Genomic DNA, 252,811 nt, shown 5'->3' on the forward strand with positions numbered 1-252,811 from the left:
AGCCTCATCTGTTGGCAAGTAGTTCTGCCCCTGAGGCCCCGGAGACTCTTGGATCGGGTGGCGGTGGGCTTTGTCTCTGGACAGTGCCACCGCAAGGCGCTTAGGAATGGAAGGCTACGGAATGCCCTCCTGCCCACGCAATGGGAGGGCACGGCCCCCGCTCTCACCTGCTCCAGCTAGGTGCCCACCGTGGCCGGCAGAGGGCAGCAGCGCCCTGCCCTGCACCATCAGGCAACCGGGCGGGCGGGGAGGGGCTGGGCGGCCCGGCCGCCCCGCCAGGATAAGTCGGGTTGGGCACTGTGGCGAGGGAGGCCGGGGCTCGGCTGGGACGCGCTTCTGGCACAGCCAGCTGCTCTTCAACCCCAGGTAGGCGGGAGCTGGGGCTGGCGAGGGTGCGGGGTGCCAGGGCCGCTGGGTCGTGGGCACCGCCTTGGGGCGCGCTGGCACCTGGGAGAAGCCAAGGGTCTGCAGAGCCCACTCGCCTGATAGGGCAAAGGCCCTCAGGCACCAGTCCGAGCCCTGAGACAGCAGCTCCTCAGGCCTTAGGGACGCACTACCCCCTGAGGCTGTGGCCCCGGAGCTGGAAGGGAGGACCCCAGGCTTCTAACCCCAAATGGGAAAGCTGGCCGGCCGGGGCTGGGCGCCGGGGGCAGGGCACAGGGTAGGGCGGAGGCCCGCCTGGCTCCCCACCCCCCACAGCCACCCAACCGGCCCAGCCAGGTGGCAGTGAGCCCCACAGGCTGCCACCTCGCCCTGGAGCCCGGAGCCTGCCGCTGGAGCCTGCTGCCGCCGTGCACCACGGAGAAAGTGCGGACCCCAGCCCGAGTGCACCTGCCCCTGCAGCCCTAGGTCAGGGCCCCAGCTCTGTGAGCTTCGTGCGCAGATGGTGCCCTGTGGGGTTGGCAGGAGAGCCAGCTGCCACGCCGTTCTCCACCCTGTTCGGCACCCCAGGCACGGAGGGGAGCCCTAGGCCCATCCTGGGATGGTGTTTCCCTGGGGGAGGGGGAAAGGAACAGCCGGCAACCCGTTGCCATGCCGGAAGCCAAGTGCTGGGTTCCTGGGGGCCATGCCCCCCACCCCGTCCTGTGCACCCCCAGCAGTGTCCTCCACCGGCACCGCCCCCAACCATCAGGCTGTACCTGGCACGACTTTACGAGTCCCCTGAGGCGGGGCTAGATGGAGACAGGTCGCCTGCTCTCTGGCCAGTCTTATTCCGGGCCAAGGGGGTTGGGGGGGTTGGGGAGGAAGGTCTCCTGGACGGGCTGCCTTTGTCAGCACCTCCCTGCCCCCAGCCCGGACAAAGGCAGCCATTGAGGGCCAGGCCTGGCACTTGGACCAGGCACCAAGGCTACCAAGGCTGAGGCTGGCATTGCAGGGGCTCAGCACCCTGACCTTCCCGTGGGGGCTCAGTGGCCTACCCTGTGCCCTTCCCAGGGACCCGGCGGGAGGGGGGGGGTTTGGGGCGGGGACAGAGAGGAGCCGGCTGGCTGGCACGGGGTGGCAGTGGGGTGGGGCTGGCTGTGTGGGTCTCATTTTTCTGGCTGAAAGAAACTGTGTCCTTTGTCCCCAGGTCCCAGGGGGTGTCTCTCTGGGGGTGGGGGGTGGCAGGGAGCCCCCTGGCCAGAAGAGCCCCGGTGGGGGTAAGAGCACCAGATAGTGAGTCCCTGGCCCGGGCCTGCGGACAGAGAGGACATTGTTGGGGTGGAGGCAGGGCTGCCTCGGCCCCGCCACTGTTGACAAAGCTGCCAGCTGTGGTGGAGCCCAGCCGCCAGGCCCTTGGCCCCCTGTCCCCCGCCCCCGGCCTCCCTCCTCCCCGGGCCGCCAAGCCTCAATGGTGTCCCTCCCACTCAGGACAATGCCCCCCACAGCCGTCTTGTGCCCGTCACCACTGCCCTGGGCTAGCTGAACGGAGGAGCCGTGCGTCCCCGGGGACTGCACAGGAGACCCCTCCGTTGCTCCCCTCCGAAACGGTAAGTGCCCGGGGCCCCTGTCCACAAAGATGTCCCCGGGAGGGCAAGGCAAGGCAGGCCAAGCAGTCCAGGGGAGCCTGGGCCTCGAGGCCCCAGATGCTGTCCCTCTACGCCCTCAGCCACACGCCCCAGACACTGCCAGCGATATTCCAGGTCTAGAGGAAATGCCCCTGTCCCCAGGCCAGGCCTGACCTTCCTGTCTGTGTTCCTGAGATAAGGGGCTTGGGGGCCATCCTCGGGGCTCAGCCTCCAGCTGGCACGCCCACCAGGGCCCGGCCTTGCGTCTCTGCTGCCAAGCTGCAGGGCACTGGGTGACAGCAGGCCTGCTCCTGGCTGGCATGTGCCCACGTGCCCAGCTGTGCAGGACCCTAGCTCAACTGAGGGCCTGGCTTCTGTCCCCTTCTCTGTGGTTCCTGTGCCCAGGGGCTCTGCCCGGCATGGGGTCTCTTTCTGTGCCTCTCTCGCCTGATCACCTCAGCAGCCAGCTGGGAGGTGGGGTGGGGGGCATGGAGCAGGGGCCCCGCTCAAGCCTTCTCTGGAGGCTTGGGGTCCCCACCTGGCCCATGGCAGATACCTTTAGTCTGAGCTCTGAATGGCTGCACGTGGGTAGGTGGGGGAGCCCATGCCTTGCTCCCTCCCCCTGACCGCCCTCTCCTCAGTCAGGCTCCCCCCTCTCTTTTCTCCCATGCCTCCCCGTTAACACCCCCAGGGGCTGGGGCCCACAGGCCAGGGAACAGGCCTCCCCCTCCCCCCACGCCTCGTGTTGTCTCTTGGTGCCCCCCCCCCACCGTCTCCCCCAGCCCCCACGCTGTCTGGCCCTGGGGTCTCCCCCAGCCCCTGCTCTGACCATCTCCCAGCCCTCTGCTGCCGGCCCTGTATTCCTGTGCCCTGCAGTTCTCTGGCTGCCTCAGTTTCTCCCTGGCTCTCTCTCCCTCCCTGGCACTCCTTCTCCCCTCTGGCAGGGGTCCCTCTTTACAGCTGGCCCTAAACCTGCCCTCGATGTCCCTTGTGCTATGGGTGTCCCCCACTCTTGCATGGTGGCCTTGCACCTCTTCATCATTGTCCTCGTCCTTGTCCTTGCCCCCCTTCCCCCTTGCCTGGGTGCTGCCCACCCCTCTGCCTCCCCCATCTCCCCCCATCAGCACCTCCTGCTTCTCCCCTGCGCTGCCCTCCTCTCCTGCCCTTTCCTGTCTCTGTCACGGCCCTTCTGTCATTCACTCAGAGTCCTTCTGTTCGCATTCCCCTGGCTCTTCAGGATCTGCCCCCTCCTTCAACAATCTAGATGCATAAAAAGTAGGAGATGAAAGCAATTCTTTCCTTGGGCACCCATGTGTGCCCCCCGCCCCACCTTCTCCCCGTGCCTTGGATACTCTCTCTCTCTCTCTCTGCTTCTCTCCGTCTCCCTCTGTCTCTTTCTCTGTCCTCTCCCTCCCTTTCTTACCTGTCACTCTTCTAGGTTCTTCCCTCCCTCCCTCCCTCCCTCCCTCCTCCCGTGCCTCCGGCGCTCTCTCTCCACGCCCTCTTCCCTGGGGCCTTCCTCCGCCCTGACGCGTGCGGGCCTCACTTGGCTCTGCCCCCCGCCCCCCGCAGGCGCCCGTGATGGCTGCCCGGCGCCCCTTCGGCCCCCGCCTCCTGCCCGTGCTCCTGCTGTACCTGCCGCTGCCCCTGCCTCGGGCCCGTCACTTCGCCGCCCCCAACACCACCTTCAACCACTTGGCTCTGGCGCCGGGCCGCGGCACGCTCTACGTCGGGGCGGTGAACCGCCTCTTCCAGCTCAGCCCCGAGCTGCGGCTCGAGGCGGTGGCCGTCACCGGCCCGGTCGTGGACAGTCCCGACTGCGTGCCCTTCCGCGACCCGGCCGATTGCCCGCAGGCCCGGCTCACCGACAACACCAACCAGCTGCTGCTGGTGAGCAGCCGGGCCCAGGAGCTCGTGGCCTGCGGGCAGGCGCGCCAGGGCGTGTGCGAGAAGCGCGGCCTCGAGGACGTGGCGCGCGTGCTGTACCAGGCCGAGGACCCCGGGGACGGGCAGTTTGTGGCCGCCAACGCCCCAGGGGTTGCCACGGTGGGCCTGGTGGTGCAGGCGCCGGGCCGGGACCTCCTGCTGGTGGCCAGAGGCCTGGCGGGCAAGCTGTCGGGCGGGGTGCCGCCCCTGACCGTGCGCCAGCTGGCCGGGCCGCAGCCCTTCTCCAGCGAGGGCCTGGGCCGCCTCGTGGTGGGCGACTTGTCCGACTACAACAACAGCTACGTGGGGGCCTTCGCCAACGCCCGCGCGGCCTACTTCGCCTTCCGCCGCCGCGGGGCCCGGGCGCAGGCCGAGTACCGCTCGTACGTGGCCCGCGTCTGTCTGGGGGACGCCAACCTCTACTCCTACGTGGAGGTGCCGCTCACCTGCCGGGGCCAGGGCCTCATCCAGGCTGCCTTCCTCACGCCAAGTACGCTGCTGGCGGCGTTCGCCGCAGGCCCCGGCGGGGCGCGGGCGGCGCTGTGTGCCTTTCCCCTGGCCGAGCTGGACGGGAGCATGGAGCACGCCCGGCGCTTGTGCTACACGGCCGGCGGCCGGGGCCCCAGCGGCCTGGAGGAAGCCACCGTGGAGTACGGAGTCACGTCCCGCTGCGTCGCCCTGCCCGCCGTGAGTGGCCCCGTCACCCTGGGCTTGGCTCCTGCCGGCTCGCGCTCGCGCGCTCGCTCTCGCGCTCTCTCTTTCTCTCTCTCGCTCTCTCTTTCTCTCGCTCTCTCTCTTTCTCTCTCTCTCTCTTTCTCTCTCTCTCTCTCTCTTTCTCTCTCTCTCTCTTTCTCTCTCTCTTTCTCTCTCTCTCTTTCTTTCTCTCTCTCTCTTTCTCTCTCTCTCTCTCTTTTCTCTCTCTTTCTCTCTCTCTCTTTTTCTCTCTCTCGGCCTCCGCCGGCCTGGCCTGCCTCTCCGGCCCCGGCCCTCCACACTGTCTCTCAGGCCGAGGCAGGGACTGCCACATGTTAGTCCCGGGCTGTGGGCGGCTGGGCGCTGTCGCGTGGCAGTCGCCCATGCCCTCCTGCCTAGGGGATGTCAAGGAGGGGCCCAGCTCCTCGTGGCTCTCGGCCCGCTTCTTTTGGTCTTTCTTCCTCTGAAGTGTCAGCTTGTCCCGCCATGGGGCTGGGGAGGCCCCCGACCACTCTGCCCTGGGGCCCCCCAGGGCTCCCCGGCCCTGCCCTGCAGCCTTGACTCCCTCGGGGCCCCGGGAAGGCACCTCCCGCCTCTTGCCGGGATTGATTCTCCCCTCCCGGGCCGCGCAGGACTCCCCGGAGTCGTACCCCTGCGGCGATGAGCACACCCCCAGCCCCATTGCCGGCCGCCGGCCCCTGGAGGCCAAGCCTGTGCTGCAGCTCGGGCAGCCCATCAGCGCCGTGGCAGGCCTCCAGGCAGACGGGCACACGATCGCCTTCCTGGGGGACACCCAGGGTCAGCTGCATAAGGTGAGCCGAGGGGGCTGCCCTGGTCCCGGGCCCCTGACACCAAGGCCTCTACCCTGCTGGGCTGAGGCCCTGCCCTGCCGCGGCTCAGGGACACCCCAGGTACCTTCCGTGTCTCGCTGGCAGGTTGCAAGGCCGTGCTGCACACGGGAGGCTGGCCGGGTGCCACCTCCTGGGGGCTCCTAGTTGCATGAGTTAGGATGACTGCCCAGGAGGCTCCTGGGCAGCCCCAGTTTCTCCAGCCGATGGCGGAAGCCGACGGTCAAGGTGGACAGGGAGGGATGCCATGGGGTGGGGGTGGGCAGTGCCTGGTCCCCAGAGCCAGCCCGGCCCCAGGAGTCTCTCTGAGGCAAAGTCTGGCCTCCTCCTGACCTCTTTACCTCCCTGCAGCTGCCCTCCTGCCCCTGGCACCAAGGCCCTTACCCAGAGTGGCTGGGTGATGGCGAATGGGGGAGGTGAGGTGAGCAGAGCAGGAGGCCCAGGGGCCTGCCCCACCCTCCGTGGCACGGCCTGGCCTCCCTGGTCCAGCAGGAAGGAGAGCTGGCTCTGTGGGGACAGGATGCTCCCTGGTAGCCCCAACCAAGAGGAGGGCACATGCCCTGAACGGTCGGCCTGTGGCCATCTTGAGAGCAGGCCTTGTCGTCCCTCCAGGTCTTTCTCAATGGCTCCCGAGGCCAGGTGTACCACTCCCAGCAAGTGGGGCCTCTGGGCTCAGCCATCAGCCCAGACCTGCTGGTGGACAGCAGCGGCAGCCACCTCTATGTCCTGACTGCCCAGCAGGTGAGGCTTGTCCCCGGGGGTGGGGGGCACACAGGACCCGAGTCCCTGCACCCACTACCTCTGTCCCTTGCTGCCCATCCAGGTGGACCGGGTACCCGTGGCAGCCTGCCCCCAGTTCCCTGACTGTACCAGCTGCCTTCAGGCCCGGGACCCACTGTGTGGCTGGTGCGTCCTCCAGGGCAGGTGAGCACAGGGCCTGTGCCCAGACTTGGGCCAACAGGTGGTGTGTGCAGGGAGGGCGCCCCTGGAAGCAGCCCTAGGCCTGCCAGGAGGCCAGCTCGGCTTCCTGAGGTGGAGGTGCGGGGCCACCGTGGAGGCCCTCCATCCTGCCCCTCGCGGCCCAAGCCGCTCTCTTCTCATTTCCCAGCCCCACCCCCAGGCAGGCCTCTGTCGCCTCTCCCAGGTGTTCCCTGGCCCACTTCAGCTCCAGGAACCCCTTATGGCAACCCTCCCCTCTGCAGCACGGTCAAGACCAAAGCCCGCACATCGGCCGCGAAGCCCTATCTGCTTGGCCCCTTCCGCTTGAGCACGGTCCCTTCCGTTCCCCCCTCCGCTCACGCGCTCCGGCTGGGCCATCCTCCCAGCCCTCTTGCCACCCATCACCTGGGGAGCCCGGGACCTACGTGGTGACCCAGTGGGCCCCTGCCCCACAGGTGCACCCGCAAGGGCCAATGTGGGCGGGCCGCCCAGGCCAACCAGTGGCTGTGGAGCTATGAGGACAGCCACTGCCCGCACGTGCAGAGCTTGCTGCCGGCCCAGCGCCCCCGCCAGGAGCAGGGCCAGGTAAGCCGCCTGCCCTTGCCTGCCTGTGGGGGCCGCCCATCGGCGGCCCCCCGTCCTCTGCTCCCACCATGCTTGGCCCGAGCTCCATCTCCTTCGGTGAGAGGCACCGCTCCCCCCCTACCGAGAAGCCCCTGCCTGCTCTGTTTTCCTTGCATGTGTCCCAGGTCACCTTGTCTGTCCCCCGGCTGCCCACCCTGGCCGTGGATGAATACTTCCATTGTGCCTTTGGGGACTATGACAGCTTGGCTCACGTGGAAGGTCCCCACATAGCCTGTGTCACCCCTCCCCAAGACCAGCTGCCACTTAACCCTCCAGGCACAGGTGAGGGGCCCCTGGGGCAGGGGGCTGGGGGCCGGGGCAGGAGCCGGAGGGGCAGGAGGCCCGTGACCCACCCTGCCACCACCACCCCCTCCCAGACCACATCACCTTGCCCCTGGCTCTGATGTTTGAGGACGTGGCTGTAGCTGCCACCAACTTCTCCTTCTATGACTGCAGTGCTGTCCAGGCCTTGGAGGTGGCTGCCCCGTGAGTGCTGGGCCTGGCTGCTGGGTAGGGGTGGCCACCCCCGATGGTGCCCAGCCTGAGCAGCCCCCTGCCCCTCCAGGTGCCGCGCTTGTGTGGGCAGCCTCTGGCCATGCCACTGGTGCCCCCAGAGCAGCCGCTGTGTGTCCGGGGAGCACTGCCCAGAGGGCGAGGGTACCGTCTACAGCGCCCAGGAGGTGGGTGGGCCCCGCCCCCACGCCCCCTGCCGCCGCACACCCACCCCACGCTGGGCCCTGCCCAGGCCCCTCAACTTCTGAAGGGCTAAAGGGGCTCCTTTCCGCAGGTGGATGTCCAGGTGCGTGGCCCAGGGGCTTGTCCCCGGGTGGAGGGCCTGGCAGGTCCCCTCCTGGTGCCGGTCGGTTGGGAGAGCAGTCTGGCCCTGCGTGTGCGGAACCTTCAGCATTTCGGAGTGAGCAGGGGACGGGGATGGGGGGGGGGGGCGCTGACTGCGTCCGGGGTCCTGACACTGTCCACTCCCAGAGCCTGCCCGCCTCCTACCACTGCTGGCTGGAGCTGCCCGGAGAACTTCGAAGGCTGCCGGCCTCTCTGGAAGAGATGGCCGGGGACGTGGGCCTCATCTACTGCCAAGCCCAGCAGGTGTGCGGCCGTCCCTCAGCCTCACCTGCCACCAGATGCTTCCCGCAGCCCTCAGACGCCCCCCACACCCCTTGGCTCCCAGACTGTTCTAAGCCATCAGTGTCCTGTCGTCAGTCACGAGGCAGGCAGGCCCCAGGCATGCAGCGGGAACATGGCACCCCCAGCCTGTGCCCTAGGCTTGCAGTCTGGTGGGAGACGTGGGCACTGAACAAAGGCACCCATTCTGGGAGGAGTGTCTTGGAGGAGACAGGGATCAGGGTTGTCCAGAGTTGGGCCCGGCCTGACCCCACCCTCCGCCTACAGTTCCGCCCCTCCACGGCCCAGCCAGAGCTCCCGGTGCCCATCTACGTCACCCGGGGCAAGAGTCAGCGGCTGGACAACGCCCATACTCTCCATGGTGAGCTTGCGGGCGGTAGGGCAGGTAGGACAGGGCATGTGGCAGAGGGGAGGTGCCTCAACGCCCTGCCTGACCTTCCCTAGTGACCCTGTACGACTGCGCCGTGGGCCGCCCCGACTGCAGCCGCTGCCAGGCAGCTAATGGGAGCCTGGGCTGCGTGTGGTGCAGCCACGGCCAGCCTACCTGTCGCTACGGTCCTCTGTGCCCCCCCGGGGCCGTGGAGCTGCTGTGTCCCACTCCCAGCATTGACACAGTGAGCCCCCAGCCCTCCCACCTCCTCCCCACCTGCCCTACCTGCCCCCCCGCTCGCCCCCACTGTCCTAACCTCACCTGGGTCAGACCAGCCCTGCTCAGGCCCCCAAGCCCTAGCAGCTCTGTCCCGCCTCAGGCCGGTCAGCTGGTTGGGTACCTCCATTGCCGAGTGGATGTGGGTTTGGGAGACTCCATCACCATCCTTCCCTGCTGCAGATCGAGCCCCTGACTGGGCCCCCCGAGGGCGGCTTGGCCCTCACCATCTGGGGCTCCAACCTGGGCCGGGACCTTGCCGAGGTACAAGATGCCGTGAAGGTGGCCGGCCGCCCCTGCAGCCCTGAGCCCTCTCTCTACCGCACCTCTGCCCGGTGAGGCATCCGAGCTGCCGGGGGGGGCTGAGGGATGCCCTCCCGGGGAAGCCCTCGGAGAGCGGCTACCCAGAGAGAAGGGGGGCTTGCAGCCAAGAAATGCGGGCCCAGGTCAGAAGCGCCAAAGGAAGACGAGCCAGGGGAGGGAGAGAGAGGGGAGCAGGCAGTAAGAGGGGTGGCAGCAGGGGGGGGGGCGGGGGAGGAGGTTCTGGGCAGTGGCTGGCGGGTGGCCCACGGCTCCCGCTAAAGATGCATCTGGTCCATGGGAGCCCTGAGCAGCTCCTGGGCCTCCATTCCCCAGGATTGTGTGTGTGACATCCCCCGCTCCTAACGGCACCACAGGGCCAATCCAAGTGGCCATTAAGAATCGGCCACCGGGCATCTCAACCCAGCATTTCACCTACCAGGTCAGCGCCCACCCCAGGGTGGTCCCCATGCAGGGGATGGTAGGAGGGAGGGGCAGGAGGGAAACCTAGGTGAGGATTTCGAAGCTGGCCTCGGGCTACCTGCCACATGTCCAGGAGGAAAACCATGGGATCAGAGTGATCATCCCGGCCACCAAGTGGAGGACCGGCAGCCAGAGCAGCAGGCGGGGCGGTGGGGGGGCCTGAGGGAGAGCAGGGACGCCTCCAGGCGCTAGCTGAAGCCAGGAAGCCCCAGGTTGGCGATTGGATCTCCTGACGTAGGGCTTGGGGGAGCTGGGAGGTGTAAGCCATGGTGGAGGAGGAGGCCGTCCCGAGGGGCAGAGGCGCGGTGAGGAAAGAAGAGCCCCCTCGGGGGGCCGAGGGCAGCTGGGAGGCTTCCGGGAGGAGGGTGCGGTCAGCTGTGGCCTGCGGGATAAAGCCGCGGCGCCTGGGGACTGGGGCCTACGTGAGCAAGTGTCAGGCCAGGCCGCCGTGGCTGCCCCAGCCTGCTCTGTCCCTCAGGACCCCATCCTGCTGAGCCTGAGTCCCCGGTGGGGCCCCCAAGCAGGGGGTACCCGGCTCACTATCCACGGGCAGCACCTCCAGACAGGAGGCAGCATCAGGGCCTTCGTGGGTGGACAGCCCTGTCCTATGTGAGTACCTCTCCTCCCGGGCCCAAGCTGCTGGCCGTCCGCTGGGGCTATCCCCTGGGGGCCTCGCCACCTCCTTGTGTACGTGGGGGCCGTGGACTCAGGGCTCCCTAAGGCCCCCATCAAAGTCCAAGAGCAATGGTCACTGTGCCCACCCCTAATGGTCTCTGCCCTCATTGAGGGAGGCAACGTGGGTCTCTGGTGAGGTAGCCAGGCCCAGGCTCGAGCCCAAGATGCCAGCCCCCTCCCCACCCCGCAGCCGGGAGCCGGTGTGTCCTGAGGCCATTGTGTGCCACACCATGTCCCAGGCCAGCCCAGGAGAAGCTGTGGTTCGAGTGGTCTTCGGCCACGCCCAGCGCACGCTGCTCACCAGCCCCTTCCAGTACACTGCCAACCCGCAGCTCGCGGCGGCGGAGCCCAGCGTCAGCTTCCGGGGGTGAGGACCTAGTCCGCGGCACGCAGCCTCGGCTCCGGCCGGGGACGTGGGGCTGGCCCAGGGCCGCCCGCCACCCCCCCACCCGCCGCGTCTAACTACTGTCCTGACACAGGGGCGGGCGGCTGATCCGCGTCAGGGGCACGGGCCTGGACGTGGCGGAACGGCCCCTGCTATCTGTGTGGCTGGAGGCCACGGCAGACGTGCAGGCGGCAGGGGCCCAGCCCCAGGACCCAACCCCGAGGAGGAGCTGTGGGGCCCCTGCCGCGGCCCCCCAGGCTTGTATCCAGCTCGAGGGGGGCTTGCTGCAGGTGAGCACCCCGCCGGCAGGTGGCAGGGCTGCTCTTGCCCAGTGGGCCGGGGAGGGGGGGCGGTGGGGGGAGCCACTTTGCCCCCTGGGAGCGAGCCAGGAAGCCCCAGCTCACCCCTCCTTGTCCCTCGCAGTGCTCCACCGTCTGTTCTGTCAACTCGTCCAGCCTCCTCCTGTGTCAGAGCCCCGCTGTGCCAGATGGGGCGCACCCCCGGCGGGTCTTCTTCAGCCTGGACGGTGTGCACGTAGACTTTGCCAGCGCCAGTGGGGGCCAGGACTTCCTGTACCAGCCCAACCCCCGTCTGGCCCCCCTCAGCCGCGAGGAGCCCACCCGCCCCTACCGCCTCAAGCCTGGCAACGTCCTGGACGTGGAGGTGAGGGTGTCCCGCGGGCCGGCTCTGTGCAGGGACCGCGGGCACGGGCCGGGCGCCCCGGCTCAGGCCCCTGGTCTCTCTCCCAGGGCCAGGGCCTCAACCTGGGCATCAGCAAGGAGGAGGTGCGCGTGCACATCGGCGATGGCGAGTGCCTGGTGAAGACGCTCACGCTCACCCACCTGTACTGCGAGCCGCCCTCCCGGGCCCCGCAGCCCGCGAATGGTTCCGGTACCCTGCCACAGTTTGTGGTGAGGCGGGGCTCCGGGCGCAGAGGGGGCTGGGCGGCCAGGGCCCTGAAGGCCCGCACTCAGGAACCCTGGCCGCCCCCCGCATCAGGTTCAGATGGGCAACGTGCGCCTGGCCCTGGGCCCCGTCCAGTATGAGACTGAGCCCGCTCTGTCTGCCTTCCCCGTGGAGGCCCAGGTGGGCCTGGGCCTGGGCGCTGCCGTGCTGATCGCCTCCGTGCTCCTCCTCACCCTCATGTACAGGTGAGAGGCTCCTCCCCGTCATGCACACGCCTGCGCAAACTTCCCACTGCGCTTTCGGAAAAGCTTGGTGGCCCCGGGGCCCTGGCAGGCGCGGGCCTGTGGCTCACACCTGGTCCCCCGGGGCTGCAGGCACAAGAGCAAGCAGGCCCTGCGGGACTATCAGAAGGTTCTGGTGCAGCTGGAGAACCTGGAGATTGGCGTGGGCGACCAGTGCCGCAAGGAGTTCACAGGTGGGGAGAGGGCAGTGGGGAGGGGCACAGAGGGCCCACCTGGGCCTGAGCCCACACGTCAGTGGCTCCTGGCCTGCAGACCTGATGACCGAGATGACCGACCTCAGCAGCGACCTGGAGGCCAGTGGGATCCCCTTCCTGGACTACCACACCTACGCCGAGCGAGTCTTCTTCCCAGGCCATGGTGGCTGCCCGCGGCAGCCAGTACTCGAAGGGCCTGGGGAGGAGGGCCGCCGTGGCCCCGTGCGCCAGGGCCTCACGCAGCTCTCCAACCTGCTCAACAGCAAGCTCTTCCTCCTCACGGTGAGGGCTGTGCGGGTGGGCGGGCCTCGAGGGGCATGGAGGTGGGGCTGGTACGGGCACAAAGGTGGGACGATGCGTGGGACGCCCCTGAGTGCTAGCGCCCCTGCCCCCAGCTCATCCACACCCTGGAGGAGCAGCCCGGCTTCTCCCAGCGGGACCGCTGCCACGTGGCTTCTCTGCTGTCCCTGGCACTGCACGGCAAGCTCGAGTACCTGACTGACATCATGAGGACGCTGCTGAGTGACCTGGCCGCCCATTACGTGCACAAGAACCCCAAGCTCATGCTGCGCAGGTCGGCTGGGGCTGGACCATGGGCCCGGAAGCAGGGGTGGTGGCTCCCCGCTGAGCCGCACCCCACCCTCCCCCACCCCTGCCCGGTCCTGGGCTGGGCAGGGCCAGGAACGCCCAGGCGGTGGGCTAGGACAGAAGCCACTGGGAGGGAAGCGGACGGGCCTCCTTCCCAGGGACGTGGGCACGAAGGGCTGACAGGTGGAAAGGCTCTGCCTTCCCTTGTTTGCCCAGCTCAGCCCAGTGCCAGGGGGGCGGGGGCCCTGCAGCACCACCTCTCTGACCTGGGGCCTGCTCCCTGCAGGACAGAGACCATGGTGGAGAAGCTGCTGACCAACTGGCTGTCCATCTGTCTCTATGCCTTTCTGAAGGTGAGGGGCACCCTGGCTGACGCCTTCTCCCCTTGCCTCATTTCAAGGCTGCTGCCTGGGGCCTCACCGACCCGGGCCCACATTCCCCCCGGGGCATGAGGCGTGGGATCGGGCAGGGCTGGGGGTGAGGCCGAGGCCGGCTGTTCTCGTCCTCCCTCCGCGCGCAGCTGACCGCCCCTCCCTGTCCCCTCGCGCCCGCGGCGCGGACGCCGCAGGAGGTGGCTGGTGAGCCGCTGTACGTGCTCCTCCGGGCCATTCAGTACCAGGTGGACAAGGGCCCCGTGGACGCCGTGACCGGCAAGGCAAAACGGACCCTGAACGACAGCCGCCTGCTTCGGGAGGACGTGGAGTTCCGGCCCCTGACGCTGATGGTGCTGGTGGGCCCCAGGGCCGGCGGGGCGGCGGGGAGCAGCGCTGCGCAGCGCGTGCCCGCGCGGGTGCTCGACACAGACACTATCACCCAGGTCAAAGAGAAGGTGTTGGACCAAGTCTACAAGGGCACCCCCTTCTCCCAGAGGCCCTCGGTGCACGCCCTAGATCTCGGTGAGAGAACCAACCACCCGTCCCTGCACGGGGCTGTCCCCACCCGGAGATGCTCAGCCCTGCGCTGCTCCACATGGTTGGGGGTGGGGGGGCTCCGACCTTGTCACCTTGAATGCACAGCCGGTGCAGACTCAGGGAACAGGCTGCAGGCTAATGGGCTTCACTGGGTGCCCCCAGAGTGGCGCTCGGGCCTTGCTGGCCACCTAACCCTGTCAGATGAGGACCTGACCTCGGTGACCCAGAACCACTGGAAACGACTCAACACCCTACAGCACTACAAGGTGCCAGGCGGACAGGGGCTGGGGGGCGGGCCCCCACCTCTGAGTCAGCCAGGGAAGGAGCCCAGCCTCCACTCACCTTCCCGCCAGGTCCCGGATGGAGCCACCGTGGGGCTCATCCCCCAGCTGCACAACGGAGGTGCCGTCTCCCAGAGCCTGACCCAGAACTGCCCCTTGGGGGAGAGTGAGTCCTCTGGCCCCAGAGCTGGAAGTGGGCAGGCAGGAGTCCCGGGCACGCTGTCTGCCTCACCTGGGTGTCCCCCACACCTTGCCAGGGGGCGAGCCCAACCTCTAGGCGGGACCAAGGACCTGGGGCGGACGAGGCCAGCAGCTCGTCCTGGTTGGGGAGCTCTGGGACCATGGGGGGTTGGGCTGAGCTCTTTGCCCCTGCCTTCCTCGGCGCCCGCCACCCTGCCCCGCGGCCAGGTGTCCCCAGCCAGCGGTGTGGGATAGGGGACCGGGGCGGAGGACTGAGGCCAGACTTCTGGGCCCTCAGACATTCCCATGCTGGAGGATGCCGAGGAGGGTGGGGTCCGCCTCTGGCACCTGGTGAAAGCCTCCGACGAGCCGGAGGGAGCGAAGGCGCGTCGCAGCAGCCTGAGGGAGCGGGAGCGGGAGCGGGCGCGGGCCAAGGCGATTCCGGAGATCTACCTCACCCGCCTGCTCTCCATGAAGGTCGGTGTGGCTGGGGGGCTGGGCCCCTGACTGAGCCGTGGGGGAGGGCGTGGTCCTGAGAGCTAGAGAGGTGGCCTGACCCCCGGCCAGAGCACGGCCCTGGCCCATACCTGCCTCCCACACAGACCCCCACCCCACCCCACCCCCGCCTTCCAGGGCACGCTGCAGAAGTTCGTGGATGACACCTTCCAGGCCATTCTCAGCGTGAACAGGCCCGTGCCCATTGCCGTCAAGTACCTGTTTGACTTCCTGGACGAGCTGGCCGAGAAGCATGGCATCGAGGACCCGGAGACCTTGCACATCTGGAAGACGAACAGGTACGTCGCCTGCTAGCCCCCAGCCCATGCAGGGCACGGCCCACGAATCCAAGCTTGGTGGCATCCACCCTGCATTTCTGACACGGACCCGCAAGACAGCTCCCTATGGAACTCAGGCCTGGGGCCCGGGCCGACGGTGCCCACGGCTGGTCTGTGTCCCCAGCCTGCTGTTGCGGTTCTGGGTGAACGCCCTGAAGAACCCACGGCTCATCTTTGACGTGCGGGTGTCGGACAACGTGGACGCCATCCTCGCCGTCATTGCCCAAACCTTCATCGACTCCTGCACTGTCTCCGAGCATAAAGTGGGCAGGGTAAGGGGTGAGGACGAAGGGCTCCCGGGGGAAGCCATGGAGGCTCAGCAAGGAGCCCTGAGTGGGGCTGGGAGGGGTGGCGCATAGTGGGGGCCAGGAGGCTGGGGTGAGGGGGCACTGGGGGTGCATTCAGGGTGACAGGGCCGGAGCTCCCCCCTGCCGCACCCCCCCGCCTCCCCGCTCAGGCCCACTCCTACCCGGAGCAGGATTCCCCAGTGAACAAACTGCTCTATGCCCGGGAGATCCCTCGCTACAAGCAGATGGTGGAGAGGTAGGTGTTGGGGCATCAGGGCTGGGGGGTGGCGGCCGCCCGGCCCTAACTGTGTCTCCTCTGCCAGATACTACTCCGACATCCGCCAGAGCTCTCCCGCCAGCTATCAGGAGATGAACTCAGCTCTGGCCGAGCTCTCCGGGGTGAGGCATGGTGCAGGGGGCACACCCCTCCACCTTTGGGTGGGTGCAGGGGAGAGGGGGGAGGGTTGGGGTTTAAGGTCCAGGCTGGAGCCTCACCCCTCCATGTGTGGTCCCCAGAACTACACCTCTGCTCCCCACTGCCTGGAAGCTCTGCAAGAACTCTACAACCACATCCACAGGTATTATGACCAGGTGAGGCCCAGGGTTCTCCAGGGGGGAGGGGTACGCCCCCAGAGCCCAGAGGGAGGCCCCAGGAATCTCCTTGGGGATGGAAGGAGGTGTCTAGGCCAATCTGGGCAGAGGGGAGGAAGGGCCCAGGTTGGGGAAGAGGCGTGACTTCTGTGCAGATGCCTCAGGGAGGCCTGGGGTGGCCCCTGCCGGATCCCCAAGCCACTGCTGAGATGGACTCAGGGCTGGGGGGCCCTGGGCTAATGGGCAGAAGGCAGAGGCCTCAAGCGAGGCGCCCTCCTCTGCTCTGGCAGATCATCAGCGCCCTGGAGGAGGACCCTGTGGGTCAGAAGATGCAGCTGGCCTGCCGTCTGCAGCAGGTAGCAGCCCTGGTGGAGAACAAGGTGACTGACCTGTGAGCTTGGGCCCCCGCGGATACCCAAGGCCCGCCAGCCTGGAGAGGAGCAAGCAGGCCCTCCCACCGCAGTGCCTTAGGACCCCTGGATGGAGCCAGCAACAGGAGGGGCCGGTGGAAAGTGGAAGGGGGTTGTGCCCACCAGGGGGCTCCCCACCGCCTCCCACCCACCGGCCCTTCGCCCTGCTGTTCCCCTACCTGGGCTTCCTTCTAATTTATAGTAGTCCTCACCTCTTCTCCTCACCTCCCCCACTGTATTTATTTGCTTGCTGGAGAATCACATCTGGAAATAAAATAGAAAAACATCTTTTTAGAAAAAGTCCAATCCCAGCCCCTGCCTTTCCCTGCGGGTCTACTCAGTGCTCCCTTGCTTGGCCCTCCCCTTGGCCCCATGGCTGTGACCTCGGCCTGAGGAAGAGGGATCATCAGGCACCCACAGGCCATGCTCTCTCCCCTCTCCCCTCACCTCCCCTGGCCCACCCGCCCCCATCTATGCCCACCCTTCCCTACCAATTCTTTCCTGGCCCAGGGACAACAGGACCAAGTGTCTCCCATCTTGGGCTAACCACAGTCACTGCCGAGCCCCCTCTGCTTCTTTCGGACTCCCCGATAGTCCCCAGCTGGACTCCCAGCTCCACACATGTCCCCCTCCATTCCCTCCTGGTCGCAGCCAGAGTGATCTTTCTAAAGAGCAAAAGTGCCCCTCAGCCTCCATGGGAATCTCACACTAGTGCCCACGGGCTCCGGGTAGGACCCTTAGCTGCCCAAGGCCTTCCCGCCTCCCTCCCACACCCAGCCACTCTGTGGCCAAAGAGGTCTCCCGTCCATCCAGCTGTAGGCCTCACCCCAGCCAGGCTCTGCACCATCCTGGAAGCTTACCCACCCACCCCTTTCTGGGGGAGTTGACTCTTTCTGGTCCCTTGGATGCGGCCCCAAAGTCCCAGGCCCCAGAGGGCTCTGCCCGACCCGGAAGTCCCTCTGTCACCAACCAGCCTGCCTGTTAGAGCTAGAGGAGGACCCCTGAGGACAGGGCCAGGGTGGATGGTTCCCTGTGCTTCCCACAAGGAGCTGGGAGGGAGGCCACACAGTGTCAGCACTAGAGTCCTGAGCAGGCAGGTTCCCAGGATTCGACACTGTCCGGGCCCCTCCGGGGGGAGGACCCAGTTGCCTTCAGCTCATGCCCCTGACTCATTCAGCCAGAATCCCCAGCGACAGACACCATGTTCAGAGAGAGGAGAGCTCCAGCCTAAGGGGTCAATGAGCCTCAAGAGAAGTGGGAACCCGGCTGAGAGGGGGCGGGGAATGGGGTACCCATGGGAATGGGAAGTGTCACCTTTGGAAAGGCTACCACAAGGGCCAAGCAGGAAGCCAGGGAATGTTCCAAGAGTGTCCCTGGTACAGTAGGGCATGTGCGGTGGGGGGCGGGGAGGGGCTCAACATGAAGCCCAGGCTGTCCACTGCCCCCCTCAGCTGGCTCCAGCTCTGGAGTGTGGGGACTCAGCCCGGGAAGCAGGTCGCTGACACGTCCCCACTCAGTGGGCCCCCTCTGCTACCCCTGGGGCATGGGGGTTGAGCCGAGGGACTGGGTTGCTGCATCTTCTCGTGGGTGTCCCCCTTGGTCCTAGGGCCCCCCTTGGGACCGTGCGGGGGTCCCCCTTGGTGCAGGGACTTAGGGTGGAGGCTGGGTCGCGCCACGTCCCCACCGTGGCCCCCTATGCCAGCCGTGGGGCGGGGGCGGGGGGGCGGCTGGTCCTGGGGGCCAGGCTCTCCTGGGCCACGGTGGCCGCACCGCCTCCTCCCCGCCGCATACCTTGCCCACAGCCGAGCAGCTGGGAGGCTATTTATAAAGGCGGGTGAGATCAGCGGCCGAGGCTATAAATGCGCGGGCCGCAGCCGGGCCCCACAGGAGCAGCCGCCTGGGGCGCGGGAGCTGCGGGCCGCGCGGCCGGGATGAGCGCCAGCGCGGGTGGCGGCGGCGGCGGGGACAGCGGCAGCAGCAGCAGGTAGGGCTCGGCCTGGGCGCCCGCGTGGGGGGGGGGTGCCCGGCGCCGCGGCCGCTCACTGCCCGCTCACCCCACCCGCAGCTCGCAGGCCTCCTGCGGGCCCGAGTCCTCGGGCTCCGAACTCGCCCCCGCCGCGCCGGCGCCGCGGATGCTGCAGGGGCTGCTGGGCTCCGATGACGAGGAGCAGGAGGACCCCAAGGACTACTGCAAGGGTGAGGCCTGGCCTCGGGCGTGGGCGGCCAGGTGGCGGCCGAGGGACACAGGGGCGGCAGGGGAGGAGGAGGGTGCTGAGGCCGGCCCACGTGGGCCCTGGGGCCGGCGGGGCTGGGCTCTGCGGGGGGGGGGGGGGGGGGGGACACCCAGGCAGGCAACACCACCCACCGCGCCGCTCACCGTGCCGTCTGGGCTCCCTTCGCCAGGCGGCTACTACCCCGTGAAGATCGGCGACCTGTTCAATGGGCGGTACCACGTGGTGCGCAAGCTGGGCTGGGGCCACTTCTCCACCGTCTGGCTCTGCTGGGACATCCAGTAAGCGCCCCCTCCAGCCCCCCACCCAGGGCCCAGGGTCGGCTAGGAGCCTACCCCTGGGCTTGGGTGGGGCCACCGCGATGCCCCCATGAGTCGGGCCAGGCGGCAGCCGATGCAGGCCTTGGTGTTGCAGGCGCAAGCGCTTCGTGGCCCTGAAAGTGGTGAAGAGCGCGGGGCATTACACGGAGACCGCCGTGGATGAGATCAAGCTCCTGAAATGTGTGAGGCGCCTCCCTCCCGGCTCCCGGCTCCCGGGCAGGGCGGGGTTCCCGCAGGGGCGGGCTCCAGCTGGCTGAGCCCCGGAGGACCTGCAGGAGCAGGCCAGGGAGGGGGAGAGGAGGGCCAGAGGTGCCTGGGGGGTGCCGAAGGGAGCAGCTGGTGCGGGGCAGGTTGGAGCCATTCGTGGCCCCTTTGCTCCAGGTCCGAGACAGTGACCCCAGTGACCCCAAGAGAGAGACCATTGTCCAGCTCATCGACGACTTCAGGATCTCAGGGGTGAATGGAGTCCGTATCCTTCCCACGATGAGCCGAGCCATGTGGCAACAGCTGCCGTCCCAGCTGCTAGGGCCTCAGTCTCCTGATCTGCACGACGGGGGCTTACCCTCCCAGGGACACTAGTCTACACACTAGCCCACCGCTTTGGGGGTTTGTGTCTATGTGGCAGGGGGAGGGGGGTGGATGACCAGGCGGACACTGGTTACCCACGGGCATTGCTGACTTACCCCCCACACGGCAGGGGCCGCCTCTGTGGCGGTGCCCTGTCTCAGGGATAAGCACAGAAGGTCACCATCCCAACTGGCACATGGGAGAGGGACAGGGACAGGGACACTGTAGTGACACCGGAGCCTCGGGTGGGTGGCGCCTGCGCCCCAGCTGTGTGTCTGCTGGCCGCCCTTCACTCCGAGCCCCAGATGTGTGCATGGTGCTGGAGGTCCTGGGCCACCAGCTCCTCAAGTGGATCATCAAGTCCAACTACCAGGGCCTGCCCGTGCCCTGCGTGAAGAGCATCGTGAGGCAGGTGAGCATCCCGTGCTCTGCGTGAGCAGGGTGGGAGGCAGCCTGCACAGGGCCGCTCAAGTGCAGGGGTGGCTCTCCCCAGGTGCTGGACGGCCTGGACTACCTCCACACCAAGTGCAAGATCATCCACACAGACATCAAGCCCGAGAACATCCTGCTGTGTGTGGGTGACGCCTACATCAGGCGCCTGGCCACCGAGGCCACAGAGTGGCAGCAGTCAGGGGCACCACCCCCATCCCGCTCCACAGGTAGCAAGAGCCTGTGTGGGTCCAGGGTGGGGCCTGTGGGCCTCAGCCCCTGCCTGAGTCTCTGCTCCTTTCTCTCCCCCCAATGCCCCACCTGCCCCCCCAGTCAGCACTGCCCCCCAGGAGGTCTTGGTAAGTTGGGGTGCCCCTCTTTTCCTGGGCCTCATCTCCCCATCTCCTCAGAGCTCCCTCCTCGGCCTCTCTGGTCCCGCCCCCTCCCCACCTCCCTGCCCTCCTGCCCCCCCCCGGGGTGAAGGTGATACACAGGGTGGGTCACATGCCCTAAAATGCCCTTGGTGGCTGCCTCAGTGGAAGGACACTGCATCTAGGGCCAGGAGGGGAGGCCAGCGCCCAGCCAGAGGCAGGCCCATCAGCTCCTCCCCAAACTCGAGCTTTGGGGAGCGTAGTGGGGGAGGGAGGCAGGAGGCAGGTGAAGGGCTAGTGCCAAGGGGGGGGCTGGAGCGGGGTGGCACCACATTTACTCATCCAAAGTAGCCCGGGGTGGGGGGGCAGTGCCTGGGTGGCTCCGTAGGTGGAGCATCTGCTTTTGGCTCGGGGCTCTGGTCATGGTCCCAGGGTCCTGGGATCGAGGCCCGCATGGGGCTCCCTGCTCAGCGGGAAGCCTGCTTCTCCCTCTCCCGCTCCGCCTGCTTGTGCTCCCTCTCTCGCTGTGTCTCTCTCTGTCAAATAAATAAAATCTTTAAAATCAAAAAAACAAAGTAGCCCTGGGGCCCGTTGGCCTTGGCCCCCGTGAGGCGAGCAGGCCACAGGTAGAGGCTTGGGCTGGTCAGGGGGTGGGAGACGTGAACCCGGGGCTGACCCTGGCTCTGATGGCAGACCGGTAAGCTGTCGAAAAACAAGAGGAAGAAGATGCGGCGCAAACGGAAGCAACAGAAGCGGCTGCTGGAGGAGCGGCTGCGGGACCTGCAGAGGCTGGAGGCCATGGAGGCGGCGGCCCAGGCTGAGGGTGAGGGGCCGGAGCGCGCGCCCGGCAAGCGCAGGCCACCGGGGCTGACTGCTCACACACCCCCTCTGCCCATCTCCCCAGACGCTGGCTCGAGGCTAGAGGGGGGCAGCGGCTCCACCTCCTCTTCCGGCTGCCACCCCGGGGGGGCCAGGGCCGGCCCCTCCCCCGCCTCCTCCTCCCCGGCGGCCGCGGGCGAGCGCAGCCTCAGCCCAGGCTCCCAGACCTCAGGCTTCTCGGGCTCCCTCTTCTCTCCGGCCTCATGCTCCATCCTCTCAGGCTCCTCCAACCAGCGGGAGACCGGGGGCCTCCTATCCCCCAGCAGTAAGTTGGGCAGCGCCTGCGGGAGGGCTTGGTGGGAGGGTGGCAGGGAGTTGGCAGATGGGGGTGGGGCCCGGCCAGCTCAGTCTCTCCCCAACCTCTTCCTTCTCCAGCACCGTTTGGTGCCTCGAACCTCCTGGTGAACCCCCTGGAGCCCCAAAATGCAGACAAGATCAAGATCAAGATCGCAGACCTGGGCAACGCCTGCTGGGTGGTATGAGCTGGCCTGGAGAGCAGAGCTGGGCACCCTGCTGTGAGGGCAGGGCCGCAGGGCCGCAGGCCCGCTCCGGAGGAGCCCGATGGGGCCTGCAGTGCCACTCGACCAGACCCCAGGGTCTGCCTCATGACGCAGACCCAGGACTGAGCCCAGACCAGCATCGGTCCCATCCAGTCAGCGGAACTGGACCCCATTGCAAGGGGCGGGGACCACTGGGAAGAGGCCGGTCCCTCTCGGGACCTCTGGGGACCCTGAGGCTCAGAGCGAACCCCACTGAGCTCCTTGGGTACATGGCCCAGAGGAGGTGGGAGATGGTGGGGGCCGGTGGGGGCGGGCCAGCTGGGGCCCCAGCTCCTCCCCAGGGCTCCCCTTGCCTCCAGCACAAGCACTTCACCGAGGACATCCAGACTCGCCAGTACCGGGCCGTGGAAGTGCTGATTGGAGCGGAGTACGGGCCCCCGGCCGACATCTGGAGCACAGCGTGCATGGTATGCCCCAGCTGCTCCAGCCTCGGGCCGGCCCGCTGGCTGGCAGCCTCACCCTCTCCCCCCTTCCAGGCCTTCGAGCTGGCCACCGGCGACTACCTATTCGAGCCTCACTCTGGAGAAGACTACAGTCGCGATGAGGGTAGGGGAAGGCCGGCCCTGGGCTCAGCCTCGGGGCCTCCCGGATGCCCAGCCGCCTCCCAGCCTCCTCTCTGTCCACAGACCACATCGCCCACATTGTGGAGCTTCTGGGAGACATCCCCCCAGCCTTCGCCCTCTCAGGCCGCTATTCCCGAGAGTTCTTCAACCGGAGAGGTAGGGCCGAACAGGCTCAGTTCACCTGGATGTAGACGGTAGGGCAGGGACCACAGGTTCCAAAGCAGGGGGAGCACTGCCTCCCAGAGCCAGAGGCCTTCCTGGCAGGGCCTAACACACGGCCCGTGACCCGCCCCCAGGAGAGCTGCGGCACATCCACAACCTCAAGCACTGGGGCCTGTACGAGGTGCTCATGGAGAAGTACGAGTGGCCCCTGGAGCAGGCCACGCAGTTCAGCGCCTTCCTGCTGCCCATGATGGAATACATCCCGGAAAAGCGGGCCAGCGCGGCCGACTGCCTCCAGCACCCTTGGCTCAACCCCTAGGCCCCACGGGCACTTTGTGCAGCTTGAGGCCAGCCTGGCTCACCCTCAAGCCCCTCCCAGTGCCTTCAGGGAAAGCGGGACGCCTCCTGCCACCCGGCACGAGCTGCCCTCCTCCCCCCTACTGGGTGCCAGCTTCCTCACAGCCCGTGGCAGGGCAGAGAGATGCTGGAGCCAGGCCCACCGTTTAGAATTCGTTCTGCCCCCAACCCTCACAACATGCCCTGAGTGGGAAGTGTGCGTATTTCTTTTCTTAATAAAGTGTGAACTGAAACGTTGGCATCCTGGAGTGACAGAAGCGCACCGGCCGAGGCCGAGAGCCGGGACAGAAGCTGATTTATTCTGGGGCTGCCCACCCAAACTGGCCGGCGTGCGGGGAGCGGGCAGGGGGAGTGCACTGAGGCGCTCCCAGGGACGGCCTAGGCCTCCACGGCGCGGCCGTTGATGATGCGGATGTGGCGGATGATGTCCTGGATGGCTTCCGATGTAGTGCCTTGGCCCCCGATGTCTGGGGTGTGCATCTGCGGGACACGCGCCAGCTTGAGCACACGCCAGGGGCCCGCCCGTGGTCTCCCATGGCTCGCAGGGGCCGCAACTGCCGGCAGGAGGGCAGTGGCACCAGCTAAGGCCCAGAAAGCCCTACCCGCCCTGGTCCCACCTTCCCCTTGGGGGCAGCAGGAAGCACCAGGTCACCACCTCCAGCCCCTCAGGTGACACACCAGCTCAAGTCCCAATCGAGGAGGGAGTTGGGCGGAAGGCAGGGGAGGGGAGAAGAGGAGCCTCACATTTTCGTTGTCCATGGACGCCAACACGGCCTTCCGGATGGACGTGGCATAGGAATGGAGCCTAAGGAGGGAGAGCAGCTTTCAAGCCCTTGGGGCCTGGGGGCTGGCCGGGGGCTGACAGCTGGGCATCAAGAAGTGGCTTACTTGAGGTGGTCGAGCATCATGCAACTTGCCAGCAGCGTGGCTGTGGGGTTGGCAATGTTCTTATTGGCGATACTCTTGCCCGTGTTCCTTGTAGCCTAGAAGGGACCAGACAAAGGTGGTGGTGAAGGTAAGAACGTAGGGTATGTGATTCCACTGGTGTGAAGCACCCAGAACAGGCAAATCCACAGAGACAGAAAGCAGATCAGTGGGTGCCAGGGGCGGGGGCCGGGATTGGGAGTGCTTGCTAATGTGGCCGGAGTCCCCTTTCAGGGTGCCAGAAATGCTCTGGAATTAGACAGAAGTGATGGTTACACGATACTGTGCGTGCTGTTAATACCCCTAAATTGCTCACTTTAAGTGGTCTCACCCCGTTACATAAATTTTGCGTCCCTTTAAAAAAAAAAAAAAAAAAAAAGACTTAAAAATAGAAACTAACCAATAGATCAACAAAATGTGGTCTCTCCATATGATGAAATATTATTCAGCCATCAAAAGGAACGAAGCTCTGAGCCGTGCTACAGTGTGGATAAGCCTTAAAAATACTATGCTGGGGTTAAAAAACAAACAAAACTGTGCCAAGGGAAAGAAGCTAATCATAAAAGCCCATGTGGTGTAAGACTCCATTTGTAGGGACGCCTGGGTGGCTCAATCCGTTAAGCGTCTGACTCTTGATTTTGGTTCGGGTCATGATCTCAGGATCCTGAGATGGAGCCCCCCGTTGTGCTCTATGCTCAGCGTGGAGTCTCCCTTTCCCTCTGTTCCCCCCGCAAGCGTGCGCTCACACTCTCTCTCTAAAATAAATAAATAAGGGGCGCCTGGGTGGCTCAGTTGGTTAAGCGTCTGCCTTGGGCTCAGGTCATGATCCCAGGATCCTGGGATCAAGCCCCACATCGGGGTCCCTGCTCAGCAGGAAGCCTGCTTCTCCCTCTCCCACTGCAGCGCCCCCTGCTTGTGTTCCCTCTCTCGCTGTCTCTCTGTCAAATAAGTAAATAAAATCTTTAAAAATAAATAAAATAAAATAAATAAATAAATTCTAAAAAAAAAAAAAAAAAACACCTCCGTTTACAGAAAATAGAAGAGGCCAATCCACAGGGACAGAAAGCAGATGAGTGGTGGTCAGGGGCTGGGAGGAGGGGCACGGGAGTGACAACTAACAAGTACAGGGTTTTCTTTTGGGGGGGATGATAACATTCTGGAATGAGATAGTGGTGATGGTTGCACAACTCTGAATAACCTAAAAGCACTGAATCCTTACACTTTCAGTGAACTGGATGATACGCGAGCAATATGGCACAAAGGGTCCAGGAGCCCTGGCGCCACTCACCGTCTCGAACACAGCGTACACGTGGCCATAGTTGGCCCCAGCGACGAGGCCAGGGCCCCCGACCAGTCCCGCGCAGACATTGTTGACAATGTTACCATAGAGATTGGGCATCACCATGACATCGAACTGCTGGGGCCGGGACACCAGCTGCAGGACAAGGAGACAGACAGGAGCTTGAGCACGGGCAGCCCACGGTGACCGAGGCAGGCGGCCGGGGAGCCCAGCAGACTAACTACCTGCATGGTGGTGTTGTCCACGATCATATTCTCGAAGGTGATCTGGGGGTAGCGGGCCGCAACTTCCTTGCAGCACTGGAGGAACAGCCCGTCGCCCAGTTTCCTAGGAGGGGGCATAAGACACCAGCTTGGCCACTGTTAGTAGTCCCCTGGAGGGACGGGGCATGCAGATGGCCACAGAAGCGGGGCTGTAACCTCTAACCAGTCCCCCGTCTGTAAGACAGGCATAACCCCACTCTCCCTCCCCGAAGTGTGCACTGTGGTAAACCCGCATCTAGGGAATAGGCGAGGGCAGAGCCCTGAGCACGGCCCCTTAGTGGGCGGCCGGTGTTCTGGGCCCCAAGTCCCTGAGAGCAGGCCCAAGGAGCGTGTGCAATTCAGCGGTTTCACAACTGCTTGCAGAACGGGCAGGAGCACAGCAGGGGTGGGGCATACATGATGTTGGCCTTGTGTACAGCTGTCACTTTCTTGCGCCCACTCTCCTGGGCCAGTTTGAAGGCATATTCAGCAATGCGCAGGGACTTGGCCTTGGTGATGATCTTCAGGCTCTCCACCACTCCAGCCACACTCTGGGACAGGGACAGAGAGGAGAGACCCTCTGGCACAGGTTTCTCTTTGGGTCTGGCCTTCCTTACTGCAGACCCTCGCCAGGCTCATCCCCAGCCCCCACGACCCAAGGGGATAAGGGGACAGCCCAGGCCTCACCCACCTCATGTTCTAGGCTGCTGTATTCGCCCTCTGTGTTTTCCCGGACAATGAGGATATCTATGTCCCTGTGCCGGGTCACCACTCCTGGCAGGCTCTTACAGTGGATGACATTGGCATAGAGGTCCAGGCTGGTGCTGGGGACCCAGAGAGAAGAAAAGCTGGCCAATGCCACAACTATCTGCTGGCACGCTCCACCCGCACTGAGCCCCGACCCCGCGCACCGGGTTCTCACCGAAGGATGTTGTTTCGGGATTTGTGGGATGGTGGCAGGTTATGGTTTGTTTCGATGTTGCCTGCCAAGACAGAAAGAAGACAGGCTGGAGAGGGGGCCCCCAGGCTCAGCCACGCCACCATACTCCCCTTCCTGAGCAAGGGAACGCGTGCCAAAGGCAGCTCCAACCCAGGCAGAAGATGGCTTTCACCAGCAGGAAGACTTCACAGAACGCCCGAGTGTAACATCCACCGTAAGCCCTGTGAGGACGGAGGGCGGGGCACTTGACAAATACTGACGGACTGAATGAATGAACAAATGAATGGACAAGGGTTGGCAGCTAGCCAAGAGATCTTGCCAGACCCTGGGCAGGAAATGGCAAGATCAGGGTCTGGCTGGATAGAAAGTGACCACTCCTGCTTACTAACAGGCTGGCTAGCCAGGCTGGCGCCAGCAATGTGACCTTGGCCAGCGTCACTGTTAGGCCCCACGTCGAGGTGCCACCTGAGCCCCAGCTCAGGGGCAGGTGGGGGCCATCTGGGAAACACTAGAGCTTGGCCTGGGCTGCACCCAGGGCAAAAAGAAGAGGAGCAGCAGGGGGCCAGCAGTCGCCGGGAAAAGGCAGTCCGTCAGAGAGTGCCAAGTAGAGCAGGCTTTTCTCAGGGCCCCCTGGGGCCATCACCCCCTCCGAGTCACACCCTGCCTACACTGCCTTTGCCCAGTGTCTTAGGCACCTTGCAGTTGCCACGTCAGCCCCTCCTCCGGACTGCCGGGGCCTGGGGCTCAAGCTGGATTCAGCTTTGCTCACACAGAGCAGGTGATGGGCTCTAGTTTACAAAATGAGTAATACAAAGAGTTTAAGAACGCGTACCAAACCACGGCAAACTCAGGAAGGGCTAAAATTCCTGTCTGCGACACCCACAGTTGTGCTGGCTGGAGCCAAGGCAGCGGGTGAAGGGCAAAAACTGCATCTCTGTGACATCTGGTTTATGGAAAAGGTTCTGAGGGTCAAAGCTGACCCCAGCAGAGGGGCTGCCCCAGGAGAGAAGGGAGTGGGAGGAAGCCCTTTACTGAACAGGCTCCCACAGAGTCTATCACAGAATCGCAGCGCGGACAGGACCCCAGAAGCTTCTATTCACTCTCCAAGCACAAGGGTCCTCCCTAGCCAGAAAAGCCCTGAAGTCACAGTTGGACGGCCCCAGGGACAAGCATCAGCTTGGAAGTGAGAGGAATCGTGCATGGTGTCCCATCCTGGCCCCCCGAACTCACCCTTCAGGGCCACACGGTTCCGACGGATGGCCATGATGGCGTTGCGGATGTCCTCTTCATCAGCATTGGAGCTCACGTGTACCTCTTCAAAGTCCACCGGCACACATGCGTGCCTGGGGCAGAACTGGGTCAAGGTGGCTGGCCCCAGGCGCCCCCCATGCGTCCTCTAGGAAGCCTGCCTGGACCACTGGGTGCAGAGGCCTCTCCACTGCCGCCCACCCTGACCTGGCTCTGGCTGAGAGGAGACTGGGCCCACCTGCGCCAACTAATGGAGAGACGCCTGAACTCTACAACCGTTAGCAGGACTGGTGGCACCTTCCCCATGCCCAGGCCAGCCTGACAGGATCATAGGCACAGGGACGAAAAGCCTGGGCGTACAGCTCTCCTGCCACTGGCTCACTGGGTGCTCAGGCGAAGCCCCAGCCAGTGGGCTTCTGGGCTCACTGCCCCTCTCGGCACAGTTCTCAAGCCATCCCCCCCCAGGTGGGCCTGGGGTACAACCTCCCCTAGGGGTACAGGAGGTGGGCCCAGGGGCTGTGTACCTGAACACAGACTTGACATGCAACATGAGCTCTGGCCCGATGCCATCCCCCGGGATCATGGTCACTGTGTGCCGCCCACCATACTTAGCCGACGGAGGCTGGAAGGAGGGGAGGGTGAAAGTGGGCCCAATGGGCCAGCCAATCATGAGGTGCCAGCTCGGGGTATCTTACCCCACCTGCCCCACCCCACCCCAGACAGGGCTGCTCATGGGGGCTCCTTGTTCAGAAGGGCAGCAGCAGAAGCAGTCCCCACCCCCGCCTGGACTTGGGTCAATCCCAAAGCAGCTAAAAGCCCCAAAACTTAACAGGCAGATGAGAAAAATACTTACAATTGTTTGTTGCTAGAGAGGGAACAGGAAGGAAGAAGACACCAATCAGCCAAGGTTGGAGGAACAAGGCTGTGCCCAGGGAACGGGGCCGTTTCCCTGGGGATACTGTGTAGTACAGTTCGGGTAAGGAGGAGGGGTGGGCTACCTCTGGAGACCATGCCTCAGAGGGAAGGACATGGAGGGCCAGGGAACAAAGGCACAGCACACACATACACGCCTCTACGCACACACCTGCTCACACATACACGTGCACAGACGGGGCATACATGCGTAAACATGTGTATACACACGTGCGAGCACACACAGACACATGCACGCAACACTCCGGCAGGAACTTACTGAGACGCTCCTCCGGGGGGCCTCATGGGCACTGAGAACCTGGCAAAGAGAACCCAGATGCCAGCAGTTGTTGTCCAGCCCGGAAAGCCAATTTGGCAAAGGCCAGCTGAAGTCTTGGCAGGGGAGAGGGACCATCCCCTGACCATACCCAGACAGGTGCCACGTGTCATCCCCTCACCTCCACCATCTGGGGACTAGCACAGAGTACGCGCCCACACAAATGGCTCCAGAGCCTCCGTTCCCCGAGGAGCAGCCGGTCAAAGCACCACGGAGGGGCGCCGCAACCCTTTATGGGGCCTTCAGCCCCACAGTCAGTGGTTGAAGAAATGTTTGTCTCCCTCCCCCTCCTTTGCTGTTTGATTCTTTTTCAGCCAATTATTCCTGCTCAGTGATGTTTGTGGTCTATAACACGGAGAAGTTGGCACAGTAAACGCGGCACAATTGGGAAATCATTATAACCAACCACAGGGCCATCAAGACAATCATTTTACCATTTTTAATATCTTCTCTTCCTTATTGCAAAAGCAGCATACCGTCCTGACACAGAGATCAGGAGAAAAAGAGAGCACCCAGCCCCTGTCCACCCAGAGACAATCATTGTTGGCACTGCAGGGAACAGCCCTCCAGAATCACAAGTCCAGAGCAAACCCACGGAAAACCCAACCATTTTTTACAAGAATAACAGACTCCTGGGGCGCCTGGGTGGCTCAGTTGGTTAAGCAACTGCCTTCGGCTCAGGTCATGATCCCAGGCTCCTGGGATAGGGCCCCACATCGAGCTCCCTGCTCAGTGGGGAGTCTGCTTCTCGCTCTCCCACTCCCCCTGCTTGCGCATGCGCGCGCTCTGTCAAACAAATAAATAAAGTCTTAAAAAAAAAAAAAAAGAATAAGAGACTCCAATCTCTTAGAAGGCTTTCATAAAGGATTGCAAAACTGCTTCGTGGCCTACATGGGAGATGAGTGTCCCCAACCCCCTAACTCAGAAACAGCCACGTTTGGCCACACCAAAGCCATGTCTGACAGCTTCGGAGTAAAAGCCATCTGAGCCAAAGGGGACAGGTGTTGAGAAGTGATCCATCTAGAGTCCCCACATTATCCTGGAGGTAGAAGCTTGTATCCCAGGCCCTACTGCAGTGGGGCTACGGGTCCTTACACTTTCCTCCCTGCTATGCCCCACCTGGGAACACATCCAGGTGTCCCTCAATCCAAATAGGAAGGGACAGAACCAAGGGCCTTTTCGTCACTTGGAGGTGCCCTGCCACTTGCCTACTGGGACAGCAGCAGAGTGTTCCAGGCAATAGCATAGTCACTGTGGCCATTCTGCAAAGAGCCATGCCTTCCTGCGAGAAATCTAGAAAGCTCAGGCAGAGACTGACTACCTCCTGGCGTCTCCCTGGCTGGTATTCATGAGGCACCCACCTGCACGAGCTCTGGCAGCACTGGTGTGCTGGTCACCCGCCCCGCCCAAGCCAGGGGCCAGAAAGGGAGTGACTACTAGGACAAAAGGCTCCAGGTATCAGCTCATCCGATGTGGTCCCTGGATCTGCAGCAACAGGCACACTTGACAGCTTTCCTATTTTTCTTTCCAGCACTTGTCAGTATCTGAATTCATTTTATTTGTAGGCTCTTGATACGACTTGTGGAAGGAGGCTTCTTCCAGGAAGCCTTCCCTGATGCCTAAAGGCTGTGGAACTGTAGGTCCCCCTGGGTTCCCAAAGCCCTACCTGCTCCCTCCCCCACCAACCACAATCTCCCTAGGCTGTCCCTAGCAACTGCCTTGCTCCCTCCCCAACTCCTAAACTCCTAAGAGTGGAAGCCATGTCTGACCAGCTCCTTACTGTCATCCCAAGACCTAGCAGAATGCCTGGTCCAGAGCTTGGACATAAGAAACACTTCCCAAATTAATGAGCACATCAGAAAATGGAAGAAGGGATGGTGGGTTTGGGGGCCAAGGAGGCCTCGGTCCAAATCCACCATCCACTATTTTAGATAACAAACAGCTTAACCTTGCTGAGCTTCCTGTCCTCACCTGAAACCCATGGAATAGAGATGCCCACTTTTTGTGGCTGCTGGGAGGATGCAGCAAGCCATTTGGTTCCCAACAGGGCACACCCACCTCTTCACCCCACCAGCTCCTTAGGCCGGTGTTCGGCACTGGGTAGACCCCTATGGCTCCCAGCAGTAATTCCTCCTGGGAGTCCACTGGCATTAGGCAAGTAACTCAGCCATGGTGGTGAGCCACCACCTGCACCTAGCTCTCTATCTGGGCAACCACCCCCGCCCCCCCTCCCTTGGATCACATCACCACCTGAGCTGAACCTTTCCTTCGCCTGGTCCCCATACTAGAGTTTCTTCAGGCTTTAGCCAAAGACCCAGAGAGCTCTCAAGACAGACTTACTTCCCTACCTTGCTCTGGACAGATACAGGCACGTTCTTCCTTCAGGGGGCTACACGGGTTCTGCCTCACACCCACGCTGCCCTGTGAAGCCACCCATCAAAGAAGCCCAGTTTAAGGCAGGATGGGATACATGCACAGGCCTACTGCTCATTCATTAAGCAGGAGGATGGACTGTCAGTCATCCTTTGATAGTGCCACAGAAAGAGAGGAGTCCAGGGTGGTATGTGTTCCTGCCAAAGGATTCCCACACTCCAAATCTTAGTGAGACTTCTTTCTTTAGCATGTTCTGTTAGATCAAGTACCAATGGTGGCTGCATATTTTCCCACAAGACCCCAAATGGTGGGACCAAAGACCTGGGGTTCATCTCTAAAGCTTCCCATACCCAGGACAACCAGTCTCAGGGCAAGGCACTGCCCAGCTACCAAGTGTCCCCTGCCCCCACCCCCACCCCCAACATGGACACAAGCACACACAGGAGAGGTCAGGGAGGAGACAAATGTCTTCACCAAGACCCCATGGGAGCCTAGCTGCCAGAACCGCCAGGCCTCTGGAAAGCCCCTCATCAGCAAGTTTGGAGAAATCAGAATTTCATAAAGTATAAGCTGCCACAGGGTTGCTTTCCTGAGGGGTCAGAGGGCAGAAGCATATCAGATGCATCCACAAGGAGTGTCAGCAAACTCACAGGATTCTGGAAGGTCAGGGTTGGCTAGATCCTTTGAGACAGAGGGGAAACTGGAGCCCAGAGACAGGAGGGTGGCCATACTGTGGATCAGTAGGGGCAGCTAGGCCTGGAGGTCATACCTCTTGACCCTAGAGCCAGTCCCGGCTCTCTGATGCTTCGGAAGGCTTCCGATCCACCCAGGGACTAAATTATCCTTGCCTAAGTGTGTAAAGAAAGAGGAATGAGACCTGAATAAACAAGATCCTAAACGGAGAACTGAGGAAGCAAAGCCCCCACGGCCTCCCACCTCATCAGTCTCAGAAAATCTAGCTCTCTCCCATTCCAGAAGGCTGCGGGGAAAAGACATCTGGGGCTATAAAAATGTCCGGGGGTGGGGTGTGGTATCGGGGGTGCTGGCAAAATCTGGTTCTCCAACTCCACTGGGACAAGTGACAAGGCGGTCCGCAACAAAAAAAACCCGAGGACGAACTGGGGCTGGGGACCGGATTCCTAAGGCGGCAAGAACAAGGGGGGCCGGGACACGTGACCGCCTCAGGAGGGCTCCCACCATGACACTAGGGAGGTGACACTCGGCCCGCTGCTGCCCACTCTCCCCGCTTGTCCGGAGCTCCCCCCGCCCACCCAAGATGCAGACCCTTGGGGAAGCCGGACAAGGGCCAACTTCACCCAAGCCCCTCACTGACAGCGGAGAAAACAGCCAATCAACTCCGGCGCGTAGCCCTCTCCCCGCCCCTCGCGCGGCCCACAGCCAATCGGGCTCCAAAACAAGCTGCAAGCCAGCGGTCTCCGGACCCGCCGAGCAAGCGCTGCGGCTGTCCCCGCGGACCGCTGCCCCTTCTCACCTCCCAAGGGCGGCAAAGGAGGGCCGGTCTGAGCACCGCCTTCGCAGCGCCGCCGACGACCGCTGCCACCTTCAGCGCCATGACGGAAAGTGAGAGCAGCCGCTCGTTCAGACACGCAGACACCTCTCTCGCGAGAGTTAGGATGGGCGCGAAGTGCCGGAAGTGGGCACGGACCCAGCAGTGCGCACGCGCACGGCCGCGCCGGTTCCCACGCCCCTTTCCGCCGCCGCCGCCGCCGCCGCCATCTTGATGGGGCGGCCACCTGGGCCTCTGGCCTGGGGAGGGGACACGTCAGTGCCGCCAGCAACGTCACAGGCCCGCCCGGCCCGCCGGTGCCTGATTGGCTGCCACTGCTGCTTACGCGACGCGCTTCCTCGTCTGCCCCTCGTGCTCAGGGGAGTCGCTCTCTTTTTCCCTCGGTAGAGAAGAGGCGATGGCGGCGCTGGCATCTCTCGGCGCCCTGGCGCTACTCCTGCTGTCCAGCCTCTCCTGCTGCTCAGGTAGCGGCCTGGCCGGAGCTCCTTTCTGGCGAGCCTCTCTCCCACGACTGGTGGTGCGTGGGGGGAGGAGGGGTGCGGGCGAAGCAGGGTTCTGGGCCTTCTTCCTCCGAGAGGCAGGTGGCCTCGGGGCGCTGCGACCGAGGCCACCACGCGCTCTTGCACCACACACGTTTACCCAGCAGCCAGGCTTCTGGAAGAAACAGCCAAAGCTTCCCCCCCGTCTGCTCCCGCGAGGAAGAGTCCCAGAGCCTGCCCCGTGCGCCCGCTTCCCAGCTCCAGCAGGGAAAGTGACACACGGCCCTGCTCCCCTCCCGGAGCTCCCAGTCTCGGAGCGGGGGTCGGACAAGAGCAAAACTCTGCAGCGCAGGGCGACCGGAGTGAGAAAGTAGACTGGTGGGAGAGGAGCCACCCGACCCGGTGAGGTGGGACCAGGCCTCCCCAGGCAGGGAGCTGTAAGTGAAGAGAGGAAGCAGAGATGTGCCAGGCAGAGGGACCATGAGCGTGGGCAAGTTAGATAGGAGCAGCAGAAGAGGGGAAAAAAGGTAAAAGGGGTTGGGAGGGGCGGAGGGCTTGGGTGCCAGGCCGGACTGTTGACTTTTTACCTAAGGCCCTGGTGTATTCTTAAGGGACTTTTCAGCAGAGCCGAGCCACAGTCAGATCAGTGAACATTCTTGAGAGATTCTTAACACCTGGTGGCAGGGTTGAGCTCAAACTGGAGTCCAGAAGTGTGTTTAGGTGAAGCTCCTTGCCAGAACCAGCGCTACGCTTGGGGAGCCTAGACTGGGTCCGGGATGCCTTCTACACGTTCACTTTACCTGCCCTGCTCAGGTCAGAGCCTCTGGTGCCTGGAGTGTTTCATCAGCCTAACTGCCTTTCCTGCCTGCACCCTCCTCACCTACTCCCTGGGAATTACCCATGGTGTAGCCAGTGATGTCTGGAAAGGACAAACCTGGCTGTAAAACCCTTTGGTGCTCCACAGGGTCCGTAGGAAAACGGCCAAGCTTAGTGGGACACAGACGTGGCTCCTGAGAACCACCCCCCACTGATGTTCCTAGGCATCTTCCTCCTGCTGCTCAGACCCAAAGCTTCTCTGTCTCAGTCTAATGCATGGCTGTGCCAGCTCACATCCGGAGAGCAGCTTCCCACTGGTAGCATCTGCTTGGCACCCTGTGATTTAGGCAGTGCCTTCCGTAGAACCTGTAGGAGTTAGGCCTCTAGCAGCATGGAGGTGGCAGAGGCACGGCGTCCTTCCTCTCCAGGCAGCCCTGTTAAAGGGGACAAGCTGTGCCCATTTCCTTCCCTTGGGCAGTGCTGGGTCCAGTCTTGGCCTTCTGTCAACTGTGGCTGGAGGCAGAGACCCCTTCATCTCCAGTCCACATGCAGCAAACTGTCCAGGGCCATGCATGTTTCTGAATTGAAGTCCATCTGCCCCCTGGACTTGCGGGGTGCTCCAAGGCAGGCTGGAGCCCCAAATCATTGCAGGGCTTCCCTGTCCGCAGGTGCAGGCACAGGCACCAGTTGTGCAGTGAATCCATCTAGCTGCTGCCCTTTCCCCCAATAAACACACTTTTTGTATCTCTCTCCCTCCCTCCCTCTCTCTCCCCTGCTCTTTTGCCCTCACGTTTAGGTTCCACCTATACAAAGCCTTTCTATCCATCCCACATCCCCAGCCTGCCTTCAGGGCCATCCCACCCTATCCGCCCCCCTTACTGCTGCATTTCCAACTAAGCATTTTTATCTGTCTCCCACAGCCCACCAGACAGGTTGCAAAGGGCTCTGTGTGTCAGCTGACAAGGTCTGGGAAGTGGGTCTGGGTGGTCCCTTCTGCCCCCTAGCCCAGCACATACAAGTTGGGCTCAACGTAGACATGTCTACCTCCTCCCCACAGCAGAAGCCTGCGTGGAGCCCCAGATCACCCCTTCCTACTACACCACCTCGGATGCCGTCATTTCCACTGAGACTGTTTTCATCGTGGAGATCTCCCTGACGTGCAAGAACAGGGTCCAGGTGAGGCAGTGGGGGTTTCAGCCAGCAGGTGCTGGGGCAAGAGGCAGGCAGTGAGCCTGGGACCTGGGGCATCAGTTCCTCACTGGCAGTTGATGGGGTCAGACCCATGTACCCATGCAGACAGAGAGAATGAGGATTTTGACTTACAGGTATAGGAGAGAGAGGTCAGGGTACAGCCAGGCCAGACTGTTTAAAGCAGGTGTTAAAAGAACATTTTCCTAATCTGCTCTGCCTAGGTGCAAAAACGTAGGTAGACGTCTTGCTGTGCCTGATGAGAGCATACGCTGAAGTGAGAAACCGCAGGAGTTTAGCCCCCAGGCTCCTGTACCCCTTTTCTGGTTGCTGCCTGCCAAGGCGTGGCCCTTCTGGTCCGGGTACAACATTCCTTGGGTGGCTCACTGGGCAGCCCCTGACCCCAACACCCGCTTCCAGACTCAGAGGCATTACGAGTACACTTTAGTCATCCTGCCTCTGTTCACAGTTAACAGGCTTGCTGTGGGTTAGGGAGGCTAGGCCACGGGGGGTGTGTGCCCCCCCCAGGGGAGACATGCAGAGAAGCAGTAACGGCATCGGTGGGTGTTGGCTTCGTGGCACGGCCCTGGGTTGTGGCAGGCTACCTCCGTGGTGCTCCCTGCCCATAGGCCATGGGGGCTGCTGTGGGCAGCACAGCGGGGCTTCTGCTGAGCGCCGGAGAGGGGAGAAGGTGACTCTCTTTATTCCCTCTCCCAGAACATGGCTCTTTATGCTGATGTCAGTGGAAAACAATTTCCCGTCACCCGGGGCCAGGATGTGGGGCGTTATCAGGTAAGGGATGCTATACTTGTCATTTTGAGGGGAGGCCACCTGCTCCCTGGCATGACTTTGAAGCCCTAGGGGCGGCCCAGTGGAGGAGGATTGAGGTTCTGTGACGCGGGCGGCTGGTGGCGGTACTGTCCACTGCACCCACCCCTGCCAAACATCCCCAACCCAGGTATCCTGGAGCCTAGACCACAAGAGCGCCCACGCAGGTACCTACGAGGTCAGATTCTTCGATGAGGAGTCCTACAGCCTCCTGAGGAAGGTGAGGGTCCGTCACCTGGAGCCCCTCCCAGGCCTCCAGGAGGGAGAGCACCCCCCACTTCCACAGCCGTCTCCACCCTGCAGCCCCTTCTCACCGAAGCGCCAGGCCAGTAGGGGCCTCGCTTTCGCAGAGCAGAACGGCCGGGTGGGCACCTTCCTGACCACTCGCCCCACCTGTCACTACACCTCCCATGCTCCTCTCTTGCCCGGTTCTCCTCTCTTCCATGACTCGGGCCAACGTTACTGCCTGTCCAACCTCTCCCCACCCCACCTGGCAGCACCCCTGACCCCAGCATCTCCCTTGCAGGCTCAGAGAAATAACGAGGACATTTCCGTCATCCCGCCCCTATTCACAGTCAGTGTGGACCATCGGGTGAGTGGGCTGAAGAGGCTGCCTGGTGTCTGGGAGAGCAGGGAGCACACAGCAAGCCTCGCCCTTTTTGAGCGTGCCCTCGTGCCCTAGGGGGAGAGTGACTGGGGCTGGCTGGCTCCCCGCCCAGCTCTCCCCTGAGCTGGCTTTGGTCTCCTTTCTTGCAGGGCACCTGGAATGGGCCCTGGGTCTCTACCGAGGTGTTGGCTGCAGCCATCGGCCTAGTGATCTACTACCTGGCCTTCAGCGCCAAGAGTCACATCCAGGCCTGAAGGTGGCACCCCTGGGCTATTGCTACTTTCAATAAACGGTTGCTGGCTCTAACCAGTATTCAGGACAGGGGGTCCTAACTCACGTTGTCGTGCCTTCTACACATGGGCAGAGCCGGGCAGCGGGCGCCCGTATTCACCTGGACAGCGCAGGCACTGAGTGCGGACGGGGCTGGAGCTCCTGAGCCTCGCGTGTTCGCTCCACACTCTGCCATCGTGGGCTCTCCTTCCTTGGCCCCCAGTTCAGCCTTCCCTGCCCGCCGCCCCCTGTGTCTGCCTCCTGTCTCTTGCGGCTGCCTGCGCAGGTTTGGGCAGGGCGTGGGCTTGCGCTTCCGCCCCGCACGTGCGGTCTTCGGGCAGAGAGGACTGCCCCGTCCTGTCCTGCCCTCACCCAGCCGCTGGCCGGGCAACTGCCCAGAGAAGGCCGGGCCGCTCCCAACTCCCCTGAAGTCCAGCAATCACGGCTCGGGTAGATGCAGGCCCAGCTGCCTTCAGAATGCCTCCAGGGTGGAGTCCTGGGTGGGAGCGAGTACTTCCCTTGCTGTTGCCAGGCAACACCGTGGGCGGGGAGGGGCCTAGCTCGTGGCGGAGCTGAAGCCGCTAGCCAGGCAGCTGAGCAGTGCTCGATCCATGCCCTACACCCCGCCGCCTCTGTGGCCTCCCAGCGTGTCCTCACTTCAGAGGCCCTGGGGGAGAGCTGGCTCCTCACTCCCAAGGGCAGGGCTACAGCAGACTTGGGGCTGAGTCCCCTGCTGATGGGACCAGGCTAGGAGTACTGGTGGGTGGGCTTTCTGGAGTTCAAGGGATGCCTGCTGCCCCCTCCTTCACTGCCAGGGAGTAAAGGGTCCCCACGTTCTGCCAACAGCCTGTGCGGGGCAGACAGGGTGGACGATGGCAGCTGTTGGCCGCTCAGTGGCTCTGGATTCTGCTCAATGGCAGTAGGACCCAAATGTGAAGTCACTGTTCCAGGGCATCAGTAGCTAAGGGTTGCTAGCCCTCCCGGTACCACCTTTCCCAGAGTCCCAGTGTTGGCTTCTACATGGCAAGGGACTCCAGTTTATGGGCTTGTCTTGGCCCACATCCCAAGAACACTGGGTCTCCAGCGCTCCCCTCTCCCCCAAGGCGAGAATGGAGTGCTTCTAGTGCCCATAGGGTGAGCCCCCCCCAGCCACTGGAGAGGGACGCCAGGGCAACAGTTGGCCTCCATCTCCAGCTGACCTCCAGCCAGTATCCTGCAGCAGGGACTGGGCCCTTGGAGTCCCATCCTTCTCCACAAGGCCTGCTTGGGGCCCACGTATCCCCTCCAGAGGAAGAGATGTGCCCAGTGCTGGACTCCAGAGGCCTCAGAGGGCAGAGGAAGCCGACAGCTCCAGAACCAGGCCCCACGCCTTGGGCTCCCATGTGCTCCTCACTGACAAGCACTTTCCTCCCTTCCTGCTTGCTGATGTTCCAGGCCTGCCTTGTGATGTGCTGGGCCTTCCCTCCCAGCTGCTCAGGCAGCAGCTCACAGATGCGGCCAGCCCTCAGGGCCCAGCCTTCCCCGCAGAGCAGTTGGCTTCTGGGAACACTTGCTTGGATTTCTAGCTCATGCCCATCTCAGCAAATTAGGGAAGTTAACGAGAGGCCTATGCTGATGTTTCAACAGAATCTTAATGCATCCTTGCTCGCTTCAGCTGCTGGCAGCGTCGTGTGTGTGTCAGGAGACTGAGCTCCTTCACTGCTGTACTTCCCAGCCCAGGGGGTGAGACACACACACCAAGCTGGAGTCCCAGGACCCCACCGAACACTTAGCGTGGTTCCTGGCACTTAGCAGAAGCCCCGTGGTTTGCTGCACTGAATGGAATCTCGAGCATGTGGCTGCCCCTCTGGGAGTTCCCAACACGGAAGGGTCCTCTGTGGCCACCCGGATGTTCATCCATCTGGCCAAAAGACATTTACTCGGCAGTCTCCGTGCTGGGCACTGTGGGAGCCCCCAAACAAAGAGGGTAGTTTGCCTTTCATAAGTTCCCAACTCCGTGCCCCTTCTAGGGCTCTTCCTGAGCTGGAGGGTAGAGGAGGGTAGAACCCGCTTCTCAAGGGTTCCGCTGGACCAGTCAGTGTTGGCCTCATCCACATGGCAGAGGCCTGGCTTAGCACTGGTGGCAGGGCCTGCCTCTGGGCATCACCCCTGTGACCTCACACTTCTGAAACAATTCCAGTGACTGTCACGCCTCCTCTCAGAGTAGAAGAGGGACTTCAGAAGACCTGGCAGTTCCTCAGTGACAGAAAGCAGAGGCACAGCTTTCAATTGGCCCATGCCTTGCCCATCCCCGCCCTGCCACCCCCACCAAAACCCACATCTCTTCCCCTAGCCCGATGAAAATGAACACAGAGAGGCCAAGAGTCACCTCAAAAAGGCAGCTTGCTTTATTCTCTCAATGCTGATGGGGGGCAGGGGTGGGCAGCCTGTCTGCCTCCAGTCTCAGGCTCTCTGAGCTAGAGGGGCCCGGGGGTCTGGGCCTGGTCCACATTTGCAGAGTGGGGTGCAGAGCATCTTCTCCCATGTCAGCCCAGCTGGCCGGGCCCGGCTCTCTCGGGTCCAGGCCTCTCCCTCAGCTCGGCGTGGGTCTTGTCACCAAGGTCTTCCCCTGCTACTTATGTCTTGGCTCTCCCTCGGTCATCAGGGAAGGAAGTGGCCCCCAGGGTGGGCCTCACAAGCCACATCAGAGGCTCCCCGTCCCCATACCTCAGAGTGGAGACCAACAAGAAAGCTGCTTCCCATTCTCCCGTTCTTCCCCAACCCTTCCCCTCCCCCTGCCCCAGCCCTCCCCTCTCTTCCTTCCCCCCACCCACCTCCTTCCCAGCCATCACTGGGGGTTCCACTTTTGTCAGGCTGCCTGAAGGAGCTGCCAGCCCCCGGAGCAGGTCCACAGAACAGAAAAACAACAACTGGCAAGCACAGAAAGGGAAAAAAACCACAAAACTCAGGGTTGCCTTTGTCTACAAATAGCCAAGGCTCCCGGCAGGGGGCGAGTCTGCTTCAAAGCCAGGCGTTCTCTTGTGCTTAGGACAGTCCTCTTCGCCTCTGCTTTCCAGTTCGCCTTTCCTGTCCCCAAGTACCCACGCAGAGAGCTCTGGAGGGGTGTGCGTGTGTGTGCACGTCCATGTGCCTGGGCCTGTGATGCGCACACGCGGCCCGCACGAAGCTGAAGGGGCGCCTGCTACAGGTCCGCCCCCCCATGCCAGCTGTCGCCGTGGTCGCTGTACTTGGAGAGCAGGAAGTAGCCGACGGAGAGAAGCGTCCCTTCTCCTGGGGGCTTCTCTCTGGTCACAGAATCCTGTGCACACACACACACACAGACACGCACTAGATTCTAAGGGAGAGTAGGGGACAGGGTCTTGGGAGGCCCACTGGACCTGGGCTGGGGCCGAGGGCCCGCCCCGGAGCACAGCGGGGCTCAGACAGTGGTGACGGAGAGCAGAGGGTTGTAGACCCGCTTGCCGTCGGCAGAGCGAGTGCCGTGGGCCAGCATCTCCTGGATGGTGATCCAGTTGTCCAGGATCTTCTTGTTCCGCTTCTTCATGGTCTTGCGGTGGCTCAAGGCAATGATGTTGAGCTCAGCCTTGCTGTCGCCGTTCTGCTGCTCCCTCAGGCACTCCAGCCGGCTCTGCATCATGAACTCGCGCCGCTTCCGCTGCTCCCGGGCCCGGATCAGGTGCTGCTTCCGCTCCTCCTTGCTCCAGTAGCGGCCCATCTTCATCTCGCTCACCGCGTCATCATCCGTGGTCATGCCGCTGCGTTCCTCGCGGATCTTCAGGGCCCGGGCTTTGAGGAGGCGGTCACGCACAGGCCGCTTGGCCACATAGCGGGTCCCATCGCTGCGCACCTTGACCTTCCACTCCATGCGGGGTGCTTCGGGGGCCACCGCTGCCCCGCCCACCCGAGGGCCAGCAGCCAAACTCAGGGGGCCACGGCCCAGCTCTTCCAGGCCGCGCGGCGGGGCCAGCTGCACGCAGCTGTGGTAGTGCTCGCTCTCCTGGCCCTGGCCGCGGTGGCGCCGGGAGAGGTAAGGGCTGCCCTCGGGGCCCACGCGCTCCAGGGTCACGCCCGTCTTGGGGCTTCGGCGGACGCGCTCCTCGGAGTGCTGTCTCCTGCCCGCCTCGGGATCCCGGGAGAGAGATCGGAACTTAGCGGGGCTCCCCTGCGGGGCAGCTGCCTTGGGGTGCGCGGTGACCGTGGAGCCGGAGGGGGTCCGGTTCAAGTTGGAGTTGCCGGCGGCAGCCCGCCTCAGGGGGCTCTCCGGCAAGGGCTCGGCGAGCAGCGGGGTGCTGCGGCAGCTCTCCCCCGTGTTGTAGGCGCTGGTGCTGTCCTTGTCCGACTTCTCGGGCAGCTCGGAGATGTCAGACAGCTCGTGCTTCTTGGGCTCACTGGCCCCCAGGTCATAGAGACTCTCCTCCTCCAGCAGCCAGGCCTTCATGCAGCGCTCCCGCAGCTGCTGCATCTTCTGCGCCCGCAGGATGTTGCGGCACTTGAACTCCAGGTGCCGCAGCTCCTCCTCCAGCATGGCCATCTCGTGGCCCAGGCTCTCGTTGCGGTTCACATCCAGGGCGCTGTTGCCGCCCGAGGCTCGGGGGAAGGGCAGGCCCGGCTGGTTGCCATTCTCCAGATGGCCCTTGATCTCCAGCAGCTCCCGGTAGCGCTCGTACTCCTCGTCGGTGAGGCCCGGGATGTCGCCAGCCCCCAGCCCTGCCCCCTCTGCCAGCAGCGAGTCCATGCTGAAGTGGAGGTCCCGGCTCTTGCGCAGGGCGCCGGGTGTGTTGGCGGCACTGGCGGGCTCATCCCCCAGCAGGTCATGCTCGGAGCTCTCCTCGGTGCGGGTGCTCTCATCAGTGCGGCCCACCCCACTGTCCAGCTCCTGGCTATTGCTCAGGCCCGTGCCCGCATCGGGGACCCCTTTCTCCTCTTCGTTGCCAAGCTGGGGCAGAAAGATGAGCCCCACTCAGTAGGAGTCCCGCAGGCCGGGCTCGGAATCAGAAGGGCCTTTGGGTCCAGCCCATCTCCCGCATGCCCCAGCCCCCTGGCCTCCCGCCGGCGCTCCCCACTGCCCGCCCTGCCTCCTTCCTCACCTGCTGGGCAGGGGGGGATTTCAGCTTCCGTGCACGCAGCTCCCCCTCATGCTCAGAGCCAAAGTCATCCAGAAAGTCATCCCGGTCACTGTCCTTCCACCGCTTTGCCAGCTGCAGAGACAGAACTGTGCTGTCCCCACTGCTTTAAGGACTGCCCCAGACATCACCCCACCGATGACCTTTAGGTCCCATACCCGGTCTCCTGGTCTCAATGAAGTTGAATAACCCAAGGGAGAGGGGGGCCCCGGCACACTCGGCCATCAGAGGCCCAAGGGGAAATGGGCCCCAAAGACACCACCCGCCCTCCGTCAGTGCCAGGCTGCTGGCATGCCTGTGCCCTTGTCCCAGACCAGCAGCTCCCACAGAAAGCCCGATGTCAGGGGTCCCAGAATATCCTGCCTGGCGCACACACACCTGGCTCTCAGGTCGGGCCACCAGCAGGGAGATGTTGGTGTTCTCCTCCTGGCTCAGAATGGCCACTGCCTCCTCCCGGTTCTGGACGTCCACACCATTTATCTGCGACAAGCCAAGGGACCATCACAAAGAATGCCAGGGCTGGCTCTGGGGTGGGCCCTGCCCTGGTGGAGCTGCAGGGACCCCCTCGTAGGGAGCTCCAAGCAGAGCACCCTGGCCTAGGAAAGGCTCTTGAGCTCTGACAGGATGGAAACCAAGTGAGCATGTGGCCTCTTCCTGGGAGCCCCCCGGGGCAGTTGTGCAGGAGAGGAGACCCAGCCCCGGGTTCAGGCACAGCAGGAGAGAGGTCACTGAGCAGCCAGTAGAGTGTGGGGCCTCCGTCAGGCCTCCCCGCACCCCCCCCCCCGCCCACTCACCTGGATGATCCGGTCCCCCTCGCGGATCCGGCCATCTTTGGCTGCAATGCTATTGGGGTTCACCTGTAAGGCAGACGCGTCATGGGGACCTTTCAGTAGAAAGGACCTCCCCCCTCACCTTGGGGAGGTCCCAAAGCAAACTAAAGTCTCCTTGCTTGCTCCCTCTTCAGCTCAGACTGGAAGCTTCTGAGCTCCAGGAGGCAGGGACAAAACAAGTGGGTCTCGGGCTAGTCACCTCTCCCCAGCACGAGCCAGCCAAAAGCTCCCCGGCCCCTGCCACCACCCCCAGGCCCAGGCCCACCCCCAGCTGGCACTCGTACGCTCCTGTGCACGGAAGCCTGTTCTTTTCCACGTCAGAGGCTGGGTGAATGCAGGAAGCCGAACACTTACCCCCCCCACACACACACAGACACACACACACCCCAGCCCTGGGGCTCGATGGGCAGTAAGATATTCGTACAAAGGTTGACTTGATCAGAATGTGGGGGCAGCTGGCGAGCCATCCGCCCTCCTGTGGACACACATGTGTCCGCCACGGACAGGTGGGGAAGCACAGCCCTGTGAGTACCAGGAGGGGCTTAGCATCACAGGGCCCAGACCTCAGCCTTGCTCACCGGCCCAGCCTGCGCACAAGTCTCCTGGGGAGGACGGCCTGGCCGAACACACACCAAAGCCGCTAGCTGCCCCGTGTGATGCTAAGTAGGCTCTGCCCCTGGCAGCCGGGGCTTTCTGGGCAGCCTCAGAGCCCCGGGCGGCACGGAGAGGCCACAGGGATCGGACGGTGTGCGGACTCTCCGTGGGTCAGACCCCGCCTCCGCACCTGCCACCACCATGCCCTCCCCTCCCCGCTGCCGGTGCCGTACAGATGGACGCCGTCCACGTCCAGCCCGGATGTCCTAGCACACAAAGAGGAGGCGTGGAGCCCCACTGCCTCCTAGAAGAGCCACTCCCGCACCCTGCCTTCATACCTCTCCAACATAGATGCCCAGGTCCTCCTCATCATCCGTGCGGTAGCAAACCATCAGGCCGAGCTTGTCCCGGTGGTTGGTCTTATACAGCTCGACCTCCTGCCACAGGGGCCGTGGGGGAAGCAAAGGAAGAAAGCCCCCAAAACGTGTGAGTGAGGAGGCATGCTACAGGGGCGGCAGCCACGGCCCAGCCCCAACCCCAGCAGCACGACCCCCGGAGCCAAGTTTCCAGCCTCCAGCTTGGAGGGTCTCTCTCACCACCCCGAGTGGTGCACGTGTGCCGTGGTCTCCCCTGCCAGGAAATGCCCGAGACACACACGAGACACACGGGACACACAGGACACAGACATGCGTGGGACACAGACTCGCTTACGCAGACTGACTAAGGGACCTCACCCATGCCCTCCCCAACTCAACCCGTGAGCCTGAGTAAGCAGCCGCGCTTCGGCAAGGGCCACGAGGCTCGGCTGCCTGGGGACAAGAGGAGCCAGGCCTGAGCTGGGCTGCAGACAGCCATCCCTGCCCTGGCCTGGCCACCTGGCTCACCTCATACTCCAGCTCGTCCATACGGTCTGCCTCCTGCGGGCCGCCCTCCATGAACTCCGCCGGGTCATAATACTCATGGCTGATGGGGGGGCTGCCCAGGAGAAGGGGGGTCAGGCCAGCCATCTGCTCCTCTAGTGCCCTCGCCCCAGCTCCCGGGCTGGCCGGTCCCAGTGAGCTCGGCATGGAGCCCCTCCTTCTGAGCTACATGCATCCATGCAAAGACCAGGAATGCTTCTTGAACGGGAGTGACCAGGGGTCTGCACTGAGGACACAGGCATGCCTAGCTCTCCCTACCCCATCCCACCCTGTCGCCCAGCCCAGCCCAGCCGGCAGGGTACCAACTTCTCCAAACTGCAGGTGCCCCTCCCACCCGGCACTGCCCCCCCCCCCCGCTCATGCAACGCCCCCAGGAGTTATCCAGGCCCCAGAGGACTGCTGGGGAGTAGAGGAGGACCCACTCTACCTCCAGGGGCAGCCCTCCTTGCCCCAAGGCTAAGCGTGGCTGCTGGCGGCCAGGGGCCTCACTCTCTGTGGAGGAGGGGATCCCGGGACCACCGCTCTGCATCATGGGTTTAGAATAGCAGAATGAGCCACCAGGCCTGGATGAGAGGCCCTTCTTCTGACTGGGCCAGAAAGAAGCCGAAGAGATGGAGGAAGTTCAGAGCAGGGGGAGGATGGGACAGACAAGGATGTGAGAAGATTCAAGGAGGGATGCTTGAGAGGCAGAAGACGATGGACAGCAGAGGAGAAGAGAGGATGGAGGAGGAGGAGGAGCTGAGGCCCTCAACCTTCCAGGAGCAAGCTCCCAGGATGCTCCTCCCTTGGCCCTGGGGGGTAGATACCAAAGGGAGCCTGTGCGTGAAGCCTCCCCTGGTCCCTTCACTGGCTGATGTCCAGCCTGAGGCTGTAGAGGCCTAGAGACTGCTGAGCCCTTGGATGCCACAGTCAGCTCTGGAGGCCAAGGAGCCTGCTTCCTGCCTGAGAGGGCAGGCCAGTCGGGGTCTCCCTGCCACACCCAGAGCTGCAGCAACATAGCCTCTGGGTGGCGTGCCCTCTCCGGAGGCAGGGCCCGGGGCCCTCCTGAGGGCGACTCACAGCTCAGACAGGACGTACGGCTCCAGGATGACCATGGGCGGGGTGGGCGGGCGCAGCTTGCCCAGCGCCATGATATGCTCAAAGGTGATGTCGGTCTGAGTGCCACTGTCCACCAGCTGCAGGTCATGGCATGAGCTGTCCCCCCGGAGGCGGGGGCTGCGTCTCAGCACCTGGATCACTAGAGGCTCCTTGGAGGAGCGCAGGGCCTCCAGGGTTTGCTCCTGAGACAGCTTGGAGAGCTCCTTCCCGTTCACCTGCGGCAGAGACACGCCCCCGTGAGAACCCGCCGACCCACCCCCCAGTCTCCTCAACCAACGAGTGTGCTCTCTACCCTCATTCCCGGCTGAGCCCCACTTCTCAGCCCTACCCCTACACAGTGCTGTCTGGGGATGAGGGAGCCCCCGTGACTAGGCACTGGGTCTGGGGGCTCGGCCCCCACCCTAGAACATCCTCCAGCAGGAGCCACCCACACTTCCATCCTCCTCGCTCCAGGACCTGCTTCTCGTTCAGGCAGCACTGAAGCCAGAGCACTAGGAGGTCCGCGGAGAGGTCCCCTTGGCAATGACTGCGCATCTGACATCAGGGCTGGAGGAAGACTTTGACCCCTCTCTCCCAACGGGAGTCAGTCCATAAATGGGTTCAGGCAGGAGGATTGAAAAGAGTACGCAGACACGAAGGACAGGATCTCTGTCCTCAAGGCAATGACAGAGTCGCTGAAGAGAAAAGGTGACACACACAGAGCCTCCTGACATGGCAAGACAACCTAAGGGAGGTACCAAGGAAGTGACCCTTCTAAGACCACCGCCATTTCTTGGGCACTGATATGCATCTCCCCCGAATCCTGACCTCAACAACCCATTGTGCAGATGAGAAAACCGAAGTTCAGCAAAATGAAGGGAGTGAGTCAAGGTCACGAGCCTGACTGGGCTGCATAGTGGTCAGAGCCAGGGAGAAGGCTGGCCTGGTGAAGCCTCACGGGAAGATCAGGACCACAACGTGCGGAGGGTGGAGGGTGGAGGGTGGAGGGTGGAGGGTGGAGGGCTTTCTGGGGCCAGCTGGGTGGAGCAAGGTGTACCCTCAAGGGACTTGGGGGGCCCAAGGCTGGCCCCAGCCCAGCCACGGATTTCGGCAGCAGCCTGTATGCATTGGGCCCTGGGATGGTCACTTTGGGGCGAGTGAACCAGGTACCACAAGCTGTGACCTCAAGGTGCTCCTTGGTGTGGAGGCAAGTAGACTAAGGACCAAACAGACACAGCCAGCATTCAGGGAAGGCGCCATGAGAGCAGTGAGGGGTGGGAGATAGGGATCAGGAAGCAGCTCCTGGAGGAGGGGGATGGCAGGGTCTCCTAATCCACTCAGCAGCTCATGGAAGGGCTGTTCTGGGCCCAGGGAGGACACGCACCAGCGGGGATACTCCAAATGGCTACACCCCGTGGGTAACCACGGAACCAGACCTTTGAGAGGCTGCTAAGGAAGCAGAGGGCCGGCCACACCCCATCTAGGAAGGGGGTAGGGAAGGCTCCCTGAGCAGGGGGCACCTGGCCCGCATCAGAGGAAGGGAGAGAGGGAGGCTCGTGAGTCCCTGCCAGTCAGCACGGAGAGTGAAGGGCCCGCAGACCCAGCACCTGCCCACCGACAGAGGGGAGAAGGGCCGCACTTGGGCACAGTGGCCGGGTTGTCCCGGTCTCCGAATTCCCACAGTGCCATCTCTGCCCCTGGGTGTCTCAGGGGGTTGGGAGTTCTGCAGAGATGCCCAATCCAACTGCAAAATCTTGTCTCCAGGCTGCCACCTAATAGACTAACCCCTGGATGTCATCCCAGGGAGAGGTCTGTCTTAGGAAAGCAAATAATTACCTATCTGCTACTTCATTGTGTCCTTGTAGATAATCTCGGTACTGAGGTCTCCCCTCTCCACAAACTTTCCTTGGTCAGAAAAAATTTTTTAACCAGTCTGGTCTAATTATAAAAGAAACACAGGTTCATTGTAGAACATTTGAAAAATAGAGAAAACCATAAGGAAGAACACAAGCATCTGCCAAGAAGGTATTAGTTGCCAACTAAGGGTAAGTGTGAGAATGTGGTCGATACCGCCCGAGAGGAGGAAGTATAAAGGCGGGGGGTGGGGGGGGTGAAGGCTGAATGCACGGGAGAAATTCAGGAAGCTGCAGGCCGGGCAGTGTGGGAAAGGCTGTAGACAGAGGGAATGTGAGGAATGGCCTGGAAGACCCTAGAAGAGCCGGTTGTGAAGCTGTCAGGAATTCTGTGAGCCAGCCGTTATCAACACTTTGATGGACTAATCTTACAATGGAATGCATTATATTCAAAACAAAGGCAGTAAGTACTCCAAGCTCATGACTTTCTAATTCTTTTACTACACTCTCGTGTTTGTGCCTAGCGTGTCTGGGGATAGGAGAGGCTATTTAACGGCGTGTGCCTGTGCGTCTCTTCCCGTGCTGAGTGACATCTTGCCGCTGGCCACGGTGGGGGTATTTACACCACGGAAATCCGCAACTGCTCCAAACCAGGGCTTTTTGTCTCGGACATTGACCAGCTCCCCACTGCCCTTACGTCCAGGGTTTCCCTAAAATGCAGAAGGGCTGGGCTGTCCTCAAGATCTCCAAGGGCTACGTGTCACCCTGAAACTCCCGCAGCAGGGCCACAAGCGTGCAATAGGAGGGGCTCAGGTGACATTGAGAAATGCAGGAATGTCTTTCTCCCTGGAATCTGTTGGTTAGCCTGCGGCCATGTTGCTATGGAAACTGGGCCCAGATAGTGGGGAGGGGAATGCAGGGTGGGCTGGGACATCAAGAAGAGGATGGGCACCTGCAGAGACGGGTCATCACAGGGAGGCCTGGGATGCCCAGCAGCCTTCCCCTTGACCCACGTGCTCTTTCAGCTTCCTCTCTCCTCTTCCTCAGTCAGTGGGTGCTCCCAAGCTCATGAAGATAAGTGGGGCAGAGACAGGCCGTGACAAGTTAGAAATGAGCCCCTCCCAGAGCAGGTGAGGGCTACAGGCAAGGTGGGGAAGTGTGGGGTGATGAGCAAAGTAGCCTGGGGCCAGGCACACAGTACCGACCCTCAGATTCCCCACCTTGAGTCACATGCAAATGTCTCCACAGGCCCAGAGGCTCTCCCCACCAAGACACCCAAGACCCACTCCCGCTCACCACCTCCCTCCCCTGCTGCCACCACTCCAAGCCCCTGACAAACAATCCAAACTGGAATCAAAATCCTAAATGGACAAAGCAAAACTGCCTACCGTGGAGGTGAGAGAACAATGTCCATGATGTTGGAATAGAGAATTCTTAAGATGAACAATGGGAAAGCAAGAATGGAAAAGACACAAATTTGACTATGTTAAAAGTAAAACTTCTGAACAAGGGACAGAAACACAGTAAAAAGATAAGACAGGCTAAGAGAGGATGCTTACAATGCATAGAACTGATAAAGGATTATCCAGAATATTCTGTAAAGAATTCCAACAAAACACTAAGAAAATACAAACACAGTAGGAAAACCAGTGCAAACAGAAGAGGGAGCCTAAACCAAGCCACGGGCTGTGAGCAGCATCGTCTTAATAGCCAACGCTGGAAGCAGCCCAAGGACCCACCATGGGCAGAACGCATCAAAAGCTCATGCTCTGTTCCTACGTGTGGTATATGGAAGCATTCCTGCTCATTAATGGCATAAATAGGAGAAAACGTGCATCAGAATGACAAACCCAAATCCCTCCAGCAAGGGAAGGAAAAAATGCTGAGACCAACGGGCCAAAATCGAGGTGGGAGACGGAGAAGCAGGGAACCCGATGCGGGGTGGGTGTGGGGATCAGGGAGTGGGTGGTTTGTGTGGGTGGGCGGTAGGGCTTGGTGGTAACAGGAGCAGGTCTAGGACCCTGTGTTGAACCCCCTTCTTCTAGAGGGTCTTCTCTTCCCCTCCCGCCCCCTGCCACCTCCCCACTTAAGCTCTAAACGTCAGCCTATATCATTCCCTCTCCTTCATGTATCCTTCTTTCCTCCCTCAATAGCTACTCATCACTTCCTGCCCCCCTCCTGTCACCTACACCCACTCAAGGACAGGTGCCCAGGTGTATCCATCCCCAGCCAGAGTCACACTCGCTGGGAAGCAGACACATGCTGAGGGAGCCATGAAAGGCCCAGCGGACACCCAGGGAGAAAGCGGAGCATGCTAAGCATGTAGCACAGAGGGGACCCTGGTAGGCCCAGCATGTGGGCATGGCTTGACGGCCCTGAGACTTGACTCCCCTCAGGCTGCCAAGCAGGCTGGCTGCAAAACTCATTCACTTACCCGCCTGAGAAGGCAAGAGGGGGCCCGGCGGAGGTCAAAGGCTCAGCATGGGCCAGAGGACAGACAGCAAGCACATCCTCATCCTCAGCTTGGAGGGGAAGCCAGGCCCTGAGGGGCCCCACCCAAGCTTCCAAGGTGGCCCTCAGCTCTGCTTCTGTGTCTGTCTCTCCCACCAGGCCAGGGCGCCTTTTTTTTTTTTTTTAATTTTTTTAATTAAAAAAATTTTTAAGATGTATCTATTTATGAGAGAGACAGACACAGAGAGTGAGCATGCACACTCGGGTGGGGGGGAGGGGCAGAGGGAGAGACTGTCCAAGCCGACTCCCCACTGAGAGCACAGCCAACAAGAGGACGAGAGAGGGGGGCTCCATCCCAAGACCTGAGATCATGAGATCGTCCCAATACCCCCATGATCATGAGATCATGACCCAGGGTGCCTTCTTATATCCAGAAGGAATCCAGAATTAGGATCACGTTGGGAACATCATTTCCAGTTCAGGGAGAGCAATACCTGCTGGCTATGCCCATTGTCAGAACCTCTCATTATTAGAAGATGTTGCCTTCATCAAGTACAAACCTTCCTCCTTTGGAACAATCCAGAAGAAATCCACTTTGTTTTCTAATACTCCACGTATGCCTGAAGCCCACTTGAATGTCCCACATCCTCCCTCACCCCAGTTCCTGATGACTCTCATCTCTACCACTGCGGGGCAGGCTGGGCTGGCCTTGCCATGTGCCGGGCATCATTCTTTGCCTTAGCTGGAACCATCTTTTGGCAGCCAATCCTATTGGTTTCATAGCGTGCTTGCAGAGCAAGCAAACCCTCAAGCACTGCCTCGCCCGAGATAGACTTTGTACTCGCTACTCAGGAACCCTCCAAGCACGCATCCATTTCCTGCTGCCCACATGAGCCCAAGTGGGCTGACCTGAGACCCACAGCTCTAATGCAATCCCAGGTGAGCTGGAAGTCACTTCATTTCCACTGTGGGGAGAGGGGACCCAAGCTTTAGAGGCACCCCTCTGCTCAAATGTGGCCCAGGTGGCCTGGTTCCCGTCTACACACCAGGGGATCACTCACTGCCCTAGGTCCCCAGGCACTGAAGCACCTTGTCAGCCCAGCCTCCACAGGCCCCAAGGGCAGTGGCCACCTCCAGACTCCAGGGTGCTCAGCAGCCCTTATCCTGGCTGACCCTGTCACCCAGTCACGCACTCTTGGTCTGAACCTTACACACTGTAAAATGGTAAACTTTCTGCAAGAATTTGTCAATAACTATGAAGAATCTTGAAAATATTCATCATACCCTTTGATCCAATAAATTTGCTCTAAGTAATAGATTTTAAATAATAATAATAATAGATACCATGTGAATTACAGGGATGGCCAGAGTAGTTTTGTTGTGGTAAAATACACCTAACATAAAATTTGCCGTTTGGCCATCTGAAAGTGCACACTTCAGTGGCATTTAGCTCCTTCACACTGTTCTTCAGCCATCACCTCCATCTCGTTCTGGGACATTTTCGTCCCTGCAAAAGGTGACCCTACCCATTCTCTCCACATTACCCTAAGCCCCAGCCCCCACCACTCTCTCTTCTGTCCAGATATCAATGGAATCATACAATACGTGCTCTGATGTGTTTGGCGTCGTTCCTTAACACATTTTCTAGGTTCATCGATAGTGCAGTAAGCGTTAGTATTTCATTAGTACTTTATGGCCGAATAATAATCCATTGTATCCCATAATATTCCTTTATATGAATGGACCACATTTTGTTTACCCAATCATCTGTCAATAGACATTGGGTTGTTTCCACTTTTTGGCCACCTGTGAATAATGCTGCTATGAATATTTGTGTGCAAGTTTTTGAGACCCCGTTTTCAAATCTCTGGGCTAGGAGCGGAAGTGCCAGGCCCTATGCTCCATCTATGTTTAACTCAGTGAGGTACCAGCATTATTTTTAATGCCAACAACTTCACAACAATCTTAAGCATTAAGTGTCTTCTTCATTAAAGCATACAGCTGCCCTCCCAAAGTCTTCCAGTAAAATGCCTTTTTCTCAAAAAAGATATAATGGGGCGCCTGGGTGGCTCAGTGGGTGAAGCGTCGGATTTCTAGTCTCGGCTCAGGGTCAGGAGATCCAGCATGGCGTTGGGCTCCGCGCTCAGCCTGCGTGAGACTCTCCCTCTGCCCCTCCCGCCCCTCATATAAATAAATAAATCTTAAAAAAAGATTTTTGAGAGAGAGAAAGAGAAAGAGCAGGAGCAGGAGGGGCAGACGGAGAGGGAAAGAGAAACTCAAGCAGACTTCACTGAGTGGAGAGCCTGACGTGGGGCTCAATCTCACGACCCTGAGATCATGACCTGAGCCGAAACCGAGTCCGATGCTTCACTGACTGCGCCACCCGGGCACCCCAATAAATAAATCTTTTTTAAAAAGATATAAAATGACATGTGAACTAGGATGATTACCATATAAAATGTTTATGGAAAAAGGCTGGAAAAGAATATATAAAAACATTGTGTGAGGGAAATCTGAGATTTTTCCCCTTTTTTTCCAAACTTTATATAACATGGCTATACTTTTTTTTTTTTTTAAGATTTTATATATTTATTTGACAGAGAGAGACACAGCGAGAGAGGGAACACAAGCAGGGGGAGTGGGAGAGGGAGAAGCAGGCTCCCAGCCGAGCAGGGAGCCCGACGCAGGACTCGATCCCAGGACCCTGGGATCATGACCTGAGCCGAAGGCAGATGCTTAACGACTGAGCCACCCAGGCGCCCTGGCTATACTTTTTGAAAAAAAAATAAATGTTTATGAACTGCAAAATAAAAAACACCATTGCTGGAAAATTCTCATGATAAAATATTAAGCAAAAAGACCTGTTTAGACCAGTGCGACCTCAATTCTGGGAGCATGGATCTGGGTGTATGTTACATATATTCATTCACTGGTATATGCATATGTGTTCAACACAATACTTTCTTTAAAGACTGGGAGAAAATTCATGGGAGATAGTATTTACAGGTGACTTTTCTCTTGTTCTTTCTAGTATTTTCTCCAATGAACATCGCTTTTATAACCACAGAGAAAATATACAAAAGCAATCTAGCCCATGATATATTCTGACCTGTTCTCAGTTTCCCCAAGGCTCCAGACTCTGTGGCAGGTGACTGGTTTGTTCTCCTGGCTCCAGGGCAGCCCGGGATGGGACGGCAGCCTCCGGGCCCAGGCCCCTTGGGTACCCATTAAAGGAGAGCAGCGGTAATGAAGTCACATCAGACTCCATATCCACACCCGATCTGAGGAGGCTCAGGAGAGGCACTGCTTTCTCCCTCTACTGCCTTCCATTTCCGGCCCAGGTGTCCCAAAAAAGGGGCCTGGAGTCCCAGAGGGAGTGAAGGAGGCCCTGGGGGGACGCTCGGGCTGTGGGCTCCAGGTGAGGGGGGGAATGAATCACAGCCACCCACCCCCTAGAGGAGGTGGCCACGAGGGCCCCGCCCCATGCCCACCCCAGGGGCCACTGGGAGGCTGGCCTGACCACGGGGCCGGCCAGTTGGGCTTAATGGGCCTCAGGCCAGGGAGCAAGACTGAGCAGACACCTTCCCCGTTCCCCCAGCGCAGCCCCCCTCTGCCAGCCCCCTACTGGCTCCCTCGAAGGTGGGTGATCAAGGTGTGGGCCCCAGTGTCTGAGCAGAAGAGAACAGGAGGCCCCTGGGGTCGGGGGAGCCCTGACCCCATAAGCACCAGCCAACGAGGCAGGGAGGCACAGCAGACAGGCCCCCAGGTCTGCCTTCACAAGGAGCCTGCGGCCACCCCACACACAATGGCCACCCCAGCCCCTCAATGCAAGCCAGGTCACAAGGGTGGGACCCTTCCCCACCAGGGGGTGGACAGGCACAGAGTAGCCAATCAGGTAGTGGGGTGAGGAGACAAGACACAAGCTAGGGCAGGGACCTACCTCAACCCAGGCTCTAAAGGGGGGTGAGGTGGGGGGGGGAGTTGTAACGGGGGAAGAACTTTCTAACAATCAGGGGCGTTGGGAGTGAGCAAGGAAGGTGAGTGGGGATGTCAGAGGCTGTAGTGGGGACGGATCTGGGCGACTGGGCCACTGCCCACTGGTCTCTCTCATTCCAGGGGGCTCAAGACAAGGGACTCTTGGGACAGACCTGTGTGGTCTTGCATGCGGCTTCTCCAGGGAGCAGGGAGACAGTAGAGAATGAGCCCCGGAAGCAGGGCGGGCTCCCCTCTGCCCCAGGGCATCCTTTGGAAGCTGAGAGGCAGAATGCTTCAAGCCTGGTTGGAAGGTGGGAGGGGGAGGGGGCAAAGCTGTGTTTCAGAAGGTCGGCGGCAAGGGAGCCCAGGAGAGGAGGTCAGCACAGGGGTTATGGGTGCACAAGTGACCCTCTGTGTCCCCAGGCAGCTGGGAACCACTGGAAGGAAGACGTGTTCCGTCTCCCGCCGAGCACTGGGAGAACGGGAAGAACAGCCATGAATAAGACAGACGTGATCTCTGTGCTCAGGGAGGCTAGTGCCAGGGGTGGAACCCAGGCAAGAAACAGCAAGTAAGGCCGTTTTGGACTGCATTCAGAGCACTGAGTTATGTGGCCGAAAATGCTAAAGCGGGGACTGCTTTCGATCGAGTGTGCAGGGACAGCCTCCCCGGGGATACTTGACCTAAGACCTAAATGATGACAAGGAGCCCCCCACGGTAGGGACTTTGAAGAACATTCCAGCCAGTGCTAAGCCCTTGGTGCTCTCCAGAGAATAATGTGCACACATCGCCCCGGCCTCTATTGAGGAGCGTGCAGGAGGGGACCAAGTGCAGGCAGGGGAAAGAGCAGCAGGGAACCACAGTGGCCCAGACCAGAGATCACGGTGCCTTGGCCTGGGATGGAGGTGGCAGTGGTTGCCAGGGCCCGGGGAAGGGAGAATGGGGAGTGCCTGCTTAATGGGCATGAAGTTCCCTTTTGGGGTGATGAACATGTTCTGGAAATAAATAGTGGTGATGCGAATGTACATGTCACTAATGGTAAATCTGATGTCATAGAGTTTCCCACAATAAAAGTAAGACTGCCATCCAGATCCACAGAGACAACAAAGGTGAGGATCACTGTGGACGATGCAGGGGTTGGGGTAAACACGGGAAATGGGCATGTTTTATAAATGGAAATTTTTTCTCAGATTTAAAGTTCCTGAGACATGCAAACATCCTCGATGCCCCACTCCACCTACATATGTCCCGAACCATGAGATGGCGGGGAGGATGCCTGGGTGGTGCAGCCAGTTGAGAGACCACTCTTGGTTTCGGGTCAGGTCTGATCTCAGGGTCGTGAGATCGAGCCCCCTGGCGGGCTCTGCTCTCAGCAGGGAATCTGCTTGGGTTTCTCTCTCCCTCTTCCTCTGCCCCCATCTTTCTCTCGAAGATAAATAAATAAATCTTAAAGAAAAAAAAAAGCAGGGTGCCTGGATGGCTCAGTCAGCTAAGCATCTGCCTTCGGCTCGGGTCATGATCCCACGGTCGCACGGTCGCACACCGTGGCACATCGCACTGGCTGCTCAGCAGGGAGCCTGCTTCTCCCTCTGCCCCGCCCACCCCTCCCACACTTGTGTTCCCTCTCTGGGCTCCCAGCTCAGCAGGGAACCTGCTTCTCCCTCTCCACTCCCCCTGCTTGTGTGCTCTCTCTGTGTCTCGCTGTCAAATAAATACAGAAAATCTTTAAAAAAAAAAAAAAAAAAAGCCTGAGATGGGGCACCTGGCCGACTCAGACGGTAGAGCATGCGACCCTTGATGTCAGGGTTGTGGGTTGGAGCCCGATGTTGGGCTAGAGATTACTTTAACATAAAAATAAATTACAAATAAAAATCATGAGATGGAGGAGCTAACGGGGGATTGAATATAGACAGAAGAGGCCCACAAAGGACCACGAGGCACGCTTACATTAAGCAGTTGGAGAGAGAGACCCAGAGTTTACAGTCAGCCAGAGAGAAGCTAAGGAGGAAAGCTGAACAAGACAGTGCATCGAGGGGCATCTGTTAAGAGGTGGGCCACCGCAGAGAGGGACACTCAGCAGGCTGGGCTGGGCGGGGTGTGAAGCTCGGGAACTTTTGCAGAGAATGGGGTTGGAGTGGCTGGGGGCTGCGGGAGAGCGCTGCCTTTGGGTTTTACCAGGAGAGACACCTGAGCGTTCTGAATGCTGATGGGAGGTTTACAAGAGGGAAAGTTCGGGCCAAAGAGCGCGGGGGGCGGGGGGGGGTAGTGCAGGCACCAAGACCTTGGGGGACATTGGGAGTAGGCGCGGGGAACACGGGGGAAGAGAAGAAACACCAGCGGCAGGTGAAGGAGACACAGGGGCAACGAGGGGGCGCGGGGGCCAGCGACAGCTCCGGGGGAATCCCAGCGGCCAGCCGCGATCCCGCAGGGGCCCACCGGCCGCGGGGAAAGCGCCGGGCCCGCTCCGCCCCGCCTGCGAAGCGGCGGCGCCCCGGGCGGCGGAGGGCGGGGCCCCGGCGCGCTCGCCCCGCCCCCCGGGCCCCGAGCAGCAGACAAAGAGGGCGGCGGCGGCGCGAGCAGGGCTGGCCGTCGTCTCCCGCACGGGCGGTGGGCGCGAGTCCTCGCCCACCCTCGGCTGCAGCGAGTCTCCGGGCCCCGACCTGGGGAGGCTGGCGCAGCTGCGCGGGGGCTCCCCGGGAGGCCCGGGCCGTACTTCCCAGCGGCTGTGATGCGGGCCGTCTGGGCGGGCGGGGAGGAGGGAGGGAGGGGCCGAGAAAAGAGCCCTGACTGGGTGCCGGGCGGGGCCCGCGGCCCCAGGGAGGCCTGCGAAAGGCCCCTTGCACTCGTGGTAAGGCGGGGAGTAGGGGCTTACCTACGTAAATGTCTAGTGGGGACCAAGGCTGCTACATTAGGACTCTCCTAACCCCACTCTGGGGATGGAGAAACAGACAAGGAGACAACAGACACCGGAAGTTGCCCTCTGCCCTGGAGCCCTGAGTCTTGACTGATGGCTCTCAGCTCTGCTGACAGGAGTGTCCAAGGGACACTTTGGATGTACCTGTGTCGCTGGCTTCCCAGGCTCAGACGAGTGTTACGGGGACCCCCAAACCGACAGAGCAGCCTCTGTCTTTTCAATGGCCCAGCACAAGTCCTCACTCCTCTTTTCCCAACTCTGGATTTTGAAAATGGTCAACCCACAGGGACGTTGCAACATCTGACAGTGGATACCTGCATTCCCTTCAGGCAGATCTCCCCCAGAGTGCACACTCCCACACCTGCTCTCCCCTTTCTACACACACATTTTGCAAGCAAGATGCCAACACCAATGCTCCCATTCCAGGAGTAACCACACCACCCTTAATGTGCTCATGGATTTAGCACTGATGTAATCATCAGCCACCCCCACATCTCTACAAATGTACCACTAATACCCTTACAGCTTGTTTGTTTTTGTTTCTGGACCCCAGGATCCAGTCAAGGACCACACACATTACATTTGGTTGTTAGGTTCTTTTTTCTTTAACTTTCATGGCATTGACCTCTTGGAAGAGTCCAGGGCAGCTGCTTTGCACAATGCCCGAGTCTGGATCTGCCCTCATTAGATTCAGCTTAAGTGCTTTGACAAATCGCTGGGTAGTACCCCCTCCCCACCATCAGGTCGTCCCACTGCTGGGGAATGCTAGATTTGGTTTAGTCACATGGTCAAAATCATGGCTGCCAGGTCTCTCTTTTTCCCTTCCTAATTTACAAGTCACCTGGGGTAATACCTTGAGACCCTGTGACCATCTTGTTCCGGACAACCTTTATGTAATGGTTTTACCATCCGAGGATGATCCTTGCCTAAATGAATTGCATCAGTGGCTACGAAATGCCTTAATTTGTTTTTTGTTTTGTTTTCAAAATTTTATTTATTTATTTGACAGAGAGAGACACAGCGAGAGAGGGAACACAAGCAGGGGGAGTGGGAGAGGGAGAAGCAGGCTTCCCACAGAGCGGGGAGCCCGATGCGGGGCTCGATCCCAGGACCCTGGGACCATGACCTGAGCCGAAGGCAGACGCTTAATGACTGAGCCACCCAGGCGCCCCGAAATGCCTTAATTTGTAAGAATTCTAGCAGGGCACAGCAGTACATTCCACCATCACGTGACTGGTCCAGCGAACAGCATGGCCCCAGTCGTGGCTACCTGGACAAACCACACCATCCAAGCCCCTAACTGTGCCCACCCCTTCTTGCCCAGGGGCAGGAGAAAGAAAAGGAAGCATGGGAGGGCTTCCTCTCAAAAGCCTTTTTAGGGGCGCCTGGGTGGCTCAGTCGTTAAGGGTCTGCCTTCGGCTCAGATCATGATCCCAGAGTCGTGGGATCGAGCCCCGCATCAGGCTCCCTGCTCAGTGGGAAGCCTGCTTCTCCCTCTCCCACTCCCCCTGCTTGTGTTCCTATTCTGGCTGGCTGTCTCTCTGTCAAATAAATAAATAAAAAATCTTTAAAAAAAAAAAAAAAAGCCTTTTTAGTAGTTTGGGAGTGGTGTGTATGTCTGGGCGCCCAGGTGAGCTGACTGTGTGTTGGTGAGGGTGTGGGCGATGGGAAAGGAGGCTAGCTTAGCTAGCACACAGTATGTCCCTTGGGAACCTCAGGGGGGCAAAGACCCCTGGAAATTGATTTGGTAGGTCTCAGGTGATGCCTTGCCTCTTGTAGCAAACTCACTTCCTAGGTCATGTTGATGTGATTCAGGGCTTCACTGATTTATCCTGAGTTCCTTCCTGAGGTCCTTGCTCTTGCTGTGGTTGGTGCAAGGCCCAGCAGCATGGACGTGGCCTGGGAGCTTGTGAGAAATGCAGACTCTCAGGCCCTGGACCTGCTCCGGTTCTGCATTTTAACAAGGGCCTTAGGTTTGAGTTGTGCTGGCCCAGAGCACCCCCTCAAGGAACCAGGAAGGATGCACACATACCTGAATGAGGTTCGGACACCAGACAAGTGACTCAAAGGGTCTCTCCTTCCCTCTTACCCCTTCCCTCCCCAAAGCTGTTGAGTGGATGGTGGTGCTACCCAGGGTCTGCTGAAATCTGATCCATCAGCCCTGGCCCCCCTGCCTTTCTAGGTGAGAGCAGGTCTCTCAGGGCACCTCTGAAGTCTGCCTGGAAAGAGTGGCTAGGAAGGAAGGATACCCCAGATGGCCTGTGTGAAAAAGCAAAGCAATTCTTGAGGTCATCATCAAGATAAACTGTGCAGGGGGCGGGGGGTGCGCCTGGGTGGCTCAGCCGATTGGGAGTCTGCCTTTGGCTCAAGTCATGATCCCAGGGTCCTGGGATGGAGCCACGCGACGCATTGAGCCCCACAACACATCAGGCTCCCAGCTTAGCCGGGAGCCTGCTTCTCCCTTTCCTTCTGCCGCTCCCCCTACTTGCTCTCTGTCAAATAAATAAAATCTTAAAAAAGAAAAAAAGATCAACCTTCGGGTGTAAGCTCACAACTAAAAAACATCCACCCGCCCACCTCTGGGCTAACCTGACTGGCCCAAGAGCATGATCCAAGTCTAGCAGTAATCAGAATGATATTCTTTATGAGATGCTCTTCATGTCCGCTGCTCAAAGCAAGCATGAGCAAGAGGCAGGCTGCACTACAAAGAAGCCCCTGAGCCCCAACTTCTCAGTCTTTCCTCCTCTGGCTCCTCACTAATCTTAGACATTACTCTTCACAACTAGAGGCTCCTCTTCCTGTGTAAAGTTTTCTCTCCTTTCTTTCACATACAGAAATCCTCAGAATAATACTGAACATTCTTCTGTCACTGGATATTAACTGTGTCATGTCCATGAGTAAGGCTGTCTCCACCCAACTGCCACGCCTTAACCACTGACCAAATGGCCTGATGGCAACAACTCCACCCCCTAGCCAAATGAGATCCCAGGGGACCCAGTGCCAGATGAGCAAAGGTTGCTGATTTCCCCATGGCAATGACCCTGGGAGGCAGGCACTCTTTATTCCCACATGGTACTGTCTTCCCTTTGGGGACCCAGAAACAGAAGGAGGGAAAGACCCACCCAACCCCACTAGAGCCCCACGCTGGGCTAAGTACTCTCATGTGTTTTTCCTTTGGTATGTGTGTGTTACGTGTATTTCTTGTTTTTAAAGCTTTACTGAGGTATAATTGCCATATAATCAAATGCACATATTTAGAGCATAACACTTTAAAGTTTTGTAAATATACACCTGTGAAACCATCATCACAATCAAGATAGTGACCATTTGGGCGCCTGGGTGGCTCAGCTGGTTAAGCGACTGCCTTCGGCTCAGGTCATGATCCTGGAGTCCCTGGATCGAGTCCCGCATCGGGCTCCCTGCTCGGCAGGGAGTCTGCTTCTCCCTCTGACCCTCCTCCCTCTCATGCTCTCTGTCTCTCATTCTCTCTGTCTCAAATAAATAAATAAAATCTTTAAAAAAAAAAAAAAAAAGATAGTGACCATTTCCTCAAGTATCCTCATGCCCCTTTGTCATCCCTCCCTTCCGCCCATCCGTGCAAATGTTGATCTGCCTTCCAGTCACTGTAGATTAGTTTGCATTTTCTAGAATTTTCTACCCCGATGGCTCAGGCAGTCCTTGGAACTGAGGTAAGGGAGGAAGGGCACTTTAAAATATTGAGACAATGGAAAAACATGGTGATCCTGTGTAGATGATGGCTACTGGAATTCAGTGCCCCACTCAAGCACTCCAATTACTTCCAGAGGGCCTACCTACTTCAGGACAGGCAGGGCACTCAGCAGCAAGGCACAATGACAGAACCAAATCCTGCTGGGGCACCTTGGGTGGCTCAGTCATTAAGCGTCTGCCTTCGGCTCAGGTCATGATCCCAGGGTCCTGGGATCGAGCCCCGCATCGGGCTCCCTGCTCGGCAGGAGGCCTGCTTCTCCCTCCCCACTGCCCCTGCTTGTGTTCCCTCTCTCGCTGTGTCTCTGTCAAATAAATAAATAAAATCTTAAAAAAAAAAAAAAGAACCAAATCCTGCTCACAGGAAGCCCCCACGCAAGGGGCAAGGAGCATGTCAGGGTGAGGGGAGCCGCCACGGAGGATGAAGATGGAGAGAGGGGACAGCTGTGGGCCCTTCTCTCCCCAACTGTTGCCTCTTTGTTCCCCTCCAGTCTCTCCCATTACAAAAAGGCCCGGGGGGGGGGGGGGGGTCTGTAATCCTCAGCACAAGGAAGGATGGCTGGCACAGCGGGGTGGGGGCGGGGGCTACGCCAGCAGGAGCCTGAGGAAAAAAGACCTGGGAGGGGGGGCGTCACGAGGAGACCTGGAGGGCTGTCCTTTGACCTCTCTGGATGTGGACAGAGGGGAGCCGGATGGTGGTCCTGAGTCACTCGAGGCTGAAAGAAGGGAGAAGAGCAGAGGTCTGGCCAAGCCCTGTAGGGAATGGGTGCAGTAGGCCAGGGGCCAGTCTCCTTTGTCACATAGGTCTCCTGTGCACCAGGCCGGCCAGCAAGCATTTGATGGTGTCAGAGAGGGGGCACCAAGATCTAGAAGACTGGGGTGGCAGGGGAAAGACAAAGAGGCAGAGAGAAGCCCAACAGAGTGGGGTGTGATTAGATCCATGACAAAGGGGTCAAGGTGCCCCAGGGCAGGACAGCGCCCCCAGCCTGCAAGGGCACCAGGAAGGGCTCTCAGCAGGCATCGTGGGCCTTGGCGCTGACTCCGCTTCCTGCCCACCTTTCACCCTCTGGCACCTGGTTGCTGCCTCTTCCTAACTCAACGTGCAAGACCGCCCATCCCCAAGATCCTTCTACCTTTTCTGAGCTTGTCGAGCTGGTTGGTGTGTGGCACCCCGCCCCCACCCCAGCGCCCGCCCGGTTCAATACTGATGGGACTCAATACTGATGGGACGGAAGTGGGGCTGGGGCTCTGCGGGGCTGCACTTAGCTCGCGGTGCTGGGCCACGTCAGTAGCATAAGGGGCCCAAGCCACGGAGCGTCCCAATAGCCACCCAGAAAACATTTGACAACGTCAAACAACACTTCATCATAAAAACACCCAAACTACGAATAGAAGGGAACTTCCTTGACTTGACAAAGAGCATCTATGAGAAACCTACAGCTAACTTCTAACTCACTGGTGAAAGACTGGAAGCTTCCCCTCTTAGATCAGGAGCAAGGCCAAGATGTCTGCTCTCACTTCTTTCCAACACGGTACTGGAGATTCTAGCCCGAGTAAATAGGCAAGAACAAGAAATAAAAGGTATCCAGAATGGAATGGCAGACGTAAAAGTATCTCTATTTGCTCATGACATAATCCCACATATAGAAGATCCTCAAGAATCCACTAAGAAACAATGAGAGCTAATAAATGAGTTGAGTAAGGTTGCAGCATTCAGGGTCAATATATAAAAATCAACTGCATTTCTACACAGTGGCAATGAGAAAGACGAAAAAGAAGTTAAGAAAACAATTCCCAGGACGTCTGGGTGGCTCAGCTGGTTAAGCATCTGACTCTTGTTTTCGGCTCATGCCATGATCCCGGAATCCTGGGATCGAACCCAAGCATTAGGCTCCCTGCTCAGCGGGGAGCCTGCCTCTCCCCCTCCCTCTGCTGCTCCCCCCGCCCCGCTTGTGCTCTATCAAATAAATAAATAAAATCTAATAAAATTTTAAAGATTTTATTTATTTATTTGACAGAGAGAGATAGCAAGGGCGGGAACACAAGCAGGGGGAGTGGGAGAGGGAGAAAGCAGGCTTCCCACCGAGCAAGGAGCTGGACCCAGGGCTCGATCCCAGGACCCCGGGATCACGACCCAAGCCAAAGGCAGACGCTTAACCGACTGAGCCACCCAGGCGCCCCCCAAAAAAATCTTTAAAAAAATAACGGGCACCTGGGTGGCTCAGTTGGTTAAAATGTTGGACTCTTGGTTTCGGCTCAGGTCATGATCTCAGGGTCATGAGACTGAGCCCTGCATCAGGCTCCTTGCCTAGCACAGAGTCTGCTTAAGATTCTTTCTCCCTCTCCCTCTGTCCCTCCCCCTGCTCGTGCGCGCTATCTCTCTCCCTCAAATAAATAAATAAATATTTTAAAAATTAAAGAAAATAAAATTTACTTACAAAGCTATAGTAAAAGCAGAGTGGTACTGGCATAAAGACAGACATTTCTCCAGAAAAGACATACTAATGGACAATGTATGAAGAGATACTCAACATCACTCAGGAACTGCGAATCAAAAACATGCATTGGGGGCATGTGGAGAAAGTGGAACCCTCTTACATTCCTGGTAGGAATGTAAAGTGGCTCAGCCCCTGTGGAAAAGAGTTAGGCAGCAGCTCAAAAAATGAAACAGAATTACCATATAATCCAGCAATTCCATTGCAGGGTATAGACCCAAAGAAATTAAATTATTTTTAATTTAACTATTAAATTAAAAGGGACTGAGGGTGCCTGGCTGGCTCAGTCCACAGAGCATGTGACTCTTGATCTCAGGGCTGTGGATTTGAGCGCCACGTTGGGTGTAGAGATGACTTAAAAATAAAATCTTTAGGGGCGCCTGGGGGGCTCAGTTGGTTGGGCGTCTGCCTTCGGCTCGGGTCATGATCCCAGGGTCCTGCGATTGAGCCCCATGTCGGGCTTCCTGCTCGGCCGGGAGCCTGCTTCTCCCTCTCCCGCTCCCCCTGCTCGCGTTCCCTCTCTAGCTGTCTCGCTCTCTCTGTCAAATAAATAAATAAAATCTTCTAAAAATAAAATAAAATAAAATCTTTAAAAAATAAAAATAAAAAAATTAAATAAAATCTCTTTAAAAATAAAATAAAAGCAGGGACTCAAACAGATATTTATATACCCATGTTCACAACCACATTATTCACAATAGTCAAAAGGTGGAAGCAACCCCAGTGTTCATCAATGGGTAAATGGATAAATACTATGTGGTATAGCCACACAATGGGATATTATTCAGCAATAAAAAGAAATTTAGGGGGTGCCTGGCTGGCTCAGTCAATAGAGCGTGCAACTCTTGATCTCAGGTCATGGGTTTGAGCCCCACATTGGATGGGTAGAGAGTACTTTAAAAAAAAAATTTTTTTTTAAGAAAACATGATAAATGAAAGAAGCCGCACATAAAAAAAACCATGTATTGTATGGTTCCTATGGTCATTAAGTTGAAATGTCTGGAACAGGCAAATCCATACAGAGATTAGTGGTTGCCAGGGGCTAGGAGGTGTTGGGGGAAATGGGTACATGACTGCTAAAGACGGGGTTTCTTTTTGGAGTGATGACAATGTTCTGGAATGAGACCGTGGTGATGGTTGCACAACTCCCTGAATATATGACAAACCACCGATTGCACACTTTATCAGGGTATGCTCAATAAAGCTGTAGTTTGTTTTGTGCCATCAGGAGAAAAGGGCCTGGAACTCAAGGATAGGACAGACACTTGGGAGTTCTTAACCTGGGGGTTGGAGAATGCAAGGCACAAGGAAGTCCCCTGGCAAGTGGTGTAGGTGTGCATGTGCATTTCTCTGGGCTGCACCGTGCCCCACCCGGGTCCCTTACTCTCATGAGGTGCAGAGGCCACAGGCAGGTACAGACTGGACTGAGAGAAGCACCATTTAGGCTAGGGGAGTACCAGTGTTTAGGGGAGTACGGGAGCCAGGCAACGGGTCTGACTGGTCTTTTGGGACAAAAGCTTCTTTCTGCTCTGAGAAGAGGACCGGACTGGGCCAGGAAATGCTCACCCCGCTGTGCCTGGGACTCCAGCCCCCAGAAACGGGGTCATCTGGGACCACTTATGGTTTTCCCTGCTTTCCAGCTCCTTTTTATTCAATCTTCTTTTGTCTCCCCTTAATTTTATTTTATTTACTTATTTATTTTGGGGGGGTGCAGAGGAAGAGAGAGAATCTTAAGCAGGCTCCACACCCAGCACACAAGCCCCATGCTGGGGCTCGATCTCACCACCCTGAGATCAGGACCTGAGCCAGAATGGAGTCAGTGGCTTAAGGGACTGAGCCACCCAGGAGCCCCTCCCCTTCATTTTAAAGGGTCATTCCTCTTTTAAAAGCGCACCCAGGCTCTGATTCTGCCCAAACTTCGGCAGGAGCTTTAAAAGGGAGCGGTGTCCCCAGAGAAGGCAGCTGGCATGCGGGCCCCTCCTCCTGGGGACCTATCTCCCCAGGGCTTGGGGCTCTCTCTCAAGGAAAGCCTGGCTCTGAACTTTCCTGCCCAGGTTCATCTCAAGCCCTCTTCCACCATGGAGCCTCCCTGAAGGCAGTCCCAGCCCCAACTGTGGCAACCTCCCCTCACTCACTGCCAGGGGGAGCCAGAAGGGTCACCTCAGTGTCGCCCCTCGACCCGGCTCATTTCAAGCCTGTAGGCAGCGCAGGTCGCCCTCCGCTTTCCACACACCCCCATGAGGTCGGCCTTAAATGAAATACTACCTCAATCCCTCTGTGAGGAAGTCAAGAGCCAAGAGCTTTGGAATCGCTTGACATTTGGTGGAATAATTCCAAGAAAGGAAGGCGTGAGGGTGGGATCCCACGGCGTCACCAACCAACCAGTGCAGCGCGGCCTTCCGCCTGCAGCCCCGGTGCCCACCACTGGGATTCCAAGGGACTGCCTTTCGGTCCCAGCGCGAGTTATTACCGAGCCCGATTCCACGAGCGGGCAATGACAATGGCCAGGCAAGGTTTCCAGACAGCGGGAACAAGACGAGCGGCACAGCCCGGGGGCGGACGGCGAGAATGGAAGAAAGGCGAGGGGCAGCGAGCGGGAAAAGCGCAGGGCCGCGCGCGCCCCGGCAGACGGAGCCTCAGAGAGGAGCTGAGTGGCGCGGCCAGGGCAGAGCAAGATTCCCCGTCGTGCCCCCTCCCGCTCACAGTGGCCAGAACCAGGCTCACAGCACCAAAGCTGGGCTCCCGCGGCCTCCCCAACCCCCCCGAGACGCTGATTCCTCCCCCCACCCCACCCCCACACACCGCGCCCCCGCGGGTGCTTACAGGAGTTCCCCCTATTCTTCTAAGGAGACCCCACTGCCCCCAGCCAACACTGCACGGACCAGCGCCTGCTCCCCAGTCCTGACCCATAAACCCGGAGTTGAAGTGCATACCTGTCTGCGCCGGGTCTGCCCCTGGGTCCCGACTCCCTCCGACCTTGAACTCCCTCCCCTTAGCCCCGGGGGCGTCTCAGGCCACACCATGCGGGACATTTCCCTAGACACACCTCTCTGAGCGCACACAGAAAGTAGACACACGCGGGGCACGAGGAGCCTCCGCGCACACACAGACGGGGCACAAGCACGCACTCACGAAGTCACGCCACGCACAAGCAAGGAAGCCCGGCTCCGGGCCACCGGGCTGGGCTTGGGTTCCGAGCGCGCGGCCGGGCGTATCCCCGCCTGCCCCGCCGAACACCGCCCGGTCCACGCCCCCCGCGGCTCTGGACCCGAGGCCCCGCAGGGCAGGGAGCGAGCCGGGCACCGCTGCTTGCAGACAGCCCTCCCCTCGCTGAGCCCGCGGTACCCCAGCCTGGGAGCCCACCATTTGGGCAGGGCCGGAGCGGGGAGTGGGTGCCGGGATAAGCACCCCAGCCCCAGACCGCCCGCGCGCTCCTGCGCCCCTGGCCCTCCGGGCCCTGGATTTGGCCGCCCCCAGCGCCGCGGGTGCCCAACTCCCTCCCCCGCCCTGGGTCCAGCGGGGCGAGCGTGTGCAGGGAACGGAGCCCGTTGCTATGCAACCTCCATCCCGCGCGGGCGCCGGCAACACCGCGCCTCCGGGCTCCCGGGCCCGGGGTGCAAGCGCGCCGGACCGGGCCGAGCCCAACTTCCGGACCCAGGCCGATCTGGACCCAGGGTTCACGTGCCCATCTACTCCGGGCGCCCAAGGGACGCGCCCTACACCCCATCCCCACGCAGCTCCCCCCATCTGTGACTGGTTCCCACGGAGCGCCAACACCCAGCAGCCCCAGAAATTGAGGGCAGGAATGGCTCCCTACCTCTTCCTCTTCGAGCCCTTCGGCCCTCCCAGGTTCGCGACCAGCTTCTTCCCCAGGTGGCGCCCACGCCCCCCGCCCCAGCGGCCCCTACCTGAAGCATCACTTTGTACTGCTCCTCCGGTTTCTGAACCACACACATATTACATCCCATGGTGCTGGCCAGCGAGGGGAGGAGGGCGGGAACGGGAAAACGCCTTTCACTGGCCGGAGTGCGGGACCTCGGGTCCCGGGCCGGGGCCGGGGGCCATACCCTAGTGCAGGGGGCGGGCCGCTTGGCGGGGGAGGGGAGGACGCCCCCGAGGGAGGGGCAGCTCCACGCCCCTCGGGTTAACTCCGCTGGCTGAGGCCAGGCGCGGGCATGCTCCCTCGCACCCGGCCAGGAAAAAAAGGGCAGCGGGGGATGGGCGGGCGCGCCGGGCGTTGCTGGGCGACGGCCCCCCAGGAGGCGCGGGGGCGCGCCGGGCCGCCGGGGGCCGTCAGGGGCCGTGGGCCGCGCGCCTCCCCGCCCGCGGGGCCCGCCGCTGCCGCTGCCGCTGCCGCTGCCGCTGCCGCCTCCGGCTCCCACCCATGGCCACCGGCCCCGGGAGCCCGGCCCTCGCGCTCGGCGCCGCGGCCCGGCCCGCCGACTGGGGGGCGGCGGCGCGGCGGCGGCCCCCGCCCGCGGCCAGGCCCGCGCCCACGCTCCCGCCTCGCCCGGCCGCGCTCCCGGCGCTCCCGGCGCCCGCCCTCTGGCCCGCAGTCGGCCCCGCAGTCTCCGGCGCCCGCCCGGGCCGACGAGCACGCGCGCGCGCCCGCGGCGGCGGCGGCGGCGGGGGTGGGGGGGAGGGGCGCGGGGACGGGGCGCACGCGCGCGGGGGAGGGGAGCTGGGCGGGGTGGAAGCGCGAGCGGCGGGGGCCGCGGGAGCCGGCGCGCCAAGCCGGGGGCGGGGCCTTGGCTGGGGTGGTAGGGGTGGTCCTGGCTCCCCGCTCCCGCAGGCGTCGGGTCTCCCGGCCCTCGGCTCTGGACGCGCGGCCGACGCGGCGCGGGCCCAGGAGACAGGGGTCCTGTTTGGGAAAGCGCCCCCCGGGATCGCCCAGAGAGCTCGGGGCCTCGGGAGCGGGGCGCAATCTCAGCCCAGTTCCCGGGGCCTCCACGCTGCAGTCCGAATACCTCTACCCCTTCCTCCGACTTCCCTTTAATGACCGCTTCTCTCCCTCAGCTCAGCCGTTCCCTCGCTGTCGTTTAAATGGACACCTTTGTTAAAATAAGATAAAAAGAATGGGGAAACGAGAGGTGGTGGAGAGCCCGCCACATGGCTTGGGATGCCCTGGGACCCTAGCGCGCGCACAGAGCTGGCCCACCTGAGTCCCCTGCCTACCTGTGTCTCAGCCCCAGCCCACGGCTTTGACGTTCCCTCCATCTCTTCCTCTTCTCTCCCACAGCCTGCCCTCTCTTCTTGGACAAGCCTGGGGAGAGAAGGCCTTTGCCTGGAAAGCAGCATCGGGGTGGCTTCCCATGGGGTGCCCAGGAGAGTTGCTGAGCCCAAGCCCCCTGGCTGCAGAAGATCGCTTGATTAAATTGCCGCACGCTTCATTTCCAGGCTTTGGCAAGTGACAGAATCATTAACCACACAGAGCTGTTGAATTCCACGGCGGCGGTTGGGGAAGGCCCCTCCAAAGCCCTTCTTCCTCCCTGACTCCTGGGTTAGAAGCTAGGAATCCGGAATGGTGGGCCCGCTCCGAGTCTGGAGAAGAGATAGGAGTGTCTGGAAAAGCAGACCTTGAGACAGTGGTCTCGGGATGAAAGCCAGTACAAGGGTACATTCTCAAGTTGGTGGGCACTCAGAGCTGCTGGGACTTGACCTTGCTAGGAGGTGGACAGAGTGCATCTCAGAATTGTCTGCCCCAAACCCAAAGAGGGTACTGCCATACCATGAAGGACCACAGAGCTGGTGGCTTAAAACAACAGAAATGTGGTTTTTACAGTTCTGGAGGTTCCACGTCCAAAATCAAGGTGTTGGTAGGGCCATGCTCCCTCCGAAGGCTCTGGGGGAGGATCCTTCTTTGCCTCTTCCTAGCTTCTTGGTGGCTCCCAGCAATCTTTGCTGTTCTTTGGCTTGTAGCTGCATCACTCCAGTTTTTGCATCTGTGGCCTTCTAACCCTTGGGTCTCCTCTGTGTCTCCAACTTTCCCTTTTCTTATAAGGACACTGGTCATTGGATTTAGGGCTCACCCTACTCCAGCATGACCTCCTCTTAACTTGGTTGCATCTACAAGGACTCTAATTCCAAATAAGATCACATTCACAGATACGAGGGATTGGGACTTGAACTTTTTGGAGGACATAATTCTACCTACCCCACATAGCGAAGTCCAGATTCAAGGACCGCATAGACTGCTTCTTGATGGGAGGAGTGACAAAGTCACATTGCATAGGAATGTAAATGTCTGCGAATACACGAATGGGAAGACTTTGTGGCCATTTTACCATTGACCATACCTCCATCACCCATTCTAGATTTCCCCCATCCCTGGAAAGCATCACTGCCGGTCTAGGTTTTTTTCCTGGAGGGCTCAACCGGATCTTCATCCTACATAGGTCTGAACCTTTCATTGGTTTCCTCCTTGTCAGGCCATAGTTGTGCAATTGTCTATTTACGAAACACAGAGACACTCTATTGAATGTTCTCAGTTGCAGGCATTCTTCTTGTTCTCCTTAGAGAGCAGCAATGCTACCTCCTAATGGACACAGGATCAATTGCCCCACCAATATGACAATCTTTTCGTGGCTGGATGGTCCATGGGCATGAGGAGCCTACGTTGACCAGATGGTAACTTTTGTTTCAAGTTCAACAGAACACTTACCATGACCCCTGACAGAAGCAGTGCCCCTATCCCAGGAACCAGGACCTCTAGCCCAGGAAGGCCTAAGGTTTCAGAAATAGGAAACACCAATTCCTCAACTGGGTCACTGGAAATGATGGGGAGAGCAGCCAATCCTACTCCCACTTCTTGGTTCATAGCACCATGTATTGACTATTAATTCACTACATTTGTCACATTATGGAGTAACATCCCCCAACACCACAGGGTGCTTTCCCGAGGCAGAATCTTTGCTGAGCCTTCAATAGGCTCTGGGTGCTTCTGAGTGATGCAGTGTAGGGCAGGGCCAGTGGCTCCCATGCACGTGTGCTTACTGTCACACCCCCTTTCTGGGAAAAAGAGTCCCTTGCTCCGAAGTATTGTGTGGCATACCATGTCAATAGATCAAGTGTTGTGTAAGCCCTCAGATGGACTGCCAGCAGAGATGCTGTGCATAGGGAAGGCAAATCCAAATCCGAAGTGTGACTAATTACTGCCCCCTCCAGCATAGGAGGAATCCTGATGTAACCTTCCTGCTACCAAATGGCTGGCTGGTCCTTTTGAGAAATGGCATCATACCAAGAGATCACCATTGATCTCTGCTGCCGGTGGGTTGGGCATTCAGTAGTGGCAGTATCAAGATCATCCTTGGTGAGAGAAAACCCTTCCTTTTCAACCTGTGCAGAACCTCCAGCCCTTGCACCAAGACCACTGCCTTCATGGATCCATCGCACCATGGAGAGAAGCTGGCTGACCTCCACCACAAGGTTTCCTCTATTTGCCTGGTGGTTGAGTTTGAGTTCCCATTCTGCTGGGGGCCATTGGCAGAGACACAGGAATCCACGTACCCTTCTTATGCACTCCCCTAGGTACATTAGATATCACCACACACCTCTCCTCCAAACCTTCTGGTCTCTGATTGTAACATTGTGATTTATAATGAAAAAAATATATATTTGGTCTTTGTCCTTGTTTTTGGCCCAGAGCTCCTAAAACGCTTGGAATTTCCTGTGAGGAGAGCAATAAAGGTGTCTTTTGTTATGTGAATGAGGTGACTTTGGGACCACACAAAGGATGGGGGCTGGTTGCCAGGAGAACCAACTGAATAATTAGAGGGTTGGAACTTTCAGTCCTCCTTCCCTGACCTCCACAGAGGGAAGAGGGGCTGGAGGTTGAATCAATGGCCAATGGCCAGTGATCTGATCAATCATGTCTTTGTAGGGGCACCTGGGTGACTCAGTCAGTTAAGCATCTGCCTTCGGCTCAGCTCATGATTCCAGGGTCCTGGGATCAAGCCCCGGGGCAGGCTCCCTGCTCAGTGGGAAGTTTGCTTCTCCCTCTGCCCCTCTCTCTCAAATAAATAAATAAAATCTTTTAAAAACAATTATGTCTTTGTAACGAAGCCTCCTTTAAAACCCAAAAGGAACAGTGTTTGCAGACCTGCGTTGGAGGTACGGGAGAGTGGCATGCCTGGAAAGAACATGGAAGATCTGTGCCTTTTCCCCATACCTTGTCAATCAGGCTGTTCCTGAGTTATAATAAACTGGTGATCTAGTAAGCATCCTGTGAGCTGCTCCAGCAAATTAATCCAACCCGCAGAGGGGGTCTTGGGACCTCTGATTTATAGCCAGTCCGTAGGAAGTACAAGTAACAACCTGGATTTGACGGGTGCCTCGGTGGCTCAGTCGGTTGAGCATCTGCCTTTGGCTCAGATCATGGCCTCAGGGTCCTGGGATCCAGTCCTGCATCGTCCTCCATGGTCGGGCTTCCTGCTCAGCAGGGAGCCTGCTTCTCCTTCTCCTTCTGCCTCTCCCCTGCTTGTGTGCTTTCTCTCTGTGTCAAATAAGTATAAAATCTAAAAAAAAACCCAAAAAACCTAGATTTGAGACTGGTGTCTGAAGTGGGGTGAGGTCTTAAAAGAGTGAATGCTCAACTAGTGGGATCTGATGCTGTCTCCAGGTAGATATAGTCAGAATTAAGCTAAATTATAGGACACCACATGGTGGATAAGAATTGCTTGCTGCTCTGGAAAAACTCCCACCACACATTGGAATTGGGTACAGAATGTTTTTTACTGACCTTCCAGTTTTATTCCTCCTAGGTCCCTGACCAATCTTCCAAGTCATTTTTCATGGACATCTTTATTTCAGGCCATTTCTCTCTCTCTACCAAGTAGAAAACCAAGTGTACTGCTCACTGGGAGGATTTCTCCTCATCACTGTCCCTAGGGCCACCCTGAATGGGACTGTAGCTAGGCAGCAGTCTGTTTTTACTAGTACCGACATGATAAGATGACCCTCCAATAAACCAGGTCTAAATGTTTCCCTGTCATCAGTCAGTCGTCCTGACTCCCGCCCCCACCACTCATGAGTGCATAGGTGTGAACTAACTGAGGGGGGAGGACCAGTGTGATGGAGGCAGAAGACCTGGGGTCTGGACTACAGGACCACGTACCTGACTTGAGCCTCTGATTCCAGTTGGGCCTGGTCCTGAAGGTGCCATCTTCACCATCTTGCTTCTGTGCCTGCCTGGCCACATGACTTGGTGAGTCTGCCAATACTTAGCTCACGATGGGCAGCTCCAGTCACATAGGTACTAGAGGTCCCATGGTCGGCGTCTAAGTCTGTACCAAAGCCCAGTAGCATGACAGAAGCTGCCTTTTGAATAGTAAGTAGCTCTGCCACTGAAGACAGGCCCTTGCTCCAGACCTTTATGGGTCTGTGCTTGGATCCTTCTATTGAGGCTTCCCACAGACTCTTCACAGCATCATTATCTACCATGGACAGATCCTCTCGAGGCTTTAGGTTGGCTGTGTCTTAACGGCCGAGCAGCTTGCACTGCAGACCAGACCTTCTGCAGGATCCTTTCTTGCTCTGGGCCACACTCCAAACATGTCACACCTGTGCATCCCAAGACCTGTTTGATCAAACATTCAACCATTTCAGTGATCTGCTCAGCATCGTGCCAAATACACCCCTCTTCTTGCCTGAGTTAATGTCAGTTTCTTTTTGCAATCAGAAAATCCTAAAAAAAAATTGGCAAACCATAAGAGACTCTCAACTATAGGAAACAAACGAGGGTTGCTGGACGGGAGATGGGTGAAGAGAAGGGGTAACTGGGTGATGGACATTAAGAGGGACACTTGATCTAATGAACACTGGGTGTTATATATAACTGATGAATCAGTAAATTCTATTCCCAAAATTAATAATACACTATATGTTAACTAAATTGAATTTAAATAAAAAATTTTTTTAAAAGTCAAAAAAAGGAGAAAATCCTAAAAAAAAAGAAAAAGAAAAAGGGCGCCTCAGTGGCTCAGTAGGTTAAGCGACTGCCTTCAGCTCAGGTCATGATCCTGGAGTCCCGGGATCGAGTCCGGCATTGGGCTCCCTGCTCAGCGGGGAGTCTGCTTCTCCCTCTGACCCTCCCCCCCTCATGCTCTCTCACCCTCATTCTCTCTCTCAAATAAATAAATAAAATCTTTGAGAAGAAAGAAAGAAAGAAAGAAAAGAAAAGAAAGAAAGAGAAAAAGAAAATCCTAACAGCCTTTTTCCTCTTTGCATCCAAGAGCAAAATGGGTCACCAGCAACTCTACTGAAGCCATCTGAGGAAATTTGGCCAGGGTCTTGCCACGTCTGCTCAACCCAGCACGATCTGATCTGGAAATACAGCCTCAATGTGTGCAGTCAATATTTCCATCAGTACACAAAGGATATAGGCTTCATTAAATTGGATTAAGTGAATTTCCTTGAATGGGTCATCCAAGAGACCTACCTTAACTGCAGATATCCAAGATATGTACCTTAATGCTAACTCTTTATACATAAAATAAAAACACTTCAATTTAAAAAAAAAGAAGAAGAAAATCCTAACAAATACAAAGCCTTCCCAGAGTGTGAGAGAGGAAGAGATCAAGAGACAGTCAATTGATCCAGGGGTAGCTATTTGAACTGAGCGCAGCAATGAGGAAGAGACTGGGGGGGACACCCCAGCATAGCAGGACGGCTGTCTCTACCATGACTGCCATGGCAATTGTAGCATTCTTTAGCCTGAAGACAAATGCCAAGGTGAGCCTTACCTGGGTTCTTTTTTTTTTTTAAAGATTTTATTTATTTATTTGAGAGAGAGAGAGAGAACACGCACAAGAAGGGGGGGAGCAGCAGGCAGAGGGAGAAGCAGGCTCCCCAAGGAGCAGGGAACCTGACGCAGGGCTCAATCCCAGGACCCCAGGATCATGACTTGAGCCGAAGGCAGATGCTTAACCAACTGAGCCACCCAGTTGCCCCCTTACCTGGGTTCTTATCCGGACTGGTTCTCTCATGACTCTGTACTGCTTTCCCTCCATGCCCTAAAGCTTGGATCTCCTGAGGACACTGTATCACCCTATAGAAGGGTTCCACTTCAACCCACCCTTGATTGCACAAAGAGGTCAGGAGCTTACTTTTATTTTTCCACTAGATGTGGTTCCTGGTCCCCATCCTAGCCTTGCCAGATGCCCATCTGGGGAGCCCTATTTCCCAGTAGTCGCTCATGACATTGCCCACTGGCTTCCTGGAAGGGAACTCTCGGGGAAGCTGAGGCCAAACCCTGGCCCAGAAACTCTGTCCAGCTTCTCTTCAAGTGTTGAGGTTGCTCTCTCCAAAGGCAGCAGAAACTTTGTATCCAAAGAAGTCATCGCCAAACCCAAGGTCATCTAGGTTTTCCCCTAGGTTATCATCTTCTGAAATTTTATAGTTTGGCATTCTATGTTTCAGTCTATGATCTATTTTGAGTCAATTTTTGTGAAGTGTGTGAGGTCCATGTCTGGATTCATTTGTTTGCATGTGGATGTCCAAGGTATTCCACACCGTTTGTTGAACAAATTATCCTTTCTCCACTGAATTGACTTTGCTCCTTTGTCAAAGATTAGTTGACAGCATTTGTAAAGGACCATTCCTGCTATTTCATTTGGCAAAACTGGAAACCCTGCTGATGGCATGGAGGAAGCAAATGGGGGGCCCAGGAGGCTTCTCATGTTCTGTATGAGAACATATCTTGGCTCTTGGGAACATGGGTATTTCCTTTTCTAGTTTTTTTTTTTTTTAATACAGATGCGCAGATTCAGTTTACTCACTATCCATAAAATTTGTCCACTCAAGGCCCACTTACATTTTGTTTATTTTTAAAATAAGCTGATTAACACCCATGAAACTACTGCCTGACCCCGGCATGGAACCACTACCAGTAACTTACATACACCATCATGACCCCGCAGTGGCCAATAGCCTGCATTAAGATTTATCATTCTCTTGCTTTTTAAAATTGCAATAGAGGGGCGCCTGGATGGCTCAGTCGTTAAGCGTCTGCCTTCGGCTCAGGTCCTGATCCCAGGGTCCTGGGATCGAGCCCCGCATCAGGCTCCCTGCTCAGCGGGAAGCCTGCTTCTCCCTCTCCCACTCCCCCTGCTTGTGTTCCCTCTCTCGCTGTGTCTCTCTCCGTCAAATGACTAAATAAAATCTTTAAAAATAAATAAATAAATAAATAATAAATAAAATTGCAATAGAATATGTATAAGACAAAATCTGCCATTTTCACCATTTTAAAGTACAGTTCAGATGCATTAAGTACATTCCTAATGCTCCACTCTCACCGCTATTTCCAAAACCTTTTCATCATCCCTTAAGTCCGTTTCCATTAAGTACTGGCTCCCCGTTCCCCTCCTCCAGCCCTGGTAACCTTTACCTACTTTCTGTCTGTGTGAATTTGCCCATTCTGGATGTTTCATTTAGGTGGAATTATGTAATATTTGTCATTTTATACCTGATTTCTCTCAATAATGTTTGCAACATGTTGTAGCATGGATCAGAACTACATATATATTTTTTTAATTTTTTTAAATTTTATTTATTAATTTGTCAGAGAGAGAGAGAAGGAGAGCACAAGCAGGGGAAGTGGCAGGCAGAGGGAGAAGCAAACTCCCCTCGGAGCAGGGAGGCCGATGCGGGGATTGATCCCAGGACCCCAGGATCATGACCTGAGCCAAAGGCAGATGCTCAACCCACTGAGCCACCCAGATGCCCCTGTATTTTTTAATTTTTATTAATTTTAATTTTTTTACATATCTTTTTTTTTAAGTTCCCTCCAATTAAATATATATATATATTCCCTCCCATTTCTGTGAATCTGTGACCCTCAGGATAGGGAGTCCACTCTGCTGGGGAAGGAAGTGGACAACTTTCACTTCTCTGCTGTGGGAGGTCTCCAGGCTGCTCTCCCAGGTAAGTAAGAATGACTGTTCCTCAAGAAGCAAATGTCCCATCAATCACTTTAACCTGAAAGATTCAATCTCCATAGAGACTGCCAAAAAGTGACAATGCCAACTATATTTCAAGTCGTCATGGAGGGAAAATTAGCAATAATCGTGCCCCAGATAAACCTCATTGAACTTCATATCCTTTTAAGGCCACATCGTATTTCAACGTATGATGGACCTCATTTGTTTCTCCATTTATCTGTCAATGGGCATTTGAGTGGCTTCCCTTTGTTTATATATTTTTAAAAGATTTTTTTAAAGATTTTATTTATTTATTTGACAGAAAGAGAGAGACAGCGAGAGAGGGAACACAAGCAGGGGGAGTGGGAGAGGGAGAAGCAGGCTTCCCGCCCAGCAGGGAGCCTGATGCGGGGCTCGATCCCAGGACTCTGGGATCATGACCTGAGCCTAAGGCAGTCGCTTAACCAACTGAGCTACCCAGGCGCCCCTAAAAGATTTTTTTTTAAAGATTTTTTATTTATTTATTTGAGAGAGAGAGAAAGAGAGAGAGCACATGAGAGGGGTTAGGGTCAGAGGGAGAAGCAGACTCCCCGCCGAGCAGGGAGCCCGATGCGGGGCTCGATCCCAGGACTCCAGGATCACGACCTGAGCCGAAGGCAGTCACTTAACCAACTGAGCCACCCAGGCACCCAATAAAAATCTTTTAAAAAAATCTTTTAGGGGCGGGCGCCTGGGTGGCTCAGTTGGTTAAGTGACTGCCTTCGGCTCAGGTCGTGATCCTGGAGTCCTGGGATCGAGCCCCGCATCGGGCTCCCTGCTCGGCGGGGAGTCTGCTTCTCCCTCTCCCACTCCCCCCCCCTCTTGTGCTCTCACTCTCTCTCTCAAATAAATAAATAAAATCTTTAAAAAAAATAAATATAAAAAGATTTTTATTTATTTGACACAGAGAGCACGCACGAGCTGGGGGGAGCGGCAGAGGGAGAAGGAGAAGCAGACTCTCTGATGCGGGGCTCAATCCCAGGACCCTGGGACCATGACCTGAGCTGAAGGCAGACGCTTAACTGACTGAGCCACCCAGGCGCCCCTAAAATATTTTTGGGTATAGTTGACACACAATGTTACATTAGATTCAGGTGTACAATTAAGTCTGTGTTATGCTGTGCTCACAAGTGTAGCTACCTTCTGTCATCATACAATGCTATTACAATACCATTGACTATCTACCCTATGCTGCGCCTTTCATTCCTGTGGCCTTTTATTTTATTTTATTTTATTTTATTTTTGAGAGAAAGAGAGTGTGCAGGGGAGGGGCAGAGGGAGAAGGAGAAAGAGAATCTCAAGCAGTCTGCCCGCTGAGTGCGGAGCCCAACACGGGGCTTGATCTCATGACCCTGAGATCATGACCTGAGCTGAAATCTAGACTTGGATGCTTATGCAACTGAGCCACTCAGGTGCCTCTCCTGTGACCTTATTTATTTCATAACTGGAAGCCTGTATCTCCTACTCCTTTTCACCCATTTTGCCCATCCTTTATTTTTATCTTTTTTAAAGATTTTATTTATTTATTAAAGAGAGAGAGAGCGCAGGAGCAAAGAGAGCAGGAGAAGCAGGCTGCCCCTCTTTTATTTTATTTTTTATAGGATTTTTATTTATGAGGGGCACCTGGGTGGCTCAGTCGTTAAGCATCTGCCTTCGGCTCAGGTCATGATCCCAGGGTCCTGGGATCGAGCCCCACATCGGGCTCCCTGCTCCGCGGGAAGCCTGCTTCTCCCTCTCCCACCCACCCCTTTGTGTTCCCTCTCTTGCTGTGTCTCTCCCTGTCAAATAAATAAAGAAAAAAGAAAAAAGAAAAAAAAAGATTTTTATTTATGAGAGAGAAAGAAAGAGAGAGCACGAGCAGTGGGGAGAGGCAGAGGGAGAAGGAGAAGCAGACTCCCCGCTGATCTGGAAGCCCAATGCAGGACTTGATCCCAGCACCCTGGGATCATGATCTGAGCTGGAGGCAGACACTTAACCGACTGAGCCACCCAGGCCTCCCATGTAAAGAAATTTTTATTTTATTTTTTATTTTTTTTAAAGATTTTATTTATTCATTAGAGAGAGAGAGAGAGAGCACACAAGCAGGGGGAGAGGCAGAGGGAGAGGGAGAAGCAGACTCTCTGCTGAGCAGAGAGCCCGATGTGGGGCTTGATCCCAGAACCTGGAGATCATGACCTGAGCCTAAGGCAGACACTTAACTGACAGAGCCACCCAGGCGCCCCTAAAGAAATTTTTAAATCGTAGTGACACACAATGTTATATTACTTTCAGGTATACAACATGGCTATTTGACAATTCTATACATTATGGTATGCCCACTAAGTGTAGTTCCCATCTACGTTATTACAATATTATTGACTGTATTCCCTATGTTGTACTTTTCATCCCTGTGACTTATTTATTTTATGACTGGAAGTTTGTACCTCTTGATCCCCTTCACCTATTTTGCCCATCACCCCACCTCTTCCCCTCTGACAACCACCAGTTTGTTCTTTGTATTTATGATTCTGTTTCTGTTTGTGTCTTTTGTTTTTTAGATTCCACGCATAAGTGAAACTATATGGCATTTATCTTTCTCTGCTTTGTTTTCTTCAATAAAGCTTTATCATATATTTCTTTCTTTAGAGAGAGAGAGTGAGTGAGTGAGCTGGGGGTGGGGAACAGGGAGAGGGAGATGGACAGAGAATCTCCAGCAGACTCCCTGCTGAGTGCGACTCGATCTCATGACCCTGAGATCATGACCTGAGCTGAAACCGAGTCAGGTGCTTCACAGGCTGAGTCCCCCAGGAACCCCTACATCACCTTATTTTTGAACTTTATACAAAAAGAATCCTGTCTGTGGACTTCTGGGACTTACTTTTTCTCCTCAACATTATATAATTAAGATTTTTGTTTCTGTGCACATCTCGTAGTGCAACATATGGATGTTTTTCTCCCATATATGCCCAGGAGAGGAAAATCTGCATGTGTTCAATTTCATAGGTGGGGCCTAATTGTTTCCCAAAGTGGCCTTACCAATTTGTACTCCTAGCGAGATACAAAAGAGCTTTGGAATCTATGTCTTCTTCAACTTTTGCTATTTTCAGACTGTTTCTGCCAGGTCGGTGGGTAGAAATGGTCTCTCACTACAGTCTTGCATTTCCCTGATTACTAGTCAGGTGGATCTTTTCTTCAGTGGTTTCTTGGCCATATGCGTTTTCTGTTCTGTGTTATACCTGGCTTTATCTTCTGCCAGTTTTTGTATTCTTTACCTTCTGTTTATTGATTTGTAGGAGTTGTTTACATATTCTGAATACTAACCCCTTGCCAATTACATGTATTGCCATTTTCTCTCAATCTGTGGCTTGCCTTTTCACTTTCTTTAAGAAAATCTTTTTTTTGATCAGTGGAAGTTCCCAAATCCAATATAGTTAAATCGACCAATATCTTTTTCAGGGGATTACTACTTTTTATGTCTGGTTTCAGAGATCTTCCTTACCCCAAGGGCAGAAAGATACTCACCTACATTCGCTTATACGAATTTTATAATTTTTTGATAAGTCACGTTATTTCCTGGGCAAGCATCTGTTCATTCATCTTCTTCAGGGGTGTATTACCTAGTCTTTTTTTAAACTTTATGTATTTTTTTAAAAGATTTTATTTATTTATTTGACAGAGAGAGAGAGATAGCGAGAGCAGGAACATAAGCAGGGGGAGAGGGAGAGGGAGAAGCAGGCTTTCTGCCAAGCAGGGAGCCCGATGTGGGGCTCAATGCAGGGCTGGATCCTAGGACCCTGGGATCATGACCTGAGCTGAAGGCAGACGCTTAAAGACGGAGCCATCCAGGCGCCTCTAAAGTTTATGTATTTTTAAGTAATCTCTACACCCAACGTAGGGCTTGAACCCACAAGCCCAAGATCAAGACTAGCATGCTCTTTCTACTGAGCCAGCCAGGTGCCCCATGTATTACCTCCTCTTGACTTTTCCTCTCCCATAAAACCAACAATAAACATAATACCTAAACCTACTTGAGAGAGTACAGAACAGGGGCGCCTGGGTGGCTCAGTTGGTTGAGGGTCTGAGTCTTGATTTCGGCTCAGGTCATGATCTCAGGATCTTGGGATAGAACCCTGAGTTGGGCTCTGCATTCCCCATGGAGTCGGATTGAGGATTCTCTCTCTCTCCCTCTTCCTCTGCCCCATTCCCCAAATAAAAATAAATAAATTTTTAAAAAGGGAGAGTACAGAAGAAAACCTGTGGACAACTCTCACTTTTGAATACAAGTGCAAACATTCTAAAGTAAAGATAAGCAAGACTCCAACGATACAGCAAAAGAATTAGATATGATGTATGACCAAGTAGGGCCTAGTCCATAAATACAAGGCTAGTTCAACATCAGGAAATTCTTTCATAGAAGTTATTACACAGGAAATCAGAGGAAACTGCTTCATCACATCAGTAGGTGCTGATAAGGATTTGATAAAACTCAACATTCACTCTGTTAAAACTGAGTACAAATGTATGAATATGGGGGTGAGAGACAGTGCTTTGACCCTTCTGGAGACCTTCCAAAACTAGTGAGGTGCATGGAAACCCTCTACCAACTCCATTTTCAGCAAAATAGCCCCACGCAAAGTGTAAGGGCCTCCCAAAGCAGTTAGAATTTAAATGGAAGCCACACGGGATGGGTATGCAGAATAAAGAGTGGGCCTGCCTCATGATAGCATATCCCAGATGAGACCAGTGCACTTTGTCTAAGTACAGGGTTTACTGAGAAGTGGGAAACCTATATCCCCTGCATACAGCAAGAACTAGCACTTCGGGAACATCAGGAGGACATAGAGCAGAAGCCACTTAGGGGATACATGCAGTTAAAAGGCAAAGAACATAGCAAAGAAGGGGAGCCTGGGTGGCTCTGTCGGCGAAGCATCTGACTCTTGATTTTGGCTCAGGTCATGATCTCACCATCATGAGATCAAGCCCTGAGTCAGGTTCCATGTGGGGCGTGGAACTTTTTTGGATTCTCTCTCTCCCTCTGCCCCCCGCCTAAAAAAAAAAAGACCATAGCAAAGCCGCCAAGGGGCAACACGTCTCAGAAAACACCTGAAACAAAGTACACTTCAATCTTGACTCCTGCCTGAGACTATGCACAAAATCAATCCCAATTGTATTGAAAATATAAAAATAAAAGACAAAACAACAAAGCTTGTAGAAGACAAGGAGAGAACATCTTCACCAAATTGGCCTAGGGTTGGCAGAGCTCAAAAAATGCTAACTTACTGGGGCGCCTGGGTGGCTCAGTCGTTGAGCATCTGCCTTCGGCTCAGGTCATGATCCCAGGGTCCTGGGATCGAGCCCCGCATCGGGCTCCCTGCTCAGGCGGAGGCCTGCTTCTCCCTCTCCCACTCCCCCTGCTTGTGTTCCCTCTCTCACCGTGTCTCTCTCTGTCAAATAAATAAATAAAATCTTAAAAAAAAAAAAAAAACTTAAAAAAAAAAAAGAAAAGAAAATGCTAACTTATCAACATTTTCCCTATGGTTAGTGCTTTCTGTGTATTAAATCTTTCCCAACCCCAAGATCATGAAGATGTTCTCTCCTTGTCTTCTACAAGCTTTGTTGTTTTGTCTTTTATTTTTATATTTTCAATACAATTGGAATTGATTTTGTGCATAGCGTCAGGCAGTAGTCAAGATTTTTTTTCTAAGAAAGAAAGGAAAGGAGAGAAAAAGACTTTTCCAGGCTGAAGAGGCTCAGGAGGGCTGTATAGATTCTTGTCAGCAGGCCCAAGGTGGTTGTTTTGATTGTTGTTTTAACAATGCCAGGAAGCCAACCAAAGTACTCCCTTTCTTTAAAAGGACATTGCAATGAGATGCAAGTCCCTTTGGGGACCTGGGGGCATTTGCGTATACAGATGGGTCTTGGGTACTTTTAAATTTGAAGGGAAGCCCTTGGAAATTCTTAGGGTCAGATCACAATTGCCTCCAGGAGTAAATGCAAACTAGGAGTTCCTGGGGAGGGGATATTGTCCATTCTCTCCCTCCACTCCTCTAAACGCTAAAGTTCATTGAAATGCAAGTCCCTTTGAGGGCAGAGGCATTTGCTTATCCATACCAGGTCTGGGCTACTTTTTAAATTGTAAGGGGGCCACTGGAAATTCTCAGCGCCAGATCACAGTTGCTTCCTGAAACACAGGCATCCTGTGAGTTCCTGTGGAGTGGATATTGTGAATCGATCACACTGACAATTCTCAGATGGGCCCATCCTCTCCTTTCTGCCTCGGGTCCCACCATCTCCGCACCGACTGTGGCCTCCGAACAGCTTTCTGAATTTAGTTTCCACCCCACTCACCCGTCTTTCCTGAGGCTCCCTGAGAGACCCTTTGCAAATGCAGCTGTGTCCTTCGGAAGGGGTGGTGCCCGCAACTGGGGTGTGTGTCCGGGATTCTCTTCTACTCTCTGGGTCTCGAGCTGGGTCTAAGAATGAAACTGACATAAGACAGATGAACAGGAGAAAAGCACAGATTTTGTTGAATTTCTGCAGGTACACAGGGAAGCATGAAGACCTGAGAAAGTGAGTGACCAGAGCGGGCAGCTTTTCTACCTTTTATACAAAGAAACAATCTGGAAACTTGACAAGACGGGGTAAAGGTGAGTTTAACAAGGTTTGTTTGTACAGATTTCTGGGCCCCTAATTCCCCACATACTTTTGATATTAACACTCATTTTTTTTTTTTTTAAGATTTTACTTATTTGTCAGAGAGAGCGTGCAAGCAGGGGGAGCAGCAGGCAGAGGGAGAAACAGGCTCCCCACCGAGCAAGGAGCCCGATGCAGACTTGATCCCAGGACTCCAGGATCATGACCTGAGCCGAAGGCAGACGCTTAAGCGACTCAGCCACTCAGGCATCCGCCAACACTCATTTTTAAAATAAATTCATTTTACTCTTAGCCAGCTTGATCACACATTAAAATATCCTTTCAAAGATTCCGTTCCACATTCTGATTTTACACTACTTTCTTTTTTTTTTTTTTTACAGTCTCAAGATCAAGAGTCACATGCTCTACCACCTGAACTAGTTGGGCATCCCTGCTTTTCTTCTTTAAACAATCAACCTCACTTTAAGACAAAATTACTTTCTTTTCCCTCAATAAAAAAATGCATCTCCATTCCTCATACCTTCTCTTACCAAAAACAAATCTTTCCCTCCTGGCATTCAAAGCTGTTTCCCTTATTAGTCCTTTTTTTTTTTTTTTAAAGATTTTATTTATTTATTTGACAGAAAGAAAGCAGAAGCAGGGGGTGGGGCAGGCAAAGGGAAAAGCAGACTCCCTGCTGCGCAAGGAGCCCGAGGCGGGACTCGATCCCAGGATCCCAGGAGCCCGAGGTGGAACTCGATCTCAGGATCCCGGGATCATGACCTGAGCCAAAGGCAGACACTTAACTGACTGAGCCACCAAGGCGCCCCTCTCTTATTACTTCTACTAGCATTAATTACATATATTTCTTAGAATTCTTAACCCTTAGAAACCTTAATTTCTAGTGAAAACTAGGAAGTATTGTGAAATATACGAGGATTCTTTTGATTTGCAAATTTGAGTACATTTTATAATTTCTAGAAGCATATATATATATATATATATATATTAAAGATTTTATTTATTTATTTGCCAGAGAGAGAGGGAGAGTACAAGCAGGGGGAGTGGCAGGCAGAGGGAGAAGCAGGCTCCTGGCTAAGCAAGGAACCCGATGTGGGACTCGATCCCAGGATCCTGAGATCATGACCTGAGCCAAAGGCAGATGCTTAACCATCTGCGCCACCCAGGTGCCCCAAGAAGCATATATTTTTTAAGGTTTATTTACTTATTTGAGAGAGAGAGAGAGCACAAGTGGCGGGGAGGGGCAGAGGGAAATGGAGAGAATCTCAAGCAGACTCTTTGTTTAGCATGGGGCCTGACATGGGGCTCAAATCTCACAACCCTGAGATCGTGACCTGAGCTGAAATCAAGAGTCAGATGCTTAGGGGTGTCTGGGTGGCTCAGTCGGTTAAGTGCCAGCTCTTGGTTTCGGCTTTGGTTGTGGTTTCGGGATCCTGGGATCAGCCCTACATAGGCTCTGCACTCAGCGGGGAGTCGGCTTGAGGATTCTTTCTCTCTCTCTCTGCCTTTGTCCTTCCCCTCCCCACTCGAGTGCGCGCTCTCTCTCTAAAAAAGATAAATAAATCTTTAAAAAAGAAAAGAGTTGGGGGGGCGCCTGGGTCAGTTTAGTGTCTGCCTTTGACCCAGGTCATGATCCCGGAGTCCTAGGATCGAGTCCCACATCCGGCTCCCTGCTCAGCCAGGAGCCTGCTTCTCCCTCTCTCTCTGCTTCTCCCCACACCACTCATGCTCTCCTCCTCTCATAAACAAATAAAATCTTTATTAAAAAAAAAAAAAGAGTCACTTAACCAACTGAGCCACCCAGGGTCCCCGAAACAGATGCTTTTTTGAATAGCTATGAATTAAAGAGCAGTCGATGTACTAGCACATCCAAATCTTGTTTAGTTTCTCTGTTATAAAAAGCCAAGAGTAGATAAATTGCCTTGAGGAAGAGCTCCAGCAGGTCTGACCACCCAGACCAGGTTGAGCTCAACCTTGACTCACACCTGTGCAGACTATGGCGTGACCCATGGAATGACCAATAACCACCTTTACCTCATTAATAATACTAAAATCTCCGCCCAAGGAGGAGCACAAGCCTCTTTTATATGACATACAATGTATGTATAGGCATGTTTCCTTAAGGCCCACGAGAAGCTTTATTTTAGAGGGAAGGGGGGGGCAGAGGGCGAGGGAGAGAGAGAATCTCAAGCAAGCTCCACGCCCAGTGCAGAGCCCCACACCAGGCTGGATCTCACAACGCTGAGATCGTGAACTGAGCCCAAATCAAGAGCCAGACACAACCAACGGAAGCTTCCAAGCGCCCCACAAGCAGCCTTTCTGCCTGCCTCTGCATAGGATGGCCAGGCTTCCCTATCTAAACATGCATCCTACCCCTAAACAAAAGGAACCTATTCCCCTTGATCAAAAAGTCATGGCTTTGGAAGTTATTCTCCGAGCTCTCCTTATTTCCTGCCAATAAAGTTTACTTTGTGCGACAACCCCACCTGGTATACCTGTGACTCCCCAAGGAGTGAACTCAACAGTGGTTTGGTTACATAAAGAGATACTTGTTTTAAAAAGAAAATGCCTCGGGGCGCCTGGGTGGCTCGGTCAGTTGGGCGGCTGCCTTTGGTTCAGGTCATGATCCCAGGGTCCTGGGATCGAGTCCCGCATCGGGCTCCCTGCTCTGCGGGGAGCCTGCTTCTCCCTCTCCCTCTGCCTGCTTCTCTGCCTACTTGTGTTCTCTCTCTATCTCTGTCAAATAAATAAATAAAATCTTTAAAAAGAAAAAAAAAGAAAATGCCTCTTCATTGCCAGAGTTTTGTCATCCTTGTAACATGGCAGTGGTCTCCTGGATCAGAAATTATGATGGCCAGGGGCGCCTGGGTGGCTCAGTCGGTGAAGCGTCCGACTCTTGAATTCAGCTCACGTCATGGTCTCAGGGTTGTGAGATCGAGCCTCACGTTGGGCTCCGAGCTGGACATGGGGCCTGCTTGAGATTCTCTCTCTGTCTCCCTCTTAAAAAAAAAAAAAATTAAAATAATTAAATAAATAAATAAACAAATAAATAAAACTTCTAAACTTGCCAGAACTACTGCACTTCCCTGGCCTCAGGTATTGCTTTTAGGGTTGCTGACTGTTTGCAAACTGAGGTGTATTCACATACAACTTTCTGCTGATCCCTTGTTGTCTCATGCTGGTGTGCCCGGCTACTGGCCATCTCTAATGTCTTATGCTCAAGCCTATCATCGACGGGTTACAGAAGCCTTCCCAGGCCCCAATGCAAAGGATCCCGCCAGTTCACAGTATGGTGACTGGGTGTTTCAGAAATGTCACCAAAGGAAGACAGCACCCCCCCGCCCCCGGAAAAAAGGGAAGACAGCCTTCCAGCCCACTTGAAAGGGACCTTGCCAAGTGCAAAACTAGAAAAGTATCAAAGCCGTGGGTGCACATCTCAGCTAAAGAAAGCTCTACCTGGCACGTGTTCCTCTGTGGTTAAAAGGAAGAATCAAATGCAAAGGAAGAGAAGTAGCTGACAGGGGGGTAGCCTGTTTCTATCCAATGTGACAGAACAAGACTTCATACTTTAAACATGAAACCCTTTCGGGGGCGCCTGGGTGGCTCAGTCGTTAAGCGTCTGCCTTCAGCTCAGGTCCTGGGATCGAGCCCCGCATCGGGCTCCCTGCTCGGCGGGAAGCCTGCTTCTCCCTCTCCCACTCCCCCTGCTTGTGTTCCCTCTCTCGCTGTGTCTCTCTCTCAAATAAATAAATAAAATCTTTTTTAATAATAATAAAATAAATAAATAAATACCAATTTTGAGAGACAAAAATCCTCAACAAACCACAGATGAAATAAATGAGGGACCCACTATGTTCTGAGTATGTTGCTGCAGCTTCGCTCAGCTCACCTTTACATAAAGATTTTGTGTATGACTGTCAGTAACCCCTCTTAATGGGTCTCTGAATGCTTTTAGTTCTTCCAGAGTTATAGGGGGTGGTTGCTAATTGGCTTCCCCTGGTCACTGTACCTCTTGATATGGTGCCCGGATGCCAACATGCTTGCTCCATCAAATGAGCAAGATCTTCTGGTTGCAAAATTCCATGTGTGGGGTTGTAAATTTAAAACACTGTCAGGTGTTTCTGCAAACTTCTGGGCACAGGGAAAAGAGGGCTTTATTTTTTTTCACCTGTTTCTTTTTTCTTTTTTCTTTTTTTTTTTTTTGAGAGAGAGAGAGAGATATAGGGGAGAGGCAGAGAGAAAGGGAGAGAGAGAATCTTAAGCAGGCTTCACGTGCAGCATGGATCCCAATGCAGGGCTCAATCTCACAACCCTGAGATCATGATCTGAGCTGAAAACAAGAGTCAGATGCTTAACCGACTGAACCCCCCAGGCGCCCCTAGAAAAAGGCTTTAAATGGGTAACATCAGATGACAAAAAAAGGCAAGTGAATGACCTCAGAGTCCCAAGTAGCTTCTCAATGGCATCAGCTTTCTGGCCATCCAAATTTGAAAGGCTGGTTATCCTTGAATTGAGGCAAGAAAAAGGGAGGATTATATGGCATTTTGCTTTCCTTTCCAGTATTGACACCCATCAGCTTAACACCTTATTAATAACGGAAAGACAACAGGAAAATCTCCAAACACTTAGAAACAATCCATGGGTCGAAGAAGAAATGTCAAAGGAAATTTTTAAAAATACACTGAGCTGAATGAAAATGAAAATATAGCATAGCAAGATGTGTGGGAGACAGCTAAAACAGTGCTGAGAGGGAAATTTATACACTACATTCATACATTAGTAAAAAGGATAAGTCTCAAATCAATAAACTGAGCTCCCACCTCAAGGAACTAGAAAAAAAAGAGAGGGGCGCCTGGATGGCTCAGTCGGTTAAGCGTCTGCCTTCAGCTCAGGTCTTGATCCCAGAGTCCTGGGATCGAGCCCCACATGGGGCTTCCTGCTCACTGGGGAGCCTGCTTCTCCCCCTCCCTCTGCTGTTCCCCCTGCCTGTGCTCTCCTACTCTCTCCGTCAAATAAATAAATTAATTAAATCTTTTTTAAAAATAAAAAAATAATTAAAAAAAAGAAAATGGGCAAAACAGATGAAAAGACATTTCATCCAAGAAGATATACGTGGCACATGAAAAGATGTTCAACATCATTACCCACTAGGGAAATGCAAACTACAACCATAATGAGGCATCAGAATGGCTAAAATAAAAAATAGTGATAACACCAAATGTTGGTGAGGATGCAGAGAACTGGATCACTCTTACATTGCTGGTGGGAATATAAAATGGAGCTGCCACTCTGAAAAGCAGTTTGACAGTTTCTTTTTTAAAAAAATATTTTATTTATTTATTTATTTATTTATTTTTAAATTTTTTTTTTAAGATTTTATTTATTTATTTGAGAGAGAGAATGAGAGACAGAGAGCATGAGAGGGGGGAGGGTCAGAGGGAGAAGCAGACTCCCTGCTGAGCAGGGAGCCCGATGCGGGACTCGATCCCGGGACTCCAGGATCATGACCTGAGCCGAAGGCAGTTGCTTAACCAACTGAGCCACCCAGGCGCCCCTAAAATATTTTATTTATTAATTTGACAGAGAGAGACACAGTGAGAGAGGGAACACAAGCAGGGGGAGTGGGAGAGGGAGAAGCAGGCTTCCCGCCAAGCAGGGAGCCCGATGCGGGGCTCGATCCCAGGGCCCTGGGATCATGACCTGAGCCGAAGGCAGACGCTTAACGACTAAGCCACCTAGGCGCCCTGAGTTTGACGGTTTCTTATAAAACCATGCATCTATCACATGACCCAGCAATTGTAATCTGGGACATTTACCCTAGAGAAATGAAGAGTTATGTTCACACAAAAATCTGTACAGGAATGTTTATAACAGTTTTACTCATAATAGCCCAAAACTGCAAACAACTCAGATGTCCTTCAGTGGGTGAATAGTTAAACAAACGATGGTCCATCCACACCATGGAATACTCTTTTTTTTTTTTTTTTGCATTTTTATTTTACCATGGAATACTCTTCAGCAATAAAAAAGAAGGAACTACTCATGCACTCAATAATCAGGATAAGGCTCCAGAGAATTGTGCCAAGTGAAAAAAGCCATTTTCAAGAAATTATACATTATATGGTCTCTGAGATCCCATTTCTACAACATTATTGAAATGACAAAATTATAGAAATGGAGAACAGATCATGGTTACCAGGTAATAAGGAAGGGCTGGGGGCTGAGGAAAGTGGGTGTGACTATAAAAGGGCAATAGAAATAAGCCTGGTGGTGAGGGAAATATATCTTGGCTGGATCAATGTCAGTATCTGGGTGTAATATCATACTCTGGTTTTGTAAGATGTCACCACTGAGGAACTAGGTAAAGGAGACAGGAGATCTCTTGGTATTGCTTCTTAGTACGACATATGAATCTGCAATTATCTCACACTAAAAAAGTTCAATTGAAAAAGTGAACAAAAGGGGCGCCTGGCTCGCTCAGTCAGAAGAGCATGCAACTCTTGATCTCGGGGTTATAGGTTTGAACCCTACACTGGGTGTAGAGATTACTTAAAAATAAACAAATAAAACCTTTAAAGAAATTTTAAAAATTAAAAAATAATAAAAAATGAACAAAAGATTTAAATAGACATCTCACTAAAGAAAATATAGGAATGCAAAATAAGCACATGAAAAAATGTTCATCTTGGGGCGCCTGGGTGGCTCAGTCATTGGACATCTGCCTTTGGCTCGGGTCGTGACCCCAGAGTCCTGGGATCGAGCCCCACGTCGGGCTCCCTGCTCAGCAGGAAGACCTCTTCTCCCTCTCCCACCCCCCCGCTTGTGTTCCCTCTCTCACTGTATCTTTCTCTGTCAAATAAATAAATAAATAAAATCTTTAAAAAAAAAGAAAAAATGTTCATCTTATTTATCTTTAGGGAAACAATTTAAAACCACAGTGAGATGTCACTTCACACCCACTGGAATATGGCCAAAATAAAGGCCAACAACCCCCTTGTTTGCCTGTTGATTCACAGGCATGAGGAGTCCAACGTGGCCAGGTGGCAGTCTTCACTTTCAGTTCAATGGAATCAGTAGTGTGCTTCCTGTTGGAAAGAAGACTTTCCTCCCTCTGGAACGAAGGCCTCTAGGACAGCAGAGCATAAGGTCACAGGAGCAAGAAGCACAAATGTTGCTGGTGGGTCACTAGGGGTCATAGGGAATCGGTGCCATTTCCACCCCTTGATTCCTGAACCCATGAATCCCGGCTATGGGAGAAAGAGCACCATTTACTGGATGTTGATTCAGAGCATATACAGCTTTCTGGAGAACCTTGCTCCAGCCCTGCAAGGTATCGCCACCTAGCCAGCACTGTAACTGAGTCTTCAGAACTCATTCCACACCATTCCATGGTTCTATCAAGGCAGCTTCTTCAGGATGGTGGGGAACAAACATGGCGAGACCAGTGAATTCTATGAGCGTGGGCCCACTGACACACTTCTTTTGCTGTGAAGTGAGTTCCTTGATCAGAAGCAATGCTGTGTGGAACACCATGAGGGTGGATAAGGCACTCTGTAAGTCCACAGATGGTGGTTTGGAAGGAAGCATTGTGTGCAGGGAAGGCAAACCCATATCCTGAGTAAGTGTGTATCCCAGTAAGGACAAAACACTGCCCCTTCCATGATGGAATGAATACCATATATACTAGTATTTTAAGTTTTAAAATTTGGGATATTATCTTGCTTCTTGCTTGTTATATTATTGAATTTAGGTCAGATTGATGAGGATTTACTTGCAAAGGATAATATATATCTCAACTGTTTTAATGTTTTATTTTTTTCAAGATTTTTATTTATTTGAGAGAGAGAGCATGAACAGGAAGAGGGGCAGAGGGAGAAGCAGACCCCCCTACTGAGCAGGGAGCCTGAGGTGGGGCTCGATCCCAGGACTCTGGGATCATGACCTGAGCCGAAGGCAGATGCTTAACCGACTGAGCCACCCAGGCGCCCCTTATGTTTTATTTTTTAAAATGTCATGGTTTAAGAGACACTGAACTCTAGGAAACAAACTGGGGGTTGCTGGAGGGGAGGTGGGTGGGGGAATGGGGTAACTGGGTGATGGGCATTGAGGGCACTTGATGGAATGAGCACTGGGTGTTATATGCAACTGATGAATCACTAAATTCTACCTCTGAAACTTATAAAAAAACGAAAACAAAACAAAACAAAATGTCATGGTAGAGGAACAATGATACATTGTCAGGAATGGAAAAGGAGTTTTTATTTTATTTATTTATTTACTTATTTTTAAAGATTTTATTTATTTGACAGAGAGAGAGACAGCGAGAGCAGGAACACAAGCAGGGGGAGTGGGAGAGGAGAAGCATTTTACTTCCCGCTGAGCAGCGAAGACTATTTGTTTAATTAGAGAAATAGATTTCAGATTTTATACACTTTAAGGTTTACAGTTGACAAAGTGTGTTAAGACACACCTTATAACTTGGTCCTGCTGTACATACCTAACATACACTTTGTTCCACATGTGATTCACCACCAATTTGGACAACATCACAACTGACCTATATCCTATTCCACAAGGCAAGGCCATTGATTATACTATTTAGATGTCTCAGCATTGTTCAATCGCTGTTAATGTTTCAAAAGCTTAGGACTTTTCTCTGGTGAAGTTCTACTAATAAGGAATCCACTTAGGTTTTTTCTTCCTAAAAATGTCTATTTCACTTCCTCCTCAAAGTTTATTTTATTTTTTTAAAGATTTATTTATTTATTTGAGGGGGGAGGGGCAGAGGGAGAGACTTTTTAGGCAGACTCCCCACTGAGCACAGAGCCCAACTCCGGGCTCTATTTCACGACCCATGAGATCATGACCTGAGCTGAAACCAAGAGTAGGATGCTCAACCGACTGAGCCACCCAGGCGCCCTTCAAAGTTTATCAGTTAGCTTTGCTACAGAGTGAACCACCCCCAAACTGTAATTTATTCACTCACAATTATGTGTGTCAGCAATTTAGGCCAGGCTCAGCTGTGTGGTTCTTCTTTTGGTCTCTCCTAGGCTCACTCATGTCAGTTGACAGGCTGGTTGGAGTGATGCGGTGACTGGGGCTTGTGTCTCCAGTGGACAAGCCCAGGTATATTCACATGGTAGCGCTCATAGTTAGTATTCCAGAGAGCAGCAAGGGAGAAAGTCCTAATGTACAAACACTTTTTAAGCTTCACACTTGTTAATGTCCCATTGACCAAAGCAAATCACATGGCCAAGGCCATATTCGACCTTGCAGAAATGGACTCCATCTCTTGAAGCGGGGCTCTGCGAAGTCATGTTGCAAAAGGATGTGAATATAGGATAGGAAGATTTTATGGCCATTTTTATGATCTATTATAGATATTTACATTGGATATAAAATTCTACACTGGTAGTTATCTTTGCCAGCAAATCAAATATACCATTACATTGCTTTCTGGTTTCTGTAGTTTGTACTGAGAAGTTGGCTGGCTGTCAGTCTAATTGCATAACTGTAAAAGTAATCTATCTCCGGGTCACCTGAGTGGCTCAGATGGTTAAGTGTCTGCCTTCAGCCCAGGTCACAATCCCAGCGTCCTGGGATTGAGCCCCACATCGGGCTCCCTGCTTGGCGGGAAGCCTGCTTCTCCCTCTCCCTCTAACGTTCCCCCTGCTTGTGCTCTCTCACTCTGTCAAATAAACAAAATCTTTAAAAAAAAAAAAAAGTAATCTATCTCCCCCACCCCTCCTGTTGCTATGAATATTTTCTCTTTGACTTTGCTTTTCCTAAACTTTACTCTGATGTACCTGGGTGTGGTTTTCTTTTGTTTTATCTTGCTTTGGGTTCCTATGACTTCTAGAAACTGTGAGTGGATGTCTGTCATCAATTTTGGAAAATGTTATTTATGCCCTGTTTTTTTCTCTCCTTTCATTTTAGCACTCCAATTAAACACACATTAGACTTTCTTTCTGTATGCCCTATGTCTCTTACCTCCTTTTACCTTGTCTTTTACTATCCTTTTACCTCTCCAGGCTTTTTTCTGGCTATTTTATTCTGGCCTAACTTCTAGTTCACTGATTTTCTCTTCAGCCCCTGTTTAACCCACCCATTGAATTCTTTTTTTTTTTTTTAAAGATTTATTTATTTATTTGAGAGAGCGAGAATGAGAGAGAGAGAGAGAGAGTACCAACTGAGCCACCCAGGCGCCCCAACCCACCCATTGAATTCTTAATTTTGGTTGTTGTACTCTACATTTCTAGAATTTTTATTTTATTCTTTTTTGTAGTTTCAAATTGTCTGCTGATTTCTCAATTTTGTCTATTTCCTTAAATGTATTAAATATGATTATTTTATTTTATTAAGATTTTATTTATTTATTTGACAGAGAGAGAGAGATAGTGAGAGCAGGGACACAAGCAAGGGGGGTGGGAGGGAGAAGCAGGCCTCCCGCTGAGCAGGGAGCCCGATGCAGGGCCCGATCCCAGGACCCTGGGATCAGGACCTGAGCCGAAGGCAGACGCTTAATGACTGAGGCACCCAGGAGCCCCAAATATGATTATTTTAAAGTCTGCATTTGATAATTCCATTACTGGAGTCCATGTAGCTCTGTTACTGTGGTTTTGTTTGTTTTTCCGTTTGTTTTAATGCACTCTACACCCATTGTGGGGCTTGAACTCACAACCCCAAGATCAAGAGTTGCATGCTCTACTGATGAGCCAGCCAGGTGCCCCTCTGTTACTGTATTCTGCTGCTTTTTGTAACTTTATTTTTATTATATTTTCTTCCCTCCCTATAGCCTGGTTGTTTTTAAGTGGGTGTAGGACATTATATATGGAAAACTGCATAAATAAATTGAGGCCAAGGATGATGCTATCTTCCTCCAGAAAAGATTTATATTTGCTTCTGGCAGGCAGCTAGGACAATAGAAATCTTGGATTTCTTTAATCCAGTTTCCAGGTATTAAAATGGCTCAGATCTTGACCACAGTCCCTTAAGGGATAGGGCTACAGTCCTTTTATTTTTATTTTTTAAAATTAATTTATTTTTAAATTAACGTATAATATATTATTTGTTTCAGAGGTAAGGCTACAGTCCCTTTAGAGGGCTATTCTATTTATACTTTGTGTTTACTCCTAGACCTTTGGGTTTTCAACCCAAAGCCTGAGATGTCACCTTTTTGGTGGACCCTGAACTCCAAGTCTTAATCCCTTGGCACATAAGTCTGTCAACAGCAGTGCTCAGCTTCTCGTACTCTCAGCTGCCTCTTCTGGAATCAGCGACTGAGCTCACCTTTCTCTGTTTCCCCTTTCTCCCATATCTTGGCCCCATAATGCTTCACTGACTATTATCACTTGGATATTTTCTTTTTTTAAAAGAAAGATTTTATTTATTTATTTGAGAGAGCAAGAGAGTGAGAGAGAGAGCACAAGCAGGGTGAAGGACAGAGGGAGAAGCAAGCTTCCTGCAGGGAGCCTGATGCAGGACTAGAACCCATGACCCTGAGATCATGACCTGAGCTGAAAGCAGACGCTTCATCAACCGAGCCACCCAGGGCCCCTTCTTTTTGTTTTTTAAGTAATCTCTACATCTAATGTGGGGCTCGAACTCACAACCCCAAGATCAAGAGTCACATGCTCTACCAACTGAGTCAGTCAGGTACTCCTATCACTTGGATATTTTCTTTTTTTTTTTTTAAGATTTTATTTATTTATTTGACAGAGAGAGACACAGTGAGAGAGGGAACACAAGCAGGGGGAGTGGGAGAGGGAGAAGCAGGCTTCCCGCCGAGCAGGGAGCCCGATGCGGGGCTCAATCCCAGGACCCTGGGATCAGGACCTGAGCCGAAGGCAGAGGCTTAACGACTGAGCTACCCAGGCACCACTTGGATATTTTCAAGCAATTTTTTTTTATATTTTGTTGAGCTTGTTTGGTCGTTCTCAGTGAGAACTATAATTCAAATTACTTACTCTGTCCTTACTGGCCACAGAAGCTATTCAGCACCATGCTCTTAGGCTTTCTTTATATTGCTGGATCTACATATAATCTTGCTTACAAATACTGCTCAGTGCTCCCTAATGTCCTATTTGCTTCCTCAGTGATGGATGGCCAGATTGCTTGCACTTCCCAGTCACCGCAAATAAAGCTGCAATGAGCTTTCTTACACACGCCACCTTACACCTTGTGTAAGAATTACTTTGTGATATATACCTAAAAGCAGAATTACTGGATGTATGGGCTAGGTATATGCTTAACTAAATACTCATATGTTGTTCTCCAGAGTGGCCGTGCCTGTCTATTCCCAGCAGCAGTATATCCCTACATCTCTGCCAGCATTTGGTATTACATGTGTTTCTAGGTGTGCATGTGTATTTGCCAACTAATGAGTATAAAGTGGTATCTTGTTGTTGTTCTAATTTGCATTTCTGTGATAATCAATGGGTTTGAGCATCTTTTTTTTTTTTTTTGATCATCTTCTTTATATGCCTCTTAGCATGTTGGGTTTTTCTTCTGTAAACCCCTTATTCCTATGCTTTGCCCATTTTTCTTATTTTTATTATTTTTTCTAGCTTTATTGAGATATAATTGGCATATAACCATTAAAGTACACTGTAAGGGGTGCCTGGGTGGCTCAGTCAGTTAAGCGTCTGCCTTCAGCTCAGGTCATGGTCCCAGGGTCCTGGGATCAAGCCCCACATCAGGCTCCCTGCTCGGCGGGAAGCCTGCTTCTCCCTCTCCCACTCCCCCTGCTTGTGTTCCCTCTCTCGCTGTGTCTCTCTCTGTCAAATAAATAGATAAATAGATAAATAATCTTTTTAAAAAATTAAAGTACACCGTAAGTCAGTATCCAGTCAGAAAAACAAAAGCTACACAAAGTATTTCAATGGAGTGGACTGAATATAGAGGATTGATTATCCAAGCAGCAGCAGACTGGCTACCGGAGGACCTGAGCGCAGAGGCAATAACTGGGAGAAGGAAAGGAAGGTGCTGCGTTATGAACCTTGAAGTTCAGAGGAGGAGGAGGGGTTCTGCAGAGAGAATGCGTGCTGCCTTAGGGGAAGGGTGCGTGGTTAGGGAATTGAACCCCTGAGGAGTGGTGACCCATGCCTAGTTCTGAGAATGCTGAAATTAGCTGGAAATCAACTGATGCTCCCAGGCTGAGGACCAAGCCTGGGTGACAGCAATAGGAACAGGAAGCAAACAGGAAGGAGCAAGATCCTTGTCCCCTCTCTCCAGTCTTCCTCTAGTGTCCCTGCTGGTGGAAACTAACAGAGAGCCAGACGAGGAGGAAGAAATGTGGTTGCAGAATCCTAGTGCGAGCATCACAAAGTCCAATGTGTTGTATTTACCACCACCACCACCCCCGCCCCCTTTGATGGCTTCTCGTCATCAGTACAAACCCTTCTACATGTATTTGACCTTCTATCAACAATGGTGCCAACTTTTTGTTTCTGCCTGACAAAATGCCAGCATTATTGACAAAAAATATGCTCACGCCCTCTCCCCAAGGTGGAGAGACACAAAGTCCCAACAGCCTTTGTAATCATCCCCAAATCACAGCCACAGTATTGATGATGTTAATTTCTCCTCTAAGTCATAGTCCCACTTGAATATTCTGTGACCCAGAGACTAAATTGTAAAATTACTCATCAAAACAATTGCTGGGGCGCCTGGGTGGCTCAGTTGGTTAAGCGACTGCCTTCGGCTCAGGTCATGATCCTGGAGTCCCAGGATTGAGTCCCGCATCGGGCTCCCTGCTCGGCAGGGAGTCTGCTTCTCCCTCTGACCCTCCTCCCTCTCATGCTCTCTGTCTCTCATTCTCTCTGTCTCAAATAAATAAATAAAATCTTTAAAAAAAATTTTTTAAAAAACCCAAGCAATTGCTATATAAAGTACTAAAGGGAAAGGAGAGGAAGCAGAAAATAAATTATAATATAATATAATAAAGGGAGAAATTGTACACAGCGTAATACTCATTTCTATCAATGGTCAGTCCGAAATTGATTTTCATAACTTCCTTCTTCTGCACTTTGGCTGGTTGGGGTTCAATACGTTGGGGAGTGTCTCAAACTTTTATTCCTGGAGAGTCTGAACACCTTTCAGAGTGATGTCTGCCCCAGGGATTGGCTGCTCGCCAAATGGTGCCACTTTATGGGGCAGTGTGAGTCCCTGCTGTTAGTAGATTAGGTCCTCGGCAGCAGTGAGGCCCAGGTTGGCCTTGGCACGGGAGAGTCTGTATTGTTGAAGTCATATACATAAGCATCCCTGGCACCATGGCCACTTTGTTCATGGGCCCATTGAGAAAATACTGGGGTGGCTGGGAAATTGGTGGCTGGCATTCACAAAGCATGTCATTTTATCCATCTGGGCATTGAGAGTCTCCTCTACCCCTTCTGAGAGGTCCATCCACATTCCTCTTCCCCAAACCTCTGTCACCAAACTTCCAACCCTATTCTTTTGCCAAGTCATGACCTTTCAGCCAAATCATCAGCAGTTTCCTACGTATTGATGTAGATCCGTACTTCTAGCCTTCTCTCAGGCTGTCAGAATGAGCAACCAACTACATCAAGTTAGATAGCTACTGAGTGGGGCACCTGGCTGGCCCAGTTGGTAGAGCATGTAACTCTTGGTCTCAGGATTGTGAGTTCAAGCCCCATGTTGGGCATGGAACCCACTTCTATTTTTATTTTTTTTAAAGATTTTATTTATTTTGTTTGACAGAGAGAGAGACACAGCGAGAGCAGGAACACAAGCAGGGGGAGTGGGAGAGGGAGAAGCAGGCTTCCCGCCGAGCAAGGAGCCCCATGCAGGGCTCGATCCTAGGATCCCGGGATCATGACCTGAGCCCAAGGCAGACTATTAACTGACCGAGCCACCCAGGTGTCCCCTGAAAATACATTTTCCTAAAGAAGACATACAGGTGGCCAACAGACACATGAAAAGATGCTCAACATCATTCATCATCAGACAAATGTAAATCAAAATCACCATGAGATATCACTTCACACATGGTAGAATAGGTATCATCAGGCTGGCTCAGTCAGAAGAGCATGTGACTCTTGATCTCAGGGTTTTGATTTCCAGTGCCACGTTGGGTGTAGAGATTATTGAAAAAAATAAACTTTAAAAAAGAGAATAAAGGGGTACCTGGGTGGCTCAGTCAGTTAAGCATCCAACTTTAGCTCAGGTGATGATCTCAGGGTCCTGGGATCGAACCCCACGTCCATGTCAGGCTCCCTGCTCAGCAGGGAGTCTCACTCTCCCTCTGCCCCTCCCCCTTGCTCATGCTCTCTCTCTCTCTATCCTCTCTCTCCCTCTAATAAATAAATAAAATCTTTAAAAAAGATGGTATGGAGTAAACTATCTGATCTTCTATTTCACCCATCCCCGCATTCCCCTCCACTCTGGTAACCATCACTTTGTCCTCTATAGTTAAGAGTCTGTTTCTTGGTTTGTCTCTCTCTCTTTCTTTTCCTTTGCTCATTTGTTTTGTTTCTTAGATTCCACATATGAGTGAAATCATATGGTATTTGTCTTTCTCTGACTTATTTCACTTAGCATAATACTCTCTAGCTCCATCCATGTCATTGCAAATAGCAAGATTTCATTCTTTTTTATGGCTGAATAATATTCTATTGTGTATATATACCACATCTTCTTTATGCATTTATCCCTTGATGGACACTGGGTTGCTTCTATAATTTGGCTATTGTAAATACTACTACTGTAAACATAGGGGTGCATGTATCCTTTTGAATTAGTGTTTTTGTATTTTGGGGGTAAATATCCAGTGGTGCAATTACTGGACCATAGGGTAGATTGATTGATTTATTTATTTATTTATTTATAAATTTTTTTAAAATTTTATCTATTTATTTGACAGAGAGAGAGACACTGCGTTAGAGGGAACACAAGCAAGGGGAGTGAGAGAGGGAGAAGCAGGCTTCCCGCCGAGCAGGGAGCCCGATGTGGGGCTCGATCCCAGGACCCTGGGATCATGACCTGAGCCGAAGGCAGACTATTAACCACTGAGCCACCCAGGTGCCCCAGTAGTTTTATTTTTAATGTTTTGAGGAAACTTCATACTGTTTTCCACAGTGGCTGCACCAGTTTGCTTTCCCACCAACAGTGCAAGAGGGTTCCTTTTTCTCCACTTCCTCGCCAACACTTGTTGTTTCTTATGTTTTTGATTTTAGCCATATGTGTGAAGTGATACCTCATTGTAGTTTTGATTTGCATCTCCCTGATGATGAGTGAAGTTGAGCATCTTTTCATGTGTCTATTGGCCATCTGGATGTCTTCTTTGGAGAAATGTCTGTTCATGTCTTCTGTCCATTTTTTAATTGGATTATTTATGTTTTGGGTGTTGAGTTTTTTAAGTTCTATATATATTTTGGATACCAATCCTTTATTAGATATGTCATTTGCAAATATCTTCTCCCGTCCAGTAGGTTGTCTTTTAGTTTTGTTGGTTGTTTCCTTCACTGTGCAGAAGCTTTTAATTTTGATGTAGTCCCTATAATTTTGCTTTTATTTCCCTTGCCTCAGGAGACATCTAGAAAAATGTTGCTATGGCTGATGTTAGAGAAATAACTGCCTGTGCTCTCTTCTAGGACTTTTATGGTTTCAGGTTTCACATTTAGGTCTTTAATCCATTTTAAGTTTTTTTTTTTTATGGTGTAAGAAAGTTGTCTAATTTCATTCTTTTGCATGTAGCTGATCAGTTTTTCCAACACCATTTGTTGAAGAGACTGCCTTTTTTCCATTGGACATTCTTTCTTGATTTGTCGAAGATTAGTTGACCATAGAGTTGAGGATCCATTTCTGGGTTCTCTATTCTGTTCTATTGATCTATGTGTCTGTTTTTGTGTCAGTACCATACTCTTTTGATTACTACAGCTTTGTGATATAACTTGTGATATCTCCAGCTTTGCTTTTCTTTTTCAAAATTACTTTGGCTATTCAGGGTCTTTTGTGGTCCCATATCTTAGGATCATTTGTTCTAGTTCTGTGAAAAATTCTATTGGTATTTTGATAGGGATTGCATTAAATGTGTAGATTGCTTTGGGTAATATAGACATTGTAACAATATTTGTTCTTCCAATCCATGAGCATGGAATGTCTATTTCTTTGTGTCATCTTCAATTTTTTTTTAAATTTTTTTTAAAGATTTTATTTATTTATTTGAGAGAGAGAATGAGATAGAGAGAGAGCATGAGAGGGGGGAGGGTCAGAAGGAGAAGCAGACTCCCTGCTGAGCAGGGAGCCTGATGCGGGACTCGATCCCGGGACTCCAGGATCATGACCTGAGCCGAAGGCAGTCGCTCAACCGACTGAGCCACCCAGGCGCCCTGTCATCTTCAATTTCATCAATGTTTTATAGTTTTCAGGGCACAGGTCTTTCACCTCTATGGTTAAGTTTATTCCTAGGTATCTTATTATTTGGGGTGCAATTGTAAATGGGATTGTTTTCTTAATTTCTCTTTCTGCTGTTTCATAATTGGTGTATAGATATACAACAGATTTCTGCATGTTAATTTTGTATCCTGGGACTTTACTGAATTCCTTTATCAGTTCTAGTAGTTTGTCAGTGGAATCTTTTGGGTTTTCTGTACGTAGTATCATGCCATCTGCAAATAGTGAACGTTTTCCTTCTTCCTTACCAGTTAGGATGCCTTTTATTTCTTTTTCTTGTCTGATTGCTGTGGCTCGGACTTCCAGTACTATGTTGAATAACAGTGGTGAGATTGAATAACAGTGGTGAGAGTGGACATCCTTGTCTTGTTCCTGACCTTCAGGGGAAAGCTCTCAGGTTTCCCCATTGAGGATGATATTTGCTGTGGGTTTTTCATAGATGACCTTTATTATGTTGAGGTATGTGCCCTCTAAACCTACTTTGTTGAGGTTTTTTTTTTTTTTTTATCATGAATGGATGTTGTACTTTGTCAAATGCTTTTTTTGCAACTCTTGAAATGACCATATAGTTTTTATCCTTCATTATTATTATTATTTTTAAAGATTTTATTTATTTATTTGACAGAGAGAGACACAGCGAGAGAGAGAGAACACAAGCAGGGGAAGTGGGAGAGGGAGAGGCAGACTTCCCCGCCAAGCGGGGATCCCAATGAAGGGCTCCATCCCAGGACCCCGGGGTCACAACCTGAGCCGAAGGCAGACGCTTAACGACTGAGCCACTCAGGTGCCCCTATCCTTTCTCTTATTAATGTGATGTATCATGCTGATTGATTTGTGAATATTGAACCACACTTGTATCCCTGGAATAAATTCCACTTGATTGTGATGAATAATCTTTTTAATGTATTGTTGGGTTTGGTTTGCCAGTATTTTGTTGAGTATTTTTACATCTATGATAATTGGAGATATTGGTCTGTAGTTCTCTTTTTTGTGGTGTGTTTATGTGGTTTTGGTGATACTGGCCTCATAGATGAATTTGGAAGTTTTCCTTCTTCTGTTTTTTGCAAGAGTTTGAGAAGAATAGGTACTAACTCTTCTTTACTTTTTTTTAAAGATTTTATTTATTTATTTGTCAGAGAGGGAACACAAGCAGGGGGAGTGGGAGAGGGAGAAGCAGGCTCCCCGCTGAGCAAGGAGCCCGATGCGGGACTCAATCCCAGGACCCTGGAATCATGACCTGAGCCGAAGGCAGACCCTTAACCGACTGAGCCACCTGGGTGTCCCACTAACTCTTCTTTAAATGTTTGGTAGAATTTTCTTGTGAAGCCATTTGTCTGATCCTGAACTTTTGTTTGTTGGGATTTGTTTGTTTGTTTGTTTTATTACTGATTCAGTCTCCTTGCTGGTAACTGGTCTGTTCAAATTTTTTATTGTTCTGACATCTTGATATCACTGAATTTAGGTCAGGATTGAGTTCAAGTTTAAGTCAACCAACCAAGTAAGCTGTTAGAGTCCCTTGCAGCTGCATGGGCTAACATTAAATACAGAATCTCTGGTAAACACACCCAGCTCAATAAATTGTGTCTAACTCAGTGTTATATTCGATCTTCCTTGGTGTAACATCTCTAGAATTCATTCCCACACATATTCTCCCAGCTTTCTAACAGTACTTACTAACAAAAATCTTGCTATTCTTTTGGTGTATAAGCTATTTCCTCTTGGGTCTTAGTGTGTGCCTGTTCCCCTGGAGCTTGCTGAGAGTAGACCCTAACTATGGGTTTAACGGCAACAGGGGATGGTTGTGGTGGGTCTTGAGGAGAATGGGTACCCCCTTGCAAGGCACCAGAGAACTTTCATGAAAGCCCTGAACATTCTCTTACTTTTCAAAGGGCATCTGGCTAGCTCAGTCGGTAGAGCAAGCAACTCTTTTTTTTTTTTAAGATTTTATTTATTTATTTGAGAGAGAGAATGAGAGAGAGCATGAGAGGGGGGAGGGTCAGAGGGAGAAGCAGACCCCCTGCTGAGCAGGGAGCCCAATGCGGGACTCGATCCCGGGACTCCAGGATCATGACCTGAGCTGAAGGCAGTCGCTTAACCAACTGAGCCACCCAGGCGCCAGCAAGCAACTCTTGATATCTGGGTTGTAAGTTCGAGCCCCACGTTGGGTGTAGAGATTACTTAAAAATAAAATCTTTAGAGGTGTCTGGGTGGCTCAGTCCGTTAAGCGTCTGCCTTCAGCTCGGGTCATGATCCCAGGGTCCTGGGATCAAGCCCAGCATCGGGCTCCCTTCTCCCCCCGTCCCTCTGTTGCTCCCCCTGCTTTTGCTCTCCTCCTGTCTGTCTTCTGAAAAGTAAGATTTTACTTATTAATTTGACATAGAGAGACACAGTGAGAGAGGGAACACAAACAGGGGGAGTGGGAGAGGGAGAAGCAGGCTTCCTGCGGAGCAGGGAGCCCGATGCGGGGCTCGATCCCAGGACCCTGGGACCATGACCTGAGCCGGAGGCAGACGCTTAATGACTGAGCCACCCAGGCGCCCCTTAAAAAATCTTTAAAAAACAATTAAGATAAATAAAAAAATTCTCTTCCTTTTTGTAGCCATAGGGCTGCTAGTGCTGGGGATCAAGCACAAAGTTTCATTGTGCGGGTTCAGTTGGATTCCCAGCCTCTCCATGCTTCTCATGTGGAAGGCAGAACACCTCAAACTCGGTGGTGCTTTCAAGCCTGGAGATGCAAACAAACCAATCCATAGGGCCCCTCTTTTGGGATAGGATTCCTGACACCACTCCTGTTACCGGTTTCTCCATCAGTCTGGATCTTACGAGGAAGCCAAAACAATGACAGGTCCTTCCCTAGTGCCTGGGGGAGGGAGCACAACTCTGCCGAGACCTTGATCCTGGACTTCTGGCTTCTAGAACTAGGAGACGCTACCTTTCTGTTGTTTAAGCCCCTGGTTTGTGGTCCTTTGTTACAGCAGCCCCTGCAGACTCATGGAAAAATGGGTAGGGGCTGCAATTCCTCAAACTGAGCAACTTAGAGACAGGGGCAGGGCCTAGCTAGTGCTGGGGCTCCTAAGGTCAGAAGAGGGCCCTGGGGGGCTGGGACTCAGACCTCTGAGGACGAGCGGCATTCCTTGCCTGGTGATGGCGTCTCAGAGGTGGGACGCACCAAAGCTGTTTTTGTAAGTGTTGGGAAATTTGAACATTTGGTTCAGCTGGTGCCATGGGACTAAACTGCTTGCTGCTGGCATGGAGAAGACTGCCAGAGGGACACACGGAAGGGGCACGTCCCTTCCTCCTCCCCCAGCCTTGCAGCCCCCCTCTAACAGCCTCTGGCAGCAGAGCCTAAGATGCAGCCAGGCAGCCAAGCATGTGGTTTGCACAGTCCCTATTCTGGCATCACAAAGCGGGTGACAGCAAAGTAGGTTGACCTCTGAGGAGGGACTGCGTGTACCCACTTTATCCATAATAGGCGGACCGGACACCGCCCAAATGTCTACCAACAAGAAAATGGATACGTATGGGGCGCCTGGGTGGCTCAGTTGGTTAGGCGACTGCCTTTGGCTCAGGTTGTGATCCTGGAGTCCCAGGATCGAGTCCCGCATCGGGCTCCCTGCTCGGCAGGGAGTCTGCTTCTCCCTCTGACCTTCCCCCCTCTCGTGCTCTTTCTCTATCTCATTCTCTCTCAAATAAATAAATAAAATCTTTAAAAAAAAAAAAAAGAAAATGGCTACGTAAATTGTGGTGTATCCATACAATGGATGCTGCTCCGCGATGAAGAGGAGGGAACTGACACCGAGAGCCACGCGGATGATGTCACCGGAGAGGTGCTCTCTGGAGCAGCTTCTCAGCCGAGTGGAGGCACGAAGGGGCTTTTTCACAGCGATGCAAATGTTCTACAGCTTGATCTGAGTGGCGGGTTTGTGGGTAAAAAATGCAGGTGTGCACTTTATTTCATGCATGCTGAGTCTCAGTGAGGACATTTTTAGGGGATTTCAGGGCAGCAAAATAATTCTGTATGATACTGTAAAGGTGAATCAATGTCATTATACGTTTGTCCAAATCCATAGAACACACAACACGGAGAGTGAACCCTAGTGTAAGGTGTGGAGTCCGGTTAATAACAGGTTGTTATTGGTTCGTCGGTGCTCACAGGTGGCCCACACCAATGCGAGATGTTAATAGGAGTGAAAACTGAGGTTGGGGAGTGACGGACTTTATGTAGGAACTCCACTCTCTGTTCAATTTTTCGGTAAACCTAAATTTGCTTCATAGTTTTTTTTTTAATGTTTTAAGTAGGCTCCACACACAATGTGGGGCTTGAACTCACGACCCGAAGATCAAGAGTCACACCCTCTACCGACTGAGCCAGCCAGGCGCCCCCTTAAACCTGCCTTAAAAACCAAAGTCTGGGGCACCTGGGTGACTCGTCGGTTAAGGGTCCAACTCTTGATCTCAGCTCAGGTCTCGATCTCAGGGTTGTGAGTTAAAGCCTCGAGTTGGGCTCCCTGCCGGGCATGGAGCCTATTTAAACAACAAGAACAACATCTAGGAAGGCAGCCCAGGGCTGACGCCGCTGATGCCCCAGGACCCCGAGCTCCTTTGGTGTTGCTGCTCAGCCATCCCCAATAATCAGCGTCCGTTCAGTGGTCTAGGATGGCTCCTCCCAGGCCACCCGGCATTTGTGTTCCAGGGAGGAAAGAACGGCTCAGCCTGGAGGTTACGCATCCACTCACATTCCACTGGCCCCACCTAGGTGCAAAAGAGGTCGGGAAATGGACCTTCAGCTGAGCAAAATCCTATTGTTATGTCAAAATAAGCGCAGATCCTGGGCTGAGAAGCAGACGCTGACCGCTACAGCTGGAGATTAAGCAGGGATGATGAGCGGAGACAAGTCTTGAGGGGATTTGCTGTCAACCGGAGCACAGAAACGGGACAAGTGCCAGAGGGGCGGGTGTTCTTAGTGATGTAAGCTGTGATAGCAAGTTTGCCCACAGGACTGATCAACAGTGACAGGAAAATTAGAGACGCAGAGAAGAGAGCAATCCCTGAGCGGGTCACGGAGTGGGAGCCATTCCCTGGGCAGAGGGGCTGTCCTCAAGGGCCTGTGGCTCAGCCACGGGGGCCGGGAGGGCAAAGGTTCAGGTCCAGGGCTGGGGGACCGATCTGGCAGTGGGAAGGTGGGAACTTGGGGAAAGAAATTCTCTTCTGATGCTTTTTGTGCTCAGTTACAGACGAAACACAGGCTACAACTGAGCTGTGGGGAAGGCACGGGACCTCACCTTGGAGAGCCAGGGCTCGGACGGACTCAGAAATCCCCAAGGCCGGCTGGTCAGCCCTGGGGGTCCTCTTAAGGTGGTCACTCCTTTAAAGTGTGTTTTAGTGGTTGAGAGGGTGGCCACCCCAGGGCAGCAGGCAGCCAGGCAGGTGCTCCCAGGTCAGTTATGTCCTATTACACAGGGAAGAGGGGCTCCCGCACCTGCCCCTCTGGTGGGAGCACACAGGTGTCTCGGAGGCCAGCAAGGCCCACGGGAGTGGAGGGCAAGGCTCTGGCACCTTCCAGTGTGGGACGTGGCCAGGGGAAGTCGTGCTCGGTCAAATGACGACAGTTCCTCTTCATTCGCAGGTTTTTATTTGCCTGTCATAATTCTGATCTTTATGTACATATATATATATTTCTTTTGTTTTTTGTAAAGGGCTCATCAACAGACCAAGCAAAGGCATACAGGGAGACCTTGGCTGCCAGGCAGGAGCACAGCAGAGCTGGGAGAACCAATCTTTCCTTTTTCCTTTTTTCTTTGTGTGTGTGTCTGTTTTTATTTTTCCTAGGGTGGGATCATCAAAGCTAATTGCTATAAAACCTAGAAACCACCTAGAGACTCAGACATCTGCCTACACACTAGTGGCATATGGGGAAAGGCAAGCGCACAAACTTTCAAAGTCACGGTGTATTTACATTCCCAAGGTTGAGGGGCAGGGGAGGCTGAGGAGGGGCACTACTCGGACCGGGCAGGGTGGCTAGAGGGCCCTGGGCTGCAAGCGGTGGCAGGGGCAGCGGGGAAGTGTGCCCGCCCCACACCCTGGCAGTGACCGCGGCCACCTGGATGTTGTCTGGTGGGCAGCGAAGGCAGCGTGTGTACAGAGCTCCTGGAAGCCGGCCGCGGGGTGGGGCGCGCAGCGGGCGGCAGGTGCCCACGAGTGTGATAGTGGCAGGTGGGCACTCTTGCCCACCCCCCATCCTGCTTGGAGCAGGTGGTGGGGACGCCGAGTTCTGTCCCCAGTCCCAGCCCGGCTGTCCGAAGAGCGGCCACCCCTACTTCCTCTCTGCCCAAGCACGGCCCAAAGGCTGACGAGGCAGCATCTGAAGGCTCCTGATGTGCGGGGGATTGGCCCCCGAGCTGGAACAGAGCAGTGCGTGCCCAAGAAGGGGTGCAGCTGGGTTTTGGCAAACAAGTGGGGACCGGGTAGTCAGAAGGGGATTAGCAGTGAGTTCCTCTCCTCTGCCCCCAACTTCAAGCCTCCCACAGGCCCAGGGCCAGAGGCTGGGGCCGAGGCCTGGTAGGGGGTGGACGGAGCCTCGGTCCCAAGGGCAGCACAGGTGCTGGGCATGGGGGTCTCGGCCTCTGACTCCCCTGTGGCCCGGCCCTGGACTTGGCCCTGCCTGGCCTTGCCTGGCTGGAACGCGCTACTCTAGGGCCCCGGCAGGGTTGATGGGGGAGGCGGCCCCTGAGCTGTCATTGCCTCCTGCCGCCTCCTTCTCCTTCTTGCCGCTGTACTGGCCAATGAAGGAGCCGTCCTCATTGAACTGGACGTCCACGCTGCCCCCATAGTCAGCCAGGCTGTCGTCGCTGCCCAGGGGCTTGATGTCTCCGTTGAGGGAAGGCTGGCTACTGCCAAAGGCCTTCTCCTCATTGTCACTGTAGGGGCAGAGGGCAGGAGGGAGTGGGAGGCTGCCCGGCGGAGCCCAGCGGGAGCAGGTGGGTGCTAGCCTGAGGGAGGACGCCTGGCGGGAGGGCGGGGCCCAGGTTCCACCTGCCTCGCATCTGCTCTGAACGCACCGGGGAAGAAGTTCTCATCCTTGACGCGTGCCCGGGACGGCGGGTGGTGCGCACACCGCCAGCGGGGCAAGGCTTGGGCATGCCCAGGATCCCGGGGGACCGTGAGGAAGGAAGTGGGCGCTCAGCCTGTAGGTGAGCCAGGCATGGGGGTGGGGGTGGGGAGCTGGGAAGGTGACAGGTAAGCCCAGAAACTGGGTGTCAGTGTGGGGACCAGTTGGGGTACGTTGGCTTCTCCCTGAAACAGGGGTCTGCCGGGCCAGAAGGCTGGGGGAGTGCAGAGCCCTGGCAAGCGGGGGCCGATGGCACTCCCAGGCACACTGTCCGCAGGAGGGCCCCTGCCATCAGGCTCTGACAGTATCTTCCCACCACCCCCATCTTACCTCTCCAGGGACCTGACATCACCCAGCAGCACAGAGAAGAGAGAGAGACAGGGTCAGATATGAAAGCGAGGGTGGTGCTGGGCGGCCGGCCGACACCTGCTCTTACCCCTGGCTCACCTGTACTCGCCGAAGGTCTCGTCCTTCATCGGCCGGGCCTCGGAGTCCACCTGGGTGTCCTCCTTATCCTTCACTGGAGACACAGAGAAGGCCCGGCTTTCTCTCCCACCCCTGCCTGACTCTGGACGCTGGGTCCCATCCCCAGGTTGGAGACACGGGTGAGGCTTCCCCTCTGTGCTCTCTCGACAGCACTCAGAAGCCAAGAAGCCTTCGAGGTATACCACTCACCCCGCGTGGGCCTGAGGGCCATTTGCTGCTGGTCTGCACAGAAGCTCCCTGTGGGCCCCCTGCCTGCCCCCACACGCCCATGCCATCCTGCCAGAGGCTCGGGGACCGAGGATGACTTGTAGAAGCTCTACCACCCTCGCCTGAGCCCCAGGCCAGGGGTTACCTGAGTATTTGCCGCCTTTGCTGCGCTTGATAAAGCAGAGGATGAGCAAGATGAGGAGCAAGAGAATGATGGCGCTGATGAAGCCGATGAACCAGCCCTCAGTGGCAAAGCCCGCGGGAGGGAGCCTCACACGGCCTGTGGGGAGGTCAGGAAGACTCTGAGCCTGGGCCCCAGCGAGACACCTACTCCCAGCCCTCTGCCCCTGGGGACAGACACCACAGGGGCTGGGGGTGGGGGTGGTGATGACCTGGGACTGAAGCATACTTGAAACTGACACTTGGCGGGGGAACCCTCTGGGGGGCAGGGGGTGGGGAGGAGGAGGACCTCCTGCAAAGATGACTGCCCCGGAAACAGTTAAAACAGAAAGATACTGAAAGGGGCCATTTCAGGGGCCTGAGCTTCTCCATCACGGGCCAAGCAGCACTCAGATTCCAGGAGGAGGACACTGGAGCCATGACATGGGGCCTGGAGCTGGGACAGACGGAAGCCTCACCCGTGCCATTGGTCTTCACGGCCATCTTAAGGAGCACCCTCTCCTTGAGCAGGTGGATCTCATAGTCGGTGTCAGGCTGCAGGTCCCACTGCGTGTAGGAGCTCTGGTTGTAGCTGACATACTGCGGTGGCAGATGAGGGCTCATCCTCTCATCTGCAGGGGCGAGGGCGGCAGGGGTCAGCGGGAGTGCCATGCAGCGGCCCGGTCCCATGCCACCGCCCTGGGGGGGGCCCTTTTGTGCTCACCCCCCAGGGCTTTGAACCAGATCTGGAACCCAAAGTTGCACTGGCCCTCCTTGGGGACCCAGGAGACCACGCTGTAATTCTCGCCGGCCATGGCCGAGATGTTGCCGAACTCCGGGGTCCCTGGGGAGCAAGAGGAGGTTGTGGGTCCTCGAGGCAGCCCAAGGCTGGCCCTCGTGGGCCTGGCTCTCTGCCGGGGCCTCCTCAGCCCCTCCAGCTCACCGGATAAGGCCATGGTGCCTCCCTCCCGCACAATGGCTTCTCCGGGGCCCTCCTTCGTGGTGGCCTGCAGCTGGAAGCGGTACCGCAGATGAGGGCTGAGGTTGGTCAGGTTGTGTGTCCGCAGCTCAGGGTCCGGAAGGTCAAAGGACAGCTGCTCTTTGTCCCCGTCATCCACTGCGAGGAGACGCAGGGAGTTGGCTGTGGCTTTGGGCTCTGCCTCCACCCCCCCCCCAGCTCCCCTCTACTCGTCGGCCCAGCCGGGCTGGGACGCGGGGCGCACGACACACGCACGAGGCTGGTAGGAGAGCACGTAGCCAGTGAGCACGCCGTTGTGGCTGAGCGGGGGCTGCCAGTGCAACAGCAGGCTGGTGTCCGACTGGCACTCCAGGTGCAACGCCTCCGGGTGGCCGGGCACTGTGGGGCACAGAGAGAGCGGCAGGTCCCGGGCCGGGCCTGCCCGGGCGGGAGCAGGGCGGCGGGGGCGCGGTGGTACAAGGCTCACCTCCCTCCGGGGTCCTGAACGTCATCTCGCTGGCGGGCCCCAGTCCTCGGCCGTTAAAGGCCTGCACCTCCAGATGATAGGAGCTGTAGGGCCGCAGGCCTCCCAGGATGGCACTGGTGGTGTTGGCGGGCACCACCACGTGGCCTTTGTGGACATGCCTTTTGCTGTGCTTCCTCTGACTGCCCTCCCACCAGTATGTCACCTGCAGGGGGCGGGGGCAGGAGACCCGACTGCCCTCAGTGGGGACCCTTTCCTCCCACCCCAGGGACTCCCATGCCTTGAACCCTTCCTTACATTGTATCCTCGGAGGTGGCCCTTGACCTGGGCTGGGTCCACAGGCCTCCACCTGACCAGCACAGCACTCGAGTTAAGGATCTTGATGCCTTCCAACTCAGGGCTTGCCTGGGGGTCTGGAAACAGCCAGTGGCATGGATGAGGGCCTGTGGCGCCCGGAGGCCAGGCCAGAACCCACCCGCAGAAAGAAGATGGATTTGAATGCTCTATGGGGGGCAGGCAGTTTGATGAACAAGGCGTGTGCATTGTGTCAGGGTCTCTCCTTGCACACCGTTTATTATTTGCAAGGGACAAAGGATCTGGACCAGGTGATCAAAATTAATATCTGGGGGCGCCTGGGTGGCTCAGTCGGTTGAGCGACTGCCTTTGGCTCAGGTCATGATCCCGGGGTCCTGGGATGGAGCCCCGCATCGGGCTCCCTGCTCCGCGGGAAGCCTGCTTCTCCCTCTCCCACTCCCCCTGCTTGTGTTCCCTCTCTCGCTGTGTCTCTCTCTGTCAAATAAATAAATAAAATCTTAAAAAAAAAATTAATATCTGGTAATGTTCCAGATGCAAGGAAAGGAAAGGCGCAGGACAACTAGACTTCATGGGGGATCCTGGACTGGATCCTGGACTGGTGGAAAAGACTGATAGAATTGGAATATCAGCTGCCAACTAGAAAAATATAGTGTATCAATGATAAACTTCTGTACTTTCATGAGGGCACTTTGGTTATGGAAGAAAATGTCCTTACTCCTAGGAAATGTTCTACTGATAGCCCCAGCATGGAGGGAAGGGTGGGGGCCTCGCAGGGGCATGCGGACTCCACCCCCCTGTGGGCGGGGCCAGCCGGATACTCACAGTCTTCCCCCGAGTAGCCAATGGTAATCTGGGGTTCAGGGCCCTTGCCCTGGCTGTTGACGGCCTGGACTTTGATCTCGTAAGGCACAAAGGTGGAGGTGTTGGACACAACCAGGAAGGGGTCGCTCACGATCTGTTCCTGCCAGGCACCCCGCGTCCCCTGAGGGCGCCACTGGACACGGTACTGAACCTGGGGGGCATTCCAGTCCATCCACCTAAGGGGCTAGAGGGGGGTGAGCAGAAGAGGAGCTGGTCGGCCAAGAGCACCCCCCTCCTTTGACCCACTCCCGAGCCCAGCCTCATGTCCTATCATCCTCTGGTCCTTCGCACAGCCAGGGGGAGCAGCCAACACCTGGATCCTGGCCTGATGTCCTGGGGCATGCTCAGCCCGGGGCCCCTCACCTTCCAAGTGATGACCATGTTGCTGGTCTCGTTCCCTTCCCCCTTCACATCCACAGGGTTCTTCTCTGGGGCTGGAAAGTAATGTTAACACATCAAAGCTGTGGGCTCCTGCCGAGGCTGTGAAGATCAAGGCCCAAGGAAGGAAGGGCCCTTTTTGGCCCTGGAGGCCAGGAGCCAGCAGCTCTGAGGGAACCCTGCCTCCCAACTCCCACTGGAAACCTAGAAGCAGAGGGGCTCGGGCAGGTCACTCTTCCCCTTGACGCCAGGTGGCTCACCTGCCTCAGGTGTGACCACAGTCTCGGAGGCCGGGCTGGGCTCTCCAGGGCCGTACTTGTTGATGGCAGTAACTCTAAAGGTGTAGTGCACATAGGGTGACAGCTTGAGGGTGGTGGAGGTCTGGTTCCCGGGCACCTTGCCCAGACTATACCATTCCTGAGGCGCCATCTCCTTGTCCTCAAATTCGATGTCATACTCTGCCAAGAGGTGAACGGGCAATTGGGCGTGTGGTATATGGGGGAGGGGTAAATGGGGGGTACAAGTCCGGCTCTCCCTGAGGGGGAGAGGCAGTGCCCAAGGCAACAGGCAACTTCAGAGTCCCATGAGGAACTATGAGCCCCAAACACAGGTGCAAGCCCCAGGGAGGGGGGCAGCCATGGAGCCACAGTCCCGGGAGGAGGGAAGGCTACCAGGGGTAGCAGGAGGGAGGTGGGGAGGCACCGCGCTCGGGCCTCTTACTCTCGATGGGGGCGTTATGGTCCTCAGCGGGTCTCCAAGACAGGCGCACATGGCTCTGCTTCAGCAGGTGACGATCAGACAGCTCCAGCTGAGGCACCGGCCCCGGGCTCCCTGAGGGTCACGGAGGGTGGATTCGCACTCCCCAGCTCGGGAGAGCCCTGCAGTGTGACTGCGGGCTTCTGTGCACCCCTCCCCGCCTCGAGGCCATGAGCCCAGTACCATCCCAGGACTCACCCACCACCAGGAGCTCTGCCCTGCTCTCCACCATGTCCAGCTCGGTGCCAGCCATGCAGCTGTAGTTGCCCTGGTCACTGTAGTCCAGACCGTGGATGACCAGGCGCCCGTCCTCTATGAAGTACCTGGCGGGGGGCGGGGCGGGGCAAGCTTGTGCTTTTGTTCCGCTCCCCTCCCTCCCTTTCTTCCAGAACCTCCCTGCTGAAAGCCGGAGTGCTCCCCCACGGATGAGGCCAGGAGGTCTGGACATCCTCCTTTCCCCAGTCTGCCCCCTTCCACCAGGCCCAGGTTGGGGCTGGGCCCGCACTTGTCACTGTCTCCGAACTCCTGGAGGTTTCGACCCTCCCCTCGCCAGGTGATGCTATGCTGCAAGGACGGGTCAAAGGAGGCCTGGCACGTGAAAGTCACTTTTGAGCCTTTCTTCTCGATTGCACTCTGCGGCCCCTGTGTGATCCGAGTGGCATCTGAGGACCATGAAGGAAAGGGAGGGTCACTCCGGTGTCCTCCAGAGACCGCAACCCTCCCTCCTGGAGGTGTTGCTGATCACATCAGTGAAGTTGGGGGGGGCTATCACCTGACCTTTGACTTGCAAGTTAGCCACAATGGTCACGTTGTTCTGGTCATTGGCAGCCTGGCAGAAGTAGTGGCCAGTGTCATTGGCCTGGAGGTCCCGGATGCCCAGGGTCCCATTGGTGTAGGGGAAGAAGCGCTCATCCTGCAGCACGGTCTTCCCTTCCTTGTCTAGCCTAGAGTGAGCAGGGCAGGCCCGGCTCAGACCCCACCGGGCGCCCCGCCCTCCCCGGCGCCCTGGCCCAGAAGATGGCTTAGAGGTGCCCTCTTTGGGGAGGGGTCACTCACCACTGGACGCTGGGCACGGGGGCTCCGAAGGCCTTGCACAGAAGGTAGGCAGTGCTGCCCTCGACCGCCATGTAGGTCTCGTTGTCTGAAGTCAGGATCTTGGCCGGAAGCTCTGGGGGAGAAGTAGGTACAGAGGACAGGGCGGGGCTCAGGGCAGGGCGAGGGTCCAGGAGCCGTCAGGGCAGGTGCGGGGCTCAGCAGGACAGCCTCTCCCAGGAGGGCTCGGGGGCATTCTCAGGTCCCCAAAAGCCCTGCCCATCTTGCTTCCCTGCACCCAGGCTGAGCCTCCGCCTTCCAATGTGCCTCAGGTATCCCTCCCATCCCAAGCACCCAAGTTTGACCAATCACTTGAGGCTCCACTGACGGCCCACCTCTTCCTGAAAGCCCTCCTGGCCCGTCCCTGTCTTCCCCGAGGCTCCGGGAGAGGAGCCACCAGGCTGGCCTCAGGCACATCCTGGCCAGGGTGAAGCTCCGCTCAGTGACACATGGTGGGCCAGAGCACTCTCTGAAACCCCTCTGTCACCTGTAAATGGTGGCAAGCCCCCGCCCTTCCTCCACATCACCCCCCCCCACCCTCACCGCACGCTGTTGATGAAGGTGGGTGAGAGATGGGGTGAAGGACCCCGGGGAGGAGAGAGGCAGCCATGGTAGGCGAAGCAGCTGTTGGCTGAGTCAGTCCGGGGGCCTCGCCTGGTGGGTTTCGGGGACAGACAGATGGGTTACTCACGAACGACATAGATGTAGGCATTGGCCAGCAGGAGCCCATGGCGGTTGCGGGCCTCACACTGCGTCACCATCGTGTCGCTGGGCTGCACGTTGCTCAGGATCAGGGCCCCACGCTGGATCCGGTACTTCTGGTCCGTGGCCAGTTCTGCATGAGCAGCAGGTGGGCCCCGGGCGGTGGGGGGGTGCCCAGGGCAGAGCAGTGAGGCACGCTGAGGCCCCACTCACCCTGCCCTCCCTCCCCAGGGCTCCCCCATGCTCCCTGTCCCCGCCTGAGGCCCCACTCACCGTCCACAGGAATGCCGTTGATTCTCCAGGTGACCTCTGGTTGGGGCCTCCCCTGCACTTGGCAGTCCAGGCGGGCAGTCTCCCCTGGCCCATACAAATGGCTCTGGGGCTTGTGTAGCCAGTAGGGGGCCGCTGCGAGGGGGAGGAGAGCGCCCTGAGCCCAGGGCCGGCGCCAGCCCCACAGCCCGCCCCCTGCCACCACCACGCATTGCAGACTGCGGTCCCCGGAGGTGATTCCTGGGAGCCCAGGCCGCCCACTGGAGGCGTCCTACCCTCCACAGTGACGTAGTAGGTGTGCCGGTCGCTGCCCAGTGCGTTCTCGGCCAGGCAGCGGTACTCGCCGTCGTCCTCCTCCACCACGTCCAGCAGCTGCAGGGTCTTGTTGTGGTTCTGGTAGGTGACTCGGTCAGCTGGCATGGGCCCACTTGGGCGCAGCCACTTGATGGTGGGTGTGGGGCTGCCGGGGGGAGGAGGGGAGAGCACAGGGGAGAGAGCACAAGGCTGCTCAGCACGGTCCCACGACAGAGGCCCCACTGATCTGCCCACTGTCACCCAGGGCACCCAGACTCACAAGCCCTCAGCGATGCACTCCAGGACCAATGGCTGCCCCTGCAAGGCTACCAGATGGCTGCTGGAGTTGCTGGGGAAGAGCAGGCGGGGCTTCCTGTCAATCATGCTGTTGGCTGTGAGGAGAAAGGAAGTGGGTGGCATGGCCCGCTCCTCGCTCCACCCACGAAGTTACCAGGGAAGGGGTCTGGGCCGGGTGGAAGTGGGGGCCAAGCTGTGCCTGGGGAAGACTGAAGTCATCCGATCTCTGGGATGGGCCCTGCCTGAGGGTGAGGGGGTAGGGCCGGTATCCGGGTCTTTGGGACTCACTGGCCTTGACCCGGAGGTCAATGGGCTCCTTTTGGATGATGGTCCGCGTGCCAGGGAAGTGGGCGTGGCAGATGTAGTCGGAGTGGTTGTCCGAGGTGAGGACGTTGGCAAAGTAGAGATTGCCGTTCTGGCCCATTGTCACCCGCTCATCCTGCTTGATGTGCAAGATCTCTGCGGGGGTGGGTGGGGAGCACGGAGGCAAAGGTCAGGCCCCCATCCGAGAAGATGTACCCAGTGCCACCTTCTGCCCAGTCAGCAGCCCCCCCCCCCCCCCCCCGCGGGCACCCACTGCTATTCATCCAGTAGATCCGGAGTGGCTCAGCACTGGGCGGGGGGTGGCAAGGCAGGACCACTGACTCCCCTTCCTCTGCCTCTACAGGTCTCACTGTCTCTTTCGGCCACTTGGGGGCACCTAGAAGGGACAGAGAAGCTGGCTCTAGGGGTCCCAACTCTCCGGGGAATGGAGGAGGGACAGCCAAGGGCATGGGAGGGCCAGGTGGAGAGGGAGTTGATGTTATCAGGAGGCAGGGACTCCGGGGCCTTTCTGGGCTCAAGGCTGAGGAGAGACTGGGCAGGAGACCCGATGGCTGTGAAGGGTTAACCTGGGCAGGGGTGGCGGGGGAGGCTGTGGTGTAGGGATGGGGGAGGGGAGCTATGGAAGGATGTGGGAGTCACAGACCCTTCCATCATCCTGACACAGAAACCATGGCAACAGTTCCCAAGGTAACCAGAGGGGTGGAGAGGAGAGAGGAGCATGCTCCGGAGGCAGAAAGCTCAGGGAGGATGGGATGCAGAAGGAAAACCCCAGGGAGAGGACAGCACAGATAAAGACAGAGCTGGAAAGTGGCGGCGTCGAGGAGGGAGATGGAGGGCCAGGGGGGAGGTGGACACGGATGCAGCAGGGAGGAGGGAAAGCGGAGGAAAGAGGCCACGGAGTGATCGGGGAGGTGGCATGAGATGCCCCGAGAGCCATGGAGAACAAGATGGGACTGCAGAGATGCAGAGGAGAAGAGGGGACAGAAGGCCAAGCCCAGGCAGTGATTCAAACAGAGACAGAGCAGACCAGAGGGAGGAACAGGGCAGCTCAACAAGCCTGAGCCCGCGTGTAGGAGCCATGCGGCGGGCCCCGGAGGACAAGACGAGACAAAGCCCAGGGGAAGAAGCAAGGGAAGGGGAGTCAGGGGTGACCAGAAAGCGGAGAAAGAGACAAAGCACGGAAGGAGGAAGGTGGCTGCGGCTGGCAGGGCCCCCAGTCTCTTCCACACACTAAGCCGCCAGCTGGGGTTGCACGGCTCCCAGACCGGACTCCCACACCAGCTCCCTGAGACCTGTTCGGGGACCCTCTCATGTGCCCCAGGCCCTCCCAGGCCCCTGCGGCGCCTCGCACCCTCAGCCATGAGCTGGATCTCATGGGACATGGCCGTGCCCAGCTTATTGCTGGCAAAGCAGCGGTAGGTGCCCTGGAACCTCTGGGCAAAGTTGCTGTTGTTGCCCGTGATGGTGAAGGAGCCCGAATGCGGTGCCTGGTGCACGGTCACACCCAGTTCCTCCTTGGGTTTGAAGTGGATGCCATCCCGAGTCCAGCGGAACCTGTGGGCAGAAAAGGGCTCAGAGGCCTGAGGCCCTGGAACCCAGGACAGGGGCTGGAACAGGCCAGAGGCCAGGCTGTGAGCAGCCAGGGGCACCGGGGATGGACTGGGCAGGGAAAGGACCAAGGGTGATGAGAGAGATCTGGGGCATCTGGGCACAGAAGTTGGGTGGCCCTGGGAGGCACAAAGACTAGAAGCTGAGCTCAGCAGCCAGCAAGAGGGCTTAGAAGGTGAAGGTCACTCACTGCACTTCAGGTTTGCCACTGGCCTCACACTTGAGGCTGATGTCATCTGTGGGGAAGACGACCAGGCGCCGTGGAGACTGTTCCGTGATGACAGGTGGTTCCATCACTGGGGACAGGATAGACAGAGACGTGGTAAGGATGGTGTCTGGCTGGCTTTCGGAGCCTCCACCCCTGTTCCATTGTGAAGGAAGCAGGGTTTGAAACCCTTAGAGCCCCAAGGCTACGGGGGTGGGGGGAAGGAAGAAGGAGCTAGAGAGCCATAGGCTTGTGGGTCATGAAAAGAGGGAGAGAAGGGAACACGGTACAAAGGTAGAAAGAGAGAACAGAGAGAACAGCAACAAAAAGTACAAAGACAGACATCTAAGAGAGAGATGAAGCCAGAGACAGTAACCAGGAAGTCCCGGGGAGAGAGGGGAGCAGAGAGGACAGAGCAACGGCAAGAAGCAGGAGAGTGAGCGAGGAAACACAGGCCAGGGCAGAGACGAGGGCAGAGACGGAACAAAGACGGCCCACAGGTGAAAGAGCCAGAGAAGCGGGCAGCACACATAGGGCACCGGGCTCCTGAGTAGGTGGAGCATATGCTGGAGGGGGACTTGCAGGCACCCCTCTTTCCCTCTCTCCCTGGCCTTCTGGGAAACACCCTCTCCCAACTTACCACGGTATCCTTCATCTAAGAAATCCAGGCAGCAAGGGAGAGAGCGGAGAGAAATGCTGACACTAAGCCCCAGCAGGGAGCCCAATGGCAGGGGCAGAATAAGCCCCAGCAGACCCCCTGGGGAAGGGGAGAGAGGGAACCGGGCCACGGGTGGTGTGACACGGGGGTTACATGACAGGCTGGAGTTGTGGCAGGTCAAGACCCAGAGGACAGGACAGTGCCCCGATCACTGGTCTCAGGAGTGGGGTCATGCCCACAGGGGGCCAGGCTGTGGGGCTCTCGGCAGACAGGGAGAAAGGGAGAAATCTGTGCCTTTTACAAGGAGTGCCCCTTGGACAGACCCTTGCAACCCCCCACCCCCCGCAGGGTCTGCATAACTGACCCGCGTTCCACCCAGGGTGCTTCCGAAGGTGGGGAGGCAGTCAGCTCAGCATCCAGGGCACCCTCCCCTGCTCCAGCCCACTTCCCTCCTAATCCAATTAGCACAGCTCAGTGTTTTCAATTACCCAGGCCCAGCCTTCGGAGCCCAGCCGCCCCTCCCCCCGTGAAACCCTCCCAAAGGCCTGGCTGCATCCGAGTTTCCATCGCCTGCAGGGCTAACGCCAACCCTCTCTTTCTCCCCTTCCTTCCTCCCCGCCTGCCACCAAGTTCCCTGGGGCGGAGGCCAGAGCTACTGCCTCCCCGCGCAGGACTCAGCCCGGCACTGGCCTGGGTGGCTGTGAGGCGGGGAGAGGAGGCAGGGAGGCAGGACAGGGAGGGCAGTAGTGCGCTCTGAAAGCTTTGTCTCTGCAGAAGACCTCCGTTAAGGGCCCCCAAGAGAGAGGATGAGGCTTCCTGGGGACACTGCAGAGGGAGCCCTGAGCTGGGGAGGGGCCAGTGCAGGCAGTCCAAGAGCAAGAGACGGTGATTGGGATGGGGAACAGGATGGGGAAGATCGACTGGGTGGAGGAAGCGGGAATAGAGACAAAGGGGCCTGGAGCGGCAGGGAGGGAGACGGTTCTAGCTGGAGGATACGTTCCAACGGGGAAGCACCAGGCCACCCAGCATATTGTATTGGGGTCAATAACAAGTGCTGGCCGGTGCCCAGGGCAGCCCACTTCTCTCTCCTCACTCCTCCCTTTCTCCCTGCCCCGTCCACACACACACGGACACACCCGGCCAGATGGCCCAGCCAGTGTGGTAGCAGGGCAGGCCAGGCTGGTGCCCAGGGTAAGGCCTGAAAAGCAACCAAGAGGAGACGGAGGGGAAGGAGGACAAGTACGTGTATGTCAGTGTGCAAAAGTGTGAATCCAGGCAGACATGTGAATGCTCCTGGGTGAACTGCCTGAAACATGTTTGCCCGGCAATGTGTTTGTATATGGGTGTGTCTTGCCAGAGAACATCTGAAGGCTATGGGTGTGCGTGCTTGCGTTCGGTATTGTACACCTGCCTCCATCTGTGTGGATGACTGCTCCTTTGTGTCTAAACCCCTTGCTTGTGTGTGGTGTGTGTGTGTGTGCGCGTGCGCCTCTTACGTGTCCTTTTGGGGTCTCTGCCCCTTCTGTATATCTGGGCCTGATTGGATACAGGTGGCTTGTCTCTGTCTACCCAAGTGTGCATCTATGTGCATCTGTAACCGGGGTCTGTGCAGGTGTGACTGCATGGGCCTCCATGTGCATATCTAAGGGGTCATCCCCACCCTTTGTCCTGTCGGTCCCTCTCCACCTTCTCCAGACCCTCAGCTGCCTTCCCCCAATGCCAGGTACCTTCCAAGCGCACCTCCCTCCACCCCTGTCCCATTCCTGGCATAGACAGTCTTCCCCACTGCCAGCCCCCAGCTCATCTTTCAGTGACACTGGCCTCCTCCAGGTCCAGGCTCAGAGACAAAGGTGGCAAGGTGAAAGGAGAAAGGATTGGAACTACCAAAGAAGGAGCAGGCTCAAGATAAACATCATCATGGTAACACACACCCCACACGCAAATGGGTACTCACATGTGGCCCCAACTCACATGCATACACGACCCACTATACTCAAATGCTAACAGTCAAATACCTGCAGACCTTCCAAACCTGACCAATAAGTAACAGTTATAGTGACTCACAAACTTACACATATAGGAAATCAAAATCACACTCAAGAATATCCACACTTTGTCAATCACAACCACATACTTCCATACACACAAAATATACAGTCTGTGCAACTCACAAGCATGTGCAAATTCTCCTGTTTTGTCACAAACCTCCAGCCATACTCCCCAGCACCCACACACCTACCCATGACCCTCCACAAACGAAAGGTTCCAGCAGTCCCACCCCTCAGCCCCACGCAATCATAAGGATCCAGAAAGCTGCTGGGCTTTTGTAAGGTGTCTTGTCCTGTCTCACTTCACAGACAGGGCTACCAAAAGCCCGAGATGGAATTACTCGTCAGAAGGAAGGCAAAACTTGAATCCAGTGCACAAGCTAGCCCATAACTGGGGCCGGTCCACTTCTCCGGCCCGCCACAATCCTGGCGGCGGGGGCGGTGTGCGGGCCAAGGGAGAGCGCACAGAGAGGGGCCCGGCCAGAGCCAAGCCCGCTGTCCGTGGTCCTGAAACCGCCCGCCCCGCCCGCGCCTGTTCCCTATCCATGGTGCTGACACACCCCGCGTCTTCCACCCCGTCCTCTCCAGAGGTCCTGGGTACCTCCCGCCCACTCTGTGCCCAGGAAAGTAGGAGTGAGGGTCCAGAGCCGGCAGAAGGTGAGGAGGCAGAAGATAAAGAGGAGCCCAGCGCGGCGGCGAGGGGAGGCGTCAAGGCTCCCTCCAGCTACTCACATTCGTCGGGGATCTGGATGAGCAGGCAGGGGCTGCACAGAAGGAGAGGCCACAAGTACCGCAGCGACACGGCCATCTTCCCGGCGGCGCCGGCAGCTCGGCACGGCACAGCCGGCCGAGCTCGGCTCAGGCTCCGGCCGGAGGGAAGGGGGCTGGTGGGCGGCTTGGGGCGGGAGCCGGGGGTGGGGGCACTGGGAGAGGGAAGGAGGGAAAGGAAAGGTGGGGGAGGAGAGAGGAGAGAACGGACGACTTTAGTGACTAACATCTGGGCGAGCCAGGGCTCCTGGCCCCGCCCCCCGCCCCGCCCCCCGCTGGCCGGCTCCCCCCTCCCTCCCTCCCCCGCACCTTAGAGGGAGAAACCTAGAAGAGTCTTAGCACCGGCTAGGCCTCCAGGTTGCCTTTCATTCCCTTTCTCCTCTGTCTGTGCCTTCTGCACCAGCTGCTTCTCAAGCATCAACTTGTTGCCCCAATCAGCTCCCCTGGGCATGCCACAGGCCACTCTGTGCATGAGTGTGGATGTGGATGGGCACGTAGCCAAATATGCACATTAGTATTTATGTGGCTGTGTATGTGCATGCAGGAACACATTTGTATATGTCTTCTCTGGGAGAGGAGTGCACTCACGAGTGGGTATGTGTCTGGGAGAATCAATGCATGGGTCTAGATAGCTGTGTGTGCACACAGGAGAAGGTGTGTCTTCTCGTGTGTATCCGTGGGGGATCAATCCTCACATCTGCTATCTCTGTGTGTGCACAGAAGCAGGGGCACGCATGTATGTAGAAAGAGAACTCTTGTCAGTCTCACTGTTGTGGGTTTCAGAGCCAACTAATCTCTGGGTGCTGTTCAGGTCTAAAAAGCTGGTGGGGGGCAGTGGGATCTTGGGAAGTGGGGACAGGGAAGGGAAGAAAGGGGCCCAGGAAGGTGGCATTTCATAGAACAGTTTGAGGAAATGGAAGAAGGGCGAAGGAAGCTTAACCTCAAGAAGTGGCAGGAGAAAAGGAAGTAGGAAAGCACCTCTCCTCTGTCCCTCAGGCCCCTTGCGGGGGGGTGGGGGGCAATAGAAGTCACTGTGGCCTCTCCCCTTCCAGATGCTTCAAGCCAGGGTCAGGGCAGGGATCAGCGGGAGCTCTGGGACAGTCACCTCTCAAATGTCTGGCAGGCCCAGGTCTTTTTCTGAGTCTTCCAGGCTCAATTGCTAGATGTGTCCACCCAAGCCCAAGTGAGAGCAGCCATACCCATGTTCCACTTGCATGCAAGAAGCCCTGAAGACTGGAGGCAAGGGGAGACTCCAAGCAAGGGGAGTTTCTCTGCCAATGACAAAAGAGGAAACACTCCCAAGAAGACAGCTGACTTTGACTCCAAACAGGAATGGGTGTGAGAAAGAGGCAACTGGAGAAAGTGCAGGAGGGGTAAAAATAGGTTGCTGGTTGACAGAGAGCCTGAGGCTGGAGCTGGGGTCTGGATGCCCTCCCCAAGACCATACTGGACATCTTCATTGTGCCCAGCCAACACTTCAACGAAGGGGGACCAAGCTTCATCCAGAACGCTGAAGGGGTGGGTAGGGAGGCCTAGGATGCCATGCTAAGGCATCTAGACTCTGTCAGGAAGCAACCAGGAACCATAAATTGGTTTTGGGTAAGGTGACCCGAGAAGAGTGGTGAATGCAACAGACTGCCTGGGGACTAGGTAGGGCAAATGGATGGTGGTGAAGAGCAGTCAGCTTGGAGGTCTCAGACTCCCACATCCAGAGCTGGACGGGGGAGGTGGAGAAGCACCAGGATAGGTCAACATGGATGGGCTGAAGGTCAAGAGAATGACCTGGAGGGCTGAAAGTGGTGAACACATGGCCAATTCCCAACTTGTAAGAACTAAGCTGGGGCCCAGAGGGGAAGAGCAACAGCTCTGCCCCCACCTTCCCTCACCAAGCCAGTACAAGCAGGGTGGCCCCCAGGCATGCTTGGCTTCCACTTCAAGGCCTGTAGGAAACAGTAGGAGACTCAGATCAGAGGGCAGGCGATCAAACAACAACCTTGGGAGCTCTGAACACTCTAGACTTCAGAGGGGGAGGGGAGAGAAACCAGTGAGGGCGAGCTCAAAGAAGGGCCTTCCTGCATGGAGGAGGCCTGAGTGCTCCCTTTGCTGGAATGATGATCACTGTCATGGCAGCTCCTCTTTGTCCTCAAAATCTAGGCTCCCAGAATGGGGCTCAGCACATATACCCTGGGTGTATATGCAGGGTCAGTACAATACTTCCAAGTCCCTGGTCCCCATTCTCTGCCCCATCCCAATGCCCCACCGTCTCCTGGTATTTGCCACCCAGCCTGCCACTTTCCCGGGCACTCAGACAGGCAGGAGCCAGAAGGTTGAGGCCCCCTGACAGCTGGGAGGGGGCTCTGCCTCCTCCACTCCCACTGCTGCTGGGTCTCTGATCTCTCCTCATTCCTCAGGCAATTACGGAGCAAGCAGCTCAGGTTGTCAGCTCAGCAGGGCCCCCCCAACCCCCATCAGCACCTCCAGGGGCAGGGAGGCAAAGAGTGTTCCACAAGCTGGTGTACAGATGGAGCCAAGGCCATGTCTGCGAGGGGTGGGGATGGGCTGGGGAAGACTGAAGGGTGACAGACAGGGTGAGAAAGAGGCAGGAGGGAGCAGGAGAGGCTGAGAAATGGGGCTGGGGGAGGGAGGACAGGGAATGGGAGACAAAGGATGCTGGGCCACCACTACAGTAACCAAGAGAGAAATCCAGCAACAGAGACTGGCACTGGGGAAAGGGAGGGAGAAAAGGAGTACAAGGAGTGAGAGATGGCTGCAGAAAGCCCTGATGGGAAATGGTCCAAAGAGCAAGAAGAGTGAGTGGCGTGTGTGTGCACATGGGCACAGGCCTAGTTGTGCCTTCTTGGGCATCCCTGTCCCTTGGGGGGGGTGCCAGCCAAGGGACTAGGAAGGAGGGAGATGGGCCTGAGGAGGGGGGCTTCCTGGGCTTGGAGGTCAGGCTAGACTGATAGGCAGGGCAGAGAGACAAACGGCTGAGAAGCTGTTGAGCCAGGACCACAGAGACAAAGCCCACGATAACAGACCAAGCAGCAGGTCCCGCAGGTCCCCGGCCACTTGTGGCAATGGGGCTAGGAGACAGTTGTAAGACATGATGAATGAGCCACTGCTGGCTGGCCCTCCCAGAGGAGGTGGGGACCCCCACAGCCGGGAGGGAGAAGTACTCAGAGGATCCCAGTGGAGTCCTTCCAAGATTTCTGCTAGTGCAGAGTGAGCGGCCGCCTGGCTAGGGGAAGGTGCCCACACAGGCACAAGCACACCAGTGGGTGTCCGTGTGCACGCCTGCACTTTGCACAACAAAGGCAGGCTGCTCCTGAGTGGGTCCAGCTGGGAACCCATCCCCCACCCCACCCCCCCCCCCGCCACTGCACAGACAGGAAGAAAGGGTGTGGCAGGCATGGAGGTAGACTGGTCCACTGGAGCCTGCAGAGAGGCTCAGGACTCCAGAGGGGCTCCGCCCTTTGCCGCACCCTAGCTAGATTGTGCCCCTTAGTCCCTGGGTCCCCTGGGGAGTCCTCTCCTCTGGCCTCCTGTCCTCTGACTGAGGAGAGGAGGACTTGGAAGGTCATGGAACGAGGTTGAGACCTGGGGTCGCTGCTTTCCTCCCTGAACACACACACACACACACACACACACACACATCATGAACCTTCAAGGGTGCCCAGCGTGAATTCCCAGGTCCTGTGTAGAGTCCTCTCTGCCCCTCCCATCTGATAAAAATGCACTTGCTCAAGGGACAAGTAGCGAGAGGGCCCTCCAGCTCAAGGTCTGTTGAGAATGGCAGTGTCCCAGGGCCTCACAGGCCCGAGCAGGGGCAGGGCTGGGGGATCAGCGCCCCAGGTGTGTGAGATGGTCCGAGTGTGGGTGCTGGGCCCGCGTACTCATAGACCTGGGGAATGGCTACGTGCGGGCACCCATGCCTGGGCTGTCTCCCCAGCAGGGCTTGTGGGGCTCTTTGAGCCCGTCAGCGTGTACAGGAGGCCGTGGGTGTCACCTGCACCCCACGCACTGTGTTCCTTTAAGGCTCCTCCTCACCCTCCCCGCCCAGGCTGTGGCTGGCGGGTTTCCATGGAGATGGAGCCCAACTCCCTCCACTGGCAGCCGGGAGGAAAGCCTGCCGCAGCCTAATGGGTTATTTAGATAATACATAAAGGAGGCTGCTGGGTGGGAGCCCCACAGGTACCTGGGGGCCTGAAAGCCTTAAAGGATTGCCACCTTGTCCTCTGTGGTCCCCCCCACCTCGCCCCTCCCTAAGGCGCTCCCCAGAGTGAGCCCTCAGCCCCCTCAAGGCTGCAGTCTCCAAGGCAACAGCTCACCTGTAATGGACCATTCTCCTTAAAGGATGAGGAAAGGGTGGGACAGAGGTTAACCCTTCGTGGGAGAGCAGGGAGGAGAGACAGTCTCCACTGGGGAGCGGAGGGGAAGAGCTCACCATCTGCGGCCAGGACAGTTTTTCTCCACCCCCTCACGTGTGTGTCTCAGCCAGGTGCCCCATTTTATTAAATAAATTCATGGATACCACTTACCACACGCCAGGGACTCTTCTAAGCACTTTTACTTACGTCACTCAATTAATCCTTAAAATCCCCCCGGGGAAGGAGGTGCTATCATGATCCCAATTTTACAGATGAGGAAACCGAGGCTCAGAGAGCCAGAGCAGTATCCAAGGTCACAGAGCCAGCATGGACGGACACTCACTGGGGGGTGAGCTTCTAGATAGGGCGGAGGTTCCCAAAGCCACCAAACACTACGGCGGGGGGCGGGGGGGGGGGAGTCAGCTCACCTCTCAGGCACCCGGCATCCCAACATGTGTACCTGCTTGCTTTCCCAGGGGGCCAGGGCCCTGGACAAGGATGGCCTCCAAGCCGTCCTGCCCCCTAGGGAAGGGCTTATTTGCTAGGCAGATGGCAGGCAAATGTGGGGGGCAGGGAGGGAAATCTTGGGAGCAGGCCACGTGGAAGTAGGATGTGACCCATATCACTCCTCAGCACACAGCAGAAACCATCCCATCCCTAGGCCTTGGGCTTTACATGATGCCCCATCCAAGGACACCATCCAAGAGAAGGCAAATTCCTTTCCCTATTAGGCTTGGGGACAGCCGTGCAGAAGGGGAAACTGAGGCCCAGCCTCCCAGACCCCTAGAATGCCAGTGCTGTAGCCAAGTTTCCCATGCACAGTTGGGGAAACTGATGCCCACGGCCTAAAAGCTGCCCCTCTTTACCCCCTCTAAGCCCTCCCTTCAGCTCTGGAAAGTGGGCTAAGAAAAGACCAGAATACACTCCCATACACACACCTAAGAAACGAAGCTGGCACTAGAAGGGGCTTTGGGGGCCAGGCTAGAGAGCACAATGTACATCGCATTGCTGTGGGCTGGCAGAGCCTGCCTCTAGAACCCGAGGGATGAGCCGGCAGGCAGTGCAGGGAAGGTGCCAGGCAAAGAGGAGAGGCAAGAAGCCCCAGCTGTCTGCTCAGATCTGCCAGTCCTGGGACACCTGGCCCACGGAACGGGTGGGGGACGGGCAGGAGGTGCCTAAAAATGGCTCAGAGACTGCCAGGCCCCTCCAGCCCCCTCAGGGCTCCCCACTCCCAAAGGGCTAAAGAGCAGCGGGGGCACAGGAAGCCTGGGGTGGACAATGGAGTCTCTGTTGTCCCCAGGGCCTCAGCATTCCTAAGGCATGAACGCAGGAGGCCAGGGGAGGGGTCAGAGGGCACCCCCCCACACACAACGGGAAGCCCCATATCATGCGGGTCATGCTGCCACCGCCATCAGCCCCGCCCCTTCCCGGCATCTGAGGGGACCCATTCGGGCACAGAGGGATCTGTGTGCCCACGCTCTCTCACGAACAGACAGACGCACACATGCAACCAGATATAGGATCCCCACACATGCAAAGAGGAATCCTGGAAGCTGCACACACACCCATGTCCAACACCGCCCCCAGGCAAATGTCCAGCCTGGCTGCCCTCTCCGAATGCTCTAGACCGGAGAGCTGAGGGAGGGGCTCCTGGAGACTCGTCTCCTGCCTTCAAGCTCCTCAATCAGCCTGACATCACGATGGACAGGCTCAGAAGGCCCCCTTGGCTGAACGCACAAAGCCCAGGACTCTGTCACCTCCTGCCCCACCCAATCCAAGGCTGACAAAGCCATCCCTGATGGGTTTAGGGCCAGAGGCTGGCACGAGCAGGACAGTGGCTGGATGCTCCCCCTGCGGCTTCATGACCTAAGGAGAACACGGAGGGCCCAGGCAAGCTCCTGAGGCCCTGGGTGGGGGGCACTGGACAAAGAAAAGCTTCCCAAAAGGCCAGCAGTCCAGACCCTTCCCCTGCAGAGGGACCCTGGCCCCCTCTCTGACCATTGCCTTTTGGAGGCCACAAAGATCCTGTTGATATCTAGGGAGAACGCAGACCGGCCTTTCTAACGGCCTGTCCCCCAGTCCTCTGGCTGGTGGCCAGCAGACGCCTCCTGTCCACCGTCCAGGTCAGATGAGGCCCCTCCAGGCAGTCTGGGCCCAACCCCAAGGCGTGGAGCCCACTGGAAGAGTGCTGGGGCAGCAGAGCAGTCACCCCGGGGCTGAGGCTCCGAGCTGGAGCCAAGCTCAGGGCAATTGGGAATGGGGCAGGGGAGGAGCGGGGACAGTAGACAAAAGGGGAAGCAAAGAGACTAAGCCCAGGGCACCAAGGGGGAAGGGTGGGGCAGGCAGAGGCAGGGGAAGGGAGGAGGGAAGCAGTGCACTCCCCACAGCAAAACTCAGCTGAGTGGGGAGGAGAAAGGCGATGCCTTTGAGAGGGGGGGCATGGAGAGCTGGGCGGCTGGCAAGGAGAGAGCGGGGGGGGGGGGGGCAGGGGAAGCAGAAGAAGGGAGGTGGTCAGGATGGGCCAGGTCAGAGCAAGCAGGAGGGTGAAAGACTGGAGGGCAGGACCTGCTGAGGGCCCATCCCAGCGGGGCCCCACCCAGGGACCCAAACACAGCCGTCCAGATCGATCTTGTTCGAGGAGCAGGCAGGGCCCAAACAGCGCCTGCTTGGGACCCTAAAGGGAAGGATCAGACCCCCTGCATCCCCCATTGTCTGAATCACAGGCTGGGGCGGGGCCCCTTGGGACTGCACTCTGCGTGTTATCTCCCCACCTCACACCTGCAGAGGGGAGCCTCTTGGTCAACCTCTGCACAGGACCTCCATCTCTACTCCATTCTCCCCTAGGGCATGCCCTCCCCAAGCCCAGGACAACCCTAGAAACCCACCCCCTTCACCCCGGAACTGTTCGATCTTTTGCCCAAGAAGGGGGTCCTGGAAAAGCTCCCACCACCTTTGCCCTGGCTCTCCTGGGGGCTGGCCTGGCACTGCGGGTCATGACTGGCAGGGCCTGGCCGGGCTGCTCTGCAAGGCCACGCAGCCCCCACTGCCCGCAGGGGGGCCCTGAGACGTTCTTTCCGGCTGCAGCCATTTAGAGCGGCACCAGAGACCGTCTCGAGAGGGACCCTGGAGATGAACGAGTCTGTGCCCTCATGTGCTAGCCAAGAGGGCTGAGACTCAAAGCAGGGAAGGGACTGGGGGGCCCAAGTCACTGGGCTGGGAGATGGCAGGTATGGCACGTGGGGCCACCTCCTCCATCTTCCCCAGCCAGTTTGCCCAAGTGCGTGCCATGGAAGACACCCGCCCCGGCAGCCGGAAGAGGCTAATGGAACAGCCGCTGGAGTAGACCTCAGACGAGGCCCTTCATCATTCCTTGCTTCCCTTTTCCCTTCAGAGAGTCACAAAGGAAAAAAGAAAACCAATTCATCCCTTGGAGGACAAAGGCGGTGTCGGTCAGGTTTGTTACTGGCTTTTCCATTGGTAGCACGGAGCCTGGCCCAGGTGGGCACTTGGCAGTGAGCAGCTGCCCAGCAAATGACTGCCCACACCATGGGCCGCCGGGCTCCGGGGCAGGGAGGAGCTCATCCCTGTGCAGAAAGGGGCCCCTGCCGCCTCGGGGCGCTGTGCACCCACTCGGTGCTCTGCAGGGGGGCTGAGGGCTGGGCACTGGGGGAGGAGCCTCTGGGGAGCGGGTGGTAGCAAACCAGGGAGACTGAGGCTGAGGTGTGCTGAGCGGTGATCGGATCACTGGCAACCCTTAATTTCTTTTGTTCTTTTCTGGGTATTTCAAGGGTACCGCGATGAAGCTGCATTACCTCTAGGATCGCATACGCGCGGACACAAATAAGGACGAAGGGAAAGAGAGAGACCAGAATGCAGACTAGGAGCCACAGGACATTCCCGGTCTCAGCCCTGACACCAACTTGCCTTGTGGCCACAGATGGCCAAGAGCCCCTGAAGGCTGGGGAGCCCGTGGGTGCACGTGTGGGTGCTGCCTGGGTGCGAGAAGCTGGGCCAGACGGAGTCCCACCACCTGTGGCAAGGAGCTGGTCAGGAGTAAGAGGCCCCAGACAGGAGCCTGCCCCAGCCCCCCCAACAAGGGACAAGAAAGATGAGGCTCGGCAGCAGTTCATGGGAAGAAAGGCTGACTGGCTTATTCACTGTCAGGGCCACGTGAGTCAGCAGAGATGACACTGGGCTGCCCAGAAGCCCCTACCCTTTGGGTGGAGTTAACTGGAAGCAGGGCACCTCCTTGGGGGGGGGGGTCAGGCCTCCAACTCCTTGGGGCTGGCAGATGGCCCCGGGGCTTGCCTCCCTAAGGCAGGCAGTGATGAGCGGGGCTCCCGATCCCTGTAGGGGGCACCGGGTTGTATTAGGTGCTCCTTTGCAGCCCCTGCCAACCAAGAGATCCCAAAAGTCTGCCCTAGGGAGGGGGAAAGAGGAATTGCAGGCCCCTCCCTTAGCTGAACAGAGACAGAGACCGGCAACGGGCAAAAGACGTGAGGTGGGTAGTGACAGCGCCCTGAGCATCTCGCTTTCCAGAATCCCTGGCCCTGAGCCACTGAGACCCTCCCTCCCTCACCTCTACCCGACAGACCCACACTCTACACCCCTGTGCACTACCGCACATCGGTAGGCGCCCAGGCTGACCTCCCACAGTGCACCCTTTCTTGGCCACGACAGCCTGCAGAACCTGAGGCTCCAGACACACCCTGCGCCTCCGCAGGAGGAGACCCCCGTCCTGGTGCAGGCTTGCAGGGGAGCCCCGGGAAGTCCAGGCTGGGGTTTGGAAAGAAGAGGGAGGAGAACAAAGCCCCCCTTCGCCCCCCCCCCAACGCGGCCTTGGGGCGGAGGGCCAGGCAGCGCCCAGCCCTGTCCCCACCCCTCCCCCCATGGCAGGGGCAGCCTAGGCCAAGCCCTACAACGCAGGCGGCGGGATTTTCAGCCAAAGGGAGCCCTCGGCTGGGGCAGAGGGGCAGCCACGCCCAGGGCCACACCCCAAGGCGGCCGATGGGGGGGTCACTCGGCCCCCCATCGCGCTCCCTTTCTCACACACGCGCACACGCGTAGGGATGTGCCAGCTTCAGCCCCCACCTGCCCGCACAGGCCCTGCCTGACTCCCGGCGTAGTGTCCCTCTCCCGATCGGCATTTTGGGCGTCGCCCAGGTACCCCTCACCTGTCGGGCTCCGGCCCCCGGTCTCCTTCCCCCCGCCCGGCTCCTGTCCGTGGGGCCCGGAGCCCGGTGCCTGGCCTGCGTGGGGCTCCAGCGAGGCCCCCCCCGCAACTGCGGGCAGGGCTGTGCGGCGCTCCTGGCTCTCGTCCCCCCGACCCCGGGCAGGGCTGAGCCGGGGGCCGGGGCGTCGCAGCCGCAGCCGGGGCGCGAGGGCAGGCCCGCCCGGCTTACCTGAGCTGCGGCTGCCGCTCGGGCTGCCCGCCCAAGCCTCCGCGCACGCCGGCCTCGGACCCGCTGCCCGAGCGCGTCTGCGATGCCGATGCTGCGGAGGCAGCGGCGGGGCGGGGCGGGGCGGGCGTGCGCGCAGGGGAGGGGGAGGGGGAGGGGAGCGCAGGGGAGGCGGGGGAGGAGGGAGTGAGATCACCTCCCCCGCCGGCCGCCCCGCCCCGCCGCGCCCTCGCCCCCCTTCGCCGCGGACCCCGGCTGCTGAGTCCGGCTGCGGGAGCCCCGCGCCGGCCGGGAGTCGCCTGTGGCCCCCTGCGGAGCTCAGTGCGACCCCCGCCGCCAGATCTCGCCGGACCTGCGCCGGCAGCCCCGAAGTCCCTGGCCTCTGAGCGCCCCCGCACCGCGGCACCCCCGCCGCAGTGTCGGTTCAGGGTGCAGGAATGGCGGGGCTAGGGTGCCCCCGGGGCGCGGGGCTGGGCGGTGGAGGGAGGAGTCGGGTGGGGAAACAGCCAGGGCGACCAGGGCGCTGGCGAGCGAAGGGCACCCACACGCAACGCCGTCCCGGCCGCGCCCTGGTCGTGGGGGTGTTTGGACGCTCCCCCACCCAGGGACAAGACTCCCAAGTCCCCGGGGTCTCCCCCGAATCCCTCCCATCCTAGGCATCGGGTCCGGTAGGGCGCGGGCCTCGACTTCAGCCCACCAAAGACGCTCCAGGGATGCGGGCGGCCCAGAGCCCAGGGCCGAGGCGGTCACGGAGAGGGAGCCCCTAGCTGCCGCTCTCAATTCCTAGATCTTCCTCCAACTCCCTGCCAGCTTTCTCAGGCCAGCGTTTTATTTCTTTGTCGTGAGGACTGGCCCCATCTCGACCTTTCCCAGAGGCCCCACTCTCTCCGGCAGTCTAGCACTGGAAGCCTGGGAGGGAGCTCCTCCCCAGCGCCCCCCCAGGCCCCGGCCGTGACCTCCGGTGGGAGGCGGAGGGCGCAGCAATTCCGGAGTGAGCCGAGCTGGCCGCAGGGCAAGGAAGGCCTAGGGCCCAGATGGCAGATTGCAGCCCTGGTGGCCATGGTATTTTTATGAGCATGCCTGTTGCCCAATGAAGCATTCCGGGGCCTTCGACTCAGCCTCTCGAGACCCTCCAAGCCATGCAGGAGGCCCACGTGGGAGGGGCCCGGGCATCCTACCTGGAGTTCCCACCCCACTGACCGAAGTGCCGGCCTCCAGTTGCCCTGCAAGGCAAGGCTCGGAGTCCTGCCCTCAGTGAGGGTCTGGATGCGATGTTTCTAGGGGTCTTTAGAAGGAGACTCGCTGAGGAGGATAGGCTCCTGAGTGAAGGTGGAGGGCTGGAGAAGAGGAAGAGCCAAGGGAGCTCCACCCTGCCCCCCAGGGTTGCCAGTGCGGACCCCCCCCCCCCCCCCCGCCCCCGTTTGGTTCTAGCTGACCCAGAGTAGGCCCAGAGCTCGGAATGGAGGGCGGTCCTGGGCGCCCAAGAAGGGGGGTTTCCAGGGGGCCCTGGGCTGCTATCTGCTTCCTGCCTGCTCCCTCTCCAGCCACCTCTGCCTCCCCACTCACCCCGATAAAGTTCCCAGCCTCTTCCTCCAGCCCCAACTCCACAGATCCTTTACTCCTTTCGGGAATATAGGGTTTGATGCTGATCACTGTGATGGCAATAACAGGAGTGAAGAGGACAGAGCCCAGTCAGTATGCTGCCCCTGAGTGCATAGTGATGGGTTCAGCCTCCTTGATTACACTAAGATTCATTCCTGTTATGACGCTAAATCACGTTTATTGAGCCCTCCCATGGGCCTGCCATTGTTCTGGAGCGCGGTTCATGTATAAGCACATTTACTGAGCACAGCAATCCAGGGAGGTCAATCATTATTAGCCCGTATTACAGGTGAGGAGACTAAAGTCCCAAGAGCTCAAGGAATGTGCCCAGGGAGCATAACTAGAAAGGGTCTCTTTTTCTTTGCTAGATCACTGCATCCACACATGACCCTATGATGAAGGTTCTGTTATCCTCACTCTCCAGTGAGGAGCATGAGGTCCAGGGAGGCCGTCCTGCAGCCAGGAGGGGCCGTGCTGGGCACCCCACATGCAGCTGCTCACCTACTCCTCAGCCCATCACTATGAAATGGGCACCATTGTTGCCTCCATTTCACAGACGAGGAAACTGAGGTTCAGGCAGGTCAAGTGACTTACCCAAGGTCAAATGGCAGAGCTGGGATTTGCACTGGCTTCTATTTGACTAAAAAGCCCATTCTCCCACTTCGGTGTGCCAAGGTGGAGGGGCCAACGTCAGGAAGAGCAGGAATAAGAGAGGACAGACCAGAGCTCCTCACAGCCATCTTGGGTTCAGAAAACTGGCCCTGGACAGCCACCCAGAGTCTGGCCGGACCCCCCACCCCCACCCCCACACAGGACAAAGGCCATGTGATGAGGGAATGGGGTCACTGAAGGCGGTGGAACCAGCCGGTTAACAGGGTGGACTGATGAGTCTGACATAGTTTTCTCTTTCAGGTTTTCTATGTCTTCCTGTCTCAGGTGTATCTCTTAAAACAGCACAGAGCTGGGTTTTGGTTTGGTTTCATCCAGCCTAACAATCCTTGCCTTTTTTCAAATCAGCTTTATTGAAGTATAATTTACATACAGTTAAATTTGCCCTTTTGAGGTGTACAGCTCAATGATTTTTTTTTTTAAGATTTTATTTATTTATTTGAGACAGAGAGAATGAGAGAGAGAGAGAGAGCACATGAGAGGGGGGAGGATCAGAGGGAGAAGCAGGCTCCCCGCTGAGCAGGGAGCCCGATGCGGGACTCGATCCAGGGACTCCAGGATCATGACCTGAGCCGAAGGCAGTCGCTTAACCAATTGAGCCACCCAGGCGCCCAGCTCAATGATTTTTGATAAATGTCTTGTAACCATCACGAAAAGCAAGATATAGAACATTTCCATCACCTCCCCCAATTCCCTCATACCCTTTTGAAGTCAAGCACTCCCTCAAGCCCTGGTCCCTGGCCCCTACTGGTCTGCAGTCTTTGCTAGGATTTACTACAAACAGAATGGGGCAGTGTATAGTCTTTCGTCCGGCTTCTGTTGCTCAGGATAGCTTTTGAGATTCATCCATATTGCTGTGCATGTCCGAAGTTCGTTCCTTTTTATTTCGAGTAGAACGCCAGTGTTTGCTGAGATCCCGGTTTGTTTAGCCACACACCCGTTGGGGCCTTTCCAGCTTTGGGCCATGATGAATAGAGTGCTCTAAGCATTAACATACAGGTTTTGTGTCAGCGTGTTCTCATTTCTGTACCGACCAAGGAGTGAGATTGCTGGGTTATAGGGTGCCTTTTTCTACCGTTGTTTTTTACCTGTAGGGTTGAGTTGATTATGTTGGTGGTGTTTGCTACGTGTTTGGATTTGTTCTTGCCGGCTTATTAAGTGCTTTCTATCTGCCTTGCTTTCCAGATTTCTCTTTCTCCGCCCCCACCTCCTATCAGCAAAAGTTCAGGGCAGGTCGCAGAAAGGGATTTTGTAAGCATAAGAAAGGGAGTCACAAACACAGCCCCTGGAGGGGCCCTGAAGGCTGTGTTCTGGGCAGGGTCTGCAGCTCAAAACCAGTTCCCCTAAGGAGCTGCTGCCTTTGCCACCATCAGCAAGGGGGGGGGGGGGGAATAGGCGGCCACTAGGGCAAATGTTGGGTTCAAGAAGATAACCCTCAGCCCTGAGTCAGGGATCTGCCAGCTAGGACTAGGAAATCACTGCTGCCAAGTGGAATGCTGATGCCGAAGCCCCATGCTTCCTCGGCCTTGATGCCGAGCAGAAGAACAGCTCTGCGTAACAGAAGGTGCTCTCCTCTTCCTTCAGCCTTCCAAATTTCAGGTGAGTGCACCTAACTGCCAAAATCCAACTTGCCTCCCAGAGCCTGGCTGGCCATGCGCAGTCTGGGAAATGCCACACTTGGGCAGGAAGTTCAAAGGCACATTAAAAGGAGGTCCCAGGGACGCCTGGGTGCCTCAGTGGGTTGAGCGTCTGCCTTGGGCTCAGGTCATGATCCCGGGGTCCTGGGATCAAGTTCCGCATCGGGCTCCTTGCTCAGTGGGGAGCCTGCTTCTCCCTTTCTCTCTGCCTGCCCCTTCCCCCTGCTTGTGCTCGCTGTCTGACAAATGGATAAATAAAATCTTAAGAAAAAAAGGGAGGTCCCAACCATTCCCTCTGCTCTTGGTCATCATTTAGATAGATTGAATTTGTGTTCTTGTTTCATTTTCCTTTCTGTTTAGAAGCGCTGTATGAATTTTTTTTTTAAAGATTTTATTTATCTATTTGACAGAGAGAGACACAGCGAGAGCAGGAACACAAGTGGGGGGAGTGGGAGAGGGAGAAGCAGACTCCCCACTGAGCAGGGAGCCCGATGCGGGGCTTGAGCCCAGGACCCTGGGACCATGACCTGAGCCGAAGGCAGACGCCCAACGACTAAGCCACCCAGGCGCCCCTAGAAGCGCTGTATGAATTTTTTTAGTAGTTACTCTAGCTATTTTAATGTGCATTCTTTTTTTTTTTTTAAAGATTTGTATTTATTTATTTGACAGAGAGAGACACAGCGAGAGAGGGAACACAAGCAGGGGGAGTGGGAGAGGGAGAAGGAGGCTCCCCGCCGAGCAGGGAGCCCGATGCGGGGCTCCATCCCAGGACCCTGGGACCATGACCTGAGCCGAAGGCAGACGCTTAATGACTGAGCCACCCAGGCGCCCCTAATGTGCATTTTTAATAAAGCCTAAAGTTAATCAATATCTCTGCTCTGGTGGTTTTAACCTATGGCCACAAATTCTTTGATGTTCCTTGCTTCCAGAGGTGGTGCCTCCTTTCCTCCTCTTGAGTGTGGGCTGGACTTGATGACTCATTTCTTTTTTTTTTTTTAAGATTTATTTATTTATTTGAGAGAGAGAGTGGGGGGGAAGGGGCAGAGGGAGAGAGAAGATCTCAAGCAGACTACCCGCTGAGCGCAGAGCCCTATGCAGGGCTCCATCTCCTGACCCTGAGATCTTGACCTGAGCTGAAATCAAGAATCGGATACTTGACCGACTGCGCCCCTCAGGCGCCCCTTGAGGACTCATTTCTAATGAATAGAAAGAAACAAAAGTGGTGGAGGGGAACTTTGGGGAGTCATGAAAGGCCCTGCTGCTTCCTCCTTGTGCTCTTTCCTGGATTGCTCTGTCTGGCTCAGTCAGGCTCTTGCACTGAGGGGCTGCTGGGCATCCGGGCCTGGCAGATTGGGCACTGCAGTCTGTTCTCGCTGAGCCGAGCCATCACTGGGGGTGCCCTGGGTCTTAGCCTCGGCAGGTGGTCTGGGGGCTGTGGGCGGGCCAGCTTGTACACTTAGGACTCTCGCTGTTGGTGACCTCTGAACTCTCCTCATCCTCCGGCAGAGCCCCCCCCCCCCCAGCCTGAGCCCTCACCATGCCCACTCATCTACTGCAACGTGCAGCGCTGCGTACGCGCCCCCCGCAGGTGGAAGGTGGCGTCTCATGGGGACCAGCTTCGGCACTCAGGAAGCTGATGTTTCCTGCCCCCCACTCCCGCCCCCCAATAAGCAGTCCCCTACTTCACATCTTCAGAAAAACACAATAAAGAGAGTAACATTGGGGGCGCCTGGGTGGCTCAGTTGGTTAAGCGACTGCCTTCGGCTCAGGTCATGATCCTGGAGTCCCTGGATCGAGTCCCGCATCGGGCTCCCTGCTCGGCGGGGAGTCTGCTTCTCCCTCTGACCCTCCTCCCTCTCATGCTCTCTGTCTCTCATTCTCTCTGTCTCAAATAAATAAATAAAATCTTTGGAAAAAAAAAAAGAGAGTAACATTGGGATTCTCCACTAAAACGGCTCAGGTACATCACCCTACAATGAAGGCCACCGCTTCCAACACACATTCTTAAATATGAGACGACAAGCGAGGATCACTAGACATCCGAGAAAGCCTTTAGCGTGAAAGCATAAAAGACGGAGATCAAAATGAAGAAGATAACAATTTGCGGGAAACAGGACCATGAGGGAAGTATTTTCTTAAAATTCTTTAAGGAGTTTTCTGAAAAACTCCTTCATTTCCTCAGGGAGATAATAGAGTGTGACTATTCATGAAAGAAGAACAGGGTGCTCTAAAAAGGAAGATTCAAAGAATAAACAAGAACTTTCTGTGGTAGGATAAGTTTGAAAGTCAGTAAGATGGATCTTTTGCTGCCGCCTAGGATACAGAAAGTTGCAAGACAACATCACGTCCCTTCCTAGCTATTAGAAGGAGGACAACCTACAAAAGCACAGATTTTTTTTTTCTTTTGAGCCTGTCAGGGAGCTGAAGTTGTCACAAAAAGGGGGCCAAAATCTAAAACTGCAGGCCCTTCCTAGGAAAAAGACCTTGGCTCTTCCATCCTTGGCGGCGGCAGCAACAACAAGAGGAGGCTGCCATGGACTCGTGTAAGAAAACAGGAACTAGGGGCGCCTGGGTGGCTCAGTCGGTTAAGCGACTGCCTTCGGCTCAGGTCGTGATCCTGGAGTCCCGGGATCGAGTCCCGCATCGGGCTCCCTGCTCGGCAGGGAGTCTGCTTCTCCCTCGGACCCTCCCCCCTCTCATGTGCTCTCTCTCCCATTCTCTCTGTCTCAAATAAATAAATAAAATCTTAAAAAAAAAAAAGAAAACAGGAACTATTAACACATTTTTAAAGGTCACAGATGGGATGGCATGACATTTTGAATCCCTAGGGGCCTCAGACACAAAGAGTTTGCATTCACCCACCAACTCTTCTCCATGGACTTCACCAAGAAAGTTTGGAGGCAGTGTAGGTGGGATGAGGGATTGATGTGCTAGGGGTGCTGAAGTCTGAATGCAGGACAGGAGAACCGAGAGAAACCCCACTCCAGACCTTCCAGTGGCAGTTGGTGGCGGGGGAAGGGCAGAAGAGCTGAGAGAAATACTGGCTCTGCTGAAGTCTTAAGGCAGGGTAGGAGGACTGACAGAAACCTTCCAGGCTCCCTGAGTCCTACACTGAGGACCTGAAAGACATGCTCCTGAGGCACATTTTCATGGATCCACTAAAGTCTAAGGGTGAGGTAGAACTGAAAAAAATCCCCAGACACAATAGATCACAAGTCCACAACTTTTTAAAAAGATTGATTCATTTAATTTAGAGAGAGAGAAAGCACATGGTGGGGGAGGAGCAGAGGGAGAGGGAGAGAGAAACTTAAGCAGACTGCACTGAGCAGGGAGCCCGACGCGAGGCTGGATCTCATGATCCTGAGATCATGATCAGAGCCGAAACGAAGAATCAGACACTTAACCGACCGTTAAGAACCACCCAGGCACCCCAAGTCCACAATGCTTTAAAAGAAGAATTTGGGAAGGGCTCAAATGGGCCTTCCAGCCGGAGGGTCTTTCAACTGGTTGCTGTCAAACAGAAGCTGAAGCTGGAACCGTGTGGAGCTGGAGCAACTTAGAGCTGCCTGGGCATCTCTCTCTCTTCGTGTCTCAGAGCCCTTCCATGTGGTCTCTCCATGAGGGCTAGCTTGGGCTTCTTCATAGCGTGGCAGCCTCGGGGAAGTTGGACTGGTTAGGTGGTGGCTAGAGGCTGGAAGGTACCCTGCTAACAAAGCAGAAGCTGCGTTGCATTTTCTGACCTAGCCTCCGAAATCAAGCAACATCACTCATACCCTAATATGTTGATTACAAAGAAGTCACAAGCCTGCCAATTATAGGAGAGAGGGTTAACTTCTACCTGGGTTGTTGTTGTTGTTGTTTTAAGATTTTAAGTAATCCCTACACCCAATGTGGGGCTCGAACCCACAACCCCGAGATCAAGAGTCACATGTTCCACTGACTGAGCCAGCCAGGTGCCCCAAGTTCCACCTTTTGATGGCAAAATGGCAAGGTTCCAGAACAGCAGAATGGGAGATGCTGTTGGGGCTACCTTTGAAAAACACAGTCTGCCCACACACCAGTTAAAAGGCAGAGACTGTCAGGCTAGATAAAATAGCTATATGTTATTTACAAGAAGCATACTTTTAGCATAAAGACACAAGTTGAAAGTAAAAGGATGGAAAAAGATATATCACACAAACTCCGCATAAGAAAGCTGCTATGACATATTACTATCAGAACAGAATTCAAGACAAAGAATATTACCAGAGATAAAGAGGGACATTTCATAATGGAAAAAGGACAATCAAAAGACATAATCATTTTAAATATGTAAGCACCTAATAAGAACAAAGCTCCCAAATACATGAAACAAAAATTTACAGCACCCAAGGGTTCTAGAAATAGACAAATCTCCAAACATAGTTGGAGACTACAACATCCCATTCTCTATAATTGATAAAACAGAGGGAAAAAAATTCGTAAGAATATAGATTTGAACAACACTATCAACCAAAGTGACTTAATTGATATTTATACATCAAGAAAATAACAAGAAAATACACATTCTTCTCAAGTGTAGATGTAACTTTCACCAACACAGACTACATTCTGGGCAGTAGAACAAGGTTCAATAAATTACAAAGGATAAAAATCTTATGAAGTAGGATTTCTGACCACATTGATGTTGAATCAGAAGTCAATAACAAAACAGTATCTAGGAAATTCTCAAATATTTGGAAATGAAAAAATGTTTTTAAGTAAGCTATGAATCAAAGAAGAAATCACAAGTTATATCTCATCTATTAGAAAAAAATCTTATTTAATTGAATAAAACAAAAAACATAAAATATCAAAATTTGGGAATTCAAAGTTAAACAAGTGATTAAAGGAAGTTGTTTAACATTAACTGCTTATATTAGAAAAGGAAACATGTCCCAAATCAATTATTTGAGCTTCCACTTTAAGAAACTAGAAAAGGAAGAGCAAATTAATTTTTTTTCAAATTTTAAATTCAAAATAAGTAGATGGAAGAAAACAATAAAGATAAGCAGAAGTCAATGAAATAGAAAACAAAAACAATATAGTAAGTATATGAAACCAAAAGCTGTCTTTGAAAAGATTAATGAAATTGATAAACCTCTAGCCAGTCTGATCAGAAAAAAATGGAGAGAAGATACAAATTACCAATATCAAAAATGAAAGAGAGGGGCGCCTGGGTGGCTCAGCCAGTTAAGCATCTGCCTTCGGCTCAGATCATGATTCCCAGGGTCCTGGGATCGAGTTCTGTGTCGAAATCCCTGCTCAGCGAGGAGCCTGCTTCTCCCTCTGCCCACTGCTCCCCCTGCTTGTGCTCTCTCTCTCTCTGTCAAATAAATAAATAAATAAATAAATAAATAAATAAATAAATAAATAAATAAATAAATAAAATCTTTTAAAAAATTAAAAAATAAAAATAATAAATAATAAATAATAAAATCTTTAGAAAGCAAACTTTAGGGGCACCCGGCTGGCTCAGTGGGTAGAGCATATGACTCTTTATCTCAGGGCTTTGAGTTCAAGCCCCACGTTGGGCATGGAGCCTACTTAAAAAAATGAAAAAATAAAAAGCAAACTTGAGAAATTTTGAAGAAGTCTAATTTTAGCTATTTTTTTTCTTTTACAGTTTGTATTTTGTGTGTCCTATCTAAAAAGTCTTTGCCTAATCCACTGTCGCAAAGATATGCTCCTACGATTTATTCTAGAAGGTTTCTATTTCTATGTTATGGGTTAAAGGTTTAGGTTCATTCTTTTGCATGTGGATATCCAATTGTTCCCACACCATGTATTCAAAAGACTGTCCTTCCCTCACTGAATTACTTTGGCAACTTTGCCACAAATGGGTCACATGTGTGGGTCTGTTTCTGGACTCTCACTTCAGTGCCATTGATCTGTATACCTATCCTTACACCAGTGTTACACTGTCTCAGTTACTGTAGATTTATAGTAAGTCTGAAATGAGACAGTATAACTTCTTCAACTTTGTTCTTTCTCAAAATCATTTGGGTTAGTCTAGGTAATTTGCATTTTCACATAAAGCTTAAAACCAGCTTGTCAGTTTCTACCAAAGGAAAAAAATCCTGCCAGGATTTTAAAGATTTTATTTATTTATTTTAGAGAGGGAGAGAGAGAGAGCTGGAGTGCAAGGGAGGGTCAGAGGGGGAGGGGGAAGGAGAGAATCTTGAGCAGACTCTGCACTGAGCGTGGAGCTCAATGTGGGGCTCGATCTCACAACCCTGAAATCATGACCTGAGCCGAAACCAAGAGTCGGATGCTTAACCAACTGAGCCACCCAGGCGTGCCTCCTGCCAAGACTTTAATTGCTATTATATTTGAATCTATAGATACAGATGTGAATCTGTACAATAATGATAAGATACAATAATCTTAACAATAATGAGTCTTTCAACCCAAGAATATGGTATTTCTCTCCATTTATTTAAGTTTCCTTAATTTCTCTCAGCAGTATTTTATGGGTTTTGGCATACAGGTTTTGCATATGTTAAGTTATCTGTAAGTATTTCATATCTTGGATGCTATTGACAATGGTACTTTTCTTTCTTTTTTTTTTATTTTTTATTTTTATTTTTATTTTTTATTTTTATTTATTTGACAGCGAGAGAAGGAACACAAGCAGTGGGAGTGGGAGAGGGAGAAGCGGGCTTCCCGCTGAGCAGGGAGCCCGATGCGGGGCTCGATCCCAGGACCCTGGGATCAGGACCTGAGCCGAAGGCAGACGCCTAACGACTGAGCCGCCCAGGCGCCCCTCTTTCTTTCTTTTTTAAGCACACACATTTATGTAAGTTTTGAAATACACAGGGGCACTGGTAAGGAAATGAGGAACCGAAAAAATGGTGAAACCACATGCTTTTTTATTTTTATTTTTTTAAAGATTTTACTTATTTATTTATTTGAAAGAGAGAGAGAGGGAGCGCATGAGTGGGGGCAGGGGCAGGTAGAGGGACAAGCAGACTCTGTGCTGAGCATGAAGCTCAATGCGGAGCTCAGTCTCATCACCCTGAGATCATGACCTGAGCTGAAATCAAGAGTCAGCCACTCAGTTGACTGAGCCATTTAGGTGCCCCAACCAATGGTACTTTTAAATGTCATAATTTGATTGTCAGTTGCTAGTATATAGAAATACTATTGATATTTGCATATTGACTGTTTATCCTGTGACCTTGCTAAACCTACTCAATAGTTCTATTGGTTTTTGTAGATTTCTTTTTTTTTTTTTTAGATTTTATTTTTATTTATTTGAGAGAGAGAGAATGAGAGACAGAGAGCATGAGAGGGGGGAGGGTCAGAGGGAGAAGCAGGCTCCCTGCCGAGCAGGGAGCCCGATGCGGGACTCGATCCAGGGACTCCAGGATCATGACCTGAGCCGAAGGCAGTCGCTTAACCAACTGAGCCACCCAGGCGCCCGGTTTTTGTAGATTTCTTAGGATTTTTTTTACATAGATAATAATGTCATCTCGAATAAAAACACATTTCTTTCTAATCTATGTGTTTTTTTTTAAGCACTTTTTTTTTTTTTTAATTAAGAGAGATACAGCAAGAGAGGGAACACAAGCAGGCGGAGTGGGAGAGAAAGAAGCAGGCCTCCCGCGGAGCAGGGAGCCCGATGCGAGGCTCGATACCAGGACCCCGGGATCATGACCTGAGCCGAAGGCAGACGCTTAACCGACTGAGCCACCCACATGCCCCAAGATTTTATTTTTTTAATGTTTCTCATGTAATCTGTACCCCCAATGGGGGCTCAAACTTACAACCCCAAGATCAAGAGTCATATGCTCTACTGACTGAACTGGCTGGGTGCCCTGAAAGTTTGCTTTTTAAAAGAGACTGTTACGGGCGCCTGGGTGGCTCAATTGGTAGAACATGTGACTCTTGATCTCAGGCTCGTGAGTTTGAGCCCCACGTTGGGGGTAGAAATAACTTAAAAGAGACTGTTAGTGCAATGAAAACGCAAGCCACATACTGGGGAAAATATTTACAAAACGTATCTTTTAAAGAAGTATCCAAAATATATTAAAAATGAAAAAAACTCTTACAACTCAATAATGGGGAAAACTTTTAAAAATTGACAAAAGATTTGACTAGATACTTCACCAAAGAATGTATACAAATGGCAAATAAATATATGAGAAGATTCTCGGGGCGCCTGGGTGGCTCAGTCGTTAAGCGTCTGCCTTCGGCTCAGGTCATGATCCCAGGGTCCTGGCATCGAGCCCCGCATCGGGCTCCCTGCTCCTCGAGAAGCCTGCTTCTCCCTCTCCCACTCCCCCTGCTTGCGTTCCTGCTCTCACTATCTCTCTCTCTCTGTCAAATAAATAAATAAAATCTTTAAAAAAATATGTATGTATATATGAGAAGATTCTCACCATCATCAGTCACAAGGAAAATGCAAAATAAGATCCCAATAAAATACTATTCAAATTAAACAGGCTGGCACAGATGCAAAGCAGTAGGCCCATAGGTTCTCATCGACTGACCCAGTAGTCTCGGCGCTAAGGACGTACTCTAGAGAAGTTAAGTCATGCGCACCCAAAGGCCTGTACTCAAGATTCAGAGTAGCCTTATTCATAACAGCTTCAAACTAGAAACAGCCCACGTGTTCTTCAACTAGTAATGGAATCAATGATCTGTGGTCCGTCCGTACAACAGAGGAACAAACTCCTAACACACACAGCAACAGACGTGAACTCAAAGGCATTCTGCTGAGTAAAAGAAGCCAGGCACAAAATACTACATACTCTATGATTCTATTTTTATAAAATTCTAGAAAAGACAAATCTATATTGATAGAAAGATCATGGTTGCCAGGCTCCAGGTAGGGGGAGGAGATGGCAAAGAGCCATGAGAGAACTTTCTGGAGTGAGGCAAATGTTCTATATCATGATTATGGTGGTGGTTACACCACTGTATACATGTGTAAGAAAAATTTGTGAATTTTATTGGATATGAATCAGACCTCAAAAAGTCTGGTTTTAAAAAGTCTGCCAAGCCACGGAGAGAAATCATTGCCTAGGTCACGGCAGTCAGAATAGTGGAAACATCGAACGGTGATGAAGTGGCCCTAGCCTCCACCATCAATGGAAGGCTGGCAGGAGGAAGGGGGGGTGCGTGGCTACCTCTGACCGGAAAGGAGATGCCCTCGGCCAGGCTGCCTTCCCATCAGACGAGGACCTCGTGGTCATCTGGGGGCACAGCCCTCACCGCTCACTTGCCCTCTACGCCCCCAGGTTCTCAGCCCAGAAGAGGGGTGCTCCCAGTGCCCGCTGGGAACGCTGCCCCTCCCAGCCTTCGGGGCTCCTAACCCAAGCACCACTCTCTTTCCTCCCGAAACTGGCAAGCAGGCTTTGTCTAACTTTCAAAATTACTATTCACTTGAATTTGGACCTCAGGTGAGTGGACACCCTGTCTTGCTAGCACCATGGACCCATGCATGTCCCATGTGTTTTTATTAAATGTGTTTTTGCCCCAGTGGACCCCACCCTCCGCCCCAACACTCTTGCAGACCCCTGGAGCCTCTCCTAGGTGTTCGGGTGCCGTCAGGCTCCCCTCCATCCGCTCCTCGCTCATCAGTCCGGCCCTGCGCGGGGTTGGCCATCTGCAATGAGGACGTGCCCATCTCTCCTGCCGGCCTCCTGGCCAGATGCTCTCCTGGCTCCATCGCTCCTTCTCCGTGGGTCTGGCGGCCTCCTCTTCCTCTCTCATCCCCGAAATGGTCCTTCAGGGTTTTATTCAGGGCCCGAGAAATGTCTTTCCCCTCCATTCCATTAACCCGCTAACGGGGTCCCACCATTTCTCCCCTGGGCGGTGGCCTCCCCGCGCGCAGCCCTCTCAGCTGGACCGGCACAGGACCCTGCACTCTTTGGGGCAGGGCCCGGGTTTTCCCACCTCTGCACGCAGGGCACAGACCCCTCAGCACTTGCTTGTGGAGCAAAGGGTTCTGATGACAGAGAGCCAGGGACAGAGCAAGACAGGCAGATCCGGGTCCCGCCAGCTCTCGTCCCCTGCCCTGGTGGTTGGCACCTGGGAGGCTCAGTGCCCCGGCCCGAGGCCTCCTGTCCTCTTCTACTCACACACTGGGCTGGGCGAGACACAAGCCCACACCTTGGCTACCCACAAAATCCTTCTTGCAAACATAATCCTGGAGGCATGGGGTGTGGGGGGGTGTCTGCTCGGTCCTGCCCCCCGGCCTGAGGCCCACTGAGGCTAACTGGCCCGCCCCGTGGCCAAGCCCTTCTCTGGCCTTTCAGAACCAGCTTCTCAGTGCTCCCCGGGGTGAGTGTGGGTGCATTCGGCCATGCCCCAAGCACCTCTCGGGGATCCCTTCTCTCTCCTCTCCACGGCCCCTACCCATCTGCCTGTCTCAGGGAGGAGTGGCCTCCAGGTCAGTGCCCTGCTCTCGGTTCATGAGAGGACGGGGGCTCTGGGCTGCCCAGTACCATCTCTGCCGACTCACGTGGCCTTGACGGTGAATAAGCCAGTCAGCCTTTCTTCCCGTGAACTGCTGCTGAGCCCCATCTTTAGTGCCCCGGGGCGGGGTGGGGGGGACCTGGGGCAGGGGCCTGCCTGAGGCCTGTCACCTCTGATCAGCTCCTCACTGCAGGAGGTGGGACTCAGCCAGCCTGGGCCAGCATCTCACCTGGCCCAGTGCCCCTGCAGCAGCTGCGAAGGAGCCAGACCCTCTCTGGCATGTCCTCTGTCTCTGGCGTGCCCTCTGGCCTTGGTGGCTTCTCAGTTCCTCCTGAAGTTCCCCAGCACCTATTTAGGCTAGCAGGGGCAAGCTGTGGGCCCAGTCTCGCTTTAACGTCTGGTCTGGATGTGGCCACACACCCTTGCCTCCTGGAGCCGGGAGAGAACCACCGAGGAGGGAGAGGCCTTCCCCAAGATCTTTGCCCCAGGCTCGACAACAGGAAACAAGGAGTGCAGGGAATAGCGATGGCCAAGGAAGTGGCCTCCCGGCTCAGGGGCTCCGCCCTGCACGTCGCTCTCTGCTGGGATCTGGGCAGAGAGACCCTTCAGCTTCCCTCTCGAGCTGCCCATGCGGCCCCCTGCGTAGCAAAAGTAGGCTCTTCCCGGGGCTTATTGCCAGCCGGCTTCAGGTCTTTGCCCATCCTGTCACCATCGTCAGCCTTTGGGGGTTGGCTTCCCATTTTACAGAGACAAGCTGAAGCCTGAATTGCAAGGTCACACAGCGGTCGAGGCGCCAGGCGAGGACATGTGTCCTCCACAGGTGCCTCAGTTTCCTGGGCAGATGGGAGAGGTCCCATTCCACCTGCGAGGCTAGGTCCCTGGCACGGAGGGGGGGGGGCGGGCATGAGAAAGGATGCAGGTGTGGTGTGACTTTTTACCAGTGGCTCATAGCTTTCCCTTGAAAAATCTGTTCTAGAATCCTGCCCAGGAACTCCTACTTTCTACCATTTTTGTTGATCTGGACAGTAGTAGAAAGGTTGTTTCTATGCTTCTAGGTTAATAATGGCAGTGTGGTTACAGGGAGGAAAGTGAGAAAGTTCTTGTTCTTAGGAGGTGTGGCTGAAGGGTTCTGACATGGGGTGTCAGCAAAACACATTATAAAGACGTGTGTGTGTGAATGTATGGCACGTGTGCACGTAGTAAGTGTGGAAGGCCCCACCCCCTGCTGCCTCCCCCCCCCCCCCCCGCGCCCCCGCCAGGCCAGGAAGAGGAGGCCTTGGTCTGGGCTATACTTCTGCCTGGCCAGTGGGAAGCTGTTTTGGCTTTTAGCCTTGCAGGTCATCAGGGAAGACGGACAAACAGGAAAACAGGGCCAACTGGGCTCAGAGCCTGGCCCTAGGAGGCATGCGGGCCACTGCCTTGGGCTGGGCTGTGCAGGCCTTGGCTGAGCAAGGCCGGGCTCTGTGGCAAGAGCAGGAGAGGATTGGAAAGAGGGCTCCTGGGACAGGACACAGAAAGGATGGACTGGAGGGGGCAGGGGTCCTGGACGCCGAGGAGAACAAGGAGGGAGAGCCTAGCCCTGAGGCCCCAGGAGGGGAAGCCCCTCTCTCAGACCCTCCACACAGTGTGCGGGGACATGAGCGGGTCAAGTGGGCCTTGGTAGGCATATGGCTCTTGTGTGTGTCTGTGTGTGAGAGAGACAGAGACACAGACAGAGACAGAGAGACAGAGATCTGAAGCCGCCCCCTCCTCCTAAGACAGGTAGGTGCAGGTGGGGGAGGAGGGGGGGCGTCCCTGGCTCCCATAGGACCCTGGGGAGGAAGCTGGCTCTCACAGGGGCGCATTAAGCCCTGGCTTGACCCCGCCCCGCCCCCTCCCTTCCGGTCCCTCATCTCCGGAGGAGGCCCTCATAGGCCCAGGAGGAGCCAACACTCATGTACTGGGGATTCCATGAGCTCTCACCCCTTCCTCGCCAGGGCCCAAGAGGGACAGAAGGAACCTGGTGTGAGAAAGGAGTCAAGCTGTGCCAGGAGAAAGCTGGGTGCCCTTCAGTCGGCCCCACCCATCTCTGGCCTCAGTTTCCCCACTTATAAAATGGAGCTGCTGAGCTACCTGATCTCCCAGAGCCCTGCCGGACCTGATGTTCTGGTAAGGTGGGCCCTGCGGGGGGCGGGCGCAGGCAGGGGTTGGGGGAAAAGCTTGCCTGATGGTCACGGCCAGACCAAGCTGGGGACCAGCGTAGGAGGGCTCAGGCCCTCACGAGTGGGGGGGTGGGGAGGACTCCTGGGGACTAGACCTGGGAGGGCCGGGACAGGAAAGGCAGCACAGGAGGCCAGGAGCCTACTTCCCGGTGCCACAGGCAGGAGGCCAGGAGAGGCACGTGGGGGAGGGGAGGGAGAGGAAGTCCCCTCCTGGGCAGGTCACTCCCAGAGGCCGGGCTGGGGCGGGGCAGGGGATGGAGAGCAGATCTGAGCTCCTGGGCCACCTTCGCATCCGCCACTGCCCAGCTGCCCGGAGCCCAGAGAGCCCAGCCAGGTAAGGGGCTTCGAGGGGCCCTGGGGACATGCTGGCCTCTCCTGCCCAGCCCCTGCCCTCCCACGGCCACCTCTCCCGGCCTCCATCTGCGTGTGTGGGGGAGGCGGGCCTGTATGTCTGCCTCAGATCTTGCGGGGGCTGCCGAGATGGGTCCTAGGACATGTTCATCCATCTGCATGACTGCTCCTTTCTATCTTAACCTGCCCAGGATTGGGAGGAGCACAGGGGGCCCTGAGGTCCGTGACTGGCTCAGTGGGGCCAGACCTCACCACCTCTCTAGGGGCCCCTGTCTAGAGATTAGGACAACGTGGCTGACCCCTCGAATGGGAGGCTGAGCTCGATACCGTGTCTCCTCCAGGCGCTCGAGACACCTGCCCCGGCCCCACCATGCTCGTGGCATCCACCACTTCTGGTAAGGTTCCAGCCCCGGGGCCCCGACCCATCCCCCGCCAATCCCTCCACTGGGATGAGCCAGGTAGGCTGAGTGGGGTTGGAAGAAGCAAAGAAGCCCCTCTTCCTGAGACCTCCCTCACCCTGCTCTCCAGGCTGCCCGTGCGGGGAGGGGAGGGCACGGCCCTGCGTGCTCACTGGGGGCTGGGGCTGCCCTTCCCTCCCCAGCACGTGAGGCGGGAATGGCATCTGTTTTGCTGGGAGCCGGGACAAGGGAGGCTGGAGGGAAGCAGGAGGCCCAGGTTGATGGCTGCTCGGACCACTGGCTCCGCCTGTCCAGCTGGAACCTCCTTGGGCCCAGGGCCCCGTGCCCAGCACATCCCCTAACCTGGCCCTCTTCCTCCACCCCTGCCCAGCTGTGCCCTGGACCCTCTCTCCACCTGTTCTGCCTGGCAACAGCAGCAAGGAGCTGCTGGACACCCGGAACCCGCTGCTCGTCCAGGCGGAGCTAGCCCTGCTCTCCACAGTCTTTGTGGCCGTGGCCCTGAGCAATGGCTTGGTGCTGGGGGTCCTAGCGCGCCGGGGCCGGCGGGGTCGCTGGGCGCCCATGCACGTCTTCATTGGTCACTTGTGCCTGGCCGACCTGGCCGTGGCTCTGTTCCAAGTACTGCCCCAGCTGGCGTGGGATGCCACGGACCGCTTCCGTGGGCCTGATGCCCTGTGCCGGGCAGTCAAGTACCTGCAGATGGTGGGCATGTATGCCTCCTCCTACATGATCCTGGCCATGACGCTGGACCGCCACCGCGCCATCTGCCACCCCATGCTGGCGTACCGCCACGGAGGTGGAGCTCACTGGAACCGGCCGGTGCTGGTGGCCTGGGCCTTCTCGCTCATTTTCAGCCTGCCCCAGCTTTTCATCTTTGCCCAGCGTGACGTGGGAAATGGCAGTGGGGTCCTTGACTGCTGGGCCCACTTTGCTGAGCCCTGGGGCCTCCGAGCCTACGTCACCTGGATCGCCCTAATGGTGTTTGTGGCACCTGCCCTGGGCATCGCTGCCTGCCAGGTGCTCATCTTCCGAGAGATTCATGCCAGCCTGGTGCTGGGGCCAGCAGAGAGGGCTGGGGGTGGCCGGGGAGGGCACCGGACCGGCAGCCCCAGTGAGGGGGCCCGGGTGTCAGCAGCCATGGCCAAGACCGTGAGGATGACGCTGGTGATTGTGATTGTCTACGTGTTGTGCTGGGCGCCTTTCTTCCTCGTACAGCTGTGGGCAGCGTGGGACCCGAAGGCGCCCCTGGAAGGTGCGTGTGGCCGCGGCTAGGACTGCGGGGGACCGGCCAGGCTCGGCCGCATAGACACCTTCACCCCCAGACGCCTCCAGCCTCGGGCTCGGGAGCACACGTGGGCTCACGTGGATTGCTCTTCCCTAGTGAGCCGATGGGGTCACTGCACCTCTGCATGGGCAACCTCAGTCCCAGCCCGGGCTCTTCCACCCCCACAGAGGCCCCCTTCGTGCTGCTTATGTTGCTGGCCAGCCTCAACAGCTGTACCAACCCCTGGATCTACGCCTTCTTCAGCAGCAGTGTGTCCTCCGAGCTGCGCAGCCTGCTCTGCTGCGCCCAGAGTCGGGCCCCACCCAGCCTGGGGCCCCAGGAGGAGTCCTGCGCCACTGCCAGCTCCTTCCTGGCCAAGGACACTTCCTCCTGAGAGGCTTCTAGAGGCTCTGTGAAAGCCCGCTGCCTGCCTCGGGCTGGCCCTGGGAGCTCCGGGGAGGAGGGGGCTCTCGGGGAACTGGCTCCGGGGCGTGGGGCGGGGCTGGGGCCGTGGCCGTGGGCTTCCACCCCAGCCAGTGCCCGCCCCTGAGACAGAGGTCCCAGGGAGCCCGGCAGGAAGGAAAGGGGGTGGAGCCAGAGGACCTTCCTTCCCCCCCTACCCCCCCCAGCCCCCCCGCCCCCGCCTCTCTAGTCCCCTCTCACTCTCTCCCTAATAAAGGTTCCAGCTCATTTCCCACCCGGTGAGTCTCCTTGGATCTGGGTAACGGCGGTTGTAGGGCAGTGTGGAAAGTCATTCTCAGATGCCCCCCCAGCGGCCACCAGACCCGGTGTGCAAGTCACCACACCACACGGCCCTGGCACGGACAACTCTGTGCCGAGACCCCTCGTGGAAGCTGTCCCGGCTGCCTGAGCTGCCACGTTTGCTGAGCACCCCGGCATCTGACAGTGCCTCTGCCTGCCCAGCCCCCCAGGACAGACAACTGGCTTGCATGGGGAGTGAACGCACAGGCCTTTATAAATGGCAGCCCACGCCTGCCAGCCTCCACCAGGTTCGCACCCTCAGCGGAGGCAGAGACAGGCCCCGGGAGCCCACCACGCAACAGCCACTGACAGGCCGTCACAGCAAAGCCAGGGAGGGGCCTGCCCCCGGCCTCCCTCCGCAGCTGCCTCCCAAGGGGGCCACAGCCAGGGCTGTGGGGCAGGCAGCTGTGTCCTCCTCTGCGAAGGGGGCGAGGGCAGGAGCCCAGCGCTGGCTGCACGGGGCCAGGGAGAAGCCAAGGGTGGCCACCCGGGGCGGGGCGGGGCCTGCAGGGCAGCCGCAGAGCCTCAGTGCTTAAGGGGCGAGTCCAGGCTCTGGGGATGGGACGCCGAGGGGGACGCCGAGGGGGACGCCGAGGGGGACGCCAGGGCCCCGGAGCCCCGGGAGAAGCCTCTGTTCTTGCCGAGGCGGCCGCAGGCTGGAGGCTTCAGGCTGTAGGGCCCGGGGCTGGGGGAGCTGGTGGATGCTGGCCCGAGGCCTTGGCGGGCGGAGGTCTTTCCCAAGAGCTCCTTAAACACGGAGTCCATGGTCTGTGCCATGGCCTAGAGGGGAGAAGAGAGAGGGAGGGCATCTGGTGAGAGCCTCCCCCAACCTAGCCAGCCCTTTCTCCCACGCCCAGGTCAGGGGGTCACCACCTGAGCAGGAGGGGGGCCTTCCTCCCTCTGCTGCCCAAGCGTCCCCTTGAACTCCTTCTCATTCCAAAACCAAAGCCCTTGGCCACCTTCCTGTCACCACGCCCCTCCTCTCCACTCGACCCAAAGCTGCCGCCCCCCTCCCCTGCCTGGTTTTCCTCCTGCTACTCTTTTTTTTTTTTTTTTTTAAAGATTTTATTTATTTATTTGACAGAGAGAGACACAGCGAGAGGGAACACAAGCAGGGGGAGTGGGAGAGGGAGAAGCAGGCCTCCCGCCGAGCGGGGAGCCCGATGCGGGGCTCGATCCCAGGACCCTGGGATCAGGACCTGAGCCGAAGGCAGATGCTTAACGACTGAGCCACCCAGGCGCCCCTCCCTCCTGCCACTCTTGGTGTAGCTGTCAGAGCCTCCTCTGGGGACACCAACAGATCCTCCCTCTTGTCATACCTACGCTCTCCCTGGCTGGGATCACAGCCACTCCTTGGCCCCCGGAGCCACCAGTGTGCCGGGGCCTCTCAGGTCAGTGTCCCCCTGCTGCCCGCCCCCCCCCCCCCCACCACTTGACTCCTGCTTTCCTGGCATGAGCGTCCGTGTGGCCACAGCTGCGTGCTCTTGGGCTCTGTCGTCCAGCTCACACTGGCCCCAGGGCTTCTGTCTGAGCCCGGCGGTGCTCACTGGGAGCCCGCAGGTGGGCATGCCAGGCCCGTGAGAGCAGGGAGCTGGGTCTCCGCAAGCTGCCCCCTTGCCAGAGCCACATCCAGCACCCATTCTCTCCTCCTGTGAGAACCACCACCGTGCCCGGCTCCCCAGCCAGCTCCCCACCCCATCTGTCTATCTCTTCCATCTGTCCCTTTCATCCTCCTTGGCCACCGAGTGCCTGCTAGGTCACTTCCTGTCACCTATCCTGGCTCTAGATGCCATGCCTGCCTGGGACTCCCACTTGCCACTTCCCAGTTAAGAACCAAACGTGAAGCCCAATTGCATGAGCCCCTGTGTCCCCCTCCACCCTGCTTCTGGGCTCGTCCTTGCCCTCTGGGCTCACACCCTTGCCGGCCTGTCCCTCCCTAGGCTGGGCTCAGCCAGCTGGTCTGAGGCCAGGAAGGTCAGACTTGAACCTTGGGATGAAAGAGTTTGGTTCCTAAGGGGAGGCAGAGACCCCCCAGGAGAGGTGCCCCCCTGCCCCGCTCTCTGCCACACGGCCAGTCCTGGCTCTCACCTTGTCTACCTCCACATACCGCTCCGGGGAGGTGGGGACCAAGCAGTGCCGTCTGTGCCCAGAGGGGCCCCCGGGTGTGCCCAGAGGGGCCTCAGGTGGGGTGCATGGCTCTGGCCTGCAGGGTACAGACAGGGCATGGCCAAGGGAGGGGGGAAGAGCGAGGCTGGCCCAGCGGGTCCATTCTGGCCTCCTTTGGCGTCCCTCACCCGGATAACTCTCCCCCAGCTGGGCCCCTCTCCACATGGCCAAAGCCAGACCCCAGCCCCTTCTGACCTGGCCCAGCACCTGCTGCCCGGGACAGCCTTGGCTCCCCAACAGCAGTGCTCAGGCCGAGGTGGGCAAGGAGGGCCACCAAAATGAGTCTTCCCGAAGAACCATCCTTCCCTCGCTCACCGATGGACGAATTCCATGGCCAGGAGGACCTCGGGACTGCTCGCCTGCGGCCCCTGGCCCACCTTCTCTGCACTAGGGTCGGAGAGACAGCCCGTTGAAAGCACTCATTCCCGGCGCAGGCTCTGGGGGCCGGCGGGCTCAGTGCTGGCCAGAAGTGGTCTGGGCCGCCCCAGGCCTAGGGAAGCTAGGACTCGGGGCAGGGGAGGGGCAAGACACCTGGGGGACGGAGAAGCTGCTCACTCACCCCTCGGGCAGCGCGATGTACTTGTGCGGGATGAGTCCCCGGGCGCCTGAGCACTCGCCCCGCCACCAGTCGCCCGAGGCCCGTTCGTGCAGCCGCAGTACGTCCCCGCGCTGAAAGCTCAGCTCCTGGGCTGTGCGGCCCGTGTAGGCAAAGCAGGCCACGGCCTCCACGACGCCCTCCAGGTCTGGGGAGAAAAGGGGGTCCAAGTTGGGAGGCGGAGGGGCACCCAGGGCGGGGACAGGATCGGGTCCTCCTTCTCTCCCCCCTCACCATCCTCCTGGGCCAGGGTCCCAGCTTCCAGCTCCGGCTCGTTCTCCCCGACCAGGCCCTCTAGCTGGGCATCCCTGAGGTCAGAGCGAGGCATCTGAGTCGATGAGGGGGCTCCCCTCTGCTGGACCCCCCCTCCCCCGCACGCGAAGAGCATACCCTAGGCAGCTGGAGGAGGGCGGTGCCATGCACTTCTCGTAGATGGGGCCGGGCAGCAGGGTCAGCGGTGGGAAAACCCGGGAGGGCTGCACGATGAGAGTCTGCACCAGCTGGTTCACCCGGCCCTGCAAGGCCACGGGGTCCTGCCCGGCGGGCACGGGCAGCAGTGTCGGCCCGAAGCACACGGCCAGGTTGTAGGGGTCCATCATGTTCTCGTCGCTGTACTGAGCCAGGCTGGGGGCACACGCGGGTCACGGGCGGGGAACGCCCCGCCTGGTGGCCCCCGCACGCCCCACCGTCAGCCCTCCCCGTCGCCCAGAAAGCACTCACTGGTTGAGGAAGGTGAAGAGGTAGCGCAGGACGACCAGCACTGGTGCGGGCAGCTGGGCCAGGAGATGGCCAACGCGCTCCACCCGCTCGGCCACAGCCTCCAACTCTGCGGCCCAGGCCACCCCCCCGCCACCCCGGGGAGAGAAGCAGGAGTGAGGCCGCAGCGACAGGAAAGCGGCCCCTCCCGCCCGGCCGGCCTCCAGCCCTGGCCTCACCTGCAGAGGCCAGCAGCTCTCGGAACAGGTCCGGTGGGAAGAGCGGGGGATCCAGGCTCCGGAAGTAGAGCTTCAGCACCCCTGCCACTGAGTCCAGGTCGTGAGCTGTGCAGCCCTCCACCAGTGGGTCCTCCCCTGCAGGTGACACAGGGCGCAGGAGGCCAATCACACCAGCTCCGGCTCTCCCCCGACCCCTACCCCCTCCTGCCTGTCCCTACCTCTCTCGAAAGCGTCACGGATCTCTGAGACCCGGGGCTGGGCGCCTGACACCCGGAAGATGCCCTCGTGCTGCAGGCCTGGGGGGAGGATGAGAGCCGATGGGTGCCAAGTCCCCTCTCCACCCCCTCGAGGATCGGGTGCCAGGTGGGCAGCAGGAGGGCCCAGGTCTTGCTTACCATTCAGGTTAATGAAGCGGACACAGCTCTCCACCACCAGGGGCACGGGCTGGCCTGAGCTCTGGGGACAGAGAGGGTGCTCACTTCACAGTCCCTCCTTGTCACTGGCTCCCTTGTATGTTCTCTTAACAAGCCATGACGGTTATTGGCAAGGAGGCCTGGCATGTGTTTTGTGAGATTCGCTCCCGGGCGTCTTACATTGTTTGCTCTTTGAATACACACAGAGTGCATAATCACATCATAAGAAAGGCCAGCGCTATTTCTTCTTTTCAGACCCTTCTTGCTTCCCTTACTTCGCCGCCTAGGACCCCCAGTGGCACGCTAGCCGGAGCGGGGCTTGTGGGCTCTACTTCTCACATGCTCCTGCCTGAGGCTTTCTGTAGATGCCTGGGGTTTTTTGTTTTTTGTTTGGGTGGTTGTTTTTAAATACCTTATTTATTTATTTGAGAGAGAGCACGAGCGGGAGGCGGGGAGAGGGAGCAGCAGACTCCCCACCGAGCAGGGAGCCCGACGCGGGACTTCATCCCAAGACCCTGGGACCGCAACCCGAGCCAAAGGCAGATGCTTCACGGACTGAGCCACCCAGGCGCCCCTCTGTAGCTGCCTGCTACTAGTGAAGGATGTCCCCTTCACTTGGTGGAGGCCTGACAGAGGCCCATCCAGGAAGGGACAGTTGACCAGTTGTCGACAGTGGAGGGCACTGGGGGTCACAGGCAGCCGGGCCACAGAGATGGCCCAGGGCTGGAGAGAAACCAAAATGCGGGGGAGAGTCTGCACTCAGTTGGAGCACGAGGTAAAGCCAGTACCTGGATAAACTTCTCCATGTCTCCCCCGAAGAGTTTCTGGTTATACTGGGAGCTGGGGCGGGGGTGGCGGCTCTTCTGCTGTTTTCTCTGTGTGTACTGGGTCCTGCAGTGGACGGAAGCTGGCTCTGAGGGGAGGGGGCATGGAGAATAGGATGGCCCACCCCCTAGCCCAGCCCACGAGTTAGTCCAGAACCCACGGGGCCAAGTGGGAAATGGAAGCCACGGAACGATGAGCAGCAGAGCTGGGCCCCAGGAGAGGGGAGATGGGGACATGGCAGCTTGGTCCCTGCAGAACCCACTCATCAGAACACATGGGCCCTGCACGCAGCACGCACTCACCAAGACACCTCCCGCTCCTCTTTGTCACCTGGGGGTAGAAAACATAGGTGCGCTTTTCAGGCCGGGAGGTCCTTAATGCACGGCAGAGAGAAAGGCTAACAGGACAGGGGCCAGGAGCCCTGCTGGGTTCTTTCCAGCCTGCCGACCAACCTCTCTGGGCAGAGAGGAACATGGGTTGGGTGGGGGCCCCGGGCAGGAGAGCGGAGGGCAGGTGCGCTCCCGGCCCTGGGGGTGGGGAGGTAGCGGCCCAGGGCCAGAAGTGGGGCCCACCTCGCTGAATGGCCTCCTGCAGTTTCTCATGCTTGGCCTGCAGCTTGGCAAGGATGCTTCGTCCACTCAGGTACTCCTGGAGCTTCTGGGAAGCCCGAAGAAGAGCCCAAAGTTTTAATCCCAGCTCTGGGTCCTCCCCATGCCCCATCCCTGCCCCCCTAGCTGCCCCCTCCCCACCATGATGTAGAAGGTCTCCGTCTCCTGCTGCTGGCCCCGCCTCCGGCCAGCCTGCCGGGTGCCTGGATCCGAGCTGGTGGACTTGAGGGACTCGGTGGAGGGGGTGGAGGGGCTGGCTTGGAGGGAGTCAAGCACATCCCCGTCTTCCGACGCCACCACCTCCAGCAGGGCCTGCAGTGTGGCCTTCAGGGTCTTGCTCACCTGGAGGGCGGCCAGCACCAGGGCAGGAAGAAATGGGGCACGAGCGAGGGACAGGAAGTCCAAGTCAGAAGGAAGGGGGAGGGGAGGCTCCCTGGCTCCAGCTCCGTGTCCCCACCCCGAGCCAGGGCACTCATACCTCCTCTGTCTCGATGGTCTGTCGGTCCAGACGGCTCTGGATATTCTGGGCTCGGGGCAGAATCTCGTCCCGCAGCTCCATCTCCAGCCGGATCTCAGCCACCTGTGCAGGACGGCGTGCAGAGGACTGAGGGCTGGGCCCGGGGGTACAAAGCTCAGGCGTGGGAGCGGGCTGGGCAGCGGGCACTGAGGCCTCCGGGCATGAAGGCAGCATGCACGTTTCCACCGCCTCGGCGGCTGCTGTCCAGGACCCCCAGTCCTTGACACCTGGCTCTCCCCAAGAGAAAGGAGCTCGTACGTGCTCACGGACCCTTGCGTACAGACATGGCAGCGCTACTCCTAACAGCCCAAGGACGGAGGGAGCCCAGTGCCTATGGGCTGATGAATGGAAAAGCAAGTGTGGGACATCCATACAATGGAATGTCATTCAGCCACAAAGAGGAGCGGTGTCCTGGCTGATCCATGCTGCATGTAGGTGAACATAGAAGACATTCTGCTCTGTGAAAGAAGCCAGACGCAAAAGGCACATATATCATACGATTCCATTTACATGAAACGTCCAGGAGAGGCAAACCCACAAACACAGAAAGGAGGTGAGTGGGTAATGGGGGGGGTGGGGGAGGAGGGTGGGGAGTGACTGCTTCCTGGGTCCAGGGTTTCTTTTGGGGGGTGAACGTGTTTTGCAATGAGAGAGTGGTGATGGTTGCATAACTCGGCGAATACTCTAAAACCCACTGAATTGTACACTTGAAATGGGTGAATTACACGGTATATGATTCATACCTCAATAGAGCAGTTGATTATTTTTTAAAACATGGTCAGGAGGGCTGGGGTCTGAGACAGAAGAGGGAGGGCCTAGCTAGAAAAACTGCTCACTCTAATCAGGCAGAAATAGATTCCCTGTGGCAAAATTCGAATGCCTTGCCCTGTGGGCAGAGTGGGGGACAGGAGGAGACGGCTTTAGGAAGCGAGGAATGGCTCTCCTTTGAATTTAAGCATCCAGGGAACTCTGACACTGACATCAAGTTAAAATTGAGAGTGAAGACTTCGGGGGCGCCTGGGTGGCTCGGTCAGTTAAGCGTCTGCCTTCGGCTTAGGTCATGGTCCCAGGGTCCTGGGATCAAGCCCCGTATCGGGCTCCCTGCTCGGCGGGAAGCCTGCTTCTCCCTCTCCCACTCCCCCTGCTTGTGTTCCCTCTCTCTCTGTCAAATAAATGAATAAAATATTAAAAAAAAAAAAAAAGGAGAGTGAAGACTTCGCTTATCCACGGCAAGCTAAACATGCCCCGCCCGCTCTCTGTCCTCCTCAAGCCCCACTGGAAAGGGACGGGTGAAGGCCTAGGTCATGGGGACACCAGGCGAGGCCGGCACTGGAGAAGCCACCAGAGCGGCGGAAATGCCACCAGACCGAGGCGGCAGGCACCTGGCAGGCGCAGGAGGTGCAGAAACCAGGACCTGCTAAAGTCTGTCCGGGAAACAATACCGTGGCTCCTCAAACACTTATACCTACACTCAGCATAGGAGTCAGCAATGCCACTTCTGGGTGTTTCCCCAAAAGAAGGGAAAGCAGGGGTTCCAAGAAAGATTTGCACACTCGTGTTCACAGCAGCCAAAAGCAGGAAGCAACCCAAGTGTCCATGAAGGGATGAATGGATAAGCGAAACGTGCTCTGTCCATACAATGGCATGTTCTTCAGCCTTAAAACGGAAGGAGATCCTGTCACAGGCTACAACATCCATGAACCTCAAGGACACTATGCTGAGCGACACCAGCAAATCACAACAGACAAATACAGTATGAGTCCACGCGCATGAGTGATCTAGAGTAGTCTAGATCTAGATTCAGAGAGACAGAAAGTAGGACGGTGAGCGCTGGGGGGTTGGGGGGAGGGCGAGCGAGTGTCTAACGTGGACAGTTTCAGTATGGGAAGATGGAAAAGTTCTGGAGACGGAGGGTGGGGATGGCTACACAACAATATGAATGTGCTTAATGTCACTGAACATTGCACTTAAAAATGGTTAAAACTGGGGCACCTGCTGGCTCAGTCAGTAGAGCATGTGACTCTTGGTCTTGGGGTCGTGAGTTTGAGCCCCACGTTGGCTACAGAAATTACTAAAAAAAGGGGCGCCTGGATGGCTCAGTTGGTTAAGCGACTGCCTTCGGCTCAGGTCAGGATCCTGGAGTCCCGGGATCGAGTCCCATATCGGGCTCCCTGCTCGGCAGGGAGTCTGCTTCTCCCTCTGACCCTCCCCCCTCTCATGCTCTCTCTCTCTATCTCATTCTCTCTCTCAGATAAATAAATAAAATCTTAAAAAAAAAAAAAAAGAAATTACTAAAAAAAAAAAAAATCCATCCATATATACATATGCAGCTAAAATAGTTAAAATGGTAAATCTCATGTATGTTTTATCAGAATTATAAAAAAAAGTCTCTCCAGACTCTAGGAAACATTAACATTAGAAGACCCTCCCCCAAACCCATACAATTAGCAGAAAAGTAGAGATTTAGCCTCTGGAAAGAATAAATCAGAGGGATTCTGGACTTAGGGCCACTAGTCACAGCTAAAGAAGGGGACAAAACTTCCTACTGATGAGAAAGAAGAAAGCAGCCACTGCCATCTGGAGCCGCCCAGATGGGACGTGGTGTTATCCTACTGAACATAAGGAATGTCACAGAGCATCAGCGTCAGACAAGGTCACTCTGTGACCGTGAGAGATGACGACAAAAACAAGGACACCTCATAATCACATCCGAGTGCAGACAAAAACAAGAACTTTGTCGAAGCCACAGAAATAACCAAACCTCCCTCTGTTCAGGCTAATAGGAGTGTGGGCTGCTTTAGCCTCCCTTCACCCCCCACCCCCCCAACTCCTGCCTTCTAGATAAGATTTGTGAAGACATCCAATCAGAGTTACCCCTTCTTCTCAATGGTATCTAGACCGAGTCCCTCTCCCAAATCCTGTAACCTCAGCCCAGGTCCTACTAGTCCTTTCTAGCACCTTCTTACCAGGACACCCCAGGCTCCCCACCATGGGGGTCTCCCTCAAAGCAATGGTCTGAGTCCCTTCCCTGAGGGGAAGCCCCCGTTGACAAGCTCTGCTCATGAGCATCAGATATCTCATCTAATCTACCTCTCAGCAGCTCCTCTTAAATATGACCTGATGGCCAAGAATTGCCAGCCATTTGAGGGAAGCTCTAAAATGAAAGGAAAAAAAAATGAAATGAAAGAGAAAGATGAAAGTAAGCTTTTTTTTTTTTTAGCTGTAAGAAAAAACAGAAAATGCAGAGAGCAGAGAAAAATGTCAAGAAAACAAAAATGAGGGGTGCCTGGGTGGCTCAGTCGTTAAGCATCTGCCTTCGGCTCAGGTCATAATCCCAGGGTCCTGGGATCGAGACCCACATTGGGCTCCCCGGTCCGTGGGAAGCCTGCTTCTCCCCCTCCCACTCCCCCTGCTTGTGTTCCCTCTCTCGCTGTGTCTCTGTCAAATAAACAAAATCTTAAAAAAAAAAAAAAAAAGAAAACAAAAATGAATGTTTCAGAATGATTTGAGAAAACATGATGTCCACAAGACAAGTACAAAGGGTTATTTTAAATAGAAATTTGGAAAACAAAGCAGAACTAAAAGGTATAGAGGTAGGAGAAGAGGAAAGAGAAAAGATAAGAAATTTAGAGAATTGACCCATGAGGTCCAACATCCAATTATAGGAATTCCTGAAAGTGAGAGAAAAGAAAATTAGAGGGAGGAAATGATCAAAGGAATAATATAAGCCCAAAACCTAAGGCCACAGTATTCTAAACTGACAATGCCCACTGGTTGCCCAGCACTGTGAAGGATAAAGGATCCCCAAGGAACATCACCACAAAATTTTACCAGGCAGGAAAGAGACTTCTAAAAACTTCAGGGAGAAGAATCTCAGGTCACGCACAAAGGATCAGAAATCAGAAGGGTATTGGACTTCGCACCGACAATGCTAAAAGCTTGAAGCGATGCCTTTAACAGTCGAAAGAGAAACTTATTCTCAACTCTGAATTCTATATCCAGCTAAACTACCAACCAATTTCAAGGCTAGAATACAGGCATTTTCAGACAAGCGAAGTCACAGGCTGCCTGGGGCGGTGGACGGAGGGAGAGGAGCCGGTGGTAGGGCTGCGCACTAGGCTAGCCGGCTGTGGAAGGAAGTCTGTTGACAAGCAACTAGCAGCGTGCTGTGCAATTTGAACACAGGGAGGGAAGCCCCAGAAGCAGCAGCTAGGGGACAGCAGGGAAGTGGCTGTTTCTGGGGAGTGGAATCGGGAACAGAAAGGGTGAGTCAGAGAACTGCCAGGGGCCATCGTAAGCCTTGAGTAACATTTGACTTTTTCAACTATGACTCGGATCAATATACAGATTAAAAAACTAAAAGCTCTGTGCAATCCCTGTCCATTCACAATGCCCATTTGGACAAACTGGTAAGGAAAAAAAACAGCTCAGGGACAAGTGAAAAGATGCTAGCTATATTCTACAGCTTGTATGGTTTATTTCCCTTCAACTTGGTATTATGAATTGTCTAAAACATGGAGAACGCTGGGACAAAGACTATATGGACAGCTAGATACCCACCTACTACCTGGCGTCCACCTGGTGCTAGTTTTGCTGTGTTTGCTGTGGTGGGGAGGTTGCGTTCAGCCAATGAACGGCAGAAGTTTGCTTGCTTCAAATGCAAGCGGCGAAACTTCTAGGGAGCCTCATTTGCCTTGAGGCCATTGAATGAGGGTCTGAGAAATAAGCTGCATTCAGGAGTTTCGACTCCTTAGCAAAGTGGGATTCATTCGACTTAACCGCTGTTACAATGAAGACCAGAGAACACAAAGCCCTTTGCGTCCATGCCTGGGGGGCGGTGACCCTCACCTCATCTCCCTCATGGGGGTGGTAGTCAAAACGCTGTGGGAGACAGAAGGCAACTCCATGCACCTCCAGCACCTTGACCTTGTCCCCTGGAGGATCTAGGGCCTCCACGGCCTCTTCCAGGCTGCCCAGGCCCTGCATCTGGGAGACTTGGGTGCGGCTCTCGGCAGCCGCGTAGCTCCGGAGCACCTGCCCCAGGGCCAAGTGGAATCCTGTGTCACAGCACTGGGGAGGAGGCAAGCACATGGCTCAGGTGGGCCCCAGTGCATAGCGCCCCGCCCCCCGGCCTGCCCACCCAGTACTCACATCCATGAGGTCCATGACGTCATGCAAGTAGTAGTTGCTGACGGCAGCATTGACACTGGCCAGGCTGAGCAGGTACTCGTTGCGCGCCTTTGTGCACTTGAGTTTGTGTTCCAAGAACTTGGCCTGACGCTGCTCAAGACCACAGAAGTACACCAGGGTCGCCTACTCGGCCGGCCAGCCAGCCCCCATCTCAGGCCTTCCACGGACTCTCCACACCCCCCTCCCCATGTGGACATGTGCCTCCGATGTCCCACAGGCCCCTCGGAGCACATGGCCCCGAAGTCCCAGTGTCCTCCCTTGCTGCACCCCCCCCCCAACCGCCACGCAGAAACTCTCCCATCTCGGGCCGGCAACCCCCGTTCTGCCTCAGCTCCTCCAGGCTGGGTACACCCCCAACCTTTCAGGGGCCACCTCAAACATTCTCTCTGTGCACGTCACCCAACCACCGTCCTATGTGTCTTCTTGCCCCTCTGAGACCTGCCAGCGCTGTGCGAGGCAGGGATGGGTGGGTGCAAAGGTTTCCTGAGTTGGGAGCACCAAAGCTGTCCTCACTCCAGCTGGGTAGGGGAGAGCTAGGAGCACAGGGAGGACTGTTCTCCTGCCACCCCCTCCCCGGTACCGCATCTACCACCCTAGGCTGGAGAGCCCTCGAAAGCCGGCAGAACTGACTAGGTCCAGCCTTACCAGCCCTGCTTTCTCCCTCCATGCCCCACCTCCCAGCAGGTCCCAGGGAGAGCCAGGGATTCCAGGGTCAAAGGTTAGAACCAGAGCCTTCGAAGACAGACGGGTGCCCTCCAGGCCCACCTTTTCCACCAGCCGCCCTCCCTTCTTGAGGGAGCTCTTGCGGAGGGGTCCTGCCTCAGTGGTGGTGGTGGTGGTGGTGGCGGAGGCACTCCGACCCGCCCGCTTCTCCTCCTGCCGCTCGGCTTCCCGGAGCTTGGCCTCGGCATTCACGCTCTCCATGTGGTACACGTGGTACGTCTTCTTGGCCTGCAGGGAGGACCAAGGCCAGGCTGCCCTGCTGAAGGCCATGGCCACAGCCAGCCCTCCCCCTCCTCCTCCCAGCCCATCTGGGATTCAGACCTGAGAGCTAGCCGACCCCATGTGAGCACTTGGGCCAGCCACCCTGTGCCCAGAACAGGGAGAGACGGCCGTGCTTGCAGTCCCCCCCAAACCCGGGACTCTCCTGGGCACTCGATCCTCTTCCTTGCGCCTGGCTTGGGGGGGCGCGAGATGATGGCCTCGCTCTGATGGGGGCGGGCCCCGCCCTGTGCTCACCGTCTGAAGCTCCGACACCACCTCCAGCAGCTCCTCCTGCAGCTGTTGCTCCAGATCCTTACTCTGAGGAGGACGCCGAGCGTGAGCAGGGCGCTGGCCCAGGGCCGTGGCGGCCGCTGTCCCCAGCGCAGCTGGGCCAGCGGGCACTCAAGGCTCCGCCCAGCTCCCCTCTGCCTGACACCCGCCGGGCCTCCCTCGAGCCTGGGGCCATCCGCACCTGCTGCGCCCAGGGCGGAGGCCTTACCTTCTTCTTCTTTTTTTTCTTTTAAGATTTTATTTATTTATTTGACAGAGAGACACAGCGAGAGAGGGAACACAAGCAGGGGGAGCAGGAGAGGGAGAAGCAGGCTTCCCGCCGAGCAGGGAGCCCGATGCGGGGCTCGATCCCAGGACCCTGAGATCATGACCTGAGCCAAAGGCAGACGCTTAACGACTGAGCCACCCAGGCGCCCCAAGGCCTTACCTTCTTGACGATGCGCCCCACATCCTCTGCGATGTGACTCAGGCGCTGGGCCAGGGGCCCGGCCAGCACCTCGCTGAGGGTCGCGCTCTCCCGGCTCTGCTGCCGCGTCTGCTGCAGCAACACGGCCCAGCAGTGCAAGGGCGACAGGAGGGACGGCTCCTTCCTGGGGCAGAGGGGCACTCAGACCCGGAGCGGGGCCCTCGGGCCCTGCTGTGGCCCTCCTGCCCCGCCAGTACCTACCGGAAGCTTTGGTGCTCCCGGCTGCTGCCCCCGAGGCGGCCGCCGCGGCCGGAGAAGCGCTCTGCCAGTTTGTCCAAGCCCCGGGAGTACTCGAGCTCCACCTCGGCGCGCCGCCGCATGAACTCGGCCAGCTCCTGCAGCAGCTCCCGCCGCAGCTCCCCCTGCAGCTCCAGGCAGCGCAGCTGCTCGCTCAGCTGCCAGCGCATCTCTGCGGGGGACGGCGGCTCAGGCCCGGGGGGGGGGGGGGGGGGGGGGGGGGGGGGGGGGGGCAAGCCCCGGGAGGGGAAGGAGGCTGGCCCCCAGGGAGGTGCTCTGCGCTCAGGCTAAAGGGAACAGGCCAGGCCCACCCAGCTGAAGAAAAGGAAGGCTGCTCTGGGGAGAGAGGGAGCCCGGCCGATCCGCTGTGATGGTGAGAACACAGAGCTGCCCCAGCCCCGTCACTCCCCGGTCCTTGGAAAGCCCCTGACTTGTTTGCTCTGCCACTTCCTGCCTTCCAGGTGCCTGGGACCCCAGGCAGGGTAGCCTCCTGTGAACACACACACGCACAGGGCTGCGTGCGGGCAAGGCTGTCACGGCGCTCTGCCGAACCTGCAGTGAACTGGTGGCCTTAGTGGCCAGGAACCTTGCCCTTGGCCCCCCAAGGGCAGCCCCAGCGTGAGGGCCAACGGCCGGAGCTGACAAGTGAAGGAACTGAGAGAGCTGGCCTGCTTTCTGTCTCCGGTCCCCACTCCCCATCACCCACCCCACCTCCCCGCAGAAAGAGCCACACCCAGGGCCCCCACACCGCTGGCTTTTGACACCTTATCGCTGGCTTGATTTGGCAACACTGCTTTCCCCACTAAAGCAAAGAACCGCCTGAATGACAAGCTTAAGCAACCTGCTACAAACACTTTTGCCACCCGCTGGGTGCCCAGGTGGGCACTGGGGATCCCAGGTAATAACACTGTCTGGGCTTCTGGCAAACAGGTCGCCCACTGACTCATCTCCATCCACATACCCAGGGAGGGACGTTAGTTGATTTCTCCATTCCGGAGATTGTTGATTACATACCCAGTCTGTGCCGGGCATGTTCTAGATGAGGAGATACAGTGGCAAAGACTGTTGACCAAGCGCTTGCCCGCATGAAGCTGCGATGGGAATGGGGCTACAGATCACAAGTGCACACAGGGTCATCTGGGTGGCTCAGTCAGTTAAGCGTCTGACTTCAGCAGCTCAGGTCATGATCTCAGGGTCCTGGGATTGAGCCCCAGGTCAGGCTCTCTGCTCAGCAGGGAGTCTGCTTCTCCCTCTCCCTCTGCTCCTCCCCCCACTCATGCTCTGTCTCTCAAATAAATAAATAATATCTTAAAAAAAAACAGATCACAAGTGGACAGGTATATACTAGAATGTCCAGGAGCAAGGGATGCTGAGGAAGCAAACAGCAAGATGAGGTCAGAGCTGGAGGTGGGGGCGGGAGGGGTTCTCTTAGAAGAGGGTGGTGGGGAGGTGAAGGAGGTGACAGAGGGGCCACAGGGCCATTTGGGAAAAGTGTTCAGGCCAAGAAAAACAGTGAAGGCTGTTGGACCCAGTGTGGCTGCTGGGGGCAAAGTGGAGACGTACGAGAGGCATTTCTGTCCTGCCAGTGACTTCCCGGGGGCTGTGGGCACGGGGCAGCCTCCAGGGGTTGTGCCTGCCCGGCATCCCCATCGCCTCCTCCGATCTCCCTCTGGGGAATGTCTCCTTCCTATTCTCAGCCCCTGGGTCCCTCTCCCAGACACAGCTGCACACACAGTCCTTCAGCTCCTCCCCCCCCCCAGCACTGGCTCAGCAACAGCCTGGGGGCCACAGTCCTCATGCCTTCCCTGGAATTACTGAACAGGAGAGCTCTCTTTCCACTGCGGGATCAGGCTGGGTAAACAGAAGCCAGAGGTGGGGGGTGCTTCCTGACAGTGAAACCAACACAGAGCAGGGCAGAGCCAAGTGAGACAGAGTCTCCCTATACCGTATGACGCCAGGCTCCGGGGGCTGGCTCTCGGCTCCACGGGTCAGGTGGAGTGGGCTCCATGTCCCTTGGAATCTAGACATTCTTCACTGAATCAGGGTAACATTTTGGGGATAAAAGTACATCTCATTTCACTCTAAGCAAGACCTGAGATGTCCCAGCTCACCTCACCTTCATCTGCTGTTTGCCCCGCCCTCCCAGGGCAATCTTTCCCTGGAGACCAATTGCAACTGAACAGTGCTGAATAGAACAGCCATGCATCGGTTGGAACCTGGATTCGCACACTGGCTGGTGTCAAGAAGATCCGTGACTGGGGCTTGGCCCCCAGCCTCTGGGCTGTCACTATCCAGCTCTCAGATCTCAGCTCAAATGCACTCATCACCAACCCCTCCCTGACCTCCCCCCAAACTAGGTTTGGCCCTCCTCCCACCCCCTTTCTTGACATCTGTGCTTTCCCTTTATAGTGAACCTGATTGTGTTAGGGGTTTTTGCTACATGTCTCCCCCCCAGGCCCTGTGAGCCCTGTGAGGGCAGGGGCTGGTTTTTTTGCTTAGCACTGTATTCCCAGGGCCTAGGACAGAAGAGATGCATGCAAAACATCTGTCTAAAGGAAGGATGGAATCCACATATGCTTGCATTGCAGAGCTGGGTCCTGGGCCCCACCAACACTTCCTGTGAGCAAGGCATACGGTCTCACTTCTGCTGACAAATAAAGCAAAAGAGAAGATGGCCACCGAAACCACGACTATGCTGACCTTTCAGAATTTAGGGTGTCAAGACAGTGATCCTTTTTTTTTAGTATGGTAAAAAGTTTCTTTGGCGGGGAGGAAGGGTTTAGAAGCTAAAGTCACTGGAAATCCAGAGCAGGCAAGGAACATTTTAAAGACAGCCTGGCTCAAATTCCCAATTTTTCAGTGTAAACTAACTGGTCCATATTTGCTGACTGAAGAGTTTCCAAAGTCCTTCAGCTTCCTGACATTTTGGGGAAGTAGGATGGGGGTCGTTATCTCCACCTGCGAATGATGAAGGCAAGGCTTCTCTCACCCTGCAAAGTCACCTCAAGCTGGCTCCGGGCAGCAAGCCACCTTTTCCAGACGGGGAGGACTCAGGCATACTTTGGTGTAAATTGCTCGAATTGGATAATTATGTTAGAACTGCATCTCAGGGCACCTGGGTGGCTCGGTTGGTTAAGCGCCTGCCTTCGGCTCAGGTCATGGTCCCACGGTCCTGGGATCGAGTCCCGCATCGGGCTCCCTGCTCACCTGGGAGCCTGCTTCTCCCTCTGCCTGCCGCTCCCCCTGCTTGTGCTCTCTCGCTCTCCCTGACAAATAAATAAATACATAAAATCTTAAAAAAAAAAAGAACCTGCATTTCTGGGTGGGAAGGAACTTCAAGGGTCATTTCCTTCTCCCTCCTAGGGGTTGTTATTGCCGTGTGACCGTGTGCCAGGCACTTCTCCCTGAGCTTCAGTTTCCTTCATCGGTAAAAGGGAGCAATTAAGAGTGACATCTGAAGACACAGGGAAACTTTATGGCCCCAACTGTTGGCACTTGGATGCTACCTTCTTTCTTTTGGAAGAGTTACCTCGCCCTGGATGAGACAGGCAGAAGCTGTAGACTAAGAATTTGCAAAGCTGATTTGCATGTGATTTGCACAAAGTGATTATCAGAACCCAAGGAGGTCTACCCTCGGAAGGCTTCGGAGCTGGCCCTCCTGAATCTCTAAGGCCGATATCCACTGTGCCAGTCTGACCCAGAGACAGCAGCCCTCAGCTCTGAGCCACCTCAGTGCCCGAGAGAGGGCAAAGGAACTGGTTTCAAGGCAAAGCCATCACTAATCCAGGCACCTTAGGCACTCAGACACCTTTACCTGGACCTCCTCGGCAAAACCAAGATGCTCAATTTCACTCTGGCTACAATGCCACTTTCTGGGGGGCACCGGGTGCCCCCTTCTCTCACTCGGGCTCTTGGGTGAGGGGCAGGGAGAACCAAGGAGGGCAGAGCAACCAAAGGAAGGGAGGGAGGAAGGAAGGAAGGAAGGGGAAAGAGCCGGCGGTTGAGACCAAATGGGCGCGGAGAAGCGGGCAAAGGGCTCAGGCTCGGGGGGGGGGGGGGGGGGGGGTCGGGGTCGGGCTCCCTCCCTCCCTCAAGCCCCTCCTGAGGTCGCAGGGGGTGGGTTGGGGGAGGGGAGGAGCAGCGGGCCCCGGGCCAGCGGCGGGACTTTTCCGGCTCCCCCACGCCCTTGGGGTCTCGGTAGGGAAGCGGGGCCGGGGGTGGGGGGGCGGGCGCCCGACGCCCTCTCACCTTTCACTTGTGCCTCATACTCGGCCTGCAGCCCCCGCTCCCGGCGCAGCTTCCCATGCGCTGCCATGGCTTCCGGGCGGCCGCGCCGTCGAGCCCCACTGCTCCCACGCGGCCGCGAGCGGGCCGGGCGCCGGGACCTGGGGCTCTGCAGCCAGCAGCCCCCGCCGGCCCCGCCCCGCCCCGCCCCCAGCGCGGCTCCGGGGGCGGGGCGGCCCCCCGCCTGGCACTGCCCGCGAGGGCTTTCCGGCGGGGTCCCGCTGCGGCTGGACCCTGCCGCCCCCTCGTGCTGGGCTCTGGGCACACACCTGGGCTGCCTGTGCCCAACGCTCAGCTGCCAAGCAGCCAGGGCCCCTGGGAGAGCCTCAACGTGTCCAGCAAGCTGGCACCCTCTGGCTGCTGCCCCCCCTCTCAGAAGGTTGTCTGGTCGCCACTGCCAAACCACACCCTTCACAGCATGGCCATGGGCACTGAATAACAGTAGGGCAGTGACCCTATAGCTGCTCCAGACCCCCAGGACATCAGATGGAACCTACCCATCCCAACTCAGAGCCCTGAGAGAGAAGCGCAAGGAGCCTGGAGAGCCTGGTGGGAAGTTCCCAGGGTGGGTGGGGAAGGAAAGTCAGCACCAGAGATTAGAACCTCAGCCATTATTCCCTCAGGCCCCCTCGTTGCAGGGAGAGCAGGGTTTGGCTAAGGTTCCCCTTCTGCTCAACCCCATAGGGAGGAACAAGCCTCATTTCCCCATAGGTAGTTACCACTTCCTACCACTTCCTGCTGCCGGAAGAGACTCTTCTGCCTTCTTTCCCCTGCCGCTTGCACCTGCCCTGTCTTAGACTTGGGGCCGGGGGTTCAGCCTTCCTCTTCCCCGCTCAGCGTAAGGCCTTAACAAGCCTGGAGGCAAATCTTGGGGCCTCCCTTATCCAGGAGTGCTGGAGTTTCCCTCCACCCCTCTCTACCAACTCAAAGCCAAAAGGCAGCCGATTTTCTCCAGTAAACTGGGAAGGCAGGATGTAGGTGGCAGTTGACAAACCAGACCAGACAACGGTCTTTAGTTCGGTGGGAGGGAAATCCCTGGGGTATAGATGGTGGGAGGGGGCGGGGCAGTTAGGTTCCAGCCGTGTGCCCAGGGAGGCGCGGAAGGCCTGTAGGCACTAGTTCAAGGAGTCAAAGCCAGGCTCAGTGCAAACGTGGGCACATGTGACCTCGACCTGCAGCTGGGGGTGGGGTGGGGGGAGGAGGCTGTGCAGGTCCTTCTTGCATCTAACCTATGAGCAGTTCTCTTGCCCAGAAGGGGAAAACAGACGTCCTCAGCTCCCTGCCCACCCACCCCTACTCCTGCCCAGGACCAAGGCCCTTCTCTAAGACACCACGTGTCCACGGGGCCTGGGGTTGGAAGGCCTGGGAGCTGGCCTGACACCAGCAGGCCCAGGACCTGGGCTTCCAAGAGCTGGCCTCAACAGTACCACTGCTGGAGTCCTCTAGCAAGGCAGGCGAGCCTCCTGCCCCTTGCCGAAGCACGCACAGGCACTCCCGCACCCAAACCTGCTTGTGTGTCAGGGACCCATGCACCTCATCAGCTAACCCCAACACACCTTGCCCCCTACCCTCCATCTGAGCACTGACTGGTCCCCCAAAGGCACTCCCCCATCCAGCAGAGCCATGCACAGACCTCAAGCCCCTAGGAAACTGCTGCTGAACTGGCCTCATCTCCTACTTTCTTTTCTTTTTTTTTTTTCTCTAAGATTTTTTATTTATTTGACAGAGAGAGATAGTGAGAGCAGGAACACAAGCAGGGGGAATGGGAGAGGGAGAAGCAGGCCTCCCACTGAGCAGGGAGCCCGATGCGGGGCTCGATCCCAGGACCCCGGCACCATGACCTGATCGGAAGGCAGACGCTTAATGACTGAGCCACCCAGGCGCCCCTCCTCTATCCTTTCCTGGCTCCAGAAATACTCATGTGATGCCCCATTAGGCCACTGCTTTATTTATTTATTTATTTTAAGATCTTATTTATTCATTTGAGACACAGAGATACAGAGAGAGAGAGAGAGAGCATGAGCAGGGAGAGAGGCAGAGGGAGAAGGAGAAGCAGGCTCCCCGCTGAGCCAGGAGCCCGATGCGGGGCTCGATCCCAGGACCCTGGGATCACGACCCAAGCCGAAGGCAGATGCTTAACCATCTGAGCCACCCAGGCGCCCCAAGGCCACCGCTTTAAAACTTGACATAAGGGTGCCTGGGTGGCTCAGTTGGTTAAGCGACTGCCTTCAGCTCAGGTCATGATCCTGGAGTCCCTGGATCAAGTCCCGCATCGGGTTCCCTCCTAGGCAGGGAGTCTGTTTCTCCCTCTGACCCTCCCTCCTCTCTCTCATTCTCTCTCTCTCAAATAAATAAAATCTTTAAAAAATAAAAATAAAAATAAATAAATAAAACTTGACATAAGCCCTGGCTTTTAGGATGCTTGTTTGGCCTTTGAGGCCCTAGTGCTTGCTCTATCTTCAGCTACATTATTCCCCTCCAAAGAATCCAAAAGCCTATTATCCCGCAGAAGATGAGGACCAGATGTGTGGGACCTTGTACAAGGTGTTGAGGAGTGGAGTATGCATCCTGAGGGGTGACCTCAGGGCTGACATAGGTCAAGTGTGCTGTGCGGAGGATGGACTAGAGGAAGATGAGATCAATGTTACAGCCGTCCATGTCAGAGCGAGAAGAGACGAGAACATGAATTGGGCAGTGAAGGTCCCATATGAAGATGCTGTGAGGCCCCTATTTTCCTACAAGTCAGATTTCCAGAAGAAGCTTAAGAATGGGGGCTTCCCTGGTGGGGAGGAGCGCCTGGGTGGCTCAGTTGTTAAACGTCCGCCTTCCGCTCAGGTCATGATCCGGGGGTCCTGGGATCGAGCCCTACATGGGGCTCCCTGCTCAGCAAGGAGCCCGCTTCTCCCTCTGCCCCTCTCACTGCTTGTTCACTCTCTCTCAAAATCTTAAAAAAAAAAAAAAAAAGAATGGGGGCTTCCGGGGTCAAGGTTGTGCACCCAGTCTGTGTACAGGTTCATCCCTTGGAGAGACGTGCCCGGAGCCCGCCCCCAGCCACAGAGAGAGAAGATAAGGGTGGGCCTGCTTTTCCACCGTCTGCCTTCCAGCCCCAGCTCCGCTCAGCAAGCCCTGCACAGAAGCGGCCCCTCCCACAGGCGGGTGCTGCAGAGACCGGGGAAGAGCTGGGCCCCAAGGGCCGCTCGGGCCGGCAGCTTCCCCTCTCCGCTCCCGCCCCCGCCGCGGCCCCCACCTCCGCCCAGGAAACCCAACCGCCTGGAAGCGGCCTAGCGTCAACCGGCCGCCAGGGACACAGGGCACGGAGGGCAGAGGGCGGGCCAGGTCCCGGTGGGCCGGCCGAGGGCGGAAAGAGGGTGCGGCCCCGCGCCGTGGGAGCCTCCGCGGACTCCCTCCCACCAGCGCTGGGGCGCGGCCGAGGCAGCGCGCATGCCCGCCCCGCCCGGGAAGGCCCGCCCCGCCGCCGCCAGACCAGTCAGAGCCTGGGAAAGAAGGCGGCCGCGGCTGACGAAGAGGAAGGGACTGACGCCAGGCGCAGGCGGGCGGGGCAAGGCTCCGCCTCCGCCTCCCCCTCCCCCAGCGCGCCGGCGAACGGGCGGGCTGGCGCAGGCGCACTTTCGCAGCCTCGCCCTCTCCAGTCTGGGCTTCCCCGGAGGCCTGGTGGTCACGTGCCGGGCGCCAGCCAGAGAGAAAACGGAGCTCTGGGCCCCCGGTGGCGAAATTACTCAGCCTAGCAGGGGAGCCGGCACTGTCTGCAGCAGCAGGCGCGTGAAGTACAGTGACAGCTTTGGAGTACCGAGCTCCGCTGGGAGGTGGGCAACCCAGGCAGAGCCTGCCCAGAGACTAACAGCAGCAAGTGATCACACTGCAGCCAGAAGGAAGGGCAGGGACAAAGGCACGGCAGCAAATCTTAGGGCTGCAGTAAAACCACAAAAACGGAGGGCTTACAGGAACACACCCAGGGGCGCCTGGGTGGCTCAGTCGTTAAGCGTCTGCCTTCGGCTCAGGTCATGATCCCAGGGTCCTGGGATCGAGCCCCGCATCGGGCTCCCTGCTCCGCGGGAAGCCTGCTTCTCCCTCTCCCACTCCCCCTGCTTGTGTTCCCTCTCTCGGTGTGTGTCTGTCAGATAAATAAATAAAACCTTAAAAAAAAAAAAAAAAACCACACCCATAAATACAGAGCACAAACTGCGGGTTGCCAGAGGGGAGGGGGGTGGGAGATGGGCAAAAAGGAGTGAGGGGAGTGGGAAATACTGGCTTCCAGTAATGTAATGAGTATGTCATGGGAATGAAAGGCACAGCACAGGGAATATAGTCAATGATACTGTAACAGCACTGTATGCTGACCCATGGTAGCTACACTTGTGGTGAGCATTACAGAGAGAGATGTTGAATCACCATGTTGTATACCTGAAACTAACGTAACATTGTGTGTCAACTATACTCAAACCCCCCCCCCCAAAATGGAGGGCTTATATTCTGCAGGAAATGACATTATGCATTTGTCAAAAAACAGAATGCAGGGTGCCTGGGTGGCTCAGTCGTTAAGCGTCTGCCTTCGGCTCAGGTCATGATCCTGGGGTCCTGGGATCGAGCCCCGCACTGGGCTCCCTGCTCCACGGGGAGCCTGCTTCTCCCTCTCCCACTCCCCCTGCTTGTGTTCCCTCTCTCGCTGTCTCTCTGTCAAATAATAAAAAAAACAATGCACAACACAAAGAAGGAAATGTAAACCCTGGACTATAGTTAATTATCGATATTGGCTCATCAACTAACAAATGCAACATTTAATACAAAATGTTAATAGGGGAAAATGGGGGGGGAAGGGAGGTACATGGAAACTGTACTATCTGCTCAGTTCTATAAACCTAAAACTGTACTAAAAATAAAGTCTATTTCCAAATGAAGGTTTAGGTTAGGGGACAGATTCCATGGGTATTACGGTGGTCAAACACACAAGACTTTCTGACCTCTTGGATGGCAGGGGAGGGAGGAATCAAGGACAGTTAGTTGCCAGGGCTTGAGCAGCTGGGTAGCTGGTTGGGCCATTACCAGACAGGACACCAACAGAGAAGCCCAGTGAACAGCTGGATTTTACGCAGCAGGAGCCCAGCAAAGCAGTGGCAGAGCAGGGCTCAGAAGGCAGAACATCTGCCTCCCTGGCAGGGACTGGCTTCCAGAACTTCAGGGTCTCCCTCCCCTGGGCCCAAAGGTGCCAAAAGCCATCAGACTTGGGAGCCCCACCCCTAAATCCCTGACAAAGCTCTTCCCTCCTACTTGGGCTTTGGCAGGACATGCGGTGCCAAAAGGCTATGAGGTCCATATCCACAGGGACACAGAGGGGCTGGAGAGAGGCAGTCCCCCACCCTCTCCACCAATGTGCACACTCGCACACACAAACTCCCCAAGGTCGCTGGGTGAAGTTTATTGTGAAACCTCGAGGGGCAGCGAGGACAGAGTGGGCGTGTCAGGGTGGGGAGAGGAGCAAGTGCAGGCTCTAGGAGGCGGAGTCAGAGGCCTCTGAGCTGTCCTTGACGTCGGTGCTTTCTGTGGTCTCGCTGACCTCGCTGAGATCCTTGCTGTCCCCACCGCTATCCTCAGCAGCCAGGCCCTTCTCCTCACGACAGGCCTCTCCCGAGCTTGGAAGTGAGTTGCCTCTGCTCTCCACCTTGTTCTCGATGGAGCCCAGCACCACGTGCCTGCCCTTCTCCTTCAGCTCCAGGTGCCGCCTCAGCTGCCGCCAGGAGTCCAGGGAGACGCAGGAGGAAGGAGACAGGGCCTCAGTCTCCAGACCACATGGGCCCTCTCCTACCACCCACGCTGGAGATGGGGGAAGCCTGCACCTGTCACTTGCTGGGGGCAGTAGGGCCAGGGCAGGACCCTGACTTTCTCCTCTGCCCAGCTGTGTGTCACCCCTGAACCCCGGGGGCCCTAGTTCTCAGCACATCCAAGGGCCTCCTCCCTCCCCTCTGCCATCACGCCTCAGACAGTACAGGCTTCTGCAGAGAATGGCGTCTTGGGGGCGATAGCCTCCTTTACAGCCCTGCCACAGCCCAGCTCCCCACCTGTCAGCTGAGGAACGGAGGTGAAGAGGGCCAGGACTCCCGGCTGTGCCAGCACCAGTCCCCTGGGGACACTTACCTCATCGGCCATCTGGGTGAGGTCCCGCTTCATGGCATATGCGTCTTCCCCATCCGCGTAGTACTTGGGCTCCACTTCGCTGATCCTGGGGGGTGGGAGGTGCAGAAAAGAACGACCCAAATCAGAGGGCAAATTCTCCTCAGCCTTCTGGCATTCTCGGCTAGTGGGACAGCATATCTACTTTCCCCTTTGTGCCCTCCAGCAGTTAAGCAGTACGTAGCCCCCAGTGCCTTTACGCCTCTGCGGGCTGCCACTGTCCTGTGTCCCTAACCTGGCTCACAAGGATCGGTTTCTGTGGTTTATTATGAGCTGAAGCCCTGAATTTAGCCATCCCCTTCTCTCCATGGCCTGTTCTGTGTCCCTGACTGAGCAAGGAAGACTGACTCCTGCGCCTAGCAACTGGAACCAAGGAGGACGGGTGCTGGGGCCTCGGTTCCTGACAGTCAGTCACTGCCAGACCATGTGACCCCCTGCTCTGAGCAGCTTAGGGGCCAAGCCCGCACCGGCCGGGGGGGGGGGGGGGAGGAATGTATGTGCAGACTCAGGTACTTTGCCACTGTTTGGAAGGGGCATGGACTTGATAGCCTAGGAGGGCCTGGCAGCCCTAAGACCTCAGAATTGTTGGCCACCAGAGACATCTATATCCAGATCAAAGATTCCTCCCTGAATGCCCGTCCCAACGGTCCCCCTTCATCCCCCACCAAACTGAAGCTAAAGCTGTCTCTGTGGGCCCTCCATCCCCAGCCTCACTTTCAAGCAGCTTTGGCCACCATGTACTGTCATATCACTTCCCTGCCAGGCTTTCTCTGTCCTGTGCCAGGCACACAGAGACTCCCACGTCCCCAAGTGGGCTTGCCCTCATCCACCAGGACACCCCAGAACTCTAGATCCCTCCATTGCTCTTGCCGAAGGCCCTACCTGCCTGGACATGCTTAGGTTTCTGTAGCACCACATTCTCCTCTGTCCCGGTCCCTCTTAGATGCTTCTAGGTGCCAGGTCACCTTGGGCCCTGCTTCTGCTCATGTCCTGGGCCCTCACCTCTACTCCTGAAGCTTTACCAAGAAGCCTGTGTGCCCTCCACCTAGCCCTAGCCGACATCAGGCGACACAGCAAACCACACCAAACACTCTCCTGCATCACAACACGCAGCTGCTGTTGCCACAGAGACTGGAGAAGACGTTCTCGTAATGTGTGGAGTCCACAGCCTGCTTCCCATCTCAGCCGACTCCAGGTCTTTCCTTCAGCCACCCCCATCCCCCCACCTGGAAGGCAGCTCAGCCCATCTCAGATGCCTGGATGAGCCAGATCTGGGACCACCCCATTCTATTAGAAAAGTCTCGAGCTACTTACTGAAAGTTGAGGGTGTTGGAATAGAGGTGCAGGGCGGCCCGGTTACTGCAGGGGAACAAGGCACTGCTGAGCTGCACAGACTTGGCCAGAAAGGGACAGCATGTCCAGGTCCAGCCCCTCCTCCTAGCACCCCCCTCCCCACTAATCCCACTTCCCAGATCTTCTCCAAAAGCCAGGGCACCCCAGGACCCACATCAAGACAGTATCTCCTCCCCGACCCTCCTCCCTCCCTCAGCCCTGGCTTCCACCTCTTCCTGACATGCAGGGAGACGTATTTGGCATTGAAGTTCTCTATCATGGCTCGGGAGGCCTGGTCCATCAGCTTCTGAGCCAGGCCGAGGCGTCGGTGGGAACGCTTCACAGCCTGGTGGGAGAAGGAAGGAACCTCAAGGGCTGCCCCAACTAAGCCCACCTCCACCCCTGCCAGAACCTGGGCGGGTCCTACGCACCAGCGAGGTTATATGTCCATGGGGCACATCATCCGGATCCTCTTCCCTAAAGCCAAAAGAAAGGAGAGGCTAGAAAGGAGCCTGGTGCAGATGCAGTCACCACCCCACATCCCCGGTGCGTACGCAGAGCAGGAGCACAAACTCCCCTGCTGGCTCCAAAGTTCCCCCAGACCCAGGGTGGGGGAGAGCTGGGACTCTCAAAACCCCATGCAGCAGCCAAAACACAAGCACAGTGTCAGTGGAGTACAATGGAAATGCTGACCATGCTATAAAGAACTGAGCTATCAAGCCACGCAAAGACATGGAGGCACTTTCAATGCACATGACTTAAGTGAAAGGAGCCAATTCGAAAAGGCCCCCTACTGTATGAGTCCAACCATATGACATTCTAGAAAGGGCAAAACTATAGACAGTAAGTAAATATGTCGGTGGTTGGCGTGGGGAAGGGGAGAGGAGAAATGAAATAACACAGAAGATTTTTAGGACACTGAAACTACTGATTCTAGAACAGCAGATACTTACTATATACAGGTATCCAAGCCCACAGAAAGTACAACACAAAGTGTGAACCCTAATATAAACCAGGAACTTTAGTAATGTAGCAATACTGCTTCATCAACTGCCACAAATGTACTCCAAGGTGTTAGTGATAGACAAAACTAGGGGTCAAAGGGCAGGGGGTGTATGGGAACTCAATAGTTCCCACTGATTTTGTAAACCCAAGACGGAACTAAAAATCAGTAGATTAATTCATTAAAACAAGAAAAACCGATACAGGGCGGCATCCACCAGACACGTGTGGTGTTGGTGCACCCTCCCCCCCCCCCGCATCCACTCCCAACTCAGGCACCAGGCTTCTGTCTCCTTCCTTGGTGACTCACATTTTGGCCAGGACGTACCCCACAATCTTCCCGTTCTCATCCTCTGCGATGTAAGAGAGCTAGGTGACAGGGAGGAGAAAGAAGTTAGAAAATAGCTTCCTGTCAGAGCTGGAGGAGCCCTTGGCAGACACTTGGTCCCACTGCTGGCCTGTCACTGTGTGCATGACAGCAACCGATCAAGTGGCCAGTTTAGTGACAGCTCCTGACCTCTAGGTCCAGTGGCTTGGTTTCCTTCCACACCCCACTGCTGCTCCTCCCACTTGGATTTTCCTTGTCCTGGTTTTTTTCCCCACCCCCAAATTCCGAAGCTGCCCACCTGGGGCCAGGAAAGGCCGTGGTAGAAGTAGTATTTCATCTGGTAGTTCTCCGGCAGGCACAGCAGATTGCAGTGCTGCATGTTCATTAGGTCCTCCGGCTGCGGGGAAGGCAGGCAGTGGAATGCAGTCAGGCCAGGGGCTGCGGTGCCTAAGTAGGCCTCAGCCACATCAGAACCCTGTTCCCTGTCTGTCTACTCATCGACCCCCACCCCCGCAGGGCTGGGCGGGCGCTGTGACTGTCTTTGCACAGGCCTGGCGCACAGCCGCTGTACAAAAAACATCTGTTCCAGGAATGGACGTGAGCGCCAGGAGGTTCTGGGACACCGTGCAACTGAGCCTCGACATCCCTGTTCCGGTAGGTCCAGCCCCACGGGGACGATGGCCTTCACCTGTCCGTGCCTTGAGGCCGCAGGCGTGTGGGGCCACCGGCCCGGGGCTCGACCGGGCCCCTCGGGAGCATGCGCACGCGGCCACGGGGCCGCGGACCCACGCGGCGCGGACAGCCTCCCGTCCCTGCCCCTCACCCTCGCATTGCGGATGTTCATAACGGCGGCGGGGCACGCGGTTCCCAGCGGGTCGTAAACGCGCAGTCAGCTGCCGCCGCTCTCCAAGGCGACACCGGGGCGGCCAGGCCGGGGCCGGGGCTGGGGCTGGGGCTGGAGCTGGAGCTGGGTCTCGGGACTCGCGGGGGCGGCGGAAGAGGCGGCGCGCACCAGGCCCGGCCATCGGCCGGAAGTGCGCGCCGCCGAACCCGCCCTCGCGGCCGCCGGGCCAATGCTTGGGAGGGGGGCCGGGGCGGGGGTGGGGCCTGCCCGCGAGGCGGGGCGGGGCGCGGGGAGCGCCAATGGTCCGGCGAGCCCCGGCGCGGGGCGGGCCTATCAGAGGGGTGGGGCGGCCCGGCGCGCAGGGCGGGCCGGGGTCTGCGTAGGCTAGAATGCTCCAGCCGACTCCGGGCTACCCTCCTCCCGCGACCCCACAGACGAACGCACACCGGCAGCGCAGCAGGCTCAGTTTTATTTCGCGCCTTGGCGGGCGTGGGGTACGGCGGGAGGGGAGCCGGGACTCGAGCCGGGACTCGGGGCCAGGGCGAGGCGGCTCAGCAGGGCGCCCAGCATCTCCTCGCACATGGCGAGGCACCTCGGCACATGGAAGCAGCCTGCGGGGAGACAGGACAGCGGGTTGGGAGGCCCAGGGGCAGCCGACTGCCCCAAGCCCCTGCGGCCCCCGCCCTTTCTGTCCCCCACTCACCTTTGAAAGGACCCCCTTTGATGGTGAGAGCGACCTTCCCCTCTTGGTTCAAGTAGCCAAACCATTCCCCGTACTCAGGATCGCGAAACTGGAATAACAAGATAATGACAGCCAGGGCCTGCAGGAGTCTCCCAGGTGCCATAAGGCCAGGAAAAGGGGCGCTCACTGTCCCCACCGCACCCCTACCGCGGGGTCAGAGCCAGGGCTGACCCCAGGTCACGTGGCTCCAGAATCCGTGCTTTCATTATTTTTTATTTAAGATTTTATTTATTTATTTGACAGAGAGACCCAAGGAACACAAGCAGGGGGGAGTGGGAGAGGGAGAAGCAGGCTTCCCGCCGAGCAGGGAGCCCGATGCGGGGCTCGATCCCAGGACCCTGGGATCATGACCTGAGCCGAAGGCAGACGCTTAACGACTGAGCCACCCAGGCGCCCCAGAATCAGTGCTTTTAAAAGCGAGACGCATCCAGGACTAAGATGAAGGCCTGGGGCTTTTCCTCTTTCTGCCTGGGGATGGGAGTGTGCAGCTAGACAACCCGCTGGGGGAGTGGGCCACAGGCTGTGACTTGAAACACTACAGAGAGGGCCTAAGAAGCACCCTGTTTGGGGATGACGAGAACGTTCTACATCTTGACAGATACACAGATGTGGTTACACAGACGCATATTGTTATATCTTAGTGAACTGAACACTTCGCATGGTATATTTTACTGTGTATAAATTGTACTTCAATAAAACTGATTTAAAGTAACAAGGAGAATCCTGGTGGAGGTGCTGACCTTTCATGTAACTTTGTAGCAAGTTGCTTCCTCAGGGAGGAGTCTGCTGGAGATTCTCTCCCTCTCCCTCTGCCCCCTCCCACCCCCCGCTTGCACATGTGGGCACGCACACACTCTCTCTAAAATAAATAAATCTTCCTTAAAAAATAAAATGTATTCTTGGGGCACCTGGGTGGCTCAGTCGATTAAGCATCTGCCTTTGGCTTGGGTCATGATCCCAGAGTTCCGCTCAGCGGGGGGTCTGCTTCTCCCTCTGCCCCTCCCCCCACTCCTGCTCTCTGGCTCGCTCTCTCTCAAATAAATAAATAATCTTAAATAAAATGTATTCTTTAAATTTCACTTTATGCAGTTAAAACTGGTGGCCTCTAACACACGTTCCTTATCAATGCATTCAGTATTAAGATAATAGCCTCAGGTCTCCTGATCCTGTGTTTGGAAGTAGAGGTGTGTGTGTGTCTGCGCAGTACTTGTAATTACGAACACATTTAGGATCTCTCTTGATGACAAAGTCTGGCACTGCTAATACCACTGTGGAAGTGAACATTGGATTCCAATTAGAGGTTAGTGCAAATGAAGGTGTAATTTTCTCCCAGGTTTCGAAGCCCACACACCCCAGAATAAGACCACCTATATAATATAGTCCCTCCTGTGCTGGGATCTACCAATGGAGTGGATCCCGGCTTTAGAAACACACCAGGAATCTTCATTCATCACTAGGCTTGACGCCCAAGGTGCCCCCTAAGCAGCAGCTAGTACATCACCCTGCTCATAGTGCTTGGCCTCTGGTGGACCCCTGGCTTCCTTCCGACCTCACAGCTGATTCTTGTCTCCTTTGCTGGGCCCTCCTAATCCCTCTTCTCTTTCCCTTCTGTACCCCAAAGCTTACTTTGCCTCACAACTCACAGTATCATCTATATTCTTATGATACCCAAGCGATCGTGGCCAGCCCAGACCTCTCCTGCTCGACCAGCCCATACTGACCCCTCTGCCCACTGCAGCTCACACCCCAGGCCAGGCCACCATCCTCACCTGTCTCCCTGCCTTTGCCCGGGCTCTACAGCCTCCCCTCCTCCCAGGACCCAGTAATGCCTAAATCCCACAAGGTAACTCCTCTATGCAGAGCAACCCCTTCTGCCTTTGCTCCCTCCCACTCGCCCCCCAGTCCCGACCTTGATCTATTTTCCAAAGCTGTCATTGCCATCTACATGTTTGTGTGTTTACGTGTTTATAGTCGACCCCCCAGCCCCCCCCCCCCACACACACATCAGCTCCAGAGGGGCAGGGGCTGCTTCGCTGACTGCAGAGAGGGCACCAGGGTCCAGACCTCCAGGAACTCAGGCCAGCTGAAGGACCATGCCCAGTGACGGGGAGAAGAAGGGAGTGTGGGATTAGCCTCCCCATCCCGGCCTAGCCGCCTCCCACAGCCCGAGAGAGCCTGGCTGTGGCCCGCCTCGAGAGGGATGGCTGCCTGCTGTTCCCTCCGCACCCGCACTGAGCCCAGGGAGAGCTATGGACCAGGAAGCACCACTTACCTGGCGGAAGGTGTACTCAGCCACCTGGTAGAAGAGGTGCAGCAAGGCAGGGTCCCCGCTGTCACTGTAGCCCATGAGGAAGGCAATCATGGCTTCACTGTGTGGCCACCAGAGCTTCATAGCCCACTCCAGCTGAGAGCAGAGCAGTGGCAGGTGTCTGAGAGCCCTGGGTCCCACCCTCTGCCACCCCTCTGAGCCCATTCTCCAGATCGTGGCTCAGACTCCAGCCGGCCCAAGCACTTGGAGCTTCATCACGGGATGGCTGTCCCTGAGGGTCTGAATGGCCCCTCTGAATGGGACTAGCTTCCTGACCAGAATGCACCCCCAAGCCACCCCTTCCAAAGGGCCAGGGTGGGGTGGCCTCCCCTTTAACCCTGGAATTGAAACCCTGTCTGCCTGGTCAGCCTGTCTAAAGCCCATTGGACACCAGCTCCTGCTGATGGCAGGGTCAGTCACCCTCTGCAGATCTCAGCGGGATCAAAACACAAGCAGAGGCATCATCAGACCTAAGGGTGCAAATCTGCTCCCGCTACTGACGCCTGAGAATCACCCAGAGAGCCTTTCAGAGATGGAAGGGACAGATGTCTCAGAAGTGGCATTGTCTGCACGTGAGGTTGAGAGCCACGGGCCTAGAAGTCAAGAGTTTACCACCAGGGTCACACTGGGCGAGTTCGTCACTCTGAGACTCAGGTCCCCCTCCATGAAATGGGTGATGACAGCGCCCACCTCCCAGGGAAGAAAGCCTGGAACAGGCTAGTACCATGTGGCCCTGGGCACATTCCCACCTGGGTAGGGCAGAGGCCATCAGCATCCTGGAAGTAGAAGAGGCCTCCATGGTCAGGGTCCCATCCAGAGCGGAAAGGCAACAATAGGAACTTGTTGATAACGTGAGCTTGAAGCTTGGGGTCACCCTTCCTGATGGCGTAACGGAGCAGGAACCAGCCAGCTTCCAGCGCATGGCCTGGTGAGTGCTCGGGCTTAAGGCAGGCAGTGGACCCCCGCCGACAGGCAGGGGGGTCCACCTCCTGTGCTGACCACAGGTGCCTCCCTTCCTCCTCCACTAACCGTGGGAGCTGCTCTGAGCTCATCCCACAGCCACTCTCCTGCAGAAAGCTTGCCCTCCTGGTCTGTCCCAGACTCTCTCTCCTGCTGCTGACACCGCAGCCTGGGAGGCCTGTCCCAGCTTCTCTGCCTGGTCCTCAGTAGTGGGTGGGGGGTGGAGGGAGGAAGGCAGACCCCAGGCACTCCCGACATGTGAAGCACAGAACCCGACACTGAGCATTCCCTTCCTCCTGGGCCACCCCCAGCCTACTCTACTCCTCACCTGGGTTCTGGTGCCTCCCCAGGCAACCAGAAAGTTCCTCACCGTCCTCTGACACGTTCTCCAGCACAGCCTGTCCATCCCTCTGCCAAGGAGGGAGGAAGAGGAGAAGGTAAAACTGCCTTCAGCTCCTGCCCACCCACCAGAAAGGCCCGCCCGCCCTTCCCTCTGTCATCTGCAGTCCTGGGCAGGCCTGGCTCGGGGGGGAGCATTTGAGAAGGGGCCCAAGGGGCCTGAATGGGTTCTGACCCTTGCCTGGGCCCCCGAGGTGGGAAGGGTGACACACTGAATGGGGGCTGAGATTAGGTCAGCTGGGCTGCCCACAGAGGCCCAGAAGAACTTGGGTCTGGCTGGGTTTCCTGCTCTCTAACGTGCCAGGGCTTCTGGCACCTTCCCTCCTGGCCTTGGCCCTAGCGGGCTCCCCCGGGCCCTCCGCCTTTCCCAGGGTCTAGGCTCCTGAGCCCCAGCCGTGCTCCCCGCCCCCACCCCCACCCCCGCCATGTCTCCCCCGTCTGTACAAGGGGGCCACCGAGGCCCAGCTGGGGGTGTGGGTGTAGGCAAAGGAGGTGCCCCAGGACATAGAGAGTGGGAGTCACCTTGCCCCCCCCCCAGCTCCCAGGCCCCATCTGGCAGGTGAACGTCAGCCTCCTGTCCCCTGGGTGTGTCCCCCCCCCCAACCTGGACATGCCGCAGAATCCTCTGGGCACACCAGTCCCCCAGCTCCGCGTAGTTGCCCGCCAGCTCCTCGTCCGCCTCCCCGAGCTGGTCCACCAGGTTGAGCAGCATCATGGGCACTGCCATGGACTCGGAGGCCAGGGCCCCGGGGAGACGGGGCCGGCCCAGCCCCGACGGGTCCTCCCGCACCCAGTACACGATCTGATCCATCATCTCCACCGCTTCCTTCTGGGAGGGGAGAAAGGGAGACGAGGGGAGGCCCAGGCCGAGGCCGCCCCCCTGTGCAGTCTGGTCCCTCAGGTCCTGACCTGGGGTGGGAGAGCCTCGTCCTCCCACCCGCTCATAGGACACCTTCACCAAGGGCCTACTCTGGGCCCGGCCCTGGGTTGGGTGCTGGGGGGCTGGGGTGGATCTGCCCCACCCCGCCTCGGGGGGCTCCCAGTCTGTGGGTGCAGGCCACTCCCAGGCAGTGAGGTCGGGTGTAGAAGTCCAAGGGGTTCCAGGGAGGAGGGAGAGCTCCCTTCCAGCCAGAGCCGGGTGTAGATTGGTCTCTCTGTGCTGTGTGTGTGGAATCAGAGGTAAAGACTGCAGGGAGGGGGCACCCCTCACAGTACAGCACAATGAGGGGGGTGTTGCCAGCAGCCCTTGGGGCCATGGGGGCCCAGAGGACGGGTTGACGTTGGCAACAGACCCAGCCTGAAGACAGAGCCCAGGGAGGAGGCTTGCACACAGAACAGGAATGCATCAGGTGGCCATGTCCAGCTCAAGTGAGGGCATGGAGACTCATAAGGAAGCCTTCCTCCCACACACCTGGTAATGCGCTTCCCCAGTCACCCGCCACAGCTCGTTCATGGCCATGGTGTAGAAACACTCGCTGAAGATGGTTCGCTGCACCTTGACCGGGCGGCCGTCCCGCGTCAGCACAAAGGCGCACTTCTTTCCAGGAGGTGCCACTCGGGCATAACGCAGCAAAAATTCACCACCTGGTGGTTGGGAAGTTGGCACGCTAGAACTCAGGTGAGGACGCCCCCTGCCCCCGCCCCCCGCCCCTTCACTGCTTCTCAACCTCCCTAGGAACTAGGGTAAACTTGGAGGTGCCTCTGGGGACATGGGGACACGGAGGGGGCACCTGCTTTAGCTGAATCCAGAAGTTCAGGGCTGCGGAAACGCTCAAGTTTTCGGTACAGGCGACAATACATCCACACCTGTGGGGGAGTAGAGGGAATATGGCTGAAGTGGGGAGCAGCGGGGGTTCTCAGGGCTGGGAGGAGGAGGAGTCCTTAGGCGCCCCTGTCATGGGAGGAGTAGTGTGGAGATGACCGGCCTCGTGCGTGCAGACTGAGGACAGGCCCAGCTGACTCCAGCTTCTGCCTCTGGGAGAGCTTCTAGCCTGGGCACATCCCATACCTGCCTCCCCTGCAGCCAGACATACTTGAGGTCATCGTACACCTGCCCATCTCGACCAAGGCATGTGAAGAAACCCCTGTGGGATGCACAGTATTAGCCAAGGGGGGAAGGGGCCTGGCATCCACCGGATCCACTGCTCTGCTGGGCTCAGCAGATCTGAGTCAGCTGACAGTGAGGTGGGGGCTCAGGAGGGGCAAAGACCCCTACTGAGGGCACCAGAAGGGCGAGGCGCACCCATGCTCTTGGTCGTGAGAGTGCTCCATCCAGAAAGCCACCACACGGTCCAGTTCCTGCTCCACACGCTCCTTCCAGGTCTGCAGAGCCTCTCGCTCCTTTTCCATGTCCTGGGGGAACTCGGGACTTGGAGACACAGCTTCCCCACAGATCTCCCCACCTTCCTAGGTTCCAACCTCCCCAACAGGCTCCTCTGTGCCCCAGGTCACCCCACACTCCAGTGGACCCCAGGGCTGCCTGAGCCATCTCCCCTGGGCCCCGAGGCCTCAGAACCCAGAACTCAGGGTTCCCCATACCCTTGCACGGAGCTGTCCTCTGGCCCGGCCCGGCCCCAGGACTGACCCCACGGTCCTGAGAATCCTCCAGGGCAACACCCTCCCCACTACGGGCCCCACCACTGGCCTGCCACACTCGGAGACCCCCGCTCATCCTTCCGTCTCCTCCAGGAAGCCAGACAGAGCTGGTCTTGGTCCCGTGACTGTCACTCAGCTGACCCAGCCGCGCCCCACCCGCCCCCTCCTCCCGGAGGTTCCGCAGAGTCTGGGGGCGGGGCTTGGCGGTCGCACGGCTCCGCCCCCGTGCTCCGGCACCGCCCCCACGCTCGCTGGCCAAGACCCTTGAGCCGCAGAGCAGGGCAGAGCTGCAGCAGTGACCACTGCTGGGCGCACTCGGCTCGAGAGCCTCCTGATGGGAAATGCTGGGTGAACTGGCAGGGCGCTCTGGGGCGGGCAACACGGGGCTGGGCCCCGCACACCTGCTCCTCCCAGCCACCTCTCCCCACCCTTGAACTGAGTTGGGGGGCGTGGCGGGGGAGGGGCCTGGGCAGGGCAGGGCTGAGGGCGGTGGCCCCAGCTCTTGCTGAGGGGAGGTCCTGGCTTTGGGTCCAGCTGGGCTCATACCCACCCACCCACCCCGCTCACAGAGGCATGTCAGTAGTTCTGGTATATCCCTTCACGCCCAGCCTCTCCCCCTGCTTTTCCAGCACTCTGTCCCCCTCATGCCTAGCCAAGGACAGGCCTTTGGTATGTGGAAGGTTCTAAGGTTCCTGTGGGTGAGCACGCTGGCCTGGGCCAATCCCGAGGCAGAGAACTGGCACCTCGAGGCAGGTGAGCGCCACCCAGCCATCTGACACACGCCTGGCAGATCTGCACAGGGCCCCACCCCTCTGGGGCCAGCCCCACATGGACCCTTTTTACCGGCTGGCCGGCATCCTCCCACCCCCAGCCATCGCTCCTACTGCTCCAACTTGAAGGGCATGTGCCCACCCCCACTCCGACCACTGGGTTCCAAATCAGATCAGAGCTGGTGCCATGGGGAAAACAGAGCCATGGTTCCTGGTATCAAGATCAACAGGACAGGACGCAACATGAGACACCGTGAACCCGGTGGAGTGAGCACCAGGGAGAGGCTTGCCCTGAGAGGCTTCCCAGGAGAGGTGGCCATGAGCTGGCTTGGCGTGGGCACACCCCCCCAAAGGGCAGAGATGGGACGACCGGATGAGAGGGTAATGCGGACATCTCCCCATGCCCCTCGGGTCCCTAGCACGAGCACCAAGTCACAGCACGGCTCCTCCTGGCCACTTGGCACGAAGGACTCATCCCATCCATTTAACCCTGGCTATACCACCCACGCTAGCGATACCACCACCAGTTGGACTGCCGGAGTTTGCTCCATAGCAGTTCTGCTCCTCTTGGGGGCCTGACTCGTGTGCACGAGGGAGCCAGCGGCGGGAGAGGAGTCACTCCTACAGCACCTGCTGAGCCTCAGACACGGGGACCACCCCGTGGGCGACCCAGGTCTATCCTGGGGAGTGCTCTGGGGACCTGAGCGCTCAGTGGAAAGAGCCCAGCTCAGCCCTCCCCACCCGTCCGAGGAGGCTAGTGGCTGGTGACCTGCCAGTCCTGTCCCAGTCCCCTGTCCTCTGGGTGGGGAAGTGAGGGAAGACGATCTGGTCTCTAGACAGGGACTTGGCAGCAGCTGCGCAGGGAGCCCCTTGGCCTCTAAACCATGGCTACTGTGGGACCCTTTGTGGGGAACCAGGTCCTGGCCCAGCTCAGTCCCCAGGACTGTGGGCCTCGGTGGAGCCTTGAAACTTGGGAGGCAATCGGGAACCCTGCTAACTGCCCTTTGAGCAAGAGGCTCCCAGGGGTTCGGTGAGCCACGGGGGTGGGTGGTGGCATCACACCTCCAGCCTCCTCCCTGGGAGTCCTGGACACAGTGAAAGAGCAGGTGGTTATTTCAAAAAAAGTCTTTTAATTGTTCAAAATAGCACAAAACGACATCGCACTATGGTAATATTGAGTCACAGGGGTTACTCTACAATAAGATGAACGGGGCGTACTGTTCTCAGAAATGAGAGAAATCAAAGGGCGCTCAGGAGAAGGGACAGGCGAGTGGCTCCAAGGTGACGGACTAAACGTGACATTGTCCACAGCGAAATATACTATAATACAACGAACCGGAGGCCCCAGAAGGTGCGGGCCAGCGGCAGGGGTCTGCAGAGGCCGGGCCCCTCACTGCAGCTCATCTCCAGGGCAGAGATGGGGGGGCTCTGAAAAGACTGACTGCTCGCTCTAAATCCTTCTGCACAACCCGCTGGCAAGCCTTGCTCAGTGCCTGAAGCTTGGGTGTGGGGCAGAAAGCTGTCTCACGAGCCACACTAAGAAGTGCCCCAAGCCTCCCAAGTTCGGCCCTGGGAGGATGGCCGTGGCCCTGTAAATCCACAGAACTGGTGCTGGTAGCCTGCTGCTTCCCCATGGTCTCTCCTGGGTGACACCACACATCTGCTCTCCCAGGCTGCTCTCTGAGATGGGAGTTGCCCCCCAACCCCTCACCCCACCCCTTTTGACACTTTCGCCTGGAGGGCGTGGCTGCAGGAAGCAGCAGTTGAGGGTGGCAGATACTCTAAGCCAGTTTGCCAAGGAGGGAGCCTGGGGGCTGGGGGGGTCATAGGGAGGGGGGTGGGGAGGATGTTGAGAGCCCTGCGAACCCAGCACCTGCTCCTCCTCAGAAACCTGACTTTAGGCTCCAGCAGACTCTCAAGCTCAATCCTACAGGTGTAGAGCAATCACCCATGGGGAGTGAGGTTTGACAGCTCACCCCTCCTTTGTCCCAGAGGCCTGGGGACAAGCAAAGGGGCAGACGGCAGGGGCCAGCAAGAGGAAATTGGGCCAGGCAACCAACACCAGGCCCGCAGGGGAGAATCCACGCCTCTCCTGTGCCAGCTGCCCCCAGCTTTTCTTCCAGAAAGATCCCTGCCAAGGCTTAGCCAAGGAGAAAAAAGTAAAAGTTAAAAAAAAAAAAAAAAAAAAAAAAAAGATACACATTCTGTACACAGCTAACAACAACAACAAAAAAAGGGACAAAACCCCACACACTAAGGCTAAAATTACAATAAAAATGTTAACTTCATCAACTCCAACTTAAAAAAAATACAACAAATGCAGCAGTTGGGTGGTGTGGCCCCTAGCCCCGACCCAGGGGCCAAAGCCAGGCTCGGTGGGGGCTACTCTACGCCCCGCTGGGAGTCAGGAGATTTGCACAGAACACTGCTCAGGCCACCATGGGCTCATTCTTCCCCCTTTCTTTCTTTCTTTCTTCTTCCTTTCTAGCTCTCTAACTGGGAAAGAAGAAGGAAGGGGCAAGGGGTGGGAGTACGAAGGCCGCTGAGACGGGGTTGGACAAAGCTGAAGCCCAGGGTCGGGAGGTGGCAGGATATCCAAAAGTAACAAAGGAAAATGGAACCAGATGGACATCGAGTGCACGGGTGCCCCGCCAATCTTCTCGGAGCAGAGGCAGGGGAGGGGAGCTGGGGGCGGGGGGGGGGCGTGCCTTTCTTCTGCTTCCATGCTGCAGCCCCTCCCGCCCTTGGCTGCCCCCCTCAGGACCAAGGTGACAAACTGCAAGAGGCGTGCAGGTGCTGGAAGGTGCGTGCATTCCGTTCTCTGCGTCTCGGCCGCTTCATCCGAAGCGTCTGTCGAGCTCCCTCCAGGGCCTCGGAATTCCAGGCTTGCTCAGCTCCCAGAGAAGGGCACTGGTAAGGAGAAGAGGGGAGGAGGGCACACTTGTCTCACTTGCTCACTGCTCTTCCAGATCTGCCTTCTGCTTCCTCCCACAGCAATGGTAAAATGTGCTTTCTTGAGATTATTTCAAAAACAGAGAGAGAGAGAGAATGAGTGGCAGCGGCCAGTGGCTCCTGAGGGTGAAGTGTGAGCGCCGGGTGGGTAGGATGGGTGGGCCCTGGCAGGTGGCGTTCCTGAAGCAGAAGGGGGGGGGGGTCTGGCGAACAATCCAGGTGCAGGGGAGCTGCCTCTCACTGACCATCTGCCTTAGATTTCTTTGGAGCGGATTTCCTTGGAAGAAGACAAGAAAAAGGAAAGAGAAAGCGTCAGCATGGGTCCTGATGATGCTGGGAAACCACAGGTGGGCCTCACACAAGCTCACACCCTGTGAGCAGAGCCCCCTCCCAGGAGCTGTCTGCCCCCAGCCTTAGAAGGTTCCCAAAAGGGGCTTCCTGCTTACATTTCCGGAGAGGACATGGGCCGCTTGCTGGCTGGCTTGGCGCCAGAGCTGTCTTTACTGGTTTCTGAAAGCAAAGACGGAGTGGTAAGCAGCTCGGCGAGGTGGGAGGGCCGGCCGACTTCAGCCACACAGCAGCCCACAGGCCAAGAGAACAAGAGTGGAGGAGACAGGGGCACCCTGCCCACACCCTACAGAGGCCTGTGGAGAGTGACGGCCCCTCCTGTGTGCGCCACCTCTCGCAGTCGCCCTAGGCCCAGGTAGAGGCCCTCACGGTTCTCCCTGGTCGGCCTCATGGGAACTGGCGTGAAGCCCGACAGGGCATCCTGGGGCGTCCATTTCCCACCCTGCCCCCTGGAACCTCCTACTTGGAATTTGTACAGTCCCCCATCTCACCTCAAAACAGCCCTGGGACAGCTTTCCCCAAACCTGCAGATGAGGCGAGGTGCCCCCTATGAGACCCCTCCATAGCACCCACCCTAGGTGATGTCCCTCAACGCCCTCGTGTAAAGCTCTCAGCCCAGCTTGGAGCCGTGTCACCCCACCTCACGTGAGGCCTGCCCAAGGAGCCTCCTGACCGACACCCACCTTGCAACCACCTCACTTGGGTGGCCGGGCCATAGCCCTTCTCATTGCGGGCAGCAATGCGGAAGATGATGGCGGGCTTGGTGGTGTAGTCGATGTGGGCGTTGGAGAGGCTGGAGGATTGCACCAGGCAGGAGGGGCTGGGCCCGCAGTACACCCGCATGAAGGCCAGCTGGGCCGGGGTGGAACTCTTGGGCTCACCACCGGCCTGCGAGCTCTGGATGGCCAGGTACACCGAGTACTCGATGATCTTGCCAGAGGTCACAGACGGCGGCTCCCAGGTGAGGTGAGCACCATCTGGACTCTAGAACCAAGGGGCCAGAGGTCAAGCCCTGCTGTCTGTGGCCCTTGTGGCCCTTGTGCCTGTCCAGGAACAGAGGAGCGAGAACACTCCGCAGCTCCCGGATCTGACTGCTGGGACCTCACCCCTGTTCCTGACACAACAGAGCTATTTCACGGCAGATGCAAGGAGCTCTGAGGACATGGCCTCGCCCGCCCCGACCCGGAAGGCAGCCTGACGGAATGACGAAGTAACCTGAACGGGGACTCAAAGCACAGCCTCCCTTCACCTGCTCTGCCACCGACTGTGTGACTTGGCACTTAGCCTCTTGCTGCCTCAGTTTCCTCATCAGATCCCAGACCTCCTCAGGATGTTGAAGGATTGGATAAAAAAACATGTTGAGCGTGGCAGGTAATAGACCCTCACTGAACACTAGCTGCCATGTCAGAGAGGGGGAGGACGAAGACGGGGAGGGGAAGGAATTTACCCTCATCCCATCCCAGCAACTGGTGACAGGACCAGAAGCTGCACCCCAGACCTGGCCCAACAAGAAGGGAGCTCCCAGTGTACGGATTCGGGCTAGGCCTGCTCGACTCCAGCTGGGCACAGGGTTGCCCCACGGCAAGACTCACTTTGCTGATCTTAATGGCACAGGGGGCCCCTGGGAAACCAGGCAGACAGGTCTTAAAGGCTGAGATCTCGCTGAAGGGCCCCCGGCCGCAGGCATTGATCCCAGCAACTCGGAACTTATAGGCTGTGCCCGGCTGCAGCTCCTGCTTCTTCAGCTGGTTGTAGTCGGGGACGGTGCCCGAGTCATCCTGGGGAAAGAGGCCGGAAAAACAGGGAGAGAGAGAAAAAAAGGTGACCTAAAACCCACTGTCGAGAGAGCAGCTCTGGGGTTGGGCTCCGGGGCCAGCACAACAGTTTCCCATCCTGGGGACGGGGCAGGAGAGCAGCAATGGCGAGAGAGAACTAGCACTGGGCTTCTTTGCAGCTTCGAGAGCCACGAGAAAAGGAAGTGTGTGCAAAAGGCTCTACTCGGGCCAGCCCCAAGATGGAAGGCACCTCTGGGGAGCTTCAGAAGTTCCCACGAGCCCTGGTACCTGCCTCATGGCCAGGATCCACCCACCCGAGGGCGTTGGCTCCCAGGAAAACTTACGTCAGAAGGGACAGCATCATCTGGTGGCAGGAAATAGTGTGTCACCATTACATTGGTACCCTTAATGACCCCCACATCAAACCACTGGTTCTCCTTCTTCACAGGCGCTTTGCTGGGCGGGGGCGGTAGGTCTGGCTTCTGGAAGACGGGACGGAGATCAAACCCTCAGCCTTTGGGGCCCAGAGGCAGCATCCCCTGAAACCCCATCACACCAGACTCACCACACCCAGGGACTCGATGCCATTGGCCACTTCAGTCAGGGTAGCCGCAGCCTGCAGCTTTGCGGGGCTGGCTACCACCACCGGCTGGGGGGCCACAAATGTGTTGGATGGAGCCAGGCCTGTGAAGAAGAAAGACATCAGTGGGAGCGGCCCCAGAGGCCTGGCTTCTGTGTGGGGAGCCCTTCCCTTGGGCCAGACTGTACTGGTTATGTCTGTGTGGAAGGAGCCAGACGCTCGCCCCCAGACCTTTTCTCCGCAGTCAGCACAGCTCCCGGGGTGGGGGAGGACGGGGTAGTGCCGCAGGACAGGTGCACGTGGCCGGGGCGGGGAGCCCTCCTGCTTACTCTCGGTGGCCGTGGAGGGCAGCAGGGCCACGGTGCTGGGGACGGCCGCGGCCAGCTCACTGAGGCAATTGCTCTCGATGGTCGGGTCGTTGAGGCTGTCGGCAGGGGCCAAGGCCTCGGTGGGGAGGTGGTGGTGCTGCTGCTGGGCCTGCGCCTCCTGCAGCTGCTGCTGCTGCTGGACCAGGGCCGCCAGCTCCTGCTGCGTCAGCACGATGGGGATGGTGGTAGCCTGGCCCTCCTGGCCTTCAGCCGACAGGTGGCCCAGCTCCGCCTGCGTCACAGCCGCCGCTGCCTCGGCCGTGTCCATGGGCTCGCCGGTGCCTGCTCCGGGGGGACGCGCACACACACACACACACGCTACTCAAGAGGAGTGCCAGCCGGGGTGGCCCAGCCCCCCCACCGCTCCCCTCCTAGCCTAGGGTCCCCTGGGGGCAGCTGGGATGGCCGTGGGCCTCACTTCCTGGCCCACCTGCACCCTGCCCTCCCCATACCAAGGGGCTCTGCCTACTCCTTGGATGCCAAGTCCAGCCCAGCCGCTGGGCCCGCCCTCCCAGTCACGTCTAACTCATGCCAGGCTGGCAGGGAGGCTCCACAACCCCCTGTCCTTGCTCCTCCCGAGAGGCCCATCTTCCCCTCAGGGCTCCCGTCTGGCCTGGACTTAAGAAGCTGCGGTGAGCCCCCCCCGCCCAGCACCTACCCATGACGGCCTGCTGGGCGGCCTGGAGCACCGCCTGGATGGCCAGGGCCTGGGCCTCCTCCGTGGCTGCGGCCTGAGCGGCCGCTTCAGCAGCAGCAGTCACCGCCAGCTCCTCAGGGGTGAGCCCCGTCACCATGAGGGTGGTGGTGCCCGCCTGGGCCTCAGCCATCAGCTCCTGGGGAAGGGACAACTGGTCTACTTCAGACTGTGTGGGCGGGGGCGGCTGGACCACCACAGTGGCCACCACGGCCGAGCTGGCAGGCTCCTGGCCCGAAGATGGGTCCCCTGTACTGCTCAGATCCACGGCGGCTTGGAGCTCAGGGGTCTGGGAGGCTGACAGGACCTCGGCGGACTCCCCCATCAGGGGTGTGGAGGCGGGCTGCAGGAGTTGCCGTGGCGGCAGCTGCTGGCGAGGCCCTGGCGAGGCCTGGAGTTCCTCTGGGGGCTGCAGGATGTCAACAGCAGAGAAGGGCATGTCAGAAGTTTCTGTGTTGGCTATGGTCACTGTTATCGTGGCCGGGATGGGGACTTCGGTGGTCAGAGCCCCTGGGGTAGCCTCAGTCATTGATGAGATCTTCTAGAAAGGGAGAGAAGCCCCCGTCAGAGGGGAGGAGAGAGTGGCCAGAGCCAGGCAGCCTTCATCTTTCCCTGGAGACCTGGTTTTTCATTCTCCGTGACCAGCATCACCCCATCTGATGGGGAGGGCAGCAGGTGACTGAGCAATGTGGGGCGGGGGGTGTGTGGGGGGAGGGGTGCGGCAAGATGGGAGACCCTTGGGACCTTGCCGATTTTCACCCATCCTCAGAGAGGCATCCTGGTCTAGCCAAAGGGGCACTCCGGCTCCTGCCATGTCATTCCTACAGTTTATAGCCAAACAAGCCACGGGAAACAACTACGGAAATCAAAGCGTCTCCGAGACGCTGGGGCCCGGGAGACCCCTGCCTCCTATCCTATGATGCCCCAGGCTGCCCTTTTACGATCATGAAGAGGGAAGAGGGAACGAGCAGCGGCCCTGTGCCTGGTGTGAGAGTGACACCTGGTGTCCGAGTCTGGAACAGCACAGGCCAAAAGTGCAGCGGGCAGCAGGGAGGAGACACAGGGGATCCTCCTGGGGCTCTTACCGGCACCGAGGGGCCCGGGACGGGCGTGGACTGTGTCACAGTGGTCACAGCCCGCGTCAGCGTAGAGGACACGGTCGTTGTAACGGCACTGGAGCCGGTGATGTTCACGCTGTCACCCTGGGTGCTCTCCACCTCTCCCTGGTCACTGGCGGCTGGTGGGGGATCTGTAGGGGAGGGAAGCAAGCAAAGAGAAAGGTGACAAGTACTAGGCCAGCAAGGACCTGTGTGTGCGTGGAGAGGGGGGCAGCAGCGCAGGTCAGCAGGAGCCCCCGGGCCTCTAGCTTGGCTTTGCTCCACAGGGGACACCGGGCCCCAAGAAATCAAACTACTGGCCTCTGGCCAGGTGGATCTTTTAGTTACCACCCCCTCCTCGGCCTCTGAGCCCTGGGCTCCAGGAGACGACGAACGCCACGAGGGTATCTTCACTCACCTTGGTTCGAGCTCATGTTGGAGGTGACCGTGGTGGCCGTGTGCGTGGTCCCGGTCTCGTGCGTCTCACAGGGGGGGTTGGAGCAGACCCTCTGTGTCGGGAAAGGAGCCAGCAACGAAGCAGCGGCCTGGGGGGCGACGGTGGCCGCTGCTGCCACCTCCAGGCCGGACTCTAGGGTCCTGGGGGAGGGAACGGTATCGGGGAGCAGGGCACCCACAGCGACGGACATGGTGGTACCAGTGGAAGTGGTCTGGTGGGTCTCACAGGGGCGGCCGGCAGGGGGCTGCTGCCCCCCCTCGGGCTGGCCCGCACCCCCACTGGAGGTGGCCGTGGTGGGCGTGTGCGTGGTGCCCGTCTCGTGGGTCTCGCAGGGCGGGTTGGAGCAGACCCGCTGGGCGCTGCCCGCGTTCGAGGTAGTGGCAGTGCTGGTGGTGCCCGTCTCGTGGGTCTCGCAGGGCGGGTTGGAACACACTTGGCTCACGGGGGCCGAGGGGCACAGCAGCGCTTCCAGGGCTGTCACAGTCACGGCGGCGCCCGGCAAGCTCTCGTACGCGGGCGTGGCGGTGCCCCGTGCCTCGCCGGCCGCCCCGGCGCCCATGGCGGAGCGCACCATGGTGGGGGTGTTGGTCGTGTGCGTGTGGTGGGCCTCCAGCTGGCGCCCCGCAGCCAGCAGCGGGCTCAGGCCGGCCACGGGGCCATCCTTGCCTCCGAGGACGCCGGCTCTGACCTGGCCGCTCACGGGAGCCAGCTGCACGAAAGCAGGGCCGTGGCCGCCGGCCCCCGCCGCCAGGCCCGGCCCGAGGAGCGGGCCAGCCGCGCACGGGGCCGCTCCGGTGGCCATCACAGTCATGGTGCTGCTCGTCACGCTGGTCTGGCGCGTTTGGCACGAGGGCTTCACGGAGCCCTGGGCTCCCTCCGACGGCCCGGCAGCTGCGCTCACGCGCAGCACGGCGGCCGCGGGGCCGGCCACGCAGGCACGCCGGGCATCTCGCTGCTGGCCGGCGCCGATGCCGGCCACGGCCGTGGTGGCGGTGCTGGTGGTGCCCGTCTCGTGCGTCTCGCAGGGCGGGTTGGAGCACGCGTGCTGCCCGGCCATGTTGGCCGTGGCGGTGGTGGCCGTGTGCGTGGTGCCCGTCTCGTGCGTCTCGCAGGGCGGGTTGGAGCAGACGCGCACCACGCCGCCGTTCTGCTGCCCTACGGCTGAGGTCACGAGAGAAGCAGTGGCCTCCTGCTTGTCACAGATGAACTGCACTTGCGCGGGCTGGGGCTGCCCCCCGAGGTTAGCCACGACGGTGGTGGTGGCCGTGTTGGTGGTGCCCGTCTCGTGCGTCTCGCAGGGCGGGTTGGAGCAGACCAGCGTCACGGTGCCTGGCTGCACCTCCCCCTGGCCCGAGTCAGCAATGGTGACCGTGGCCGTGGGCTGCTCTGTAGTAGGCGAGGCCAGAATGGACACGGGGAGGTCATGCACAGGCTGGGCCTCGACGCCACTGGGTGCCGTGATGAGAGTCACCTGGGTAGGCTGGGAGACAGGCTAGGGGAGAGGACAGACGGGAAGGGTTACTTCTGTAACTTCCGGTCTGTCCCTCCGGCCATCCTACAGCGTTACCCATGCTGGGGGGACCATCCCCTCAGTTCCTAAAGCGACAGCCCTGGTAAAGCAAGGACCTGCTCTCCCTCTGACCCCCAGACACTGACTTGCTCAGGGACCAGGGAAGAGGCACGGCCTCATCTCACAGGCCATGGGGACTGGGAAGGGGCTGTGGGGTCGGGTCCGAGGCTGGGGCCAGCCCTTGGTCAGGGACGGAGCCCCAGATGCTTTGCCCCTTCCACAAATTCAGCTTAAGATGCACAAAAAGAAAAAAAAAAAACGCTACGTATGCAGGAAGAGAAATTGTCGCATCCTCTTTGTTGTAAGAGAAAACGTCTGCCGGGTGTTCAAAAACTAGAACCGCTTAAGACCTAACGTCCTGACACGACAGTCAGGCGGTGACTAAGAATCCCAGTGGTGCAATAGGGAAGCGCCCTCCCCCACCCCCGCCCCCCGGGGTCCACGCGGGTGAGAAAAAGAGGGCCTGGCGTGGGGCCCCAAGACGGAGAGCAGGAGCCTCGGGCTGTGGCTAATCCCTGCGCACACAGAGTCCGGGACGCGCACCCGCCCACCCCCGCGCTCTCCCAGCTGTCCTACCTGCATGGTGATGGTGGGGGTGGTGAGCCCGCCGGCCGCCGTCAGCGTGGTCTGTGCAGCTGACACGGTGATGGCAGTGGGGTTGATCACCTGGCTAGAGAGGGTGGCGATGGTGCCCAAGGTGGTGATGGGTGTGGCCAGGGAGGCGCTGGTACTGTGGCCCCCAGCTCCGGCAAGGCTGGTGGAAACGGTGCCTGTCACTGTGCCGAGGGTTGTGACGCCTGGAGGGGAAGGGGGCAGGGGTGGGGTAAGGCCCGCGGCTGGGGCCTTTCCCCTGCCAGCAGCTTTTCCCCTGGTGGGGCCAGGACACGGGCAGATGTGGAGCACACCCCAGGGGAACAGAAGGCTGGGAGTGGGCACCTCTCCCATGGAAAGGCGGGCCCAGCATCTAAGCTACACACCTGTGGTGCCCTTCACAACCAACGTGGTGACAGCTGGCTTGACGGCAGAGACAGTGACAGGAGTGACCAGGCGGACACCCCCCATGGGCACGGTACGGAGGATGGTGCCCGGCTGTCCAGGGGCCCCCTTTAGCACCACCTGGAATGCCAGAGGAAAGCGCCCCCATGTCACTCCAAGGTTGCCCAGACCCTGTGCCGCCCCCTCCCGGGCCCCTCAGGAGGACACGTGTGGCCTGCTGGGGTCCTGGGCTGGACACTGGGGGGAGGGGAGGGCCAGGCATGCCTCACCTGAGTCACTCCTTGCTGCCCGTGGCCAGTGGCGATTTTAGGGACAGCTGTGATGATTTTGGCAGGTGCTCCTGTTCCCGAAGTCATCACTTTGGTGGTGATGATGGTGATGGGAGACTTGATGCCAGGACTGCTGGTCACGCCTGGACAGGAGAGGGGCGGCTTGGCCTCAGGGGCTCCTCTCTGTCAGTACCCTTTGCCCATCTCCCTCATGCCCTCCCACCCACCACCCCTTGATTCAAAGGCGAGAGAAAAAGAGAGGAAAAGCAGAACAAAAGCAAGAGCACGCCACAGCCCAGCCTCCGCCCGCCCCTGTGGCCTCAGCCTCCGCCCGCCCGTGGCCTCAGCCTCCCTCCTCGCCCGTGCCCTGGGGGCGGCCCCTACCTGTGGCACCAGCCTGCGTGATGATGGCCGACATGGGGATGGTCTTGATGATGGTGGTCGTGCCAGGCTTGGTGGTGCTCGGGGACACGCTGCTGATGCCCAGGATGGTGGGCTTAGTCCCAGCCCCGCTGGCCTGCGTGGTAGTGATGATGGTGGTGGGCTTGCCATCTGCGGAGGTCACTAGCTTCAGGATGGTCCCGGCCGGCAGGGGCCCTTTGGTCTGCAAGAGCAAAACAGGTAGAGGACAAGGTGAACTGCCATCATCGCCAGGATGGAAAGTCTGACACAAAGTCTGCCCTGGCCACTCTCTACTGGTGGCCCGAGCAGCTCATGGAATGTTCTGAAGACTGGGAGAGACGGGACCAAGCCACAGGACTCTCTGTGCCACACGTGCTTGAGATCTTCTCTAGGCAGGGAGGCGAGTTCTTCCTGTGGCCCAGTGCCCCCACTTGTGTCAGAGTCTGGGGCCCACAAGCTCACCTGGATGATCTGAGTCACTGGGCCCGTAGATGCCTGGCCCGTGACTGCCGAAGTCTGAACCGGTTTGGTCTGAACCACTGACATCACTTTGCCCAGGTTGGAAATCTAAAAAGGAAAGGATGGAGCAAGGAGTGACATGGCAACCAATCAAGAGTGTGGCAGCGCCACAACCTGGTAGCTGTCACGTGTAGCAGGGTGGCGCTTGTCACTCACCAGGGCACTGCCTCCTGGGACAGAGATGGGGCTCTTCACCAGGGTGATGGTCTTGGTGACTCCACCCACCACTGTGGTCACCACCTGGGCTTGCTGGGCCACTGTCACAGTCCCTGACTTGTGCACTGTGATGATGGGGCGGGTGGATGTGTTGGCAGCAGAGGAGACTGACGTCCCCACCTGGGCAGCTGCAGTCTTCAGCATTCGAGTGGCTGGGTTGCTCACCTTGAAGGGGCAGAGACGGGCCGCTGAGCAGGACAGAGTCCGAGCCCCCGCCCAGAATGTCCTGGCAGGCCCATGGCCCCCTCCCCCCCGCTGCGTGCTGTCCTACCTCCCCCACCAACCCACCTGCAGAACGGCTCGGCTTGGTTTACCTTTCCTTTAGTAAAGCAAGGGAGGACACTGGCAGACGGCACACCTAGCCTAAGGCTGTCCCAGCCCCCAAAGTAACCTCTTGTTCCACAGCCCACGGCAAGCAGCAGTTATGGGCCAACAGCCCTGCAGCTTGGTCCAAAGCCCGGAAGGAGCGACCAGTGTCGTATCACGGTGCCCAGAAGGCCCCCAAGGCTGCTGGCTCCGATTCAGGCCTGAGGAGTGCTCACCATGACTGGCGAGGAGGCCACCTTTACGGTAGCCGGGAGGGTGGTGGTGCCAGGCGTCACAGCCACGGTTTTGACGATGGTGGTGCCCGCCGGGACACTCAGCACCGTGGGCGCCGAGGAAGGAGGGATCTTCTGTGTGGCGGCGGCCGCGGCCGCCAGCGCAGCCATACCGCTCATCTGTGGGCTGCTGCCGATCACCTGCGGCGGGCACAGCGTGCATGAGCCCACAGAGGGGCACTGAGGCCACTGAGCTCCCTGCTCCGGACGCTTCGGCGGAGCCCAGCGAGACGCTCAGCCCTGCCCGGGAGCCTCCCTCCTGGCCCGGCATTCCTCTCGGCCCCAGCCCGGCCTCCTGCCACTGGCCAGCGTCTGCCAGAAGCTCTAGGTCTTTTCTAAAGACCACGGAGTCAGGTAGAGCTCTCTCCTCCTGGCGCCGGGTCAAACCCCAGCTGGCTAGATTCTCCCCTCAGGCTTCCAAACAACAAAGTTCATGCTTAGGATGCCCTTGTGTGAGTCAGATTCAGACAGCAGGGAGGTCCTCCTGAAGCATTAGCTTATTAATTCATTATTAACTCAGTAATGACAGGTTGCCTCCCCTGCGCTCCGCAACCGAGAAAAGCCCAGGCTAGGCGCCATCAATCACTAGGAAGTCCCACCCTACCCGATGGCTCCTCACCGTCCCCTGGGCACTCTGCGTTGGCACAACCATTCGCACGCCTGCAGGAAGGGAGGTCACGGTGACGGGGGCTTTCCCAGCCTGGCTGGCAGGTCGCATGGTGACCAATGGGGTTCCTGTTGTTGCCTGAGGACCGGTGACTTTCAGAACAGCAGGAACACCTGGCGAGGGAAGCAGGAGGCCATCAGCGGAGCCCCAGACCTCTGCTGCGTTCAGCGTGTAAACGTGAAGCGCTTCCGTGACCCGCTTGTGCGTCCCGTACGGTCCTTCCAGACACCCTCGGGGACTGGCTCCGCCCCAGCGCTCCACGGCCCGAGCCGGTGCCGATGACCATCAGGCGTGCTGTCTTCAGCAGCCCTCGCTCACGCACACCATCTCCTGCTGGGCTAGCCCCTACCCTCAGGCAAAGGGCCAGGCCCCCCGCTCACCTTGAGTCCTGGCTGCAGTGGGCACGGAAATCGAGCTGCCAGGCACGGTCGGCAAGACCTGGATGGTGGTGGTGGTCGGGGGCGCGGCGGCAGCCTGGGGCAGGAGCGTGATGCCTACTTGGGTCAGCGGCTGCACGGCAGGTGCGGCTGCTGCTGGGGCAGGGCTCTTGGGAGGGTTGGCAGGCACAGACGGGACTGGATTGGGTGTGGGGGAGGTGGCAGTAGCAGCCGTGGCAGGAATGTCATATTTCTGGAGCTGCAGAAGGTAACTGTCGGCTGTCGCCACTGCCCCCCAGCTCACCTCCAGGGAGTTGGTGTTGGCTCGTACCAGCTGTACCCGGGCCGGGGGCGGTGGCTTTTCTGTGAGAGAGTGCAGCTGGTGAGAAGGGGGACCGGCATGAGGCCCCACCCCGGGCCTCAGCTGGGCTGTGGCGGCCTCTGGCTCCTATCCGGCTGCCTTACCTGTCTCCAGGTACCAGAGGTCCTTGCAGCAGACCTGGTTGTTCCAGGCCTTTCGGTAGCCGTCGCGCCCACTCCATATGTACAGGCGGGTATTGATGGCTACAGCACAGTGGCCAGCTCGGGCCCGAGGAATATTGTCCTCCAGCGTGTCCATCAGGATGGTCTCCCAGGCCATGGTATCTGGGGAGGGTGGCAGGGGGAGGTCAGCAAGGGGGTAGAGGAACCCACAACCCCCAGTGGCCCTTTGGCCTTTTGCTGTCAGGGATGGGGAATTAGAAAACAGGAAGTCCTCAAAGATTACTAAACTAAAAACAAACAAACGAAAAATAACTCAGTGTGGCAAAAAGACCGTGAAAGATAAAATTATAAACCACAAACTACAAACTGGGAAAGCTATTTGAAACGAACAGCCAAAGGTTTCACTTCTCACACATCAAACAACACAAGAGCCTATAGAAAGAGACGGGCACAGAGGAACGCGAGTTATGGAAAAGGCGACAGAAGGCTCTAAGGAGAAATACATACCCTCACTCAAAGGGAGAAAAATGCAAACTGAAACCGTAAGGCGCCTGGCAGTCTGATTCTCCTGCCTGTTGCAGCCGGGGCTCCAGGTGAGCCGGGGGGGGGGGGGGGGGGGGCTGGGGGCGGGCCCGGGGGGAGAGAGTCAGTCACCTATCAGACCTGGTGAAGAGCACTCTACCAGCGCTGCCAGGTGCCAGGGGCACCTACGTGGGTACAGCCTCTGTGCAGGACGGCTTGGCAACGGCCTTCAACAGCGAGTCTACCTTTAGGTCTTTACCCTTCAAATGCACTTGCACGTAGGCGAGAACAGTGCAAGGATACTCACGGAGCAGCGTCTGTGCAATTCAAAAGAATGAGGCCGCTCGCCGTGCGGGGCTGGGATGGTCTCCAAGACAGAATAAACCGAAAAGGCCAGGCGCGGCGCGGCGCTGCGGAGAGCAGGCTGCCGTTGTGTTTGTTTGTTTATAAAGGAACCTACAAATGATGCTGGTATATGTAGAAGAGTCCCTGTGGGGTGGATGACAAGCCCCCAACACGGCTGCCTCTGCAGAAGGGGGGGGCGGGAGGGAGGCTCTGCACGGTTAAGCTTTTGTACTTTCAGATGTTGGACCACGTGTAGGAAAAGAGCCTATTCAAAACCTGAAAGCGAGCATCCCTCAGAGTGCTCTGACCAGTGGCTACTTCTCGTGGATTCTAGAGGCACGGGCCTTAGAAGCAGCTTCGCTCCCTGCACACCCCACACAGCTCTCGGGACTGAGGAGGGCCAGCCTCCCGCAGCCCTCCGCAGGCCACTCCGAGCCCGAGGAGGCCATACCCAGGTTGAGACAAGCCAGTGTGTTGGTACACTTCCACTCCTTCTCGTGTGTGGCCACTTTGACGTCATCCATGACGAGAGGCACCCAGCCACCAAACACGTACATTCTGGGACGAGGGAGGGAAGAGTAGGAGAGGGTTGTAGAGGAGGTGCCAAGCTAGAGGCCACCTCTTCCATCCAGAAAGTTCTAAACACGCCCGGGATGCATGAAAGCTCTTGATGCAGCCCTCTCCGTGGTGGCTCAGCTCTCACAAGAACTGTGTCACCTCCACCACGTGGCATCGTTACTTAGCTCATCTAAAGCTCACCTCAGTCCCCATCGCTCTCATATGCGCTTTGGGACCTTGGCGTTGACAAAGACACCCAGCTGCTTGTGGAGAGTATCTAGAACAGTCTGCGCCCCTCTACCCCGAGTCTTTCTTGGTCTCCCGGGGTCGTAATGTAAAGACGGGGCTGCGGAAGGCCAGCCCAACCAGAAAGAGGCCTCCTCAGGCCTTAGGAATTGCAGGAACAAAACTGAGAGCCCTCTGGGGGCGGGGATGGGCTAGGAAGAGAAAAGCCATGGCCAGCTACTCACTTGTTTCCTATGGTTGTGGCTGAGTGAAGGCTTCGAGGAAGAGGTGCCACCCCGCTGAGACTGGGCTTATTCCACGTCAGAGTCTCTGTGCAGAGCAACGGAGAAGGGAGGGTTACCTACACTAGGTCAGACTCGGGCCCTCCGCCCCAGAGGCTGTTCCCCAGGTGCAGGGAAGGCTCTAGAAGGTGGGTACCCACCAAGTGCAAGAATTCCATGCCTGGCCTCCCTACAGCCCAAAGAGGCCCTCTGGTCACCAGGTTCCAGCATTTCCCAAGCTCGGTTCGCAATCCTGGCAAGCGCATCTTGTCTGACACTTACTGAGCACCTGCTATGAGCCAGCACTGCTCTCGGGGGTTCGGGTTGGAGTGAAAAGCGCATCCTCAAAAGGCACCGCACTCCACACCCTGCTCTCCACGAAATGCGTCCACCCCCATGCTGCCTCCACTGTCTATGGACCGAGCGTTGGCAAACACTGTGCTGCTAGGAATTTCGCTCACAGTAAACGGTTTCCTTTGAGCGCCAACGCTGATCTACAGTTCAACGTAACCCTGCAGACACAGCTTCTCCCCTCAGCCTTCCTTCAGGCCAAAAACTTGACCTTTTTTCAACCACTCCTGATATCCACCCTGGTTACGAGCCCAAGTTGTCCCCGGAGGTCTCATGGGTCTCTCAATATCCCATTTGACTGTGAGAGACCAAGGTGCGTCACTCCTGTTACAGTCTCATCACTGACAAGTTGACAGGGACAAATGCTACCTCATCTAGTCAATTCCATCTTAGAAAGGCCTTTACCCCCTTCCCCTTATCCTCCTCTGAGAAAGCAGACCAACTGAGCCAGCTGAGCCTTGCTCTTTCTTTTCTTTTTTTTTTTTAAAGATTTATTTATTTATTTGAGAGAACGAGAATGAGAGAGAGAGTACATGAGAGGGGGGAGGGTTAGAGGGAGAAGCAGGCTCCTCGCCGAGCAGGGAGCCCGATGCGGGACTCGATCCCGGGACTCCAGGATCATGACCTGAGCCGAAGGCAGTCGCTCAACCAACTGAGCCACCCAGGCGCCCAAGCCTTGCTCTTTCTTAAAAGCAATGCCACAAGCTCAGGGCAAAGAGCACAGCCACCAACAGGGTCCTGCTCCCACCCTGCCACGACAAGGAGAAGGAGCTAAGCGGCACGCTCACTCCGTCTCCCCACCCCACGCCGGCAGCACCCACGTCTTACCAATGTCCAGGGTCCAGAGGTCCCCCAGTCTGCAGCCACTCATCCCTCCATAGATCACCAGCTTGGACTTCTTATTGTCTTTCTCAGTGTAGACCACAGCAGTATGTGACTCCCGGGGTGGAGGCAGGACGCCGTAAGTGATGGGGATGTCCCAGGCTACCACTCCGGAGCCTGGCCGCAATTCCAGGATGTATAAGTCATTCAGGTACCTAGGGGAGAAAGGCCAGTTACGGCAAGCCCTGACTCCACGCACCAGAGGCCTCACCAGCTCCTAGGGGTGAACAGCAGACTCCTTCGGAGACAAAGGGTGCTAAGTCACACGAACTCTAAGTTCTTCTACCCCTGGCCCTGAGAAGGGGCTGCCAGAAGCTCCCAAGGATGAGTGTGAGTCCAAGAGGAGCAGTGAGATGGAGTGTGCTGAGCCGCCTCGCACACAAAACTGGGCACCATACTAGGGCCTCCTGGGGTAAAAGGGGGTGCCAGTTTGGGACCACCTTCAGACTTCAGAAAGGTACTCGGCCCCTGGCCTTGGAAAATACCATCACTAAGACTGCAGGCAGCAAAGGCTAGGAAGGAAAGCGCCAGCTCTAACTTGGTCTGAGGAGCAGGGACCAGCTGAAGGCAAGGTGGGTTTTGACCTCCTGGCCCAGCCCTCCTGCCATGCCACCTCCTCTGGGTTAGAGACCTCAGAGCCAGAAAGCTCCCTACAGGGTCTCTAGCGACACCCTCTCATTTCACAGAAGAAAGGGACTCGGCACGGTGGGGTTGGCTGGTATGTGGTGAAGCACACCCACCCTCACGATTCCACATGAAGAGGACAAAGCCTCACCTCGGAATGTTGTTCTTGGGGTCCTCACTATCGTTGGCCAGACCCCCAAACAGGTAGCACTTGTTGCCCACAAGGGAGAAGCTGTGCCCAAGCCGAGGACACGGAGGGGGTCCGTTTTTGGGTGTCTTTGCTTTGAGTCTCTTCCATTCCCACCGGCTTGCCTGCAAAATCAAGACTCAGGGATTGAATCAGGGATGAGCTGGTCACCATCAGGGCCTGGGCCATTTGTCGTGGAGGGAGGAGCCGGGGGGGGGGGGTAGGCACCTGAATGGAGTAGGAAGGTCCTGCAGCCTCCCCTCCCACCCAAACATTGGGAGCACATTGTGGGCCATTACCTGAAGCTCATAGAGGTCATTGCTATATTTCCCATACTCCACCATCCCACCAAACACCAGCAGGCGAGTCCCATCACACACGAAGCCATAGGCTGCACACCCGGGGGGAATGTCCCCTCTCACGGCTGGGATGAACCACTGGTTAGTTGCTGGGGAACGAAAGGAAGCAGAAGTCAGAACACCTCAGGAAGTCTTAAGAACCAGAGGCCCCACTCCTCTTACTCCCCAAATCCAGCAGCCTGCGAAACGTGGTCTGAGAAAGGAGGGGCCAGCCCTCCATCCAAGCCATCTTCTAAGCCCCATGACCTCAGAGGCCACCTCAAAACAGCCTGCAATCACCCAGCTTCTCATCAAGGTTGTCTTAATAAGCAGGAAGTCACTAACCAGGATAATTCACTAGCTTCTGGGAATGTGGCCACTGACTTCCTTCCCCTACCGCTCAGTGGGTCCAATATTGGAAAGAAATGTCTAACACCCGAAATACCCTCCAGTGGCCCTGTGCACCTCTTCCTGGGGGCGCAGGGCTACACCTCTAAGTGGCTCAAAGAGTGACTGTGGCCAGCTGAGGGAGGCCAATCAAGGCAGCCCAGCCTGCTGGCTGAGGAAAGCCGGGGGGGCGGGGGGGGGGAGGCGGGGCGGGGGAAAGAATCAATCTCTGCTGGTGTCTCCTAGGTGATGGTCCACAACACCCACCCTTCCCCTCATGTCACACCCATGCTGATCTACAACATTCCTGAAAGCCAGAAGTGGTGGCAGCAAAAGCTTCCCCCAAATCCATCACCTCTAAGTGGGGGTGGGGTGAGGAGGCCACCACCAAATAAGAGGGTGAATGAGAAGCCCTCCCTTGCTCCACCCAGCACCCCACTCCTCCCCTCACTTCAGGCTTGCGTCCTGGGTTCAGCTCCCCGTACACCTGCCATGCCAGGGCCTTCCAAAGAAGTCAGAGGGCGCACATCCTCCTCTTTTGAGGGATCCTTTTCATTACACATTATTTAAAGGACTATCCCTGGGGCACCTGGGTGGCTCAGTCATTAGGTGTCTGCCTTCGGCTCAGGTCATGATCCTGGAGTCCTGGGATCGACCCACATCGGGCTCCCTGCTCGGCGGGGAGCCTGCTTCTCCCTCACCCTCTGCCCCTGCTTGTGTTCCCTCTCTTGCTGTGTCTCTCTCTCTCTCTCTGTCAAATAAATAAGTAAAATCTTTAAAAATAAACAAACAAATAAATAAAGGACTGTCCCCAAACAACATGCCACACTCCCTCCAAAAACCTCAAACTGGGCACCAGATGCGTGATTCCACACGCCTAAACTGCTTTTGGTCAAATGTGAGTGACTTGAGACTGAAGCACCTGGTGGGTGGACAAGGTACCGGAGCATGAGCAGCCCTGGAGTCTGAATGGGGGTTAGGAACATCCCACGGGGAGGGCCTTGGGAGGTCCCAGCTGCTCAACTGCTTCTCAGCCTTTCTGTATAGGCATGTACTTAACTTGGTCCTTGATACATCTCTCCTGCACACTAGGTGACAAGTCCTACATACACGTCAGCCAAAAGGCCCGTCCTCACCTAAAAGCACACTGTACCTCCTGAGAGTTACGGCCTTTCCTGGGGTAAAAGTGCCCCTGCCGCTCACCGCTAGCCAAACTCTACAGGTTGGTTTGGAACAGGCTGTTGATCCTCCCCCGTGCCACCTACCCCTCCTCCATGGTTCACTGGCGTCACCGGGACTCCAGGATGAACAGCAGCAACCCCCCCCCCCCCCCGCCGCCGCCTGCCACTTTCCTGGTAGAGGTGCAGCGCCTCTGGCATGTGCGTGCGCCCAGACCCTGGGCCCCGGCTCACCGCCGCACGGTCATCCCCACTGCGAAAAAACAACCAAGAACCGCCGAGGCGAACGACCAGGCACACATTGGAAGAGACGGAGTTCCATCCAAGTTACTGAGCTAAAAGCTAAAAGCAGCCTTGGAGACTGCCTCAGCCAAGCCCCCTCAGTTGATAAAGGAACAGAGCCCAGGAGGGGAAGTGACTTACTTACCTGAGGTCACAGAGCAAAACAGACACAGACAAGAACCTCGTCACCAACTTACACTTGATCTTAGCCAAAAGGCCGAGAAGCGATACCTCGTCACCCACTTAAAAGCAATCACTAGGTACCCACCCAGGGGCCCCACGTACAGGGAGCCGTCGGCCGCCCTCACTCACCTGAGCACCCTCCCAGCTGCTTCACAGAGCTATGGAGCCATCACGGGCCGGCGGTCAGGACTCTGACAAAGCTACATGGCAAGCAGGGTCAACCCACAGCTTTCCCATCGCGCTCGAATCACCGGCCCAGCTGGCCAGGCTAGAAGTGACGTCCCAAGAGCTCATGATTGCCAGCTCATTTTTTTTTTTTTTTAAAGATTTTATTTATTTATTTGACAGAGAAAGACACAGCGAGAGAGGGAGCACAAGCAGGGGGAGTGGGAGAGGGAGAAGCAGACTCCCTTCCGAGCAGGGAGTCCGATGCGGGACTCGATCCAGGGACTCCAGGATCATGACCTGAGCCGAAGGCAGTCGCTTAACCAACTGAGCCACCCAGGCGCCCCTGCCAGCTCATTTAAGAAGAGCTGATCTAGGGGCGCCTGGGTGGCTCGGTCGTTAAGCGTCATGCCAAGGTCATGATCTCAGGGTCCTGGGATCGAGCCCCGCGTCGGGCTCCCTGCTCGGCGGGAAGCCTGCTTCTCCCTCTCCCACTCGTCCTGCTTGTGTTCCCTCTCTCACTATCTCTGTCAAATAAATGAATAAAATCTTAAAAAAAAAAAAAAAAAGAGCTGATTTTGTTCTGGAACACTCGGGGCAGGGGCCCTCCACACCGCTGTCGAGAGCAGTCTGTCGGGCAGCACCCGTTTCTGGTATGAAGCCACAGCCCCAGTTCTGCCCGTGAGATGGCACAGCCGCCGTCTTGAACACACCAGCTGCTCTCAGTCGCCCCGTGATCATATTATCTCTAGCTCATCGAGCGGGGCATCTTGTAACCCAACCTCTGGGTCCCACATTCTCCATTCGCTCTGGCTTGTCAGTGCGCTCAGCCGGGAACGGGTTTGAGGAGAGGAGGCCACCTGCACACAGGACCCTTCGTGGGATGACCAGAAACAGGACTCCATCTTCTCTCTCCTCGGCAAGCCTGAGACCGCAGCTTTGGGGTTTTATCAGCTGCCCCACCCCTTTCCCCACTGGCCCCCTCCATCTGTAGTCGCTCCTGTCAACCTCTACGCATCACCCCCTAGAGAGTGTACCACACAGCTGGGGACACAGTCCACCGGTGGCCTTTTTGTTCGCTCTGTCACGCCACAGCACTTCCTGCGTGGCGGACGCAGGGCCAAGCGCAGGGAGGCACAGACAAGCCCGCTCTCACCCGCCAGCTCCCAATCTAGCAGGAAGGCCGCCGTGCCCTCCATTCACGATGGGAGGAGCGGCCCGGGACACGGCTGCAGCACGCCCGAGCTTGGGAGCACAGAACAGGGGGCTTCTCAGAAGAGGTGAATTTGGAGCCAGGCCTTGAAGGGTGAACAGGATTTCCTGACAAATGAAACTAACAGGCCCAATCAGGAAGTGACTGCAAGAGCTGAGTTAGAAGAGAGGAGGTCTCAGAATGGAGGCGGGCAGACGCGAGTAGAGCCTAACTTAGCGGCCAGTTCGCTACAGGGACAGAGGCACAGGAAGGTGTTTCCAAGGCGGTGGCCTGTGCCTATTAACTGAAGGAACAGACAGCCCAACTGTCTCCATGAAGATCTGTACTCTAAGCGCTCCCGCATGACCCTACCACCAGCTGTCAGGGTGACCCTAAACCTATCACTTCCCCTCTCGGACCCCAATTTCCTCATGTGCAAAAACAAGGAAGCTCCACTAGATGTTTTCCAAGGCTCCTTGCAGCTGCCAACAGTCACCAGACGTTAAAGAACCACTGAGGCAGACCAGCCTTGGGCAACTGGTTTGGTGACCAGCCACACCCTCCCCTCGCCAGGGCACACCCCACCGTCAGGACCAGGTCCTCTCCATAATCCGCTTTGCTACACTGAGATAAAATTTTCTAAGGCCAAGGACAGTAGCTACCTCAAGACCTCCCAAAGGCCAGTCAAGTGTCCCACAGCTGCTGTGATAGCTGTCGCCAAAGAGGAAGGACATACACCCTTCAAATGTCACCCCCAGATCACTGAGCTAACCAAGACAGCAAAGTGTTCACACACGCCCCGAACGCGCCCCCTGGAGCCATTTATCTTAGCAACAGGGAATGCTTCCAGCCAGATCAGCTCTCTCTCCACAAGGTCTCTCACCCCACAAAAGCAAAAGTGCAAGAGAAGAGGCATAAGGAGAATATGCTCTGACCTGATTTAAAACAAAACAACGGCAAGCAGAAGGGCAGCCGTCGAGGCAACAGCTAAGGCTCCCAGGACCTTGTGTCCGCGCCCCCACTGGTGGAAGAGGGGCATCTCTCCCGAGGAGAACGCAAGAACCTTGCAGCTACGAGAACCACAAGCAGACACCAAACGCTGGACAAATTCCTGCTCCGTTCACATAATGAGCAAACCCTCAGAGGAACGGGGAGTTGGGTCTGCTAGTGGCTCTCCTGAGAAGCTGCCTGAGGAGTTGATCGGCGCAGTTTCCAAACTGCTAACCTGGGGAAATCCAGGGCTGCAGCCCTTTGGAAGGCTGGCTACCCTCTACTACATGACATTACCCTTGCAGATGGGAAATGAATTAATCTCCAAGTGGCCAATTCATTTTAATAAACTAATGAATATGCAGAAGCCCCTGGAAGCAGTGGACTTTAAGAGCTGATGGTAATTAGGCCCCTGCCCTACTTTCTAAAATTGTATTTCCCTGTTAAGGAGCCTGCTCCAGGCCTTACGAGAATCAAGTCAGTCCAAAGAGTTTAGAAGGTTCTGCTCAGGGCAGTGGCCTCTCTGAAACAGCCCTGCCCCTCAGCCTTACCTTACTGAGCGAACTGCCGCCGCCGCAGCTGTCTGAGCTGGCACAGGGCACCACCAACCAGCCCAGCCTCGCTGGGGGCAACAGGTGCTGAGACCCGGAATGCAAAGGGTCACCAGCAACCCACCAGCCTTTGAAAGTCAATTTAGTAGGGGCAACAACCTACAGGGAGCAGAGAAAGCTGCACACACTGCCTCAGGGGAGGGAGAGGGGAGCACCCAACCCTCACCACGCTAACCACCTTCTCCCTTGGGCGCCAGCTCCCCACCCCAGAGCAACCTCAAAGCTGGGAGGACGTGCCCAGATTCAAGGACCTGGTATTGCCAGAGCCCTGGGAAAGAATGGACCTGGAGCAAATGGACTCTGCTAGATGCGATGCCGGGGGAAGAGCTGGAAAACAGCTCCTGGCCACCACCAAGCTGAACGCATCCCCCCGCTGCAGAGGGGGACTTCCTAAAAGACCACTGACAGGTGTGTGGGTGGGTGTGCGTGTGTGCTCGCAGCCAGCCTGTGCTTTTCCCCCAGATGAGTGCACGCGGGCCCACTGGCCTCAGGGAGAATGCCTAGCCCCTCCTTCCCAGCAAGGCGAGGTGCTGTGTGCCATGGTCCCTTCAACAGGAAGCAACACGGTGTGCAAAGCAGGCCAAAGGGGCTACTACGGGCAAGAGGCCGCAGGAGGATGCGGCCCAGTCCCAGAGCTAGCAAGGACGCTAGGCAAAGGGCACGCACAGCAGCTTTCTGTGTCCGGAGGAATCATAGTCCTCCCAATCAACGACACCCTGGGTTTGGGGGAGGTATGAAAATGGGCAAGGTAACGTCAACCTCACAGAAGGAGAAAAGGTAAGGACCCACCTAGCCCACTACGGATCACTGGATTTCACCTCCTACACTGGAGGGCCCTAGATCAAGAAAAGAAGCAACCCGAAGAGAAAAGCACTACAGAAGTAAACGGCGAAAGAGGGAGACAGCAATGCCGCCCTATCTGTGAGTGCCCAAGGCTCCTGCACAACCTCCGAGACGGCTACCCAGCAGGGCACACAACCCCCCCCCACCACGTCGGGATTAGGGTGCTCAACTCTGCCCCTAATCCGTAATCTAGAAGCCTGTCATTTCTCCCGAATAAGCATCAAAGATGAAGAAGAGCTGAGCAGGCGCAGGAGGAGGGAGGAAGGGGGTGGGACTCTGCCTGCGCCAAAGGGACGCATCCGCCAGCCCGCCCGCCCGGCGGGGTAACGGTGTGTGTCTCAAGTCTACGCCGGCGACGCCCCCGCCCCCGCCCCCTCACCAACCGGACTGGAGAATTTCTCTCGGATAATGAAAAGCACTCCTCAAAGACAGGAGCCGGGGGGGAGGGGCAGTGGAAGAACGGGGAGAGAGAAGGAAAAAGCAGAGAAGCCGGGCTGAGCAAAGGGTCGCGGAACAGAGAGAGCTGATCAGTGCGGAGGGAGAGGGAGGAAAGGGAGGGAGAGAAGGCAGGAGGGGAGGGGAAGAGAAAAGAGGGGAGGGAGGGGGAGAGGAGGGAGGGGAGGAGGGAGAGAGGGGGGAAGGAGGGAGGGAGGGAGGGAGGGAGGGAAGGAGAGGGAGAGGGAGGAGATGGAGGGAGGGAGGGAAAGATCCCAGGACCCAGCGGGCTTTGCACTCACCCGTGTTGTACACGTGCAGTTCGTCCACTATCCCCTCGTTCCCGCCGCCAAACACCACGATGAGTTCCTTGATGGCCACGGCTCGGTGGCCGTGGCGGGGCCGGGGCACTGGACCCGACCAGCCCACCACTCGCTTCCAGCGGGGCTGCAGGAGAACCGCTGGCGAGTTGGCGGGCGACACGGCCGAAGCCATAGTTCCGGGAAAGGCCGTAGTGGGAAAAAGTCACCTAGCGGGAAGGGAGCCCCCCAATTCCTCTCACACACACCCCCTTTCGTCTAAGGTAGCTCTCACGGAGAAGCGGTTCCTCACACAGCGGTGGACGGCTCCATGGAGGCCGCCATCTTAACTACCCTCCTTCCCTTCGGCTCTTCCCCTTCTTCTAGCTCACCCCGTCTCTTCAAGAGCCTCCCGAAACTTTCGAGCGCCTAGCCCCGAAAAGCTGGAGGCCGCCAAGTCTCGCCGCCCTGACTACTCGCTCGGACGCTCCCGCTTACAAGCTCGGGCGGGAGGCCCTGGGAGCCGCCATCTTGAGCCGCCTCTCTCTCCTCCCTTCCTCAGTCGTAGCCCTCCCCCGCCGGAAATGGCGGAGCCCCGGCCCGGTTCCCACACCCCCCAAGTCCCCTGCACTGGCCGGCTTCCGGGGCGGGTGGAAAGGAGCCACAAGCACCGCGGTTGTCCCAGCCCCGCCGGCGCTCACACCACAATTGTGGGAGCCGCCATCTTGAGACCGTCCCGCTTCCCCGCCCAGCGCTTAGTGCAGCCTCCGCTCCCGAAACAGCCTCGACACTCGTAAGGAACAGAGGCGCGCCGGAGGCCAATGGAACGAACTCGAATGCTCGGGGGCTGCTCGGAGACTTGCGCCGTACAGCTCGTGAGGTCTCGAACCTCTCCCCCAAGTCCGCCTCTGCTGCTCAGGCTGCGCCTGCCGCCCTGGGAGCCGCCATCTTGAGACTAACTCCCCCTTCCCCCCTATTCTCTTCCTCCTGGGTCAGTTCTTCCACTGCAAACCAAACGCAAGGCAGCGTCCGATCCTCGCTTCCCTCCTTATGCCTCCTTCCCACAGGAGCCGCTCCAAAGAGCCAGAGTTAGGCCCCGAAGTGGCAACTGTACGGCAGAAGGAGCGGTAACGGCAGGGCGCTCATGCCTCCTCCCTGGGAGCCGCCATCTTGTGTGAAGAAGTAACAACTAAACATGGCGGCAGCGGCGGTCGGGCGAGGGGGCGGAGTCGGGTGACGTCACTGTCTCTTCCCCACCACCACCACCCCCGCCCTCGCACGGCTGCTCCGTGAGCCGAGGCCTCTTAAAGGACCCCCGCGCTGCCTCGCGGCGAGGGCCCAGGTCCGCCGCGCGCTAAGCTTGGGCTCAGGCCGCTCTCGGGTCAGGCGCAGGCGCGCCCAGCCCCGCGGCCCAACCCCCCCATTGCGCCCTCACGCCTCCGCCCTGGGAGCCGCCATCTTGCCACTTCCCCTCGCCCGGCCGTCCACGGGCGTCAATAGCGACTTTCAGCACAAAACAAAGATGGCGGCTGAGGCATCTGGTGAATGCCCGGATGAGAATACCTCAAACGAGCTCGTCCCCGCCCCCTTGGGAACAGTCCCCCAGGTCGCTGAAGGAACACACGCCCCAGGAGTTGCATTTAACTAGCAGTGGGGACAAGGCATAGACTGTTGAGGGAGGCTGAAGGGAGACATCAGAATTGCGCCTCGAGAGCGGACATATTCCCACTCCCCACACCCAGCGACCGCGGGAGAAGCGGCCCGAGACGCGCCGGGGCGGGGGGGGGAGTCGGAGGCGGGGCGAGTGGGCGGTGACGTGCCGGCTCCCAGGCTCGCCGGCCCCGCCCTCGGGAGCCGGCGCCACCGCCGGCGCTCCAACTAAAGGAGCCGGGCCGTGCGCCCGGGACCGCTTCCCGTCCCTCGCCCCGCCGGCCGCAGGGCGGGCAGCCAGGCCGGCGGTACCCGAGCCGAGCGGGAGGGCGCGGGAGAGCTCCGCGTCGCCCCGCGTCACCTCGCGTCACCCCGCCCCGCCTGCTTCCCAGAGACCCGCGCCCCGCCCCTACGCGCAGGCGCAGGGCCGCTTTTCGGGTCCGCCCTTCTCCGAGATTTGAATTTCCCCCAGCAAATATAGAGAGGGAAGTACCCGGATGGTGATCACTGGCCTTTTCGCGCCAATACTGTAAGATCTCGCTGCAACCTTGAGAGGTGGGTACTGGCATCAACTCCATGTGCCAAACCTTGCAGGAGGCCGCCCAGGCACTGCCCCGTCATCTGCACTGTCAGACTCAAGCTGTAGCGCAGGGGTCCTGCGCAGGTGCCTGGGAGCTTGGAACCACAACAGATGGTTTTCCCACTTTCTCTCAGCTTTGTTTTATCTTTATTTTCAGCAACTGATAGTCGAAATTTGGCCTTTCCTGCAATTACGAATGTAGGCTACAGAGCACAGAGTGTTAGCTTGGTGACTTTGTCACCAGTGGAAGTTACAGATCATTTCAGATCACTTAGCTTTTGTTGTAGTTATCCTGAAATTAACTCAAATACAAGACTTAGCGGCAGGCAGAATAACGACTTTGAAATTATTGTAGCTACAATCTGCCCGTAGATTCTGTAATTTCATTTACTAGTAAAGTAGCACATATATTACCGAATCACACATTTCCGAAACTATTTCCATACCATCTTTAAACATATTAAATTTATGTTGTAACTCTCTGTTTTTATGCATTTGGAAGCGTTTCTTTGAGAAAGGCCAAAGACACCTGTGACAGCCAAAGGACATTTACCCTGTAAATGACTGTGCCACCAACTGCCCTAAATGACCTTGGGCATTCACCTCATGTCTGTGGTCCCACGTCCCTCCCCTGTAAAATAAGGAAGATGAGCTACTGGTTTCCAAGGGCCTTGCCTGAATTCAGCAATTCTCTCCCTAGAGTTCAGGAATCACTGGAGTTGCTCCAGGCTTCTCGGGTATCCAGGTGGCCCAGATTGGCCTCACCTGCTGGGGGTGTCCCATGTTACAGCCCTGAGGCTGGCATCCCCTCATGTGCAGAAAAGCAGCAAGGGTGGTCAGGATAGTCAGGGACACAACAAGCAGTTGTCATAAATGCTACAGGAAAGAAGCCACCACTGTGATTGCTGACAGTGCCTCTTGCTTAAATGCATATAGCCCCAGGAAGCAGGAGAGTCTAAGGAACATGTGTGAACCCCTTAGCCAGGATATTGTCATGCTTTGCAGGACTTCCCCCAAAAGACCCCAGAACTGCAGGCCAATGCTGTTGAGCCTCCGGCCATCGTGTGCCAGGTGCTGGGGGAATCTGTGTCGGGTAGCAAGAGTCATGACAGTTCAGGTGTGCGGAGGAGCTTGGCCATAAAGTACCGAGCCTGGTGTTCTTGGTGGATTCAGGAAGGTGGTTTGATGACATGTCACTTTCAGCTTGCACAAGGGCTCAGATGGACTCTGCCCAGCAGCCAGAGAGAGGAGTCATTTTCCACGCCCTTCCCGGACCTCCTTCTCTATCAAGTTGACAGTATTTGACTCCTGTCCCCGGCTCTCATCCATGCTTGCGGGCAGACAGGAGGTCCCAAAGGCCTGGCAATTCATGCCACAGAGCCATGCCCCAGAGAGGTGCAGGTGAGGTGTCCCAGCTGGAGTCAGGAGCTGAATGGGGAGGCCAAGTTGAAAGTGTTAGCAGACCTGAGGCAGGAGGGAATGAGGACAGCAGGATCTCATTCTAGCTGAAGGACAGACTGGGCCTAGGGAGCTTTCAGGGCTCCATGGGGATGGCACTTTGGTGGCCTGGAGATTGGGACGTGATCATGCATGGCGTGGAGAGCCAGCCCAGTGTTAACTGGGGACTGGCACCATCCAGCCCAGCGGTACTTGAGGAAGGTGCTGGGGGCTGTTGTGTGCAGACCACGTTAGCAGCGGCCTGCCTGGAAATAGGAACCCCAGGGCCCCCCGCCGACCTGGACCTGGAAGCTCGTTAGAGAAGGGCTTGGGGGAGTCATGTGACACAGCCACGAGCTGAGAAGGAGGCTTATAGTCAATGAGGAGATGCAGAGTCGGGGTGAGGGCTTTAGTTCACTGGTGGAAATGCTGGGCCTTGTGGTCCTCCTTAACGACGGGCCCCCAAGGCAGGGTGGGAACAAGAAAGCTCAGTGGGAGGCTCAGCAGCTCCCTCCGCAGAGAGTGTAGGTGGATGCCCAGGGCCCAGGTGAGAAGTGCAATGGTAATGTGCCAGGGGAAGCATGAGGAAGAAGGGTAGAGGTGCTGGCTTGGTGCTGAATTGAATTGAACTGGAATTGAGCAGGGACTCACTGAGCAAGAAGGAGAGCAGAGAGTCACACCCCACCCTGCCCTTTCCAGGCCTAAATTGCCGGAGGGGGTATGGGCATTGCAATGCCTCAGAAGTAAACACTGTGCGGTGGTCCTTATGTATAAGAGCTGACTTAATCCTCGTGATGACTCCTCTGCTGGGAGGCCCTGGCAGCATCTCATGGGACGGGTATGCAAACTGAGGCCCAGACCGGTTAAGGGCTGAGGTCACATAACTAGAAGGTGGGGGGAGCCGGAGTTTGAACACAGACAGTCCCTCTCAACCCCACCTGCTACCCTCTTGGCTTTTGAGTCATTTTCATTTTCAGGGCACTGAACCTTTTCTCTCTACGATGGAAATACCTTTCTCGGCTACTAGGCCAACTCACACCACAGCTGGCCCCAAAGCAGTTGACAGTCAGTGATAAGTGCACATGGTTTTCCCATGGTCTGCTTCTGTGACTGCAGGAAATGGAAAGAAGGCAACTTGGGACAGTGTGGCACTTCAGGGGAGGGCAGGAGGGCTAGCTGTGCCGCCTGGCCTTGCACCTGAGAAGCAGAGGGGGGAGACTTGTCCTCCTCCCCTCGTCCTCTCCCCCACCTTCCCCTCCTTCTCCTGCCCCCTTCCCTCCTCCTCCCCTTCCTCTTTTCCTCCCCCCTCCCCTCCTTCTCCTCTAGCACTGTCCCATCCCTTGCCTTGGATTCCAGAACTCACCACAGCTAACAGTCTCTAGATATTGGTTCTCTGGATATTTGGTTTAAAGGGCTTCGGGCTGACTGGAAATGTCAACATTTATGATACCGCTGAGGTGGGAAAGCCCATTCCGAATTGTAACAAGAGACCTTAGAAAGGTCTAAGTCTCTAAATGCAGTGGTGCTAAGGGAACTAGGGCAACGAGCAGGAGAGAAGGGCACGAAACCCCTAGGGGAGAGAACATTCTAGAGGCTTCCAGAAGCCACGAGTAAGAAAGTGAACACACTGTGGGTATTGCTTTACTTTTATTTCTGTTTTCTTCTGATGAAAACTGTTGGTGGATCCTAAGGCAGAGAGTTGGGAAGATGGAGGCTCTCTTTTGGATGGTTTTCTTTCTAACCACACTCTTTTCATAACCACAGAAGAAAAAGGCAGAACGCTCTTCCACTCCTGCCAGCCAGTCGGCAGGACCGCTACCTCTCTCTGGCCTGCGTCCACCACTCTGGGGCAAGGTCGTGCCATCTGCATCGGGAATCATGGGGACTTCTTCCTGCTGAAGAAACTGGCTCAGCCGGGAGGCCGAGGCGCGTTTTACAAAAGCGGTTTATCTGAATTCTGAACTGACAGTGGAGGCCGCCCCGAGTCCTACCCAGGGCTCCATGTGAAGCCTGAGTCCAGGCAGGCCCTCTTCCATGGGGCTGTGGCCAGCTGCTTCTGCATGGCCACCGTCTACACGGGGTGTTCAATGGCATCTTCGTCCAAGTGGGCTATGAACACCATGCCGAAGCCCGCATAGCCAGCCTCCCCGCCTTCCTGGCCATGCCCTTCAACTCATTAACTTGGCCTGCGTCCTCCTGGGGGTGTACTGGCTACAGAGAAATGCTAGGGCCCCAGGACGCCCCATGGAGGTGCAGAGGGCTCGCTACCTGAAGGATGTCTTTGCTGGCATGGCCCTGGTCTATGGCCTGGTTCGGTGGCTGCGGATTGCGACGCAGTTGCTTGACCAGTGGCTCACCTTGCCCATCTTTGCATGGCTGGTGGCCTGGCGCCTCTCCCTAGACGGGTCGGGAGGTTGTTCCTTGCCATCAGGTGTCTCTCCCTGGGCAGTTACGGCCTCGCCCTGCTGCACCCCTGTGGGTTTGAGGTTGCGCTGGGCGCCCACATCGCAGCTGCCGTGGGCCAGGCCCTGTGCCCATAGGCGCTACGGCACTGTCTCCTCGGGAGTCTCCTTGGCTCCGGGCGTGCTCTCCTGCTTGGGCTGTGTGGGCCTCGAGCTGTGTGACCATCAGCTCGCGCGGTGGCATCTCTTCCAGTGGCTCAAAGCCTGTGATGTGCTCCAGTTCCACTTTGCATTCTTGTTCCTGACAAATTTAAACACTTGCCGAAGCCCTCCTCCTGAGGGGAAGGTACATTAAAGTGTGGAAAGAAAAAACTTAAAAAAAGAAGAAGAAACGGGGCGCCCGGCTGGCTCAGTCAGAAGAGCATGCGACTCTTGATCTCTGGGTTGTGAGTTCGAGTCCCATGTGGAGTGTAGAGATTACTTAAATAAAGAAAACAACACTTAAATAAAGAAAACCAAAATGTGGAAAGAAGCTGACCACTGACCACCCCCACCCCCCTGCAGCTGTCATTGGTGTTAAACTTCCCGGATGTGAGACGATACGAGGATTACATGGAAGACCGTCCCTTCCCTCGAAGTTGTGGGCGTCAAGATTTAGAGGTGAAATGTTATGCTGTCTGCAACTTACTTTCAAAGAGACTTACTTCAAGACACTGTCACGGAACATCCCCCGCATTTAACCGACTGAGCCACCCAGGCACCCCAGAAGGGCATCTGTTCTTGAAAGACAAAGGTGAAGGCAGAGTTAAAGAGGGCACTGTCTCTGCCAAATGACATCTCAGGATGGGCTGCCCACGTGTGCCTGCTCAGTGTCCCCCAAGGCCCCTCTCCCTGGAGCCTGCAGGTTGGCATGTGGACCATTGCTATGACTGCTGACTGTTGAGATGCTTTTGAAACTGGGTACCTGTGCTGGATGTTCTGTCCCACCCGGGCACCTCTCAAGTGGGTGGTGGATCTGAACCATGAACCAAGCCATCACCTGAAGAAGCCCGCAGCTGAGAGCCAGTGAGCCTTGCCTCTGCTGGGGCAGTGGGCAGCCAACCTCTAACCCTCCCACAAGGCCCGGGCAAATGGTGTGGCCTGGCTCAGCGTTGGGGGCCCGGAGGCAGGGCATGCCAGTGGGTGAAGAGCAGGGTGGCGTTTGCTTGGGGAAACAGCTTTGTTCCATGACAGTGTCTTGAAGGCTCTATATGCCTTAGAAGAGGAAAAAGGCTATGGGTGTCTCTAGGGAGGCCACCCTTACCTCAGAGAGGTCAGCGGGAGGGAGGGGAGGATGTGCGTCCTTGGGTGGCTCAGGTAGGGATGAGGATGGGAGGGTGGGGGCAGAGGGGACCAGGGTCTTATATGGGGTGGGTTCTTCACCTAGTATCTGAGTGGTTCCTCCCCCCAGTTTTGCTGTTTTTCTCTTAGTAGCTGTTTGCCTCATGGAGAATGGCTGGGGTCTGCACGGCCTTGTTCATTCCACACCTTTGAGCAATAACTTCTCATTGGATTTCATTTCATTTTTACCAATGCTTAATAAATAAGCCTGAGAACCTTCTGGTTTTTATGCCACTCCTGCACAGGAAACAGGTGGCGTGCTCACATTCGGGTGACTCAGGACAGTTTCATGGAGAACTAGGCACACCACTGTGGGGGTGGGGGACCGCAGGGGGCCCTTTACCACGCCGGGACCCGGGGAGACACGGGGCAGAGCAGAGACCTCCAGAAGCCCAACCCGCTCTGTCCTGCCTGTCTCCCATCCAAGGTTGTCAGATAAAATGTAGCACTACAAATGATGTTTTAGGCCCGGCGTGTCCCAAATATCACATGAGATGTGCTTATTCTAAGAAATTGTTGCACTGTTTATCTTAAATTCAGATTTAACTGGGTGTCCTGTCTATTTGCTAAATCATCTAACTCCTCTAAAGCCAGAGGCCTGGAACCTTCTCTTCTCGCTGCCCCCATGCGGCTTCCTGCATCCCCTCCAGCCGTGGTGAGCCCCAGGTTCTGGGGCCGGCATCGCAGAGTGCCTCAGCCCGGCAATGTTTGAGCCAGGAGAGGAAGAAGGCTGGTGGCTGTGTCTGCTCTGTTTCTCCATCTTACCGCTGCAAGGCTGAGAGGCCAGTGGTTACCAGAGGGGCCCTCTCCCTGCTTTTGGCCTAAACGGTCTAGAGGTCCCAAAGCTGGGAGGGCTCTCCGAAACCATCTGCCCCAACCCCCTCATTTCACAGAAACGAAAACTCCAGAAGTCCCACTTGGCTGACAGTTGCAGCAGAAACCCGGCATCCCACCCCCCTGCCCAAAGTCCTGCCCACTGCGTGGCTCTACCTCTCCCTGACGTCTCAGCCTCTCTTCCTTGCTTTCCCATAACCACAGCCTGGGGATGTGCCCCCAGTGAAAACAGTTGGGTTGGTTTTGCTGATTGTTGAGGTGACACTGGCTCGTTGGGCTGGGGTGGTGGTGGGGGTGGGGGCGGACAACGAGCCACCTGAGAGGCCTGTCAGGATTCTGGTGGCCCTGTCACGGGACACGCAACTCTGTGCACTTGCATCTTCTGTCCTTGGCGGGGGGCTGATCTGGGCTCCTTCACCCTGTCCTCATCCAGGCGCTGATTCCTTCCCAGCTTTCACCGGCTGCACGCACCAGAAAGGTGTGACACGCTTTTCCACTTTGTGTGAAGGACACTGTGTGTGGTGCTCATGCATTTGTTCTTCCTCATTCTTTTTTTTAAATTTTATTTATTTGAGAGAGAGAGAGAGCGCACACACACATGAGCAGGGGGAGTGGGAGAGGGAGAAGCGGGCTTCCCGCTGAGCAGGGAACCCGATGCGGGGCTTGATCCCAGGACCCTGGGACCATGACCTGAGCCGAAGGCAGACGCTTAACGACTGAGCCACCCAGGCGCCCCACGTTCTTCCTCATTCTTGACCTTTTTCCTTCTTTTTTTTTTTTTTTTAAGATTTTATTTATTTATTTGACAGAGAAAGACACAGCGAGAGAGGGAACACAAGCAAGGGGAGTGGGAGAGGGAGAAGCAGACTCCCCGCCGAGCAGGCAGCCCGATGCGGGACTCGATCCCGGGACTCCAGGATCATGACCTGAGCCGAAGGCAGTCGCTTAACCAACTGAGCCACCCAGGCGCCCCTGTCTTTTTCCTTCTTAATTTGTAGGAACTCTGTTTTATATTATAAAGATTAACCATTCATCTGGCATACAGATGATAAGTATTTTTTTTTAATCTATCATTTGTGTTTTGACTTTGTGGATATTTGAAAGTAACATGGTTGAAGATTTACATGGTCCCGTATCTCTCTATGTCTCTCTTTTTCTACATAGCTTTTGGGTTTCTGCTCTTAAGACATTTTTTCAGATCCCTAGATTATGCTTGTCTATTCATCAGATAGCTTTGTCAAATCTTAACATCTCTATAGCTGCTTCAGATCTTTTCACTATAAAATTTTCATTATAAAATTATTAAAAATAGGGGCGCCTGTCTGGCTCCATTGGTGGAGCAGGCGACTCTTGATCTCAATCAGGGTCGTCAGTTCAAGCCCCACGTTGGGTGTAGCGATTCCTTTAAAAAATTATTGAAAACAGGGAGCCTGGGTGGCTCAGTTGGTTACGTGTCTGCCTTCGGCTCAGGTCATGATCCCAGAGTCCCGGGGTGGAGTCCCACATCGGGCTCCCTGCTCAGCAGGGAGTCTGCTTCTCCATCTGACTCTCTCCCCTCTCGTGCTCTCTCTCACTCTCTCAAATAAATAAAATCTTTTAAAAATTATTTAAAACAGTAATTATAAAAATAGTTAAAATTTACATTTAGAAATAAAACCATTCAGCTGATATTGTCAACATGACAGTTTAGCAAACCGTAATTAGCTGGTGCTCTCTGTGATCACATTGAATTGAGGAGAGAAAATGCCAAAACTGTGTGTAAGAAGTTGCACTGTAGGGGCGCCTGGGTGGCTCAGCAGTTAAGCATCTGCCTTCAGCTCAGGTCATGATCCCAGGGTCCTGGAATCGAGCCCCGCATCCGGCTCCCTGCTCACCGGGGAGCCTGCTTCTCCCTCTCCCTCTGCTGTTCCCCCTGCTTGTGTGCTCTCTCTCTGCCAAATAAATGAATAAAATCTTAAAAAAAAAAAAAAAAAAAGCTTCATTGTAGCCTGGGAGGACAGAGGCATTTCCAACAGGTAAAGCACTTCCCTCTGACATCTGGAAATCTCCGTGAGTTGAAATCTTTGGATGAGCATAACCAGGTGGTTTATGTCCTCTAGTGTGATTGGAGAGCACCTCTTCCCTTTCCAAATGGAGGCTTGGGTCCCGGGTCCTTTTAGCAATCCCCGGGCCCGTTTCTATGACAAGCAGTCTTCCTCCTAGGTGCCCCTTGAGCCCCTGCTGCCTTTCAGCTGACCATGCTGCTTTGCTGTTTGCAGCCTGGGTCAGGGTAGCCTAGCAGGTCCTTCCAACCATGGTCATGTTTTTCTAGTCTTTTCTTCCATTTCCTGCCCTTCGCTTTGATCTTTGCCCTCTGTTTCTCTTCAGAATCGCTGACTTCTGGTTTTACTTCTGTCTCTTCTTTCTCGGCCCCGCCTGACTTCCACTGGGGCCTCTGCCAGGGTGTGTGGGCTGCTACCCTCTCAGCCGGCTCAGGTCTCTTCCTTTGAAAGACATGAAACCTGACATGAGCCCCATCCCTGCCTTCCTGCCCCAGAGGTTACCCCCACCCAGGCTCAGGTATCCCCTATCCCCCCACGTGCTCTTATTCTATAAATGCAACACAGGGTCCAGACCCTTCTCCTGCAGCCTGCAAGACTGGATCGGTGCGAGTTTTTCCCCGGGTCTCCTGGGGTGTCCGTTGACGTAATTCCTTCTTGGGTGCCGCATCCACGCCTCTCTTCTTACGTGTGAGCCCTTCACGAGAGCGTCTGCCGTGCACGGCTGCCCTTGACTAGAAGTTGCCAAATCCGTCGCCAAAGAGGTTGCTGAAATGACTGCCCACCAGAGTTCCCATTGCTCCCTGTCCTCACCAGCACTTGGTGCCGTCAGACGATTTACTGTCTGCTGGTCTAATGGGGGTGAACGAGAATGTCATTTCCTTCTTGGTTGCCTCTCCTGGCTTAAAATAGAGGTTGCCTGAGCAAATTTTTAAAGATTTTATTTATTTGACAGAGAGAGAGACAGCGAGAGAGGGAACACAAGCAGGGGGAGTGGGGGAGGAAGAAGCAGGCCTCCCGCCGAGCAGGGAGCCCGATGCGGGACTCGATCCCGGGACTCCAGGATCATGACCTGAGCCGAAGGCAGTCGTCTAACCAACTGAGCCACCCAGGCGCCCATTTTGGTGGTTTTTAGTATATTCACAGGGTTGTGCAACCATCACCACTGTCTCATTCCAGACCATTGTCATCATCCGAAAAGAAACCCTGGACCCGTTAGCAGTCACTCCTCATTCCCTCTTCCCCCCAGCCCCTGACACCCACTCATCTCCACTCTGCCTCTGTGGATTGACCTGTTATAGACATCTGGTATAAATGGAATTGCTCAATATGTGCCTTTTTGTCTGGGTCCTTTCACTCAGCGTGTTTGCAAGGTTCATTCATTTTGTAGCCCATCAGTAATGACTTAGGCACTCGTCAGGCACAGCGTTTCCACCTTTTGGCTCTTACGAAGAATGCTGCCGTGAACATTTCTGTATACATTTCTTGTGCGCGGGGACAGCCCATGACTCTGTGATGTTTTGTAGCCATAAAGTAAGTCTGAAGAGCCCAGCGCAATTCGGTCAGAAGTCAATAAACGGGCACTCTGACGGGCCGGCTTTTGTTGCTATTGCTTCCTTATGGCCATTCTAGTGGGTGTGAAGCTTTGAAAACACATTCTTAATTTTCAAAGCCTCTCATCAGAACTGCAATAGCACGTGCGCTAGGATGGGGTGGGGGCCCGGTGTGGACACAGGAGGCCCGCAACACCGCCTTCACTGGAGAGAACCCTGCCCTTGCCCGGCAAGCGGTTCAGAAATGTTTTCCACTGTGAAACTCTTCATCGCTGCCATTTGGATGGGCTTTTTTCCCCGAGATGATTGTTGCTTACATTGTACAACCCCAACAGGTTTGGGGAGCTGAGCCTGTGACTCCCACAAGGGACTGAGCCAGACCCACCACAAACAACAGATACCACCTCTGAGGGGACTTCAGACAGGGACACGGTCAGAGATTGTCATAGCGTATCAAAACCACAATGTCCAGGCATATGCTGTTTACTAGGGACACACCTAAAACATGACTGCGCAAGATTACACGTGAAAGAATGAGAAAAAAGATACACTTCGGCACCTGCTAACCGAGAGGACAAAATGAGCTTTGGGACAAAACAAGAACATTTTGGAATAATGTTAAAACAGTTTCAAAACACATAAAGCAAAAATTGACAGAACTCCAAGGAGAAATGGACAAATCTAGCATCAGAGAGGGAGGTTTCTATGGGCTTCCCTAGAAGGTATTTAGGTCAAAAAAAGAACAGTTCTGTGCAGTTGCAGGAAACGTGAACAAGCCCATGACTCCCGGCGCTCTGACGGGCCGGCGGCCCCCCGGGCCCCCCACGTCTGTGAGTGGCATCGAAAGCCATAAAGCCCAGTGCGATTCGGTCAGAAGTCAATAAACGCACACACCCGCAATTACCATACAAGTTTTACAAATCATCATGAGAATTTTAAAATACAACTACATTAATAAAAATAACTCCATAATAACACTGGTGGGTGATGGTACTTCAAGTGAATCTTATAGCATGAAAAGCTGACATAAATTCTTTCTATGAGCCTTTTAAGTACACGACTCGAACTTTCCACACATGTAAACACGATTGTGACCTCTATCACCACAGATTGGTTTTGCATGGAAGTTCACATAAATGGAAGCATATGACCTGTGACATTCATACACATAATAGCACGTACATTCCTTTCTGTTGCTGAGTGGTATTCCATAGTATTGAGACAAGGAAACTAAAGGGACCCCACGAAGAACGGCTTTTTTTCGCTCCTTTTCCTGTTTCTGTTCTTGCTAGGAGCTACGCCCCCGCCTTACACATGCCTCCTAGAACAGATAGTCTATGTCCTCCTTGTGAAGGTCAAGGATTTAATGATTTTTTGGAGTCTTCCAGTCAACAGATAACACCTAAGGGGTGACCGGACAGGGTCGTCCAGAACATTTTCCAAGCCCACTGGCTCCTCAAGACCCCTGGCTCCAGGGCATAGGAGGACATCTACATACTCATGTTTGTTCCTGGGTTACTGAGGGGACACGCACCAGACCGTCGTCCTCAATAAAAAGCCCAGATGAACTCATTCCCTTTTCCTTCCTGAGTCTCCTGGACGCTGCCTGTATCTACACTCTCGTAGGTCTTCGATAAACTCTACTCTCACTTTCTCTTGGCTCGCAGTTGATTTCTTTCCTGCATGAAGCCAAGGACCCTTGTGGCTGGTCCTCTGGAAGCCCCTCTGGGTCCTCAGACCCACCCGGCCTGCATCAGTGTGGATATTGGACAGGTTTGTGGATCTGTTCATTTTGTTGGTGGGCATTTGGGCTGTTTCCAGCTGCTACGGACAAGGTCTTTGTGTGGACATATGCAGTCATTCCTTTTTGGTGTAACCTAGAAGTGGAATCGCTTGCTAGGGTAGGTGAAGTTCAAGTTCCAGAAACTGCCCAACAGCAGATAGCCTCTCCTCTCTGCTCCCTTGGGGTGTACTCAATAAACTTCTAGCTCCTTAAAAAAAGGAAAGAAAGAGAAGAAAAGAAAAAAGCAGAAACTGCCCAATAGTTATCCATAGTATCCATAGTGGCTGTCCCAGTTTACACTTCCCCTGTCCTCACCGACACTTGGTACGACCAGTCCTTTTAGTGTAATCATTCTAGTGTGTGTGTGTGTGTGTGTGTGTGTGTGTGTGTGTGAGAGAGAGAGAGAGAGAGAGAGAGAGAGAGAGAGAGAGAGACTGTCTTCTGCTTTTCTCTTGCATTTCCCCTTGACTAATGAGGTTGAGCATCTCTTCCTCTATGTCTGCCCTAGTGGGGAGAGCCAGAGGCAAGGGCGGCAGAGAAGGAGAAGAGGGGTCGCGGGGAGGACAGCCCAGCAGGGAGAAGCACTGGGGGCCTTCAGGGCGGGGCTCCTCCTGCTCCATCAGCAGTAACTGGAGGTGAGGTGCTTTCTGGGTCTGTGGCCCTGAGCCATGGGAGAGCCACAGGCTCTGGGCGGGGCCTCTCCTGGCTTTGTTCCAGACTTCCTGGCTTTGGTGGGAGGGGCCCTCGGTGCCCCAGTGGGCCGTGGGTAGCAGGGTTTTAAGGCACACTCCCACCGTGGGACAGCTAGGAGAGGAGGGAAATTGACATTGCCAAAGTTGACCCCAGAAGAAAGAGAACAGCTGAGCAGAGAAGAAAATGGGGAGAGACATCAGCCAGCCAGCCCCGCAACAGCCTCAGGCCTTTCAGAAACAGGTAGTTCTAGTGTATTAAATAAAATAAAGAAAAACCTCCAAATGGGTTTTGTGAAACCAGAAGAACCTTCTCCTCGCAGGAGAACAGACTCTCTGTGGGTTCATTCCAAGAGTTCAGGCTGACCGAATGAATGAAACTGGTTTCCAGAGTTGACAAAGATAACACCCTCCTACACACACACCACAAAGAAAACTGCAGATCATTATCACTGATAAGTATTGATCCACGTTTTGAAAATAAAAATATTAGTTAATATAATCCAAAAGCAGGTTAAGAAACGAATACACCTTGCAGGATGGTCATGAATGAGACTGGCCTGGTTTGGACTCCCATGGGGCTCCTGATCTAATAGAGGAGAGGCATTTTTTTCTTTTTTTAAAGATGAGTTTAACTGGAATTCTGCCCACTTTGCCGTGTGGCCTTGAGCAGGTCACCTGACCTCTCTGAACTTCCTCCTTTCACCCAGAGAGTAGAAATAATATCTGTAGCTTCACTGTACTGAACTATGCCCATATGATTTATCGTCTACAAAAAGGTATTTGAAGCAATTTCACTTCTGGGTGTCCACTCAAAGGAACTGCATGCAGGCAGGGGCTGGAACAGACACTCCTACACCGGTGTTCACGGCAGCTGAAAGGTGGAAGCCACCCAAGTGCCCATTAACTGATGGATGGATAAACAAAATGTGATAGAGACATACAATGGAATGTCATTCAACCTTAAAAGGGAATAAAATTCTTTTTTTTTTTTTAAAGAAGATTTTATTTTGGAGGCGCCTGGGTGGCTCAGTCAGTGAAGTGGCCAATTCTTGGTTTCAGCTCAGATCATGATCTCAGGGTCGTGGGATTGAGCCCCGAGTCGGGCTCCGCACTCAGCACTGAGTCTCAAAAAAGGAATAAAATTCTCATATATGTTTCAACACTGATGAATCTTGAGAACACCCTGAGTGAAAGAAGCCAAGATATAAAAGGATACATAGTGTATGATTCCATTCTATGAGATGCCTGCAGTAGGCAAACTCAGAGAGACAGAAAGTAGGACGGTGGGTGCCAGGGACTGGGGAGCGGGCTGGGGAGCAAATGTCTAATCCGGCCAGATTTCAGTTTGGGAAGATGGAAACATTCAGGGGATGGATGGTGGGGATGGTCACACGGCAATACGAATGATCTGAACTTCAATGCCACTGAGCTATACAGTTAAAAATGGTTGAAATGGTAAATTTTATATGCATATTTTACCACAATAACAAAGTAAAAGAAAAAAATATTTGATGAAATTCACTTCTCCTCATGACCTAAGAATCAGAATAGATGATGTTCCAGGTAACTATGAACTCCCCCGAAATAGTGGCTTCGAACAAGGCCGAGCGCTCGTTATGCTGGTGAACCTGCAAGGTGAGCAGGGCTCATCCCGCCGTCTGCGGCATTGGCTGAGGCAAGCTCCCCGAGTGCTGGAGATGGCAAGTGGGGAGTTGGTGCTGGACGTCAGCTGGTTCCTCTGCACACGGGGCCTTCCTCACAGCATGGCGTTTGCTTCCAAGGAAGAGCAGCCCGTGAGAGGGATCCGGCCTTGGACGTCACCAGTGTCCCTTCTGACAGCCTGCATCTAGTCAAGGCACAGAGAGGCCCACCCAGGGCCAAGGAGACTCCACCTCTTGGTGGGATAGTGGAAATGTTCTAGAAGAGCAAGTGGGATGGGTAATATCATTCCAGCCATGTCTTTTTTCAGGAATATAGATCTCGGGGAGCCTGGGTGGCTCAGTCGGTTAAACGTCTGCCTTCGGGTCATGATCCTGGGGTCCAGAAGAAGTCTGCTTCTCCCTCTGCCCTTCCCCTTGCTCGTGTTCTCTCTCTCTCTCTCTCTCTCTCAAACAAATAAATAAAATCTTAAAAAAATAAAAAGACAAATACATATCTCAAGCCAAAAGGCAGTGCTATGCCTAATGGTGAAACCCGGGAGCATTTTCATTAGCCAAGAACAAGAGGATATCCTCATGACCACCGCTATTATTTGACATTGAAAAAGAGAAATACAAGGAATATATGTTGGAAAGGACAAAGCAAAGTTCTCATTATTTGCAAATAAGATGATTGTACAACGGAAAATTCCAAGAGAATCAACTAAAAAAGAATTCTAAGAAATAAGCAAATGTAGTCAGTTGGGTGGTTACAGAATTAACACCATGCCACAAAAGAGTGGGTTTCTACATAAAAACGAGTTAGAAAATGTAGCGGAGGACCCTGTTTTGTACCCATTTCCTGTAGCAACACCACCAAAGAGAAAAACTAACCAAATCGCAAGAGAGCTGCGGTCTTTCCACTCTCGAGTGTCATTTAGTGAGATGCCAGTCAGTGTTCCTCTTCTGACTGCCCCCACCCACCGTGGAAAGGGTTCATCCCCCTGCCCTAGCTCTGACTTTGGTGGCAGGAGACACACGGTGGCCGTGAGCCCAGCGGGAGCCCCTTATCAGTCAGCAAAGTGTCCTGCGGGTCCATTTGCTAGAATCGTCTTGCCAGCCTGGATTCTCGTCTCTTCACTGGGCCGAACTCGATTATCTATGGTTTCAGTCCTCGGCTGAGTAGCTCGCATTCTGAGGTCAAAAGCTGCCGCATCTGGGGGAAGCCACCTCTCCCCGGAGCCGGCTGAGGGGCGTAATTGAGCAGAACCGGCCCCCCTTTCTCTTCAGCTTGTCTGATTCTCTTCAGCCCCGGGCTCACCCTTTTCCCCAGTCTTGGGAGTAGTCTCAACTCTATGGAAGCAGACACATGTGATGATTATATTTTTACCCTCAATTGCTCCTCGCTTCAGTTATACCAAACGCCCCTTAAGATACTGGAGACCAAGTCCGTTGCTTTTCAGGACTCCTGCAGTTATTCTCCTTCTGGTTCTTAATCTCCATGGTGTTCGTTTTCAAACATGACCCTTGTACCCAATTCCAAGCACTCCCTCGCACGAGGACTTCTGCCTCACCCCTCCGCCTTGCTTACCCCACAGTTCTTGCGGCTGGCGGCCCTTCAGTAGGAGATGCTTGTGGGTAGGAGCTAGCGAGACAAGCCAAGCGGTGGCTAGAGGCTCCACCACTTCTAGATGAGACAGGGTGACTTGAGCAGAGGACAGCTGCTGGCACTGGGCCAGTTCTGCTCAATTATGCCCCTCAGCCGGCTCCAGGGAGAGGTGGCTTCCCCCAGATGCGGCAGCTTTTGACCTCAGAATGCGAGCTACTCAGCCGAGGACTGAAACCATAGATAATCACCCAGCCTCTGGTCTCCCAGCACTCACATGCCTTTAGTAGGCCAGGAAATTCTCGTCTAGGAAGAGGAAATTGCAAATAACTTGATTGTTTATTTCAGGAACTTCCGCAAAATCCATTTGTCCAAACATTAAATTAATCAACTAGCCCTCATCAGGGTAACAGCTCCCAGCAGAGAACACTAGCCGGCTCAGCGGGTCTTTCAAGGCTCCCGCCAAAGCCTGCACCTTGAGGCACCCACCGATCCTAAACGGCTTCACGCAATCCCATCACATGTCCTCATTGAACGTCCCGCCTCAAACCAGACCCGAGAAACCGAATTAAAAACACCCCACCCTTGACCCCACACTTCCAAGAAGCTTGATTTTGCTTGACTTCTAGGGGGGTGGGAGCCGCCAGGGGCTTAGGGGTCTTAGTTGTGAAATCTGAAACCAACATCCTTTCCTAGCCCTGTGTTAAACCACTGACGGCACACAAGACTTCCTGTCACCACGGGAAACGGTGGGACAGGTATCCCTTCTCATTCCGTTGTCAGACTGGGTAAGAGCAAAGTCAAGTCACTTCTAGCGCCAGAACATACTCATTCCCGGAAGGTAAGACTGTGACCCAACACTTCGTGGAGCCTCGCCTCAGCTCTTTCTGAGTCATGCCTCTAGGCTCTGGCCACAAATCCAATGTGATGATGTCATAACCTCGGACTCTCAAGGCTCTGTGTTTCTGCTAGTTTCCTCTGTTGAGGCGGTGCTCTTCCTCATTGCAGTGAGTCCAATAAACTCAGCTTTGCTTGATCAACAGGTTTTTCCTGTGGTCATTTTAGGGGGCCCATAGCCAACAGCTACAATTGGAAAGTGGGGCGGGGACCCCCTTTCTAACCCCTGATGGGTCTGGCGGCTCTGGTGGCCACGTACAAGGTAAAAAGAGACCATACACATGCTTAAAGTAGGTTGTGTTCGGTTCCCAAGTTAATTAGCCAAAGATGCAGAATAGTGTCCAAAGCCAGATGTGGCCCCCAACCCCCTACATGCCTCAGCTGGGCAGGGCCTCCGAGTGTGGGAAGTGTTCGTGTCTTCTAATACTCGCTTCCTGGGCTCACCACCTTGCGTGACTGCCTCTATGAAAGGCAAGAACAGTTTATTTAACACAACCATGGATTGCGCCTGTCACATGGCAGGGCCTCTGACCTGGCAGTTCACCCCATATATGAGTTTTTTTAAGATTTCATTTATTTATTTGACAGAGAGAGACACAGCGAGAGAGGGAACACAAGCAGGGGGAGTGGGAGAGGGAGAAGCAGGCTCTCTGCCAAGCAGGGAGCCCGATGCGGGGCTCGATCCCAGGACCCTGGGACCATGGCCTGAGCCAAAGGCAGACGCCCAGGCGCCCTCCACTTCTTTTTGAGACAGGTTTGGAGATTTCTCTTTTTCAAAGAAAGTCGTTCAGTTAATCTAGAATTCCAAAGGTATTGCCATAAAGTTATATGTAGTACTTAGTATTTTTCATTTGAATTTCTTCCTCAACCCAAACTTTATTTAGAAGGGTGTCTTAAAACTTCTAGTTGAAGGGGCCCCTGGTTGGCGCAGTGGGTAGAGCATATAACTCTTCATCTTGAGGTTGTGACTTTGAGGCCCATGTTGGGTGTGGAGCCTACTTAAACAAACAGAAAATAAAATATTTTTAAAAATTTTCAGTTGGAGATTCTGCAGGGAGGAAGGGCTGTCTTTTCCTGGTTCATCCGAATTTCTTTGCATTGTGCTCAGTAATCTGATTTCCATTTCTTGGAATTGGTTAACATTTTCTCTGTGGCCCACAGCACGATATTTTTCTGAATGCTTTGTATAAGCTTGAAAAGCATGTATCCTCTGTTTGTTGGGCACAGTTCTCTGTGTATCAGATCAATGTTGGTCTTTTGCATAAAACATTTACACATTAAAAGATAAACTCATAACAAAGAAAATATAAGTGACCTTTCAAAATGATCTTGAACTGGGAAAAGCTTTTTTTTTTTTTTAAAGATTTTATTTATTTATTTGACAGAGAGAGAGACAGTGAGAGAGGGAACACAAGCAGGGGGAGTGGGAGAGGGAGAAGCAGGCTTCCCGCCCAGGCGCCCCTGGGAAAAGCTTTTTAAAGCCTGGTATTGCAAACCAGAAGCCGTAAAGAAAAAGATTAGTAAATTTTTGCATGGAAACTACCACAAAGTTAAAGACACATCACAAACCGGGGTAGAATATTCACAACACATGTGTACCCAGATCAAGGTTATGATCAAGAACATGGAAAGAACTCTTCATACCAATAAGAAAAAGCTATGGAAATCTGACCACAGATCTGACCAAATTGTGCACAGAAAGGAACTTTGGGGGGCCTGGGTGGCTCAGTCAATTAATTGACCGTCTGACTCTTGGTTTAGGCTCAGGTCGTGATCTCAGGGTCATGAGATGGAGCCCTGCATTGGGCTATGAGCTCAGCTTGGAATCTGCTTGAGATTCTTCCTCTGCCCTGCCCCCCCCCCGCTCCCCCCTCCCCCCATTGCTGCTCACTCTCTCTCTCTCTCAAATAAATAAATAAACTTTTTTTTTTTTTAAAGAAAGGAACTTCAAAAGCCAGTGAAGACAATAAAGGAATGTTGAACCTCACTCATACTGAAATGCAAATAAAAAGCAAACTATGCTTTTTCACTGATTAGATTTGCAAAGGTGAAACTTTTGCCCAAACCCATTGTTTTGGAGGCCGCTTTAGCAAAATGACCTAGGAATCCGGCTTCTAGAAGTCTCAGCTAAAGATACCCTTGCCTAAGTCTGCAAAACTACACGTGCAGGGATTCTGGACTGTTTATGATGGTAAAGGCACAGACAGAAAAACTGGAAACAATCGGACTGACCCTCCCCAGAGTACCAGTTGAATCTCTATATAGTGTATATTCATACAGTGTCTACTGGGCAGCTCTGCAGAAGAACAAAAGTGAGGTTCATCTGTGTGGAGCCCGGAAGGTGCAGGACAGTGAGTGTAGTTTGAGTCATGGGAGGTGACGGTGCTGGTTCGTGGGGCCACCCTTGCTCGGGGAGAGTCTGGGCTGGGAAAGTGAGAAAGTGTTCTTCTTCTTCTGTACTGTTTGGATGTCTTTGTAATGAGCAGGTATTTTTAAAAGGAAAAGTTTGTTTTTTAAAAAAAAAAATGGACTCTAAAAATGTTCTGGCTAGGGGAAAAAAAAAAAAAAAAGGCCACATGGTGGCCGGGAATGGGACTCCCTCTGATCCCAGGTTGGCTTGACTCCCAGTCTGCTCACTGGTTGCCTTAGCAACAAGCTGAAAGTGGGGGAGTCGGCTATCTCGGGTAGCCATGAAGGCAGTGACTCAGCAGAAAACCCAACCCAAGAGGGAGGTCTCCATTCACTGTTTTCGCCTGCTGACTTTCATTCTCTTCTAGAAAAACAACAGCAGGGGGGATACTTCTGGTGTCACATTTGCAATCTGGTGAGGTAATACAAAATGAAGGGGGTAAGAGAAGTTGACCCTCTCTTCTAGTTGCTCCCGAGGTGAGCGTCGCTTCTCTGCTGTCCTGTGCTTAGGATACCACGGGTCCCCGTCCCTCTGCCCGTCTGGCGTTGGCTCTACTTGATAGGCAGCCCTGACTTCTGGCGCTTCATTCTAGATCCTCCTGCTGACAGTGTAACGCTTCTTCAAGGTTGTTACAGCGACTGGTGGCTGGTAGACTAGAAGCTTGGCTCTTGGAGATCTTTAGAAAAAAGCGAAACCAAACCAAAGCAACCCACCCACCACTAGTGGTTCGTAAACCAACCGAGAGTAAGGTGAAGGGACGCAGGTTGGATTTGCCTGCATTCACTGCCTGTGCACATATCTGTCGTGAATGAGAGTAAACCAGTGGCAGAGTTTAACATCTTATTTATTTTTGTTGTGATGCGACCCTGCTGTGCTCACATTGACAGAACTGAGGACTGAGAAGTTGGACTGTGCTGAGTTCCCTGAAGGGTAGGGGAGGAGGCCAGAGGGTGAGGCAGGGGTGGGGTGCCCACAGCAGGATGGCAGAGATGCTGGTGGCCCAGGCCCAGGTGGGGGCAGTGGAGATGGTACAAGGCAAATGGGAGAAGACGGGATGTGTTGGTTCTTTGGTGTTGGCCTTGAGTGGGGCCTGGGAGGAGTGAAGAATAACTTTTGGATACTTCTGACTCTGGCCATGATAGAGCATATTAGACTAAACCTTACAGAAAACAGCTATAAAAGTTGGACAAAATGTACCTTTTGGAGAACAAACAGCAGAGGCATGACTTGAGATAAGGATGGAAGGAATACTTGAGATAATGGCTGAGAATCTTCCAAATCCCCGGATTCAAGGAGGTCACCAAATTACAAATATTAAACAACATAGATACAAAGAAAATCACAACCCTGTACATCATAGGTAAACTGTTGAAAATCCCAGACAGAGAAGGACTATTCAAAGTAGCCAGTAAAGGCACTGTGAAGACAGACTGCTGACTATCCAACAGAAAGACCAAAAGGTGATGGGACAGCGCCTGTAGGGGTTGAAAGACAAAGATGGCCAACGCGGAGTTCTATACCCAGAAGAGTAACCTTTAAAAATGAAGGCAAAAGAAGAAGAAGAAGGAGGAGGAGGGGGAGGAGGAGGAGGGGGGGGAGGGGCGGGGGCAGGGGGAGGGGGGAGGAGGAGAAGAAGAAGGTGGTGGCAAAATAAATACATTTCCGGCAAAGGCTGGGGCAACTTGATGCAAGCCTACCTGTACTGTAAGAAATGTAGCGGGTAGTTCTTTAAGCTGATGGAAATGATCCTGCACATGAAAAGATGCTCAACATCATCAGTCACTAGGGGTATGGAAATCAAAAGTGCAGTAAGATAGTACTTCACACCTACTAGAAAGGCTGTCATCAACTGCATGGATAGTACCAAGTGTTGATGAGAACATGGAGATATTGGAACTCTTATCCACTGCTGGTGGGGATGAATTATATCTTAATAAAGCTGTTCAACACCCTAGCATATTCGCCCCAGCCCTCTTAATAAACACATGAAGGAGACACACATTTTCCCCATAGCATATTTGTTATCTACAGTGTTACTTGAAATAGACTGATGTCTATGTTGTGGGACCCAGAGAGGGTCTTTGGTAGTGTTTATAGGAGTAGTCAGGATCAGAATATTCATTAATGTCTTCTATAGTGATGGTACCCTCTCCTTTTCTTGACCCAATTTTCTGCCAAGAAATGAAGTAACTTGTGAAAGAAAGGGAGGGAGGGAGGGAGGAAGCAAGGGAGGGATCCAAGCTGGAAGAACCAATCTGCAAGAAGGCATGGAGAGCACTAGAAAGGGAATATATGTGAGTAAACGTAAGTAAAAATGGACTGCTTAAAATAAAAGCAGTAATGCCTTTGGGGATTTAAAATGTATGAAAAGGGGCGCCTGGGTGGCTCAGTTGGTTAAGCGACTGCCTTCGGCTCAGGTCATGATCCTGGAGTCCCGGGATTGAGTCCGGGATCGAGTCCCGCATCAGGCTCCCTGCTCAGCGGGGAGTCTGCTTCTCCCTCTGATCCTCCCCCATCTCATGCTCTCTCTCTCTGTCTCATTCTCTCTCTCAAATAAATAAATAAAATCTTAAAAAAAAATAAAATAAATAAAATGTATGAAAAGAACAGTGTCGAAAGCGAGGGGGGGGGTAAATGCAGGGATGCATGAGGGTAACCCTAGAGTCATAACACTAGTGTGATATGGAAAGAAGATGAAAAAATGAGAAAGGAGGGGCGCCTGGGTGAAGCGTCTGCCTTCGGCTCAGGTCGTGATCCCAGGGTCCTGGAATCGAGCCCCATGTCAGGCTCTGTGCTCAGTGGGGAGCCTGCTTCTCCCTCTCCTTCTGCTGCCACTCCCCCTGCTTGTTCTCTCTCTCTCTCTGTCAAATAAATAAATAAAATCATTAAAAGAAAGAAAAAGAAAAAGGAGAAAGGAGGGAACAAGGAGCAGATGGGGCAACTGCCCGAAAACAGAACTGTGTGCTTGTGTGTGTGTGTGGCGGGGGGGGCGTGGGGGTTACTGGTTAAAGGGCATAGAGCTCCGGCTGGATAAATAATGATTGCAGGGCTGGATAAAAGCGGGGGGAATCCCAACAAAATGCTGCTTAAAAGAGACACTGTATTTTTTTAAAAACAACTTTATTGAGGTAGAATTGATATAAAAGGAACTGCACTGTTATTTAAAGCCTACGCTGTGGAAAACAAAAATAAAGCCTACACTGTTAAAGTTGTATCTGTGAAACCATCATCCCCAAAGGTTCCTCGTGGCCTTGGTCACCCCTCCCTGCAGCCCCTCCCTCCCCGCCCACTCCCAGGCGGCCGCTGACCGGGTTTCTGTCCCAAGAGATAAGTCTGCACTGCCTAGAACTGTGTACGGATGGTCTGCTCCTTTCACTCCGCTTAGTGATTCTGAGACCGGGGGTTCTTCCTTTCTTATCGCTAAGTAGTCTTCCATTGTAGGAACATGCCCTTTGCTTGTCCAGTCACCTGATGTCCATTTGGGTTGTTTCCACCGTCCGGCTGTTGTGTACCAGGCTTTGTGTGGATGTATGAGTTCAGTTCCCTTGCGGACATCCTACAAGTGGAATGGTCATACCAAACCGTTTTACATTCCCATCAGCAGTGGATGAGTGTTCCAATTGCTGTATCGTCTATGTGTAAATGCAAACGGCCTACAGGAGGAAAGCCGATCATGAAGAACACCCGGAGTAACAAAGCTAGTGTGGTGTGGGTGCGGGCATAGGCAGAGACGCTGATGCGGCAGGACCAAGGCTAGAAAGAGACAGCTAGTGGATCGATGACTGACAGAGTCCCCACTTTCGTTCTGTGGGGAAAGATAGTGTTTTTACCACCTGGTGTGGGATAAATTGGATGTCCATGTTGGGGGGAAAAAGGACATCTTGATGTCTGCCTACCACCAAAAACAAAAATCAACTGGAGATGTAACATAGACCTAAATACGAAAGGTAAAGCAATGAAGCATCTAGAAGTCAAAGGAGAATATCTTCATGACCTTGGGATAGGCAAACATCTCTTCAGCAGAGAACAGACAGCATTACCTAGGACAGAAAAGATTGATAAATTGGACTTCACTAACATTAAGAACTATTCAGGGCGCCTGGGTGGCTCAGTTGGTTAAGCGACTGCCTTGGGCTCAGGTCATGATCCTGGAGTCCTGGGATCGAGTCCCGCATCAGGCTCCCTGCTCAGCAGGGAGTCTGCTTCTCCCTCGGACCCTCCCCCCTCTCATGTGCTCTCTCTCATTCTCTCTCTCTCAAATAAATAAATAAAATCTTAAAAAAAAAAAAAGAACTATTCATCAAAAGGCCTCATTAGGAGAGTGAAAAGGTAAACTCTGGAGTGACGGAAGACTTTTATGGTACACACATCATCCAAGACTTACATCCTGCCTGCTCACCTATGACCGAGAATGACAACCTAACTGCACAATGTGTGAAAGATTTGAATGTGCCTTTCACGTGCACAGGGCCAATAAGCAAATGAACTGATGTTCAACATCGCTTGTCATCGCAGAAATGCAAATGACAACCACAGTGACGACAATTCAAACATGTGGACGCTCTCAAGTGTTGGTGAAGGTGTGGAGCAACCGGATCTCTCATACCCTGCCCGGGGGAGGTAAATTGGTAGTGCTGCTTAGGAAAATGTCGGGAAGGACCCCCTGAAGCTGACCTTATGACCCAGCGTCTGTAGCTTCTCATGGGGTCCTGGGTCAGGGTTGGCCTCGGGAGAAATCGGCATGGAATTCGGCAAGTGGGAGTGACAGAGTAGGCATTTTTATGCTCTACTGGCCGGCGTAGGGCCAGATGCCACCAGTAGCAATTCCAGCCCAGAGACCAGCCCTGCCGACCTGAAGTCCAACAGCAGATGCGGAAGTCACAGTGGGAGAGGGAGAAGCAGTGCTGGGAGGAAGCCACTCGGTATGTTTAGGTGTCTTAACCCCAGCAGGGTCCTCGGCAGACAGCCGTGTGCAGATGGCCTCCAGATGCTTCCGGCTCCCAGCCTTCAGATCACTCCGGCGGACAGAGTGGAGCAGATGAGGCATCCTGTCTGAGCCCTGCCCAAATTGCAGGTTCGTGGGCAAAAGAAATGTCATTGTCTCAGCCCCTAAATTTTGGGGTGGTTTGCAGGAGACATATCGTGGTCTAAGGGGTGACCGCCGCGTGGCTGTGTCATGGAGCTGTACACACACAGCTGGTGTACTTTTCTCCTTAATGAAGTCTATTCAAAAAGCCTAACTTCTGAGGACCTGGCTTGGACAGCCGGGTGGAAGGTGGGTGGTGACTGGGAATCCGAAGTTCCATCTTCTCATTTAGGCCTACGATGTCTGTGAGCCATGGAGAGGACATGTCTGGTAGGCAGTTGGAAGCACGGGTAAACAGCTCAGGGGAGGGTACACTGCTGCACGTGTCATTTGGGAGCGGCCAATACGTAGATGGTGCTTAGAGCCATGACAATGAGTGAGGTCAGCACAGGAGTAAGTGGAGGTAGTGAAGGTGGCCCGGGGGCTCCCTCAGGGGTTCCCACCTTGTAGAGGTTGTGTAGAGGAGACAGAGAGGGCAGTGCTCCAGAGGTCACAAGACGAGGGCAGCCTGAGGGACCCATAGGATAAAGTCAGAAAGGAGCCACTGGATTTGGCAACGTGATTACTGGTGTTCTCGACACACCACTGTGGTGCAGACTGGTGGGGTGGACGCAGATTAGAAGGAGTTGAAGAGGGGCGCCTGGGTGGCTCAGTTGGTAAAGCGTCTGCCTTCGGCTCAGGTCATGATCCCAGGGTCCTGGGATAGGGCCCCACATCGGGCTCCTTGCTCAGTGGAGAGTCTGCTTCTCCCTCTCCCTCTGCCCCTCCCCTCCATTTGTGCTCTCTCTCTCATAAATAAATAAATCTTTTTTATTTTTATTTTTCTTAAAGATTTTATTTATTTATTTGACAGAGAGAGACATAGTGAGAGAGGGAACACAAGCAGGAGGAGTGGGAGAGGGAGAAGCAGGCTTCCTGCCGAGCAGGGAGCCCGAAGTGGGGCTCAATCCCAGGGCTCTGGGATCATGACCTGAGCCGAAGGCAGATGCTTAACGACTGAGCCACCCAGTCACCCTAAATAAATCTTTTTTAAAAAGATTTATTTATTTGAGGGCGCCTGGGTGGCTCAGTTGGTTAAGGGACTGCCTTCGGCTCAGGTCATGATCCTGGCGTCCCGGGATCGAGTCCCGCATCGGGCTCCCTGCTCGGCAGGGAGCCTGCTTCTGCCTCTGACCCTCCCCCCTCTCATGTACTCGCTCTCTCTCATTCTCTCTCTCTCAGATAAATAAATAAAATCTTTAAAAAAAAAAGATTTATTTATTTGAGAGAAAGAGAGATAGCAACAGAAATAGGGAGAGAGAGCACGAATGGGGAGGAGAGGGAGAAGCAGGCTCCCTGCTCCCTAACACGGGGCTCAATCCCAGGACCCTGAGATCATGACCTGAGCCCAAGGCAGATGCTTAACCCACTGAGCCACCCAGGCGCCCCAATAAATAAATCTTCTTAAAAAAAGGAGTTGAAGAGGCAGTGGGGAGAAGTAAGGAAATAGACAACTATTTTGAGAAGTTTGGCTATAAAGAGGAACAGGGGCACTTGGGTGGCTTAGTCGATTAGGCATTCGACTTAAAAAAAAATACATTTATTTATTTGAGTGAGAGAGAGAGAGAGAGAGCATGGGGTGGGGGGGGCAGAAGGACAATCAGACTCCCCACTGAGTGCGGAGGCCGACACGGGGCTTGATACCAGGACCCCGAGATCACAACGTGAGCCAAAGACAGACACTTAACTGACTGAGCCACCTAGATGCCTCCAGCATCCGACTCTTGATTTCGGCTCAGGTCATGATCTCAGGATCGTGAGACTGAGCCCTGTGTTGGGCATTGCGCTGGGTGTGGAGCCTGCTTGAGATTCTCTCTCTCCCTCTGCCCCTTCCCCTGCTCTCTCCCTAAAAAAATAAAATAAAATAAAATAAAATAAAATAAAATAAACTGTTTTAAAGAGGACAGAGAATCGGGGTTGTGATTGGAGAGAGGTGTTGGGTCAAGAATGGATGCTACTGGGACATATCTGATGATGCAGGAGAAAGACGGGGTGACCTTAGGAGTGAAGAATTCCTCAGAAGAGAGGAGAAACTTGTGATTTGGCCATGGTGGGATGACAAATACCAGAATAGCCTTCTGGTGGTAAACAACTAGAATACTAGGCAAAATATTGAAAACAACAGGCAGTGCCAGCCTGTGATCAGAAGGAAACCAAATGTAGTGACCCCAGTGAACAGCCTGGACTTCTGCCTCAAGGCACTTCTCCAGTCATGGTACAGGAAGGGTGTCTCCTGAGTAGAACCTGTGGTCTCCATTATTAGAGCTAACAAGCCAATAGTGGAGGGAAAAAAAAATAGAAGACCAGAAACATTTGATTAATCCAGAAGTCAGGAATGGAGGAGAAAAGGAACAAAAAACAGATGTGACGAATAGAAAACAAAGAGCTAGATGGTAGACTTAAACCCAACCATTAAATGTAAATGGATTAACCAGACCAATTAAAAGGCAGAGATTATCAGACTGGTTAAAAAAGTAAGCCCAGGGGCACCTGGGTGGCTCAGTTGGTTAAGCGACTGCCTTCGGCTCAGGTCATGATCCTGGAGTCCCGGGATCGAGTCCCACATCGGGCTCCCTGCTCAGCAGGGAGTCTGCTTCTCCCTCTGACCTTCCCCCCTCTCATGCTCTCTCTCTCTCTCTCTCTAATAAATAAATAAATAAATAAATAACTCTTTAAAAAAGTAAGCCCAAACCACATGCTGTCTATAGGTGCACTTTAAATAAAGACACAGACAAGTTAAAAGAACAGAACAGAAAAAAGTTATATAGAGAAATAAATTAAGCATAAGGAAGTGGGTTGGCTACACCAGACCAAGCAGATGTCAAAAGAAAGAACATTACCAGAGATAAAGAGGAGCATTTCCTGATAATAAAAAGGTCAATTTATCAAGAACACATAACAGGCCAGGGCGCCTGGGTGGCTCAGTCAGTTAAACGTCCGACTTCAGCTCAGGTCACGATCTCAGGGTCCTGGGATGGAGCCCCGCGCTGGGCATCCCCACTCAGCGGGAAGTCTGCTTGTCCCTCTGCCCCTCCCCCTGCTTGTGTTCCCTCTCTCTCAAATAAAATCTTTCAAACAAAAAGAACACATAACATTCCTAAATGTGTATGCACCCAACAAGAGCTTCAGTCAGATGCAGCAAAATCTGACAGAACCAGGAGGAGAAAGACAAACCCATAATTACATTTGGAGACTGTGATACTTCCCTCTCAGTCTGCCAGAGAGAACTGGTAGAGAGAAAATCAGTAAGGATACTGAAGACTTGAACTACACTATCAACCACCTTGAGCTAATTGACATTTATAGAACACACCACCCAACTGCAGAACATACACTCTTTTCAAATAAGCATGGAACATTCACCAAGCTAAACCATATGCTAAGTCATAAAACAAGTCTCAATTTTAAAAGAAATGAAATCAGACAGAGTAAATTCTCTGTACTACAATGTAATTAATGTAATTAAAAACACATAACAGGGGCGCCTGGGTGGCTCAGTTGTTAAGCGTCTGCCTTCGGCTCAGGTCATGATCCCGGGGTCCTGGGATCGAGCCCCGCATCGGGCTCCCTGCTCCACAGGAAGCCTGCTTCTCCCTCTCCCACTCCCCCTGCTTGTGTTCCCTCTCTCGCTGTGTCTCTCTCTGTGTCAAATAAATAAATAAAATCTTAAAAATAAATAAATAAATAAATAAATAAAAACACATAACAAAAAGATATAGGCCAAATTCTCAAATATTTGGAAATTAAATACACTTCCAAGAAGGTCATTGGTTAAGGAAGTAATAATCACAAGGGAAATTAGAAAACATTATGAACTCAATGATAATGAAAATAGAACATATCCAAATGTATAGAATGCAGCTAAAGATGTTCTTAAAGGGAGTTTATAGCTTTAAATGCTTATGTTAGAAAAAGAAAGGTTTAATTTTTTTTTTTTTTAATTTTAAGTAAGCACCATGCCCAACGTGGGGCTTGAACTCACGACACTGAGATCAAGAGTCACATGCTCCACTGACTGAGCCCGCCAGGTGCCCCGATAAAAAGGTTTAAAATAAATGATTTAAGGTTATACTTTAAGAAGCTGGAAAGGATGAGCAAGTTAAGCCCCAAATAAGTTTTATTACTCCAAAATAAGTAAAAGAAAGGAAATGATAAGAGTGGAAATCATCAATAGAAAATGGATAAACGATGGAGAAAAATCAATGAGACCAAAACTTGGTTCTTTAGAATGACCAATAAGCCTCTATCTAGGCTGATCAAGAAAGAAGGAAAGACACAAACTACCAATACAAGGAATGAGAGGGGACATCAGTGCAGATCCTATAAAGGGTTGATAAAGGGGTATCATTAACTTTATGTCAACTTAGATACAACAGGCAAATTCCTTGAAAGACACAAATTTCTGAAACAGACACAGGAAGAAGAAACAAAATCCAAATGGCCCAATATCTGAAGAAATTTAAAGATTTTATTTGGGGGGCGCCTGGGTGGCTCAGTCGTTAAGCGTCTGCCTTCAGCTCGAGCCATGATCCCAGGGTCCTGGGATCGAGCCCCGCATCGGGCTCCCTGCTCAGTGGGGAGCCTGCTTCTCCCTCTCCCACTCCCCCTGCTCATGCTCTCTCTCCCCCTCTGAAATGGTCAAATCTTTAAAAATAAATAAAGTTTAAAAAGCTGAATTGCATTTCCAGAAACTATCAATGATCAGTTAGACAATGAAATAAAGGGGCACCTGGGTGGTTCAGTCAGTTGAGTGTCGGACTCTTGGTTTTGGCTCAGGTCATGATCTCAGGATCAGGAGATGGAGCCTCGAGTCGGGCTCACACGCTGGACACGGAGCCTGCTTGAGATTCTCTCTCTTTCTCTCCTTCTGCCAACCCCCAACCCCAAAGGAAAGAAAATGAAATAAAGATACCATTTACAATTGCATCAAAACCATAAAAAAAAAAACCATGGGTGTGGAAAGGAGGGCCTCTGGAGGATTTGTTTAGTGGGGTATGGGGCAGCGTGTCTGATGTCGGGGTTGGAGTTAGGAACCCCGAGATGAGAAGCATCGGGAAGACTCGAGCCTTTCAGTGCAACAAACTCCGCGAGTACAGCCAGAGGTTGAGACGTAAGCTTTTATTCCTCCTGGACAACTTGGACTTCAGCAACGCCTAGCTTCGTGGGGCATGTAGTGTGACTCATGGTCGCAGATAAAACATCTTTCCAAGACACTCAATTACATGAAACCTGACTTGCTTTTAAAAATGTGAGTCCGATTTTCTTCTTCCTCCTTCTTTGCCTTGCTTCCAACTCCCCACCTTCCTGGGGCTTCTCGCTGTCTGGGTAACTTAAGGTTTGGGCCTAGCCCAGACCTGGGCAGTAGCCCCTCTGTCATTGTCACTGCCTGGCCCTGAGTGAGACTGAGCCAGCGGCCTCTGGAGCCTGACCTGGCTTGGCACCCGTCGGTGGGCGCACCCAGGGGTGGCCTGGCCGGCAGGCCGTCACGTTAGGCTTTGCTCCCGGGTCCCTGGTGCAGCCTGCGGACACGGGCCTGCTGAGAGGGCACTGCCGGGCTCTCGGGTATCTCGTGCGTGAACCGAACCACAGAACAGCCACACCTTACTTTTTCAAGTTACAAGAGGCTGGGAGGGCCCCAGGCCTCATATGCTCTCTCCTACAGAGCGGCCTCTTCTCCCTGGGGCTTCAGCCAAGTCCAAAGAGAAGGCCTAAGGGCTGCCCTGCCCAGGTCTTAGGGGAGCCAGCTCCCTGCTCCATCCTACTGGACTGGCCACCCCGCTCACCTCTCCTCCCCAACAGTAACGGCTTTCCTGTCCCCCAAATGCTGGAACGAAGGCAGGCCTTGAGACAGCTTCTAGCAGCTGGCCGGGGGCGCTCCGAGCCCGGCCTGTGCCCACACCCCGAGCGCAGCTGGGGCCACCACCTGCTCTCCCCTGTGCAGAGGGGGCCCCCACCCCCCACCGCCCACGGGCTGCTGAGGATTCGAGAGCCATGAGAACTTCCGACTATGAGAACTTTGACTTCCAGGTTTGGGGAATGTGCCAGGTGAACCGATCAGCTCTGAAATTCATCACTCTCTTCGGGCCCCTGCCTGTTCTGGTGTTCCACAGCGAAGCCTGTAGAAGGAAGAAATACCAGTTAGTAAGCGGGGGAGGCTCCCCAGCTGCCAGAAGGCCTGGCTCAAGGGCTGGACTGCGCTGTCATCTCAGCTCCTGGGCATTCCCTGGAATTAGGGGTTTCAAATGGCACCTGGAAGGGAAAGTACCTGCTGCAGCTTCATATGTTCTGGAAGCAATGGGGGGGGGGGCTGGCACCCCCAGGCTAAGGGAAGGTGTTGCTGCGAGGAGGAGGCGAGGGAGCTCGCACAAGGCCTTGTCCAGAATACACAACTTCCTGGGGGAGACGTCGGGGGCGGGCTGGGCTTCTGGCCATCGTCAGGAGGGGTGGCCTGCCTTTGAGCTGTCCCACGCCCTCAGGGAGCAGGGGCCTTGTCCATGCCCGATGGGAACAAACACTGTGCTGTTCGGGGCTGGCATGAGGAAGCATGCCCGAGCGGCCCTGGAGGCTGGCCATCCAGCTGCAGAGCGCACAGCCAAGCCCTGTCCCTCGAGTATGGGGCCAGTCCCAGGGGTACCTGGGAGGGAGCTTGATGACAGCAGCTGCAGGCTGTCCAGGACCCCATCCTCATACAAGGCCAGCTTCTGCACCATCTTCTGTCGGGCCGGGTTGATGACGATCCGCGGCGGCCGCGATGAGGCGGAGCTGCTCACGAGCGATCCTGGGGCAGAGAGAGCACCTCTCAGCTGCCGAGGCCGCGGTCCCTGGGCACTCCTCAGTGACGCCGCTGGCCTCACGGGTCTCCCCAGCCCCCAGCTTAGCTCCCTGACCCTTTGGGACAGAAGTCCTCCGTGCCGTCTCTGAAGGAAGGGCCTGGAAGGGGCCGTGCCGTCGCCCGGGCTCCCAGCTAGGCCAGGAACCCGGTCCTGAATAAAGCCTTCCTTGTTCCCGGCTTTCAGGAAGTGAGCTCCTGGCCCCTTCTCACCCACCTGGAGGGCAGGGCCTGGAGCTTGCTAGGGACGGAGTGAGATTAAGAGCAGGCCCCCAGTTCTCTCCTCCCAGAAGGCTGGGGGCAGGAGTATGGGGACTGCCACCAAAAGAGGCCCCCGGTCCCTCTTCTGGGCACCTGTCCCCAGCTACCTTCCATAGCTGCCAGCTGGGGCCCTGGGCCGCTCCCCCAGCTCGACTCTTGGGTGGCGCCCCCTTGAGTACAGCCGGCCTGCCCAAGGGCTGCTGGGGCCCACACGGTGGCCCCCCGCCCGGGGCTGCCTGGCCAGGCCAGGCCCGGGGGGCAGCGCGGGCTCAGGCGCCAGGAATGCAGGGCAGCAGACAGCCCGGACACACTCTCGTCACTCTCCACGGGCTGGTTGGGGCCTTTCTGGAGCCGCTCTGGAGCCTGGGCTGGTGCTCCTGAGGGAACCGCCAGGGGCTGCAGTGGGCTGGCACCGCGTGGGGCACTGCCAGTGAGGGAAACGTAGGAGTTTTCCTGTGGGGAAGAGGGGCCTCGGCTGGCAGCCTCTGGCTGCAGGGCTGGTCCTGCCACGGCCGCCTGCAGCTTCTCCAGACTCTCATACACCTGTGAGGAGAGAGGGGGCTCTCAGGGGCAGTGGGCCGGGCCGGGCCGCTCCCCAGCTCCACGGGCAGGCCGCGACCGGCCGCTCAGACCACTCAAATGGGGCGTCAGGGGAGAAGGGGGGGGTCAGGCCGCTGCGGCGGCACAGAACACCCAGAAGGGGGCGCAGGAAAAGCCCTTCGCTTCTCTCTCTAGCAGTGGGCTTGCGCAGGAGGCTCCAGGCACCCTCAGCAGAACTGAAGGGCAAGCTACCAACATTTGGAGACCGTCCCCAGAAAGAGGTCTGGTAGGTGGCGTGGGCGGCACCCGGAACGCGGGGTTCCTGATAGGCTACCACGTGCCATGGGCAGCCAGAGTCTCGACCGCTTTCCATCCCCACCGGCCTCCCCCCTGCCCAGGGCTACCTGGGTCATGGGGGGTCTCCTCTTGGCCCGGCGGTGCAGGCAGCAGCAAGCCAGCTGGCCCAGGGCCAGGCCCAGCTCGGGTGGGCATGGCCCAGGCCTGGGGTCCACGTGCTTCTTACAGATCTGGCTGGCAATTGGGGCAGCCCAGGCACCTGTGGCCAGACCTGCTTGCAGTGTGGTCTGGGTGCTTTTCAAAGTCACCCCGGCCTCCTCGGCCTCTTCTTCAACGAGGTCTTTCTGTGGGACAGATAATATGAGCGTGGCCACTGGCGGGGGGGGGGGCGCGAGGATGCCTTCAGCCCCATTCCCCAGGCTCTCATCACTGACTCCTGTGGTCTTTCTTAAGATTTATTAAGCACCCACTGTGTGCCCAGCACTGCCCCAAGGCCCTAGGGATCTAGTGACAGAGCACCCCGGGCCCACCTTCATAGAACTGACCTCCTGCTGTGGGAGAGACACTGACAAGCCTCTAAACCAACGGAAAACTTCGACAGATGGGCCCATGGGGCTTTTGACCAAGGCCTGAGCAAGTAGCACTTGGGAGCTGAGATCTGAAGGCACAGATTAGCCAGAGGTCAGAGCCGAGGAGGAAAGGGAGTACCTCACAGAGAGGTACCCAGGGGTGCAAACGGAACTGGAGGCTGTCCTGGGTTTTGAGATGGGAAGGACCAGGAGGAAGCACCTGGGTCAGGGGGTGGCCTGTGAGGCAGAAGGAAAGGTTCAAACCAAGGCCCTGGGGCAGGCAGCGGGAAGCTAGCTGAGTTTGGGGGACAGAGAGAAGGTTGGTGATAGCAGGACCTGGGTAGTTGTGGCCATGTTAAGGGATTGGGCCTTCACCCCAAGCACGGTGGGAAGGCAAAGGGGCTTCCACAATCTCTTTTTTTGTTTTTGAAAGATCGCTTTGGCCGTGACATGGAGAACAAATAGGAAGGGTCCAAAGAAGCCCAAAGAAGGATCCCTGAGGGGTCTGGCCCACTGCCCTGGGGCAGCTATGACAACATGGAGAGCAGCCTCAGTTGGGTTGGCTCTACACACAGAGCCAACAGGACGTGCTGACGGATGTAGATGGTGAAGGAAGGAGGGCTCCTGGCTGGCTCCCCGATTGTAGACCCACCGAGACCCGGTAATGGACAGAAACAGCCCCAGGCCAGGAACAGGGGCAGCAGGAGGTATACCAGTTGTGAAACGTAAAGAACAAACGTGACCGGATGCGTTCCGGGCCCGAGAAGGCTCTGAGCACGGCACGTGTATAAGGTCTGTTCACATGTGGGGAAGCGGGCCCAGCGAGCCCTCCTGTCTCAGCCAAGGGGCGGGGGCAGCTCCGCCACAACGTGGAGCGCTCATCTACGGCGCGCCCGATTGCCCACCACAGCCTCTCCCAGGGCCCTGTGCTGTTTTCTGCTGTAGCTTCTGGTCCCAGAGCACTGGGACTGCCTTGCTGGGACGACCCCTTCCCCGCTCCCGGCCCAGGTGCGGTCTGGAAAGGCCCCTAGCATCTGCAGAAGAAAGACATGTTTTTCCTGAGCAAGGTCAAGGGAAGCTGTTTGGAGCCCTGCCTACTTTCAAAGATGAGTCAGCAGCAGCAGAGGCTGGCTTCTGTGGGGCACTGCGTTCCAGATCATTCCACCCTCCAGGGCTGCACCTGTTGGTTATCAGGAGTAGCGCCTCCCTGCCTGCCTCCCTCCCTCCCTCTCCCCTCTGCCTCCCTCCCTGCCTGCCTGCCTCCCTCCCTCCCTCTCCCCTCTGCCTCCCTGCCCGCCTCCCTCCGTCCCTGCCCCACTTCAGGAGGCTCACCAGATACTTGGTCCCGGCACCATGCATCCTCACGGCCCTCTGGCCGGCCAGGGTCTCCAGCACTACCTGGAGAGGGCAGGACAGAGAGTGGTGCAGTGGCTCCTGGGGGCTTGGCAGGGAGGGCCATATGCGGCGGGGCTTGCGGGGTGGACAGGAGCACAGCCCTTAGACGGGCAGATGAGGGCGGGCTATGGGACTGATGCTTCGGTGGTGTGGAGGGCCCACTTGAGGAAAAGGACTGCAAAATTACACATATGAAAGGAGATGCAGGGCCCCCATGGGAGGGGCCCATGTCAAGTAGAGAGGGGCTCTTGAGCTGAGGCTCCTGTTAGCTTCCTGCCAGATTGGCCTCCGGTCTCCTATGGAATTATCCAGGCCCTCCTGCCTTTGCTTGGCCACAACTCCCCCACCCCCGAGCCAGCAAAGGGGCCAGGGGCTCACCACGCCGAAGCTGAAGGTATCCGTGTCCACGGCCAGTCTCCCTGTCTTGACGTAATCCTCAGGCAGGTAGGCCAGGGTGCCACGCACGGTCCGTGTCCGGGCCACCGTGCTGCTCTGGCCGGGACTGGCCCCTGCAAAACGGCTGAGACGGGCCAGGCCAAAGTCTCCCAGTTTGGGCATCAGTCTCTCATCCAGAAGGACGTTGGAACTTGGGGAGGGAAGGAGCGGTGTCAGGTCGGCCCTGGCCCGCTCTGCACCCGACACTTGCCTGGCCCTGACAACCCTGGACTCAGGGTGGTCCAGCTACCCGGGGGCTCCCAGCTACTCGGGGGCTCCCTCACACGGTTCGGTCTGTGCTCACCGGGGCGGGGGGGGGGCATCCTTGGCCTCTGTTTCCACACCTGTCCCATGCCAGGTACTCAGTGACCCAGGGCCCCCAGCTCTGATGTCCCAGGTCTCAGGGCTCCACCCCGTCCCTCACCTCAGCCTCAAGCAGGAGAGGGCAGGCCTATTCTCATGGGGGACACCCAGAGCAGGGCTCCTCGGGGCTCGGAGAGCAAGTACCACTGCTGCCTACTGACAGAAGGTTTGGGAGCATCACTCCCCTGCCACAGACTCTATCCTTACAGCGCTTAGAGGCCCCAGGGGCCTGTGTCCCCGCCTCACCTTTTGACATCTCCATGGATGAGGCTGGGGCTGTCCTGGTGTAAAAACTGAATCGCCCGTGCTGTGCCCAGAAGGATGTTCAGTCGCTGAGGCCAGGAGAGAGGGGGGCAGGCCTGGCTCTGGAGTGGCAGAGGAAGCAAAGGGGCTGGGAGGGCCACGGTTCCTTGACCCCAACTCTCCCTCCACCTGTCACTGTGGGTTCTAGACAAGCCGCTTCACTCTCTGGGCCTCAGTTTCCTCTTCTGGAAAATGAGGAGCAAAATCTGCATGAGCTACTTCACAAGAAGGTGGAGAGTAAGCTATTCCACTGCTTTGGAAAGCATGCGGAACGTGCTTCCCGGAGTCATCGTGAAATGGGGCGCTCCTCAGTGCTTAGAGCTCCCTCCGCCTCTCTGGGGCCATCGGGATGCTGTCAGAGGCATTCTCCCCAGCTCCCCCAGCACAGCATGCCTGTCCTGAGAGCGGAAGTGCCCTGTGTGCCGTCAGCCCTTGCGTCTTGTGGGTGCGTGGCTAGCGGAGGGTCAGCTGCAGGTCCAGATGGCGCAGTTTACTGCCCACTGCCTCCTACTCTTGAGGGCCGTGCTGATAAGACCCTTCAGCTAGTCTGCTTGCCAGAGGAAGGGGCGTGAGTTGGGGCACCGAGTCGATAACCCCCTTTTTAGAGGCAGCTTGAGCCAGGCTCCCAGGCACGCAGAACAGCCGGGGAGGGACCACGGGAAAGGGTGCCAGGGAAGACGGCAGCCCACCTTGGGCCAAAGCCTGAGCCCGGGCCCTGCCCGCTGGTGGGACCCACTCACAGAGCCTGAGAGCTTCAGTCAGGTGCTGGGAGTGCTGTGGGGCCAGGGAAGCGTGCCAGGCCAGGGACAGCTACCTGGGAGTGCAGGCGGTCTTCCAGGGAGCCATTGGGCAGGAAGCCATAGACGAGGCAGTAGAAGCCACTCTGAGCACAGTAGCCAGCGAAGTCCACGATGTTTGGGTGACGAAACCTGCTTGCAAGAGGGGGACCTGAGCGCTTTCCATTTGGCCATCGCGGGGGTGGGCTCTGGGGGCCTGAGGGAGCCAGGTACCATGCTTTGTGGTCCTGGAGGCCAACGGGGCCCTGACCCGGTTCTCCCTCTGCCCCCAGACTCACCGTGACAGTTGCCCCACTTCGGTCAGGAAGCTCTGCTTCACTGTGGTCCACTCCAGGTCGGCCCCCTGCAGCCCCCAAGGAAAATGAGGGCGGGGAGGCAGCATGAAGCTCTTGCAGCCAAGGCCTGATGGCCGCTCTCACTGCCACCTGTCCTGGGCCCAGAACCACCAAGGGGCTGGGGACCTCGAACCGGGGAATCAGAGGGCTGAACGAGGTACATGGGGGAGCATGGGAGAAGCACCAGAAAAGTGCGGGTCTGCTGACAACCTGCCAGGGCCTTTGCAGGGAAGGCTCCACCCACCTCCTTCAGCCTCTTCACAGCATACAGCGTGTTCCTCATCACCGCCCGGTACACACACCCGAAGCCACCCTCCCCGATCTTCAGCTCCTCTGAGAAGTTGTGGGTGCCCTGGGAGATCTCGCTGAGGGGCCAGCAGAATGGAGAGGGCTGGGCCCCCTGCAGGAGGGATACTGGGCTCTCTGGGTTAGGCTGTGGGCAGAGATCCTGGATCAGGTGAGGTCCTCTGTCTTCCCCTCTGCCCGACAGTCACAAGCGCCCCCTATCCCACTGCCTCCTGGCTGGCCCTACTGGGCTGGCTGGGGTGCCCAGGTGTACCAAAGGCTACATTTTTTTGCTCCTTGTCTTGAATATTTCCCTGGGGCAGGACCCACCTACCTTGGTAGAGGAAGGGGCTGGATATGGTGGTGGTGGCTGGAGGGCAGCAGGGCTTGGGACAGGACCGAGCTCAGCCCCAGAATGGGTCTGGGAGCCTGGAAAAGCTTCATAAAGATAACCAGTGAGAGGCAGGCAGAGACCGATGGCATGGTTTATGGCAGTGGCCATGGTCAAGGTGGCCCTTTCCACAGGTCCATCAAGCCCAACACCCGGGTCCTCTTACCTGGGGAGGGGAGTGTGGAGGCTGACGTCTGCAACTTCCGGGGGCGGGGGACCTCAGCCTCACAGGGTGCAGGGGGGCTGCTGGGCCTCGGGGTGCTGGTGCTGGGGGGCAGAAGAGGGGCGGGAGGGTGCCCTGGGACACCAGGAAAGAAAACGGCGGTTAGGCCCAGGCGGGGGTGGGGTGGGGTGGGCGGGGAGGAGCCCCGTAAGAGGCCCCGCACCCAGCCCGGGGTCCTGGGGTTCCCCGGGGCCGCGCGCTCACAGGCCGTGATGATGTCCCGAGCGCGGAGCAACTGCAGGTGCGTGAGGATGCTCACGAGGTCGGCCACGCGGGCGTTGCGGTTGATCCAGGGCCACAGGACGCTGGCCGTGCGCTGTCCGGAGCGCTCGCACAGCCGCAGCTCGGTCTGGTCGCGCACGATCAGGGCGGCTGCGGGGCGGGAGGCGTCAGGCCTGGGCGCCCGGGGCCCGCGCGCCCTCCGCCCCCGCGTCCCCCCGCCCGCCGCCACGCACCGAACTGGCACCAGTCGGCGGGCTCCAGGGCGTCCATCACTTTGTAGAAGCGGCACATGACCCAGGGCGGCACCTCGTACAAGAAGTGCTGGGCGCCGGGGGCCGCGGGGTCCCCCGGGCCCGGCCCACCGGCCATGGCCGCCGCCGCCCCCGGGCCAGGGCCTCTTGGGGCCTCTCGAGGCCGGGGCGGGCGCGGGCCTTGGCCGGCCGGGTCCGCGGACACTGACTCACTTCCCCTTTAAGCCGGCCTCGTGCAGCGCCCGGCGGGGCGGAAGGGGCGGGGTCCGGGCCCGCCGCCATCTTGCCCGCCGCCGCCGCCGCCGCCGCCGCCGCCGCGACCCTCGGCCACACGGGGGCGCGGCGCGCGGTCTCTGCCCGCGAAGGCCGCGCCCCTGGGTCCGGTTGGGCGGTGAGGCGGGCTTCTCGGAGGAGGGGCCCCCTGAGTGGGGCTCTGAGGGATGGAGCAGCGCGGTTCCGAGCACTGGGACAAAGGTCATGGCAAGGCCCGGGACATTCCAGAAAGGGCTAGAGCTGGGCCTTGTGAGCGTCACTGGGAGGTCCCCTTACGAACTTTTGGCTTCATTCGGGAGGCAGCAGAGAGTCGTCAGAGATCCCAGGCGGGGCAGGGTCAGATGTGGGTCACACAGAGGACCCCCGCTGCGTCCTGTCAGCTGGCCATGAGGCTGGGTGCAGGGAGAACGATCTGGAAGCTTGTACAGCAGGCTGCCCCAGCTCCGAGCGTTGTTGCCCACCTCCTCCGCCCTGCATGCCATCTTTTCCACTTCTTCAGGAACCTGCTCCAGCAATTATTTGCTCTTTGCAGTGTTTGCAACTTTTCCTTCTTTGGTGGCTTCTTCCCACTAGCACGTAAAACGTGTTTACGCCTCTTAAAAACAGGCCTTCAGCTTCTGCTGCGCCTCCTCCCTCTTGTTGCCATGCTCCTGGCTCACTTGGCACTACCCCCTGTGAGGATGGCAGAGTCCAGCCTCTCCCAGGCAACAGGCTCGGTTCCTAGGCTGTCTGATGTCTTCACCACATTAGTCCGTCTTGCCCATTCCCACAGTGCTCTGCAGCTACTGCTTTCTTTGGATTCTCTGGTGCTCCTCCATTCCAGCAGCCCCTATTTTGCGGTCATTTCCCCGAACATCTCTGGAGTCCATTTCTTCCCCAGGCCCCCTGCTCTTGCGACTCCCTCCTACCCTGAGGACCCTAGGCCTCTCTGGGCAGAGCTGCCTGCAGCCCCTGCTGTGCTTGCCATCTGCGGCGTGTGAGCGTCTGCCCTTGTTTGCCTCCCGCTCTAGATGGGGAAAGACCCCACCAAGCAGCAACAGTGCCTGCTCTTTTGTTTCTCCAGTTGGATGAGTGCTTGCACGGCAACAGGTCTCCTTCCCTCACCACCCGCCCCCCTCGATTCTGACCCCAGAGGGCTCCCCTTCAGGCTGTCCCCCCAAGATGGGCCTCCATGGGAGCCGCTCTCCCCAGAAGTCACAGCCATCACCAGCCACACCCTGGGCCCCAGTGCTTTCTCATGGGGACAGCCTTTACAAAGACTACCAACTCCAGTACAGGAAATTACCATGCACACACACACTAAGCCCTAAAGGAACAGCAACTTTGTCCTCCTCGTTCACTGCTGGACAGAGGCTCCCAGGACAGGCCTGGCACACGAGACATGCTCAATACACACAGGTCAAATTTCAACCCTTTGTTTTAACCTTCAAGGCCAGGACATTCGAGTGCACCTTCTAGCAGCGTGTGCCCACATTTATTTGCATGTGAAGCTGGACTCTGAGCAGTTGTCCCCTCCAGCCCAGCAACAGCCTCGTAAGAACAGCTGTGGCAGGGCAGGCAGCTCCTGAGTGCCAAATTTGCAAAAGGTCTGCAAGCCCCACAGTGATGACAGCGCCCCCTTTGGGCAGGGGGCCAGGTCAGCAGAGGCCACGGGAAGGTCTCAGGCTGTAGGCACAGGAGCCGGAGCTCGGGGATGGCAGCTGGTTTCCAAAAGCACCTGGACAGAGGAGGCACCCCTGCCATGGCCCTCAGGAGCAGGGGATTTGTGCGGCTGTGCAGAAGGGCTGCAGCCCACTTGCCTCTGGACCTGGGGCTCAGCGGGCCGACCCGTGCCAGGTCCTTCCCAGCCTGCCACCCCAGAGCTTCCCATCACACGCTGGAGCAGTGCGCCTAGAAAGTGTAGCCTCGGAACCCAAGGGGAGGCAGTGTATGGAGCAGGCTGGTCTTTCCTCCCAAGGCAGTCCTGGAAGCAGCTGGCTATTTGGGTTCAGGGACAGCCAGACGGAATCAGGAAACATAGCACCATGCTGTCCTGTGAGCTGTCTGATAATGAAAGCCCAGACCTTGAGTCACTTTCACAGAGAGATTTATCGAGAATGCTAACAGCACAGGATACAGTACTTCCCAACAAAAGGTGCAAACGCGTCACTTAGAAAGGCATGCTGAGTATTCTTTGCTTTCACACGTATTAAAAAACTTACAAAAATAAAATAAAACTGCGTGCTGCCCATCTTTTCAAATAGTAAAAGAACCTTATGAAAAAATCACTTGATTTTACAACAAAAGACACAAACGGACATTTTTATGTAAATTTATAAGGCAAACTCTTTATATAATAAATAGGTTACAGGGATTCAGTGGGGGGGGTGTTTTTGAAACGTATACAGGTACATTCAGACAGGTTTACTGAAATGGTACAAATTTCCTTAATAAATTGCCTTTTGTTTTTAAATATATCAGTGCTTTCAGTCATTTGGCTATACACAAAGAACCTTTTTTTGAACACTACAAAAAAGCAATCAATATTTTTTGTTTTTAAAACGACCTACTTATTTTCTAAAGTAATTGTCCCAAAACACAAAAACTGAAGGTGAATGTGATGGAGGGCTTTGGAGACATCTCTAGCCAAGTCTGCCCTGGGCTGCTCCCTGTCCCACACACACCTCTCTCCCACCCTCACCGGGCTTCCGAGCTGGAGCTCCTCTGTCTAGGGTGTCCAGTGTCACTGTGACTCAGGAGGGGGCAGCCACCCTGCCTGGTTCTTCCTGATACTAAACCCATGTGCAAACAGTCATGACAGTCAGCATTGTCTTCGCCTTTGGGGGGGGGGGAGGGCTGGGTGCTAAGGGAGCACACATCTGTCCCTGTTCCGTGAGCCCAAAACAATGTCTGGTGGGGGTAATGGCTTTTCTCAGAAGGATCTGGTTTTGCCAGGGGAAGGGAAGTGGGGTTTCTCATGCCCAAATTTTGCTGGGGATCAGATGACAGCAAAGAGAGTGCACCCCCTCCACCATCGTCATATCACCCAGGATGGTGAAGAATCTAGAGGTCACATTACTGTTGTATACTCTGGGACTGGGTGGGTTGTGATGGGGGTGTCCTGAACAGTAATGCCTACCACCTAGCCTGTCCAGGAAGAGCTGCATCAGGTGGAGAGTGGCCAAACTGCCCTGTCAACATACAACTGACCTGTGGCCACAGTGGAGGTCTCCAGGGAGATGACCACCCTTATTCTGAGCTATGCTCCTCAGGCCTGCCCTATCCTCCTTCCACTGAGGCAAGGTCGGCTCTGCTCACACCCCTCCCGTCTCCCTTGGAAGGAACATCAACCTTGTCTGTCCTTAAAAATAATGACGATGCTAATAATCTCGGGGGAAAAAAAGGCAACAGAATCCACCGGGTGGAACAAAACCTGGTTTTGCTCTGACTTTGAAAATGGCAACATATCAGCTATTTGGTCTGTTGGCTTAGGTTTAACTTCTTTGGGTGGCATCTGGCTGATCTGGGCAGGGGTCATCTCTTCGGATCTCCCCTCCTGGGGAAAAAGGACAGCCCCTCTCATCTTGGTCACCATCCCCTCCCTCCAAATTCTTTTGTTTGTAAAGAAAAGGTGTCTAGAAGCATTTGTCTCTGGAACAATTACTTTAAACATGGTTACAATACAGACTTCAGTTCAAACACAGAAGAGATTTACTTAGCAAATTTCCTTTCACCCACCAAAAATTACACAAATATAAGCCTCAACACCACAGTTAAGAGGACCAGTAGAGAGAACCTCATGTTTGGAACACAAAAGGAGAAATAAAAACCAAACCAAACCCAAACAGAAAAACCCCAGAAAAACGATGGAAGGATGAGGGAGAAGGGGAGGAGAGCAAACACAGCACACGTTACAGTGTCCGGGTACACGGGAGCCCAGCGCGAGGAACGGGCTCGGCACACATTGAGTAACAGTCCTGGTGATATTTGGTCATATATTCATCAACTACTGACTCTGGAGCGGCCGTTATTGATTGAAGCAGTGACAAATCAAACGGAAAAGGAGGCCTTGGTAGCAAGGGAAGGAGCAGGCTTCAAGTTCTGCAAGCCTTTTGCACTCCACCGTCCAGCTCCCCAGAAACACTCAACTGGGTGGGCCCTGCTCCGTCCAGGTGGGCGAGAGGTCACTGGGTGAGGCTAAGTTGGGCGC

The 252,811-nt window shown here is 56.2% G+C and overlaps 13 protein-coding genes and 1 pseudogene across 52 annotated transcripts; 6 read left to right on the forward strand and 8 right to left on the reverse strand.

The window, feature by feature from the left end:
- Nucleotides 1-209: 209 nt before the first annotated feature.
- PLXNB3 (plexin B3) lies at nucleotides 210-16,415 on the forward strand. Of its 6 annotated transcripts, none has more exons than XM_064574711.1 (37): nucleotides 210-366; nucleotides 1,852-1,970; nucleotides 3,561-4,601; nucleotides 5,240-5,419; nucleotides 6,068-6,196; nucleotides 6,279-6,379; nucleotides 6,850-6,979; nucleotides 7,144-7,300; nucleotides 7,396-7,504; nucleotides 7,584-7,698; nucleotides 7,806-7,931; nucleotides 8,003-8,119; nucleotides 8,423-8,516; nucleotides 8,600-8,769; nucleotides 8,985-9,136; nucleotides 9,438-9,543; nucleotides 10,063-10,193; nucleotides 10,450-10,626; nucleotides 10,739-10,934; nucleotides 11,068-11,307; nucleotides 11,394-11,555; nucleotides 11,644-11,795; nucleotides 11,925-12,025; nucleotides 12,105-12,328; nucleotides 12,442-12,620; nucleotides 12,921-12,987; nucleotides 13,203-13,364; nucleotides 13,452-13,530; nucleotides 13,708-13,811; nucleotides 13,899-13,992; nucleotides 14,305-14,483; nucleotides 14,640-14,800; nucleotides 14,964-15,111; nucleotides 15,297-15,382; nucleotides 15,450-15,525; nucleotides 15,643-15,717; nucleotides 16,008-16,415. In XM_064574711.1, exons 3-37 carry the CDS (start codon nucleotides 3,570-3,572, stop codon nucleotides 16,110-16,112), a joined length of 5,616 nt encoding a protein of 1,871 aa, XP_064430781.1. In that variant the 5' UTR covers nucleotides 210-366; nucleotides 1,852-1,970; nucleotides 3,561-3,569; the 3' UTR covers nucleotides 16,113-16,415. The 6 variants fall into 6 exon arrangements, with proteins under 6 accessions (XP_064430781.1, XP_064430782.1, XP_064430783.1 ...); XM_064574712.1 differs by having other exon boundaries at nucleotides 13,203-13,358; XM_064574713.1 differs by having other exon boundaries at nucleotides 13,203-13,358; nucleotides 15,318-15,382.
- Nucleotides 16,416-17,898: 1,483 nt separating this feature from the next.
- Nucleotides 17,899-22,798, forward strand: SRPK3 (SRSF protein kinase 3). 6 transcript variants are annotated; one of them, XM_045884000.3, is made up of 15 exons: nucleotides 17,906-18,111; nucleotides 18,193-18,323; nucleotides 18,531-18,639; nucleotides 18,758-18,860; nucleotides 19,060-19,147; nucleotides 19,551-19,657; nucleotides 19,739-19,904; nucleotides 20,008-20,033; nucleotides 20,739-20,868; nucleotides 20,950-21,189; nucleotides 21,300-21,400; nucleotides 21,784-21,891; nucleotides 21,961-22,030; nucleotides 22,111-22,203; nucleotides 22,344-22,795. In XM_045884000.3, the coding sequence occupies exons 1-15, from the start codon at nucleotides 17,987-17,989 to the stop codon at nucleotides 22,526-22,528; spliced, it is 1,782 nt and encodes a 593-aa protein (XP_045739956.2). In that variant the 5' UTR covers nucleotides 17,906-17,986; the 3' UTR covers nucleotides 22,529-22,795. The 6 variants fall into 6 exon arrangements, with proteins under 6 accessions (XP_064430785.1, XP_064430786.1, XP_064430787.1 ...); XM_045884006.3 differs by having other exon boundaries at nucleotides 17,910-18,111; nucleotides 18,773-18,860; nucleotides 22,344-22,794; XM_064574716.1 differs by having other exon boundaries at nucleotides 17,901-18,111; nucleotides 21,784-22,030; nucleotides 22,344-22,797.
- A 49-nt stretch (nucleotides 22,799-22,847) lies between these two features.
- Nucleotides 22,848-32,489, reverse strand: IDH3G (isocitrate dehydrogenase (NAD(+)) 3 non-catalytic subunit gamma). 4 transcript variants are annotated; one of them, XM_045884035.3, is made up of 13 exons: nucleotides 32,335-32,489; nucleotides 28,413-28,451; nucleotides 28,074-28,085; nucleotides 27,745-27,842; nucleotides 27,203-27,315; nucleotides 25,955-26,015; nucleotides 25,724-25,856; nucleotides 25,450-25,583; nucleotides 25,015-25,117; nucleotides 24,779-24,925; nucleotides 23,455-23,549; nucleotides 23,311-23,371; nucleotides 22,848-23,046 (listed from the first exon to the last, which is right to left on the reverse strand). In XM_045884035.3, the coding sequence occupies exons 1-13, from the start codon at nucleotides 32,413-32,415 to the stop codon at nucleotides 22,945-22,947; spliced, it is 1,179 nt and encodes a 392-aa protein (XP_045739991.1). In that variant the 5' UTR covers nucleotides 32,416-32,489; the 3' UTR covers nucleotides 22,848-22,944. The 4 variants fall into 4 exon arrangements, with proteins under 4 accessions (XP_045739991.1, XP_045739974.1, XP_045739996.1 ...); XM_045884018.3 differs by having other exon boundaries at nucleotides 22,848-23,120; XM_045884040.3 differs by lacking the exon at nucleotides 28,074-28,085.
- A 100-nt stretch (nucleotides 32,490-32,589) lies between these two features.
- SSR4 (signal sequence receptor subunit 4) lies at nucleotides 32,590-36,607 on the forward strand. Of its 2 annotated transcripts, none has more exons than XM_045884063.3 (6): nucleotides 32,590-32,834; nucleotides 34,726-34,841; nucleotides 35,571-35,645; nucleotides 35,812-35,901; nucleotides 36,208-36,273; nucleotides 36,438-36,607. In XM_045884063.3, the coding sequence occupies exons 1-6, from the start codon at nucleotides 32,768-32,770 to the stop codon at nucleotides 36,540-36,542; spliced, it is 519 nt and encodes a 172-aa protein (XP_045740019.1). In that variant the 5' UTR covers nucleotides 32,590-32,767; the 3' UTR covers nucleotides 36,543-36,607. The 2 variants fall into 2 exon arrangements, with proteins under 2 accessions (XP_045740019.1, XP_045740010.1); XM_045884054.3 differs by having other exon boundaries at nucleotides 32,597-32,834; nucleotides 34,723-34,841.
- A 2,804-nt stretch (nucleotides 36,608-39,411) lies between these two features.
- On the reverse strand, nucleotides 39,412-66,797 carry PDZD4 (PDZ domain containing 4). Its single transcript, XM_064574714.1, has 8 exons — nucleotides 66,423-66,797; nucleotides 45,085-45,338; nucleotides 43,990-44,080; nucleotides 43,444-43,542; nucleotides 42,476-42,538; nucleotides 42,060-42,161; nucleotides 41,646-41,756; nucleotides 39,412-41,494 (listed from the first exon to the last, which is right to left on the reverse strand). Exons 1-8 carry the CDS (start codon nucleotides 66,480-66,482, stop codon nucleotides 39,977-39,979), a joined length of 2,298 nt encoding a protein of 765 aa, XP_064430784.1. The 5' UTR covers nucleotides 66,483-66,797; the 3' UTR covers nucleotides 39,412-39,976.
- Nucleotides 66,798-72,749: 5,952 nt separating this feature from the next.
- On the forward strand, nucleotides 72,750-72,913 carry LOC123842941 (small ribosomal subunit protein uS14-like; annotated as a pseudogene).
- Nucleotides 72,914-105,135: 32,222 nt separating this feature from the next.
- L1CAM (L1 cell adhesion molecule) lies at nucleotides 105,136-129,363 on the reverse strand. Of its 2 annotated transcripts, none has more exons than XM_045884071.3 (27): nucleotides 129,260-129,363; nucleotides 119,455-119,645; nucleotides 116,002-116,107; nucleotides 115,555-115,757; nucleotides 114,457-114,579; nucleotides 114,168-114,338; nucleotides 113,863-113,974; nucleotides 113,564-113,748; nucleotides 113,292-113,423; nucleotides 113,008-113,151; nucleotides 112,281-112,392; nucleotides 112,002-112,168; nucleotides 111,730-111,886; nucleotides 111,423-111,547; nucleotides 111,189-111,299; nucleotides 110,729-110,926; nucleotides 110,454-110,524; nucleotides 110,052-110,274; nucleotides 109,212-109,327; nucleotides 108,918-109,119; nucleotides 108,707-108,829; nucleotides 108,416-108,589; nucleotides 108,197-108,316; nucleotides 107,952-108,104; nucleotides 107,459-107,593; nucleotides 107,068-107,140; nucleotides 105,136-106,429 (listed from the first exon to the last, which is right to left on the reverse strand). In XM_045884071.3, exons 2-27 carry the CDS (start codon nucleotides 119,528-119,530, stop codon nucleotides 106,198-106,200), a joined length of 3,744 nt encoding a protein of 1,247 aa, XP_045740027.1. In that variant the 5' UTR covers nucleotides 119,531-119,645; nucleotides 129,260-129,363; the 3' UTR covers nucleotides 105,136-106,197. The 2 variants fall into 2 exon arrangements, with proteins under 2 accessions (XP_045740027.1, XP_064430791.1); XM_064574721.1 differs by lacking the exon at nucleotides 129,260-129,363 and adding an exon at nucleotides 129,032-129,210.
- A 15,565-nt stretch (nucleotides 129,364-144,928) lies between these two features.
- Nucleotides 144,929-148,539, forward strand: AVPR2 (arginine vasopressin receptor 2). 7 transcript variants are annotated; one of them, XM_064574726.1, is made up of 5 exons: nucleotides 144,929-145,368; nucleotides 145,584-145,755; nucleotides 146,351-146,554; nucleotides 146,949-147,830; nucleotides 147,960-148,539. In XM_064574726.1, exons 3-5 carry the CDS (start codon nucleotides 146,530-146,532, stop codon nucleotides 148,256-148,258), a joined length of 1,206 nt encoding a protein of 401 aa, XP_064430796.1. In that variant the 5' UTR covers nucleotides 144,929-145,368; nucleotides 145,584-145,755; nucleotides 146,351-146,529; the 3' UTR covers nucleotides 148,259-148,539. The 7 variants fall into 7 exon arrangements, with proteins under 7 accessions (XP_064430796.1, XP_045740041.1, XP_045740060.1 ...); XM_045884085.3 differs by having other exon boundaries at nucleotides 146,501-146,617; XM_045884104.3 differs by having other exon boundaries at nucleotides 146,501-146,554.
- Nucleotides 148,540-148,756: 217 nt separating this feature from the next.
- On the reverse strand, nucleotides 148,757-166,248 carry ARHGAP4 (Rho GTPase activating protein 4). 3 transcript variants are annotated; one of them, XM_064574723.1, is made up of 22 exons: nucleotides 166,080-166,248; nucleotides 161,796-162,003; nucleotides 161,556-161,718; nucleotides 161,093-161,155; nucleotides 160,619-160,804; nucleotides 159,815-159,943; nucleotides 159,512-159,733; nucleotides 154,625-154,726; nucleotides 154,288-154,488; nucleotides 154,111-154,195; nucleotides 153,841-153,868; nucleotides 153,502-153,604; nucleotides 152,696-152,756; nucleotides 152,519-152,596; nucleotides 152,301-152,435; nucleotides 152,086-152,191; nucleotides 151,756-151,989; nucleotides 151,600-151,673; nucleotides 151,330-151,513; nucleotides 151,086-151,157; nucleotides 150,693-150,807; nucleotides 148,757-149,384 (listed from the first exon to the last, which is right to left on the reverse strand). In XM_064574723.1, the coding sequence occupies exons 1-22, from the start codon at nucleotides 166,144-166,146 to the stop codon at nucleotides 149,130-149,132; spliced, it is 2,871 nt and encodes a 956-aa protein (XP_064430793.1). In that variant the 5' UTR covers nucleotides 166,147-166,248; the 3' UTR covers nucleotides 148,757-149,129. The 3 variants fall into 3 exon arrangements, with proteins under 3 accessions (XP_064430793.1, XP_064430792.1, XP_064430794.1); XM_064574722.1 differs by lacking the exon at nucleotides 166,080-166,248 and adding an exon at nucleotides 162,846-164,143; XM_064574724.1 differs by lacking the exons at nucleotides 151,086-151,157; nucleotides 166,080-166,248 and adding an exon at nucleotides 162,846-164,143.
- A 5,281-nt stretch (nucleotides 166,249-171,529) lies between these two features.
- NAA10 (N-alpha-acetyltransferase 10, NatA catalytic subunit) lies at nucleotides 171,530-175,991 on the reverse strand. 3 transcript variants are annotated; one of them, XM_064574734.1, is made up of 8 exons: nucleotides 175,787-175,991; nucleotides 175,262-175,360; nucleotides 174,964-175,004; nucleotides 174,065-174,110; nucleotides 173,864-173,979; nucleotides 173,616-173,660; nucleotides 172,266-172,350; nucleotides 171,530-171,858 (listed from the first exon to the last, which is right to left on the reverse strand). In XM_064574734.1, the coding sequence occupies exons 1-8, from the start codon at nucleotides 175,805-175,807 to the stop codon at nucleotides 171,622-171,624; spliced, it is 690 nt and encodes a 229-aa protein (XP_064430804.1). In that variant the 5' UTR covers nucleotides 175,808-175,991; the 3' UTR covers nucleotides 171,530-171,621. The 3 variants fall into 3 exon arrangements, with proteins under 3 accessions (XP_064430804.1, XP_045726570.1, XP_045726572.1); XM_045870614.3 differs by having other exon boundaries at nucleotides 174,946-175,004; XM_045870616.3 differs by lacking the exon at nucleotides 173,616-173,660 and having other exon boundaries at nucleotides 174,946-175,004; nucleotides 175,787-175,958.
- Nucleotides 175,992-176,115: 124 nt separating this feature from the next.
- On the reverse strand, nucleotides 176,116-183,333 carry RENBP (renin binding protein). Of its 5 annotated transcripts, none has more exons than XM_064574730.1 (11): nucleotides 182,861-182,973; nucleotides 182,459-182,568; nucleotides 182,225-182,300; nucleotides 181,947-182,022; nucleotides 181,628-181,800; nucleotides 180,821-181,045; nucleotides 180,146-180,227; nucleotides 179,607-179,782; nucleotides 178,822-178,953; nucleotides 176,511-176,598; nucleotides 176,131-176,418 (listed from the first exon to the last, which is right to left on the reverse strand). In XM_064574730.1, exons 1-11 carry the CDS (start codon nucleotides 182,885-182,887, stop codon nucleotides 176,276-176,278), a joined length of 1,308 nt encoding a protein of 435 aa, XP_064430800.1. In that variant the 5' UTR covers nucleotides 182,888-182,973; the 3' UTR covers nucleotides 176,131-176,275. The 5 variants fall into 5 exon arrangements, with proteins under 5 accessions (XP_064430799.1, XP_064430803.1, XP_064430800.1 ...); XM_064574732.1 differs by having other exon boundaries at nucleotides 182,755-182,892; XM_064574729.1 differs by lacking the exon at nucleotides 182,225-182,300 and having other exon boundaries at nucleotides 176,116-176,418; nucleotides 182,755-183,333.
- A 1,358-nt stretch (nucleotides 183,334-184,691) lies between these two features.
- On the reverse strand, nucleotides 184,692-210,539 carry HCFC1 (host cell factor C1). 8 transcript variants are annotated; one of them, XM_064574736.1, is made up of 26 exons: nucleotides 208,832-210,332; nucleotides 202,225-202,373; nucleotides 201,890-202,050; nucleotides 201,061-201,269; nucleotides 199,846-199,930; nucleotides 199,269-199,375; nucleotides 197,933-198,112; nucleotides 197,471-197,830; nucleotides 197,043-197,203; nucleotides 196,367-196,564; nucleotides 195,765-195,989; nucleotides 195,552-195,656; nucleotides 195,072-195,291; nucleotides 194,688-194,830; nucleotides 194,400-194,538; nucleotides 193,999-194,219; nucleotides 191,814-193,344; nucleotides 191,384-191,547; nucleotides 190,263-190,836; nucleotides 189,566-189,889; nucleotides 189,222-189,340; nucleotides 189,001-189,138; nucleotides 188,474-188,659; nucleotides 187,565-187,865; nucleotides 186,980-187,043; nucleotides 184,692-186,810 (listed from the first exon to the last, which is right to left on the reverse strand). In XM_064574736.1, exons 1-26 carry the CDS (start codon nucleotides 209,022-209,024, stop codon nucleotides 186,771-186,773), a joined length of 6,297 nt encoding a protein of 2,098 aa, XP_064430806.1. In that variant the 5' UTR covers nucleotides 209,025-210,332; the 3' UTR covers nucleotides 184,692-186,770. The 8 variants fall into 8 exon arrangements, 7 of the variants coding, with proteins under 7 accessions (XP_064430806.1, XP_045740127.1, XP_064430805.1 ...); XM_045884171.3 differs by having other exon boundaries at nucleotides 190,263-190,839; nucleotides 208,832-210,329; XM_064574735.1 differs by having other exon boundaries at nucleotides 189,566-189,886; nucleotides 190,263-190,839; nucleotides 208,832-210,284.
- A 4,016-nt stretch (nucleotides 210,540-214,555) lies between these two features.
- On the forward strand, nucleotides 214,556-218,539 carry TMEM187 (transmembrane protein 187). The gene is given in 5 exon segments (XM_045883677.3): nucleotides 214,556-214,574; nucleotides 214,577-214,669; nucleotides 214,672-214,905; nucleotides 214,908-215,025; nucleotides 215,027-218,539. Coding segments are annotated over 5 exon segments (690 nt in total). The 3' UTR covers nucleotides 215,253-218,539.
- Nucleotides 218,540-239,956: 21,417 nt separating this feature from the next.
- Nucleotides 239,957-248,565, reverse strand: IRAK1 (interleukin 1 receptor associated kinase 1). 4 transcript variants are annotated; one of them, XM_064574740.1, is made up of 15 exons: nucleotides 248,332-248,565; nucleotides 248,081-248,248; nucleotides 247,820-247,951; nucleotides 247,597-247,700; nucleotides 247,222-247,410; nucleotides 246,921-246,985; nucleotides 246,660-246,774; nucleotides 245,789-245,907; nucleotides 245,123-245,330; nucleotides 244,682-244,747; nucleotides 244,255-244,383; nucleotides 242,888-243,124; nucleotides 242,051-242,486; nucleotides 241,488-241,631; nucleotides 239,957-240,969 (listed from the first exon to the last, which is right to left on the reverse strand). In XM_064574740.1, the coding sequence occupies exons 1-15, from the start codon at nucleotides 248,465-248,467 to the stop codon at nucleotides 240,908-240,910; spliced, it is 2,310 nt and encodes a 769-aa protein (XP_064430810.1). In that variant the 5' UTR covers nucleotides 248,468-248,565; the 3' UTR covers nucleotides 239,957-240,907. The 4 variants fall into 4 exon arrangements, with proteins under 4 accessions (XP_064430810.1, XP_064430811.1, XP_045740163.1 ...); XM_064574741.1 differs by lacking the exon at nucleotides 247,222-247,410; XM_045884207.3 differs by lacking the exon at nucleotides 244,255-244,383 and having other exon boundaries at nucleotides 248,332-248,564.
- Nucleotides 248,566-252,811: the final 4,246 nt, after the last annotated feature.

The sequence above is a fragment of the Mirounga angustirostris genome, unplaced genomic scaffold (assembly GCF_029215605.1).
Source record: "Mirounga angustirostris isolate CCGP_5_RB_7025 unplaced genomic scaffold, mMirAng1.0.hap1 SCAF_11, whole genome shotgun sequence".
In the NCBI taxonomy this organism is placed as follows: Eukaryota; Metazoa; Chordata; class Mammalia; order Carnivora; family Phocidae; genus Mirounga; species Mirounga angustirostris.

What these genes read in the sequence shown, in the direction of transcription:
- L1CAM (XM_045884071.3), bottom strand. Translation starts at nt 119,530, where the DNA reads ATGGCCGTGTCGCTGCGGTACTTGTGGCCTCTCCTTCTGTGCAGCCCC. An exon ending in CAACGGCATTCCTGTGGACG is followed by an intron (nt 113,152 to 113,291) that starts GTGAGTGGGGCC and finishes CTGCTCATGCAG; the next exon opens with AACTGGCCACGGACCAGAAG. An exon ending in GCCACCTCCGAGGATACAAT is followed by an intron (nt 109,120 to 109,211) that starts GTAAGGAAGGGT and finishes CGCCCCCTGCAG; the next exon opens with GTGACATACTGGTGGGAGGG.
- IRAK1 (XM_064574740.1), bottom strand. Translation starts at nt 248,467, where the DNA reads ATGGCCGGTGGGCCGGGCCCGGGGGACCCCGCGGCCCCCGGCGCCCAG. An exon ending in CAGCCCCTTCCTCTACCAAG is followed by an intron (nt 247,411 to 247,596) that starts GTAGGTGGGTCC and finishes CTCTGCCCACAG; the next exon opens with CCTAACCCAGAGAGCCCAGT. An exon ending in GGGCCCTGGGAGAGGCTGTG is followed by an intron (nt 243,125 to 244,254) that starts GTGGGCAATCGG and finishes TCTGTCCCACAG; the next exon opens with AAAGACCTCGTTGAAGAAGA.
- PDZD4 (XM_064574714.1), bottom strand. Translation starts at nt 66,482, where the DNA reads ATGGGATGTAATATGTGTGTGGTTCAGAAACCGGAGGAGCAGTACAAA. An exon ending in CCGTACGTCCTGTCTGAGCT is followed by an intron (nt 44,081 to 45,084) that starts GTGAGTCGCCCT and finishes TCTCCTGGGCAG; the next exon opens with CCCCCCCATCAGCCATGAGT. An exon ending in TGGGCATCTATGTTGGAGAG is followed by an intron (nt 42,539 to 43,443) that starts GTATGAAGGCAG and finishes TCTGCCTTACAG; the next exon opens with GTGAACCCCAATAGCATTGC.
- IDH3G (XM_045884018.3), bottom strand. Translation starts at nt 32,415, where the DNA reads ATGGCGCTGAAGGTGGCAGCGGTCGTCGGCGGCGCTGCGAAGGCGGTG. An exon ending in CATGTCAAGTCTGTGTTCAG is followed by an intron (nt 27,316 to 27,744) that starts GTACACAGCCCC and finishes GTTCTGCCCCAG; the next exon opens with GCACGCATGTGTGCCGGTGG. An exon ending in ACAGCAGCCTAGAACATGAG is followed by an intron (nt 25,584 to 25,723) that starts GTGGGTGAGGCC and finishes TCCCTGTCCCAG; the next exon opens with AGTGTGGCTGGAGTGGTGGA.
- HCFC1 (XM_045884171.3), bottom strand. Translation starts at nt 209,024, where the DNA reads ATGGCTTCGGCCGTGTCGCCCGCCAACTCGCCAGCGGTTCTCCTGCAG. An exon ending in ATGACCTCTATGAGCTTCAG is followed by an intron (nt 202,051 to 202,224) that starts GTAATGGCCCAC and finishes TTGATTTTGCAG; the next exon opens with GCAAGCCGGTGGGAATGGAA. An exon ending in GGTTGTGAAGGGCACCACAG is followed by an intron (nt 194,220 to 194,399) that starts GTGTGTAGCTTA and finishes CTTCCCCTCCAG; the next exon opens with GCGTCACAACCCTCGGCACA.
- AVPR2 (XM_045884085.3), top strand. Translation starts at nt 146,530, where the DNA reads ATGCTCGTGGCATCCACCACTTCTGGTAAGGTTCCAGCCCCGGGGCCC. An exon ending in CCTCCACTGGGATGAGCCAG is followed by an intron (nt 146,618 to 146,948) that starts GTAGGCTGAGTG and finishes ACCCCTGCCCAG; the next exon opens with CTGTGCCCTGGACCCTCTCT. An exon ending in CCCGAAGGCGCCCCTGGAAG is followed by an intron (nt 147,831 to 147,959) that starts GTGCGTGTGGCC and finishes GCTCTTCCCTAG; the next exon opens with TGAGCCGATGGGGTCACTGC.
- NAA10 (XM_045870614.3), bottom strand. Translation starts at nt 175,807, where the DNA reads ATGAACATCCGCAATGCGAGG. An exon ending in TGAACATCCGCAATGCGAGG is followed by an intron (nt 175,361 to 175,786) that starts GTGAGGGGCAGG and finishes CCTTCCCCGCAG; the next exon opens with CCGGAGGACCTAATGAACAT. An exon ending in TCCCTGCATGTCAGGAAGAG is followed by an intron (nt 173,661 to 173,863) that starts GTGGAAGCCAGG and finishes GTTCCCCTGCAG; the next exon opens with TAACCGGGCCGCCCTGCACC.
- SSR4 (XM_045884054.3), top strand. Translation starts at nt 32,768, where the DNA reads ATGGCGGCGCTGGCATCTCTCGGCGCCCTGGCGCTACTCCTGCTGTCC. An exon ending in CAGCCTCTCCTGCTGCTCAG is followed by an intron (nt 32,835 to 34,722) that starts GTAGCGGCCTGG and finishes TCCTCCCCACAG; the next exon opens with CAGAAGCCTGCGTGGAGCCC. An exon ending in CCTACAGCCTCCTGAGGAAG is followed by an intron (nt 35,902 to 36,207) that starts GTGAGGGTCCGT and finishes TCTCCCTTGCAG; the next exon opens with GCTCAGAGAAATAACGAGGA.
- SRPK3 (XM_064574715.1), top strand. Translation starts at nt 17,987, where the DNA reads ATGCGCGGGCCGCAGCCGGGCCCCACAGGAGCAGCCGCCTGGGGCGCG. An exon ending in GACAGCGGCAGCAGCAGCAG is followed by an intron (nt 18,112 to 18,192) that starts GTAGGGCTCGGC and finishes CCCCACCCGCAG; the next exon opens with CTCGCAGGCCTCCTGCGGGC. An exon ending in CTCAGGGGTGAATGGAGTCC is followed by an intron (nt 19,148 to 19,550) that starts GTATCCTTCCCA and finishes TCCGAGCCCCAG; the next exon opens with ATGTGTGCATGGTGCTGGAG.
- RENBP (XM_064574728.1), bottom strand. Translation starts at nt 182,704, where the DNA reads ATGGCTCAGGCAGCCCTGGGGTCCACTGGAGTGTGGGGTGACCTGGGG. An exon ending in GGGGAGGCACCAGAACCCAG is followed by an intron (nt 179,783 to 180,145) that starts GTGAGGAGTAGA and finishes AGCACTCACCAG; the next exon opens with GCCATGCGCTGGAAGCTGGC. An exon ending in ATGGCCTCTGCCCTACCCAG is followed by an intron (nt 178,954 to 179,606) that starts GTGGGAATGTGC and finishes CTCTGCTCTCAG; the next exon opens with CTGGAGTGGGCTATGAAGCT.
- ARHGAP4 (XM_064574722.1), bottom strand. Translation starts at nt 162,918, where the DNA reads ATGCGGGCAAGCGCTTGGTCAACAGTCTTTGCCACTGTATCTCCTCAT. An exon ending in GAGGGCGGCTGGTGGAAAAG is followed by an intron (nt 159,944 to 160,618) that starts GTGGGCCTGGAG and finishes GGTCTTGAGCAG; the next exon opens with CGTCAGGCCAAGTTCTTGGA. An exon ending in ACCCCCATGAGGGAGATGAG is followed by an intron (nt 154,727 to 159,511) that starts GTGAGGGTCACC and finishes CGTCCTGCACAG; the next exon opens with GTGGCTGAGATCCGGCTGGA.
- PLXNB3 (XM_045883991.3), top strand. Translation starts at nt 3,570, where the DNA reads ATGGCTGCCCGGCGCCCCTTCGGCCCCCGCCTCCTGCCCGTGCTCCTG. An exon ending in TCTACTGCCAAGCCCAGCAG is followed by an intron (nt 8,120 to 8,422) that starts GTGTGCGGCCGT and finishes CTCCGCCTACAG; the next exon opens with TTCCGCCCCTCCACGGCCCA. An exon ending in CCCAGCGTCAGCTTCCGGGG is followed by an intron (nt 10,627 to 10,738) that starts GTGAGGACCTAG and finishes GTCCTGACACAG; the next exon opens with GGGCGGGCGGCTGATCCGCG.